Source organism: Aulostomus chinensis, chromosome 8 (assembly GCF_037954235.1).
Source record: "Aulostomus chinensis isolate RoL2024-O1b breed Wild chromosome 8, RoL_Achi_v1.0, whole genome shotgun sequence".
In the NCBI taxonomy this organism is placed as follows: domain Eukaryota; kingdom Metazoa; phylum Chordata; class Actinopteri; order Syngnathiformes; family Aulostomidae; genus Aulostomus; species Aulostomus chinensis.
In genome coordinates this window covers 20,240,149-20,517,467 of record NC_141327.1, presented here as the reverse complement: position 1 = coordinate 20,517,467, position 277,319 = coordinate 20,240,149, and the positions used below count along the sequence as shown (strand labels likewise).

Genomic DNA, 277,319 nt, shown 5'->3' with positions numbered 1-277,319 from the left:
TCTGTCTATATTTGTATGTTTCAAACACTATACTTATGGATGCCAGCATGCTTTGCCTTGGTGAAATGTTGGATGTTGCAAATCTGAATAATGAAAGCAAAAACATTTATTCCCTTTTCTTGTCCCTGGAGGTACAAGGATGATTGCATGCCTGGACATTTTTCCCTTCTGTCACAGAGGGTAGTGATGTCCTTCCTACCTGAGAATACCATGGGACCAGTCATATGTCAATATCTGACATGAACTCGCACCGTTAATTTGAACCCCAGCCTGTGCCTTTCTTCTCTGTCCAATACCATCCTTGAAGACGTCCCTGTTTTTATGTGTGCAGCTTTGTCTTTATGGTCTTTGACATCACAGAGGTACACAGTCAAATCAACATAGCTACTGAGTGCAGGATCAGGCAGAGCAGTGTCCAGGGTCCTGGGGCGTACCCTCCACTTTACAAGGAGTGATCAGCTGGAAGAAATTGATGCTGGATTGAGTCACCTAGCTGGATAGTGTGGTGGCCGGTTGAAGTGATGGCAGCTGAATAAGATTAAAGCCAGGAGCTGTCAGTGTGCTATTGCCACGGAAACCTGATATACGGCCGCGTGACACCTATGAGTTCTGATCACATTGTCAAGGTCGGTGCTTCACATGCATGGCCAGAACATGTGACCTCGTGACAAGCCACAAAAATGGCATTGGTTATAATGTCTAAAAGTGTGTATGTGCATGTATTATTGTCCTGTTGTGGTAATGTTCATCAATTTCACATTTAACACAACATATTTTCAGTCCATGGTAAACGATTCTCAAAAAAGACCTACTCAGTCTTTCCACATTCACTTTTCTCTCATTTATTCTGACGCCAACATTACCACTCAAAAAAAATGGACCTTCATCTAGACAAAGAGTATAAGCTGTATATGCAGTGCTGGCTATGCTGGCAATGCTGCTTCCTTTAATACACAACAAAATGGATACAGCAGTTCAAAGCTACAGCTGTTCCTTTAAAGCTGGAGTCAGTGTTCATGAGGTGTATACAATTTTTTTTTTTTTATTAAATCTGTTTGTTTTATTTTAATGGTAATTTGGACAAAATGGTAGGAGCTGTTCTTAATGTGTTTTTTTTTTTTTTACTGCATTATTTGTGGTTACCTAGAGAATCCAATGGCTGGTGAGTGTACATATTCCAGAGTGGCCCATAATACTTACATTTTTCTGATTTAATGACATGCAACAAACCATAACATACAAAGAGGAAATGCTTAAGCTCATATCACAAACGTAACTGATGCCACGTGCCAACATCTTCACTCACACACTCAAAAAAATGAGAATTGAATGGTTTTTGTAGCTCAAAGGATGGAAGAGTTGAAAGACTCCCTAATTGTAGAGAAGATGAAATAAAGTTCAGAATATCAACACTGTGAATAACGAATCATACGTCACGTCTTTTACGCTACAATGATGCATCAGAGCTCTCAGACCCGAAAGTGAACAGATTTCACCACTGGTGGCAAAACCCTGCGAACTAAACTCTGCTACACTTGAACAAAGGACCGTCTACAATGGCTTTTTACCACAAGGACTTCCGTCAGCGGTCCAACCAGGATGCCACCTCCTCCCGTTACGACAAGGAGGGAGCGGATGTGCACGTGAGTGGATGACAAATAGAGGAGCTCGTGCTTGTGTCAAGAATTTGAGAGTTCTCCGTTTAGTGATGTTGTTATGGAAACACGGCTTTTCTTTCTTTCTTTAAAAAAAAAAAAAAAAGGAAACAGAAGGTTGTTTTTGAATGCATCGTGAAGGCTGGTGTAGGAAGCAAGAGGAGTAATTTTGTACCTGTTGCTTTAGGTCACCGAGAACAGAAGGAGGAGTGGGCGGGGCTTCACGCCCTCCTATCATGGGGCCCCGAGACAGGTAAGTTTTGTTACTCCAGAGGTCCAACACATTCAAATGCTTTAATTTAACCATGAAGAGATCCAAGTCAACAACATGTCTGAATTGGAATGCACTCCATGATGTCTAAAGGTCTACTCTGACTCAAGTTCAAGCTCTAAAAGCTGTATCAATAATTGTCAAGGAAATTGTCTGTTCTTTTAACAGCTTGTTTATTCCGATAATTCAAATTGGTTATTACACTGTTTTTAAGACATCTGCATACTTTATTCCGAATAGCATTTCCACACCTCTAGACCCCTGAGGTCCGTCCATTTCAGGGCCATCACAATGAGCCCAGGAGCGTCGTCCTTGAGAGCTCCAGCAGTGACGTGCAGCTTAATAAGGCTGCAAATGCGTGGAAGCCCTCAGTGATGAAGGCCTCCTCTGCTAAAGACCCAGAACAAATAAAGATCGACGAACTTCTTGGGTCCCTGCGCAGCATCCTAAACAAGCTGACGCCTGAGAGGTTTCATGCCCTAACCACTGAGGTGATGGAGCTGCCTCTGGACACGGAGGCTAGACTGATGGGGGCTGCTTTTCGAGAAGGCCATAATGGAACCTCACCTCTCAGGCACATATGCAAACATGTGCCGACGCCTGATTAACATAAGTACCGAATTGTTTTCCAGTCTTTTATTCTTCTGTTGTGCTCATCTTATCATTTACTCGGTTAAACACTGTTTAACACTGTTTGTTTTCACTGTGACTGTTTTGTCATTCATTTAATAGATTAATTAGGTTATACGCTGAAAGACCTTACTTATCGTTTTTGTTTCTTCCTCTCAGTTAAACGCTCTTGCCTCAAACAGGCAGGGAAAGGTGACTTTCCATCACCTGCTGCTCCACCTCTGCCAGGTGGAGTTTGAGAAAGGCACAAATGATGAGGCTGCTGATGTAAGAAACTCGAATGTATTTATTTTTCAACAGCAATTTTCTCAAAGCTGTTTATTTGACAGCAACACCCGCTTGTGTGTGTCCTCAGGAAGTGGAGTGTCAGGAGGCCCAGGACAAAGCCAAGCGACGCTCCCTGGGGAATATGAAATTGATTGGGGAGCTCTTTAAGGAGCACCTGTTGAAGGAGTCAGTGATGCATAGGTGCACCAGAACTCTGCTGAAAAACGCAAACGAGGAGTCACTGGAGTACCTTTGCAAACTCCTGTGTACAGCTGGGCGTGACCTGGACACCAACAAAGCCAAGGTATTGAACCATGAACAGGCCTATAGTTTGGAACAATGTTGCAGCTTCCAATGTCTCTAAGCTGTTTCTAGGATTGACCGTTATTGTCTGTTCTCTGTCAGGCTCAGTTGGATGAATATTTCCGCCAGATAAATGGCATCATCAGGAAGGAGGAGGTGTCCGCCAAGATACGTTTTATGCTCCAGGACATGGTTGACCTGAGAAAGGTAGATATTTACTCATCTCAACCAGCACGTACAGATGGGTGACTATGGAAAAACAATGGTGTTGGGTTTTTGGCAGCTACAATGTACATGATCTTGATGGAAATGTGGGATATGAAACGACTAACGTTGGACCATCCTTTATAACCATCGTCTTTCTCTGGGTTGTAGAATGATTGGGTGCCTCGTCGGGAGGAACAAGGGCCAAAGACGATTGGCCAAATACACAAAAAGGCAGCAAAAGAGAAGGAGGAATTCTCTAAAGTCCACCAGCAGCGACATGGACAAGACAGGATGGGAGGAAACACAGTGGGCTGGGGCCCACCTGCAAATAGCCGTAGCAGGCCTTTCCAACCTCAGGATGAGGCTCCCATCACCCAGAACAGACCCACCAAAACATCACCCAAGATCACAAAGGTAAAATCCAAATCCTTTGCACTGCAAGTCCCACCTGAAATGACCAAACACTCAAGTTCTTTTTGTAGAGTTGTTTAGGATTGATGTCGTGGTTTAATGTGCAGGGCTTTCAACTTTTGTTAAATATTGTTTCGGATGTGCAGGAAGAAATAATTATTTCTTTTGTATCGTATTTCAGAAACGGGAGTTCATGCCAGCAGAGCGGAAGCCAGCTGAACGTGGGACGAAGGTGTTCTGGGTGCAGGAGCTTCGCCAGCACCTGGACAGACTCCTGCAGGACAAGGCCAGCAACCAGCGCATCAAAGACTGGCTGGAGGTGAGTAGCACTAATGTGATTCTTATCCAGTAGCAGATCCTTTCTTTTACCTGTCAGTGGCATAACAAAGTGTGTTCCGCCAACATTTAAGAGGACGTGATCAATTTTCCTCTTTAAGGTTCTATTATCCCTGGGAACCCAGGACCTCATGGTCTCCAGTCTCATGATCTACATCAATTCTCTTTCACTGTTTTTCAGGCTAATGTTGATAAAGAACTGGCTAACTCCAACTAGTTTGTGAGTGTGTTGGTGACGCCAGTGTGCCAATCAGCTATCAGAGGTATGTCTGACTTCGGTAGGAGTGGGGACATGGTTGCTATTGCGTCAGTTGTCTGTCCACACCCAAATGACGATGTCTTTCATTGCCGGCCTTGAATTTAATTTTAATAGACGTTTTACCTGAGTTTACCAGACTTGATTTGCTGGTTTCAGGTGGTGACCTCTACTGGCTGGACGCTGCATGTCCTTCAGACGCACCTGAGCAATGAGCAGAAACAGCTGCAGGCTCTCTACGCCCTCCAGGTCCTGATGAGATGGATGAATCATCCACAAAGTGAGTGTTGTCCTCCTACAGAATGACACTGTTACAATACAAATCAGTACAAGGTCAACATTAACGTCTTGTTCTGTCCCTGCAGGACTGCTACTGATGATTTTTGACACCTTGTTTGAGGAGGATGTCATTTATGAAAACACTTTACTCAAGTGGAGATCCAACAATGACCCAGAGAAGCGAGGAGACAAAGTTTTAGCCCTGGAGTCGGTGAAACCCTTCTTTACTTGGTTGAATGAGGAAGAGGAGGTTCACTGGCAGCCAGCACTGCAGCAGCCCCCCAGTCAGCCAGCGGCAGTTCAGAGGAGCCAGAAGTTCTCAGCAAGGCCGACGCTTTTACCATATTGCGGGGGAAGTGAGGGACATTGAGTCCAAAAGGACCATGTTCTGCTCTGCCATTGACAAGGCGGGTGTCGTGAACTGCGGCTGAGAGTCTCCAGCTCTTGCTGGGGCGGTTTGCAGCTGAATGTGAAGCAGCAGGGATGAGTCAGCACCTCCAAGTCTGAGGCCATGGACCCCAGCCTGAAAAGGGGGGCCTGCCCACTCCAGGTCCGAGGGGGGGCGAAATGAGTTTCAGGGCCAACCCAGGACATGCTGGAGGGATTATATCTCTCTGCTGACCTGGGAACCCCTCAGGATTCCCCTGGAAGAGCTGTGGAAGTGGCTGGGGAGAGGAACAGTCCGGCCTTCCTTGCTGAGGCTGCTGACCCCCCGACCCGGACCAACCAGATAAGCGGAGGATATCAACGAGGTGTGCGCATTACTGAAAGACTTGCTCATTTGCAGAACTGAGACCAAGTGGCTTTAAAATCTTCATCTAGTTAAAAAGGAAAACACAATGACAGTGCTTTTTATTTAAACTATAGGTGTCGGTGTTAACACTTTATTAACTAGTTAACCCAATGTCCCTTTATCAAATTTTTTATCGTGATTAACGCACATGGTGCTTTTTGACCCTTTGGCCATGCCGTAGTTCATGGAAAACCAGAAGTGAACTCACTACTCGTCACACACGTGAGATGCAGCCGGTTGCTGCTTGTCAACAAACAAACAAAAAAAAACTGAGAGCAGATGAGCGTTAAGGTAGGACTAACATGGATAAGAATACGTCAGTTTTAAATGGAAAGTTCAACTTCAAAGACCTGCCAGATGGCAGTCTCGACAGGAAAAAAGTGACATGCATACACTGTAAAGCTGGATTTAGTTTCCACCGTAGTACAAGCAGTCTTAAGTGTCATATGTCCGTGAAGCATACAGCTGATGCAGAGAGCCCTCCCCTCCCTTCTAGTGTCAAACAAACCACGCTGGATTGTTTGACACTACGGAGACCATTGGAGGCGTCCACCACCCGCAATATACCCACTATATCATTTGAGTCCTGTCCTGTGTTGCACTGCCCCCTGTTTAATGCACTCTTTATTCATTGTTTTTATGTAATTTAATTTATTCTGCATCCCAGTTTGATGCAATGCTTAAGGGTCATACTTTTGTGTTAATGGCTTAAGTACTTCAGTTAGTACGAGTAATCATTACTATTATATTTGTTGGGCTTGAGTTTACAATTTATTTTTTTTACCCTGTGCATCTTTTGTTTTGTTTGTACTTCTGGACAGTACATTGCTCCAACGCGAATTAACATGCTGCATTTGCAGAAAGCAACTAATTGCCTATCCATGTTGATATGATTAATTGAAAAAGGAAAAATATCAGTTGAAGGTAGATTTAGAGCAGATAAAAAATATGTGATTAATAATTAGTAATTGGATTAATTTTTTTAATCGACTGGCAGGTCTAATTTAAACACATTATCGGGGGGGGGGGGGGTGTAGGTGAACCCAAATGCAGAACACAGATGAAGGAATGTGAGGAAGTTGGAACAATGTTTATTTCCAGCCAGGGAAGCAGGGGGCTAAGGGGGAAAGGTGAGTGGAAGGGGGAAAGGAGAGGAAAGCGGCAGGCAGGCTGCAGGTGTGGAGTGGTCCATTCGCAAATGAGACAACACAGAATGGATGAAGAACCGGGGTTTAAATACAAGGTTGTGATGAGGTGATGGCAGGCAAGTGTGTATATTGATCCATGAGGGGAGGAGCAGGAAGATGCCCATACATGGTCACAGGAAGCTGCTGACAGAAACACACAGACACACACACACACACACACACACACACACACACACACACACACACACACACACACGGAAAAGCTAGGGCCTGGCTGTGGCCATGACACACATAATACATTTCCTTTCACTTTTGAACTTTTATATAACATGCAAATACGTCTCATCAGGTATTTTAATGTAATTGCAATTACAATTTGCAAACCTACATTTAAATGCTTTTCTCCTCAAAGTGTAATTCATCAAAGTGTAATTATTCAAACACAAATATCATTGTTACACTGCTTTGGCAATCCAGAGCTGCCTCATTTTTTTTTTTTTGCTTCTTCCTCAAGGCCCTGCAGGAAATCTCATATGAACCGACAGCAAAAAAAAAAACAAAAAAAACAAAACCCAAATCTAATTAACTGAAAGAGAACAATATATTTTATTGTGAGGTGGTCAGTATTCTTTATAGTTCTTTGCCAATTACATGAACTGACACCCAAAGCAACTAAAACTAGAGTTGTACAAGCGCAGGGGCAGTTGAAGAAAGGAATCAGAATAGTAATGAGGCATGTTCTGTCTTCTGTCATTTCTAGCTGTCACTCATAGAAGCTTAATATCTTCAAAATACAGTACTGAGGAAATCCAGTGGGACAGCAGCCGCAATTTATTTCAAGACATAATGTTTGAATATGTTCATGAATGTCCTATCACAGAGTCACTGCACATGGCTCCTGCTACATTTCTCATTTCTGCATAGAAATGTTGATTTGTTGAGCACTAGCTGTGCGGGGTCTGTTACGTGATGGTTTTAGGCCTGGCTCCGGAGGTAGAGCCTGTCCAGTAATCCCTAGAGATCATGGCAAAGTCTCCTTGAGCTCCATGTTGAATCCCAGGTTGCCCCAGATGAGCTTGGCGTGATCTTGGCGTCCTCCCTCAGTGTATGAATGTGTGAGTATGAATGAGACAGCAGGGTTAAAGAGAACGTGCTGTCCACATCTATGGTAAAGAAGGATATTGACTGTCAGCACTGAGCTCGAAAAGCGCTGTTAAACCCAGAAATCCCAGTCTCCTTTCTAATAATTTCAGAATTAATGTCCAGAGGATCCAAACTAACTCTGAATTTAAAAAAAAAAGCAAAAAAATATATCTAAAAATGTTAGGCTACTTGCATTAAAAAAAAAAAAACAGTCCAAACCCGAGTTTTGTACAAGCACAGATCAGTCACATTTCCTTAAGTGTTACTGTGTGTCCACCACGTTTTGATGACAATTCTTCTGATGACATTTTATTTTAACAGCAAAGATTTGTGAATCAGGATCATTGTTTTTCTTGACTTCTCTTTATTGATAATAAGTGTGGGAAAAGATGACACAGTGCAATACCAACCTCAGAGTAAAACAGAGGAGAGCAGAGGTGCAGCACCAGCAGGAACAAGGTAGACATTATTGGCTCATCACATCTCGACAACTCATCGGCCATGAGATTCGTTGTGGCTGCTGTCAGAGGCCTCCTCCACTTCTCATGTCCCTCGTCCTTTTCACTCTGCTGCAGGTAATATGAGTATTGGTCTAAATTTAGCTTGTCAGGTGGTGTTTTGAGGAAAATATCAATGAAATGACAGCCTTAGTACAACAGAAGGGATTATTTATTAAAGCTGATGATACATTTCTGTTTTGGCTGGAGTTAAAATAGAAAAAAAATCCTCACATTCCAAACGGCCAGGGCAAATAGTGCAAACAGTTCCTGACATTTTAGATGGAAATTTTTAACTGTAACTGTATTATAAATAATCTTTTTTTTCCCACTGTGTTCATATTCTTGCGCTGATAGAATCCAACTCTGGCAGATTGGAAGTTGTTGATGGGATTTCCAGGTGAATCTGCAGCAATCTTCATCCTGTCCACAGCTGGGTACTCGGAGTTCCTTGACTAGACGCTCATCCAACATGCTGCTGCTTACATAACCTGTAAAAACCTTTTAAGAGCTGAGGTCATTGGAAATATAGCGACTAGTTCCCAAATAAGCTGAAGTCAAGTTTAAATAATTACCAAATTAAACAATGAGTGTACTTCGTCAGAATGATGCTGAAAGGAGCAACTTCACCCTGTAAAACCTGAATCGTCTAATAATAGACAGAATATTCTTTAATGCGTACGCTGACAAATAAAAATAAACTGAGTAACACTGAGTTTTGTTTTGTGTAATTTCTGATACATTTGTTTTTTTGTGGAATGTATTGACTGCAATGTGTTGCTTCCGACCAAATTAGAACACAAGGATTCAAACTTTACATCAATTTTATATCTATATATATAATATATAATATATTTTATATCACTGAAGGAACAGAGGTCGCAGAAAATTGTGCATCAAATAGGATTCACCAGGTGTCACATTGGGTTGTGCTGGTTGATATTTGGGATTTTTTTTTTAATTCTTTTGATTTAGCTTTTATATACAACATTCATTATCATCCATCCATTTTCTACTGCTTATCTCCTGTTCAGGGTTGCAGGGGAAGGGGGGGGGGGGCTGGAGCCTATCCCAGCAGCCTTCAGGTGACAGGCAGGGTTCACCCTGGACAGGTCACCAGTCCATCACAGGGCCAACACATAGAGACAGACAACCATTCACTCTCACAGTCACACCTACAGTCAATTTAGAGTATCAATCAGCCTCGTCCCCTCTTGATGTCTTTGGACTGTGGGAGGAGAGAGAGAACCCGTAGAGAACCGATGCAGGTACAGGGAGAACATGCAGACTCCACACAGAAAGATCCCATGCTCCAGCCGGGGCTCGAACCCTGAACCTCCTTGCTGTGAGGCGACAGTGCTGACCACTGCACCACTGTGCCACCCTACACATTATCATATGACCTGAAAAACAATTTTCAGGTTGACATACATTTATCTTTAAGCGTATCAATGCCGGTGTGATCAGTGACTCCACAACAGCAGGATATTCACCAGCAGCTCAGTTATTTTCATCTTGAATAAACACTTGCTGTTGACTGCACATAGTTCAGTGTGTGAAGTGACTGTTTTGTCGTCGTCCCCCCCGACTTGGTGTAGACTAATCAGAGCTAAAAATAGAGTGAATATTGGATTTGGATTCATCAGGTTGAGAGGAAACAATTTTCTAAATGTGTGTCTGCTGGATGTTTCCAGACACGTGTCACACTCTGTGTTTCCAGCTTATTGTGACTGAAGCATTGATATAATACAGACTTCAGAAAATATAGACAGAGAACAGTGTTGGAAGGACAAATCAGATGGGAGAGATCAACAGTGCGCCTACGTTATGTTTGTTTATGACTGACGCTGATGATGAATAATTAATATTTCTTGAGCTCCAGTGACTAATATCAGATACAAGAAGTCATGAATCCACAGTCCATCATAATATTACATCTGTAGTATACAGAACATTTATCCAAACACATAAGCTGGCTTCCAGTCCCCATCTGGCCTTATCAAGCTTGTTACTCCGCACTTCATTATTTCACTACATGGCCTCTGAAATGTGTGGAAGTGGTTATTCCATTGCAATCAGATTATTATGTGCATGTACTCACACTGACAACTCTTTTTCAAGACTATGAAAATGGTGTTGTTGTTTTTTCAAAGTTTATATTACTGAAGAAAAAAAAAAAGACTAGCTGACCTGAGGGGAATTTCGTAATCACTCTCTAATGATGTAATTACCTCTGCTAAGGAGGTAAGGTGTGTCGTTTGTTAGTCTGTCAGCATGAGTACATAAAAACTATGTGGCTAATTTTACTTAATTTGGTGGAGGGGTTGTAGCATGGGGGCAGATCCATTTACAATAGTGAAAATTAGCTTTTTTATTATTATTATTATGGGGTTTGGCTGAGGTTGCCTTAGTTGAGATATGCGCTCTCTTAGTGCCCTCCAGTTGCAATTGTATGTTTGTCCCCACATTCTAAAAAATATATGTCCAGTTCATTTTTATTCTCTTCACTAGTTTATCCAAAAGCACACACATAGTAACTAGTTGCATCTCATCTGTTTTATTTTTTTTTTTATTTCAGGAGTCTCAATCCCTGCTGACAGACAATGAAGTCCTGTGACAAGATCTCTTCAAAAGAAACATTTACAGACTCTCAGAGGGAAATTAATTTCCAAGCCTGAGAGAGACAGTAAGAGATAAAGTTCTGAAAAGGCCCTACTTTGTTCTTGAAGTCTATTTTTACGACATGAGGCTCAAAGACAAAATGTTATTCGTGATCTCACTATCTGTATTCAGATTGCATCAACAATAACACAAGACTTTTGGATAGAAAGGAAGTAAAGTTGTATACCGTATTAGATTACTTCCATTTCCCATGATAACACCCATGTTCTCAGAATATGTTTCCACCAGTACAAGAACATTTAGAACTGCATTAATTCTAACATGCAATTTATAGCGGAAGACACAATCTCCATGTATTGACTCCTTTAGTTTATAACCAGGGTTAAATGCAAGGTCTTGACAAATTGTTTTGAATTAGCTCTGACAAAATGTTTTATGGATTACATTGATATGTAGCCTGAAGGGGGGGGGGGGCGCTTTCATTTTTCTTCATTTCAATCAATAAGTCATTAACGGTTTGCTACATGCCATATTGCAGATTATATATTGCTGTACTGGTTTTTCACTCTCACAAGAGACACAAAATCAAAATGACAGAGGCTGATACAGCCTGACTTTTAAACCCTACTATGATTCAAAAAAACCTTCCGGATAGTGTACCCTATAGAAGCCTCTCATTAATCCCTCCTAGCTTGGTAAATGCATCAATCCTGCCAAATTCTTTGCCCTTGGCTTGTAACAGGTTTTTGTGTTATAAATCTGTGGCTTCATTTTATAATTGGCAGTGCAAGACAGTAGATAAGATGTCTGTGGCAGTGTGTTTTGAGGCCAGTCAGAATAATTTATGTTGAACTGTTTTTTTTTTTTCTCCCAGTTGAGACACTGGTCTGCTTGGTATATGAAGGGGGGACGGCAATTTTTTTTTTTTGGATGTAGAAATTGTCGGCCCCTTACTCATCCTACAAAGGCACATGCCAAATAAATTCAAGGTCAAAATTGAAGAGAGACAAATAAATTAATAGAATACTAACAAGACTCATGGGGGGGGGGGGCGGGGGGGGCGGCGCAGTATGGCAATAAGAGAGGACTAAAAAGTCAAAAAAATAATGACAGGTGTACAAAAAAGGTGGAAAAGTGTAAAAGAGATGTTTGTGTAGAAATAGGAAATTCAGTATTACAATAAAATGTAGTTTGAATATTTAGTAAAATGTCTTACCTGCAACTGCAGGACTTCCTTTCACATCTTTCAATAATTAGAACTTAGTCAGTCAAGAAAGATCATGTACTTTAACGTGATATTATGACCTGTATGTATTTTGCATTGAACTATGAAATACTTCCATCGAAAAATAACAAGAAAAGGGTTGTTTGGGGTGCTATTGATTGATGCGAGTTCCTTGGAGGTGCAGCAGAAAGACTCTCAGACCACTTATCAGCGATGATGGAGGTAATGAGGGATCCTCACTCCCCTTCGGCCCTGTTCAAAGAGGAGCTGCTGGGCTGGTAAAGACTAACAGGGTTCATGCATATTTTAGTATTCCACTGACTCATGGGATGAAGATTTGCTAAATGTAAATCATTGCAGGACAGGGCCATCAACCATCAGCTTTTACACTGTTCCCCTTTCTGCCCATTCTCATCCTGGCTGTATTTTGTAACATGAGTTACTTTTCCTTTGCATACAAATAGACCTCATTTAGAAATGGACTCCTATTTATAATTCCTCATATTTTCTTATTCATGGCAAGAGGTTTTTTTTTATGATACTTTGTTCTGTTTTGTATTCTAATTATTTCATCAAACGTGCTGAATTATATTTCTTATCTATTTAAAATGTAAATAATATGCCCGCCCCCACTACCAAACACAGATACCCACACACATAGACACACACAGACACACACACACACACACACACACACACACACACACACACACGAGACTGTGATGGAAGTCCTTATGTATAAACACAACTAACTCTTCCAATTTGTTGTCACTTTAACAATAAATATTGTAAAGAGGCGGTTGCGTATTTGCATATCTCTAGACAGCAATTCCTTTCTAAGTTAACTTGAATACATTTTTCTAATTCATTTCTCACCATTAAGAGAGGACTCACATCAGTGTGTCGGCAGGCATTTCTTGTTCGACAGCAAACACATCATGGCACTAAATGGTTTAAACACACTGTATGACACTTTAAGCACTTAACCTGTTTCTTTTTTCTTTTAAATGATGACAATGTAGCATCTTGGAGAGCAAATATACTTAAAGGCCAGCTGTAGAGAATAGAAATGAATACAGTTTACTAGTTAGGGTTATACGTGTTTTGAGAATTTATTTTTGAAAAATGCATACTCAACCATCTTGCTTACGTTGAAAGGGATGAGATTTTCAAAGCAATATCTGTCTCCGAAAAAGGTTTTAATGGATTTTGTCAAGTTTCAGGCTTTACAGCCCTTGTGAAATAGTGCAACATCATAAGCCTTGCTATATATGCAACATGGATGTTACAATTCTGTCTGAAAATACTTTTAATTGCATGTTCAATGTGTACTTCTGTCTGTTGTCACATAACTGGAAAATGATTGTTCAACTTCCGTTAGAAAAAAAGAGATTGTTTTCACATCACAAATGCATATTAACTTGTCACGAACACGAGTCCGGTTTAAAAGCCGTCACCTTTGGCACCAGTAAAGAACTGGTTCATTGCACAAGTGCCACATCTCAAAGGTCAGTGTCAATTCTCCAAAGATTAATGGATTACAATCACAAGAGAATTCACAGAATTACCAGAATGGTACTGAAATTTCTTGATTTTTTTTTTAATGATTGGTGTCAGTAATTTAAATACTTAAAGTACAAATTTATTTGTATGTGTATTTAAAATTTTAAAAAAAACAAACTTCAGTACGTTAATAACACATTGGAGCCACCTTTAAAAATCAGAGTAGTGGTAGCTGAAATCCTTACAAACTAAATAAATTCCCACTTGTGGATGAATTTTCATAAGAAATATTCTGTACTCTGCTCTGCCAGGAGGACACCGTTGAATTAACGCATCTAACTTCTTTCAGTTGCTCTCTGATTCCTCCGCTGCTGACGCTTCCTGCTCGGGAGCCAATAGCAGGAGCAGGTCGCGGTCACATGCTTAACTCCAGTTTGCAGTATGTCGGACCTGTCTTGAAGAGAAGGTCAGTTTACTTTCCAATATAATTTTCTTCCGGCGCTGGGGTTTGACTTCGCTGCCAGTAAGTAATATCTGCAATTTTCACAGTGAAAGCTGTAACAGACTTTTCAACCAGTACGGCAGCAAGTCAGAAACAATCAAAGAAATCCAAGACATGAGTGTGTCTGCATGCAGCTGCACAGACTAGCATGTGGTGAAAATATAAAACACCGTAATTATGACACAACGTGGTGTAACGTTACGTTTTGAACGATTTGCCCAGTGCAATTGTAAAAGACACCCAAGTTGCACAACTTAACCCCAGAAATACTACTGTTGTAACTTCGTTTGTAGTTCCGCGTGAAGAAGTAGTACCGACACGATGTGTCTTTGCTCTGAAACGCTGGGGTGTAGCGTGTGTCAGGAATCCATAATAAAGCAAGTTTAAGGCTTTATATCCTTCTCATGACTGTAAAGTATCATCATTGACCAAGGGTCAGGCAATATATCAATATTTACCAAATATTGTTTCAATGTGATATGGTAAAGTGGATTTTTTTTCAGAATGGAGTGTTGTGTTACATTATTTTGCTGTTTGAATCAGTGCAAATTTAAATGAAATATTTTAAAATTGAGGGCTGCACGGTGGTGCAGTGGTTAGCACTGTGGCCTCACAGCAAGAACATTTCGGGTCATAGTCCCGGCTCGGGCACGGGATCTTTGTGTGTGGAGTCTCCATGTTCTCCCCGTGCCTGCGTGGGTTCTCTCCCGGTACTCCGGCTTCTTCCCACCGTCCAAAGACATGCAATTGGAGACGAGGCTGATTGATACTCTAAATCAGGGATGTCAAACTGATCCAGTGAACGGCGGGTGTGGCTGCAGGTTTTCATTCCAACCAAGCAAAAGCAACACCTGATCCAACAAATGAGCTGTGTGGACACAGCTTGATTGATTTAAGTTGAATCAGGTGTTGCTTTTCCTCGGTTGGAATGAAAACCTGCAGCCACACCGGCCGTTCACTGGATCAGTTTGACACCTGTGCTCTAAATTGACCGTAGGTGTGACTGTGAGTGTGAATGGTTGTCTGTCTCTATGTGTTGGCCCTGCGATGGACTGGCGACCTGTCCAGGGTGAACCCCGCCTCTTGCCTGTAGACGCTGGGAGAGGCTCCACCCCCCACCCCCCTCGACCCTTAATAATAGGAACAAGCGGAAGAAACTGGATGGATGGATGGATTTTAAAAATTGAGGGAAAAAAATCAGTTTCTCATTACCATTCAAGATCAATAAAGAAAGCAGAGTTTTAATATTAGATGTGATTATATAGACCTTATCAAATATCGTGATTTATGAATAGCATATTTTCACCCAACCTGATCAAGAGCTGCACTGTATGCTAAATCTTCACCTTAACAGTTATTCAAACCTCAATGTTGAGGGAGGACATGTGTATGACTGCTTCCGTACTGTGATTTTCAGTTTGTTGTAGTTACAATCGGGATCCCACCAGGGGTCACTGTCGAGTTTGACGAGCGAAGAATAGAAGACGGACGTTGATCTTCAGAGAGCTTGAGTGGGAGTGATTGTACTACTCTTGTCGTACGAGTTAGCCATCTCCACTGCAGGAGAATAGAGCCTGCCAACAGGTTGTGGGCCCAGGCTACGACGGATAATAGAGTTTGCTAGGAGTACATGTGGAATGCAAGCGGGAACTGCGGCAGTTACCACAACGAGCTAAAGTAGCAAGCTAACATCGGTGAGCCGAGGAAACGGCCGCTACACAGAGCTACTGAGATGGAGAAGAGCAGGTGGCCCACATTCACAGGACAGGCAGACGAAGAATAATAAATACACGTATATTAGTGGTTATTTAAATTATTATAAATTGGGGAAAAAAGAAATGCTGCATATTTCATAACTTTGCAGGTCAACTGAATGTGTGGGACCTAAATTTTCTGACTGCACACCAAAAAAATTAATTCCCAAATGGAAAATTATTTTTAACATGTTTTATTTACGGCTCAGTGGTGCACTGTGGTCTCACAGCAAGAAGCTTCCATTTGTGCAACTGTGATTTATTTGAAATAAAAATAAAAACTGCCTGCTGGATTTAAATTGACTGTGATTCTCTTTCTGCATGCAAGTTGAAAGTTATGCCAATAAAAAACACAAGTATTTATTCTAATAACAACTGTTCATTGGATGCTAATTTGGAGAATGGCGACTGTCTTGGTTGAAGTGGGAATCGTTCACGTTTGTGTTCCTGCATGTGTGAGTATGTGTGTTTTAGCACAAGTGAATTGAGACCAGGAAAATGAAATCCCAATTCCACTCTTTTCTAGAGCTGGGTATCAGCACTGACCTCCCGATACCATACCATTTTGATCCACTAGGTCCCAAGTCGATACGATTTCCGATGCGATTCGATACAATATATGATATGATATTTTAGTTATTGTCCCAATTTTGTTTTGGTAATGGAAGAGATTCTCATCGGACTAATGCTGTAAATTCAATTGTAAAAGTAACCCTCTAACCTGCTGCATAATTAAATATTCATATTTACATTGAGAACTGACCATTAAAGTAGTTATACAACATCATGCACTTTTTATTTAAATATAGGACCGACTGTCATTCAAAACAAAAGGGCAACTTCGACTTCCACAAACCGTCAGCAGCTCAGCAAGATGACTCGCGGTGTGGCGAGCGTCAATCGCCCGCGTTTGTAAAACGTGGGACATGAGGGACCAGTTACTGTCAGTGTAATGAGAGGTTACTGTCAAGTAGGAATCCGTAGCTCTGCTTGTCCAGCTGTCGCAAGCGATGGCAACTCTCTGCTGATTTCATTGCAGTTGTGACGTTGGTTTTAACATCTCTGTACATCTTTGAGATTGTGACTTGACTCAGTTGTTTTCGTGTCAGTAGCACATAGCGTGGTTCCAGTGTCTGGACGAGGGGTCTGAAGCCTACATTTTCTACCACATAGGGTGGTCTGAGATCCTTGCAGATAAAAATTGCCAGAGCCGAAGTGATGTTCTCTGCACATGGAGGCATGGATGGAAACTTCGTCCCAAATGCTTTCTCCAGCGAGGGTTGTTGCAGTGACTTGTAGTTTCCTGGTTGCTGAGTGTACACTTGGTGATGCCTCGTCAAATGGCTCCAGAGATTAGTTGTATTTCCGTTGTACTTAACTTCTACTTTGCACATTTTGCGAACAGCATTAGTTTTGTCAAGTTGGGTGCAGTTTTCTCACTTCTTAAAGCCGAAATGCTGCCAGACATCGGCACTTAATTTGCCGGAGATTAAAGGTGCACTTCCGCCATCTTGTTGTTCTCTGATCGGAGGCACATGGCCTGGATCTCGCGAGATCTGATAATCTGACTGCAATAATGTTGCACTACACACTAAATCCCGCGAGACTAAAGGGGCAAACAAAAACAAAAATAAACGGGTAAAATCGAATGCGTTTTAAAAGATCGATACTGGGATTTATGTATCGATAATCTTTCCTACAAATGTATATCGATAAAATATCGCTACATAGACATTTTAACCCACCTCTAGTGTTAACCAATGAGTGGTGGTATATTGAGCCAAATGATACTAACTATCGGAACTTCACGTCAGTTTGGACCATACAGGGTTGATAAGTTCAAGAACCAAGACTTTAACGGTGCAGCTCTTGATCGGGTGGGGTGAAAATATGTTATTCATAAATCGCGATATTCGGTAAGGTTAAAAATTCAAACAATATTTGGAAAATATTGATGTATTGCCTGACCCTTAATCAATGATGGTACTTTACAGTCATGACAAGGATATACAGCCTTGAACTTGCTTTATTATGGATATTATGGCGTCGGCGTCTGGGTAACCACAAATGCTCTACAGCGTCACTCGCGGCTGGCAGACCTAATTGCTCTTTCTGCAAAGTGCGGGACACAGGGGATTTGAATGGGGCTTAATGTGTTGATACTTGCGGCTGAAAAATCTATACTCTCTGGGGAAACAAAATATCGATATATATCGCGGAAACAATAAAATTGCTCAGACCTAATGACTGCAGCGCATGGCAGCGTGTCTGTGTTCATGCGTGGGTTTTTTTGTTTTGTTTTTCTGAGACTGCCAGAGATTTAATGCAGCTGCCCGCTGGGAAATGTTGATTTTGAAGTGTTTCTGCTCAAAGATAAAGAGGCGGAATCTGTCTGTCTCGATAATTGTTTTTGGCATTTAATACCAAGTAGGCAGCTTTTTAAAAACACTTTGTCATGGTGTTTTCACGCAGCACTTCCTAAATGTTTCTTAGCAGTTACTCTCTAGTCATTTATGTCCTTTAACGTTTCAGTTTATAGGCGCTCCTTTTTCCTCTTGACTGCATCAGTGTAACACATCTTTGATGATACTCACTGGCCCTCCACTTAAACTGAACTCCATCAGTTGGATGGAAAATCACATATTTTTGTATGTAATTTTTTTTCGGTACAATCAATAAATAACTAACAATATTCATAGGTCTGGGACTTTCAGGCTGAAACAAACCTTCAATCCACATATGAATATCGAATGAACACCCAGCAGGGTATTTTATTATTAATAGGAAGCCTTTGTCATTGAATTGAAGTTGTGGTAGTTACTGTTCAATACTCTAATTTGGTTTGTGTGTTTTCTTACGACAGCAGTGCATCATGGGCCGCCTGGACGGGAAAGTGATTGTGTTGTCAGCCGCCGCGCAGGGGATTGGACGTGCTGCCGCTATAGTAATGAGCTTTTTTAAGAACTTCTCACTGATTTATTTCCTACCAAATTACAAAAGAAAACAAATTACACAAGAAAACATTTATTCAACAGCTTGTTTTAGACAAATCAGAGCTGTTTGTGTGAGAAAGAGTGTGCGAGTGTGTTTCCTTATATATTACAATCATTTTTTTCTGTCACATATTTTATTGATGGTGATTTCCAGTTTATTTTACACCAAAATAATAAATCTAAGTACCACATAACCAGTTTTTTTTCTGTATATGATTAAGTTTTTTCTATTAATTATTCGAAGAACTGATTCATTATTTGATGTAGGAGAGGTTCTAAACATCCCCTCATCAATCCCTCCACATGCACTGTGGAACACAGCATCGTGTGATTGTTCAGGAGATGCGGCTTGAGGGGATTGTCTTTTCAAAGACAACAGAGCAAAACACTTGAATGTATCCCACACCTCTGTATATCTTGACGAGATATATATATGTATATGTATATATGTATGTATGTATGTGTGTGTGTGTGTGTGTGTGTATATATATATATATATATATATATATATATATATATATATGTCCCCTGCTCAAGATTGGGTCAGCATCTGTTCCATTCCTTTCAAGTGATGTCCTTTAGTGTGTGAAATGGGGTGTCACATCACAGGGATTTGTGTTTTCCGTGTAGTGTGTAGGAATTCAAAGGTTCCTGATTGTGTGAAGGGTCTGTGGGCATATTTCCATTTAGACCTGAACAGTTACCTTTGATATATGAGCCCCTCTCGTCACCACACTGACAGCAGACTGGATTTGAATCGAGAGTTGCGGGATTAAGGCCAGGAATGGAGTCTTGTTGTTGATCCAGCTAAACCTTTTCTTGTCATCAGCTGAGAAAATTTCATTCAAATGTTAAGACTCTCTCCCCGAATTTATTTTTCAGATGGAAAAATATTTTGTAGAATTAGAATTTGTCATGGGTTCATAACATTTTACTTCTTTACAAATGAACACAACTTGGTGTAAAGAATCTGACTGTATATTTGAACTTTAGGCATTTGCAAAGGAGGGCGCTCAAGTCACTGCAACAGACATTAACGGGGAGAAGCTGAAAGAGCTGGACGGCATCCAAGGTAGAGATCATCCTTTGAGGTCCGAGGCTGCCATCTGCTGGTTAACCACAGTGGTGGCTAAATGTCCTCCTTATTCCTTCAAAGTTCTTCATCTGACCTCAGTGCCCTGTTCGCTGTTTCTATTCTGTTCCGCTTGTGTCCATGAACGCATCATTTTACCTGCTGTTTTGATTATAAAAGTGCTTGTCAAAGCTCTCCACAGTTTCTTCTTCATTATCTTTTGTCAGTGAATTGTAAATTCATTTAATAGCATTTGTTTTTTCTTAACACTGTACCATCAACCACTGCTCATTACAGGCTTTAAACTGATTTTATTGCTTTGCATTTGCCTTTAACTGTGATCAGTTTGGATATTCTGCATCCATATTTCCCACATTTGTTTTTTCACTTTTTAAAAATGGCAATTCATCTGCTCACTGCGCAGTCTTTATCAGAACAAGTCCGTTTTATGAACGTGTTTTGAAAACTTATGTTTCCAGCCCCCATGACCCCTAACAGAACAAGCGGTCGAGGATGGAATGGAAAATTATATGGAAGAAATTTTGCAGATATATTTGGTGACCAAATCTAATCTCCCTTTAACTCACCTGTAGGCTATGACCTCGTCTTTTAGATTTTGAGGTCTGCAGGAGATCCAACAATGGCAAATCCAACACGCTCAACACATCTGTTGGTCGTTGTAATTTGTGCCAGAGAACATTTCATGATCAAAGCCCAGTGTTAGGGAGTTCTCTGCTCAGCTGAAGTCGACGTGTCTCAGATGACCCGATGCTCTACAGGAAGTGCAAAAGCTCTTTCTTGTCGATATGAACCCAAAAAGGTTTGAATTTGTTGACTTGGTAACTCCCCTGCTCTGTCAGCTACATCAGCTGCATCTTTCATTAACTACATATAATTACCAAATCAAATAGTTTTTAGGATTGTACGACCCTCAGTAATTGGAATGTTTCACCAAAGAAACAACTTTTTTCTGCCTGACAAACAGGGATCAGGACCAAAGTGGTGGATGTGACTCAGAGGGACCAAGTGGACGCGCTAGCTAAGGAACACGACCGTGTAGATGTTCTGTTCAATGTTGCGGGGTATGTATGTCCACTCTACCACCAAAAAGAGTAATACTCCTGATTTTATTATTGTCAACAAATCAAATAAATAAAAATAACAAAACTAACCGTAAACCATCGTATTCCCCTGAGACGCATAATTGCACTGGACAACCCGTTCCTCTATCCCTGTCAAAATAAGCTGAACATGAATACACAGTTTACCATTTTCTTCCTTGTTCGACCTGTATTAGCCTTATTGTTAAAATGACAATTGGGATACAACATAAAATCCCAGTTTTGGCCCCACGGTAGGCTCGTTTATCCACCTGCTGCTTAACTACATTTCTAAAATCCCCATACGTTGAGGTTTAACCCCCATTTGAACTTCTTGTCAATCTCCTTAACAAAGGTCTCTAAATTGTCACCTTTGAAGCTCAGTAAAATGATGAGCAGTTGTCATGGGATTTTGACCTACATTTTTTTTTTTTTTTTTGTCAGATAATTTGTATATCCTATTGGAATTGTCAGTTTTAACTCTAACAGAAGAGGTAGTTTACATTTTTTGTGAGTTCACCTTTCTACGCTGAAACTTGGTTGTATCTGAATGAATGTGGCATGCACAGGTTCGTGCACCATGGCTCCATCTTGGACTGCGAAGAGGCCGACTGGGACTTCACAATGAACGTGAATGTCCGAAGCATGTATCTCATGAGCAAAGCTTTCCTGCCTAAGGTGACCTTTACATACTTCGTCTTGTTACTAAGAGGACAAAATAGGTGCAGTTGCAAATTGAGCGACATATGCTTTTATTTTGTTGTCATCCTTTGTACGCTGGGATAAGCTGTATTACTCTGAGCCTGTGACATGGGAGGGCGGTGATCACTAATCCAGCTTTAGTTGCAAACTAACCAAACAGTCTCAAGGATGGAATTTTAACTTGATACATAAAATTCAAACCCAAGATTGTTACATCATTTTTAAACCCTCATTAAACTGATTTCATACCGTCCTCGTAATGTACTTTGTCATTGTAGATGTTGGCAAGAAAGTCAGGAAATATCATTAACATGGCATCTGTTGCGTCAAGCATAAAAGGTGAAGAACCCTCCTCAAATCGTTTGTCTGCATGTGCTTATATAACGAATATGCTCATTTAAAGAGACATTAAGTGGCTGAAGTATGAACATTGTAATCCTCTTATCTCCGATAATGGCCTTGCGTGAGTATACGAGTGACATATGTGTTTTCTTGTCACAGGTGTTGTGAACCGGTGTGTCTACAGTACCTCCAAGGCCGCAGTGATCGGGCTTACCAAATCTATCGCTGCCGATTTCATCGAGCAAGGCATTCGCTGTAACTGCGTTTGTCCTGGTGAGTGGGGAGCACCCTACAAAATAAAAGCACGTCACCATATCCTCTTGGTGCTCCTCAGTCATTGGTCTAAGTTGCTATATAAATCGATAAGAACTTGTAGTTGATATCCTTAAAAACAGATTATAGAGATGCTTGTCGGAAAACTGCAGGGCCTTTTCATATTTGAGGACATTTTGTTTTCTAAAGATAAATGTTTGTCCCTGCACAGCTTGTCTGAATAACTGCGGGACACACTAGTGGTGTATTTACCCATCGGGCTGAAAATACATGAATGAAACTCATCCAGTGACTCAAAGGCTTATCTGCATTAATGTCTTGAAGGAAAATACCAACTCTCCAGTGCCAGACAAGAGGACCGACCTGCTTCCTTCTATGTGCATGCATTAGGGAGGCGAGATCCAGAGTCCAGCTGACTGCTAGTTAGCTTAGCGCAATGAATTTTAATGGGTTGAAATGCTAGCATCCCATCACAAAAATCATTAAATACACTTTTCCTCAAAACTTTGTGTAACTGCATTAATATAAATAGGGTTTTGTGCAATATTTTCTGTGAGATAATGCAGAATTACAAGATTTTGTAATTGTAGAATAAGACACACAAGCAGAGTGGCTTAAATGCTGTGTATATTGATGTCACACTGTACTTCTTTAGAACCCATTGTGAGTTTGGCTGGCAAACCAAATGCTTGTTGTCATCAGAAGAACGACTGCTACTCATAATCATGGCCGACTTAGAGACGGTTACTATTGCTGTGCAAATCAAGACCATAAACCTTTTTAATGGCTTTTGACGGAGTTATGTCAACTCTTAACACTGGTTACTTTTCATTGCGCGAAGCTAACTAGCAGCCAGCCTGTCTCTGTGGGCCTCGGCTCCATAACGCAGCTCAGAGAAGATAACAGTATCTATCTTCCTGTCAGGTTCTGGGGAAGATGGGAGTATGATTTACTGGGAAATAGGAGAATTTTCCCCAAAAGTTGGTCTGTTCCTTTAAGTATTTTATAGTTTAAGGAGAACATTGAGTGTGCCCTATTCTATTTCGGCAGGCACTGTTGACACTCCATCACTGAGGGGTAGGATCCAAGCCCAACCTGACCCAGAACAGGTACTGAAGGTGTACTTACTGAATTATATGTTCCATTTTTCATTTGACACTAATCTCTGCCAGAGTCTTTAACAGTTTCTTTTGGTTTCAACGAGACGTCAGACATCCTGGTGGCTTGCAGTTGAAGATAACATATATCTTTAACTCCTCTCTGCAGGCTTATAAGGATTTCATGGCAAGACAGAAAACTGGCCGGATGTGTACTGCTGAAGAGGTTGCATACTTGTGTGTCTACCTTGCCTCAGATGAGGTGAGGGCTAACCTGCATGCATGTATATTGAGGACATGTCATGTCTGTATTTGTAACCTGGAGAGTTTACATTACAAAGTGCATATGTAAAGATAATCATATTTTAATCGATGAAGTTAAAGCTAATCCAAGCTTTAAACACTGTGTTTAAAATGCGGGAATGGAGGATGAGAGTTGTTGCTGCCTCTTCCCATTAAGCTCACTGCAAAGCTGCTGTTGATTTCTTATGGACTGTAACTTCCTGGTGTAATGATACGTGTGTCGGCTCCCCCACAGTCTGCTTATGTGACTGGAACGGAGCATATCATCGATGGAGGATGGAGACTCTAAAGAACATGACGCATCTTTGAATTTCATCTCACACCCCCTTTAATGCCACACCCTGAAACCTGGCACTGCTATTCCTCGAGGCACCAGCAAAGGCAAACTTTACATTGATCTTATGGGCGGTTGTTGAGATAATCAATTCACAAACAGTCACACACCTAAAAGATTTTGTATTCACTTTTGCAGATGGATGCAGCTGCTTCCTTTTAGATGAGTTTCCCTAAATTACACAATGTAGCATGATAACCATTTGATTAAGATTTTGTTATACAGCTTAGATCTGCTGCAGATGTGCCTGTGTAATGACAAATTACTGACAAATGTACATGTAATTACTCACAGTTAAAATATAATGATGTTACTACCCTGTTAGCAAGGCTAACTGTACATCTTTGCATTTCAATGTATTGTACCATGTTTGAATATCAATTAAAACGAGTTCCCCAACAGTCATCAGAGGGTTTTCCATTGAACCCAACTCCCTCCCCTCCTAACCAAACACTGGGGATAGACCTGCTCGGACATCTCTAATCCGCCTCATTTCCACTTCCCTCTCGGGCAAGCTGCCACGGAACTGCAGTCTATGATACTCAACAGGTTTTAACGATGTTTGCGATGTGAGGTGAGTGATTTTTCCACTCTTTAAAAATAAAGTATTTAAGGAATCCCGCCCTAAAGGTCAGGAATGCTTCCTAGCCAACTGCAGACACTCGACCGGGAGTTAACTTCACTACCAGCTGATGGTAACACCCCTCTAGGTACCCATTATCGGACAGGACGTTCTTGAAATTTAACCCGCATTCATTGTATTTATTTTAACATATATGCTGAGATTTAGTTTCGCTTTTCTCAACGAAATAAGTGTGTGGTTTACGGGTGTTCGAAAGCAACCCGGTCAAAACCCCAAGACATGAATAGCTTCTATGCTAGCGCTAGGTTATGGTTTCGTTAGCAGAAATGGTTCACTCAGCTGCAACCTGAGAGCACGAAGGTGCCGCACGTTGCTGTCTGACTGTAGCACAGCATGTTCTGTACCGTTCATGTGAAGACACTACTGGGTGTTAGTGTATGGTATTCGTTACTAGCGTTGTTATTGAAGCGTTAGTTGCCAAGGCGTCCGATGATGGAACCACCCACAGTCTCATGACACGTTCCTCTTGACCATTGAAATGGGGAAGATACTCGGTTATCAGTCCACGCCGCCGCTGTACGTGCGCGTAATATTCTCGTGCATGCCTTGAGTCACTCAGTACAGTGGTCAACACATCCAAAAGCCTGGATAATCCAACCTTGAACACTGGTTTAGTTACTTTAGCCCGGCTGTTGGCTAACGCCATAGATGAACAAGAGAATCCCAGTGGGACAGATTTGTTGGGTGCTGCGGCTGGATAAACCACTTGTTATAGCGTCCACATTAACCTAGTTCACTAGCTGAACTCGCCATATGGTTGAGCTGTAAGCGTTAATTAGCGGGGCCTGCTCACAATTGGATTAACTAAACGTCTGTTGCCATGAAGTTACTGTCAAAACACAGTAGTAGCCTTGGTTTCCCGTCAATTTCATGTCACCTCGTTGTGAATAACGCATGAGTAGCGTTAGCCGGGATCTAGACTTGGCACACGTGTGGTTTGAAGGGATACTCCACTCTAAAATGAACAATTCTGTTAATGCTAATGGAAGGTCAGGTTTCTTTTCAGTCTGCAGAACTGCTGGATTTTCACAGGAAAAGGCACCATCATAATTTCTCAAACAAAATTAAAAATCAAACAAACATAATGATACCATAAAATGTCTCTGTACTGTTTCTCAAAGTATCTTGAAGCCTCAACAAGCCAAGTTGTTTTGAATGCCTTTTTTTTTTTGGTTGCCATGTAGTCACTTGAGATGGGACAACACACAAGGGAATACAGAAATCACTACTGATATTATTCACGCACCGTCTTACTACTTGCGTAGATCCTACTGTGTATTGGAATAGAAAAGCCAGTCCATGTATGTTGTAACAGGAAGTAGTTTGTCTTGATTGTTAACTGTAAGTCAGAGCAGGAACGCCATGACCAAAAAGGAGCCTGCCATTATTTATTCAGGTGACATGCAAATATACTTGTCACTTTCACCAGGTGAATTTGAATGTGTCGATTGTTGTGTCTCTGTATTGAGCAAATCATTGGTTGGATGTATCAATTATTTTTTCCCTATTCAACAGTGATAGGGCTAACATACAGTACTTGTCTTTGGGCCATAAAAAATGTCAGCTCTCATCTTGAGTCCCTCCTTTTTTCAACGAAGAGTCAACCAAGTCAACCTCGGTGTTATCCCTGACTCAGATCTACCGTTTAGAAACCATTGCTTGCGTCAAAGGAATGATGTCAAAGTAAGACCTTGAGAAGCTAACTCACGCCTTTATTTCCTGTAGATTAGATTACTACATCGGTCTATTAATGGGCCTTTCAAAATAAGTTGATCGACCGAAACCAGGAAATATACTAAATTACACCAGTTTAAAAATCCTTACACTGGCTGCCTGTCAGTCAGAGAACTGATTGTAAAATCTTACTGCTTGAGTACAAATTGATTGTGACATGCTTGTGACAGATGAACTGCCTAGGACCCCCAAGGCATCTGGGACGGGCCTGCTGACTGTCCCAAGGGTTCAAACAAAAGCAGCATTTTGTTATTACGCAGCATGAACTTGGGACAACCTGCCAGATGATTTACAGACCCCGACAGTGACCGCTTTTCGATGTAAATTAAAACTTTTCCTCTTTTGAACTGCATACGCTGCCCTTCAATGACCGCAAACTTATTCTTAACTTATTTTGTCTGCTCTCCTCTTTTTTAAAAGTACATTATAAACCATTTCGTAATCAGTTTTATCTTTTTAAGTCTTTTTTTCCCTTTTATTATAAATCTGTCATATTTATTATAGGTTTTTTTTTATTGCTCTGTAAAGCTCGTTGAATTTCCCTTGTTTATGAAAAGCATTACACAAATAACACCAGTAAACATTTTTAATGCATTTGCCCTCTTTTATAAAAAGAAGTGCAGGTGGTTTACTAATGCTTTATAATGCCAACAAAATTATTTACACTGAATTAAGAATTAAATTAAAAAAGACAGAGTTGTGGTTGTCATACCAATTTAGATTGGAACAGAAAAAAAATATTGGATCTCTGCATCGCTAGTAAACAGCAACCCCATGACCTTCGGTAACCCGAGGCGTGTGTGAGGTGACTGTTTCATGCCATGCCAATTTTCACAGCTGCACTTATGGTACTGTTCTCCTCTGTTAAGTAAATAATTGTGTGTTTTTCTATTGATAAAACGGTGCTGTATGAATAGGAGCCTGCGGTCAGGGCTGGACGTACAGAAGCAGAAGTGAAGGGACAGCCTTCAATGGCCAACTCCACCCCTCAGCTAGATGTGCTGTGATAGAGGACAGAGCGGACCAGAGATACTGTAGCCAGCAGCCATGGAGGACAACCAGTCCAAACCTGCTACCCCAGAGCCGAGTCCCGCACCCAGTCCCGCACCCAGTCCCGCACCTAGTCCAGCGCCGAGTCCAGCTCCCAGCCCATTACTGGACAGAATCGCGTTACCGGCAGCAAATCATGTGGAGGTAGAGTTTTTATCTCTTTACATCCTGACAGAACTGAAAAGTGAGTTCATATATGAGACAGCAGACTGTTGCTTGGTATGAAAATGGTTTTATTTTTATACTCACTGTGACCAGAACATATTTTTACTCAAGTACTGTATCATGTTGTCCTTTACAAGAGTATTTACATTTTAGGAGAAAATGTAGTTTTACTCCATTACATTTTGAAAGGAAATATTGCACCTATTAACTCCTCTACATTTATCTGAAACTGTCAGTAGTCACTTTGAAAAGAAAGTCATCGTTTGTTTTTTTGGCAAAACCTGATGAAAACATGATGTACATTCAGATGTGATGTGTGACAACTTCAGGAGAACGTAATCAACTGGATAACTGCGAACTTTTATTGCGACCTTTACAGGTCAATGGTTAGAGGATTGTATGCTTTCAAGCACTGGGATGAACAAATATATATTTATACTTAAGTAAACTCAAAACCAAGTACTTCTTTTACTTAAGTAGAATTTCAAAAGCAGAAGTTTACATGAGAACAATTTTATCCAAGTATTATACTCTAATGAATTGTGCTCCAATAGTTGTTCATCGCTTGTTCCACTTAAACGAGAGTTAATTTCTATGCGCCTGGAGGCAAAGGCAAGACATTGACCCAACGTCCCCACCTGAGCAGTGACAAAGAATATGTGGGCAGTTATCACCTTGTTTAGTAACATACTATCTTCAGTTTGCTATTTGTCATGAAACTGTTGCCGATAATCTCCCGGTATGACACACCTCTGTGTCAACAAACGAAAGGGATCCAAGCTTGCGAAGGGATTGGCGATTGATTCGCTAAATGAAACACCGACTAGATTTCCATTGTTTTCGTTTTGACATTGATGCTTGCGCCAGTGTGAATCCTCAGATCTTAAGAGTTATATGACACCTCCATTATTTTGACTGCTCAGGTACTTTTGCAAGACTCAGATATTAATAAATGCCTGCACTATGGTCAATATTAGCAGTAAGAATCGGTTCAGCCATTCAGTATTAGGTTCAACAGTCTTTTCAGAAATGCAGGGAGCACAGCTTGTTTCTGTTTAACTAAATGTTTATAGTGTGCAAAAAAAAACTAAAAAAAAAAACTTGTGGGTGTCAGAATTAAAAGTTGATGTATTACTTGGTGGTTTTGTGACTTCTGGAAAGATGAAAAACATTTTGTCCACCAGACAAATCTGGTCACTGTCTTTTCACAGCACACCCTGCTTCTCTCTCCCTCTCCAGCACCTAAACGTGAACCAGATCCAGGTGGTGGTACGGCGCTGCTCCACTCCAAATGTTACCGAGGAAACCACATATTTTATTCCTCGCAACCCTGTGGTGGACGCTGGCACCAACACTGACCCGCCACTCGTCTGCTGCCCTTTACTTCACAGATTTTGCCCGTGTCCTCCAAGAGGCCTTCTGGCCTCGCTTATTACCAAATGTAAGCTGGATGTTGTTTGTTAAAAAGCTATGGGATGCTAGGAGGCTTCTTAGGATTGTTTAATACTTGAAGCTATATGTTAAATGTAATAGTTTTATTGAGAAATAAATATACGTGCAAAAGAGCTATTGGTGTTCATACCCTTTCACAGACCAATCATAGCTATGAACTCAAATTATATAAAAGCCCCATTTTCTCAAACATTTAAAGAAGTGGTTTGCAGTTACAACACAACGGACGTTCATTGCTACACCAATATTTGAAATACATGTAAAGTCCTGAATTAGTTAGTTAGTTAGTTTGTCGCTGACACATGATCAAACTAACATGAATCTATTGCATCCTCTGCAGTCCTTTTGGCAGCTGTTCTCTTTGGAGTGGTTTGGTCCATCACGGAGGACCAATGTCTCCCAGGGGGGAACCTGTTTGGCATCACCGTGCTTTTCATCTGCGCACTCATCGGTGGCAAATTAGTGGCTCTGATCCGTCTGCCCAGACTTCCACCGTTCCCTCCACTCCTTGGTAAGGTGTCACTGCGTTTGCTCTCACCCCCTTTACCACCTTTGATTTCTTATTTATTATATGGACTTCCTGTATGAAGGGGATATTTGGCAATGAAGTTGCAATATTGATATTGCTTGTTGACAAGGAAAATGCACAACATTTCTTTGAGTCATGAGTTACTTCATAGTGTCTCAGTCAATATTTCCCCCAGCTGTTGTAGCAGAGGTAAAGGTGAGGTTAGACGATTTCTTTTAACAAAAAGATTCTGATACAAATATGTCTAATCTACAGTTAGCACCAGAAATTGTGGTTCAGAAAAGAGTACAGAATTAATCAGAAGATGGTGTAAATGCTACAGGAATTTCTAGCAGTTAGAATTTAGGAATGGCAATGATTTGCCCTCTGACTGCAGCGCCGCTCAGATAAAAATCCAGGAAGCTGGAGCCACTCCTACCTTGTAAATAGCATCAAAAGGTAGTTAGAATATCCGCTGTGATGTGATGTGATAGATGGACTTGTTTTTCTCTATACTTCACTTTGCTGATATGTACTTCTGTACTTGGGGCAAAATATATTTAGACACTAAATTCCAGGAGGAATGCTGTGATGTCATGATTGTAGTCTGTCTTGCTAACCTTGTGTAGCCATGCAACATTTTTAAAACATTTACAATTAATGTAGTTATACTCTGTTGATATTCATCATTATTTAGCAAGTGCAGTAGTTGGATAATTACAATCATAAACTGAATAAATAGTGTGTAATATTGCAGTGTTCTTACTTGCGTTGCATGCAGGAAAAAACAGGTGAGACATGAAGTTTTAGAGCAGATTGAATTTTGTTAGCGGCGCTATTCTTTTCATAAGACAATGCTGAATCGTTCCACATCTGACCCGCGGTGTCTCAGGTATCCACTTTGAGTTCAAACGCCACATGTGAGCTGTTTCTTTAGACGTGTGGGAGAAGCTTGTGGAAGGATCTTATTTCCACTCTCACACCCTCTGCTCTGTTGCAGGTATGCTGCTGATGGGTCTCATGCTGAGAAACATCCCTGTTGTAACCACATGGGTGTTCATTGAACATAGGTGGTCTGCCTCACTGAGGAACATCGCATTGGCGGTCATACTGGCCAGAGCAGGTCTGGGACTGGATCCCTCGGTATGTTTCTTTAAACCCCATCTTTGAAGCATCTGAAGATGAATATCTGTGCCATCTTGAATTACTAATTCGTCACTGAGCTTAATTGTTACAAATCCCTGATTGATGTGTCTTCTGTCAGGCTCTGAAGAAACTCAAATCTGTGTGTTTGCGTGTGGCGATTGGACCCTGCATAATTGAGGCCTGCACCACAGCTCTGGTCTCTCACTTCCTCATGGACCTGCCCTGGGTGTGGGGCTTCATCCTCGGGTAAAGACAACACTGATTCCCCCTTTCCGTCTCTACATGTATGGGAAAGCTCTGTTTTAGTGATCATGTTTCCTTATGATGCAATCCTATATCAATTCTTAGATGATTTTATTCCTCAAACATTGTTGCAATAAAAAAAAAATCACACAATCTATTTTTTTCTTTTTTGCTATATGTATCATTTTGTTGTGAAACGTCTTTTTTTGAACTCACAAATGTAATCAAAATAGAATCTGAACTTTTTTTTCATTATTCCATGTCAAATGTGTTTGTCAGAAGCAGTAAATAACTTCTCAGTGTATAAATGTGTAAAAATGATCATAAAAGGTGTAAACACGTTGTATTGCTGAAGGGTTATCTGCATTCTCAAAGTGTTGTCCAGTGTGATCTCAGTTACAGGATAAGAAATAATGATAGTAATGTTAATGCTGTTGTATCTCTGGAAGTGACTTTGTAACAAAATCAATAACACTCCATCCCCTCCACGTTGTAGCTTCGTGCTCGGCGCTGTGTCACCAGCTGTGGTGGTTCCCTCCATGTTGCTGCTGCAGAAGGATGGTTACGGCGTGGAGCAGGGTATCCCCACGCTGCTGATGGCAGCCGGCAGCTTCGATGACATTCTCGCAATCACAGGCTTCACCACATGCCTGGGCATGGCCTTTGCCACAGGTAACCTATTGTTGGATGTGTTTGCACGTTTAGTGCAGTCAGCTCTTTTACTGTTATCTAACACACCTTATCTGCAGTGACCATCAACGCTGTCTAGTTTTCCAGAGAGTCAGCTAAGGGTCTGCTGAGTGCTCACATGAACAAGTTTTTCCTTTTTGTACCGAGCTACAGCCAGTTTTCTCCTTTGTGCACAACAACCAAAATTCAAAATCTTTGTCTTTTTACATCTCTATCAACATATTTTCAAAAGTTGTAGTTTTTTTGTTCATGCTGCTCAGTTCCTGTCCATCTTTGATGATCCCTCTAGGTTCCACTTGGTACAATCTGTTGAGAGGTGTGATGGAGGTCGCCGGTGGCTTGGTTGCTGGGCTTCTCCTTGGTTTCCTCATCCAATACTTTCCCAGTATTGACCAGGTTGGCATGTTATGGCAGCATTACCATTGTCATTACCACAATTACCACTGTCCCATCTATAGACCAATTGACAGCCTTGTGTGTGTATGAAGGAACAATAGAAAATAAAAATCACACGCATACTTCTGAGAGCTTGCAAAGAGTACGTAATATTGGCAAAAAATTAAAGGGAAATTCTGTGAATTAAGGATGTCCAGACCTATCAAATGTGACAGTACTCGCTTGACTCTGGTTTTCTTAGCCTGCCAATCTCAGCAAAGAATGTGTAGGAAGAAATAAGATGTGTAAAATATGTAACCACAGATATCTGTTGACACTTACAGTTGTATTAATATTTTCTTTCTTCATATCGATTTTTTTATTCTTATAGAAACACTTGGTGATGAAGCGATCCTTCTTTGTACTGGGCCTGTCTGTCTTTGCTGTGTTCGGCAGTGGTGTGGCTGGTTTTCCTGGATCTGGAGGCCTTTGCACCCTGGTGCTGGCATTTCTGGCTGGTCTTGGTTGGGGTGCAGAAAAGGTAATAACATGCATTGAGTACGTTGTGCAAATTTCTTAGCTTTTTATGGGCTGTTATCAACTCATCAAATAATTTATGTTCTTCAAAATATAGAGTGATAATTACTCTCTGCTGCATATCAAACACAGCCTCAGTAAAAAATGTTAACGTGTGTGTGTGTGTCCAGGCACGTGTGGAAGAAGTGGTTGGATGGACGTGGGATGTGTTCCAGCCACTTCTCTTCGGCCTGATTGGAGCAGAGATTCATGTTTCTGAGTTGAAGGGACACACAGTTGGTGAGACACCCCCCACCCCACACACACACACACACACACACACACACAGAAAACACACATAGACAAGTGGCTGAAATATCACTCTTTTCAAAATACGTATAGACTCCACCTTAGAGTTCCTTGGATTTACTCCTTTAATGTCTTCAAATAAGCTACTCTTTTCTGTGCTGGTAAAAAAAAAAAAGAACTGATCAGCCAGAGATCACTTTCATTGTATCACACTCCCCTGATTTCATCTTGTTTTGAATTTGAAGCATCATCTGGGATATTTTTGCTGTAGTGACTTGAACATTAAATTTTTTTTTTTTTTTTTTTGCTGAGGGACAAAATGGAACAAGAGTTATTGAAGAAAAAAAAAAGAGATTGGGTTTAATTTGTTTTATCTAGATGTAACTAATAATGTGGCATCTGTTTTGTTGTCTATGTGTCCAGGTTTGGGGATTGCCTCTCTTTTCATTGCCCTTGTGGTTCGGGTCCTGTTCACCTACGTCTGTGTGTTGTTTGCGGGCTTTAACTTGAGGGAGAAGATCTTCATAGCCCTCGCGTGGATGCCCAAAGCCACAGTGCAGGTATGTCCCAATAGAAGTGTCTGGATTAAACCCCCAAATACATGTCTCCAAGTCTGGCTAACTGTCATCATATCCTTGTTCGCAAAAGGCAGCTATAGGCTCAACAGCTCTGGACATGGCCAGATCAAAACAGGATGTGCTGCTGCAGAAGTATGGCATGGACGTCCTGACTGTGGCCGTGCTTGCCATCCTTCTCACAGCCCCTGTGGGAGCCCTCATCATAGGGCTGACTGGACCTTGCCTGCTACAAAAACCAAAGAACTCAGCCTGTGGTGAGCGAGTCAAACCGAATTTATCAGCCTTTTTCTTAGGTAGGTAAATTCCCTCTTTTCATCAGTTCAACACAGCCCAACACCGCTGTCCAACCTCGCCTTGTAGGTGCATCGAAGTAGTAAACACTTACTGTTCCAGTGTGATAGCTGCTTCCTCGTGAAGGTTTGCCAGCTTTAGTTTGGCTGTGACCCTGCAGTTAAACCCCTTTACATGCACATAACATTGGCACTGTCACTACTGCAGACGACATCCTTTCACTGAAGCTCCTCTCGTGTCTTCCAGGCACTGCAGCGGGAGGCGAAGACGACAGCGAAACTCCGATTACCTATGAGAGCACACTCTGACATCAACTGTCTTTATCCAGGGTACAGGGATCTTAAAAGGATAATTCTGAAATGCAGAAGACATAAGTCAACTGTGCATTTTGTTTGCTTCAAAGTATGTCCGCTTAACAGCTCTTGCGTCCTCCCATATGTAAGTTCATTTGTGACTCTAAATTGTTCTCAGCTCTGTGATTGGCTGGCACGCTGTCCAGGGCAGAGCCAGCCTCTAATGCAATGTCAGGTGGAATTGGCCTCAGCTCCTCACGACAGATAGATACGAATAAATAAGCACTTTGTGTACTCACTCTTTCCCGAACATCACTCTAACTCTCATTCACATTCAGACTGAGACGTCTCCTTGAGCAAAACTTCTGTTACATGCTCAGACACTTGTTTATCTCTGAGGGGATTTTTTTCCATGTAGTTACTTTGATGCAGACAAATGCTCAGTTGCATTGCAGTTGCTTTGTGAATGCTGTTCTTCTCTTTAGCTTTCTGTAAACATTTAGATGGGACAGCCCATGTTTTAAGATACCAGAATTATCCTTTAAAGAGACTTGAGTGTTGACACCTTGGATATTTCGAGCTTCCCTTTAGCCACCAAGTGGCTCTTTTTGTCTCGTTATCTCCAGTCTGCTCCTGCTGACCTGCAGGACATAAATTGTTTTTTTTTATTTATAGCCTCTGGTGATTTCCAGGCTGCAGGCTCCAAACAACCGACCCGCATCAAGAGTGTCTGCGTGGTCATGCTGGATGAACCGTAAATAAGAGTCGGTTTTGTTTCTGATCCCAAATGAACGTTCAATCAGTGTCATAAATGAGGTTCACTTTTTTTTTTTTTTTGTAAAGAAGATTCTATTTAAAGAAAATCAAAATCACTACATTTGGACCTGAGTGGTAATACTGTACGTTGTGCTGCAGCTAGTATCATTTTGAGAGTTAGTAATTCGTTGTGTATTAGATGTGTGTCTTGGTGAGGAAAAGGGTTTGTTTAGTATAAAAAAAAACTCAGGAAATGATTCCCATCTACTGTACTGAAACTTCTATCTCACCTGACACTTGTGTGCACTATGTCTTTCTCATATCTGGACAACGTTGGAGCCCATATGCTACCATTTAAACATCCTTTTATTAGCTACATTATGAAGGAAACATTCTTGTTGGTTACATTTTATTTTTACATAAGTATGCAGTGTAACTTGAAATGATTTTTATTTGTTTTGATGTATGTAAACTACTGAATGTAAATGTTTTGTGAGAATAATTAGCAGTTATTTATCACAATATAAAAAAAAATGAGCTTGAGGGTTTTTTGTTTTGTTTTTTTTACCAAATATGCTTTAAACAATAAACGTTAAAACCGACCTGTGGTTTTATAATATTAATATTGGAATATTCTGCAGATTTACAGAGCTCCCTTTAATGCAGCTGTAATCATTTTTGTGTATTATTAATTATTAACGTTTGATTTCAGAAGCCAACTAAAGCGTGGGAACCTCCAGAACATTTAGCACATGACTGCAGCCAGTCTTTTTTTAAGCTGTCAAGACCTCCCAACTTCTACTTTTAGATATCGCCATGTTTGTGGCATTTTAATATAAGCATCACTTTGCAGCCTGCATAAATGATTAAAAAGCTGCATGAACATCTGCTGTAAACTCGTCTTAAACTAGGCCTCGTTTGGAAAAATGATATTTTGAAAGGGATGTTAAATATATTTTTCACTTCATGGTGCAAAGGAAGAGATGAAGCTCGTGTTTAAACAACCATTCCTTTTCATATTCCAAATACAGAATACGTGTAGTAAATCTCATAGCATGAAAACAGATCTGACAATTGAAATCATTCATGTAAAAAAAAACCAAAACATTTTGCTGCTGAATACAGAGGGACAAAGGTCGTCAACTATTTACAGCCGTCGTGAGGATAAAGGCCCTATGGAGAACAGAGCAACAGTAATGCTAAAATAACTGCAATAAAGCGTATAGGGTAAACTATACAGTGTATCTGATTTGAAATGCTTGAGGGCAACAACATTATACATAATGCACAAATCAAATGATATAATATTGAAGGCCTTGAATAAAATGAATCTGTAAAATGATAGTCTCCAACATACACACAATAACTTAGAAAAGAACATTAAACCTCCTGAAAATGTGGATAACGTGGACATTTGGCGTACAGAAGCACAGGAAAGGCTGAAGTAATTCTGTATTATTATCCAAAATGAAGGCGTACAGTACTGCCCTTTTCTCCCCTTATGAATTTATATAATTGAAAGTCATGATAAAGTAACTGAGTATTTCAAGTGTTTCCCCTCAAAGTGGTCCCGGTGACGTAAGATCCCAAAAAAGAATGAAATTTAAAGATGCATAAAAGGCTCCAAATCACAAGTAAACTGCTGCCAAATAATTGCAAAATTAAAGGCCACAAAAATAGCAATACCTTCCTCACTGTACCACCATTTTTACATGATGAAACTATAATTGTGTGTCACCAGATAAGGTCCAGTTAAAAACTCCACATTTACAAGATATTGTAAAAAAAAAAAAAAAACCCAAAACAAAACAAATAACTAGACTAGAAAGTTTTAAGAGATGCCAACTACAGACATGGGAGAGTTGAGAGGAAAATGGTAGATTATAGTATTTTCTTTTTGAGTATGAGCGGTCCCACGTTGTCTCCAGTTAGCTCGTTGTGCTTTAAGTGGGACTTGTCACAGACAGGAAACTAAAAACAGGAAACAACTTAATATTAGCTGATCAGCAAGCTCCAGAAGCACTCAAATTTTACTTGTTGTAAAGTAAGACAAAAAAAAGAGTAGATGGCAAGAAGGAAAATTCACTGCAGTTTCTACAATAAAAAACATCAAAAGGACAGATAAACTCATAAAGATGAACGAGTCAACTTACAGTTTTAGAGCGCCAGCAGCGACAGTAGCACACATTTGCACTGTTCAGGTCCTCGATGTCTATTTCATTGACAACTTTGGGGTTCTCTTTCTGTATCTTTAGGTTAATGAGGCAGTCTCGCTGTTTCTTCTTCTTGGGCAGGAATGGGCGAATGGTCAGGTAACCCAGCAAAGCCAAAATACCCAGGAGAGGCAGCAACCGGAGCCACTCGGAAACTACAAACCCGTTACCACAGACAAAAGGTGAAGGGCACGACCATACATGACGAGACAGGATGGTGCTGCATATGCACAAGGGAAATGCTGACATTTTACACCACCAGTGGCTAAACAAAATTTACAAATATGTAAATATATAGAGGTTTAGAGAGGTCAGACTTTGGCTACACCTGCACCAGAGAGGTGAGAGCAGGGTACCATTACATCTGGTAGTTTGCCTCTAATCCGCATTCATGTTCTAGTATTATTGGTATCAGAAGAAGTATTGCATTTATGGTTATTGGGCTTGATAGCTTCTGAATTTTATCTCCCTGCAGTAGCTGCCAGGGCAAATACCACACAAAAGCCAGGCAAGTGCTTTGGGAATACCCATCCGACAGTCCACCAGGACTATTTAACTGTTATATAAGCTCCTGGGACCTTAAAAAACGGACAAATCAAAATTCAGTTGACACGCCTACTCTCATTTACAGTAAACCTGAAAACATCGACATGAACAGCCCAGAGTAAACCTTTTCACATTCACCAATGTAAGTCTTGCAGCCTGTGTGTTTAATCCATGTTTTTATTTTATTTTTCATTATTATTATTATTAATGAGTAAAAAAAAGTAAGGTGTTGTTTCTATGCACGGCCAGCTCAGCTTTTGCAGTTTTTTGGAGGATATTTTTGGGCAGTTGGTCAAAGGTCAAGCTGAAGTGGTTGATCACTGTCAAGATGGACTTTCACTTCAGTACTCTAAACCACTGACACCCCACTTATGTCTTACTCTATACCAGTACATTTTATTTTGTAAAATGATTCCAGTATTTCCTGAACTCTTATTTAAGAATTACAAATCAGCTATCTCATCAATCAGCCCATCTGTTCTGAGTCCAACAGGTAGAAGGGACGCAATGTGTGAGGGAGCATTGACATCCGGTCATGATAAAGTCCAGCAGAGGTAAATTATCCTGTTATTTGGATGCGAACAAGCAGTCAGGGCCTACTAAGGACAGAAACAACCATTTATGCCTCCTCTAGCTGAGGCCTACATATTATTTAGCATCACTTGATAAGATGACAAACTCAAAAGGAAGCTTGCCACGCTAAAGGAAAATACAGTATCATATTTCTAATCGCTCTCATTCACTGGGTATTCATTTACAGTGCAGAGGGTAGCGAGTGACTTACGAGGAAAAGAGTCTGAGGGTACAACTGATTTTTAGCCTGCATCACTCAGTTAGTTAATGGTACCGCTGGGCTACGAAATAAAACGATGAAAACCTGTGTGTGTGTGTGTGTGTGAGCGACAGGGAGACATCTAGGACGCTGACTTTCACTGCTCAGCTGTGAGCTGCATGCTAACAGGAGGTGAAGCTCCAAGTGTCCTCGATCAGACTTCACAAGTCATCTCACACAGGACAAACAGAAGTGCAACCCAGCTGCTATGTATTACCTGTTAACCTTGCAAACCCGCCGATAGTCTCCGGAAGCGGAAGTCTCTTGAGGTATGCTGGAAGCTGAATTTTTATTATCCTTGAAATTGTTTCTAAAACCATCTTGAACAGCTGAGAGCGGCAGGTTTCTGTGTTTGACTTGGATAGTTCCTGAGCTTCGTTTATGTCATTGCGCTAGTTTCTGAGCAGAGGCTGTCACCGGTAACGTAAACTCCTCCAATGAAAGTTGAAAAACACTAAGAAAATACGTATTGCTTTTCGTGAATACACGTAAAGACTCGTACCCTGCGACGTCACTGTGCGGAACCAATCAGCCTTAAAGGAGTTGGTGGCTTCTGATTGGAGAACAGTTTGAAGGCGGTGGTTTCTGCCTGCTTCACGGTTCTCGTCAACTTCAATTCTAACTCTTGTCAGTAAAAAGAACGAGTACCAGACTACTGGATACCTGGAGGAAGAGTTTTGATACGGACAGCTTGAATTGATACAAAAATATGCACTACACGTATTGCACTTTGATTATTTGTAATTCAAACGTATTGATTTAATTCATTCATGAAAAGCAATGACTAAAATGCGGTTCAGTTCTCACTCCTTCTGTTGTTGACTGTTAACAAAGCAACCAAACTTTCCATTATCCACAACCTCTGAAGTAAGTTTGTGACGTATTCCCAGTCGACCGATGTTCCATTTGACTGGTGTGATTCATGTGGAAACATTCTATCACTTCCACTCTAGGAGGGTACAGCAAACACAGCTATATTTTAAACCAGTCTGGATCTATTCGTCCAGTGTTCAAATTTTGAAAGTGGTACACCGTTCACTTTAGCAGAGGTTGAACAAATAACGTTCGCTAATCATGACTCGGCAGGTCAGGACCCCCGTATTCATGATTTCTTTCTGAAATAACACACTAGTTAGAATATGACCTTAACTAATCAGTCTTTCACCTGTGCTCTTGACCCTGCTATGACAAGTCAAAATGGATGCTGTAAAAAGGGACCTATAGGCTACATATAGCTTCATATCATATTTCTCACTCCAGGCCCTTGAATTCCAGAGTGTGAATATACAACATGGTATCCCAAGTATCTCAGTCAAAACCTAATGGGGTTGAGTGGTATTTTATAAAGATATTGTTATATTCTAAAAATCACTTACACTGTCAGCATTTTCTTAATATTACCCTCTCCAAAGAAGATGGATGCTAGGGCTTGAGGGTGTTTGTAGCCACGGACATATACTTTTCGTAAAGTGACAGTAAATAATAATCAAGTGTTGCTATATGAAAAATTAAAAGGAACAGGTGTGGTCTGGGATTTCAATGTTTTCATAATTATAAAATGTCTTCACACTACTTTGAGATGTGCCACCCTGCTTCAGTTATGACTTATGAACATAAATCTCCTATCTTATATCAAAAGAAATTCTAAAGAATTCGATTCAGTAAGACGAATGAGGATGACGTTTATTGGAAAATGCCTTTGAATTTGATGCACCCAGCAGTACTGACGAATATTTAGCCCTAAAGAACTACAGTACCCATAAATCCTTGCAAATTGAAGATTCCTATTTCGTGCCTGAAAATAAGCTTCATGTGTACGTGTCTTTCCTGTTGGCCCATTACGGTCAAAGCTCAAGGGAAAAAGGAGGGCAGTCACTGGAAAATAAATACCACAATTACTGCTGTGTGTGTCTCGGGTGTTTCAGGGATATTTGTGGGCAGCTACAATCCTTTTTTTCAGGTCCTCCCTCCAGTGTCATTGGTGAATGACCGAAGATGTCACACAGCAGGTTGTTTGCCAAGCTGCTTTGTAAGTATTTTAAAACATCAGTGTTAACCAAAATATTGAGCCGTGCAGTTTGCGTAGAAATGTATTGTCATTGTCACATTAGCTGAAAAGTGCGAGTTTATCCTGTCTCGAACAGGCTAACAGAGTTCCCCAGGGTTGTCTGTCAGTTAGCACGCTATCCGGCTAGTGAGCCTCAATATTTAGCCACCCGTTGTAGAACTCACTGACAGTTAGCCACTCAGCTAACTGGCTAGCTGCGTGCTAATGTCCAGCATTAACCTATCTTTAACCTTCTGCCTGCCTTACAGGCCAGAACAACTGTTGAAATTAGACCTCGTTAAATCTCTGGACTAAATGTATGATCTCCAGTCAGTTTGGTCAACTTATTTTGTTTGAGTTGCTGATTTTCAGTCAATAGTGTTTGGAGATAACTACATTAGCATTTCATTCACTCAGTATGCTTCATACTTAGTGTGCTTCAGACTTTGCTGTTGCAAGAGAGTAGTTATATCTAGAAACAAATTTGGTTTACGAACTGTCACTTTTTCTGACATTAAGTTGGTACTTGAACTTTGTACAGAGTTAGTGATATGTTGTGTGAATGAGGGGCTGAAGAGCAAAGTTCAGTCACTGTGGAAGTAGTTGGTCTGTTTATGCCTGTCCTTACTTGCCCTGGTCCTGGTGTCCCACATGTCAGCAATATAGGAGAGCAAATAACTAATCAATCCTGTATAATTGTTAATGCAAAACATCTTTTATTTGTTTCTTAAATTCTTAGTTCTGAACTTCAAGCTTTGCAATGTTTCTCCGTACCACTGTCTGTTAAAGCACAGCCCAAGAGTAGTTAACATTGTTCAGTACATTCAACCGTTTTAATGTGCATATCCATACAGTACAAGTAAATAAAACTGACAGTAACTGAAGGTGTGCATTTGGTCACAGGAAAGGCCATGATTTAAACTAATTAAACCCTCTTATCATAAGAGTGGTAAGAGAGTTTTAGAAACAGGGTCATGCATTGTGCAATACATTGTTAGAAAACCTGTAGAGTAACATATGTCATTCAACACCCCTGTCATTGACTTATCAGTTATTCTCAGGAGTGAAATACAGGAGTGGGCCTCCTTAATTGCACTTTGATCTGAATGTGTCCGGCTCTTCACTCATTATGTCTTAAGCCTGAGATTTGAGAACAGTTGTCTTCAGCTGCTGGAAACAGAGTAACTGAGAGCTGCAGTCCTGAACTTAACCATAGGGTAAATGTGCAGATAGCTCAAGTAAAAATTGTTAGACATGCCAACAGTTGCAGACATGCATGACAATGTGGTGTGTGTGTGGTCAACCCTACAATGGACTCTGCTAACACTAGTAGTCTGTTAATAATTAATTGTTGTCAATGCATTTCTCTGTTGAGTGTCAAGAGTGCACAATTATTCTTTTGTGATCCTCTCTTCATATCTAAGATGTGTTGAATTCATGCAGGTGCTATGTAGTTAAGTCAGTATTTGTCCTCGACAAGATTTAATTATGTTGTTGCATCTTCATAGTCATACTGTGTAGCGTGTGGAAAAACAATTTAAGTGCGGATGAACGATATTGAATATATAGTTGCAGAAAAAAAAGATTCTTGGTGGAAAAGTGAGTAGTGAGGCGAGTTTGATCTCAGGATTCAGTGTGAAAAAGAAAACTCTGAGCTTTGCCTTTTGATAGAGTAAATACCTCCAAATCATTTTTGACTACTTATGACTGCATAATATATTGAAATATCAAAAGAGCAATATGGCCAAATGCCGTTACAATCAGTTGTAAATCAAATGTTGCTACGGAGATGCTCAAGCTTACAAATCCTATTTTCCAGATGTACGTGTAACAGAAATTGCTTGCTTGATACAGATGTCAGGAAGGAAAAAAAAATCACAGCATTATTTTTTTCAGGGAAACTGAAATTTAATGCAAAAAACTACCATTACTGTGAAACCAAAACTGAAGGCTTTTCGCAGTGTTTGTCACTCAAAGAAGACACAGCTAAGCTCTCCTTATTTTGCTTCCTTCTGTATTTCTCCTTTCAGTGCAGCAAAGTGGAGTCAGACACTGTTATACTGGAACAAGAAAGAACCTTTACATCAACAAGAACACCAAGGTCATCTGCCAAGGTTTCACGGGGAAACAGGTTTGTACCACAAACTTTTTCCCATCAACAGAATATTTTCTACTGCGGTTGTTTGTTTTTTTTAGGTTTGTGAAGTGAAGGAATAATATTTTAAAAAGCATAATCAGTAAATATGTGTATAAATAATATCATATATCAGTTTTGACACAAATTTATAATATTTTATAAAATGTGTCAAAGAAAAGTTGAGGAGATTTCGTGTATATTGCTGCTCTCCTTTGGTTATTTGCAGTGCTCCTTTTACAAACTAAATCCATGTCTTATTAATGAATCACAGTTTTTCCAATGTTAGTTAAAACAGTTTGAATTAGACCAGGGAGTCTCCAAACGGTGTCAGTGAAGTGCAAGGACATCCAGTTCTTCCATCGTTTTTTTTTTTTTTTCATCAGTTGATAAAACGACATCAATTACAACAGCCTAAATGTATTTGTTATGGTCAAAAATACTGCAGTTGTACTCTTTTCCTGCTTTTTCTTGAGTTTAATAAGTAAATGCCTTGGGATGTTAATATCAGACATACCAGGCATCCTCAGTGCTATTGTTGAGTGCCTGTGGGATCAAAAACATAAGAATGATCCATCCAGGATCCAGGAACTTGCCACAAATCAATTAATTTGGGTGCTTTAAGGTTTTGAAAACCCCCTGTTGTAAACGGAAGTGAATTTTGAGGATTGGACATTGCCATTGAAACTCTGAGCTGCTTGAATACGACTTGTCCTTGATTGAGTTAATCATGCACTGTTGTGTTGGTGTTATTGTTTCTTATCCTTAAAGCCCTGTTAATAAATGTGGTTTCGCTTTTATGTCAGCCACTTTTAGATACCTCAACATCTTCCACCGTGCCTAACCTCAGACCGTGTTTTAGTCAATGATAGTAACTTGAAAATCTGAGGTGATTCACTTTGAACCATGTGCAGCCAAGGAGAATAAAAAAATCTTGGCAAGTGTGTTCAACAGTCCAGAAACGTGGCCTTAACAGATTTATATCCCCTCCTTTTGTCCTTGCGCTCATTCCATTTTTCATCTTCCACTTTCTCTTCAACATAATAAAAGGTTGTTAAATATAGTTCCATTGAACACTCCGGGTAATTAGAAAAGGATGAGAAATGAAGCAAGTGCTATTGAGTTCACATTGTCGCGTCTTCTGGCTTGATAAGCAAGCCATTTTTCAAATTTATTGTCCCAACATTTGCGATAATAATGACTGGCAAAAACAGCACAGTTAGCAGGGTGAAGGAGTATATTACAACTGTGGGAAAAACTGCTGATTCACAACTTCTAATTCCTCTTAATAAGCTAGTTATAATTTTAACATTGAACTCATTAATTTACGCTTTTAGTTATGACCCTTTATCTACATTGTTTCAGCATCTCCAGTGATAATTAACAGACTACTGACTGATGGGATTTGTTCAGCTGAAAATCAATTTCGTCTGCTTTGATGCACTAATTTGCACTGGGAACATACAAATGAGATTCACTCGCTGGATTTTACTTTCCAAAATACTTTCTAGTCCCTTTAGTGTTATCGTGGGCTTCATATGGTTTATTTTCAGTATAAATGGAACCTCGTGCTGATATTTGTACCAAATACAGCACACTATGAACAGCTAATCCGACCAGTTGGCGGAGATAAACTAAATCACTGTCTTGGCATTACTTATAAACCTCTTAACAGACAGTTTTCGTATTATTCACCTGAAGTGGCTGTAAGGTTAGAAAATCATTATTCTGTATTTTTTGTCAGTATAAGCTACCAAGCCTTCGTTGAAAATGTGTTTTTCATTGGTTTCCCCTGACTGAACAATTCAAACCCCTGATTCTTATGCTGCCTCTTTCTATCTTCATGATTCCATCAGATTGAAATATTCTCAATATCTCGTGTCATTTTATGGCTAATTCAGCTCTGCTTATCTGCTCTGAATTATAATTTGAATGGTTTGCGCAAGGCTTGTGCCAACTGAATGTAGTAAATTCAACAAGCAACAGAGTGAAACTATTGTGCGTTTTATCACCTTTGCGTAAGCACCCATGGCCGGATTATCAATGGGGCAAAGTGTGCAACTCCACTTCAAGGCCCCTGAAGGTCCGAGGTTGTGTTCACTAACAATTCTTTTTTCATAATATAATCAGGTGCATTTGTTTTAATGGGCAAAATACAGGACAGACAGGGAAGATCAAGTTGGTGGCTCCTGTGTTTGTATCTCATGTCTCAAAGAGGGGCCCTGCATCAGAGTGTAAGTTTAATAATGAATCGCGTGTAATAGCTCATGTAATATTACACTGACTTGGGTCATGCTTTTCAACATGTACGAATACGGCCCAGTTTGGTGAAAAAGTCCTATTGTGATATAATAAACATATCATGAGTCTATTTGCTTTGTTATCAAACTGCACACAAATGACTGATAATCAATCTTTAACTAGAAATTAAAAAAGTACAACATTTTTGCAGTCCTATTTTTACAGACACGGTGCTTTTCCTAAGTTATGTAAATAGGAATAATCAAAGAAGAAGAGTTTTACAGAAATACATACAGTTTTTTTGCAGCATTTCTTCATTTCTTGATTCCTTTAAAAAAAAAATATTTTTTTTTTCCGTGCTCATATAATTGCACGGGTATGCACCAATATGACGTTAACATGTTCTGTGTAAACAAATTTCCGTACAAGAATCCAGGGAGTTTTAAACACTGAATTACTGCAACTTGAAACTTGATCAAGTGAATAACAGCAAATGTGGCTGGGAAATAATCTATTGAAGGAATAATGTTGGGTTTGGGGGCTTAGAGAACAATATGTTGGTGTGTGCGTGATACACCTACTGCTTACTAGCAGAAGCCCGGGGATTTCAAGGTGCTTAATCTGGCCCTAAAAGCAGAGAGGGGAAGGGTACCTTAAGACCCCATGGAGTGACAGCATGTGAAAGACATATATTGAATATCTATCTTGGGAAGTGTATTCGAGGCTGTGTCGAACAGCACCCAAGCCTCTTTGATTTGATTTGTTTTGCAACTGTTTGGGTAGGAGATTAAAGTAAGCTCACATGATTATATAGAAGAAAATTTCATTTCCTTCTCATTGAATATATTTATTTTACCTCCATCCCCCAGACAAACTCTGTCTCATGTCTGTCTTTATGCCCCTCACCCAGCCTGGGTGATTGATCCTGGGTGTCGGCACATTTCCTGTTGTTGTTTTTCCCCTCTATGTCTTGAACTATATCTTAAGGTTGACGCCGTAGAAGTAATTGTATCCAGTTTCTTTACACACTCAAGCACACGCTGACCTCTCTCTCACCACACAGGGAACATTTCACAGTCAACAGGCTCTTGACTATGGCTCGCAGTTAGTTGGAGGTGTTTCCCCTGGCAAGGGTGGTAAGACTCATCTTGGCCTGCCAGTCTTCAATTCAGTCAAGGAGGTGGGTACAACTTCTTATCCATGTGTCCCTTATTTTATTTATTTGAATCTCCTCAGGTGAATGTAAAATACATTTACGGGGAGAACTGAAACATGGGGAGGGGATCTGACAGGTTTACTGCAAATATCCTGGAAAGGACTGATGCTTGTAAAGAAACATTAGGTGGCAGTATTTCATAACTTTACAATTTCCATTTTCAATACACCAATGTGTTTATTCCCTCCTCAGGCAAAGGAGGGCACAGGGGCCGACGCCACTGTGATCTATGTGCCCCCTCCATTCGCTGCGGCGGCCATCATCGAGGCCATTGACGCAGAAATTCCCCTGGTGGTGTGCATCACGGAGGGCATCCCCCAGCAGGACATGGTGAAAGTGAAACACAAGCTCCTCCGCCAGAGCAACACCTGCCTCATCGGCCCCAACTGCCCAGGAGTCATCAATGTAAGCACACACACACACTGACATGGATACTTTGATGATTTTTGTGTTAGCGGGGGAGAGAGCTGAAAGAACAAATCCTCTCGTGGGATCGACTGTAAATCCAATTTAATACATTATTTTCTGTTGCGGTTTTAGCCAGTGAAGAGTATGCAGTCCTGCTAATGCTTACAGGACTATGATTTATTTGTTGTTTCTGTTAGTTTGTTGTTGTTTTTTTTGTCCATTATTAAAAAAAGATGCAGGTCCATTTGCATGACTAATTCAACAGTTTCTAGATTTTAGCTTCACACCTTTCTTTTTATTCAAAACTTACCCTCTAGTTTACGATTCGTGCAGCACAAGCTCTCAGATTCACTTGAAAGCTGAATGCATTAAGAAAAACGAATGTACTGTGCTTACAGTTGTGCCCTACAATAAATGGATATCAAGTAGGTCTCAAACGACTTTGGTTTTTCTCAAATAAACTGAATTGGACCCAGCACTCAAACAAGACGGACTTGTGTCAATAGCATTTTCATTGATATCAAGAAAGTAGAAGTTCAATACAGGATACCCTATGTGTTTTTTGTAGCCATAATAAATGTTCCATCTTTCACTTGTAGCCTGGGGAGTGCAAGATTGGAATCATGCCAGGTCACATTCACAAGAAAGGCAGGATTGGTAAGATATCCCAAATTATTGCTAGTATTTTTTCTAGAAATTATTGATGCTGATGATTTAATTTCAATCTTGAATATGACCTGAAACCCATTTGAGATCTGCATTTGCATCTTTGTATCACGGTTTTGCAAAAGTGACCTCATGAAATATTTAGGTGCGTTTCTCCTTCAGGCATTGTGTCCAGATCGGGGACCTTGACATATGAAGCCGTTCACCAAACAACACAAGTTGGTCTGGGCCAGTCACTCTGCGTGGGTAAGCTCCCAGTGACCTGTGGCATATTGAATTAAGATTTAGCGCACAGAGTCACAGCTCTCAGAAAAGGTCATCATTTATTCAGCTCCATGCCCTTGATGTGAAACCCTACATGAACATCTTCCTTGACCTTCAGGTATCTTCTCCAGTTTCACTTTTCACACAAAGTTTTTGCATGCTAATGTTTTTCAATTAAAAAGTACCTATGTTTTGAGAAATTAATCTCACAAATGAATCACTTCAGTAGGTCTGTACATTCTCCTCATTGTCAGTCTCATTTTAAAGCCTATTTGATAGTCTCTGTTTTACTTAGTGTGAAAATTCTCTTATGTTGATACTGGAAACCCGAATTAGCTGAAATACAACTTGGCTTCATTATTATTGAGACATTTTAATTATGAAGTATCCTCTAGCCAGACTTCATAAAGCCAGTGCTGCTACTACATTAAATATTGCAGAGTTCACTAAGGGGGTTTATTGGTAGTTCTGCTACTGACTTTTTAACTCTGAGTTAGTATGACCTCGGGGCTACAGCAAATTACAGATAATACAATTTTAAATATCACAGTCCCCCGTGTGCTGGTAATATGGTTTCTTTGATTACTATTCATGTATAAATGTATCATTCATGAAAAAAATATTTTTTTCTTGGTGTTAACTTTTTAATGGTATGAATTCAAATTTTTGTGACGTTTGATTTGTCCTCTGTTTTTTTTTTTATGAGATCTAATCTCTCAGTGGTTTATCTTGTGTATGAAAGGAAACACTGAACTAGGTGACCATATTTGGACAAGACGGTTGCGTCTATAAGTGGTGCCATAAACATGTAAACCTGTATCAAAAAAATCGTATTTTTTGCAGTACGTGTAAAAAGGGCAATATGACACGGCATCCATTAATTTGGCTAGAAATTACAATTGGGTTTACAACTGTATTTACAGGTTTCATATTCAGGATAAACAACTGGAACTGTAAATCCATTGCAGGAATAATGGTACGTTTCCTTTTAACATTTTATTGTGTTATAGAGTTTAAAGTATTAACTAAAATTATGAGAAGCCTCCCACACACAAGTGTCGCCCTTTTTTACAGTTCTTCTCAAGTCTTCAGAGTTTTGCAGATTTCTAACATGTCTTTGGGGTTTTGCTGGCCAAAAATGAACTTAGTGTTAGAGATGTTATAAAAGCATGTGCAACACCAGCGAAAAAAAAAAAAGCTTCATTGTGTTTTTTGTTTTTCAGAAAAACACTTGATTACTAATAAATAAATAATATATCAATTCAAAGATAATTATTTTTTTCCAATAAAAAAATTAATATATTATATAACATCCATACATCCATTTTCTATACCACTTATCCATTAAGGGTCGTGGCTGGTCTGGAGCCTATCTCAGCTGACATTGGGTGAGAGGCGGGGTTCACTCTGGACGGGTCGCCAGTCCATCGCAGGGCCATCAGGAGCAATTAGGGGTTCAGTGTCTTGCTCAAGGACACTTTGACATAGTCACCGGGGGAAGTGAGGATCAAACCAGCAACCCTTGGTTGCTAGACGGCAACTCTTCCTCTGAGCCACTTCGCCCACTATTAAAAGAACATTTCCACTAAATCTCATGGAGAGTATAAAAGTCAGGATTCCTATCAGTTGTGGAGGTCACTGTTGCTACAGATGTACAAGGCAGCATGGTTGGATTACATGAATACTATTGAGACAGAGAATACATGAAAATGCTGAGAATAAACCCATCTAGTAACATTTCATTTGCTCACATGAAACAATTCAGTGTGCCAAATGGATTCGGCATCCCCGATGAACAGCTATGGAAGATTTGAGTGCTGTTGTGATGATCCGAAGTTGGTTTCAGCTGATTTATATTCCACTCTCAGGCTGAACAACAATGTGATCCTCAAATATTCACAGGAGTGTTCCTGGGAGAGTTTTGGGCACACAGCGATTGTTTGCTTTGTCTTCTGCAAGGTATTGGCGGGGATCCATTCAACGGTACAAACTTCATAGACTGTCTGGAGGTGTTCCTGCAGGATCCTAAGACAGAGGGCATCATCCTTATCGGAGAAATCGGAGGCAATGCAGAGGAGAACGCAGCAGAGTACCTCAAACAGCACAACTCTGTAAGGACATGACACACTGGACACCCATTATTAGACTTCCCTCTCCTTGAAACATCCGCAACTCTAGAGTTTCAAACTCTCCAGATATAAAATAATCCTCCTCCTCTGAATTAACATAGTCACACTGTTCAAATCTGTCAGATGTAGTGAACACGTCAGGAGTTGAGAACAAGGTGGACCCCAAAAGTGAGCTTTCTTTTTGATTACAGCCTCAGGCGTCTTTGGGAATGTCTCTGTGATTTACACGATAAAGATAAAGAGAGACAGATGGGATGAATGAATGATTCATAGGGCATGTTTTAGAAATCAGCAGTCAGCGTCTGTGATGCCCGTGTGTGATAAAGAAGCAGTAAGGTGACGATTTGCTTGTGCACCCAAGTGGCTAAGAACCTGTAATTGACATTTTTAACTTTAGCAGACCTGTACTTGCATTTTGCTCCTTGCAGATGACTTCTTTTTAATTTTAAAGTGTGTATGTGTGTGCCTATGGAGCTCTCAAGCTGAGAAATGGATTTGATTTGCCCTCAGCTGCTCTAATGCATGCAAATCTCTCGCTGGCGTCTCAGGAGAATAACTTCTCTCTCTCTCTTTCTTTTTCTCTCTCTCCCTCTCTTCCTCTCCCCCTCTCTTGACAAATAAAGTACAAACATCGCCCCGCACACCTCGTCACCCCAAGTGTTGTCAGTACGCCACAGTTCAAATGAAACACGGGCATGAAAAAGCCCAGCAGAGTGTGAGAGTAAGCTGCAAGATCTTCTGTTGAAAGTCAGTTGTGTAGAACATCTTAACAGGAAATCATGTGCTCAGACTTGAATTTTTTTAATAATTAAGAACAGTACAAAGAAAGCTCAAACAGAACTTCGGAGAGAACGTTTCTAGTTTGCTGCAAACTGAACTTTTCTTGATTTGAATGCATTTGAATTCAAGTCACCAACACTCTAACCGAGGGCAGCTCCCAACTGTGAATTTTATATTAATGTGAAACACACTACCAGCTCATCCAGCTCTCTCAAAATAAAGATTAAAAAATACTGCCAACCTAATCTTGAGGGTAGAGTCTCAGCTGTCTGACAAACTAAGAAGATTTTGGCAATTTGCACACCGATCTTAAACAAATAAAAACCTTTGATAATGTTACCTGTGAAATTATTTCAAGCTTCCAGAAATCCATCGGCATGTTGCGTACTCATGCATGATGAAATGCTGCTAAAACAAAATGTTTGATGCAACAAAACATTATTGTTACGGGCTCACTAGATATTTTGTAGTTGGTTCAGGCAATCAGGCAATAAGGGATGTGTGTTTATGATATTTATTTCAGTATTTAAATATATGTTTTGCGGCATCTGATGGTTAAATTTTTAGGGCTAAGGATGAATTTTATAAGTGAAATTTAAAAACTGCATTAGAGAAATTACAAATCCATCAATAATCAGCCTTTAAAATGTTAACTTTACAAGTGCACAACTCACCTTTTAACAACAGCAGTATTGCCTCTGAGCTACCAGAACAACTAACAACTAGACTGAATATTTTGTTAATTTATTGCGACTCAGTATGATATTCGCATTCATTTTTATCTTCCGTTTCCTCTGCGACAGCAGGATTCTCATACAGTGTTCCCTATACATTGATTTATTGATGGCAGCCAACAACAATATCAATTTGAATGCTTAAAATTGATTTTCTCTTTTCATTCATTTTATTTTTTTCTATTAAAAAAATGTAAAATCTTATTTCATTATATAGCTGTGTAGAGAGCATTGATCGGCAAAGCCGCGCTCTATTTTTACCAACACAAACACGCTGACAACAGTATAGTCAGTCCTAAAGCAGCCCCCCCCCCACACACACACACGCGCGCACACACACACCCTTCTCATCAACTGTGGAAGTTGATGATCAAGTATAACATAACGATTATTCTCTGTAACTTGGCATATAGCACCATGCATGCACATGATGTGGATACACAGAACAGGATTCAGGCAGAGCGCAGACAAGAAATGATCCATCCTGACGAGCTTTTCCCACCTAAGAGCTGGAGGTTTGACCACGGAGAAACAGAATCTTCCAGTGATGCCTGTTTTTTGTTTTTTTTTTGGAATTATGAATAACTTGGCAATCAATAGATACTTAACCAGCTAACTCTAACTTTTCTTGACTAACAGCAACTCGACTTAGGTGGCAGGTTTCAGACAGTATGCAGAGGGAGCTTCTTCAAAGCAAAACTTCGATCATGTTGAGCACAAAACGTCTTGATTTTGAATTTCTACATTGTTGCGTTGTCATGCACAGTAAAACACTGCTGAAGATAACGTTTGAGGCAGCAAAACATGTAGTTTAATTATTGTTTATGAAGGTGAGCGTTATAAGTTGACTTGTAGTTGCTGAGACTTTCTTATCGACTATGACTTTAGTCATCAATTGTGTGGAGGGTTTTTGATGGGCTCTCATGTATTTTTAAATCAGCTCTGCTTCATGTTAGCCATCAGAATAAATATTAGCTGCTATATGTGTCTCGATTTAGTAAATGATGTTTTGGGCAAAAATAAACAATTCACATGAAACCAATATCAGGCTCAAGGAATGAATTCTGACAAAGATGCAACATTCTGTTTGTCAGACTTCACAATCCCAAGCAAATTTTGACAAAATTGCCAAATCACCTTGTTCAACAACTCCCTGGCTAACGAGTGACAGAACCGCAAAGACTTCACCCTGTCAACCGAAATCACCGAAACGCCGGTAGAAAATTGTGATTTTGTTTGTGACCACAGCTCTCATCTTTCAAACTGGAAGTTGTTGGGTTTTTTTTTTTTGTTTGTGTGTTTTTTTCCAAGGTCTTTTTAAGACGGTGTTTTTCATGTTTGCGTAGACGGATTCTGCCACACAGGGGCACGTTGTGTATCAGTAGAAATAAGCGTCTCCAGTCATGATTTATTTGTGCTGTGCAACATTAAATATATTGAATACCAACCGGAGAAAGACACATCGAACAAAAGATGAAAAATTATATCGATCTCAGAATTCATCCTTGTTAACAATTGAGTTACTGCAGACTGTTTATCTATCGACTCTTTAATTCTGTAAAATCCAGGAGAACAAGCTCATGCTTGCCCCTAGGTTCCGCTAGTAGATTTTATGATGCAGAACATGTTCCAAGATTCAGTCTCCATCAGTGTCTGCGATGCTTCCCAGCATAATATGGTCTTAAAAGTCACCTGTATCAAAGGTCTGCCCATCATTGCTGGGGTTTCACAGGATTTCAGAAGTCAGAAATGGGTTTTACACAGAATAAGCACGTTACAATTTGCTTCATGCATATCAAGTAGGTAGGGGGGTATTTTGCTCCATAGCTTCCATGGAGGTTTACTGATTTTTTTTTTCATTTTTTTTTTTTTTCTATTTCAGCCTCTTGACTTTTAACCCAGCTTGTCTCTGTTGAGCTTATCTAAACCCTTTGTAATTCTGTGGGAACAACACTGCATAGCAATGCAGGTTGCAGTCTGAGGAAGACTGGGGTTACAAACCTGCTGGAGGATATGCAGACCGGCCGGTTCTATTCATTAGTTTGGCTTTTTAAGCTGGTACTCCTCACCTTAAAGCAGGATAGTTAGTGTTAATAGAACCTAGTCTTGTTTGCACCCAGAGGTGGGAGGTACTAGCCTTTCGGTCTCTTAATGAAGGTAATATATCTGACCTGCTAACAGCTGAAGACAAAAGATGGGTAAAGGGAGAGGAGTATGCCTTGTCTTTCTGGATGCATTGGTAACACTTAGTATCGAGGAGGCAGGGATTAATAGAGCAATTAAGTCCCTTCCATTAGATTTAAGACTTGATGCACATAAAGGTACTGTGTTTATTTCGAATGCCATTTGAATTCGGAGTAATAAAAAGGAGGAGTATTTTTCAACGGAGTATGGAACAGATGCTCTCTATATTTAAAGCACTTTCAAGTGATATTTCTTGTCTAATATCTAATTAGTGGTGTTTGTGTGCAGCCAAGGTCCACAACACTCTCTGGCAGATATACGCATGTCTTGCTACTCTAATAATCAAGTCATTTGTGGTTTGTATTAGGGGCTGCCATCTAATTCCCACCAGTGTGTCAGGGTTGAACTTGGACACAAAATTGTGCGTGCGTGCGTGCGTGTGTGTGTGTGTGTGTGTGCGTGCGTGTCTGTGTGTCTTTGAAGGACCTCGCTGTATTTCTTTGGCTGTTGAACATGCCACATTCGCTCTGCCATCTGCCTCGTTGAAAGCCCAGTACTAAATGTGTGTATGTGCGCAGAAGGCCGTCCTCTAAAATAATGTTGTTATTCTTAAGTATGAAATATTAGCTGCTGTGCGTGCGCACACATGCACACACTCCGGTCCCCCCTTGCTAGTTATGATGTTATTGCTGAAGATGAAATATTAGCTCTCTTCACCTTGGAAATTATCTTAACTGTTGAACGTAACATCCATCAATGAGCAAGCAGCACAGACAGGCGCTGAGCTAATCAGTGTCTGCATGACTAATTACCATCTCAGAAATGAAATGATACGAAATGGCAGGAGCCTCAGCCCCTATCTGGTCATACACCAACCCATGCAATTAAATGGCTTGATTGACCCTTTGTTTTAATAATGCTGGCTGAGACAGAGATGGCTGGTTCGACAAGCTCCTTATCATCGGGGTTTGTAATGGGAGGACATGGGGTGTTTAATTTCTAATGAATGAATAAAATGCAGGTGCAGAAAACAAATCCTTTCTATTTATGTTCACCTCCTCACTGTTTTTGCTCTCCATTCTCTCAACATTTTGTCCATTTTCCCAGCACTTCGCACTTCACCTTTAAGCCAAATCTCCTTTTTCACCTCATTTTATTCTGAGCCTTTTCTTTCCTCTTCGCCGCTGTGTCCAGGGTGCTAATTCCAAACCTGTGGTGTCCTTCATTGCGGGACTAACCGCTCCTCCCGGGCGTAGAATGGGCCACGCCGGCGCCATCATTGCTGGCGGGAAAGGAGGTGCCAAAGAGAAGATTGCAGCCCTGCAGTCAGCTGGAGTAGTAGTCAGCATGTCTCCTGCCCAGCTGGGTAGCACAATGTTCAAGGTGAGTCTTTCCCCCTGGAAGCAGATATTATATTCAATGGCTAAAAGAATAGTAATCATGATGATGTGATATGATGTCTTGTCAGGGTACCAAGATGATAAGGAGGACAGTGTATTCAAATTATAGATCTTTGTGGGACCGAGCCTGGACATAATTTATCATTTGAAATGCACTGTTTCAACCAGTAACACACATCTTATGGTAACGTTCCATTCGTATGTTAACAGCGTTTGTGTAGCAAACACCCCTGTATAGGAAGAAGCATCTACGTTTTCCAGAATCATGCAATGGTACAAATACAGCTGGAAAAGGCCTCTTAGCGCTTTTAATTCTAGAGGTTTTAAAAGCAACAATTGTATTTTTTTTAGAGTCCAGAAAAAAACATTTATTTTGTTTTCACCTCATTCATCAGTTTGAAGTTGTGTCCGTCTCTTTTCCCGACAGTCTCCAGTATTTGTCAAGACATTAATGTCTTGATACTTCTAAGTTATTCTTGCGTACCACTAAAATGTCATTGATGAATTATAAATAGACAAATCTAAATGGCTCACATCCGCCTCTGTACATGCTGATCTTTGACAAAAATGTAGAATTTTGTATTGTGTATTATTTATTTTTTTTACCTTACATTTATCTGAGTAAACAAGCTACTTTGGGCCTGGTGAAGAGGGAATATAATTACAGTGTAATAACACGTGAAGAATGCGCTTTTTGGAGGAAGCTTCAGAAACAGCTGATCATCTTCCATCATCTGTAAAATATGAGACCGCTCACTGGAAACGGGAATTAAAATATTTTCTGGGAGCAGCAAGTTTGAGATTGAACTTTTAATATGCCGTAAAGAAGGGCAGAAATTAATTAACACATGTTGACAGCGGCGGGGTTGGCGCCGCTGCCTCTTTATTTCAGTTTATCTCCAGGGAGCCACTGTTAACAAGATGTATAAAAAGTGAAAGCATGTATTACAGCCATTCATCATCTTATACTTTCATTACCACTGCTGGCACTACTGCACACGGATATAGATTTTACACATGGTTTTTCCCCCCCCCAAAGTTTAATTCATAATCATTGTGCGTAATGATGAAAAACGTGCTATGCGGTCGCTCATTTTGCTGCACATTGTGTCCATGCATCTCTGTTAAACCGACGGACCTCTGTAATCCAAGTAATAGCAGTCAAAAGAAGCAGAGATTTGCTCTGCTGGGGGAGTTCTGCCAGAGGCGGACGCTGGAAACCTGTTTCTAATGAAATCATTGACTCATAATCGACTTTAGCAGAGCTCAATAAATACGCATATCGCTGCAGTTGAAGTCTTTTTGTTTGTTTTAAGATAAAATATGCTTTGGAATCAAACGAGCTGGATATTTGATGTATCCGTCCTTGATAATAAATGCAGAACACAGCATGTTGGAACATATGTTATTTTTGGATGCGTCGTCAGTTAAAATGATAGATCTGATGGAATACGACCGGCGTGTTTGTCACGTCAACAAGGACTACTTGAGATGTTTTGGTCCTCAAAGTCACATGAGCACGTCCTTGCGCACTGTTCATCGCCACAATTAATACAGACACACATCAGCAGCTCAGACGTGCAGTAAACAGGTCCCAGCTTATTTGTGTTACCACCGCCGTCCCTGTTCATTTTGATTTCCAAGAAATTGGAGAATTTGATTGAGAAACACGGAAGGTCCAAGCAGTATTTCCTATATTTTACTGCGTACTCATATATTATGTACTATATACTGCCTCAGTCAAAGAACTCCGTGCATGCTATACTCAGGCCAGGGCTGGATATTGGCAATGAACTCCCGATAAAAGATGTACCACAACACATGAGGTTAACAAGATCTCATCAAATACAGATCCATTGCAAAATAATACGATTCATATTGCAGTACTCTGCATACGCAGATATTATGAAGAGAGCTGAAAATGCAGTACAACATGCTGTGAAGAGCACCTGCACTCTTGCTTCATATTTTCTCGTGTGTTTATACTTTCATCTTTGATTTTATTCATACAGCAGGTGGGAGTCTAATACAGAACATGCCTGGTGAAGAATAAAACAAACTCTTGACTGTTGTTTTCTCCTTTTTCCCCCACTTTTACAAATTACACTGGCTAAGACAATCATTTATTCATGCCGCATTCATATCGTGCCAGCTGTTACGTGTAAAGCATATATTCAGACTAAATAAGCAAGGTTTGGACAAAACTGAGCTGACTAACTTTACCTTTATCCAACTTAATCTAAAAACTCAATTCATATCCACGGCAGAATGATTATGACCTTTTAGCTTGTTTACAAAATATCTGAAATGCATAATCACAAGATCCACATAATATGAGTGAAACTTGCATGCACACCATTCTGGAAAGCCGTCTAAGACTTAAAAACTCTGACAACAGTGCAGAGCATGTGAAAGCTTGTACTATTACAACTCGTCATGGTTTACTTTCACCTTTAACTATATGTACTGAAAGATTATGTAACACGTCAAAGGAAGATGCTCACGAATCACAACTTGGAGCACATGAATATGGAATAACTGAGACTAAATGTGAACGCAAATATTCATGAATGGATGTTTTGTAGAGGAATCGGGCTCCTTTTGCCTCTAGCTTGGTTGAACGTTTGCACAGACTCAGTTGGCTGCGTCTGAGGGGTGGGAAGCTGGATAAGAGTGTGTGTATGCTGCACTAGCACCTCCTCCGTTTCTGGGAGGGAGCAGAACTGGAGGGAATAGCATGATTCCCACATGCTGGTGAAGTGCCTGACCATCAGGTTGGCGCCTTGCATGGCAGCCTCCACCATCAGTGTGTGTGTGTGTGTGTGTGAGTGAATGGGTGAATGAGATGACACTGTAAAGCACTTTGGGTGCCGCTAAGGTAGAAAAGCGCTCTATAAAATTGAGTCCATTTACCATAAATTGAGGTAAATGATGGAGTCAACAGCTCCATATGTGATGAGGAAGCCATGAAGTGGACTACAGCCAGGACTCCTTGGCCCAGGGAGCCGGGACAAAACACTCCAAAAAAGATGAATCTTCTTTTTTTTTTTCCCTCTCAGGCCTAAAAAACATTACAGCACGAGCTCTAATTTTAATTCTCATCTTGTTGGTCGTGTGACTCTCACACAACATCATTTTTGTCTCTCTCTGTCACTAACAAGTCTGCTCCTGCTGTGGCACCATGATTCTTGCTTTGTACGTAGTCTGCCACCACAACTCATAAAAGCCTCTCCTCCTTTTCTCTTGTCACACTTTTCATCCCATTACTCATCTCTTTTGTCCTGTTCTTTAAAAGCTTTCTCCCTAATCACTGTACCCCGCTGACTCTCACTCTGCCTCATCTGCAAAGCAAACACCTTAAAACAGCTGTTAATAATCAGCCACAACTCCCCAGTTTACCCACCAAAATGTCTCCTCATTCATTTCATCCTTCCCAAAACACAGAGGTGAGAGAGGGGGAGGTTGCCTCAGCAGGCATGTTATGTTTCAAATCCATGGCGTCCTCCAGGTGGCAGTATAACTTCAGGTATCTCTGAAGCTCATTGGAATGAGCCAACATGTGCATGAGTACTCATGTGTTCTGTAGAGCTGATAAATGACATTTGCATTAAGTTACTTCCCCCCGTGGAATGAAAATTCTTGGAGAAGGACATATTCTATCATCCTACAGTTTGTGTGATATTTTCCAAATTGAATATGTAAATGGCTACATCCTTTTTAATGGCTAACATAATGCTTTCCCATTTATAGTCACATGGTTTGGACATTGCAGATAAACAAAGCAACCTCACATAAATCAGATGGGTTTTTTTTTTTTGCTTGTTTTTGTTTTTTGCAGGTGTGTAGCCCCTATCAATCACAGGACGTGAGGAGCTTTAATGTTGACAACTGGAACACACTCTCTCTCTCTCTCTCTCTCTCGCTCACTCTCACACTCTCTATCTCTCTCTCTGTCTCACACACACACACACACAACGGTTTGAGCTACATGTTTCACACACTCCAGGAAAAAGGGCTCTCCGAAGCAGCTCTGTTTTTTCTAATAGCTGATCTGATACACGGGATCAAAACAGCTGTAAATTCTACATGAATAAATCATTGACCTCATGCTATCTGACCATCTTTTCTTGTGCCTCTCTTTGTTGTCCATCTCTGTAGGAGTTTGAGAAGAGGAAGATGTTATAAATTGTGCAGGAAAGGCGCACCAACAACCCACCCACCCACACCCCCCGCAACCGCCCTGATACTGAGATGAACATCCTGATTCGGGATGTGGAAACGGCCCATAGTATCCATTAAAACCCTGATCCCTGATTGTTTCAACTGCAACGCACACACATGCTGTGTTTGTATTGTATAATTTCTGCCATGAACTTGTACCTTGCACATAATGAAATAATAAATACTAGTGTCTTGTTGGTATTTTAAAGAACTCATTATACACAGTGTAAAAGCTTTATAGATGTTTTATTTTCTTCTTCTTGCTCCACTTAACGTTGGCAGCTGAAGGACAAAAACCATGGTAACCTTGGTGATCTGTTTCTCTCTCTGCTGTAAGATGTATTCCATCACTCATTCCAACGGCTGTCCACCAGAATAAGAAGTACTTCTCATATCATGTTCCAGCTGGGTTTTTTTTTTTTTTACTGTCCACACCTTCACATTTTACCAACATCTGACTTATTATAAAGCCTATATTTCTTCAAATTCTTTTTCTTTTCTTTTTTTGAAAGGAGCATAACATTTCACATGGGTAATAGATCAGGTAGAGATAAAGCATCACTTTTATTTATCGGTGTTTCCAACACTGATGAAATCGATGAACCAGGTTCAGATCTGGTGTCTTTCAACACCGAGGACCTTGAAGTTGTGTTGCCTCTCATGTAAACTAGCATTTGTGCCAAGACGTATAATTTAGTGGCAACTATTTCATGACACATTATTGAAAGCCCTAGTAGAGGATTAAAACCAAAAAGAAAAGAAAAGATGAACATCTAACAGTTGGTTCACTTGGGAAAAAAAAAATAAAGAAAGAGACACATAAATTAGCACTTTCACAGATGACAGCTTACCCAGTTGGTGTTGACCTCTCAGGAGTTCCCAAATGTTGGCAGCTGTGTGGGAACATTCATTTTTCTCTAACTTTCATTGTTAAAGTTGTCTTAACTTGGTATGATGTAACAAAAATATTCAGTGTCACAACATAACATTATTTTAACTTGATATCCTGTTAGCGTGTCAACAAACTCTCACTGTGCCCCCGTTTGGACGTGGCATGAACGCGCTTCCTGACCGAGCCGCTCACATGTACACAACTTGAAGTGTGAGAGGTCATGCCAGATGTTAAAATGTAGCGGAATTACAGTTGAACTTCATGAAAAAGCTGTGGGTTAAATTAACACCTCATTACTGTACACAAGGTAAAATTAGAGCTAGAGGAGGAAAATGAAGGGGCGATAAGGTCACAGTCAGTTCTGCACCCACAGAATCTTTTTAAATTAAAGCACGAGGAACAAAAGTGTGTAATGAAGCATATAATGCCCTACACTGGACAATCTCTACAGCCTTTACTTATCTGCTTTGCAGCAGTCAGGCAAGGCAGATTATTCTGTGTATACATTGTGAACAATTACTTTTTAATCTGTATTAGCCAATTAACATAATGACTGACAGTGGAGCAGGAAGCTTATTTGTTTAGAGGCTCAGAAGTTCCTTCTGCTTCTGAAGTTGCCAGGCTCTATTCTCCTTTGGACAGACTAGTGCACAAGATGTAAAGGAGCAGAAGTTAGCTGCTGGTGCTGTTTAGCTTTTATTTTAAAGTAATTAACTGCAGGTTAGAAAAGACAAACTTGTGTCATCAAACTCCTACTGCGGGGCGGCACGGTGGTGCAGTGGTCAGCACTGTCACCTCACAGCAAGAAGGTTCTGGGTTGGAGCCCCGGGGTCTTTCTGTGTGAGTCTCCATGTTCTCCCTGTTCCTGTGTGGGTTCTCTCTGGTACTCCAGCTTCCTCCCACAGTCCAAAGACATCAAGAGGGGACGAGGCTGATTGATACTCTAAATTGACCGTAGGTGTGACTGTGAGTGTGAATGGTTGTCTGTCTCTATGTGTTGGCCCTGTGATGGACTGGTGACCTGTCCAGGGTGAACCCCGCCTCTCGCCTGTAGCCGCTGGGATAGGCTCCAGCCCCCCCGCGACCCTTAATAGGAACAAGCAGAAGACGATGGATGGATGGATAGATGGATGGTTTATTTTAGAGAGCACAGTTGGTACACTAAAACAATATTGATGACAATATTTAAGCCAACATGCTCCAAAAAAATAAGTCATCGTCATCGTGTACAAATTTGTAAATGCGACATGCTGGCGGAACAGTCGCATGATGCTGTGACTCAATCCACTCATACATGCATCGACAAATCCGCCAACTGTGGGATGACTGAGTTATGCAGAACATTGTGTTGATGCAATAAACAACAGGTGTGAGGGGGAACTCACACACCTGTGAAACAACAATAAATTGTTAATCATGTGAGCCACCACTGAAATCCCCCAGAGTTTGATTTTTCTAAAAGAATACAGGACAAGGACATAGTTTTATGAGTTGGCACATCCCTACTAGTAAGTTCACAATGGAAAAATAAAATACTATAGTTACACTTTATATAATAAAATGTAACAATTTAATTTACCATCGTTGGAAACTACTGATTTGGGACGGATACAACTTTTAACTTGACAACTCAGTCAGTTTTCAGGTGGAAAGTTGGTTTTTATTGTTAAAAATATCCCACACTGCCAATAGTTGCCATGGCTGTACGATTCATGTTAAATTAAACATCCCCGTGTTTGCATAGACTTTTCTACTGCGATAGACTTACGATAGACGATGCTTCCGTGTCGCTGGTCGAGGCAGATGGCAGCCCACCTTGGGCTCAAAGACTCTGCCCTTTAAAAGGCAATTTTTGTTGCCAAGAGCTCTTTTTGGAAATGCTAGCTCTCACTAAATTAAATCACAGTGTGGTTTGGGACTGTCAGTGCTTTGTTGCGATTTGATACTGCAGAAACAAAATGTGACTCGACGTCAGAAGCGCTGTGAGAACATTATTAGGTACTGTAATGATTGTACGCATTGACTCGCGCTTAAAAAAAAGAAAGAAAAAAAGACATGGTGATGACATCCAGCTGTGTGTCGACCTTAAAATAGAAAGGCTTACCTTCGAGTGCATGCGGTTCATTTCAAGTCGACTTTTTACATTATTAGAGCGCTTGCATTCATCTGCAGAAGGTAACACACTTTCAGCATTTTATTTTCTCAAAGCGCAGTTGATGTCAGGGGTATAGAATGTTGATTTCATCAAAAATAAAGGATGAGAGCTTGAGAAGGGGACTGACACCCAAACACCTACAATGAATCTTTGTCAAAAGACTTCAGCCAAATCTACCATTTAGATTGGAAGAATCAGGACTTCCTCTCGGAGCAGACGGTAACCCTAATGAACTCAACAGGATGCACTGCAAGTGCCTTCACAGACACACACACACACACACACACACACACACACACACACACACACGCTGCACCACCTTATGACTAATGTATGTGAGGAGATGCTACTGAAGAGCCCAGCATGTAAATCAGTCATTCAATTAAAAGGCTGCTAATGAAACAGGCAAGATAAATCTTGTGTGAAGAAACATTTTTTTCTCTTCTTCTTCTTCTTCTTCTTCTTAACTCAGCCTCGTGTGTTCAGTGTGCTGTGTGTGTATGGTGGGTCATTAACTGTGCCATTGAAACTGCCAACAATAGCGTCTGCAGCCACCTGCCAATTAAGATTACATTTCTGAGACAAAAAAAAAAAAGTCCCTATCTGGAAGCTTCGCAAGTGCAGGTTAGATTTGATGCCTTTAATTACCTGGTTTGTTGGCACCCGCCCTCAAATAAGCGCTCATCCATTCGATGTCACAAATGGAAAGTGCCAGCGATCATTGTCAGATTGTTTTATTGATACCATTGATCCTACCTGACACACTGAGGTCTGGCTGGCACTATCTCCATTAAAGCATCGGGAGAGCAGCTAAGGACGAAAAATAAAACCAAGGGGCTTGACAGTAGCAATTTGCATGAGGCAGTGTTGTTTTAATAGAACAACTGACTTGAGATTGCTTTGGGAATTGAGGGCAAGAATGAGGACAGAGAAAGGGATGTAGAGGGATCTTGGAATAGAACCCCCTTTTTCTTTTCTTTTCTCCTTTTTCTTTTTCTTTTTTTTACCGGATCAGCTGTGCATCGGTTTCTTCTCCAGACAGAGAAAATGTTTGTTTTTTGATGATGAGAGGAAGCCGGGAGAGCTGCTGCTGCTGCTACTATGGTAAAGTCATTCTTCCTGGTATTACAGAAACGAATAGAGCAGTAACTCCTCAAATAACTCATCAAAACAATCCGAGAATGTTTTCCTTCTCTAACAAGCTGGTTAAAGAAGTCCTCCTGCAATTTAGTATTGAATTTTCATGAAATGAGAAACTTGCAAAAAGACGCGTTTTTAAACATTTATCAACATTTTGCTGCAGAGGCTGAGGTCAGCTTGTTAATGAAGAGATTTGAAGACTTTAGCTTTGAAATCATATTTTATTAATGGTTCAGTTAATAGTCGGTAAAGATGGGATGGTTTTAAAAAAAACACAACAAAAATTGATCCTCTATGTTCTCGCGCACAAATTTGTAACAACTTATCAACCCTTTTTACCGGCAGGAAACAAAGCTCTAAGACTGAATTGGGAATTAAAAATGAAGGGTTTAACAAAAAGCGCTTCGGAACATTACTATTGTAGGACTCGTAAGCTGTGCCAGCACGGAAGTCCAATTTTGTCATGGGCACAATAAAGTGTATCGCATCACATCGTACCGTATTGTATTATAATGTAAGGAGTATTTGAAGATAAATTAAATACAAATGTACCCATAAGCCCTCTTTGTATCGTAAAATGGATAGAAGCCAGCAAATGATGTCTTATTAATGTCTTAATAATATTTTTTAATTGTAGATGACTCCTGCTGATGACTGATTAGAAAGTGTGAAATCTGCAGCCCATTATTAATAAGAGAGTGAGACACCGAGAATTAACGCCAGAAAGAGAGCTGGGTTTTTTTTCTTCTTCACAACCTTGCAAACTAACAGTTACTCCTTTTCACGACTAATTTGTTTTACCTCGTCTTCATGTACTTTCATGTCTCGTCTGAACTCCCGCGTTAAGCAGCAACATTTGGCTTAACATGTTTGTGATTTATCGACTGTATAAAGCCCACATAGTCAGAGTGGAAGACCTTTATAAATGGTGGGATTTCAGAAGGTCGCTCTGCATTTTTCTCCTCTGTATGTATAAAAAAGAATCAGTTTACATGCGTCTCCACTGGTGGTAACATAATGACTGCAACATGGAGCCCATCCGCGGTTATCACGTCCCACCAGTTGTTGCTGAGGCGCCTCATCAGGAGTCTCCCTGTGGGATTGACAACAGTGTGTCCTAATCCTGGGGAGAGATGTGTTTTGATGCGCGGGGGTATATTTTGTGATATGAACACGAGTTCCCTTTAGTTTGGCTGTCAGACACAAATGGTGTTTGCAGAAGTAGGAACACGAATGACAAGAATATGAAATCCCCCCCAAAAAAAAAACCTCGACCATGAGGCCTTGACAGGACCATTACAATTTCCATCACGTGTGCCTCGGTATCATTTCCTGAACGATCTGCCCCCGACGTTACCCTGCCCCATCATCTTTATTAATGCCAATATTGTTCCTCCAGGTGGCAAAAAAACCCCACAACATCATCAGTCTGGTTACATAGAAGCTGTTCATGTTGTTTTCAGCTGCCTGTGTTTATTCTCACTTCATGCACACTCCACTGGGGGGCAACAATACGATCTCATCTGCTGAGAATCTTAGAGCAGAAAAGTTGCATGGAGTCCATGTAAGCAGCAAATATAACACAGCTATAGCCTCTCTACGTTAGCACTCTCTGCTAATTGTTAAGCCCACGCAACTCCCACTTTATCAAAGCAGTGACGTTTCGGTGGGGTACCAGCTGCTCAGAGAGCCTCTCCAGCGTGTGTGTGTGTCTTTTTCATTTTTCCATTTCAAGCCTTGTTTGCACCGTTTTCAGCCTCCCGCTGCATTGTCTCTGTCATAAACACTGATCCTCGCACAGCTTGAGGTGCACATACGCAGAAATCCTTCCAGTCAGCTACGCTTTGCCTACCTGCTCATCATGTAGAGCCTAAATAGAAGTTGCTTTTAGTTTGTTTAAATTTCAGTTTACACTCAGTTTGTGCGCAGCCGGGGGATGGATGTTCCTCTTTACGTGTCATGATTAGTGGCTCCGGGCGATGCCTGCAGGAGGAGCGATGCTGTTGAGCATGAGGCACATTATGCATTAATCCTTCAACTTAAAAGAGTTGAAGGAAGTAACCCAACACTTAAAAAAAAAGATATGCATGAACTCCTGTAAATGCCTTTCAACTGTGACCTGGTTCTATTGATCTATTCTTGTCACCGTTTGGTGGACTTTAATTCCTTCAGCTGTCCTAACAGTACTGTCCTCTTCAAGCCCTTCCCTCCTCCACCCTTGTTGATGATATTGTAAATTACAGGCGGTGACGGCTGGTAAGAGCTACCCGGAGAAGAGAACAAGCTCCTGATTGATATATTGATCGCGGTCATGGAGTTCCTCTCAACACAGAGGTAAGTTTAACTGCGCTTTTTGATAAGAAGAAGATTGAAGAATGTTGCATTTTGCCGCATAACGGGTTTCCAAACAGCCTGGAGTCTCATCAAAAAAGCAGTCATCTTCTCCCGCAGCTCATTCAGCCCCTTATAGCATCTGCTGCTGAGTGCCTCCTCACCGCTGCCTATCTATCATACCCCGAGTGAACACAACAGATCTAGTAATATAAGGCTTAACACAATTTAAGCTTTTCTCTGTGTTGTGCCTTTATCAAATTTAGTGCCAGTATAGGTATGGCAGGGAGTCTCCATGGGCAGCTTGATAGCTAGACAAAAATCCAACACAGAGGCAGCCCCTGTATAACAACACTTTAAAAAAAAAAAGAAGAAGGAAAAAAAAGCCTGAGAGAGGATCTGGTGATTTAAAGGTCACAGGTTTGATGCCTGCCAAAGGAAGGACAGGGGAGCGCTTTCATTGGCCTTAAACCCAATAGAGAATCATATAACACCCCCATGCTTCCTGGTGAAATATAGCTGAGCAATACTCTGGTAAAATTCACTTCGCTATTGAAAGTTGTGTGTGTGTGTCTCAAGGCAGCATGGTAAAACTCAAAGTGGTAGGTCAAGGCTTCAAAGATTAAAATAATTCATTTGCAACAGTCCGGACTCTCATTGAGCATTTTCATTCCATGCTGCTACCAAAGCTTTACTTCAGATTACTAACCAGGAAGCCTCCTTGATCTCCAGACCTCGAAAAGAGAGGCAATTTGTTTGCGGTAATTTGACCAATTCTAACTCTATTTCATAGAGTCAATTATAGGACTATGATCTACGTTACCAGGGTACAAAGGTGGGTCCAGCTTTGTTGATATTCAATAGTTTTTGCAAACATACTTGTTTTTTTCTTACAAGAGAAGGTCAAAATCCTTTGTATGTGTGTCAAGTAAACGGTCTTCTCCCTGTGGGCTGAGCTCACCAGACTGGTCTCCATCTTTGAGGGTCTTTTCTCATCTTCAAAAAAAAAAAAAAAAAAGCAGGCAATAAATAATAAATTAATGCCCGGTGGTGGGGGGTGTGTATTTTTGAACCAGCCCTAAATGAATGATAATGCTGCTCTCAAACTGCTTGTACCATAACCACATCAGCTTATAAGGTAATTACATGAAACGCATCATGGACAGTTGTGATGCACTGTGTTTCCACTGCCTGCAAGTGGCCAAAACAGCAGTCAATGCAAGTTTCAATAACCAAGATGATCAGATCTTTTTCTAAATTTGACCAACTTTATCTAAATATATGAAATGAACCTCACTGCGCTGCATAATGTCAGACAAATTGATCTCCCGAGGATAACTTGTGTTATTCGTCTTTATACTGAGCACGGTTACTCACCGTCGAGCTCTTCGTGCTCCTAATGCAAAGAGTCTTATTTCAGTCTTTTCATCTGACTTTTAAAAGCATGCTAATTCATGCATTTCCTCAAATTTCTCCAAAATAAAAAAGAGACCTGTGTCAACTCATAAAGACTTCCAGAGTTCCTCCAGAGGTGAATTTGTTTCAAATAATATCATTCCAGCGTAGATTTGTCCAGAATCCTCAGCTTTGGTCGTTTCACAAGTCAGCTTTGCCTCTGTATTCTGGCTGGCTTGCCTTTAGACCGGAGAACTTTTTTTGGTGTCTTTTTCACTTGTATTTATCTTTGGAAAGTCTGCTGAGCGTGCTTGCTCTTTTCAAGCTTTGCACTGCTTAACATTCATGGTAGAGTTGCACACATTCACACCAGGGAGCAGCTCGGTACAGCCACTGTCTTCAACTATTGACTAGCGAGCGGCTCCAGTGCAGCAGCTGAGGTTAAATGTCTTACTTAAGGGCGCCTGGATAGTTACAACCCCCCTCGTGACACAACCCTCATCTGTTTACGCTTCTTTTATGTTGCAAAAAATAAAGCTCCATACATTCTTGAGAGTGAACGCTTTGCATTCGAAAAGTGAGCAGCAAAACTAATCTTGCCGATGCTTAACTGGCTGGTCTTGATCTTTCTGACCGAAGAAAACCTTGATGTTCTTCTTTGTCAAGTACGTCTGTTTATTTTTTTTTCTTTGCTCTGCATATCTGCTTCTTTCCCTGAGGTTTTGAGCCAAATATTTCACAACAGCAACTGCAGTAATCATCTCTATGGTAACTCATTGCAAATGCTTTGCTGCATTTGCATTAGAGAGGACAACAAGCAAGATTGGGAGGGGGGTTGGGGGGGTTGGCGGGGAAGTGAAGCGGTCTCTGAGCTTTTCATTTTATTTTCAGCTGTTTTCCAGCCATCGTTTATGCATCCATGTTTTAAGTCCATCACTCACACACTTCAGAATCCCCAGATCACATCAAAAATGGAATTGGGTGCATGCTATTTTCCTGCCAATCCTGCTCTACAGAGGAAAAAGAAAGAAAGAAAGAAAGAAAAACAGAAACAAACCAAAAATCCAGCTGTCAAAAATAGTTTATTCCATTAACATCTCCTGACTTCTTCATGTTTGAAAGGACAGGCGGTGCTGCGAGTGTTCCTAGCCATCCCGCGATTAACAATAGCAGTTAGCGAGGACGAAAAAAAAAACACATTTGGCTCGAACTAGATGCGCAATCATGTTTTAGGATGGTGCCTCATAAATATCTCACATTCACCATCCAGCTAGTTCCAGTCGGTTGTGCGATCTGGACTGTTGTTGAGATGTAGTGCTGTAAGTGGATGTACTGGAATTACTGATGAATAATCTATGTGTCCACTAAATTCTGCTTTTATCCAGCGGGGGAAATGAATACCAAACCAGGAGTGCTCAGTGAGGTGTGTCACTCGAATCCCCTGCTCTTTACTTTTATCTTTTGGTGCAAATATTTGTCTCATGAATTTCTCTGCCAACATTTCCAGGAGATATTATATTCCCCAAGATAGAGCATAGGTTCTACACATATTTAAATCTTTATTATCAGTTCAAGCTCTCCTTAAAGCTCTTAGCTCTCTGTTGAAATAAGGCTTCAGCATTTTCTTTTGGATGTGGAATGTATTCGTCTTCAAGAAGCCTTGCAAAATATCTGCCCGTATATGTTGAGTCAACCTGTGATTGTGTCACTCTGCTGAGATTAATTACACCTGCAGGTCTGACTTAAAGGTCACAGCCTGGGGATCAGTCATTAGGGCCACAGCTGCATTGGGACATCTCTGGACAAATTGAATTAAAATATAAGGATTAAACAGAGTAATGTGAAACATCCAGGTGCTTGCGCGTGCGCGCGTGTGTGCGTGCGTGTGCGTGGACAACTGCGTCTACCCATCACCTGGAACATCCAATATCCTGATGATGAGGGAGAAAATGTTTAGCTGCTCCAAAGTCCCAAAGTGGATTATTATCTCTGCACCTCTTTACACAGACATCAAAAGACGACTCCTATTCCCCGAGGTACATCTCTGGGGCTCAAAGTGTTTTCTCACTATTTCCTAGGAGACAACAAAATTTTCCTCCTGTGTAACAACATTTTTGACACAGCGTGACTCCTCAGGTGTTGAGTTTTTCTTGAAATTCGCCTCCTGAAATGTTTCATCTACATCACAATGGGAAAATGTGTATCATTTTCAGGGATGTTAAACAAGAAGGGCTAAAAGATGATGGCTGGCTACCACTCACTGTGTTTCAAATGAGCTTCTCACGGTGAAAATATTCCCTTTTACTCTACTGTTTGTTGACTACCAATGCGTGAGAACATGCTAAAATGCTGACATCAAAGGGCTTTAATAAGAATAGTATTTCTGCTACCATGGTCATCTGTATTTGATGATGACACTCAAATTTTACTGGCTGAGTCCTGCACACTTGCCATTTTGAAATGTTTTGGTCTATGTCCCTTTTGTTGCCTTCCTACCTCCCTGGCCATTGCTCGCTGTCAGTCAGGTGAGCACTGCAAACTACCACATGCTTCCTACATCACATGTACAATCACTGACCCCATCTTTTCCCCTGAAAACATGAAGCTTCATCTAAGGGAGCGTAGCACGTAAGAGCACCATGCTATTCTCCTCAATTCCTCTCCCTACTGAACATCACCCAGACTGACTAGAGGAGGTGCTCGTGGAGCAATCAGGACATCATCCAGCTTGCCACCTGCAGACATGGCCAGGTGTGCCGTTATGGTGTCTGGTAGCTCTACCCTGACTCGTTGGGCCCATTTAAGCACAGAAATAAAAGCAATGAGAGGAACAGAGATGGTGTGTGTTGGAGTTTTCCCTGCAGAGCAAGGGTCACCTCTTGACACTGGAAGGAAGATCTGACTGATGTTTGTGCACATGGTCCAAATGATAGATCAGAGGGGAGTGGAACAGTGGAGATACCTGGGGGGGGCGTGGCTGTGAAGGAATCAGTCAGGTAGAAGATGAAGGCCTCCTTGGCCCTGTGATATCCTGAAACAAGTTCCAGAAAGCAGAAATGGCAGCAGATTCTGTGGTCACTAAACAAGGTTTCGGTCCATAAAGCTGAACTTTTGGGAGACCTCTTCAAGCGAATCATCAGATTCCAGTTATGAGGGGGAGACTCTCAAATCACCTGTTGATTAACTCTCAAACTCACTCACGATCACAGGTTTTGGGATACGGCTGAAGGACAGAAGTCGGAGATACAAGCAGCCAAACAAATTTTGTGGCTCGCTGGTTTTTTCCCCAGAGATGGAGAAAGAGCACAGGAATCATCATATCATTTCATATTATTTGTTCTCCTGATGCCAGGCTAGTGCATCCCATTAGCAAAGAACAAAATGGAATAATGATGATATATTTTGTCTTGGGGGTCTGAGAACGACTGAGTTCGAGGGAGCGGGGGAGTTAAAAGGGGAGGCTTTTGATTTGTGGATGTGCAAGCAATGAGCATGAATTGTGAATGTGCAAATGTCTGAGCTGAACACTTGCATAACATTCAAGTTCGCTGAAAGAGAAAAGAATGATGCGGCCGTGTCGAGGACATCTTGGCACCTTGTTTGCTATTAATAATGTGATGTTGACATGATTTTGATTTACATATTAGGGTTTTTGATAAATCATTTATAGTTTTGAATACTGAAGACGTGAAATGACAGATAGCGTTGGGAACTGCCGAGTAAACTGCTGAAGTGTCGCAGACTGCTAATAAACTATCGCAAGAGAACTATTGTCACTCTTTCCAGTACTCTGCACTCTTTATGTTTTTCTCTAAAAGAACTTCAAGCGCAGTTGAGAGTGACATTATCAAGTAATCTCAATGAAAAGTAAGATACAGTGGAATATAGTCAGTGGCTGAATTGTAATGCGGCACCGCTTTGCAAGCCACTGCCAGTGTATATTAAGAGAAGAGATGATTATCTCTCAGTTTGAGCAAACTTGTTGAAAACAACAAGAGCATCTGATTTTGAGGTAAATGGGCTGCATTTGTAAAGCACATTTCTACAATGATCCTCCCTCACAGATTCGTACTCTGACAGTAAGTCATTATCAGGTCTTCAGCCTTCAAGGGCAGTGGTTCTTTCAAGGGTTCTTATTGCACAATGACTATTGATTTAACTTGATGTTCTTTCTTCAACCGCTGCGACGAGCATGTGATTTGTGCACTGAATTGACATTTTGGTTAATTTCCCATCTACTACCTTTGGAAATGTTGCCTTTAGATGGTACACCACTTAAGAAGTGGACCGTGTGCGACGTCACCCATCAGTTGGTGGGATCCTATTTTGAAGCCTTGACTTCTACAAGGTTTTGCTCCTCAAGAGGCATTCATATTTGGGTGAGAAGGTGGAGTTGCAGAGGAGTGAGGTTTGGCTCTTGTAGCAACTTGTCCATCAAAAAGCCCTGAAGCACGCCCAGCCTTATGGTCTATCCGACTCTAAATGGAATCATAATTTAGAAAATCCCCACACAGCACAGCAGACACGAGCAACATGGACCTTAAACTAATGTGAGTAAGGTAATTTTCTTAAAGAAATGTCTGAAATCGAACTTCTTTTATGGTAAACCACAGAAGTCGCCCCCTGGTGGCCATAAGAAAGAGTCCAAGTTTAGGCACTTGTGCACTGGCTTCACTTACATGTTCCACAGGCGACAAAGTTCACCCACAAAGATATTAATTAACAGTGACACTATGGAAAAATAGCACACTCTTGAAATGGCCAAAATAACCCCAATGTTTCTTTCCAAACTAAAAAATGAGCAGCTAGTGGACCATGAGGAGATATTCATTGAATATGAATCCTCCCCTTAAGAAAAAAAAAATGAGGATTGGATTTTCACACTACACAAAACCAAAAATTCATTTTACACACTTGGATATTTTCTATTCTTAAATCACAACTAATACACAGATAGCTCAGGCATGTAGCCTGAAGCCACATGGTCTTTTTATGGTTGCAACATTTCACAAGCATATATTTATATTAACTTAATAATCGTTGAGGTGTCTTGAGGTCACACTTGATTAGGCATTTAATTAAAGTCAAACATTGCATGTTATTCCCAAGTTAATTAATAATCATGGCTTCAGCAGGGTTATTTAAGGGCAGATGTGGAGTAATTTTTAATTTTGTTTTCAGCTGGTAGAGTGTGTCCTCTTTTTTTTTCTTCTTTGCTAATATACATAAAACTAGCGTCTCTTCCTCTTAACATGGTTTGCCCTTTGACTGGCACATAAGTGCTGTTGAAGATGCTTACTCTTAAATCATTTAGCACGTTTTGTGGATCAATGATCCCCCAACTTTGGAAACGATGCTTATTGGATTGATGTTTCCCAGAGCAACACTCTCAGTAAATATATCTGCATTCATTGAGCTGCCCTGTTCAATCACACTGCTTTGGCTGCAGCACTACAAGATAGTTTGCACCCAGAGGGAGATACTGGCAGGCTATGTGAGGCGTCTTGCTGACTGCTCAAGTGCCTTTATCAGTGCATTTCCTAATGACATAGTGCTTGCATAGACTTTTATGTTAAAAAAGAGAGAATGTTCAAAGTGTTTTTTTTCCTCCCCTCATGACTTAATTAGCGATTATTACGCCACAGAAGTGAATGTTTTCAAACTCGTCCCGAATCTTCAGTTATTCTTTTAGGTTTATTGCAAGGAAGAACTTCATAAAACTGATTCCAGTACTGTGAAAGTACTTTGTATTTCAAAGTCATCAGTTGGATCTTTCACTAGGTACTCTTTCAGTCATGTACAGTATTCATTGTTTGATTTTGATCCACTCATCATCTGTCTAACTACTTTTAAATCAGACTCGTTGTGGTTACTTCTAAAACAGACCCGGATGATGACATCAGTGACCAGCTTCTCAGTGCTACTGGAAATAACTGCTCGGGTACTCAGCTTCTCTTTCTCTTTATTTATGATACAGTATTTACCTCCAGTATGTTTGCTGTGGAATTCAGTCAGACCGTGAACACTGTGCTTGTAAAAACAAGCTAGCATGCTACAACAGAGCTAGCATGCTACAAGTGAAAGCAACGCTTTCTGTAGTTTCTCCAGAACAATAATCTTAGACTCCATCTGCTGATGTCTTTAGCCCTGGGGTAGTCGATGAATATTTCTTTTTCCCAGAGTACATATTGTCGCTCCTTGTCTTTCTTTTTTGTCCAAAACCAGCTGTGATGGTCTCTCATTGTTGATGCTAGGGAAGTCCTGAACAATCATTGCACATAGAAAATTTTCTGACCAACACTTAAATAATGTAAACATTTTACATTTCACATACAGACCTTTTCTGCTTTATCGTCTCTTGCAAGGGATCCAATGCTGTCATGCTTCCCACGGCCCCATAGTGCAGTACTTGAGCATTAACTCGTCGAAGAGCCCACCTTACAGAATTTTTCAAACCGTTGAAATCGGCATATCTGCTGATGCTAATGGCTCAGTTTGAAGATCGACCAGAATCAGTGACGTGTCAAGTATATTGCACATCCTTACTATGTGCTATTTTGTCTGATGCCATTTGAAAGAGTCCATACTAGTATGGTTACTATGTAGTTTCCTTAAAGTTTCCAAAAAAGATCCAGTGCTTTGCCTGACAAGACCTATCAGATTGGATGACCTCAAGAATCCCGTATATCCTCTGCTGTCATTTGAAAAGTAATAAATGGGTCCTTGTGAGGTGAAAACACAAGTAGACCTTTATGATGTATACATACTTTCCCTTGTTTAATGGCTCTGCTCGTTCCAAGGTGCCTGCCAAAAACAGGGGTCTGCTTTCAATTTTAAATTAGCACCGGTGAGGGAGGAAGCATTTGACAGTGTCATTTAAATCAATCAGCTAGAAGATGGAGGGGATCTTATTATGGTTATGCTGATCCAAGGAATCAATCATCCCCTACCTAAAAATTGGTGTTTTGGCCCAGGCATCTTTATCACCCATATGCTTTCAAGAATTACTTATAACATGAATAATGGTGAATAACACCGAAGAGAAATAAAACAGCTCTGAACACTTCCACAGATTTCACATGATTTATTCCTCCACAATGGCTACGGTTGTCGCTAGAATCATGATGTCTGTGGTTTCCTTTCCGTCCCATTCTCATGAACGCCTTCAAACAATGTCCGCTAGACCTCAAGGGTGGACTAATTTGGAGGTCAGTTGTCAAGTGCACTATTCAAAGAAGAAAAAAGTGATGAAATCTTACGTGTAGGATGTCAAAAATCAGCTGTCGTAGTGCAGTTTCTGAAGACTTAGTGAAACAGACTCTGACTTGGGTTACTGCAGGAGCTCTGGAAATATTTTAAAACTTCATAAAAACAGATCTGGTAGTTCTTGTACGTAATAATAAAGCCACAGATGAGAAGAACCCGCCAACATGGTAATAGCTGCATTTTCAAACACAGTGCAGGAAGCAGCAGGAGTTTCGGATGAGAGAGAGCTGACATCACATAGCGGTATCTGCTCCTGTGCCAAGAAAAGCTCAGTAGCATATTTTCCAAGCCATTCAGCCACCTTGAAAGAACCATAATCACCACTTGCCTCAGTCTAACCTGTAACCACACCTACACATACTGAGGGGGGTTGAGGGGTTGGGGGGGTGTCACATTTATTGAATAGTCACTGTAATAAACATAATAATTTATCATCATAATCATAATATTGCGAGGCACACAGATTAACAACGTTCACTGCGTGATCATCATCATCTATTAGTCCTCAATGATCATACGAACGAGAACACATCTTTTGATTAAATCTGCATTCATTTGCATGAAGGGAAAATAATATCACAATTAGCAACCTCCTAAGATAAACTACCACTCACACTACCAAGACTCTCTTTGAACCCTCCAATCCAATGGTTTACTTTAATTTTCTAACTCGTATGCATTCTGAGTTGTATTTTCGTTACAATTTTGCTTTTAACAGGATTTCAGCTTTCTTCTTAACATGTTTTCAATGATCTTTTCACTCTGTTGTAAACCCTTTTGAGCTGTAACTTTTAAATGAAAGGTGCTGTGCAAATAAAATTTCAATATCACTCACGGAGGGAAGGAATACTTTGGAGACCAGAAATCAAAAAGAAGTCAGAGGGAAGGAGTAGGAGGATAGCAAAGTTCATAAAGTTAAAATCCGTACAGAAGGGATCAGAATGCCTACATAATATCGACAGAGTGAAGACGAAATCCAGAAAAAAAGTCCCAAATCCTTTGCAAGGAAATAAACGAAGGATAACGCCGTAAAACCAAGAAAAAGCTGTAAACATCAAGTGATGAAGAAAAAGACTAAACCTAAGCAACAACAGGAAACGGGACTGCACAAAGGTGAAACGTATTTGGAACCAAAAAGAGCGGGAAATACGAAATGTGCGAGTGGGACCATCCCAACACCCGTCGAGCATACGTGTCCAAAAGTACCACAATTCATTTGATCGTGTGATGCTACATCACAAATAATACTTCAATTTATTTGCAGTGCATCCGGAGCTTCTAGCATCTCCTGGAGGAGCTGTCAAACACGAGATTGCTTGTATTGTGACAAGACCATGTTTAGTGTGGCTGTGGCTGCTCGTAGTATCTGGCCATCTGGTGTTTGTATTTGTATCACTCTTGGTGTATGAATATAAATCGGTTTACACAGTCACATTATGGAGACTCACTCTTCTGGGGGAAAAAAGTCAGCTCTATGCGTTTGTGTGTGTGTGTGTGTGTGTGTGTGTGTGTGTATACACTCACAACAACAAAGCCCCAGTGACTGACTGCATCTCCAAAAGTGGGGAATAACAACTTTATAATTCTTGTCTAGTTTGAAACCTGCTGCCAGTCTGTCAACATCCTGGACGAAATAACAAAAAATACCTCATTCATCCAAGGCAAAGGCACAGAAAGTAATGACCTTAGAAATAGAGGATTGAATCAACATTGTGGCAACAAAAAAAGAACAGAATAAGGATGTCCTTCAAACGAGCACCGCTTCCTGAAATTGGAAACACACTCAGGTCACATGGCCCAGGTTTGGAAGGATGACAAATTGGGCCACATTTGAACTTCTTTCTGAAACTTTGCTCGTTCTTCACAGAAGTCAGCACATTAAATGCTGTTAATGGGAGACTGTGCACCATTACGCCCATTTGTATTCATCACTGCTCGCCCTCTCAATGCAGGATTTTTGCCCCGCCTTTTAATGTGGCCATTTGAAACATTTATAAATGCTTTTGCATTTAGACGTGGTCATTACACGTCAGGAGAGGACTCTAAAACTCACAAACACATAATTTTGGAGGGCGACTGTGGTTCAGGGAAAAGAGTGGGGTCATCAAATAATCCAGAAGGATCCCAGTCTGATCCCCAGCTTCTCCTGAGGCTCTGTTAAAATCTTCTTGAGACAGAAAAAAAAAGAAAAGAAACTGAACATATGGAAGGTTATTTAAAGCACTTTGAGGGATCGGCAGATGGATAAAATATAATCCACAAAGCTGATCAAAAAGTAGATTACAGCACATGATTTATCTGTGTAATCTTGTTATTATTTTTATTCCACACATTGATGCCTCGATTCTACAAAATACAACTCAACCATGAGCACTTTGGTTGGGTCATAACGGTGTGTGTGTGTGTGTGTGTGTGTGTGTGTGTGTGTGTGTGTGTGTGTGTGTGTGTGAAGGCTCGTCATAGCCTTTGTGAAGTATGTGTGGGATACACACATTCATTTCCTATTCTGTTTTATCAAAAATACTCAAAAACTGTGTACACAGTGTTTGAGTCTGCAGCGTGGAGTCCAAAATAAAACATCACCTTTCAGAGTCGACTTAGAAAAAAGTTTCTGTCATGTAAAACAAAATAAAAAACAAAAACAAAAAAACATGACACCTATCAGTCATCAACAAAAAAAATCTCCCTTTCAGCAGATCTGCAGTGTTCTCCTTCAGACTGCAGATGTTTCCTGTCACTCTTCTGGTCCCAATTCCTCTTGGAAAATCAATTATTTTACCGCAGTAATGTTCAACAGCCTGCCTGTCAGACTCGGCTCAGGGGCTCCTGACCACCGGGTGCACCCAACAGCAGAACATCAGTGTTTACCCCCAGGAAATGAGCGGTGAGCTCCGTGTCCTGCAGTCTACTCTCTACCGTTCTCTGTCCCCAAACTGTGTGTCACGGGTTGATTCACAAATGTTGCAAGATTTGCAAACATGCATTTTTTTTAGGTTTTTTTCTTTTATAAACTGACAAAGGCTGTATCAAAAAAAATGCTGCTGTGATTTCAACGCCAATGTCAATCATCTTCACCCCAATTTGATGAGCAGCTCGTAGCAAAAATGGCTTATTTCACCCAAAAATGTTGCGGCAGATTTACAGCTATGATTATCATTATTATTGTTTGGATAAACCGAGCGCTTACTGGGAATCCAAATGGTTATGTCATCGCCTGAAAAAAATAAAATGACGCATAACAAAGCAGGAACAACAGTTTAGGCTCAGAATCTCCAGTAATGCAGCTGCTGGTTGGAAGCAGGTTACCCAGCTCATGAGACAGGAAGGGACCAGCTGTATTTTTGTCTTTATATGATATTTGGAAGATATTTATTGATGCCACAAATGATGGTCATAGGTCGGCCTCTTAATTTTCTTTTTTTTTCTGAGAAATTGTACGATTTCATCAGTGAACCCAGCCTTGCATGTGTAAACTTTGCCCATATATCATTCTACACAGTGAACGAAAATAAAGTTAAGCCAAGCCAAACACACAAGCGCGTGCGCGCACACACACACACACACACACACACACACACACACACACACACACAGAGGATGGAAAGAAACTAATAAGGAGCCTTGCAAAAGATGAATGCTTGGAGCCGCCTCTTTAAAGTGATAAGATTAGGGGCACGTCTCGGGTCACCCGGCAGGCTTACCGTGGGTTTCAGGGCCAAGCAGCTAACAGCAGCTACGCCAGTTTTTGATTCCACTCTTGGAGTGATGAAAATCCCACTACCAGATGATCAGAGAGGTCTGATAAACAGTGAGCAAGTGAGAAATTTATTGCAGAGCCAGGTCACTCAGTGCTTTGTAAAACAGAAGTGTGATATTAAAGTTAAAAAAAAAAAAGGAGCCGATGTCAGGGTTTAAACAGAGAACTAATGTGTTCTGCACTTTATATTTTGTAGCTTTTGCAGCCCCACTGTCTTCTCTGGAGAGTAGAGAGAATGGCATTTCAATAATCTACGTGCAAAATAAAATAAAGTTGCAGAAAGTTTGGGGTTTTCACATATTTAATCCCATCGGTGCAGTCAGTCAGCATTTTCACCACACGTACACTATTGTTCTGACATTATACACCACGGGGCTTTCATATTCAGCTCCTTCAACAATTCCTTGGGATAAGACTGGAGGATGTCACAGAGCGAAACACTAACCATATCAGACTGCAGCATCCTCAGGGGGAAGGTAAACTTCACCGGCAAGAATATGTGATCTACGTGCCTGATAATTCACGATGACAGGTGGTCAATTCTTTAGTGCTACACTCTGAGACAAAAAAAAAGAAAAAAACTTCTAAAGTTCTTGTCATACACCACTGGCTTAACAACCTTGTATTGAAGTTGAAAGGTGAAAGACGACTCCTCTGTTTCAGGGGCCGTGAGGTATTACTCCTGAGCGTTGTAAGAGACAAGAGGAGATGGCTGATTTATGAGCTACTGGTGCTTTAATTAAGAGCCAAAAGAAGCACGTATGTTTGTTAGGTGTCTTCGCCTTCTTGTCAGTGTGGTGGGTTAAAAGGAAAAGCAACATCCATTTTACAAAAATAGGCTTGGTGTCCGCCCCTCTTTTGTTTCTTGTTTTCTCATGTTTCAGTCAGTTTCTGTCTTATTTTGTCATCACCTCCCTCCGGTGTCTTTCTGTGCTTTTTACTTCCTGTCTTTGTCTGTTTCTCGCCTTTTTTGACTCGCTCACCTGTGTCTTGTCAGGTAGTCTGTCCTGTCAGTCACAGCCTTGCTCTCTTAGCCAATCAGCTCCTTCCCTGCACTCGTCCTCTCTCACCTTTTTCTTGTTGTGCCATCAGGAGAGTTTGTTTTTTTTTTAAGTTCAAGAACTCCCTGTTTGACTTTTAGAGCTTTTTGAATGCAGTTTATCTATTTAGTTTTCCATTTTGGTTTGTTTTTGTCATGTCCTTTCTGCTGCCTCTGGGTCCTGCTTCTGTCACAAATCTGAATTGGTTCTTGTTGGGTTTGTAATACAAGCATAGGCTAAACCTAGTGTAAAAATGCTGTCTGTCTGTTTAAATTGTGCTAAAATGCAGAACATTTAGCATTAAAAACGATGTGTTTGTAGCTTCGCCACCCATGAATGAAAGGCATTTTTGGGAGAACCTGAGTGTACATGATCTGCAACAGTGTACTTGTCTTTATATAAAATATTCTTGTTTCAGTGAGGCCTTCTTTGTCCTTAAGGCTTGTTTCCACAGGCTCACTTCAGCTTGGGTCGGGTCGGTTTGCCCCCGTTTCCACTGGCCCCAACACGGTACTAACCGTTATCATTTCAGTCCCTGCTCCGCTGGGGTTCCGAGTGAGCTGAGCGGGGACTAAAATGTGACAAACACATAGCAGGGCATTTATTGGGTAACTTACCCTCTTACATTGTCTACTTTGCATCTTGGCCTCACGGAATACTGGTCGAGCGCTTGATAAAGTCTTTTATACCTTTCTTAGGTGTTCTGTCTCGCCACTCGAAGCCTTGCCTGTCTGTCGTCTTTTAGTTTAAGCAAAAACCACTGGCCTAGCGACAGGGATAACGCTGCCTCCATATCTTCCATTATTGTTGTGTCGCATACAAATTACTCTGGGGAACTCTCAGCCGGTGAGTCCACCCATGCTGACGTGGTACCCAGTGCTAGTGGAAATGCATCCGTACCGAGCCGAAGTAAGCCAGTGGAAACACGCCCTGAGTCTCTCATTTCATCAGAGATCACGGAGGCTGAGGAAGTGTTCAATACATTTGTACAGTAAGCAGAGGGACTCTGTTGTGTCTGAAATACCAAGCATTCATCTTTTAGTACTTTGAAAGCAACAGAGAACTAAGTGAGACTGTAAGTACAAAGAACAAGAAAGCTTTACATCAGGGGTGTCAAACTGATCCAGTAAAGGGCCGTGTTGCTGCAGGATTTCATTCCAACCAAGCAAACAACACCTGATCCAACAATGAGCTGTTTGGACACAACTTAGTTGATAAAGTAGAATCAGGTGTTGCTTTTGTTTGGCTGGAATGAAAACCTGCAGCCACACGGCCCTTTACTGCAGTTTGACACCGCTGCTTTACATAATGGCAGGGCAGGTTTTTTTTCCTTCTTCGGTATCTCTTTGATGAACGATCTTACCTTTGAGGTCAGGGAGTCACTGTGCTTGACCGACCCCGCAGAAATTTGCTCGATCGTGACAACTTACTGCCACTTCACTCTCTTTTATGCAAATTTAACAAAGACATTGTCAATTACTGTGACAGAATAGAGAAATGATAGATGCAGAGAGCTTCGCCAGCAAGGAAGAGGGACTCTTGCTGTCATCCTTAAAGAAGATAGAGGATGGAGCTGCGTGGGCTTGTACTCTGCTATTAGTAACCATTTTTAAAAGTTATTTTTTTCTTTCCTTCCTTCATCCTTGAGGTCACGCTTCTCCTGATAAAACTATTAACCATCTATTTCTGCTAGTAAGATGCACCAGAAGAGTTTGTGTCCCTTCTCAGATTTCTGTTTTTTAAAAGGTCCTCATATAGCTATGAGTTGACTAATCGGCCAAAATCAAAGGATGCTCAACGCAGTCCTGCAGAGAAACGGAACATACTGGGATGAAGACACATGTAGAGAAAGACACAAACAAAGTTTTCAGCGAAAAAAATAGTGGTGAAAATATTAAGAATCCTTTGGGTAAATAGTGCAGTTGTGGGACTATTTTCTGCTGCGCATTAATTTCTGGTTGTGGCTTTTCACAGTAAAAGGATTGAGCCAACTGACCGTTTCAGAGCATTGCGGTTTATGCAATGTCCCATGAGCAATGATTGTTGTTACTGTTTTGTTTTTTTTCATCTTGACAAAAGCACTCCTAACTACCATGGACACCAGACCAAACTCATACATTCTAATGTTTTTGATAGTTAATGTGAGTTAATAACAATTACATTCCTCTTAGATTGGTTGTTCCAGCTCTGCAGAAGACTGTCTTTGTTGTTAATTTGTGTGTGTGTGTGTGTGTGTGTGTGTGTGTGTGTGTTTGTGTGTGTGTGTGTGTGTGTGTGTGTGTGTGTGTGTGTGTGTGTGTGTGTGTGTTCATTTGGGGTACTGAGAATCACTCTATGACTCATTCATGTATATTTAAAAGTTTTGGGACACAAAGTAGCTGTGTGTGTGTGTGGGATGGGAGAGTATCAAATACATCCTACTTCTGATAGACTCAGTACTTTTTGGATAGCTATGTTCATTATTCGCTTGGTCCTTTTCATAAACACATAATACAGGAATATAGGGAATATTTCAGTATTCATACTTGAACCATGAGAAAAATATTTTGCTTTTTTTTTCATCTGGTATAGTTCAAGATAACATCTTATTATCTCTTGCATTTAGTTATTAATATCCAACTTGTACAAAATTTTGGCCATAAACTTAATAAACATGTTGGCAATGTTGTCCAGTTGAACAGGTAAAACCTTGGTCTTTCACACTTTCTTTTGCAAATGTCTTCTCATTCCTTAAGCCTAATCCTGAGCATGTTTTCCTCTCTATATACATTTTTTTAAATAATTTGTTTTAATTCATAGATACTTGCCAGTTCGCTGAGGATGCCTGTGTGGTTTTTGGCTTTGGACCATAAGACATATTGACCAGTCCAAGCATTCATCTTTTGCAAGGTTTCCCATTCGTTTCTCTCCGTTCTGTGTGTGTGTGTGTGTGTGTGTGTGTGTGTTTTCACTTGACAAAATTAAGGAGTTTTAAGAATGAGATTGCCAAACTGCGAGGCATATTGAGGATTTGATTTGTTTCAGTCAATGGGAGAAAACTTTATTAGAGTAGATCAGTCACATGTGGTTGTGTCAATATCGAGGCCAGTATTGATGAGTCAGATCAAATGTCTTCCCTGAAACTTGATGAGTCATTGTTTAAGTTGAATATTCTGGTACTCAAGTTTGCAATGAATTCAGTCTGAAGATCCACATTTCATCTCTAAATCATTTTGAAATGATGGTCCCATGTGTTCAGCAGTTCACATGTGTGCATCTACAAAACAAAACATGGGAGCCGAGTAGCTTAAATGTGATAAGTGACTCTATGTACCGCTTAACTTGACAGTATTGATCAAATGCTATAGGCTAACCCTTCTGCTATTAGAGAACTGGCTGCACATTCGTCATCGCTGTCTCTGCCTGAGGACCGATCCATCTTGCTCACATGGCAAAATCTACCCAATATGTGACTATCTGGGGATCCTTGCGCACCAGCACGCTCGCCCTCAAGTAATAACAGCTGAGACAAGAAGTAAGTGTGCAGTGATTGTGTTCAGCAGAGTGAGGTGAACTGCCCTCACTGCTGGCCAAGCTGGACATCAGGCCATCAGCTTACAGCAGACAGAGGAATATGCCCGGCATCAGGGGCTGAGGTCACTCAGCCAGTGACAAGCGAGGTTCACCCGAGGACGCGCCGAGGCACCCTCACGCTGCCCAGCGCTGTAAGCGGAAACTCAAAGTGTCAACCACCAGGAGGGCATAATGTGGCAGAGCTGAGTGGAAATAGATTGTTCCAGACCCACCTGAGTGGGTATAAGAGGAGTAAGTTGAAGAAAAGAAAACAGTTTAAGGTAAAGATTGAAAAGTTGTTGTGATAGAAAAGGTTACATTTGCAACCAAGGGTCAACTGATGCGACTGCGAGCAATGCAAATTTAACCGATAATTAAAAAGTACGACGCTAACGGTGAGGTCCACGCTTCAGCAACTACACTAACAACAGTGGTGGGTAATGTAATGACAGCCAATCAAAATACAAAGTTTACAAGAAGTTATTAGGAGTTATTCCATCCTCATCTAATGTGATATGAGGCTGCACAAAAGAGAATGACGTGTTATAAGAGAGTTTTGGATTCTCTAACTTTAGTTGTCTCTGAAGAATTTCAAGAACCCATCTCTTTCAGCTTTTCTATTAACTTTCTCTATAAAATGTGCAGCAGCAACAAATCATCAATATCCATTTTCCTGAGCTGCAGGTGACACACAACTGGAGTCCCCCTTCAAATTCTGCTCAAAGCTATGTTTGAAAAAAGCTCAGCCTCATGTCCAAATTCAGCCTCTTAAATCAGCATCTGGAAATATAATCAGCGAGCAGTACAGATGTCCCCATGAGAGGATGTGCAGATCTGCAGAAAGTTTCAGTAACTGATTAGTCAGAACGGAGCAGATTTTGACCGCTGCGTGGTGAAACGTCTCCAGAGTGAGAATAGAGAAGAAAGATGTCATTACACCTGTGTTCCAAACAAGAAATAGAACTGGCAAAGAGAGGCATGCTGGAAGTAGCAGACATTAAATCAGATTTTAGATTTAATGTTTTCTACAAAGTCATAACCAACCATCTCCCACGCAAGCCAGACCTGCTGAAAAAGTTTGGGGGTTATTTGAGGTGCCTAATACTGATCTCAGGTTACCACCACCTGTCTGCCTGCAGGCTGTGCAGGCAGAGCTGTCTCTCATTTACCTTTATCAAGATGCATGGTGAGTCTTTGACGGTCTAAAGCAGTGGTTGTCAAAGCTCCTGCTGCCTTACCACAGAAAACGCGAGAACAACCAGTGACTATGCTAGCACTGCCATCATTATTGCTAACTTTGTCAGAAATGGTACAGGAAGCTCCAGAACACCGTGTCCAATGCCAGTTTCTGCTCCTGACGATGTTGGGTGAGACAGTTGCCTCTATCCTGAGAATAGGATCTTATCTTTTCAGGAGGACATGGACTACGGTGTAATGTGCTTGCATTCCTAAAGGACCAGTATTTGTTGACTTTAGGCATATGGAATGAGACGTGTCAGAGTTATGGTCAAGCAGAGGAGAAGGAATGGATGCAGGTGGGAGACTATAAAACCCTGATTTATGTTTGATGCAGGATTTTGAAAGGATTCTACAAGTTTTTCTGGTGTACCTGCTGGCGTTAATTTGCCAACTCCTCTTGGAACACACTCTTGACTAGGGAGCAGAAACACTTGGTTTTCCCTCACAAGCTGAATTCGACTGTGCTGATACACCTGCGTGACGCAGAGGCATGCTGGCGCAGGCAAGTCATCCATCTGGTGAAAGAAAGATTTTATTGGCCTTTCATGCAACATGAAATTGATGACTGCATCATTTGCCAGTGTGTTGAGCAAAAGGCTCCCAAAGAGAGCACCCACGGGTTCAGTGCCCCGTTTGAACTTTTCATCTTGATCAGCATAAACACGGCTATGCATTTTAGTCTGAGTAGATCCTCTTATTGGTTTGTATGAACTAAGAATTAGTCAGGCATCCATGATCTTCCATAACAACATGTGTAATGAGGGAGTTTGAAAACACTCTTTTTTTTTTCTAGATAATTCAGCTTAACAGAAGCTGTAAATTCTGCAGGAGAGGGAGGTGCTAAATGATGGATCACCTACTCCAAATAAGTCTTGCATATAACTTCAAGTGACATAAGGCAATAGGCTATTATCTTGTCTGACATTTTAATAATACAAGATTTGAATAATAACTTCGAATGATCTAACTTCAAGGATCTCCCTGACAACAAACACAGGCAGTCATGAAGAGAGTTACCATACCTGGGATGTCTTCATGTGAGCTCTCTGGACCCGCGATCAAACAGGTTGCGAAGGTTGTTAGAAACTGGTAGTCAATTCACAGGTTCCCAACCTAGTTTTTAGCAAGTTCACATGCAGTAGAAGGCCAACCGCAAACATGGAGAAGGCCAGGGCCGTATACTACTGTACTAACCTTGAACCAATATGGGGAATGGAAATCAAACTACATGCAGCACAGCAGCTGCAGCCAAGAAGGTTTTTGAAAAAAATGAATGTGTGGATCCATAATATAACCGCCTTGTTATTAATGCACAAGTAGATGGGCTGTTATTACAACTTAAGTGAACGAGTTACTATTCCTATAGCAGGTAAATCAATGTTAGAGTGACTCTTTATGTAACCGTGCTTGTAAATGGTCTTTGGGGAAAGTGAAGAATAAAATGATCAAAATCAAATAGGTAAATGCACTTATTTTTGATTATTTTAGGAAATACAAAATGTCCTACTTCAGTTGCAATGTAGAAATATATACAACATACAACAAGGACAGGAATGAATTCCAGCGAAAGGAAATGAACACACTGTGGAAGAGTGTAAGGTGTATGTGCTTGGAGGTCCACAGGACCTCATTTATTAGCACTGAATACACTGTTATTTAAAAACAAAAAACCTCTGTTTAGTCTTTATTTTTGCATTTGTACCAAATAATTGTCGGTCTCAGAAATGGTATCACCATTGATTAACAGTCACAATCCCTGGCCCTTTCAATCCCAAAGCCAGATGTCTCTCTGTAGAAGGAACCGGAAGCTTTCAATTGTCACTGGTCACCCATCCAGGTGTATCGGATATCAGGTGCAGCTTGATGTGGGTGGAGCTACGGAAAACCAGGAAGAACACAGTTCACAAGTGTCCACAACAGAAGTCTCAGGCTGCGTCCGAATTGCCAAGTGGCAATCTACGTCCCACTGCTATGACCTACAACTAGAGCCTACTTCTACAACCTAAACACGGCGGTACCATTCGGACACCCTAGAAGATTGGCGGTGAAGCACGACCTCTGCAGGCAGAGCACAGATACCGCAATTAGGTAGACAGCACCAACGAAAGCCCCCACCTGCTGGCCTGACTGTCGTACTGCACTCCACTGTGAACGCACCTTTCACTCATTCTCTATTATTGAGCACATTAACGCACCTGTAAATGTGTGCTCACACACGTCGCGTTTAGTGTGAACACACCTTTAGTCATCAACAACGACTATAAATGTTGGTGTTGCATAAGAATGGGAGACTGTTTGGTGGCGCAAACTTGGCTTGTGGGTCCACAAGTTTTTAGGGGACGAAGAAGACGTCCACGGTGCATTGTGGGCCACAGGTTGCTCCGTAAGATGCACCTGAACCGACCTACAATGTGGGCGTGTTTAGGCTGGAATTTAGGTTGCGAAGTAGGTCGCTACTCGCGCCAGTTGTGGTTTGGGACAGCCTACGACCTGCTCTGCGACCTACGATCCGACCTACTTGGCAATTTGGACGCAGCGTCATTTACCACGGTGTGTGTCAGGAGAGACTACTAAGTTGAATTAGTGACGGTGTTTTCCTCTGACAGCTGTTCCTGTGTCACCAATAATATGTGTTGACATACTTAAAAACAGGAGCGCTGACTAATCACATCAAATAAGTTGCAGAGAGTCAACTAACCTTTTGGCTGGTGAATTAATAAGACTTTATAAATATTTACTTCTGAGGATTTTTAAAAATCAGGCATATCTGGATTGGTGATCCCTGGTGACAAGCACATTCATCTTAGTTCTTCTCTATTTGCCGTAACCACAGAAGACGAGATAAACAACATTTTAGAAATGAAAGGAGGGAATTATCTGAGCTGGAAGTGGGTGGACAGCTGATAGAAGGATTATCAGCATTAATGTGGGGACACAAAATGAGAAAAATGTGTTGGAATTAATATTAATCATTCAATCGTAATGCTACCATGCAAATGTAATAATGTGGTGAACTAATGTAAAGGTGATATAATGAAGCCAGAATGAATACTGCGCCAGATAACAAATAATAAGCAGAACTTATTATGAGAAACTAAACTGGAGCTCACCTTTGACTTCTGTCCCCGACCATAAGTCATGATTTACTGGAACAATAAGAGAAAGAGAGACAGATATTGGTTTAAGTTGAAAAAAATCCAGTTGTTGACTTTTTTTTGTTAAAAATACCACATGCAACAAGGTGTGTTTGCCTACATGTAAAGTAACATTTGTCCAGGTGTGTAAAGAACTAGTTGTATCTCACACACAAAGCACAGGAGCAAGCATGCATGGCCTATGTTCCCCAGCAGTGGATTTGTGTTATTTCATCTTCAACAATCATTTTTTTTTGCTGCAGCACGATGCAATGTGGGTCTTTCCCAACTCATTAAATTTCAAAAAACAACCACATACTGAGATCTTCTGTGTGCGTGCGAACGTGTGCATGTGTTTGTGTGTGTGCCTTAATGTTTTTTTTCCACCGAGGGAAACCTCTGCAGAATTTAAAAAACAAAAAAACAAAAACAAATCTGGAGAGTTCATGTTTTGACAAAAAGTTAAGTACTCTCACGTTCATTTGGAAGACATAAATTAGTCTTATTTATTTTTATAAAGTAGATAACATAATCTTACAGTCTGAATGAAAATTGTGCATTTGAACATTAAAACAAAATGAAATCTGGCTCCATGTGCCCTCGAAAGGAAGAAAGACACGGGAGCTATTTTAAAATGCAGGTGTAGACTATAAGAACAACTGTTTTAAGGCACAAAATCAGGAAAAAGGAGCGAGTATGCTATAAAAGCAGATTGGTAAAGGAATGAAAAATAACCTTCATGGCGATTTCTAACGTGGTTTACAACCTTACAGCGCTAAACTGTGAGAAGCTAATTCGGCTTAAAGCTGTTGTTCTTGAATATTTGCTGTTTTATTGATGTCAGTTTTATCTGAAAAATAAATGCGATTCATTTCTGAAACATTTGAAAAAGACAATGATTTATATATTTACCAGATACTTTTCAACAAGATAAGCACAGGACAGATAACAATATATATATAAAAAAAATACAATTATCAAAAGAAGAACACATAAATGAAACAGGGAGTCTCCTTGGAGAGTTAGTTGGTACAGTTAGTCTTTGATGAAAACATAACATTAAAAATAAATAACTAATGGCATAGCTATTTATTCAAAGAAGCAGAACAAATATCAAGTGACAGAAGATGCGCGGTATGACAAACAAATCAGACGTGATGATGTATGATTCATGCTGGTCGAGGTAGGTTACATAAGCCATCCCTTGTGGAATTATCAGACACATTAATGGAAAAAAAAATATTAATTTGGATTTAATTGAGTCACTACAGGGTTAATATGAACAGCCTTCCATAAATAGGAAACTTCATCCTTACATACACAAGTATAAATATAATATACATGTTGAGGCAAACATGACTCAAAGCAAAAATTACATTCGTGTCCATTCCTGTCAGTTAAAACATGGGTGACTTCACTCTCAAGGAAACAGTCTGGTGACATGCCTGAACTATGAAAAAATAGAGAGTAATCAAACTAATCAAAACCGCTCTTCTACCCTGCAACAGCAACGATGCTCCTGATTGGTTGCTGTAGTTGATGACGTGAATAACCACTGGCAGAACAGAGTAGTTCAAAACTGAGTCTCTTAAGCCACTGGAGTTAGATTTAGAATAGTACATGCTGCCGTGAGTGTCCTTTTTGCAGAAATAGAAGAGAACTAATTGGTGGAGTTTAGTGAATTTTTTTCCCATTCATTTTCTCCATTTTTGCGACTGGATTTGAGGGTTTCTTTTATTTCACTAAGTGACTGAAAGATCCAGATGAGATACAACTGGCCTCGCCAAGCAAAGGAAAATAAACCCATATTAATGTTTAGATGACAGATGCCACCTAGTGGCTGAAGTATTTATGACCACAGGAAATAAGAGGACGTCAATTTGCGTTAAGGTCGATCAATCAATAGTCTAAAAGTGAAAACAGTGAATTGCCTTCAGTCCTCAACAGACCTAAACTAGGATCTCTCCCCCAAAAATATGAGTTTGCGCCTGAACCTAATGAGACAAACCAACCCGTGTGTGTGTGTGTGCATGTGTGTGTGCATGTGTGTGTGTGTGTGTTTGTGTGTGTGTGTGTGTGTGTGTGTGTGTGTGTGTGTGTGTGTGTGTGTGTGTGTGTGTGTGTGTGTGTGTGTGTGAGATGTCAGAGGATGGGAACAAATTACCTATAGGGCTATTTCTTAGGGAGCCTCTGTGTACACAAGAGATGGTACAAAAAGACAAATTATTGCTCATAACTGATAAAAGCAGGTAAAAGATGAAAGTAAAAAATAAAAAACCTTTTACAAGACATCAAACTTACTGTATTAGCATCATAAATGAGAAGTATAATAGACCTCAGCTCAAACCTTTTTTGCAAAAATTGAGTCTACAAAGTCAGAATGTCTCAGATTTTCTTTGGGAGAGACGTGATGAAGACATGTAGGAACTTCGCTTAAAATTAAGGCTAATTAATTCAAACAAGGTGACAAGTGACAGGAAGCACAAGCTGGCGACACAAACACACACACACACACACACACACAGATGCCTTTCAATCTGAAGAGATGTAGGACTTAAAGAGGCTTAGAGAGTAATTCAATAATTTTATCTGACATATTTTGCACAACAGCAAGTTTGAAGTGATGTATGAGGACTCTTTGGCCGTTCAGTCCTAATTTTAATGAGGCTGTCACCCAGGAGTCTCCCCCTGACGGCAACACTGGCGATGGTGATGAGGAGGTGAAGAGCTACAGTTGATGTGATAGAGTTTGTGACTGTGTCTTCAGATGAAGAACCCGCAGACAGTTTGCTCTGATGAAACATCAGGTGAGTGGGCTGGAGGTGGGACGCATTGATTGGCGTCTGAAATGACAGCTGACCTGGGATAGGCTCCAGCTCCCCCTGCGACCCTTAATGGATACGCGGTATAGAAAATGGATGGATGGATGGATGGATGGATGGATGAATGGATGACCTGAACCCCAACCCAGCAGAGAAAGGAAGGGTCTCAAACTCACAGGAGGTGGTACTGCTCCCATCAACTGCAATTTGGATGTCAGATTTTTCCTGACCCAAAATTTGATATCATTTAGTTTTTTTTCTCTCATATATTCCTATTCTTAATGTTTCTAATTGCTGAAGCAAAATGACTAAATAGCAAATTGTACATAAGCGCCACCTTCGCTGTTCACATCCGGAGACTTGTCACACTGATGATGGAGACACATGACATGCAGACTGGCAACTTGGGCAGCTAAATTCACACCAGCCTCCCTCAGATTATCTTTGGCCTCAAGTGACGAGAACACATTGGTCATGTACTCAACTTGTCATCATGCTCTTTCTTCTCTACTCTCCTCCTCCTCCTTCACCCCTGGGCAGTCCATCTTTATGAACAGTAACTAACTCATTGAAGCTGAAGTTAAGCTAGTCCCCGGCTGACATGCAGACGTAAATTTACGGATGAAGTTGCAAAGTCATGGTTGCACCCTGGCCCACCAATACCAGTTACACACGCGGACCTGCACGACAAGCTTTCCTGTGATGGTTTAAAGCCACTGAGACGCTTCAGATGTGAGATTATCAGGAAGATCAGGATCTTTCGAATTGTCTAATCGTTGCAAAAGGCTCATGTTTGTAATGAGCACAACGCAAACATGAGCGGCATGAATTAAAAAAGGTTAAAAAAAAGTTAATTCTACTCTGTTTTAGGACAGTGTACCGTGGATTGTTTCGTGGAGATCTGATGTGATATAGGTCGAACATAAATCGAGGGTTATGAATTAATGATTTTAAAACGGAAGTGTGAGGAAATGTAAATAAATGAAGACACGAATGGAGTCTTCATTGAGTTGTTGCGAAGCGTCATACGAATGTGTTTATAAAAGTAATCTTTCTACACCGGTAAAGGGTGTAAATGGTCTTCTACATATTAATGGGAGTTGTTTCTTGTCAGACCCACTTCCTGCTGGCTGCCAGTTGATAGGAGACACAACAGCGGGGAGAGACAACGGCTTCCGACCACAGGGACTTTGAAGTCGTCGCTGCCCTTTGAAATAATTATGAAAAGCGGAATAAAAACATGAGGCACATGCTGCTACATCTCTGAGACAATCTATGGTGATACTGATACCCCCGTTTACTGGAGGGTGATCTGTCACCCTTTAATGAATCTTAATGACATTTCAATCAAACAAAATCTCTGCGGCTCCAATGAAATCTTACAGATGATATAATCTTTTAAAGCTTTTTTGCTCTGTTTGAGACTAATGACTGTTCTTTATTGTTGAAAACACTACTTTGGAATAGCAGTAACACAATACTCTTGAAAAACAGCCAAAGACCAAAGCGCCTGCTGTGATAATTCAAGACGCGTGAGTAGAATATTTGGGATTTTTAATCAGTGTATACAACAGTGAGTTTTAAAGTCGAAGGGCACTCATTCAACTCACTGTACAATAACAAGGTTCCCACTAAGTGAGGAAAGTTTGGAATATGCTTGATATTAATTATGGGGAATGCTTGAATTCATATTACCCTTAAAAAAATGCTTAATTTTATCCTGAGACACTCCTGTTGTTCCTTGTTTCAAAGGTTCAAAATTAGTGAGCATCAACTATCCATCCATCCATCCTTCCTTCCATCCATCCATCCATCCATCCTTCCTTCCATCCATTTTTCTATACCGCTTATCCTTTAAGGGTTACAGGGCGGGGGGGGGGGGGGGGGGCTGGAACCTATCCCAGCTGACAGGTGGGATGGGAGAGGTGGGGTTCACCCTGGATGGGTCACCAGTCCGTTGAAGGCCCGTCAGGAGCAATAAGGGTTTCAGTATTTTGCTCAAGGATACTTGGACATGGTCACCATGTTGAACCAGCAACCCTTCAGTTGCTGATGCCGCCCCTGTGAGCATCAACCAATGATAATTAAAAACACTGAATCACTAGAAGGGCTCTTGGGAGCTCAGACCTCTGCTGAGGTCCATGTAAAATTACTGCTGAGAAATTATTCCAAAATCAGTGTTGAGGCTTATTTGAAGTTTTCCTTCAAGTTGTGTGTTGCTACAGTTTTTTGTTGTTGTTGTTGTTGTTGTTGTTTTTGCATAGTTTGCACAAACCTAATTGTTTGTGTTTACAGAGTCATATTTACAGCACCTCGTTCCCATGTGACTGGATGAAGGAAACCAATCAGGATTTCCTCTTGTTACTAATAAATACTAGAAACACTAGTAATAGAATCACATCATGAATACTCCCCGTGTATGGCGTCTACATCCTACTGCATCATTGACAGGGATGAATCCTATCACGTCCGACCGTCGCACACGCGTCAGGAAGTGTACGGAGCCATCAAGTTTCTGGACAATATTTGTCTACATTTTCTTGGTTTGCTTATTTAATGAAGAGGTATTTGCAGCGCACAAGCACACTGTCCATTTGTCCAGTTCTGTGCTGACAAGATAATTGAATAGATATTTAAGCCGATAAAAATGGGCAGTTTTCAAATAATCACAATTAGGACAATTATGCAATGAATCATTTCACTGTTTTACGACTACAGGACAACGTAGTAAAAGTATTGTATCTATATACTGTACTATATATCAATACTGCAACAACATGCAGGCCCACTGCTATAAATACTCAGAGAGGAAGAATTACTACGTTTAATAGTATCATTTAATTCATGTACGAATGAGCCAGATTTAAAATACAATTTATGCAAAATAAAATGATCTTTTCAAGACACTTTATTTATATCAACAGACTAGGGATACAGTCTAGTTTTTAACCAACAAAATAAATCAACGGATTGGAATAAAAAAACCTAAATGACCAAAAAGCATCCTATTTTGCAAGATTAAGGTAAAGTAAACAAGCAATCAGATTGTAAAAGCTGCTCTAGGAGGAATCAAGAAAAGCTCATTAAGAAAAGCAATTTATTTAGCTGATTTAAAGTTTCATCATGAATTTAATTACCACTTACTGAATAGAAAGTTTTCCTCATTTCACACAACCGGGGCCATAATTCTCAGAGTCAAATACAGCGTCACAGTTCTTTTTTCTCCCCTTCTCTACCTAACAAAGCTAATTATACACCTCTTTCTCCTCCTCCCTCTCTTCTCCTCCTCTGTCCTCCGGCTTTACTTTCCTTCTCTGCTCCACGGCTCATCTTCTTCACTGCAGCCAATTTAAAAGCAGCTTAATCCTGGAGAGAATACTGCTGCTGCTGCTGCTTCCGGTGTGATTGATGTCTGACAAGATCAAATCTAAAGCTGGATATGAGTGTGTTTGTGTGCATGACTGCGTGTGAATGACACCATATGAGCCTGCAAATACTTGTGAATGTTAAAGAATATATAATTTGCATGTTTATTTCGACTGTTAAGATTAAAAACACGTCAAGACTAAAATATTTAAAAAATAAAAAAGCTTCCTGATTGCTGTGGAACTTGTAAATCAAGGGCTCTTTTGTTCCCTGGTGCCTCTGCCCTACAATGTTCACAACAGCTTTGATTGACCCGGGGGACAAAAATTAAAATACTGGCAGACTGATTAAAAAAAAACAAAAAAAAAACTAACACGCATGTTTCCTTTCATATCTGACATGCAGTATGTCTTGTTAAGACTGATCAAAAAGTAAAAAGCCATTTTTCTTTCCTTCCCACTAGATTAATTGGCCGAGGGGTATGAAGTATATACCTTTATCACACATCTTCACCGCTTCTTATATCATGCTGCAGCATAATGACATTACGAATTCATTTAACTGCTCTTCACATGCAGTCTATTAATCTTAATTTATCCTGGCCTTGCGGCCATATTCTGTTGGTTTTGCAGTTAGTTTACGAAGTAGATTTGTCGAAATTAAAAACATCTGAATAGAACAGAGAGATCTACTATCCAAAAGGTCAACTGCACCGTAACATCTTCATGGTTTTATTAAATCTTTGTGTTATATTTTTCTGGGATTTATGAGAAGAGGCATACAACCAGGATGCAGCAATTCCAGTTCTTCCATGTCATTCAGGGTTCCAAGGCTGCTCTTTTTATTTCTGTCCTTCCTGGAGTGGATATAACAAGCGTTTACAATAACCACAAAAAAACCCACAACAGATATAAAAGAAGTCATGGGAGATTATAGGACCCCGTGTTTGTTTGCCTTTACTTTTTTTTTTTTATCTTACCACCGTCTTAACTGAATGTCAAACATTTGTCAATCCAACATATTTATTCTTTTTATGAAGAATAAGGATGTGAATGAAGTGAATTGCTGAACTTAAACTTAAAAAAAGAGATATATCATTCCCTTTTAATTATCTAATGCAGTTTACGAGTGAAAATAGCTGAACATCCAGCACAGTGACACTGCAGTACATCTTGTACTATGCAAACATGTCATAGGTAGGTCAACAATGTTGGTGCACTTTCTCTTAGCCGGGAAGTAAATGTGAATTAAACTGACATAATGGGATCTCTCAGGGCAAAGTTTGCAGTCTCAGGCTACATGCTTTTAATGTTGGCTTGAGTGCAACAGAAACATTATTTGTCATCTATAGTCTCTACTGTATTATCAATGCAAATCCTGTTAAGTGAATATGCATGCAAAGCCCCAAATGATGATTTAATCATACAGTAAGTGTTCCTGGGTGATCCTACGAGTCCCAGTGTGAATGTTAAATTAAGTCTCAATGTTATTTTAAATCAGGCTCCATGCCAAGCATCTAGTGACCAGACAGCTTCTCCACACGCTCACCAGAAAATGTGTATTTGGGCAGATGCTGCAAGTGTATGCATGAATAATGTACAGCATTTCTAATGACTCCTGTGCTCTTGGCTGGAGAGCTGCTTTGTGCTGCAGTGGGCGGTCTTGTGTCAGGCAAGGTTGACACAAGAATCGTACTGAATTCTAATCTGCAGCATAAAAGCTTTGCAATATTGTCTGACTGCTGCAAGAAAAATCATGCTGGATGTACAGATTGAAGTAGAGTTGACTGTCTTGGAGAAGTTTCAAACAACGTGAATGTTTCTTTCGAAGAGCTTGCTAAAAAATATATTTCAGCGTAAGAATTCATGATGAAGGATGTCTAAATTAGTTGTAATAAAAGTGAAGTAAGTGAGCACACACCAGGTCGGGATGCCAATGAACACGGGGGCCACAGTTTTGGTTCTTTGTGTTGCACCCTGCTTTGTTGGGAGTCCATACAGACACAGTTGGTCATGTCCGCAGGTGAAAGGCTGGATGAGTGTCTGTGCTGTGGTCACTGCGCCAGCGCCTCATCATAAAGTGATCTCCCATGTGCTACGTCCCCCTGGTGAAGCTCTTTGCCTTCAGGTGAAAAGACACAGCCAAGAACTCCACATGTGAAGGAGGAAGCATGTCAGCAGTGCTCCTCAGAGCTGCTGAAAACGCCCAGTGCCACCCAAGACAGCAACCGAGGAGAAAAAATAGAAAATGTGTGAAAGAAAAAAAGTGAAATCAGACCAAACTTTTTATAAATCACTTTTTGTCTCTGCTTAATCTCCCGAACCTTTAAGGAAACATCAGATGTTGCACTCTGTCAGTGTGTTATAATGACATTTTGAAGACAGCATTTAGAATCAAGAATATTAACGCTGATGAGAGCAGTGGGGAATGCTGCGACATTAAAATTCTTTTTTTTTTTCTCTATCTGCCGTCTGACATCAATGATCTTTCACTAAAAAAATAACATCAATAAAAAAACATTGTTTCATTTCCCTAACATAGTTTTTATTTTATTACTTGTCTGATATCAAGTAAATCTAAGCCTTGCTGGTTTGGCACGAGGTAATGCTGTCGTGGACGAGACGAATGATGACAGCTACACCTGTGATATCAAAATGTCTGGGAAAGAGCAAAAGAAATCCTCCTTGACTACTGATGTTACTAAGCTGAGAATTATTTTTGTCTACTTTATATTTTGTGACTTCTTTTTTTTTTAAACACATTTTAGCTAATTTAATTGCAATAGCCAGGGTTGGGAGGGTTACTTTAAAAATGTATTGCGATACAGTTACTAGTTACTTGTTAAAAAATGTTGTCAGTAACGTAATCCAAATATCATAATTGTAAAGTAATGTAACTTGATTACTTTCAATTACATTTGGATTACCCCCATACCAAATATGCAAATCGAGACAAAAGAAACTAATATAAATAAAATGACTAACTTTTGTGTATACTGGAAGACAACTGAGCAATGTAACCTTGTAAAAGAAATTGGGGAAATTAACTTTCGGCAGTAGCTCACAGTCCAACAATGAAAGTGCTCAAGTCTTGATCACATTGTACAGTTTATTAAGCAAAAACAAAACTTCTTCTTTGACATGACATACATAATATGCTGTGTTTTAGTCCACAGTATGGATTACGAGCACCCATAATATTGTTTTAAATGCAGCCGGGGTTCACCTGCAAATTTTTCAACAAAAAAAAATGGCAAACAAATGAAAGGTAATGAAAACCGTAATGTAAATTCAGGTACGAATTGTAAATTAAAAGTATGGACCTACAGAACTGCATGAAAAACAGAAATAACATCTGCCCCTTACACAGTACACACAAAATGATCTTACTTTAGTCTTTAACATAGCGCTCACAACATTTTTAACAAATCAGATGTCCACTTATTGAACTTTCAGAATAAGAACAAATGCATGAGAGATAATGAAAACCATAAAGTAAATACAGTCAGTAAGCGTATAAAATCAAATTAAAGTATGGGCCTACAGAATAGTATACTAAATAGAAAAATTCTCCTTTAACAAACACAAATGCTCTTTTTTTAAGTTTACTACATTAAGGGCACCCGAAATATTTAAAATATTATATAAATTATATAATATTATATAGATTCTATAATATTATATGAATATTATGTATACTACATAACTGTTTTTTAAACAAATCAGGTGTCTTACTGAATTTTTAAAAATGAAATAAAAGGACCATCAGTCAAAATGAATGTTAACCACTACAATTGAAGACCATAAAGCAAAACGTATAAAAGGCAAAAAGAACATTTGCTGCTTTCACAATTGCCTTTTAGTGTGTAGGAGGTAGGCACCATTTTGAAAACTCAAAGACTGGAAATGTGCAGCCCAACTGTAGGCCTACATTCAATCATAACCTAGCTTTGGGCAAAACTTTCTGTTATAACAAAGAAAGAGGACGTGCTCTTCGTGGTCACCAAACAGTCTTCTCCAAGATGAGGTAAGTACATTTCCACTATAACTGAAAAGCTCTTCAACTGGACCACTGGTATGCAATCTAGTATTGTACTTCAAGAAGAGCCGCTCCATCAAAGGAAATGCATTTCGCATATCGATGCTTTTCAAAGTGTCACTGAGGAACCGCCAAGCCTCCTCCTCTATTGTGCTTTTGTCAATCCTGTTTGTCTTCCCAAACACACACACACACACACACACACACACACACACACACACACACACACACACACACACACACACACACACACACACACACACACACACACACAATCCTCATCAGTCTCAGGGATGGTGTTCATTGCAGCTGCAGGAGGATCCCTGGATTCCAAAGATGTTGCCTCCTGAACCACTGCTGTGCACATATCCTCTTTCTTCTCAACAGGAAGACACGTGAAATTTTGGCATGATAGTCGTTGCCATTATTGCATTATGGCTGCTCAGCCACTATCAGTTGCACCAATGACCGCAGTAATGATGTTTGCTGTGTACGTCACCTGTGGCAGTTTCTCAGAGACCTTAGATTTGAGGCTTAAGATTGTTGGAATGAAGAACCCAAGATAGCACTTTTTCTCCCCCTGCATGTAGAAGATCAATGGATTGAGCAAGTGGCTGGAGGACAGTTACGTATTCTCAGAGAAAAGCCATCCCATGAGGGTTCAGCCATGTCATGCTGAGTCTTGAGCAGATCCAGATCCAGTTGATCTTCTGTAAATCCAGTCAGTTTGGCAATGGCCATATATTCAGAGCTCCATGTTTGGACACATGGAACACTGGCCCTCATTCTGACAATATCCTGCACTGCTTCTGCAGCCGGTGATGATCGATGTGCTTTGCTCCAAAAGCGCACTTTCCCACTGCACTTCAGTACACTTTCAGGAATGGCCCTTTTGATGCTGCTTTATCCACTTCATTGGTGGCAATCAGGTTGAGTGTGTCCCAGTTAATCCCAATTTTTAATAGATGTACCTGTAATCGGATGTCTTTTTTTTCCTGTAACTGTAAGAGAATACAAGTACTTTTTATGTATCCTAAATACGTAACGCCAGTACAGGTATTCCATTACTCCCTAAGTCTGGCAATAGTCTACTCAGCAAAATTGCAGTTTTAAAGACTGAATGCCAAGAGGACTATACTGTCTCTTGCTGATTTACTCCATAATGCTAAAATGGAATTGAGGATAACTGTGCAGAAGATGCAGGTGTCCTTGATTTAATGTTATGATGGGAAGAGGCCAATTTCCTCAGCCCGCTCTCTGTAAATGAGTATTGCATCGCCTCAGTGTTATATATTTCATTACATGGCATTTTTGGATTCCCCTACCCTACCTAAAGTGGATAAACATGGTGATTGGGTCCAGACTACGGGGCTGTCCCATTTCTCCAAACTGGATGGATGCATTTGGATACACATTTTGTTAATGTATGTGCATTTTCCCACAGAATCCAACCACATAAGAGGCCAACAATGCAGGAATATCAACATACCCGGTAACCCCTCATTGCATAGCTTATTGATAGTTTAAACATAAAAAACGTAGCTAATTGTGCTGGATATGTTTTGCATGCTGCTTCTCACTTCCTTAAGGGGACCCACCAACAATTACAGCGTGAAATGCAAACTCTGATAACTGGGATCTTTTGCTTTCTCTACATCAGATAAGCTTAATTATCATCACACTTTTTAATTCTCCAACTCATCATGTGCAGTACACACCCCATGTCACCTAGGATAAACATCAATTCAACCATCACTATCTAACCTCCATACGCTTGCAATTATATCCTATACGAACTGTGATGTGTTTTTGTAGATACTGTATGCTTGCTCAAAGTTAGACGTAGCTAATATTTGATTTATTTATTGTCTCTCGTCTTCACCTCTGCATTCTTCAGACTGACAAAGCGTCACCAATGAGATGCATTTTGGGTCGTAATCCTCGCAGGTGCAGTCTTACTGTGAATAAAATGCAAATTAAGCACACTGCACTTTATGTTACCTGTGAAATTAGACACACTTGCACACTTAACTATGAACATACACATAAAGTACTCAAGTGTAATCAAGTGAGCATACTGGGACAGCCCCTAAGAGTGTTTCAAGCACCCTGATGTGTGGGTGTGTTAGGAGTGCAGGAGTCCAACGCTGAAAGAGTGAGGGTATCTTCCTGGAGCCACATGCAGTTGGAGAGCTCGCCTGTAAGCACCTAGTGGCTGCATCTTCACTCATGGGGCCCAGAGCAACATGGGATTTCCATTCTGTGGGCTCGTCACTCATGGTCAAAGGCAAAGCAGTTGGGTTTGTGGTATGCTCACTGATATAGTGCTCGCGGAGTACTGAAGAGTTTCAGCTTACTTACTTGTCTCAATACTGGAGAGGCAGAGCTTTCAGCTTTCAGGCTCCTCTCCTCATCCATCTACAATATTGTCTTCTGTAGGAGTTTGAGGCAGTTCTCCACAACAATACACGCTGCTACTGCTATTATTGTTATCATTCCTTCCAACCATGTACATCTTTTTCTTCACTCCACTTGACAGTCCGGACTTAGACTAGCGAGATCTACAGAACAGTAGCTGTTCAAAGATGTTGCAAAGATGATGGGGAATAGGACGAAGGCTGAGGCTGGTAGCAGAAACATTCTTCTTGACAATGGTCGAAACATGGACAGATGCATTATTCTTGGAAGAAACATTAGGGTAGATATAGCTGGTTAACTGTATCACAATCGATTTGGGCAAGAGCCAACAATACAGATAGCAGTTGCTTATCTTGATATAGTGTTATCAGTTGCATCACTCCTCTCTGTCTTACAGGCAACAGAATAACAATGTTCGAGCTTTTCAAGGATGTGCCTCCATTATGGACTGCACTGCAGCAGCGATTATCCGTCTGTCTATCTGCAGTATACATTACCAGCTTGGCTTAAATGATGAGTGCTGAAGTTGATGCCTGTGTATGACGGTTGATAGAACAATGTAGAAGTGTTTATCCAGGCTAAGGGTGGCTTCTTCTAACAGGAGATGAACATTATTTAAAGGACAGGAGACTGGTTGGATATAAGACTGGGACAGAGGAAGGAAACAATGTTTTCTGAAGAAGTGGGATTAAGGTTTCACCGTTATCTTGTTCCTCTCAGTGCTGCAATATGGTGAATTCCGCTGCCCGATCTAAGTCAGCTGTCATAAACAGATCAGGCAGTAGCAGTATCTCCCAAAACTTTCAAAAAGCACAGTTGGAAAATATTTGATACTGTTATTTTTAAAGTAAAACAGGTATAATGTGACTCTAACATGCCATGAGATAAAATATATTCCCTCACTTTCTTTATTTTGAGGACATAAATAATATCTTGTTAAAATATCAGATAACTAAACTGGGGGAACAAGTTTTATCTCATGGCTACATTTTAATGAAAGTCAGAGAACAGGTTCTATCTTGTTGCCTCAAAATTGTTCAATAGGTGGAGCAAGATCTTACGGTCACGTATGAATTCAATTAAAGGAACATATCATATCTTAGTGCTGCAAAATAACAAATATGAAATAACAAGTTTTACCTCCCAGCCTCTTTGTACTGGATCTATTTTAAAGTCTTTTCTCCTTTTATTAAAATACTGCATTTTTATACATACATGATTCATATGTTGTTATGCCGCAATACCAAGAATTAACCACACGATCCGGAAATATTTCTGTCAACCGATTTACAACTACAGACTCATAACCTGCATTTCACTTCTTCTACTTATGAAAAAAAAGGTTCTACTCATGGATTTTCATTTTTTAATTGAGTCAGTCTGAAACATACAGCAAGCCTGAGAGCCAGATATCTGTTTCAGAAGTTGGCAGCTGAATCCAGAGCTAAAACCAGTGAATAGTGTCACAAAAGAGAAGCCAAATGGGACGCTGATGTGTCTGGAGGTTGCCAGCACCTACTTAATGAGCTGAATGCTCACTGCTGGGTTACTGTCTTCTCTTTATGTTGTAAGTAGTAGAAAATATACATTTATACATCATACTATATACTGTATGATCATGTCATCATCAAATGGCACCATAGTGTAGCCACTGGTTCACTCATTATTGTTCCTTCTTATCTTCCATTTTACTTTATCAGTCTAATTTGCATGCAAGCAATAGAGCAAACACAACAAAACGTGGAAGGAAAAACAAAACAAAAAAGAAGAAGTGCTCACCTGCAATGTGCACTGTTTTATTTATGAAGGCTCTGCCAGGCACGATGGAGACAAATTACCTTTTAACAATGTGAAATAGAATTTTGTTTACAAGGCTACGCTTCCCCTTGCTTTTCCAAATGAGATCTTTCACGGCCTCCCCATTTGTATCTCACAGCATTATCATCTCAATCTTTCAAAACCAATCAGTCCACAGGAAAAAAGACAGAGAAAAAAGAAGAATGAATCACTGAAGTTCATAAAACAAGCCATTAGAGGTATTTATGAATGCACGTCACATCAGCAACCTCAGGTGACACTCACACCAAATTGTCCACCATTTTAGTGAGATACACTCCACATTTTTATTCAAAGCTCAATACAGTCTCCAACATGGTAGCTGTGAAAGGCTGCACATTTTCAGATTTGGGAAATGTTCACACAGTTCTGAACACAGACGGGAAACAATGAGTCAGAAAATGGAAACAAACTCAATTAAAACACAACTGTATCAGTGCATCACAGAGATTCTGTGAACAAGCATTTCTAAGGCTGGATCCATTTCATACATGGTCATTTGATGCTAATGCCTGGAGCACACTAGAGGATTTTCAAATCTTAATGGATTTTAGTGCAGAGCCCATTTAGATAAACAGAATCAGAGATCAAAGTCAAACTAAGAATGACTTGTTCATTTACAAATTTATTGGAATAATCAGTGTGATGTCAAAAAACATCAAACATATCATACTGTCCTGTCTTCATGACTACATGGCCCTCCCCTTTATCTTCTTAAACACAAGGGTTGCACAATAGTTTCTGGGGTTAAGCAAATGGTTGCATAAAAACTAATTTTACATTCTATCGCCTGTAACAGTGATATGATTTGCTTTAGTATGGATTTTAATGAATGTGTGAGAGTCAAAATATGCATTGTAAAAGTTGAGATTTACAGATAAAATGGGGCATGAGCTCTGTGACATCACATGCATCAAATGCTATTGTATTGTTACAGGCTTTACAGGTGCATAACAGATCAGTTGTTTCAATGGGAAATTAAATGCCACCTCAATTAATCTGAAATATACATACAAACCCTTGGGTTATTTTACTAATCCTATGTTTTTTTTCCTGTATTTTTTTTTACTGATTGATGTTCAATGTGTAGTTTGGGTATTTAAACACACATGATCTTTTCAATGGATGTCATGCAAATTTCCGACATTGATACGTGACGGCGAATGCAGCATTATCATGTGTTCGTAATGTACCTGTCTACGCCGTGTGCTCCACAGACATGAGAAAGAGCACACCCCGCATCACTGCTACTGCCTATTAGCGCTGACGAGCCGTGGGGCCGCCATCTTGGACCGGTCACCCACTCCACTCAGTGTAAGGACAGGACACGGTTCTGCGTATTTTAATATTCATTCGTAGTGGGATTAACAATAAATTAATAGAATATTCTCATCTATGATGTATGTGATGTATGATAGGTATTTTGCAAACGCAATAGATATAAACACAACTCTAGAAATCATTTATAAAGTATCAATATATTTCATAGTAGACACACATAAATCTGTCTCACACACATATTTATTTATTTATTTATCTATTCTTTATTATGTCCATGGTGTGCTCTATCAAAACCTAGCCTCCTTATCGTTATTGTACATCCTAAAATGCTGTGATTTTTACCCTGAAATTGTTTTGGATAGTCTGGAAGAAACTTCAAGTTTCTTGGTTTCTGATTGGCTGGTGGCGGGAGAAGAACAATCGCGAGATGTGGGCGTGCGTGAGAGCAGGGTAACTCATCATTTCGTCAATACACAAGTGGACAGATTTGACTGACGATTAGTAAACTGCCTGTTTATGGCCTTATGTGCTCTGGAATTACCTTTATAAGTGTCACTAGAAAGCCACGGAGCTTCGGGAGTAAGCTGTTGCCATTCCGAGTCCCATTTGTGAGTTTCCTTTTTTAAATTTATGTCGAGCTATAGCTGAGTTTACCAGTTAACCTCGGGACCTCACCAGCTCTTCGGCGGCAAGTGGAGTTTGAACAAGCCTGTGGACTGAAGGACATTCTATTGGCTGAAGGGGAAAAGTGTCCAGCCATACTGCAGAAGACAAGTGGGCAGAGCTGTTCCTTGTCCATGGTCAAAGACTCATGAAAGCCGCCATACCTGCTGATACATTTTGGTACCTGAACTGCCAGTGGGGTGAGTAACCCCGATTAAAGCGTGGTCAACCCTGGTGGCCCAATGCACCGTAGCTAACATATCTGCAACAAATGGTTAATTTATCAGACTCTAATAAACTTTTGCAGTTTTTTCTTATTTAGTTATGAGTTTTGTGGGCCCAACAATAGTGTGTTTTATCTGCATACTCAGAAAAGACTGAGAAGAATGTGTTCTTTTGCATATAATTAATTTATTATAGCTCTGAGAGTTGATTTAGAGTTTAAAATAATTTCATTTTTTCTGCTGGGATGGGGGGTAAAATTAAAGATTAGATATGTGATTTCATCTTTAAGTTTCGTAATCCTTAAAGTGAAAAATATGTAAGTTCATTCTTGGGTTGTCTGCTTTGTTATAAAGACAAAAGACCTAAGACAAAATACTTCAAGGGTATACATGTAAATTTACCTCATGCAGTAAAATCTACCCTCTGAGAGTTATCTGACTTAACGTTTGATTTAAGTTCAAATCCTTTGTAACATGAGCTTAATTTTGGGTTAAGTAATTGTCCTAATCCGACTACTTGAACAAGGCTAGTTTGATTAGGTAGTTTTGTGTGATGTCTTGATTAATGTAATTCCCGAACAAGAGTTAAAGTGGGTTAAAACATCTTTATTCTCTCACACCCTCTATGCACACTGTAGGAGTGTTCAGCGCAGATATTTTTTATTAAGTCAGTATTGAAAATAAGCAAATGAACCTTGCCACTGTTCACAAAGCCAATAATGAAGAACAGTGTTACATCCCTTTAAATCTAGCCTACTTTATAGATTTTCCCTGAGCCCTGAATGACATTAACTTGTGATTTTTGACAAGAAACCTTCATGATTTTTTTATTACTATACAAGCTGACATATTCATTACAGCGAGACAAGAAACCTCAATATGACATTATAATGTGATATTAGTCCAGTGACAGGACACTGTAGCTGCTATCTGAGAATAATCTGACAGTGACAAACGAATTCACAATCAACAATGACAAATTGATATGTCATTGTCATTTTATGTAAATCAGTTTAAACAAATTGAATCAAGTCCTGTTTCATGCTTAGGATCAGACACTGTTGTTTTGGAGTATGATTGATATCTTAATGTGTAAAGTGTGTACTGTAAAGAATCTGTTTGACCTTGTAGAGTTTGGGGTGCTTCTCATTGATCAACCGAAAGAACATGTATGTTCACACAACAGCTGAAATACACTAAGTGTGTGTAGTGCAATGTATAATCAATTGAAGCTGCTTGAAGCAACAGAGCTATGCACGCTCATATAGATCTCTATATTTGGGCAGTTGGGCAGACATTTTTTTAACCTATATGCAACAACACTGTGCTTGAAGCAAATAAAACAGAAAACCAAGAACTAAAAAACACAGTGTGTTTAGGAATGATAATAATAAATGTCTCATTGTTGAGAGGCAGTGTGAGCAAAAATGCAGTAGTATGAGATGCTCACCTAACAATTAATATATATTCAGTCAAGCTGGTAGTATCTGAAAAATACTGGCAGGAGAACATTGAGTGTTTTTGCCTCAAACCTTGCAAAACCTCTAAGAACACAAGGCTTGTATGTGAGCTGCCAAGCCAGTGGCACATGGGGAACCACTGTAAACCTGCAGTGTCTCCGAAGATCTATGAGCAAGTAAAAAACTGCACGTTGTCCAAGATTGTCAAATAAACAGCAGGACATGTGTGGCTAAAATCTCTTCTCATCTTGACCCCTTGTCTCTGGGTCAAGATGAGAAGGAGCATCAGTGGAAGACAGCAGAACCATCAAGACCACACTGTTCCATCAATGACCCCATTTATGTTCCTGAACAGCAGAACCATCAAGACTGCACTGTTCTATCAATGACTCCATTGATGCTCTAGGCCGAGACTTGCTGCCAAAGCAGTGGACAACCATCAATCAGCCCATGTGAATGATGACATAATGGCCTGGGTCACATCAACTGAGCTGAAGATCAAATGACAAGTGCTGAGATGCAAAGGCTGGCACACAGGTAGCCAAATACCACCAGCATGTCTGATTTAATGTGGTAATTCACAACATGAAAACACATTCTAATCCTGGGTTAAAGTCTACATTGGTATTCTATAGGGATTGTTTTAAAAATCCCAGACTATTTTAGGTCAGACTCCTAGTCTGCTGCTCCTGACAGTTAAGTTCTACAGTCTGGAGTCCATAATAAAATGTCCCTTTTCTAAAGATTGTCTGCTTCAGAGTGAAGTTTTGATTATTTAAAAAAAAACAAAAAAACATTAAACACATCAGTCAGAATCTGACACATCAGCACCGCAGACTTTTTTTGGGGGGGGGATGATTTCAACCACAAATATTTCATATCATTCTTCCTGTCTGAACTTCCTTTAGAAACTCAGAGATTTTGTAGCAGTGTTGAACAGTCTGCTCACTCGGAGCTGCAGCTCTGGGGGCTTTCATCTGTCCAGTGGGTGCAGCGCTTCATGGGTCTCCAGCAGCATACTCTCTGCTGCCCTGTTGCTGTTTGCACTTTGGCTCAGCTGAAATAAACAGTGCCAATTGTGTAAATATTGGTTTCATTTTAGTCAAGCAAAACCCATACTTGACAGTTGGCTCTTTTTGTACTAACAGCTATGAAAAGTAATGCACCATCATCCATACATAACCAAGATAATCATGAGCCAGGAATGAAACATTAGGATGATTCATTTGAGTCTTAATCATCCCTTAACCTTAAATTATTAAAACTGTTTTTAAAACATTGCATTTACCGCTGAGAATGAAATGTTATTTCATTGATTATTTGCTTTTTGATTGTCACTGAGGTGTATGTGCTCTGATCTCTTATGTTCCTGGAGATTTGTAAGATTATGCATGAAAATTGTTTGTACGACAAGATCAGTTTGACACCTGTGTGCTAGACCAATACTTGTCGATACTCTGAGCTGTGTGGAAGTGGTGCCTTAATGCTGCTTCACGAACAGAACTATATTTCATCAGCCTGTCAGAGGCTGACAGTAATCGATAACACAGACAATAATTTGAAAGAATACTTTATGTAAACTGAAGACTGAAGAGGAAAATCTGATATTTTTGGAGATGCATCGCCTGTAGTTTTGGTTTGAACCTAAAATAACACATCAAGAGTTTGTGTCCCGAATGAACAACAGACTTATTTTTATTACAGTGAAGAGCTCTCTTGGCTTCATGAGGTTGAAGCTGCATTTGTAGCTCAGATAAAAACGCATCAGCGTTTGAGTTGGGAAGCTGCACTAAGGACGTACTCTACTGTGGGCTCTGCAGCTTCTTCCAAATGTTGTATTTGTTAGTGTTTCATGAGGTTACTGGTGTTGTTCTCTTCATATGCAGCCACCTTTTATTATACATCACATTAAAATGCATTTTCATTAAATTTAGTCAAATGAGCCCGCAGTTTGTCCTCTCAGCCTTGAATGAAGACTGCAGAGAGTAAACACACATTCATGCATCATCCACTGTAACGGACAGACACTGGTAGTAAAGTTAGAATGATTCACAGACAAATGACAGGAGCTTAACAAAATTGCATTATTGACCAGTTAGGGACCACTTTAGTTCCTGTTCTCGATACCCACCCTACTACCTGCTGTGCTAGATAACCATAGAGCTGTTCTGATAGTCAGTGTGAATACTGTTCATTCTCTTTTACTGGCTGAGTCACTGATTGATTTTGAAGATTATTTTCAGCTATTCAACTTTGTTAGTCAGCAATTCTACTTCTTTTTCTCTTATATTAACTTAAATTTTACCAATCCCAGAAGCGCACAAGTGTAAAAATGACTGGACGTTAATTTGAGGCCATAAGAGTCAATATTAACCTGTTTAAGATCACACTTCAATGTCGGTAATTTCCTTGTTTCTGTATGCTGAATTTTGTTTCAGGATCAGCTTGGCGATGTCACAAATCTTGCTATTGAGACCACCTCTTAAGTCTGATTTTTTTCAGTGAAAATTTACACTTTGAAAGTGGAAGTTTTCATCTACAAACTCTGCATGGGTCAAAGATTAAACTACAAGAAGAAATATAAGTTTGTGACTGTCGGGGGATTTTAATAATACATTTCTGTGTGCTGTGAGCACAAGCATGCCTTGACCTCCCAATAGTAATAATTAAGACTTCAACAACACTATTATGTTGCCTTAGTGACTCATCCTGTAAAAGAGCTTCATCCCATCATGTCTGAATCAAGTGTCTGAATCAAGTGGCAAGCAACATCTGTGCCTGTTGACAAGCGTATTCTATGTCCGATTAAAACTACCTTCCTGACATTTACATTAAAGTAACTTGGAAACTGAGCAGAGATTGACATATTTGTCATTTGATGAACAGAAAAGAGCAAATGTTTGAACCAGAGAGCCTGCTAGAGACCCCTGGGGACTGAGATCTAAGCGGGACATCATTAACAGCGTGTCCTCATTTGGCTTATCCTTGAAAACTGCCAATAAAAGTAGAGTCCTCATGAACCCTCACATTCAGGCCCTCAAACACATAACTGTTTGTCTGATAAGTCACTGATTGCAGTGATTCAACAATGTTTAATTAAGCCAGCTTTATATATTTTTTAATGAATTATTTACTTTCCTGTCAACTTTCATATCTGAGTATGCATGACTAGAATGCTTGATGCTGTCGTACTGAATGCTCTTTCTAATGTTGCCGTCAGATCTTGCCCAGAAAAACATCTTAGCATGATGTGTAAATATAGCATAATTAAGTGTGTGATATTAACAATAATAAAGTTTTTGTCTTTAATTCAGGACTAGATTTATTTACATAATCTGCACTTGTTTGAAATACTGGGGCATTTTTTTCTGTACCAACATGTATTCATGTAGTCCCAGCCAGTACTTTTAAGTACGCCTACACAACAAACACAAATCGTGTTTTATTTACTCAGTTCCATAACCCCACCAACTGAGCTCCAAGTGGTGCATTATGGGTACCTCCTTAAAGGAGAAATCCATCCAATCACGCGGTAAAATCCAACATTTTGTACAAAATAAAGAGAATCTTTGTCTTTCACCTTATCAAGCTCAAAGGCAGAGGGATGCTGGGGCACTGCTTACGAAGCAGCCGCGATTGAGTGTGACAGTGTGCCTCAATAGTGTAAATATTGTTGGCACAATAGAGTCACTCAGACTAATAATAAATTATAAATGTTTCTGCTGGTCAGTCCAAAGCTGAACTGTCTTTGGCTGCCTTTACTGAATGTAAACTGTCAAAACAGTCTTTGCCTGCATAACTAGAATTGTTCAACATTTACTGGTGAAAACTCTGGTGAAAAAATGTTAGTTTTTTCCACATTGGCTCAGCTACTTCAACTCCCATGAACTCATGTTCTGTCTTTTCTCCCAGCTTCCAAACCTGCTGTTCCTCCTCTGTATTCAGTAGTAACAGTCACTCTCAACAAACAATGTTTTATTTTGCCATGTCAAATCACTCTGCTCAATCAGGAAAGTAGCTCTGAGAATGTTTCTTAATCTAAAATAGCAAAATCTTGCAGATTTGTTAAAGTAAATGGTAAGCACAATGATAGCTCTTTTTCTATGCACACAATTACACAGAACAGTATACTTCATAACGTCTGTGACACTTTTCTCTGCTGCCCCACTGCTATCATTCATTGCAGCTAAGCTAATTAGCAGTCGGCCATTTGATGTAGGTTTGGAGCTCCTCAATGCACATAGAGATGAATACCAGTACACCTCTGGACAATAAAGGTGTTCTTCAAAAAGGTGGCATGTTCCTTTATTAGCAAAACTAAGTTGACTGCCCATTTAAAATATATTTACAATGGAAAAAATAAGTAGTTTATGCAGGGGCTAGTCTTGATTGATATACGTAAGCAGTTCTCGAACATTTTTGGCTGTGCACCCCTTTCTATACCCCAACAGGGTTGACGCATCCCCAATTCCTTACAACCTCGGGGAACAAAAAAACGCAACAATGCCACATAAAGTGCGTAGAAGGTAACTTCTTCTCCACTTCATCTTACGAGAAGGTGCAATTTGAATAGCCTGCATTTATTTATTTGTTAATATGTCAGCTTTTGATTTTAAGTTTTACAAAGGAAATGTTTATTTACACATCTTTATTGTGTGGAAAAATCCCACTTAAAAGAACACTCTAAACCGGCATCACATTTTTTAATCTCGTGCCCCCCCTTGTGGCAGCTTGCGCATCCCTAGTGGTGCCTGTGCCACACTTTGGGAGTCCTTGATATACATAATCTGGTGCAAAAATATTTATTTTAAATAGATTCAGCAGTCTTTTTTCATCAGAGTGCCTGTCATGTGGGTTTTAATTAAGAAAACCTCAACACTGTTGTACAGCCCACACTACTGTGAACAAAATTGGACAAAAGAAAATGTATGTACCACTGCCCAGCCGCTTTGTCAAAAGGGGTAGGTATAGTATAATTACTGTACAGCTATTTCTAGACCACCCGCTCTCAATGCAGTGGTCTTCGCAAAAGCAATGAATGCTGTTAAAATGTTCCACCTGAGATGGTACAATATATTGTACTGTTTTTTTGGGCATCTAACAAAAAGCCCCTTGATGACAGGTGTCCAGTAAAAGTTGGCTAACGTATATTCTGCTACTCTCTTTGTCAGCAAAGAGGAGATGACATGGAGTTTCTCCACAAATGTGATCGCTGCAGTGCTGCCAAACCTGCTGTGCTGAACAGAACATCAAGATGGAAGAGGTAGCTGTAACCCCTCCCAACACACACGCACACGCACATGCATGCGCGCATGTGCACACATACATGCATGCACACACACGCACAAGCACCAAGTGATGGAACAGTGCTGACAGACAAAATGAAACCCACAAAATGAAAAACATGGTTTTCTTTTTATCCCTGTTTGAGTCAGCAGGTACAAGAGGTGAGGAGGTAAATTGGGGTCAGGGCAAACCACTGACCAAAGAAATCCTTGAATGGAATTTTATTATGCTTGATAATACTTTTATTATTTGTACATTATTATCATGATTAAAGTTTTATTACCTACATTTCAAGTAGACAAAGTAAGACACAGCCTGCAAGCTTACTACTGCAGGGGCAGAATGAAAGCATCGTCCTTGTTGACTCTGAGGAAGACACTTGCCAGTCAACCTGTCCCTGTAAATTGAATGTAATTTGACTACAGATACTTGTAGGATGTGTCTGGATTGGAGACATTGAGGTATTTGTCTATATTAAACAATACTGGCAGACATAACATCATTAGAGTTTAATATATTTGACTGAAGCCTGTGGAGGGCTGGTCAGACACTGCTGTGGTAGTCAAGCTGTCAGTGTCATTCACTTTTGTACAGGTGAACTCAGGTGCAATGCGGACCTCCACAATTGTAGTAGAGTGAACAAGTGTGTCCTTGAGTGATCCATCCACAGTCAATGTACAGTGCACATGACATCTTTAATTAGTTTTATATTGTCTACAAGGGGGTGTAGTGGCCTCATCAAAGTACTGCATGCTTGGAAAAGCCCAGAACTGTGGGAGCTGAGAGGGGGGCTGGAGTGACCAAGAAAGTCTCATCTATGACTGAAGTTGACTATGTTCACAATCTAAGGATCTTAATTTTGTTATAGACACCAGGTAAACAGTCACACATTAATCTGAAACACCAGCACTCAATTCGTAAGGTACTGACACTGGATATTTAGTCCTTTTTACTTTTGTAACCAACTAACTTCTTAACTTCACCTGAAACGCTAGTTATATGTTAAAAACAAACCAGCGACACGACTGCTCCAACAGAATGTCAGTCAGGATTACGTCTGCACAAGTGACTGTAGCGCCATGGTGGTTCAGCAGCAAAGCAAAATGGGTAACAGTCAACACTGTTTTTGGTAGTTTTGTGAACCTCTCACCGTTTTCCCACTGCACACAGCCATGTACATGTAGGCTTTTTAAGCCCAGGTAAAAGTGTAAAAATGCAGCACAGTTTGGTCTCATTTCCAGTCAGTGAGTAAACGAGTTTTCGTGCACATTGCACCTCCTCTTGCTAACAAAAAGCCAGTGGTTGGTGGGTGGTGGCATTTTATTTATTTATTTTTTGGTCAGTGAGAATGGAGCTTGATTGAAAGTCAAACAGCAGTTTCTTTAAATTAAATTCTCAGTTGGAGTTTTTTGTGTGTGTGTTTTTAAGACAAGAGATCCTGCTAACTCAAGTTAATTTTTGGCACAGAAGAACAGTGATATAGCATCAGTTATCAAAATACCAACTTTTTTATGTTCTACATCTGTTTGGTCAATAATTTATCATATTTTATTGATCTTTCCCAGTTTAAGTTATTTTAAACTTTATATTTAGGACACTTCTTGCAGGCCAGCTGTATTTATCATAATGAAACCACCTACTTGACAAGATTATAAATCTCTTCAGGTGAAGATGCATCATTTTCAACTGCTCTTCATATTCCTTGGGTGAATACCATGTCTGTCTCAGAAAGAATAGGTAGGTACTTATCTTTATTGTAGTCCTTTCTGTGTATAAAATTCTGTCTTTGTTCCTTCCTGTTGAACTGCAAAAATTTACACTAAAAAGGCTATAGCTTTGGAAGTTATCCACTTGGTATAAGCCTTGTATTAGCTTCAGATTAACCTTTGAATTCGTGCGTGGAAATGGATTGATGGATTTTGTACACATCACTTATACAGAGTCTGTGATGAATAGATCCTTTAACAACTATAATCAGGAGGAGTGATTGCAGGGAGCAAAACTGTCTGATACACACTGTGTGAATATTGATACTGGACAGTCAGGTGCTTAGACATTTTCTAATTTTTTTTTTTCCTTTTTGAAAAATATTTTTCAACCAAGAAATGCAATTTTTTTTTTGGGGGGGGGGTTGTTTCTAAAGCAGCACTTGGCAACCTATTTAAAATGTACACCCCAACATTTATTAAATACAAAAAAAAGCTAAACTGGGAAACTAAATTGATAAAATAAATAAAGAAATTCACGTAAAAAGAAAAAAAGGAGTAGAAGAAGGCAGGGAAGCATCTGATTGGATGAGAAACAGACTGTGACAGACAGGCTGACATGACACAGGGTGATTCAATAAAAAAGTTGGCAAAATTGACAAATAGAGGAAGTATACAAAACAGGAACTGAAACACAAAGATAAAAAAACGAAACTGTCGACACTACATGATAATACAAACTAAAAGTAGGTAACTAAACATGATTGCAGTCCAAACAGACATGACACAGCAGTTCAACAAATAGAGACTGTATTAAATGCGTTCACATCCAAACATGATAATCATGACTACCTTTTTTATCACTGATATAGGATGTATGAATTATCAACATTAAGGTTGAGGAGCATACTAATTGTATCTTAAAAAAAAAAAAAATCTATTGTGTACCATGGCAAGCTTAATACATGTCCCAAATCTCAGAAAAGTTTGAAGATGTCCAAACTGTCACTATTTAGATACACTGAACACCCATTTGGAATCTACATTCAAAAGAGATGCAATACCCTTGCTGACACTTTTCTTTTGCTCTGTCCATATGCCTGAAAGAGGTATCAAGTACACGCCAACGGGAGGTAAAATAGGGCCACAGACAGGTCTTGCAGTTCCTCCTGCCTTGGAAAATATAAGATCCTTCAGCACCCAATATTATGCCTAATTTGTCCTAATATGGGTAAATGGCTGAAACTACCTTGTCTGACGCCTGTGTGAGCGTCAGAAATGGCTTGAACGTTTTGTTCAGAGCACATACAATGAAAGCCACTTGTGCACAGATGAGCTAATGTAGCATTCAGGCTTTGCTTTTTGTATCTCCCTGGTGTCAAAATGAGGGCAAGGGTCAGGAAATCCAATTCTTTGACATATGCCAATATCAATAGAGCATTGGGGGGTTTTTTTGTAAATGGATTCAGTTTCTTCCATGTTGTAGCATATGTCCTGCTGCCTAGTCTGCCTGGAGGAGTACTGACATCAGCAAAGTATGTAAGTCCACACTGCCTCAGTTATATATATTACATTTGAATTAGTCAGCTCTACATTGTAATAGTGCTCCTCTCTTAGTTAAACGCTCCATAATGATTAAAAGGAAGGACAAGTAGTTGAGCTGACCATAGATCCTCATGTCAAGAGGCATCGATTCCCTGATTGCCTGAAAGATGCTGAGAGTGTATGAAAACTAGAGTGTGCATCCCCCCCCCCCCCCACGCACGCATGCACACACACATACACACAAATAAAGGCTCGCTGAATGTGTGCACACTTGAATTAAACACTACGTGTAATGACTATTCAGGTTCATATAAAGCCTCCTCTCCTCTTTGATCTGTTTTGGCCTTAAAGTTAACTTAATTGTTTACAGTTTAGCTCCTGTTGGAGTCTTTACATGGCCAAGCACATCAGCAGGTGTTGCTAAGCAACAGGCATAGCTTAATAGTGCGTTCATGAGAGACTAGTAAGTGGAGAAGTTCCAATCAACAATACTGGAGAATACACTGAATGCCTGGCAACCAGTAACTATGCCACTGTTAATGGTGCGTGTACAAATTAGTCACTGTAAATTTAAGACATTCATCAAGGCAGGTGATTGAAATGACCAGCATGTTGCGGTTTTGTGTACAGTAGATATGTAATTACAGTCTTCTGGCGAGTAACTTTGTGTTACCTGTCAATCCCCTAATTTTGAGGAATGTTTGAAATAGTCACCTCACAAGCTTCATTTTATACCTGTTTTGGTCTACATGATTGACAGTGAGTTTGTTTATAACTTGTCTGCATTCTGACATCAGAGAACAACCACATTTCCTTGAGGTGACTTGGAAGTGGAATGTTCCAAAATGGAAACAATCTAAATTTCCAGCTAGCTGAATGAATGATAACTTCTCTGCAGAGGAATACACAGCCAAGCAGTGAATTCAAATGCCTGGTGTTGCATTATATTTAATTACTAGCCTGTAGCATCTTTTTTTATTAATGCAGTTGCTGTTGATGTTTTTTTTTTTTTTTATTATTGCCTAATTACAAGTCTCAAGCCAAGTATACACCTACTTTGATTGAATGAGTTGCAATAGGCGTCAAGTTTAATATGAAAGATAACTTACTGTAACAACAAATGGAACATACCCAGGGTGTGCATACCTCTGCATGTTGAAATTTAGGCCCAGGCACAGTCATACTTGAATAATATCTAATCCCTGTGGAGTCCAGTTACTATAGTTTTGTTTTCTATGGCGAAATGGAAGCAATATTGGTACATCAGTGACTCCAGTTGCCTCAGGGGATGTACAACCAGCAACTCTCCAAAATACACTAGTGAGAGCAGACTCGCCCCCCTCCTGCCTCATCCCATTTGCTCAACCAAATCCCTTCTGGGAATTAAAAATGTGGAAAATGTCTGTAATGTAATTTCACATTTAAAACTTGCTCCTTCAATCACCCCCACTTGGGAAAAAAGTTTTAATGTCTGTGGTGTCATATCCTGCAACAGGAAAAATGTTACCTACATGCTTAAGTGGCCATGTGGTCTAGCTTGTATTGTATTGTATTGTAGTGTATTATTAAATTAAAGAGCACCACACAGCATCTCCAAACCCAGATGCATCAATATGAAAGTGTAAAAAACCCTGGTAGACGTGGTGACCTGGACTCTCTTCTCCCGAGGAGAGAACTGTTTTGGATATGAACACTGGACACTCCTTCACCAAGGACTTAAACGTAAGATCTGTCCCATAAACAGTGGGTTTCTAATGTGAGTCCCTGTCTCTTCCATTATAATATGACTTGCATCAGGAAAACTTTTTTTTTTGATACAATAATAATATAGTAATATTGAAATGTGTTGATCCTATGACAGAAGGAACCAGTATTTTATCTATATTGAGCTCTATAGGTCCCTTCTATTTTCCTGTATAATACTGTATATTTTTCCTGTATGTTACCTCCTATGGTTCTGACATGTATGTGGTGATGGGGCTCACTCATGTATGTATCAAGTGGTGTGTGAATAATGTGTCATGTAATGTATCTCATGACCAAAGCCCACAACCTATTTTAGATGGCAGCTCTGTACTTTTTGTTTCGTGTAGAGCTGGAATTAGTCGTTAGTTAAACGTGTGACTTTTGGAATTCTCTTTTTCTTGAAATTAGCTGCCTTGCTAATGAGATTACCGTTAAATGAAAGCTCAAAGTCTTCCAGGTAATTATCACCAAGTTCTTTGGTTGCTGACCGAATTTGAGCTGGATCTGGCTGCTCCCGGCACAATCCTGTCATGACATGTTGATTTAGTTGTGGACTGTGTTTTTGAATCTTTACCTCAATATCTCTAATCTTACTTGTATTTCTTGTTTTTCCTTTGTGTCATCAGATTCAAAATCTGAATCAAAATACTTTATTCATCCCCAAGGGAAATTCGGTTTGTAACAATGCTCCACTCAACAACAATAAACAGGGAATGAGAGAGAACAAGGCTATGCACACAGCGCACATAATGACAGAAAACACTATAAACAAAGTGCAAAAGAGCAGTGTACAAAAATAAGTAAGTACAATAAGTGGGTCATTTACATGAATTAACCCGAAGACAGTGCAGTGAGTGAGGATGGTTGACAGTGCAGTCACAGATATGTATTGTACAGTTTTATTGCCACTGGGAAAAAGGACCTTCTGTGGCACTCAGTTTTTGAGGTTGGGGGTCTGAATCTGTTGGTCCGTGTACTTCTGTGTTGGACCAGGAGCTGATGGAGGGGGTGAGTGATGTTGTCGAGGATGCTCCATAGTTTCAGAAGCATCCGTCTCTCCATCACTGTTTCTAAAGAGTCCAGTTTCACCCCCACCACATCACCAGCTTTGCAGATGAGCCTGTTGAGTATGTTTGCGTCTGCAGTTCTCAGTCTGCTGCCCCAGCACACTACAGCAAACAGAACCACACTAGAAACCACAGACTCATAGAACATCCTCAGCATCGTCCTACAGATATTGAAGGACCAGAGCTTCCTCAGAAAGTAGATGCGGCTCTGTCCTTTCTTATAAAGGGCTTCAGTGTTGCCAGCCCAGTCCAGTTTATTGTCTATGTGGACTGGATATTTATAGTCCTCCACAGTGTCCATGTTGACCCCCTGGATGGAAACAGTGGTCACAGTAGACTTGGTCCTCCTCAGGTCCACCACCGGTCTCTTAGACTTTGCCACATTGAGCTGCAGATGGTTTAGCTCACACCATGAGGCAAAGTCCTCCATAGCCCTGTACTCGGTCTCCTCACCCCTGCTGATACATCCAACTCTGGCCAAGTCATCAGAGAACTTCTGAAGGTGGCAGGACTCTGTCTGATAGCTAAAGTCGGTGGTGTAAAGGGTGAAGAGGAAGGGAGAGAGAACCATTCCTGAGGTGCCCCAGTGTTACTGACCACTCTGTCTGACACACAGCTCTGCAGGCGCACATCCTGTGGTCTGCCAGTTAGGTAGTTAATGATCAAGGACACAAGAGGGGGCTTCAACCTGCATTTCCATCAGCTTCTCACCCAGCAGAGCCGTGAGAAATTAAAAAAACATGATCCTCACAGAGCTGGCTGTCTGGTCCAGGTGAGTGTTGACTCGGTTCAGCAGGTAGATGATGGCGTCATCTACTCCTAGGTGGGGCTGGTATGTGAACTGGAGGGGGATGCGGTGACCATAGGCCAGAGCTGAGTCAGAATCAGGTGCTCCAGGGTCTTCATGGTATGGGATGTCAGAGCTACTGGTCTGTAGTCCTTATTGTTCCTGGGATGGGGCGTCTTTGGGACTGGAACCAGGCATGATGACTTACACATCACAGGGACCCTCTGGAGGCTGAGACTCGAGGTGAAGAGCCGATGTTAAACTCCACACAGCTGGGGGGTGCAGGCTTTGAGCACCCCAGGCCTGACACCGTCGGGGCCTGCTGTCTTACCTGAGTGGAGGGCTTCCAGCTGACTCCTGACCTGGTCAACAGTCAGGAACAATGGTGGTCCTGGTGTGGAGGGGGGAGAGGTGGGGTCTATAGGCTGAGGTGTGAAGTGGGGGGTGGGTGGATGGGTGAAGGTGTGAGACCCTCAAAGGACGATGAGTGGGGATAAGGGGGTCAGGGGGTGTTAGGAGATCCAAAGGCGCTGGTTGGTGACAGACAGCAGCAGGGACTGTTGGGGTTGAATTGGTGTCGCTGTGTCAAATCTATTCAAAAAAAGATTCAGGTTGTTGGCCTTGTCCATGCTGCCCTCAATGTCCCTGCTGCCTTAGGTCTGTAGTTGGTGATGGTGTAACTCCAGATTTCCCACATAGTATTTGTCTGGAGTTTGGACTCCAGCTTCCTCCTGTAGTTCTCCTTGGCCTCCATGACTTTTTAATTCAGGTCCCCCTGAATGATCCTCAGCTCCTCCCTGTCACCATCTCTGAATGCCCTCTTCTTATCATTCAGAATGGCTTTGATGTTCTCTGTTACCTTGGGTTTGTTGTTTGGGCAACATTTCACAGCCCTATTTGGGACATTGAAGTCTACACAGAAATTGATGTAATTGGTGATACACCCCGTGAGTCCATCTATGTCGTCTCCATGTTGCTCACAGACTACGTCTCAGTCAGTGACTTCAAAACAGCCCTGCAGTGTCTGGTAGGCTGCCTCAGACCACTTCTGAACTGTACTAATGGTCACAGGCTGCCTCCTCACCAGGGGCACAGGTACAGGTGGACCAAGTTGTCGTCAGATCTTCCTAAGGGGGGGAGGGGTGACGAGCTGTAATCCCTCCTTAATGTTAGCATACGGCGTGTCCAAAGTCTCCCCCTCCCTGGTTGGACAGTCCACATACTGACTGAATGCTGTCAAGGTTTTGTCCATGTTGACATGGTTAAAATCTCCTGAGATGGTGATGAGGGCACTGAGGTGAAACGTCTGTAGCTCTGCGACTGCTCCGTTGATGACGTCACATGCTGTTGTCGGGTTGGCGGATTACACTAGCCCCCCCAGGCTAGTGTAATTAGTTCGTCCATCTTGTTCCCCAGCGACCTCACGTTTCCCATGATGAAAGAGGGGAGACACGGTTGATATCTCCTCCTCTCCTCCTCTCTTCTTTTGGTACCGTTTTCTCTGTCGGTTAGTTCCTCCTCTGCAACCACGGTGTGTTCTCCTCTGGACATACGCAGGAATGACCGGCAACTCGAGCTCCATGACGGCTGGCATGAGCAAGATCAGCTCATCACTGGAGTACACAACGCGTTCATGTAGTTGTTGGGCGACGGAGAAGCTGCCGAACATAAGTGTCAAAAAGATTATGTAAAACACAATCAGAACTCTCTCTTCCAGCATCTTTAGAGAGGGCCCGTAACTACAAAGTTATATCAAGGAATGAAATGAAGAAAAACAAGGAAAAAAGAAGGCAAAGTACTTAAAATACACAAGTTAAGACGGAGCAATGGTTACAGGCTGCTATTCACTTTGGCGCATGCGCACTACTATGGTAGTTTGTTTGTTTCTTGGTTTGTTTTCTCTTATGTTTTATATCCCTCTCATCAGTTCCTGTTTTATTTTACAGTCGCCTTTCTCGAGTCTTTGTTTGCTTTTCCCTCCTGTCTTCGTCTGTTTCGTGCCTTTTTTAATTTACTCAGCTGTGTCTTGTCAGTCTGTTAGTCCTTGTCAGTCACAGCCGTGTTCCTTCTGTCTTGAACCTCATCAGCTCCTTCCCTGCTCTCGTGTTCTCCAGCTTGTTTCTTGTTGTGTCATTATTAGAATTTGTATTTTAGTTTGGGTGTCCAAGTCAGTTTTTGATGGATCCTCATTTTCATACCAGCCTCTGGTTCATTTTTCCTGTTTTTGCCTCCCTGTTTTCTGCCTGCTTGCTTTTCTCAGTTTGTTAATGCTAAACCCATTCACTTGCTACTCCTGCTCACTGCTGCTGTTGTTTGCGTTTGGGTTCACTCAACACCACGGAACCCGATGGACCATGTAAGTTAATCTGCCCCAAAATTCTTTTGTTTCTTTCTTGGCATATACTCCAACCTCCCACCATGTTAAATGAAAATTGAATGATGAGCAAGAGAAGAGACAAAAGGATGACAACAACACTTAGAGTGGTAGTGAATGCATATTAAGTAAGTTTAATTTGCCCTCATGTTACCTGCACCGGCTCCTCTCCAAGAGGCCACCGGATGACAAAAAAATGGTCAACCCCCTCCGCACGCACTCTGTTCTGGATAGTCAGAGCCAAAAATAGCACCTTCCTAGCAGCAATTTTAAGTATATCCTTGTTGGCAGGTCTGTCAGTGTCAGCCTAGAACTCAAAGGAAAAGTAGTTGATTGTTTACTGTGGTAAGAACAATAAATAGCTGCATATCTCAGAGCCAATCATTCTCTCTTTTCTCTTTGTGGCAGGTATACTCATTAGGAATGTTAATTTATTTGAATGGTGAACAGTCCCAGGACCCTGGGCTTTCACAAAAGACCACATGTCATTGTTAAAATCCTAACAGCAATAAAGATATTGGCTAGAGCCCTGTCACATGAAAGTTCAGATATTAAAAAGGGTTTTTAGTAAAAGAAATTGCCCTAACTACAGCTTCGCCATAAAAAAGGGTGATTTGTGAATTAAAAAGCTGGCATTATGACGTCACTAAAGTTAATTTGACACACCTGGTTCGTATCACATTTCAGTGCTCAAAATAGAGAAAAACTGGGTCATAAGGAAAGACTTTACGTTGAAACGATATAGAATTGGGATTACTTAATTTCAAAACTGTTAAGGTGTCTGTATTTCTGTTTGTGGACTGAAATTATGGAAGAATTTGAATAATGAGCTCTAGGGATGTTCAAACAATTCAAAAAGAGATTTAGGGATATGATTTTCACTATGCACAAATTGCTTTACGATTACTGATTGTGTAATGATTTTTTAAAAATTCTTTCTTTATTCCTTCTATTTTCCATTTTTTCTAAATGAAAATACAAAATTTAGAAAGGAAAATAATGAAATAATGTAATTGTGATGTTATAATTGTGACTTAAGGAGAAGGGATGCGACCGGCCCCAGCAGCCTTTAGGCCACAGCTCACAACAGCCGCCTCGACAATGGCAGAGCGGGACATGGTCATTTCAGACTCAATGTCCCCTACTGCCCCCGGGATGTGATCAAAGCTCTGCAGGAGGTGGGAGTTGAAGATCATTCTGACAGGTTCTTCCACCAGGTGTTCCCAGCAAACCCTCACTACTCGTTTGGGCCTGCCAGGTCTGCGCGGCATCTTCCCCTGCCACCTGATCCAACTCACCACCAGATGGTGATCAGTTGACAGCTCAGCTCCTCTCTTCACCCTAGTGTCAAGAACATGCAGTCACAGATCAGATGATAAGACTATAAAATATATCATAGACCTACGACCTAGGATGTCCTGGTGCCACCTGCACCGGTGGGCATCCTTATGTTCTAACATGGTGTTAGTTATGGACAAAGTGCAACTTGCACAGAAGTCCAACAACTGCATACCACTCAGGTTCAGGTTGGGCCTGCCGTTCCTCCCAATCACGCCCCTCCAGGTCATGCTGTCATTGCCCACGTGAGCATTGAAGTCCCCCAGTAGGACAATGGAGTCTCACATCCAGCACCCTTCCCAAGAACTCCAAAAAGGTTGGGTATTTTGAACTGCTGTTCGATGTGTAAACGCAGACAACAGTCAGGACCCATTCCCCGACCCGAAGGCGCAGGGAAGCAACCCTTTCATCCACCGGGGTGTAAACGCCAATGTACAGGCAGAGAGTCTGGGAACTATCAAAAAGCCCACCCCAGCACTCCGCCTCTCACCCGGAGCAACTCCATTGAAGGAGAGAGTCCAACCCCTCTCGAGGACTTGGGACCTGGAGCTATGTGTCGAGGTGAGGCAGACTATATCTAGCTGGTTAATGCTCAACCTCTTCCACCGGCTCTGGCTCCTTCCCCGCCAGTGAGGTAACGTTCCATGTCCCAAAAGCCAGCTTCCATGCTTGGGGATCAGACAGCCCAGGGCCCAACTTTGAACTGCTGCCTAAGCCACGTAGCACCAGACCCTCTGGTTCCTCCTATGGGTGGTGGGTCCACGGGAGGACGAGTCCATGTATCCCTTTCAGGCTGGGGTGGGCCCTAATGCCCCTCTGGGCTGGGTACGCAAACTCCTTGATCTGTCTTCCATGTGGAGTCTGTTGAACCATTCTTTGTCTGGCCCTTCGCCTAGGACCAGTCTGCCTTGGGTGAAAAATGCCCCTGATAGCATACCTCCTAGGGTCAGTAGGGCTCTCAAGCTCCTCCACCACGATAAGGTGACGGTTCCAGGAGAAGCAATATGTTCGAATTGCATTTAAATCCAATACGGCTATATTAAAGGATGCTATATTTGATATAAAGATAAAGACTAATAGATATATTTTGGTGAACACTTTTAATTGAATATTTAGAACATTACCCACCGCCCTTACGTCAGCGCTCCCCCAACACACACCCACACACACACACACATCACAACCAACATAATGGCGTTAATATAAATCAAGGCTTAAATGACATTGATGGGACACTGCTGATTATTTTGGATAATAAAGACCCCCTGACCCTTTCAGACATAAACAGGAGCATGATGTCATATATTCATATTAATAAGACAATGAATTTGCTAATTTCATTTCAAACTGTAAAAATGTTACAAAGCAATGATTTGTCACAGCTCTTTCACCCTCATTATGTGTTCACTGTCCTTATCAAGGTGATAACTCTTTATTCAGCCCTGTAAGAAGGCTGGAGTTGCTGACATTGAGGAGTCCTTCGATTGATTTCTCCCCTCGGCGCTACCATTACTTTTCAGCCTATTGATTAGGAATCCACTTGATGCTTGAAATATTCACATGCGTCTTAAGTAAGTTACCTGAACTCAATTGGAGTTTGTTGAATGAAAACAAGACAAAAGAAGAGGCAGTTCTGCATTGTTCATCTTCCAAGTGCTACATTCCTTTTGCTTTCTTGACATATTACGACACAGCATAGTTACTCAGTATACATCATAGATCAATAAAGGCGAGCATGTGACTTACAACAAAATCACTTAAGTCAATATGGGGCAGTCAGCCCTGTGGAAGATAAAGGAAAGCCACAATCAGTGTCATATTCAATGGTAATGCAACATAACTGCAACTATTAATGAGTTCTACAGAAAAGGAATTCAGTGAGAGCTTTAATTTCCGAAAGAGGCAGAAAGAAGACAGTTAAATGTGCATGTGTGCATGCGCAAGTAGTTTTTCATAAACCTGCCCCATGTACAACCTGTTCCCACTTGTGGGGTTAATTAAGAGAATTTGTGTGTGTATTTGGGGGGGCTAGAACATGCATCAGCTTCAATGGGCTATGAGAGATCATGAAAGGATTAATTGGTCTTTTGGAGCAGTAGAACACTGGTGACTTGGCAAGGGTCAAAGCATGTTGTTGGGGAGTGGTCGTCACATAAACTATGCATTCATACATTGTTTATACATCTGGAGAGTAATTCCCTCTTGGTTTAATAGAACATAAATTTGAAACTGTTTCATATGTTCATTAAATTTGTACGATAAGAATTCTTGAACCTGTAACTTCTTGTTTTATTTTTCAGATTCATGACCAGTATTATGTATTCCATTTAAGTTATCACAACTTCTACATTAAAATAAAAAAAAAAAAGAGGCTGCAGAATTTCATTAACTGGTAGGGCTTTAATATGAAAGGGCACAGATTTTTTTCCCATCTGTATTCCTGGACAAACACATTAAACATCTACATTTACATCTAAACATCATGGGCAGCATGGCTCAGAGTGGCCGTCTAGCAACCAAAGGGTCGTTGGTTCGATCCTCGACCCCGGTGACCATGTCCAAGTGTTCTTGAGCAAGACACTGAATCCATAATTGCTCCTGATGAGTAGGTTGGCGCCTTACGTGGCAACCTCCACCGTCAGTGTGTGAGTGTGTGTGTGAATGGGTGAATGAGATGCTACCGTAAAGCACTTTGAGTGCCGCTAAGGTAGAAAAGCGCTACATAAAATTGAGTCCATTTACCATTTTATCTGCAAAATTTGATCAAACTTTTTTCCCTGGTACAGTACAAATGGCAACCTGTAAAGGGCTTATATTTGGGACCAATCAATGTTCCTGTGGTTACAGATCCTTCTCCATAGCTGCATCCTCTGAAACTCTTTCCCCAAACACATCAGCAACTATGGTGTTGATTCAATACTGGATAATGGTCAATACCTTGATCAATGAGGTGCATACCAGAGGGTATTGCATGGTGCTGCAAAATGCTGTGGTACCCATTTTGGTTCAGGGTACAAGTCACCGACCCTCAAAATAGCCACACTTTTCTTTGATTACTGCTTTACATACTCTTCACTCGATGAGGTTCATGAGGTCATCACCTGAAATGGTTTTCTAAGTCTTGAAGGAGCTCCCAGAGATGCTGAACTCTTGTTGGCCCTTTTGCCTTCACTCTGGGGTCCATCTCATCCCAAACCATCTCAACTGGGTTTAGGTCAGGTGACTGTAGAGGCCAGGTCATCTGGTGCAGCACTCCATCACTCTCCTTCTTTATCAAATAACCCTGACGCATTCTGGAGGTGTGTTTGTCATCTTGCAAAATCAATGATGGTCCAACTAAATGCAAACCCAATGGGATCGCATTTCACTGCAGGATGTTGTGGTAGCCATGCTGGACCAGCAAAGCACCCCCACACCATCACACCTCCTCCTCCATGCTTCACGGTGGGAACCATGCATGTAGAGACCATCCGTTCACCTTTTCTGCATCGCACAAAGTCACGGCGGGTGGAACCAAAGATCTCAAATTTGGACTCAATAAACCAAAGCACAGATTTCCACTGGTGTAACATCTACTCCTTGAGTTTCTTGGCCCAAACAAATCTCTTCTGCGTGTTTCTTTTCCTTAGTAGTGGTTTCTTAGCATCTATTCGACCATAAAGGCCTGATAAGCGCAGTCTCCTCTGAACAGTTGATGTAGAGATGTGTCTGCTGCTAGAACTCTGTGTGGCATTTATCTAGGCTCTAATCTGAGGTGCTGTTAACTCGTGATTTCTGAGGCTGGTGGCTTGGATGAACTTATACTCAGCAGCAGAGGAGACTCTTGGTCTTCCTTTTCTGGGGTGGTCCACATGTGAGCCAGTTTTGTCGCAGTGCTTGATGGTTTTTGTGACTTCACTTGGGGACACATTCAAAGTTTTTGCAGTTTTACTGACTGACTGACATTCAATTCTTAAAGTAATGATGGACTGATGTTTCTCTTTACTTAGAAGATTGGTTCTTGCCATAATGTGAATTCTAACAGTTGTCAAATGGGCCTGTCTGCTGTGTACCAACCTGACGTCTGCACAATGCAACTGCTGGTCCCAACCCTATGAAGGCAAGAAATTCCACAAATGAACCCTGACAAGACAAACCTGTGAAGTGAAAACCATTTCGTTACAACATCATGAAGCTCATTGAGAGAAGGCCAAGGGTTTGCAGTGCTGTCAACAAAACAAAGGGTGGCTACCTTGAGGAATCGAACTATAAAACATATTTAGAATTATTTAGCAACTTTTTCTTTGCTACATAATTCCATGTACCTTGCCTCATATATTTGATGTCTTTAGTATTAAGCTACAATGTGGAAAGTAGTAAAAATAAAGAAAAAACATTGAATGAGAAGGTGAGACAAAACTTTGAGTTTGACTATATATGGGGAAAAAAACAAGTATGCAGACAGTGTAGCTGCTGCTGCTTCAAACAGAAGGACTGTGCAAATGCAAAGAGGAAAAATCGATGGACAGACACCAGTTACCCAATCTAATTACATTGTCCTGTAGTGTATCAGCAGTGCAGGAGAGGATCTTATCCAGAAATATTAATGACCTCAGTGGTCTTTACAAACACAAATCACCTGTCTGGGTCACACTCACTCAGGTCATGGACTCAATCTCAGAGGACATAAACACCGTCATGCCCTGGCTGGATTTGTTTATTTCAAAGGCAATTTTTAAATCAAAGTGAAGGCAGTGTGTCATGGTTGATGTGATCTTGATACAAATCTTAGTCCTGATATAAATAACCTGAGATATGGGCTGCTGGTATTTGAACTTATGATTGGATGCAGTCTTTTTTTTCTTTTTTTCTTTGACAACTTTTCTCAAGTTTTCTTTTTTTTTTTTTTCAGATTATACATCATTATGCAAATTTATTGACAACACAACAGCTTTCTGTGCATGCACTTGCAACCAGGATCATTTCCGTGTTTGCATTAGCTATTGTCAAAACTGAGACTGTTGTCTGGGACAATATCTCTTAAAACAAGAAAAATTCCAAACACAAGTATAGATTCAATTTTTCTGTCGGCACTTAACAAAACTTTTGACTACAGTAAAACATAAAAGTAGTCTTTGTAATCATAAATTAATAAAAAAAATGCTCAGGGTTGCAGACCATGTCCCATCGCCATTGTTTCCAATAACCTGATAGTCATGTCATGCTTATCAAAGTGTTACTACATTAGTTAGCTTCTATTATTTGTCTGTTGAGTGAAAACTGCAGCTTTTTGCGAGCTATTTTGAACCTCCAACATTCATGTAGGAGTGTAGCTAATATTGTTTCATCTATCAACCCCAAACTGTTAAGCTCAAAACTCAAATAAGTCTTCCAAAATAAAATATTGTATTGTTGCATTTAAAAAAAAACAACAACTTGAAGTTCTATTGAATATAGAATAAAAGTCTTGTGCCCTGGGCCATGTTCAGAGTTACAAATGACAACATGCTGACCCACCCAAGAGAAGATCAAAGGATAAACTTTATTAAAATATTGTCAATACTTTACATGCTTTGCAGACAACTTTATGTTAGGCTGCAAATGTTATAATGGTGTGGTCTTCAACCCAAAATTTGAAAGTATTTCGAAGCAAGGGATTTAGGTGAAACCCGATGAAAAATTAAGTAACTTTGGTTGTGAATTCTCCATCATTTTTCTTGCTCACATGAGATCTCAGGAGATGTAGCAGACCGGAGTAAAACCCACTGAAAAGTGGTTCATAACAAAGCTGTAGTTTGAGAGCAGTAGAGTATATCTACTGAGGTACTGTACTTAAGTACACTTAATTGGTACTTGATCTTTTCTTGAGTATTAGTCTGCTACTTTACACTTCCACTCCACCTGAATCCACAGGGAGACATTGTCCTTTTACTCCACTTACTCTTATTCACAGCTTGTTAATTTTCAAATCATAGTTTACACAGAAAATATTATTATTTTTTCACATATATTTAGCGATAAACAGATTTAATGTTGAATTAACTCCACAGAAAACATTAAAATCCTACTCATATGTAGAAGTTAGATTCTAAATTGAAGTATTTTGCATAATGAGCACTTATTCTTTCACTATCTTCTGTCATATAATACATGGTATTACATGTATGGGAAGGGAGATGTGTTCTCCATTCTCATTCAGTGAGGGACTCCACCGCTGCAAAAATAAGCAAAAAGACAACTGAGGTTCAGGAGGAGCACGGACATTTATTGTAATATATCTGTCGATTTTTTATGTGGATGCGCACTTGATAGAAAATTTAAAAAATTAATAAATTATTGGATGTGCAACTAATACAGCCCAGAGTTTTAGGTGCTGTAGAAGATTCTCATATATATATTCTCGAAAATGCAAAGGGAAAGACATTAGGCCCTTATCTTCTGGATGCAAATGTTTAAGAGTGTAGCTTCTGTCCTAGTCAACTGTAAAGCCTGACTATAAAGTCGTTCAGGAAAATTACTTGTCATGCCTTCTCCTTGAATGGTATTACTGTACGTCAACAGCATTGAGAATGGACTGTGACAATGTGTCAGTTTAAAAAAAAAGTAGACTAAGTATTTCCCTAGCAACTGTAGCAAAGGCCAGGCTAACCACAGCAAAATCTCTTGCCTGTCAAAAGAAGTATTAAAGTATTTTTAGGCTTTTCTAACACTGCTTTCACACAGGAAAGTCTTTGTATAACATGCTCTGGTGAAAATGTATTCCACCTATGTTGGCCCTTTTCATAATCCCTGGTTGCCAACAGAGACTTGATTCTCCGTCTTTGTTTTGAAAGGAACTACAAACCCCCCCCCCCAAAAAAAAAACCCTTATTTAATAAACATTTCAGTTCCATAAAACATAAAGATTTTAATTACAGAATTAAAGAAATTACATCACATGATGATGCAGAACTGATGATTTTGAACTGTTACTTTTGTAGTCACTTCTTTCACAACATATCTTTTGTCCAATTGAGGTTGATTTTTCTGACTTTAGCACAGCTAATAGCATAGCAACAATGTGGACGGACCTGTTGACAGGCTGCCAGATGCTGATCTGGGTCAACAAGATCCCAGTAGTAGCTCTCACTGCCTCCTAAGACAAATGCAGCATGTTGTTACTGCTGCTGCACACTTTACATTGTTTAAACATCCACATTTGCTTGAAACTGATGTGTACATTATCATGTTTTTCATTTAATGATGGCGTGCTAATCGAATGTATCAATGATTCATGTTAAGTTGAGTTTCAATAACTTACCATAAATGGACATTACTGATCAAAAGCATCCGAGAGTGCCGCTTACGCAATTCCACACAGGTCACAACGGTACATCGAGTTGGACAGCTTTGTGGTATTATTGAATACGTGCCCCAATGTAGCAAATTCTTATTCTTGTTCGTAGAAATAGAGTGTATGTGGTTTATTATCCCAGCTAACATTGGGTGAGAGGCGGGATTCACCCTGGGTGGGTCACAAGTCCATCACAGGGCCATCTGGAGTGATTAGGGGCTTAGTATCTTGCTCAAGGACACTTTTAACATGGTTACCAGAGGAAGTGAGGATCGAACCAGCGACCCTTTCGGTCGCTAGATGGGCACTCTACCTGTGAGCCATGCTGTCTCCTCTGATCCATTCCATTGCAGTCAATCATACAGAGGTCTTAGCGCCTCCCAGTGGGCTGGCTGACTCAGTAAAAAATGTAAATGAATGGAACCATTCAAACCCTTGGAGTTTTGACACATTCTCTAAAGTAATGCACCAGTTACTCTAAAAATGATAAAATACTCTTTCTAATACATTGCTTCTGCATCCTACTTGTCAGTAAATGCAATGTAAGTTAAATATGATATTACAGAGACAGGAATGTGACTGATTACATCGATATATGATTCTTTTTGATTTCATAGTTTGAAAGAAGGGTTCATTCCTCATGTGATCTCATCCAGTGTAGCCTATCTATCATAGTCCAGTGACCCGCTCATTCATTGGTTGTCCCTCCACCTCTCACGGTGGAACGCACACAGCAGTGTGCAGTAACCAACAGCGAGTAGACGTGTGCAGTTTTGAGTAGCATGTCCCCACATTAAGAATACAAGTATATAGTTCCCATGATTCAGTTTACACAACAAAGCAACAACTATGTACTTGATTTAAAATTGACACTCAAATTATCGGTTGGTCTGTCTGTGTCTTTCCATGTCTGTCTGTCTCTATCCATCTATCTCGTGCTCTCTTTCTCTGCCAGAGTTGACACTTGCTGGCTGAGTACCAGTGATACTGACTAATAAATCCTGACAGGTTCTCACTGGAGCCAATATTAATGCTGGCTACCTGGCAGGCCAACCTGTGAGAGTGTTTCAATAAAGCAGTCTACCCAGGGCTTCTTATTTACCGACCGCAGACAAGCAGATTAAATCCTGGCGGGAATTGTGTCCTCTTTTTTTTGCCATAGCTTTGAGGTTAATTACCAGCCCCAGAAATTCCTGCTTTCACGAAAATGCCTTTGCATATTGCATTGGATAGCCAGCTGTTAGAATTGGAACAAGATTAAAATGTACATATGTCTGATATATTTTGTGGCTTTTGTCAACAGAGGTTAAGAGGAGAAACAAACACCCCCTTTGGCCTGAGCTTAAATTCTCCACCCCTCCCTCAAAGCTTGTATTTGCTTTTGATAAGATCTCATTGAGGTAGCTCTTCATCTCATTTTACATTCCTATCACTGCACACTGCTGCAGGCCTCCTGGGTTTGCAGGAGTCTCAGACAGCACTTGAATCGCTCTGCTGCAGAACACTCTGTAACCTCTGTTCCTTTGCTTTAATTCACCATCTTTCCACCCATCTCCTTCTTCCTTTTTTTTGTCTTTTCCTTCATATTAGAGGGAAATGAATTCCAGATGTTGGCTGATTAACAGAATGAAGGGAGATTGGTGCAGGGTATAATGCATGTTATGGTATGTTGGGCACTGCAGTTCTGATATCATAAAACCCTCTGACATCATGTCCCCTATGATAAAATCAGCAATGTGAAAAAGGCAATTATTTTTTTCAAGTAATCTATTGTGTCTTTGGCAAAAGGCCAGAAATCTTAAATATGTCATTCACAAACCTAAAGTCAGTCTTCTTTTTTTTAAACAAGACAAATCAAATTCTCATGTTTTACAAATTATGTCAATTTTCTATGAGCTAAAACTGCTCCTTCTAAGGCAAAAAGACTCTGAAGACCTGACAAGCTTAGGCTATTCCTCTAGAAAAGTATTAAGTTTTAGAGAGGTCCAAGATGCCGCTTTAACGTCACTCCGTGTGCTTGCTAGAAATCGACAGTGAGCCTCATTTTGTTAGCCTAGGTCTCATTAGTGACTAAAACAAATGAAACTTGACAGGATACTTTTGAACTGTTTTCTCTGTTGTTCTGCTAGTTTTCATGTAGCTAATGCAGTACTATATGTTCTCTGTCTTGCTTGGTAAAGAATGTTACTTACCTGTCAATACTATCGCTGACAATATCAGTTGAAATATTGACGTCCTAAGCTTCATTGATTTGTTGCCTCTTTGTTGTCGTTATGTCTTTTAATTGATAAGGGAACGTCTCACTACCCAGCTGCATGGAAAACAGCCTTGTATAAAACCATTGTGTCTGTGGTTGCAGGCCTAATAAATGTCACTTCCTTATACATTTGCAGGACAGAGTTTGGACATTGCTGAAAACGTATTTACTGCCGTATTTCTTGATTTATAAAGTGTTGACCAGTGGACTGGTATCAAATTATTGGATTTGTATTCTTGTGCAAAAGACTTAAAAAAAAATGCAGGTTAGCTTTTTTTTTTTTTTTTGAGGAACTGTTTTGTTTTGCCGTACTTGAGCTGTCAAGCCTGGCCCAGGATCAGCTTTACAATGAACACACTGTTGCACCTTGTGTGCAACAGCATTTGTCACTTGTCTGTACGTCATCATTGTCTGCCCTGTTATCAAATTGATAGCATGACAAAAACATAGAAAAAATAAAAATTGGACTTGTTGCTGGGTTTACTTTAGCGTGTTTGACACATTTGAATGGAAGACCACCTCTGATGACAAAAAGTGACGTGAATTGTAGGGGAACCCGTCACATTGCTGAATTCAAAGCCTGTGTTAGTCACTTTCACATGTGTAGGCAGATCACACACACCCAGACGTACGCAGAGACACAAACAAGCTTACCACCACCTTTGTCAGCAGTATTGGCTAACTCCCCTCCCTGCATCCCCCGCCCTCATGCTTTGTCTGCCTTAAACCACTGCAGCAAGCTCTTTGCGGTGCTCAAGTAAATTTTTCTGTTGTCAAAGCTGCAGGTCCCATAAAAATGTCCATTGTAAAACTACGATTGTTTATGGTGCTTAAGCAAGTACAGTAAAGATGCTCACTGATGGTCAAGATGGTTTCATGTTCTATGTGTGGATGTTTGCCAATAGTGACCTCTCCTATCCACATAGCTCGGTCTTATACAACAATGAATTATTCTACAAAGCCTCAACTATTTCCTTTGTTCCTGATTAAATACTGCACAGTGGGAGTGATAAATAGATCAGTTTTAAAAGGTCATAACATCACGTCCTCTATTGTTAGATGAACTTTGAAGCAAAATGAGTCATTGCTGGGTGTATGATTTGAATTCCGATGGCTATTAAAGATGTTTATTTTAGATATTGGTTGTTTTTTTTTTGGAGGGCTTTAGGGTGGCAAGTAAACCAACTGATGTGATTCTATATGAATTCCTTTTTATGTTTGCTCTGTGTCTTTGATCTGTGAATGTGGGGGGTGTGTGTTTACACTTTATGTTAACACTGCCAGTGGTGCAGAGCAAAAGCATTACTTATCAGTACTTGAGGCATCTAGACATGAAGATAGGAATTAACAGGCAGGGTATCAACAGTCATGGTTGCATAAATTTCTGCAGTGAGACCTCAAGTCTTTGCTGAGATCTCTGCAGCAATTATAACAGAAGGGAGAGCCCTTGTTTTGTTTTATGTTGCCGCAGCAAGGGTTTGGAGAGCACCCACTGTCTCCTGGCATGCCGCTCCTCATCAGCGCTGCAATAAATCAATTTTCATCCTCACACCAGCTCCACCGACACCCTCCCCACCTCCTGCTCGTTTTCTCTTGCCTTCTCTTCTCTTCAGCCCTCTTCTGTACGCCGAGATGGTTCTTACTTCTGAATATGAGAGGCTGACGTTGTCGAGACCCCCCTCCTCCTCTCAAATCAAGTGTGTTTTTTTTTTTTTTTGCAAATATCTGAAATGCCATTTAGCTTAATGTGAAGGCAAACCAATATGTATACCATACACGTTGCACACATATTCATTTAATACATGTTTGGAATGGGTCTTTGGGTTTGGCACACATTTGTTCTGACTGGAAGCAGTTTGAATCACTGAATTTGCTGAAATTTTGTTTCTCAAAAACTTCTTCAACCCCCAAGAAACTTTCTTAGAGGGATGATGTTGTTTGTTTAGTTGCGCTATTAAACATCTGCAAACCAAGAGCTCAAAGATCCTCTAGTATCGTTAAGTCCTGCTGTTCAGTGAAATTACGGTTTCCCTGTTAACTTCGGTGACAATGGACAAAGAAAGGTGAATCAGACAAGCCTGAAGGTGACATAAGCAGCCTCTTGCTAACAATTCACACTAGGCCAAAGCAGTAACAAATGTCATGTGTATATTTATAGCGGCAGATATATTCTTGTAAGCTCTTTACATCAGTATGAGGCGCTCAGAGCCACTGCTGTGGCCACCGTGTGAGTGATCCATGGGTGACCTTGACAAAAACCTAGAAGAATAATAAACTTTCTCCAAACTGTGACTTTGAGCGTAGTGTTTGTGAAAAATAACTACTTACAATTGACATAAAATGTAAACCTTTTATGGTCACAGAAAGTAAATCAGACTCTTTGCGAGTCCAAAAAAAAATTCTTTCGTCTTGACTTGTTGTAAATGACAAATTGGTGCAAAGGTGAATCTAACAGCTGTCTTTCTCTCTATGAATTGACATGATGATCCATGTGCTTCTGATATGATGCAAACATATCTAAATGCTTCTCAGGGTCTACTTGAGCAATCCGCACAACCATGTTTGTTCATCAAGGTCAAGGTCGTTGGACATGTCACTTGACAGCAAGGAGCTTCACCAGGTAGACACAGCACATGGGAGGATCATGCTATTCCCCCTACAGTAGATTCCCTCCCCCTGAACAGTTGCCCCTGTTGACCAAAGGAGGCACTACTGAAGCTGCAGACACTGCCAATGGTATCAATACGCCAACCAAGCTAAACTGAACCAGACCCTACTCGTTAGTATGCACTTACAGCATAAAAACCTACAGTTTGGTGCACATTCTTTTCATCTTTCAGTACTGTGCGACAGCAGAGCCTGACATAGGAGTGGATTTGTGAGTGCATGCTGGCAGTAGAGTGGGGAAAGCGGGAAGAATGTGCTTCACCACTACACAAGACAACCAGCCAAGAGCCCTGATATGCCAAAGGGTGCCATATGTGTTTGTTCAGATGGAGTGTGAGAAATTGTCACTATTTGAGTAGCTTGAAGCGTCATTTGCCATCATATAATGAGAAGGAATTGGTATGCATACATGTTTTAGTAACTTGTCACTCACAGTAAGTGCACACTGTTATATCCTGATGATACATGATGCTCCAAATTGAGGGCTAGACAGTAAGTCATGCCTGCAGAGTTACGGGGGGGGGGACCTCAATCCATGTCCTTCTCTTTAAATGTCAGGTGAGCTCCTGCAGCCTCAGGACAGGTGCTGAAGGAGAGCCATTTCTCTGTGGCCTCCATGTGTGGATGGCTCTCGGTCAGCTTTGATCTCATCTCCATATTAACCTAAGGGTACTTCTTGATATTTGGAACAGACACACACACAAGCACACGTCCCCTGAAGCATCACATTCAAAGAGATTTAGTTTGGACAGGAGGGAGCGTTGTCTGTGAGATCAATGCCCATAGTAATAGTTCAGATTAAATATTGAGTCTATATACAGTATTGGTTCCTGTCTTTATTTCATTTTATTCAATGAATAATTGATGTAACTTTAAACCCCTGATACCATTTTTGTAGGCGATTAGTTACAGTATGTAGACATAGCTCTTTAAGGACATTGTAGCTTTTAGTTAAGTTTCATTTTTTACTTTTATAGATTGCAGTAAATTGAAAAAATTCAAATGATCTGAATTTAAGTTGCTTATAGTGGTTCACATGACACCCTCATGATCCTCTTTATCTGTTCTGCTTTAAAGTCTCTGTTATTTAGATTTAAAACGGTAGTATAGCAGCCTGCAGGTTTTCTGTCTCTGCCCTGTCTCATCACTGCATTTGTTTTCATTCATTTCATCTTCTTTTCTTCTTCTGGTTTCTAATGGCTACTGTGCTTTTGAGAAATACTGCCAGCTGAATCACCTAATAGGCACATTTTTGTCCAGATGAAGTACAGCACTGAGTGAGTTTTATATTCAGGACTAGATGTAGTCAGGACACTCTCAACACCTATTCAAAACAAAAAATTATAACAAGCAGGGGCATGGAGTAGTAATCACCAATGCTACTATTAGTTGACAGACATGAAAGTCTCATTAGTCATCCCTATCCTAAAGTCCCCAGCTCCAGTTCCAGTTTCTTCAAAAAAGTGTTAATTTGCGTTGTGAGGAGCCAAATGGACACTTTGAGGCATACTCAAATGCAGCAGTTACCCAAATGTACAGTATAAATGTCCTGTATGTCCAAAAGGTTCACATTTGACTCTTGGGAATCTGGAACCTATTTGCTGTTCAAAGAACCAACTTTAGGGCCTACAAAAAGTTCCCGTCATGGTTTTGGCACATGGATGTACCAGGCTAACAATAAGCAACTTTGACAAAAACACATTTTCAAGTGTGGGATCAAGGGTGGCTAGTCTTTTTCATTCAGGGATTGTATTTTGTGGTTCCCTGGTGGCTGAGGAGGGACCTGTATGTTACTACTCCCTCAATGGATGGGGAGTGAAACCTTTACTATGCACCTAATTGATATTTCTTGCTGCACTATTGCATGACTGACGAAACAACAATATCTCACAGGCAAGAGGGGTTTAGCTTTGATATGGAGCCTTGCTATCTCTCTGTTACACCAATCCAGCTAATCTTAAATGAAATACAACTGTCATATAAATCCTTATACATCTCTATGAATAAGAATTTGGCAGTGTTACCTTCTCAAGCTATTGGCAAGCACCTTTGCTGAACACTTACCAAGGAGTGATCACAAATCTTCTTTAACCAAGGCACCCTCGAGATTGCTTTGCCACTCTCACAACTGCTATTTTTACTCCCTTTTATAAACTACTACATCCTATAAGTATGGTTACACTCCCTTACCTTGCAGATTCCTGAAGTACCCTTGTCTGCTTGAACATCTTACATACGTATAGGATTTTAAAAGACAGCAGTTAAACTTTTTTTTTTCTTCTTTTTTCTTTTTGATGACACCTGCCAGGAGAAAATCAGACTCCCATGACCAACAAAGCAAGCAAGCACAAAGTAATATCGCGGTACAAAATTATGGCTCATCATCAAATACATATTACTTCTAATAGAAATATTGTGGCATGCATCCATCCTGGGCTTTAAAAACCTGCCAAACAGCACACCAAGTGAAATGTGCCTGTTGCAGCACAAGAGTCAGTAAACAGTACGTAAAGTCCCCCTTTCATTCATTCATTAGAGGACTTTTACACTGGAAAATATTGCACCTGATGGTTTGATTGATGACTTATTATTGAATGTCATGTTGTGAATTTGAAACATCCTGTGAGAACCTCAAATCTGCATTATGTTTGTGTTATGATTTTTTTTTATATGGTTTTGATCACTAAATGCAGTGTAGATGTAGATTGTGGATTGGACTTCTTTGATATATGTCGATGTAGTATTTATGGGATTGTATATGGCCACACTGTGAGGTGACTGACATGTTTGAGAGGTGAATTCCCATTAAGACAACGATTCGCTCGACCCTGTTAGTGTATGTGTCAGATTGTCAAACAGTAATGTCTGTACAGTAGCGTCCTTAAGAAGGGCTGCTGACCAGATCAATACATTATTACCTAATCGAGTAAAGAGGCAGTGTAGTCATGCGATACTTCTATGTATGAAAGAGGATGAAAATGAAAGCCGTCAGAATTAAATTCAAATTTACAATTTAATACATTTATCATGAATTATTTTTCTGTTAATACATAATATATAGAGACATATTTAGTAAGAATTTGCCATCACTATAGAATACTATTTTTGTCAAAAGATTTTAATTCACTGGACTAAAAAAATTGCTGTCAGCCCAATTTAAATGTGAAAATATCAACTCCATTTAAGTCATATTGTGGTGCAAGTTGCTAATTTGCAGTATGTATTCTGCTGTAGCGATAGAATACATTTCCATGTCCACATTTCTTCTGTAAGAGATATGTTAAATTGATTCTTTGGAAATCTTGAGCTCCTGTGTGATTTTTCAACTGATAGACAAGCACAATTCTACTTAAATATATCGTTCTGCAAAGCTGTGTTTCAAACAGTAATGACTTACCAATTTTTTTTTAAATTCTTCAACTTGATGGCTTCACAACTTAAATTACTTGAGACCTTAATGTAGTGGCATAATCAGACTAAAGGGTTGTCTCATGCTTGGATTTATGACACAAACCTGTACAACTAATGACATTCCTGTCAACATGCGCTTGTTTACACTTGATGAGCTGGTGTTTGCGTTGTTCTGTTTCAATTAAGGGTGTGATATAATGCAGTCATGATGAATTACAAACACACTGCGGTCGAAAGAATTGCAATTGTTATTGCTCTCTGCCATGCAGGCCACCTTGCAATAAACCTGGACCAGTGCAATGGTGGAGGCAGAGGTTGGGGACTGTCATAAAAGAGATTAATGTCCTAAGCCCCGTGTTAGATGGTGAGGCCGTATCAGACTTGAGTTTAACCTGTATGCCCGTGTGACATATCCAGCTTCTATCTCTGCTGCAGGAGGCACTAACATTTTGACAGGAGTTGTTTGTCAGTCCCAACCTAATGAAATTGGATCTGTCCACTGGTTCACTCGTCAGGGTAGCACACTGGTAAAGGACTGCATGACTGTCATCTGTTTTTGTTTTGTTTTTTTAGGTGAGTTGTTTTTTTTGTGTTTTTTTTTTTTACGGAGAAATACCTGAAAAGAATAGAGCTGAGTGTAACAAACGGAAGGAAAATAAGACTGGACTGTCGACGTGACGCCTATTGGGTTTCTTTTTTTTTTTTAGATGGACCTGCTGAGTAGTTGTGATTCTTGAAGTTTGTCAATGCACCACAGTTCTTCTCTATCATTCAGCCTGCTGTTGATTTTGCACTATCATGTTTGAAACTGCAATTTACAATTGATCGCGCAATGTTTTTCTGTCTTTCACCAATCCCATGTAGAAAAAATGCCAAAAATGACTTTTCTTTGCTATTGTTGATGTTGTGTACACTTTTTTTTTGGAGAGTTTAACATGTATATGAATCCCAAGAACATGTGAGGTGAGGCTGAGATTTTTTTGGTTTTGCAAACTGGAATGTTGACGTTGTAACCCTTGATGCCATCCTGATGATAGATTGGGCGGTGGGGGGGGGACCGAGTAGCAACAGCTTCTTCTCCTCAGAGATGAAAAACCAGTCTGTGCTTTCGTAAAATTCAAAGAGAAATTTTGGAAGTGATTCTCAGTCTGCTGAACAGCAAATTACTTGCACAACTCCCAGTGAGGTTGAGCATCGAGACACAACAAGACTGCAAAACAAGTTGAGCTCAGCCCTAATTCTCCATAACACTGCAGGACCACTGCCTGATTCATCAGAGGTCATACTGCCTCGCCATCATGTCCCGGCGGCTCATGTGCCATGCTAAACTTCGTATTTGAATACATGAATGTCACTGTATGTAAAGAAGTAAAATACATCTCATTCTCTCCTCTTTGTGTCTGTCCTGCTGCCATATATATATGTGTATATATATATATATATATATATATGTATATGTATATATATGTATATGTATATATATGTATATGTATATATATGTATATATGTGTATGTGTATATATGTATATATGTGTATATATATGTATGTGTATATATATGTATATATGTATGTATATATATGTGTATATATATGTATGTGTATATATATGTGTATATATATGTATGTGTATATATATGTATGTGTATATATGTATGTATATATATGTATGTGTATATATGTATATGTGTGTGTGTATATATACTTGTGTGTGTATATATATACACATACACATGTATATATATGTATATATATATGTGTGTGTGTGTGTATATATACTTGTGTGTGTGTGTATATATATATACACATACATATGTATATAATATATGTATGTATATGTATGTATGTATATGTATATATATGTGTGTGTATATATATATATATGACCAGTGTCCTCCCCTCTCTTCTACTCTTTCCTTTACTAGAAGATAAGGTCTAAATATCTGACACCATTTTTACTTTTCTTCTTCCCCCCAAGGGCTCTTTGTCAGCTTCTTATCAGAATGTCAGGCCTGTGCTTGAGTAAGCAAACAAACAAGCAACAGCAGAAATGATGTATCACAGAATTTCCACTGGTTGGGGATGAGCTGTCAGTCGCTCTGTTGGTCTAATGATCACTGTTGGGTGCTGGGAGAATAGAAGGTCTCTAATTCAGGCCACTTTCTCCTGTGTGTCTGATGCTCCAACTCTTGCATGTGCTGATGCTCCAACTCTTGCATGTGCTGAATTGTTAATGTCTGGGATTCTTTTGGTCACGATTCTGGTAGACATAGTGTGAGAATGAAGAGTTGCAGCTGATTACTCTTTTCTTAAACAGTCCGTTTTTTTTTCTTCAACTAATTGCTCAAAATAGAGACATGAAGAATACAGAATTCCATTTTTATACTCTAACTTTATTGTACCAAATGTGTTTGGAAGGAAATAAAATTGACGTCATAATTATTTTCGTCGACATTTTCTTTCAGTCATTTAAATGATTCATTTTGCCTTTTAGTCATATATTCATTTATTCCTAAAAAAAACCCCCAAACCTCTTCTTTGGTGAAAGAGTACATTTGGTTAAAAAAAAAAAAAGGCATTTTGAAGATCATTTTTCTCCACCCATTTTAGGGCCCAGCTCATTATCCCCAAACAACCCCCTGGATGATGCAGGGTTTATGAGTGTTCTGGTTTCCTCCTACTTCCCTGCAGCAAATATGAATGGATGGGTCATTTTAGTCGTGTGGCCTGCACTAATAACTCTTCATCTGGGCCGCATTATGCATTTCAGTACAAATTTGTATCTAAACAGTTACTCCCTCTCGATCATTTTGAGTCACTCAGCTTTGGGGCGCCCTTCATCAATGTGTAGACCCATGTAAACATTCAAAACCCAGTAGTAACAGTCACAGTGAGATGGAGCATACAGCAAAAGGCTCACTTGCGCATGACTGCATTGGGCTGTCGAGAATTGGGCAGGAAGGACCTTGGTTTTTCTTCTTGGTCCAAGTCAACATGCAGGACAGCAGTTTCTTTAAGCTACGAGCAGGCTGGCAGTGACCTCGGAGGGCAACAATCCCTGTGCACCAATCTTAGAAATGTCTCTTAACTGGGCCAGAATGATAAAAGAACTGCACCACTTTGGAAGGATGATATCGTTTGACATTTTGACAGTAGAGTCTTCAAACTGCAGTTTACAGAACTTTTGTGACTCAACAGCTGATATAACATCCATCATGTATGTTTAACCTTTCTTGTAAATTCTAAATGCTGTTTTTTTCTAGATGTACTGAGATGATTGAGAGATGATGAGATGAGATTTTTTTTTAATCACCCTTCCCCATTATTTTGATTTGAAAATGATCCCTTGGTTGGCATCGCATTTCTTTTAATCTTATTTTGTGTTGCAAATTAGTAGCTGACTACTGCATAAAAGAGTGTCAGTTGCAAATTACTTCATAGCATCTTATACGATAATTTGATCATTCAAAAAGTTAATCTTTTTTTTTTCTTCTCTGATTTATGAGCTTGTTATATTTTGAGCCAAGAGGCATAAGCAGTATAAGCTGGGCAGCATCGACATACAGTGTCAGAAGCATAACCAACAAGCACGCTGTATATCAAGTTTTAATGTTATCAATTTATTAGGTTTATCCCAGTAAAGAATCATAAATACATGATAGAAGACAAAAACAGCTATTAATCACTTGCAATTTACATGTACAGTCATTTACACATTATTATCAGTAGATATATTTAGCATTAATCTATTACACTTGCTAATTGACCATCTTGGCAAGTGAAGTCTCTCAACTCAGCTGCAGTATTGTGATACATCTCCAACATTAACACTGATTGTTGGCTTTTTAATTAAAATGTCCTGCTAGTAAACTCAAATGTCCAATGGCCAATTTAACTGATGTTGCCATTAATCACTCAGTTGTCTCTAATAGGCTTCTATACCGTTCCTTCTCCATGCACTCCGTGTAGCATAATCCTGTCAAAATCCACAAATTTACTACACATAAAAACCCAAAAATGAAGCCAGTCAGGAAACTGCAAGGTTTATAGAGCTTTTCTCAAGGTCTGCACAAATCATTCAGCTGCCAACGTCAAACACCGATAATTCATAATTCAGCTGTTGCTGCATTATGGACTGAGTGATGCCAGTAATGATAGTGATTGACTGACATTTTTTGTTGTTGTTGTTTTTTTCGGCACTGTCCAATCCGATATTAAGACCCTTCTTTTCTGTTGTTCCAGTAAAAACAAAATGTACAGTAGGATGGTTTTGCGAAATAAGAATTCTGCCTTATATATTTCCTGGAATATTGTTGAACTCAAATCATAACAGTGTCAGAACACATTTGATATTAGATTTTATCATCACTTTATTAATTCAATAATCACCTCTCTCATTTAGATCAGTGTCAAGAAAGCAGCTTCTTGATTGTTAAAGTCCCTGACCTCCAAACACTCGTCCCGTCACCATTTTGTCTGACATTCCTGATCCACTCAGGTCACTTCAGTATTTTGCATCTTTATCTTGTTAGACCGTCTAGTCTATAATCACAGACAGTCTAGCACTCTCTGGTTCTGCTTTTCAGGCAGCAGTCTTTCACTGATTATAATATCTGTCACAGAGAGCGAGGGAGGGAGGGATCTGAGTGGTAGAAATAGGGCTTAGCTTTAACATGCATATGTATGTAACTTTACATTCTCCAGTCCCTTCTGTGCAGTTTACGTGGGCGAATCTAGTAGTGCTGTTGAGTGAGCGGTGTTCCTCATATTTTTTCCATCTCATTTATTTGCACTATGGCCGTCCTTACTTTTAAGTAGGCGCGACGTAGTGGAAGTATGTAGATAGGGACAATAGACAGTTTATTAATTAATATAAAAATTAACAAACTAATAAATAACAAACTACTCAACTGGAGAAACTTAAAGTCACTGGGAAAAAAAATGCACTGTAGTCAGGGTGAAGCACAGAGAACAAACAGTAGGATGATCAACAGAGGATCTGACTATGACTGAGACAGCAGACCGACTAATCACAAGACAAGAAACGGGTGGGAGGACACTAAGGTGCGGAAGGATCTGATTGGCTAAGAGACAATAGGACCAGAGCTGTAGCTGCCAAACACCAATGAATTAACTAGATACAGGTTAGCAAACACATATAAGAAAAGAAGGGAAACAGGGGAAAAGACACAGGGGAAGAGAGTGAATCTCAATATAAAGTAGGAACTAGAAACACTGATACTAAGGAAAAACAAGGACTGATTAAAAAAAAACAATACAAAAACCAAAAACACAAGAAAAAAAAAAGTCCAAAACTGAAAGTCTTCAGCCAAAATGAGACTGACACTTTTATTGCTGTCATTTCCACATTAATTCTAATCAAGATTTACTTTAAAAATAGAATTACAAGCCTCATGATGATTTATTGAATTTCACCGCTATTGCATTGTGTTCCTACAATGTAACTTGATGTTTTAACGCAAAAGCCCACATTGTTATTGCGAACATTACATTAGATTTACACATCCAGTGGAGATGAGGCAACACTAGCATGTGTTTGATATCATGTTTCTGGCTGACGTTGATCTTAAGGGAAATATGTTACGCTCTGAGTGAGATCCCGTTTGATACAGAGTTATGCAGAAGGGAGAGACATATCTAGGTGTACTGAAAATGTGCAAGTATACCTCATTGTCAGCTGACAAAGTAAAGGAGGCATTCTTTCTCCAAAAATTCTGGTGAAGCCATCCGCAAAGTTTCGAGACCCCCAATGATCAGTCAACTTAATCCCTGCATAATTTTTGTTCATGGAAAAATTAATTAATTCTCCGCATTGACTGGTGTCTTGACATGTTCTCACCCGTGTCCTCATTATACAGAGCTACTTGCTGTTATTCTGTGAATTAAGAATTTAAACCTCCTCATCAAGTTCATGCCCCTGCTACACTATCGAAATAGCTGTAAATCTCAGATGACCTTCAGTCATCCTCCAGATCTGGACCAAACCACAGCCGACTCCACAATCTGAACAAATTATAGATATTTGTGTTATCTGTAACACAGGAAGTCAAAAATCTTTGCAGTTTGTGAGAGCAGGCCGCGGTAGCTGCAGGTTGACTAAGGTAAACCTGACGTCCCTCTACTCAGCAGCACAGCAGCTCCTCCTGGGGGACCCCGAGGTGTTCCCAGGGTTATTGTGGTAGATGCAGAACACGCTTCAGGGATTATATATCTCATCCTGTCCAATCACATTCACTCAGAATTTAGTGGCAAATCAAAAGCAGATCACTGCAGTGTCACAAAATAAACAAAGCACCCTGCCATGAAAGCAGGTCTGAGTCAGTTATCAGACGAGTTAAGGTAGTTTTCCCAGCATCTGGAGACAGTGAATTCATCTGAAATGGCATGAAAGATGGGCAGTAAAAGTAAAGTCAACAAAAATTGTCCAATCAAAGTGGAAGCTGTACACACAAGTATAAGTACACACAACCTGATCTCATAATAAATATCTGATATTTATATATAGATATTTATATCTAGAAATAATGCCCTTTGAAAAGGTTTGGTTTTGTTTAGGCATGAAAGAAAAAACTTGAGGATGGGTTGTTCCTTCTTGACCCCTTATAATAAGAGGTCATTTTTTGAGCATATTTTCTGAGTACACAAGTGGTATCATGAAATAAATCGCATGAGTTTTTACAGATGCATTTGTTCGCTTTTCCACTTATCTAATTGAAATTGATTCATTCTTTACTGCATAGAAACAACACATTTCTCCGTCTTTGGATAATAAAAAATGTCAGTTACTTGGAGAATCCATCTAAAGCTGTTTTCATGCATGTGCTGCAAACCGAAACTTAGCTTGACATTAGCAGGAGGGACTGTCTTGAACACAAACATCTAAATCCATCGGACTGGACATTAAACAGACTTTACTCTGCCAGCTCCATGTAATGTCTGATTGAGCCTGTGTTTGATTAGTAGAAGGTCATTGTCTAGTCAGTGAGCAAGTGGGTGTGTTCATGACATTTCTATCATGCAAATGGCACAAAACTAGAAGAATACAAACATGCGAAATATAAATGCAAAGGGTCATTTACACAAAATGTCCCAAAAAAAAGGGCGTTCATTGAACAAGCAAGGTCGTTTCTGCCTGCTCTCTGCAGGTGCTACCTCTTACCACTGCTAAATTGAGTGTTTCCACTAGATGAGAAATATTCGGACTGATGATCATCTGTTGCATGTTTCATTTGTGAAAGGGCAACTGAGGGCAATGTCTGCATCGGATTCTCTCAATATTGTCTGGAGTTTGTATGAGAAAACAGTTTCAGACATGCTGCATGCCGCAGCAAGGAACGGAGAAGCTTGAAGCTGTTTCATGCAGCTGTTGTCATTACTACTAATTATTTTATCAGAACGTGTCAGGAAGATTTGACAGCAGACACCTGGTCTTGTTTGTGCCCCATCTGACTAGTGTGACTACATTTTCCTTTGGATGAGTTGCCATATTAAATTGCTTCAAGCGTACCATGTCATCTCATTCATATTCTCTATTCACTTATTCCCTTTGATGCTTGCAGAAGACTTTTCAGTATACTTTAGGCAAAAAAAGCAGTAAGAATACTTAGCTTTACACCATTTCTGAATTGCCCTGACACCTACTTTTTGTTTTAAACGAATGCTTGATGGAGAAATTTTTGTCACTTGTCACATTTTTTTCCAAGCTGACCATTTCGATGACATTTTTGGCTATACTCTGCTGCACCATAATGTCATCAAGTTTGAAATAAAATACAGAAACTTCATACCATTTGTGCTGCAGCAGGGAAAACAAAGCCTGTGGAATCTTACTTGCTAATGTTATGCATTGAAGTAAAAGGAAAGTAAAAGTGAAGTCAAAGGACCTTGTCAGGTGATGAAGCACCTGTGTACATCATGGTTTATCACAAGACGACCTCGACCAATCAGATCCCCAAGCTGATGTTGAACCTGAAGCCAGTCGGCAGAAGAGTGAAAATGTTTTGTCCTGCAGAAAAGTATTTAGTTTGCTCTCTGTTCATAGAAGAATATAGAGAATCTCATAGAGAATGTATGAATGAATGTATGAATCATAGAGAATCTCCATACCTGATATACCTGATGCTACAGCAGCATCTATGCTAACATATTCAGGAGTGGTGTTTGATGTTTTGAACAGTCTCCCTGTCATCATATCTAAACTACTCCATTGCATTCCGAAACTTTGTTGATTGGTCCAAAACACCATGCAAAAACCTGACGGCTGACTGATTTTACTTAATCTACCAGTCACCATGAATATATCATTTCAGTTTCCACACCACACACACCAATGTGCCAGAATTCGTTGAATAGCTCATTTTCATCTGCAGTCTCTGGGCAAGTTATTAAAAAGGTTGCATTTTTTTTCTTTTATAAACCATGTTATGAACGGAGTAACTTCAAACAGTGCCATCTTTTCTACAAAATGGAGAAATTGTGTATGTATCTTCAAATATTCTCATTTTATCAAATTTTTCTAGTGACGTCCTCTGTTGTGCAACAGGCCACCCATAATTTGTGCCAGTCGAATATTTCAAGCCATTAATGAGCATTTTTCTCACTGCAGTCCCTTTTAAGATATTTCCTGCTGTGTGATATGGGAGTCAGACATATTCTTTAGTGTGCGATTTTTTTAATTTTTTTCCAGTAATAGGTCAGAGTAGGCATTGGGGACTCTAGAAAGGCAGACTAAAGGTGCGGTCACAGTCTAAGAGATTTTTAAAAGGTCTTTTTTCCCCATCAATACTCTTAAGTAGTTTATTTCAGATTTCATCCTGTAGCTGTATTTGCCATTGATGAACTTTTACAATTTCAGTTTGGTTAATATCAGACCCATCACCCGTTACCTGGATCTTTTGACAGCTATGTATTACTTACACACACACACACACCTCAGAGAAACCCTGCTACATCTCACCAACTGTGATGTTTTTTTTTTTCCAAAATGTGAGTGTAAAGGATGGCAACTGTAGCAGCTTTGCAATTGGGGTTGGTCCTGAAGGAACAAGACTTCTCTGAGGAAATACTGTGGTTTTGAGGCAAATGAGCATCAGAAATCAAAAGAACCTCTATATGCTAGTATGCTGAAGTAACTACAGAGAGAGGAGTACTAATGACACATTAAATTTAGCAAAGAAATGAGGCTAACCTGAAATAACTTTGAGAGTTTGGTGAATATTAATATTCCAGTGCTTTTAAAGAGAGGTTCCAGGAAAAAAATACAATACAATACAAAAAAACAACAACATCTGACCATTGGTTGGAACCTTGGATAGATAAAGACAGAATTTAAAATGATACCATCAGGAACAGTATGTTGACTAGCACAAGTTGATGGTCTGTCATAAAGGGACTTGAAAGGCTGTTAATGAGAGGGAGCAGGCTTGAGGGGTTTTCATGCTACCAGACTACATATATATGTGCTTTCATGCCAGATTTAAAGAAATATGACATGACTTGCATATAAATGAACTTCTTTTAGATTAAATTCCTCCTCAACAAGTTCATTCACTGCTCAAGGAGCTCAGGATGACAGGAGGATTACACTGGCCAAGCTGGTGGGTAGGGTACTCTTCACGTTTTGGACTGATATGGTACGGGTACCTGGAATTTGGTACGAGTACCTAACGGTACCTAATGTTGGTGCTTTATCTTGTTCTACAAATATGTAATAAAAATAAAACCGTCAAAAATTGCACACATTCATTTCTTATTTCAACCATGAGCTCATTATTTCTTTGGAACACCAAATTAAATAAAAGTTATCCCTAGGGGGGTAGTTTGGCGAACTCGCCAGGAACACATAAAAAGAGGCTTCATTGAAATGGTATAAAATTGATTGTTTTATTGAAACTCCTCAGTTTTATTGAAACTCCATTTGACAGGAATGGAATGACTGTCCTGAAATTGTTCTTGGGTATGAGTTTTTTTCCTTTAGCTGTCAAACAGGGAAAAAATAAAACTCAATCGGTATCAGTATTGTAATATGGCCATCTCCGCCTGTTAAACCGAGCTGACGTGAATGATTTACAGAATGATTCTGACCCAAATTGGCGACCAGGGAAGGCATAATTGACCAGCTGACAAGGCACAGTTACTGTATCAGCTACGTAGCCTGCTTGCGGTAAGTGGTAAGTGAAGCAGACCCTGTTGATCTCTCACTTTCAAGATCATCATGATCACCAAAACACTCATCAAGGGTCAGACTTGAAGCAGGCAGTGGAGGTGTGGTAATTGGTGTCGTGTTTTGTTCAGTATGCTGGCTTTTTGAAGCTTGATTAAAATGAAATCTGAAATTCTTTTCTGCGCCGTATCTCATTGACATACCTCATTGTTTTGTTTTTGTTTAGATCTACCAGGTTTAATATAACTTTACATTAGTGTAGGGCTGGGCGATATCACAATATATATCGTCTGGACGATAGAAAATGTCTATTGTTTAATGTTAAACTTTATTGTTTATATTGTGGTATCGCAAAATAGGCTTTACGGCAGTATTTTACGTCACCGACGCGCCTTATGGCAAGCCCAGGCACGCGGCTCAAACATACACAGCCGTGGAGGAAGATGTTGGACGCCACACAGAAGAACATGTTACCAATTCTCAATCTAAACAACAGCAAGATGACGAACAACCAGCGCAAACCGACGAGCTTGTACCTAAAAGAGGGGGAACTTCTGTCATATGGTGGTGGTTTGGATATAAAAAGACCGACAAGGATCAGACTACTGCACTTTGTAAAGTATGCCGCTGGCCAATCCAACAACAGACTGGAACACGAGTAACTTTTTTATCACCTGAAAAAAGAATCATGAAAAAGAATACAGAAAGAGTCAGCGAGAAAAAGCAGCAAAAGCTGGGCCGAGTGACGTTGACGTTAAGAAGAAACTCCAAACGCAGACATTGCAACAGACTTTTACCCGCGGCGCACCATATAGCCATACCTCCCGCAGATGGAAGGAAATAACCATGGCTGTTAGGGTTGGCACATCTGTAAAGATATGATTCCAATCTACACGGTCGAGAAACGGGGGTTTCTTGAGTTAGTGCAAAGACTTGACCCTAGATATGAAATGCCCAGCTGAAAACACATCAGTAGCGTTGTGTTACCTGCTTTATATGATGAGTGCCGGGCAAAAGTGGAGGAAGAAATAAAAAATAAAATAAACTGTTCATTCATTGAATTTACCAAAAATGTGCTATATCGTGATGTATATCGTATCAGGATATAAAATGAGCTATATCGTGATGTATATCGTATCAGGATATAAAATGAGCTATATCGTGATGTATATCGTATCAGGATATAAAATGAGCTATATCGTGATGTATATCGTATCAGGATATAAAATGAGCTATATCGTGATGTATATCGTATCAGGATATAAAATGAGCTATATCGTATCAGGATATAAAATGAGCTATATTGTGATGTATATCGTATCAGGATATAAAACGAGCTATATCGTGATGTATATCGTATCTGGATATAAAATGAGCTATTATCGGGATATAAAATTTGGTCATATCGCCCAGCCCTACATTAGTGCTTAAAACACAGAGGGAAGGACAGCTTTTAACTTTCTTTTTTCTTTTCTTTGCTCATGAGTGGTAGGCTATGACACCTATGTGATACGGGTGCTCTTGGGGATATAGGGGTAGCACCCCCATATCCCACAGCTATGCTGATCTGTCACGCTGCATGCTGCTAGCACTGCTGGCTAACATTACAGCAGGATACATTCATATTAAGTTGAATTTCACCCGGCACCCCCACAAGACAGTTTCAAAAATCACTTCTAACTTGCCATTTCTGCTCCCTGCTGACAAAGCTGCATGGCATGACGCAGTCATGCTATCATGGTATGGTATTACGGCAACCCGAGACTTTTTGAATGTTACCATACCAAATATATCAAATTGTGACAGTGCAACAACGTATTTCATAGTATCCACAGTTTTAGAAAAGGCTAGAATAGAACTTAGGATGTAATGTTCTGCACTGCAGCTTTAATGAATGAGAATGAAAAAGTGTCACATCTACGTGGTATAATATCTCATACTGAGATTATAGAAGGCAATTAGACTCTATCAGGTTTTTTGTCTGCGACCTGTTTTCTTCCTCCATATTAGCAAAAATCCTATGACGAAGTGCACATCTGTTTTTGGTGTGACTGTCATACACACAAGGCCCTTGACAGACTCTGTGTACATCTCTTCATTAGCCTGGGGATCTCTTTCTCTCTTAATGTGATTATAATTAGATTTTTGAAAAAGTAAGAATCACAACTGGCTGCAGTATTTTTCTTGTACAAATAATATTTAAATCCTGCTATTGTGACTGCAGAAAGACAAGATAATATCCCCGTTTATTGTTTGAAAATTGATTTTGATAGGCAATTTCACTGTGAAAAAGAGGTTGGCCAGCTGTTTATTTTCCCTTTAAGAAATGTTACTAATTTGGTGGTTTTAATTATTTCAAATCAACAGATTCAGGGTTTTTGTTCTTGATTGTTTGGGCAGAGGTGTTCTGGACACAACCATTTGAGTCATTGCTCTGACCTGCAAATGACTCACTCACAGCCTCCCATCTCACTTCTCATTATGCCAAAGAAAAAGGATCTCATTAACCACTGGGTGGAGCTGTTAACACTCTCTTCATTTACTTATTTTTCCCCCTCTCCTCTCTCTCTGTCTCTCTATGATTTCAGTCTGTCTCTTGACTCTCTTGCCCTACCATCCGCTCCTATCGGTACATCTTCCTCACCTCATCCTTTTGTTTCCTGTCTCCTGGTTAGATTTACTCATACCAATGAGACGTTGCGCTCTCTGTTTCATTTTCACAGCACATCCATAACCACCCTTTCAAGCTCAACCTTTACTGTACATCAGTTTTAATAATGTCTTTTGCATGTATTATTTGATCATTTGAAGTATTTTCTTTGCAGCTAAAATGAGAATAGCCGGTCCAACATAAGTGAGCCTGGCCTGAAGTTGTCGCTAACCTCCTCACTTATTTTGAGTTGTGGAATTTATTCTAAAAAAACCTCACCTCATCTTCACACACACTGCACCGCTACATTTATAGCTATTACATAACTGCTCACCTTGATACACACACTCTTTCAACTGCACACTTGCTAATGTTGTAGACAACCAGGGTTAGACTGGGAAGACAGTTTGACCCTGTAGCAAATTTAGTTTTAAATTTTATAGCCTGTGTTTATTTTTGTTTTTGTTTTTTTAAGAGGAAGGTCGAGGTTCAATTTAACTCGCAGCTTTCAAATAATTCAGAGAATACGTAATCAATCTTTCCTTGCACATATCACTGTCTTTGCACCAAACCACCACTTTCTGTTTGCCCTTTTGTTGAGTAAAAATGTTTAATTAGCAAACCCATGAATTAAGCTGCATACGGTTGTGATGAGCTCCAGAGACACACTGAGACCAGAGCCGCTCCAGACTACAGTGACCCACTGTCCCCTCTTGAGGAAATAAGTGGTTTTGATTTTAAAAAAAAAGAACTGTAGGGGTTAGGCTTCCTCCCCATAACAGAAGTACATTTGATTCATCTGCATACAATGAGCTGTAAGCACCACTTAATGTGAGGTTACATGATTCATACCTTGAATTTCACTTCCTACAGACCTGATGGAATCCACCAAATGTAGGACCAGAAAAGTCTTAAGATCTTGAGTGTGTTTGTGCTAAATGTCTGTTAAAAAGGGAGGGGATTTATTGTGCAAACTTCCCTGTTCTGCCATGTCCGGAAGTAGTCGGATGGGACCGGAAGGACCCGAAGAGAGCGTAAACAGAGCCGAAGCGCAGCAGCACCGAGCAGCACTCACAGTGAGGCAGCTACGTAGCTCCGTTGTTCCAACAGTTTTAGAGGAGTAAATGCACAACTGTTTGTCATCAGACTGTGTTACAGTACTTGTGCGTAAATTAAACTTAAGTTATATTTAGGGCCTGAGCCAGTACCTGGCGAAGACCCTATTATGTTTCGAAGGCAGAGCAACACATTAGCAGCACTAAAAACATCAAAAACACACACTAAACAGTGTCCCAGGCCCCCCCAACACCCATGAGGCAACTGGGCCAGACGGCCCGGAGCCAGTTTTCATTATTATTATTTTATCAGTTATAGTCGTTTTGTGCTATAAGACATATACATTGTGCTATAAGCAACCCTTGCTAAAGCTACCTCTGCTCATTCACGGAGTTTATCTGCAATACTGTTTTATATATTTATTAATATGTTCGGTTCTTGCTCAATGTATGTTGTAGTCGTAGTATACTCTGGGGATTAAGGTATAGAATACAAAACCATTCACATTTATACTAACAGAACTGTTGTATTATACTTTATCATCTTGAACTACGCTATGTGTAACTAGCTAACACTCCCCTCAGTAAATCAAATTCATGCTACAGTAGCAGGATTGAGGATATCAGAGGTTAGACCAGCAGTTAGGGTCTGTGATTTCAGCCAGCTCAGTAAAATCACTCAGATGCCTTTGTCTGGGTTCACAGACGTATGACCCTTTACTTGTCAATTACTTACAACTTCTCTAAGGACGGAGGTAAAGTTCATTCCTTCCTTAACATACATTTTAGCCTCCAGCAGTTCCCAGTTGTGTTGTTGCACAGCCAGTGCTTTTTGTCTAAATGCCATATTTACCCAGAAGACAAAATGTGCTTAATGTCATGACCACAGAATTATGACACATGTAATATTTTCTGTCTCTTAAGTTTTTGTTAACTATAAAGCAAATTCTGGAACTATTTCCTTTAGTACCATAGCTGCTGGAGAGTAATTGGAGGGTGTTTTGGGAATGTTGTAGCTGAGATGTGAATGGTCAAAATAAATGTAACATTATTCATATATAGATCACTCTAAAATCTAATTTTTTTCACTCTAAATTTCTAATTTTGAGTGACGAGGACAATGTTGTACAAGCTAGGGAGGAGCTGAAATAAAATTAATGAAAATCCAAATAAATGTCCAAAAATGTCCTGTCTGTTTTGTTTAAAAGCTCAGCAATGAAAATCCCTTAACACACTTCTACTGGATTCTGAGTTTATAATATTGTCTCTGGCTTTCATCATATATGTTTTAAATCTTCAGTTTTCTGGCTTCAGTCAGATTAAAGCTAAACAAATACATTTATATTCTAATGAAGGCTGTAGCCTCCACTGTCAGATTCCACCACTTTGTCAGCCATTAAGGACCCGCAAGTCTGGTAAATGAAGAATTAATGGACATCTCATCATCATGGATAAAAGTTTGTCTGGTCAATGTCCACACATTCCGATTCAGACTCTTATCTTTTAAAATAAATGCACACCATCCACATACGCATGAACCAGGTACACTAAGTACAGTACATTGGATTAAAATGAATTCCCTGTTTCCATGGCAAACCACAAAATAACATTTTCCTTTTTAATTCTTTCTCACAATTATAAAAGGAACTCTGATATAAAAGGAAAATATGTTGTGCGTATGTGTCGTTCTGTAGGAAGCAGAATAATAACATAAAATGTAAGCAGCGGTGCTCAACAACAAGGCCATTACAAAAAGTGGTGGTAATTATTATTCAATTACTATGAAGATAATTGTATTACTACCACTCATCATAATTACAAGTTAGGCTGGCCATAAATGCAGTATAACAAAGCATAAGAACGTAATGGCACTCTTGTTCAATGAACAGGTAGCTCAGTATCTGCTCTGTTGGTCTGTTTCTGATGGAGTGCACATCAGCCAATCAAAAACTAGAAGAATATCCCAAAGTAAGGGAATTTTAGCTGGAAATCTGCACTCGAGCCCTTTTTTTTTGTACAGCTGCCTCCCAGTTCAAGACATATCTCTGTCCTCTGGGATAACAGGACCACTGGTGTGAGTGTGGATGGTGAAAAAGCTGTTTAAAGTGACACTCCGTACATTCATCTGCACACATATGAATGGAACGGTGACACCAAATGAGCTCCGGAAAAGAGACACCGGTTCTACGAATCGTTGAGGTCTGCAGCTGTATGTGTGTGACTCCATTTTTAAGAATAATACCAGAAATAAAGTTAACACACACACACACACACACACACACACAGACTGAGAACGAAAGTAGAGATTTGGTGGTTCAGGAGAGCACAGAAGCAGCCTGAATGTAAGGAGAAGTGCTCAAGCTGGAAGATCTGTGCCAGCAACAGTATCTGACTGCAAATTCACAGAATGGAGCGGAGGCAGATCAAATCTGCAAATGAGCAAAAGATTTGAGCAAAGGAAGTCATTCAAAAATCAGAATGAGACATTGAGAAATGAGGCTCTCAAATTAAAAGATCATGGTCTTGAATAATAATAGGGAAGACACATAAATATAAATGACTGTGAGAGATTTGAACCTTCAGTATTTGGATCAACTAGTTTTTGAAAAAGACGAAGTGGCAAGCACAGCAGGTTATGGTTATTTCTGTGTGCCAGATTAATATTTAATCAACATTGCATACATTCTCTGATGCTTTGTATACTGGGAGCATTTTTTTTTTCGGCACAAACAAACTCAGTCTCATTATTTCAGGTTGCAGCTTGAGTTTGTCATCAGTTTCAATAGAAAAAGACACCAAACGCTATGTGAGCAGTAATCCAATGTCTGGACAATTCCAGGAGCTGTGTGTGCTTCATCACAAGACCAAGAGACATTTTGATGGCCGGTGATTTGGTGACTTTATTTAATATGTATCTGAGTGTGACCTTTTGAACAGGTGATCTGTTACTGCTGCTCTGGGTTCCTTCCTGTAAAGATCCTAACTTCCTAAAAGTTCAGTTCCGTAGAGAAACTTTATGAATGCTGAATGTTGTTTACCATTGACTATATTTTTTTTACAGATACTGTCAACTGCTATGTGTGCAAAACCGTATCTGTCTGACAATCCAGTTTGTTGTTGTTGTTTTTGTTGAAGTAAAAGGCTTTTCTTCAAGAATAACATCCAAACAGACTGAGCGGGTTTAGTTATTGTATTATTTTTGGTCAAATGTGTGGTCTTAGCAAATGTTTGTTTGTGTTCACCACACATGATGATTATAGCATTGGTCTTCTTAGATTTTCTTGCATTTTTAGTGCATCGACTCCATCAAGAGTCAAGCAGCCGTGACTGCATGGAAACACCTCGTCAGTAAGGGGACATTAAACAATGTCATGACTTTTTTAATGTTACAGAAAAGCCACAGGTGTGTAATAATACCTAGTATAAGAGCTCATTTAGCAGTAAAGCAGATGGGCTACAGAGGACCATAATCCTGCTATAACAAACACAAAACATCACATGCCGTAGAACTCAAAGTTCACAGCTCATCATAACATTTAAAGATGTCTGGAGTAGATGGGTGATGTAACCTTCTCTGTGCTTGGAGCTTCAGCTGTCAGCACCACAGCATCAAGCTCTAAGTCAACATTTGCATTTATTTTAAATGGGGAACAACATTTTGCTGAGTTTGAGCCTCTTATGGTTGTATCTGTGGAGCGTCCAGGGTTAATGAATGTTACTGTATGTGAGAGATTGGAGAACAAAAAAGGTTTACACTCCAATATTTCTATATTTACATCTTTGGCTTGTCAATGGGGTGCCATTGCTCAAAGTTTGAGTGGCTTTCGAGTAACTGAGGGGTTGCTGGTTTGATCCTGGTGGAGTATCCCAAACCTGGATAAACAAAAACTTTACCAGGTGAAATACGCTGATGAATGATCTGGTGTGACAGCTCCTAAAGTGAGCAAGATGAGGAAGATGTCTTTGACTCGCCATAGTATTCTTACTGCATTACAAGTACAAATACTTGATGATTATCTGTCGGTGGTGCTGTCAGGGTGCTTGACTTTTGACGGTGTTTCCCATAAATGTGCCAGTCGTCAGAGTTTCATTTTGACTGAGTATACATGTGCATGTTTGTGTTTGTGGTCTGAACTCAAACAGCTTAAGTGAATTTGTGTTTCTACGTGTTCATCTAAATTGTATATTCTCCCTTTTTACATCGCTGTTATTTTTGAATCTCAAGTTTAAAACGAAATAGCTTAGAAGGAAATTTGCATTATTATCTGTTAATGGTTGGCTCCTCTCTGTACAATTTTCATTTTTTTCATGAGGAGGGTGGGTATATCTAATCAGTAGAAGTAGTTACATGAATTCTTCAAATATATTCCTTGCTTTAAAGTATTCACAACATAGTGGACAAAAGGCAAATAATTAGCACTGCATTAACGGTCCAAATCCTCCTCACAATTTTTATTATTCAAATTATTCCCAACAAATGCAGAACTATATTTACTTTCATCATTAGAAAAATTAATTTCTCCATAGAAGTCTGAAGAAATATTGGAATGACTGAGCAACAATGAAAATACATTGATTTGTAGTTAACTTTCAAGGCATTTGTGGATATGAAATCAAATGTATTTTTAGTGTAGCAAAGCAGAGAGCAGATATTTGTAGTAGACACATCCGAAGATAATGGCCCTCATGTGCTGCAGAAGTTTATTTTTGCTGCTTCTCTTGACGCCAGCAAAGCAATCTTCTCACTTCTTGACACTTGGACCTCCCACAGAGGGGATAAAAGATAATATCCAAGTGTGGAAGAGTGGGAGAGCCAGATAATTAATACTAAAAAAAAAAAACCCACATTATTTAGCACTTCTAAATTACTGTCTCTCTCAATGCCAAAAGCTCTGCCACTCGATTTGATCATTTATCATGAACTTTCTTCTGTATTTTTCTCCGTCACCAGCAAATTGTAAAACGTAGATGCTGAGAAAGAGCCAGAGGTTGCTGTTAAGATGAAATGTCTTCATTGCACTAATGGCACAACTGAGACTCACATATATAGTCAACCTTGTATTTTCTTGTAACAGATGTTCTTTCTTTGCTTTTCCGTATCACCTTGAAGTTCCACTGGTTTGCTTGAAAGTATATAAGAACGGCCTTAACACTCATGTAACTGCTGTTACATGCCCTTGCTATAAAACCAGTCATGGTAACTTTAACACCTCTGGTAAAGAAGTTTGTACTTTTACCCAAATCTGTTGGATTGTCTACAGGATTAAGCAAAAAATAAACAAACAAACAAAAAAAAACCCCACTTGGTCAATCTTCATGAAACTTTGTGGACGAGTGTGTCATCGGCCAAGGAAAAAACATAAACCCATTAAGACCCCAGTCCATTAATTTCTTAGGAAACACTACATGGGCCTTAGTGAAGGTCTGTGCCTTCCAAGTGCATTTAGTTAAGTGCATTCTATGAGCTAGAAGTGCACTCAGAGAGGACATATAGGCTATACCAAGGAGGGTGTGTGGATACAGTGTATGAACAAAGTACCTTCAAGATATGAATAAGTGCTATTTGTAAAGTGTGGTTAAAAAAGAGCAGCAGGGATGATACCAATGTTCCCTCTAATTTTTCATGTGTCTGGGCATACACACAATCGCCCTGAGCACACTGAGGTTCACTGTGAGCAACATCAGTTGTGCACGCTTGTTAGCTAGCTAACCTGCACGGTGCCACGGCACATATGGGCAGGGCAAATACACATTGGCTGCGTAGCGTAAGTGAACTGTATCGTATCATTGGCTGGACACCTGTCACTCACCGAGTCTATGCATAGATTTTCTTGTGCGCTGAGAATGTGCGAGCAGTGTGCAACTGTGCAAGCGCGCAGCTTAGAGGGAACATTGGAACATAGCATTTTTATTGCCCAATCCAGTATTGACCAATATTGTCCAGAGTCACTGAGAGCAGTGTTAATTATACAGTCTGATAGCTGCAGGGAGGAAGGACCTGCCATACCACTCCTTCACACACGTAGGATGAAAGAGCTATGGTATGGTGATATGTTGTCATATAACGTGGCAACAAATGTTGTTTACAGGTATTTTGTGACAGTACCGTATTTCCTGTGTGATGAACAAAAAGAATACAGAATATGATACTTATTACTGAAACTTATCAATAGAAATATTCCATCAAAGTGTTTTATGATATCAACTTAATATTGTGAAAGAAAATGGTCCATATCTAGGTTGAGGGATTGACATTCAGTAACCAACTATGTGCAGGTACTAAGATACTGGCATACTGCTAGTAGCTATTACCTGCTAAAAGAAGTATTTAAATATTGCAAATGACTGTCTTGGTCAGATACTGAGATAAATAATTCTAAATATGGTAACATCGCTGCGCACTCATCATGCCTCCTACGCTTTTCAATCCATGGTCTTGTAATTTCTTGTAAAAACTGTTACTGTACATTAATGTTGGACATTTTGTCACCTTGGAAGATACATTATATATTTTAGAACTCTTTTCTATTGCGAGGGCAATTTTTTTCTTGCTCTGCAGTATACAAACAAACAAAACAAAATAACTTTCCCTCATTAAAGTTGAACAGGTAAAGCAATGAAAAACAAAACAAAAAAAATAGTGAAATAAGGTAGAGAGAAAGAATCCAAAGCACTAAAGTAGAGCTGCTAGCTTGGTAAGTTTGCTTAAGGAACTGACAGCAAGTCACAAGGGGACCTAATTTGCTGGCACACACAGCACCGGTAATATTTTTGCTTTGCCCTGGGCTGTCTTAAGCATTTGCATAAAATATTATGTTGACCAGATATGTGTTTTCAAAAATCGGGCATCTGTTGAGGCAAGTCAATGAGTATCTCAGTCACAAGAGTAAATAATACAAATCATGTTGGGCAAACACTTGTTCGCTTCATTACATTCTAGCTGTGATATATTGTTCGTTTTCATAATATTTCATAATCCTCTAGATTGACGAATGATAAATCTACAACCAAAATAGTGCATATCATACTCCAACTAATAGAAGATCTGTAGACAAAGCATGAACGTTCCGGTCTAAAATAGTCAATGCCTCAAAACCTGTAAAACAAAAACAAAAAAAAAAGAAAAGAAAAAAGTACCCTTATATTTCTAAATTTAAATGTGACAGCTTTCCTTGTGGACAGGCAGTATCTAAGATCTTTGTCAAGACCCCAGTGAGGAAGGCTACAACTGGGCCCTCAATTCTTTGATATGAAGATGGAGACGTCTCACAGTGGTGAAGTGAACATGGGGTTGTCAGTAGACATTTTCCAGCAGTCAGCATGCCAATTACACACTCAGACGAAACCGCTGAGGTGTCGTTTGATTCAACCACACCTCTTAGAGAGACTCACCTGTGCCGGACTAGAATCAGTATGCTGATGCACTGTCACACATGGGCACTTTTGAAACCCTCACTGACACAGGTCTGAGCACATCTGTCAATAAAAACATGTATGGAAGAAGTATAAAGGTTTGATTACTTTGACTCTGACACAGAAGTATCTTGTCATTGCTGGCAGTTGCTGGTCCTTCACAGCCTTGTACAAGTGAAATAGCCATCACCTAAAAAGAGATTTATAGTTCCAGATACTGTATTTAGGAGCAAACATTAATTATGCTGTATGAAATCCTTTCAGCAAGGTAGCATGACACAAAGTTAACAAAGCCCACCCACACTGTCACACTACACTGGAGTCTTAGGATGCCGCTGTGAATGCCAGTGCAAAATATAACCTTTGTTAGAGTGAAGGTGGAGAAGAATCAAAAGAAAATCAATGCAGCTAATGAGATCTCACGATCTAATTGAATTACTACTGAACAAACGTGATCATTAACAGTACCAATAAAATTAAATTTGGTATTCAAGAAGACTATTAACACCCCATACTACTGATTAGTTGGTGTGGATGATTTTTTCCCCCCTACTGCTAATAATGATTTGTTTCACACTTCATTTTTTAAACTATGTACCTGTATTTAATATTCAATTGCAGCATGACATACACAATAAAATGTCATGTCAAACACATGTGAAACAGAAGCATTGGCTTCCTTTTTATACAAAGCATATATAGTTCATGCTTTACATGGTTACGTTAAAAAAAATCTCTCATTTTCTTATATGTATGAATACACATATGCATACATTTCATGATCAAATATATTGATATGAAAAAGGAGAGAAAAAACAAAAACGACAAACCAATAACAATAAAATTACAAAGCAAGACGCATTGATGACATAGCGGCTTTCTATGTTTTTACCTCCTTGTATTTCTTTTGTTTTTCTGTCGTGGTGATCATTAGGGCTGAGCAGTTTTATCAATTCTGCGATATGTATCGATATTTTGTTTCCCCAGAGAGTATCGATTTTTCAGCTGAGAGTATCGATACATTAAGCCCCATTCAAATCCCCCGTGTCCCCCACTTTGCAGGAAGAGGAATTCGCTCTGCCAGCCGCTAGTGTCGCTGTAGAGCATTTGTAGTTCCCCAGACGCCGATGCTTTTCTCGTCCGGTTAGAACTGAGAGATTCAGGAGAATGGCGGCGAGTATAAATCCAGCGCCTGCATGCTTGATGTGTAGGAACATTTTGGGTTCAAAAACAAAAAGGAAAGCGACGATTTCAACAAAAGTATGGCGGTTTGCAAACTATGTCACACAAAAGTTAAGTACTCTGGAAATACCACCAACCTGCGAGCCCACCTAAAATGTCATCACCTGGACAAGGTAATGCTAACTGAGACCGAGCCCAAGAAGCTGCGGCGTGTCTCGAAACAAACCATGCTGAACAGTGACGGCGGTGATTGCCACAAGTTCCCATCTCCTTTACCGAGGTCGCAGAAAATTACAAAGTCTATTGCCTACTTTATTTGTCAGGATTTGAGACCTTATTTGGTGGTGGAAAACACTGGCGTTAAGCGTATCGATGGAGCCCCGCTGTGCTATAGTCACCCTGAATTGAATTATTGGTTGCCATGGTTTATTTTTAGTTAACCTGGTGGCAAGACTGGCTAGTGGCTACCTCATATGTTCAGTATCAAGCTAAAAAAGTTGCCAAAGAAGGCCACTTGCGGCACTTAAACTCTCCATTGTTCACTTTCCTTTTCAAAAGCTTGCAAGCTACAATTTGCACTCAGTTTCAATAAATGAAGCTAATTTTGTCACCACATCTTTGATTCATTTTGTCCAGCATTTGCAAGCTGCCAGTCAGACCCATATGTTGTGTAATTGATGCCTTTAGTTCAGTTCATTCAATGCAAGTCAATGGAACACTCACAAGATGTACCTTTAAAGTCTTTCAGAAAAGGATGGAAGTGTATAGAATTGTATCATGTTATATATTTGTTTTGTTATATATTGTATCGTGAGACAAATATTGTGTATCGTATCATATCGCAAGATTAGTGTATCACTACAGCCCTCATGATCATACTGTATGTACCGTAAATTCCGGACGATAGAGCGCACCGCTATATAAGCCGCAGATGCTTATTTTAGGGAAAAAATCAACTTTGTACACGTATAAGCCGCACCGGTAAATAAGCCGCGGTGCACGGCGGAAACACCTCGGCCGCCCGTTCTGGCGTGTCGACCCAGTCTTCCAGAGCGTTTTCAAGTCTATTTGCATTGGGTCAGTTCGTCATGTTGCCGCCTCCAGCGTCTCACCATCGATTCGTTTATGCCAAACTTACGTGCTGCAGCTCTATTTCCATCTTTAACCGCTGGATTGATTGCCTTCAACTTGAAAGCTGCATCATAAGCATTCCTTCTTCTGCTCTCCTTCTTGAGGGTGAGTACAAATGACTGAAAATATCGTGTGATGCTCTTTTTAAACTGCACCGCGGCACGGACTGGACGCTCCAAGTACAGTACTTAGAGAAATTACCATAACATTTGGCTAGGAATTTCCCTAAGTACGGTACTTGGAGCTACCATCAGGAACAATAGGGAATTACTGCCCGCTGCCGCTGCCCGCCACACCCCAGGGTGAAGGTAAAATCCTCGTATAAGACGCACCGGAGTATAAGCCGCGGGGCATGAAGCGTCGAAAAAAAGTCGCGGCTGATAGTCCAGAATTTACGGTATACAGAGATAAAATGTCCATTTGCAGCTGCATTTTTAAAGGCTTTAAATATAAGTTTATCCTACTTCTGCTTTTTGCCTGCGAAATGTTTTTATTGTTAGTTAACCTGCTGACTATCACCTTTTCTATTTCAGCTAGTTGTTAGCTTTTTTTGGTCTAAAACAATGTGATTAAAATCTCTCTCTCTCTCTCTCTCTCTCTCTCTCTCTCTCTCTCTTTATTTTTATATATATATATATATATATATATATATATATATATATATATATATATATATATATATATATATATATATATGGAGAGAGCGTCAGTTGAGTGAGGTAATAAATTCACATTCATTCAAATCCTGTCAAACACAATTCTAGATTTGTGGAGGCAATAATATAGAGCTGTATTATAAATTTGAACTCCTCACTGGTCCACTGAACCAAATGAATGAAAAGAGGATAACTAAATAAGACATGTAATATATTCTGTTGCTATAATTAAATAATATGCTAAGTATAAGCATAAAAGTGTAGGGTAAAATACATTTACAGCAAGAGAAGAGTGCTGAGGAAAGTATTTTCATGTTTGGTTTAATTTGTTTGGCACAAGTTTACTTCTTATCTAGAGGCACTTGTTGTGACTCTTCATTTAAGCATAAATCAGTGATTCCATTATAATCTGGAGCCAAAACCATTCATCTGCATTGCTGTAAAACTTTTATATACCTTTTGTGTAATTGAACAAAAGCAACAAAAAAAATCCTGAGGCTTGAATTAATTAAGCTGTTTTCAGTTCTACAAATATAAAAGTGATTGAATTTTGTAGTGTTGAATATTTACAGAGTCACACTGTAAATTTTTCACTGTTGAGAGTAGTCATGAATTTTCAGTGATATTGGATTAAGGTGTTGATCCAAATGCCCAAAGCCATGTCAGCCGATGAAATAATGCCCCCACAGAGCTAGTGGGCGTTTGTTTTCCCCTAAGGGCTGATGTGATTTTGCGTGAGGGAAAAAAGAAAAAAAAGGGTTGTTTCAAAACTTAACTTATACAGTTTTTCTTTTTTTAGTACTGCGTATAGTGGACAAGCAGGTGATTCCAAAAGAAAACAATGTCTAAAGCAAGACAGAAAGCAACTATAGAGAAGCAGGTTGATACTTGGATAGTAGATTAATGGAGTCGCTGACATAATTACTCAGACGGGACAGCGGGCAGGCACAGATTCTCAGCATCTCTGATTATGTGGTGTTTGTGCCGTGAAAGAGGTCATTAGTCATTCGCACCATGGCATCTGGACATCTTCCCCAAATACTTTGTGAGTGTGCACGTGCGTGCGTGTGTGTAGTAATGTGTAAAAGACAGAGAAGGAAAACCTACAGGAAGTGAAAAAAAAAGCTGTTGGATGACATCGTTGTATATCTCTAAGTAATTATAGTTCCTTCTTGAAGGAGGGGAATAGGAAAAATATTTGCATATTAGTTTCTGTAACTCTTGTTCGAATATGATTTGAATGTTTATAAGAAGTCAGTGCAGTCACCTTTTATTTCTGCTGCTCCAGTGGTAAAGACTTGCTCCTGCTCCCTGTTGGCTCGCTGCCTCCCACAAACTTGGCATGATCACTTCCAATTTGGTGCTTTGCTAAGGTAAATGCATTGGCTTTTTTTAGCAACACCCCACCCAAAAAAACATTCTATGAAACAGCTGAACTTTTCTCACGTTACTGATGAAGTTACTGTGGAAGCCCATCTTGCCCCAGCATTCCTCACATTTTGTTTCACTATTGACTTCTTTTTTTTTCTCCACACCGGGGCTCTCTGGAAAGTATGTCCATTTATAGTAACTTTGCTAGCAGCAGAAATACTTGATATGATCATCATTAAAATTCAATAGATCCAGACAATATTACATTTTATAGCACTGGTGAGAGGTTTAAAATGCCTTCATCCAATTGAACATTTAAAAACAATAAGATACCTGGTAGCCGAATAAAAACTGGGAGTTTTTATCATTTGAAATAAGTTGTTTTTTCACTGTTTTATCTAGCAATTGTGAAGCAAATAAAACGAGTTTCAAAAACTTAATTTGTTTCTCTTAAATGGGGGCAAATATTGCATGTAGTGCAAGACATTGGTCTGTCTTTTTCAGGGTGGATGAAAACATAAAACCATTTGCATTATAGCACTTAATGGGATTATCATTTTTATCACTCCAGTGAGGAAGTAATACAATTTGCTACATATATGTTGCTTTATCTGTGGGGCAAAAAAGTATTTGGCAGCAACCGATTCTGCAAGTTGTCCCACTTAAAAAGATGGATGGAAGAATGGGCTAAAATACTAGCTACAGTGTGTGCAGACCAGGTGAAGAACTACAGGAAATGTTTGAACTCTGTCATTGCCGACCAGGGTTCCATTACAGATGATTGAGGTGAACCTTTGATATTGATCAAATACTTATTTTCTGCACCATTATACAAATAAATTCTTTGAAAATCATACGATGTGATTTCCTGGATTTCTTTAAAAAAAAAAAAATTACATTCTGTCTCTCACACTTGAAGTGCACCAATGATGAACATTACAGACCTCTCTAATCTTTTTAAGTGGGACAACTGGCAGAATTGGTGTCTGCCAAATGCTTTTTGCTGCACTGTTTATATATATATGTATATATATATGTATATGTATATATATGTATATATATGTATATGTATATATATGTATATATATGTATATATGTATATGTATATATATATGTATATATATGTATATATGTATATGTATATATATGTGTATATATATGTATATGTATATGTATGTGTATATATGTATGTGTATATATATATATATATATGTATATATGTGTGTATATATATGTATATATCAAATTGTATGAATCTGGTCTGAGTTAGAGTAAAAAAATACTGCAACATTATCCTTTTGCGGAACTAAATTTAGGCTGTGGCTTCAAGGTTTGTAAAGCGGGTTTGATAACTGGTCACGCTGGACGAGTGGTGAGTGAAGGACACCGTTTCCCTCGAGCTCTACGGCTGGAGTGTGCTTGATTTTATAGATCAATCAAACATAGAGTTCTAATTTCACCAAGGGGATTATTAAATCATACATTACAAAAGGGCAAAATAGTCGCAAAATGGCTATAAGAAAACAAAAGCCTGATATGCATTCAGAGGGTAGCATGCCCCACTGTAATGTGATTCATTATCAAATGCAAGGTTGGATAAAACACCAGATCCGTGGGTGTGTGTGTGTGTATTTTCTATCCGTGCTTCTAGTACACAGCAACAGAAATCGACTGGGAAATGCATTATTCATAGTGGATGAGGAGGGAGTAAAGCCTTTTATTTTCATTGACTTTATAGTCATAAAAAAAGGCCTGTCATCAATGGTGTTCAAATGATCTGGGCAGGTCACATCGAGCTGGATCAGACAATTGCAGAATGACTTTTTTCTCTTATTATGTTAATATTAGATGAAATGTGCAAAATTCATAACAGTAATCTAATTGTATCGCACGTGTGTGGTAAATTGCTGGGTCCTCTATTGATTAGTAATCGCTGCAGAGTGGGTGGTTACTTGTGATGTAAAGGTTTGAGGCTTTTTCCCTGATGAGAAAAAAGGAGAAAGAATATCTCCCGAATGCCCATCATAAGAAATACAAATGCGCTATGAAGGCACGTCAAAATTCTGTCACAATACATTCATTCTGGGTGAAAATTTGCTATTTGTTAAGGAGGTTTTGTGCCATTTCAAAATGATTTAAGATGTGGATTCAGTGCCAGATGTGGCCTTTCTGTTGCTGACTGTATGGTTTAAGTTCTCAGCAAGAGAGAAAAGATGGATTTGAAGTGATAGAACACACCAGCAATGTCTACAGCTCATCAGCAAACATGTTCCCTTGTTCTACTCCAGGTCTCTCTGTCTTTCTCTTTTTTAAATTACAATAGAAAATAATTCAATTAAAAAAAAAATCTATGAACATAAACTCTCACAAGCAAAACAAAAGCAAATAGTACATGAGTAATGTTCTGTTTACTCTGAGAGGATATATTTTCCAGTAACTCCCTTAAGCGTTACTGCAAACCACTGTGTGACACATCAATCTTCATTTCAATGGATTGTCCTGTGTTTTTATTGTTATTTCGTACTTTGGACTTCTACACAGGATCTCTGCTTTTGTCGAATTCCCAAGTTCAACGGGGAGTTTTACGTTCAGATCTGACATATAATGACAATTTGACTCAGTCTGTTTCTGTAAATTGAGATAAAGTTTAAAAACAACAGCAGGTATCAGGTCTAATTCATGACATGGTTTGAGCTTTTTAACCCTAAATGTTGTCATACATACAGGAAACAAAGCCTGATGTGTGTGTGTGTGTGTGTGTGTGTGTGTGTGTGTGTGTGTGTGTGTGTGTGTGTGTGTGTGTGTGTGTGTGTGTGTGCGTCTTTACTCATGACATCTGTTGGTCATCTCCTATAATATGTAAAAGTCGTTACCAGCCTGAGTGCACAAGAAACGTCCAGGACGAGGAGTTATAAAGAGCATAGTGTGGAGGAACATTTGTGTGCAAGGACATTTCATAAAGCGCGTTAGTTCTGAAGAAAAAAAAACAGGAAAACATGGACAGTGACATAATGTTCAGTACGCTGTGATCAGTCTTTGGTCAGCCTTGTGTGCTAGGAAGTCTCAGTGATTTGTTGTCCTCGTATCTTAGTTATCTGCTGCTATGGTAAATACTGTGACAGGCAACAGCAACATTTGAATCCTCTTCCCAAATGTAATGTTTTGTTGTTCCTACAACTTTTTTCCTCTTAAAAATCCTGTACTGTCATTTTGATCAATTTATGAGGAACTTTAATTTCAATCTGTAAACCATATTTGGAATAATGTGGCAGTAAAAAGTAGTTGATTTCTTAAGAAATACCTAATTTTTTACAGTCTTTAAGTTAAATTTGGACCCAAAGATAGAATATCTTGGGAAGCATAATCAAATGAAATGAACATCACCGTGTCTGCATTTATATTTCCCATTTAGGACCTTGGCAACTTTTTTTGTGGAGGGAAAGAAAGAAATATTATGTTATTTATGATGACTCCTTTGAGTCAAAGTCAAACTAGCAAATGTATGAATAGTGCCACAAAATAACATCTGCTGTGTTCATCTTCGCTGACAGTTTCCTGGCTGTTGTGTTTGGTCATTGAGCTGCCCCAGACTGAGTTGTGAGCAAGGCCTCAAAAATGTGTGAAAATTCTATATATCATTGACACAATGTTGTGTTTGTATGTCAGAATTGCCAACAAGTGTAGTTCCTGTTGAGAGGGAGGGGTTCTATTACAGGAAGGTTCCCCTGGGGTTCAAGATGGAAGCCAAAAGGAGTGAGGCGGATTCACTAGGCACTTTCAGTGTGTCTTTGATGTCTCTTTGTGTGGGAGCGTCTTATGACTGAACACGTGATATTGGACAGCCTTTTATTACAGCCTTGTAGATGATTCCATGTGTGAAAATAAGAGACATGAAAACAAATAAAAAGGTAACATAGGTCACTGGGGGGGGGGGGGGGCACACCTGTAGTACAGCAGTAGGCTGGAGGATGACTGTTAGTCACATTTTTGTCCAAATCTTCCAGGTAAAGGAAAAAAGAATGATAATTTATGATTAATTCAATGTAAGTGGTAGATGAAATTTCCTCTCTGGCATATTTTCATTTAAAGGATGTGATGCATGCTGCAGCCTCAAGGACTTTCCTCTGCAATTAGATTTTTAAAAATATATATTCATTACATTTACCAGTCTAATCTGTTTCTGGGTGTTACCTTTTGCTTTGCAATATATATGCAACTTTAGAAGTGTTGTTCAAGTAATTGCTATAGAAAGTTGGAAGGAATTTGTTTATCTATCTATCTATCTATCTATCTATCTATCTATCTATCTATCTATCTATCTATCTACATGTGTGTGTATGTATGTATGTATATGTACAGTATATATGTATGTATGTATGTGTATATATTTATATATATATAAATCCCCCCCCCCCGAAAGTTCACTGTTGTTTTCTATAATAAACAACTTCACATATGTGATGTCAGTCAATGTTATACTATTTATTTAGGTGTAATCAAAGGGCATGTCCCAACTAACAGATGCCGTAGAAACACAAACCAGTTATTGAATCAATCATTGCTCTTTCTACTCAACCTCAATGGGTTGCATCCAGTGTGTACAATAGAATTTAGGCAGCGCAGACCTGCTGTGGCTTCTTATCACATCGGTTTGGTTGTTAAGTCTTTGTTTTAGAGAAGGACTGATTGTGTTATTGTGAGATCCAGATTGGATGGAGGTGAACAATGCAGAGATTAATGACTTTGCGCTACTTTGGCACTCATCCAGATGGTGAATGAGAGTAGTTAGGGCTCTCTTGCATCCATTTCCCACCATGCGTTGGTGCTGCTGTACACTGTGAGAACCCCCCCCCCCCCACACACACACACACACACACACACACACACACATATCCCTCAGAGAGCCCAGTTTCCTCCTGTCTTGTGATATAGGATGGCTGTTGTCTCAAGTCCAGAGAAATATGAGCCCTCACAAAGACATGGAAGTGGTTCAAGGTCTGCAGCAGCAGGGTGAGAACTGTCTTGATGTTTTCATGTCTTAAGAGCCCTTCCAGATGGTAAAGCTGTGAGGGTGCTTCAATCACTGCTCCACCCAGGAGCATCCAACTCCAAGAGATGTCGAGCACCCTCAGCAGTCATAGGGGGTCGCTAAGTACCACTCTATTGCTGAAGCCTCCTGGAAAATTTCAGGATGAAAGCCTATTTGTTTTTTGTTTTTTTCTTTTGTTTTTTGGTTATTTTCTCAAATCACTGCTTGGTTTTTCCTTATCAAATTTTTCCTCACAGTGTCTGCATTTGTAAGAGTTACGTTTTCTTTCAAAACCACAGTGCAAAAGTAGCCTAAAAAAAATGGTTTAGCGTGAATTGGATTTTCATTAAAAAAATTATAAAGTCTTGTGTTTACAGTGATGCTGCAGGAATACTTCTGGCCAAACAGTAACTTGTAAAGAGTGTTCCTTACTGTAGGCTGTGTGAGGTATAATCCTAGGAATATACTGTACTGCCAGTAATAGATATGAACTCCTCCATATTTATTGCCATGGCTACTTCCATGATGATCAGTCCACTGTAGCAAATCGGAAAGTAGGGCTGACAAAGTTTCTAATTTATACTTCCTGTGATTAGTACAGCTGAGTGAATTTTAATTCCGTCTATATTTATGATTTCTGCATCCAGTCAAGACAGGAAATCATGAGTCAGATGTGCTCTAAATTAATTGGGGATGTATTAAATTCTACTGAAAGCTTGGGAGAGTTGAGCTTAATGCAAATCATGAATCGCTAGTTAATTAAGCTCTCAGTGAATTAATATATTTTTCACAGAAATAAATCATTTCCTCTTCTTAGATAAAGCTGGTCAGGTGAAAAAGAAATCTCTGTATTTCGGGTGTGTTTTTACATTTGCATGCCAGACACCTTAAATTGATAATTCAATTCAAATGTATGTGGGAAACCAAAAACAGACTGCAGTTCTGCACTTTTGTCACTGTCTAATTAGCCAGCCATTTTCATTCCCCTGAAAACCTGCACCTTGGAATGGCATCATGTAGGTGCATGTGGAAGTTTGTCATTTGCAAAATGAGGTAGGTGTTCTTGGAATTTAAATTAATTGATTCAGTTTCTCGAGAAGGTGTCAGTAGAGTTATGTATTATGGTTTAAAAAATGTGTTATGGCCCTCAGCAAAAGTTTTATACTTCCTCTTGTCCTCTCCTGAACTACCCTGAGCTTCTTTGTATGATTTGGTCTGTTTGCCTCAAGGCTGTGACAGACATTTTATATATTTACAGTATATATATTTATGAAAATGTGCACATTTGGAAAATAGTTTTGAGGACTACGTTAACCATTTAAACTCTCATATAGTGGCATAGTCAGCTTCCATTGGGGGGAAAATTACCAAGCAAAAGCAGATTTAAATATTGGGATAAAAATGCCAACTAATGATTTGAACAAGTAAGCGAATAAGTAATTTGAGTGTGTGTTATGGTTATATTCTGCTTATATTTACTGTTGACATATATTCAGTCAAATTTTTTTTATCAAATCACAATTTGACCTCAAAGGGCTTTACAATCTGAACACATTGTAACGTCCTCTGTCCTCAGAGCCTTGATCAGGTTCAGGAAGAACTTCCTAAAAAAAACTTTTATTTGGGGGAAAGAAGTCACAGAAGGAGGGACATGTCTCCCTTCGATAGACAGACAAACAAGATGACAAACATGATCAACGACCAGAACACAAGCTGACAATTTATAATTAGAAAAAACAAACAAAACACTTTGTTAGTGGTAGTGCATTATATGTGCAATGAATATTCCTGATTGTGCTAGGCGACCATGCATTTGAAGTACAGTAAAATGGTAAATGGACTCAATTTTATATAGCGCTTTTCTACCTTAGCGGTACTCAAAGCGCTTTACAGTGTCATCTCATTCACCCATTCACACACTGATGGTGGAGGCTGCCATGCACGACGCCAACCTACTTATCAGGAGCAATTATGGGTTCAGTATCTTGCTCAAGGACACTTTGACATGGTCACCGGGGTCGAGGATCGAACCAGCGACCCTTTGGTTGCGAGACGGCCACTCTCCCCCCCTGAGCCATGCCGCCCAGTAGTGACTCAGACTCCATCTCTACATCTTTTAGTCACTGTAGAAGCCTTTCAAAGCAACTGAAGTCCCCTCTGTCTGAATTGACCTTTGTTGTGCCCGAAGATGTCTAGAGTTTGTTGCTTTGTGTGTTTCTGTTGGGGTCATCTGTTGGCTGTGCTTTGCTTGTGTTTGTATTTTCTTCTTTAGCTTTCATTTTGTGGCTTACGCTTTTAGTTCCTTTGCTTTGGCCTTTTTTTTAAGTTAAAAAAACAAAACACTTATGTTCTTGGGATAGCACTTTGTGATTGTTTGTTTTTGTGTTTTGTTTCCAGTGTCCTCATCAGTAAAAGTGTTAAAAAGTTCTTCAGGTGACGTGTTTTTAATCAGTGATTCTGTGTGCACTGGTTGAGTACATGCAACTCTCTCCTCTAACTGGAAGAGAACCAGTGAAACATCACTCACACTCAACGTCCATAGGAGTAAGAAAAGAAATGTTCTCTCTCCATCAGTATCACACTCAACAATGGAGCACTCACACCCTTCAACGTCACTGCATCAAGGTGAGCAGTTAAACCATTAAAAGGCAACAGGAAAAGATTGTCGGCGGATCATTAAATTGCTTTGCCATTCTCACATTTAAGGAGTGAGATTCCCTCTGGGTTGGTTTCAGATGTGTGGGCGAGGTCGCTTATAATCAGCTAGCCTGGGGATAGTGAATGCCTTCGGTTGTGGTAGCTGTGTGAAAACTGCAGCATTGTATTATTCCTACAATAAAAAGGCGTGCGTCTGACAAAGAAGTGTGTGATCGTGATGTGTTGAGATTTCTCCCGATATTTTCATTTGATCAATACTTGCCATGCAGCTGTCACAACTGGCTTATCGTGTTCAAAGCCTAGCTTTTAAAGTAACAAAGTAACAACCAAAGATATGTGTCCTATATACAGTATAGCCTGGTTAGATAGAAATAACATATGAAAAAGATACTGAAAAAAATGCAAAAAAAACATGGTGGAGGTTACATGTAATATGTAACATGCTAATGTGAGTCGTGCCCTCCCCTCGCTGCTTCTACCTCCTGAATACAGCAAAGGGAAATAACCGAAAAATTTCCATGTTACAATGGATTTAAAAAAAAAAAAAGGCAAAAGCGGAGAAGCCTGAGTAGAGCTGAGGTGAGATGTGCATGTTATTCCTGTTCTGCAGACAAAATAACCCGATTACTATCTTATTTTCTGAGAAAATCATCAAAATGTGGGGAGAGAAAATATTACTTGAAAATAAAAATAGAACAATTACTGGATCAGATTCGTCCTTCCACTAAATTATAAAAATCTATTTTTTTTGTGATCTGGTGTACACACAAACAATAACATCTAAAATTGGTGAAGGGGTAGTCATCTGAGCCTGAGGGAGTGAATATGAATATCATGTGTCCTGACAAAATGGCAGCTACACCAGATAAAATGTGCCCTATCACAGAAATGAGCACCCTGATTGGCCCTTCACGGCAGCAGTCGTGTTAGGCCGCTGCAATTTTTCCACAAGAGTGCAACAATAGCCATCTGCTCATCAGGTGGTCAGATTCATGAAGCTGCCTTTTCTAATCAGCTCCAGCCTACAGTGGCTTCTCGAAAGACACTGAAGGCAATTAGTTTAAAAAGCATTACTTGACATTTAACTCTGCTCTCCCCCGCCCTTTCCATGAGCCGGTGAATTGCTGACATTTGAAGCAGACTCAGGTGGCTGAAGACTGTAATTTTACTTGGAATAAGCTTCCATCAGGAGCCCAAACCTTGGTTGCTAACTGTACGCTACACCTGCTGCAGAGCAAGTTGTGTAGAGAGAGGGATGGTGGGGTAAAAGGGAAATTTGATCCCAGATAGAGTCAAAATGCAATTACGGAGCTGAAGTGAGGGATTAATAGTCCAACCATCAAAATAATGAGACAAAGCACCTTTTTTCTTTTTTACTAGAAAGGTGGATAACCTACATGTGGGTCTCTTTTCCTGTAGGTTCACAGTGGGTAGCCTCAGCACGCTGCCTGGTTATTATCAGCGTCTCGGCTGATCCTGGATCACGACGCTGACCTGCATGATTATGGTCTTGTCTGAAAGCTGCACCAAATTGTGGTGAGCTAAGTGGGTTGTCATTGTGAAAGGTGGTTCTACAGGAGGAAAATGAAATATCCTCTAGCGCTCATGTGGGCGCTCATAAGTGACTTTACTCATTTTTTCCTTTAATTTGTCGCTGGCATGTGTATGTGAGTATACATTTTTTAGTCGTATCATTTTAGTCTGCATTGCATTGCAGATGAACTGGGTTTATCAAAGTGAATATGATATCAGTTTCTAAATAATTCATAATTATGCATCAATGTGTTCCCTGTCGTTTCCAGAAAAGGAGAGTTACGTAATGCATCATACTGTAAATAGCTTCACATGAAATTATATAGACTTATTTTGCGAAGGGAAATTTCAAGGAGCCTTAAAGGACAACTGTGACAGGTTTAGTTATATTAGCTTCAGGAAGGTCCAGCATTATATATGAAAAGACTCAGCACACCTGATGAATTTGTCTTTTCGTCTATCTCTTTTGATGAAAGTAAACTCTTTTTCATTATCGTGATTTCCCATACTGGGAGTACACGCAGTTATGTCAGTGGTATGCAAATACATTAATTAATATAATTAATACATCTGTTATAGCTTCTCCTCTCATAATCTTAAAAAAATAGAGCAGTTTAATGTGTTTCCTATTAAGTCCTACTTCTGTTCCTCTGATTGACCCTGATCTATTCCAGCCCACAAGTCTATAGGCACCAAACAGCCAATCAGAGGGAGAGAAGGGTTGTGGGCGGGTCTTCTAGAGGTGAACACGGAGTAGGATTTTTTTTTACCTGGAAAAAAAACTCTTCTGTATCCAATATGTTACCAAACTTGCTCGAATATGGTTGAAACAGTCAGAGGGTGGTATAAACCAGCTGAAGACCGAGTCTGAGACTATCAAATCCATTTGCTCCAGGGCCTCTGGAGCTAGCATTATGTTAGCTATGCTAGCCTTTAGCCACCGGTAGTTGTTGCCCCATTTGTGAAGGTACAGTAGGGCGGCAGGTGGGGGGAATTTTTAAGGGGGTACAGGAACCTTAACAAAAGCTTAGAAACCACCGCTGAAATAGATTCATTAAGATTATTGAAAACATTGCCTCACAAGAAGCACGGAGTCAATGAAGAGCCGTGCTTCAGTGTCTTCAAACAGACTTTGTTTCACTTCAAATCATTAGGAAGTCTGTGATTAACAGGGGTCAAGAGCAAAACCATGACCGCTCTCTGTGAAGTTCCCGCTTTACTAACTTCGGTGAAGATGAAACGGCAGCAATTCCTCTACAGTTAATTATAAAATGGAGACATAATCTATTACTTTTAAAACTCTGGGAAAAGTTTTCTTAATGTTGTCAGATATTTAGAAGAATAACTTTTTGTTTTAAATTAAATGAACCAGTGTATACCTGTACAATTAAAACAATATACACACGTGACCTGTGAACTCCCATCTCACAGCCTCCATGCTCAGTTTTAACATATGTAGATGCTGTGTGTATGTAGTAGAGATAGTTTTTACATTAAAATTCAGCTCCACGAATGCCTTGTATTTGTAGTGCGTGATGCTCTTTGATCATGACATCATACCGCTATCAACACTGCAATCTCTCGCTCTGCAGTACGGTGGGCCATGTGAGGACATTTCAACCTCGATGCTCTCTGTTGTATAAATACTGAGTGTATTCTGGAAACAGGTATAGCACACACAATTTTCATCCCTCCTGAGCCCCTTGTCTTCCATTTACTGTTAGACATGCAGTACGTGGCGTCTCCGCTTTACACTTCTGGTGACTACATTTTTGGAGATACCTGAATTTTTTTCATAAAGGTCTATTAAATGACAATTGATTGAAATTGATTCATATCTTTCTTTACATCTCCAATACTATTCTATTCTATTCTATAATTGGATCACAGCAGTCCTGTTAACAGTGGCATGTAAATGTGACAAGAGGACACATACAACCTGTTTGTGTTAACTATTTTATTGCACAAATGCAAAAGGGACCAAAGTAAGAGGGATTTCAAAGGTCTTTGTGCATGCTGACATGCTCACAATAGCCAGGGCTGGCCAAAATGCAGTTTGGGGGCCAAAATTAGCCTGCTGGGAGGTTTAATTTGGTCCGCCAGATGTAAATAAATAACAGCCATACGATTTAAAACAGAAATTTTATTTATTTTTTACTGTAAGTCACAGTTTACGCTATTTTTTATGAGGTAAAAAAAAAAAACCCACTTTAAATATGTATAAATGTGTGTCTTCAATAATGAATTATTTTCTCCCCACTTGATCAGATGTAGTGACACTTTATGTAGGACATCAGTTTATAAGTTAGAGACGCATTCAAGAGACAGCAGAGATACACAGACTTCAGGCATTTCAACAGCACAGAATGTGTTTGCTTTTGACTTGTGGCCCGCCATTCTCTTTCAGTTTTGGCTCACCAAGGAAAAAAAGTTTGGGTACCCCTGCAGGAGCACTGCTGATGAAAGCTGACTTAATATTTGGCTAACCTGTTAGCATGCTGACATGATCACTGAAAATATAATAGCCAAGGAAAGGAACTACAAAGGGACGGATGACTCATCTTTTTTTCACTAGAAGCCTTTTATCCATCTAGGTCAGAAGTGCCAACAACCTGCAGTCTCTCATGGCCAGTGGGGGGCGACTCTAGTGGTGTATGATGGTATAGATGTAAGAGAAAATGACCCTACTTCTCATTTGATTTATTACTGCGTTTGTAGCCCCGGGTCTCCTCCTCCTCCTTCGCAGTGGCGTCTCTTTCTCAGTGTGTTTGTGTGTGTGCTTGATTACAGGAGTGGGATCAGGTGTGCAGGTGTCAGGTGCCAAGCTGCTGTTCATCACTTTCAATCACTGCTGCCACAAACACTGGGCCTCAACTCCATTACTGTTCCAGATCTTAGCGACGCTGTCAGTCTTGCTCTACTGCTTTATTGAGGTCCGTTGGAAACGTCTGCTGTTCTTGTCCTCATCTCGCATGCAACGCCTGTCCTTATCCCACCCCTATCCCTTTAGACAGCTCTAGACGTATTCCCTTCTTCCCCACGTCCCTTTCAGCTCCCCACTGACCTGAAGACTAAATACACCCCCAAGAATTTAGTGCGTTCCCCTTTTTTCAGTTAGCAGGTCTGTTGTCGGCCTGCATTTGGTTTTTGTCAACTCTTCTGCATAATACTGTGGTAAACATTTCACTGCTGAGTTATTATCTCAATTGCTATTGTTAAGGCCTCTTCAATCGTAGAGCAGTATTTTCATCATGTATGTGATCCCATTTATTGCTAAAACAATGCTTTGGAGCCCAGTGATTGACAAGTAGCCATCATGCAGCTAAAGTAGTTGATTTGAGTGAGCTCCTCTCCCTCCTTCAAAACATTGCCACCTCTGGCTTCTAATAACTCACTTATGTGAAGATGGTTGACCTCCGTAGTCATCTGGATTGGAAAAGTTGGTTTCTTACGCGTTAATGCAGTTTTTGGTTTTATTTGGCATTATTTGGAGACATTTAATCATGTTAATGTTCAGGCAGGCTTTGGAGGCCGCTTGCTTTCTGAACCATCAACTAAATCACCTCCACCATCCCCAGGACCACTGGGATTCACGAAACAGATTGGGAAAACACTGAAAAGATTTTAGTGGTCAAAGGTCAAGTTCACTGTGACCTCAAATGTAACTCAGGAACAATTTGAGGGGAAAATTTGGTTGAAACGGAATCATGGAAGAGCTGATTTTATTGCTCAAAAATCCCCTGGAAGCATGAGCCACTGCAATGCAACAGTTCTATGTTGCTTCCCTTCTATTCATTGCTCCCATATATTTACAACAGTAATCTGTTGCTGTTAACATGTCAGCTGCTGGCTCATTCTGAGGTTAAAGCCGCCGTTCCATACGCTCATAATTGCTAGTATGACATAGACGCCCTGTGAACTAAGCCATCCCACCAAAGTTAATTGTTATATAGCCTACAATTTTACAATATGGAATTGCTGAGTGGCCCAGTCTGAAATAGCTCAACATGTTTTCAGACATCCAAGCTTTGGAGAGTGAAGGCTAATTAAAGCCTCTCCTCCATGATGTGTTTTGCTTTGATTTTACAAGGAGCATCTGATTTTCTGACCTGCAAAGTATGCAGTGAGCCAAGAGATAGCTGTGCATTGTGCCCTATAATTAGTGGTTCTTGTTAAAGTGAATTGAGATCCCAGTTGGCCAGGAGACAGCCAATTAACTTTCTCCTCTCCTTTCTGTTACGGTATACTCGGGTTCTGAGGGAATTATTTAGCCCTTCTTTCCCCTGATATAAAGACAGTCAAGTGTGTCGAACACTATCATTTACACTGCATTCTTTCATTTTTGTACAGGTTACCAATGTTGCTATGGGGATTACAGATTTTCTTTTTACAAATATTTTTAACTCATGTTTTCTGGATACAGTATATCAATCATAACTGATTTTCTAAATGAACTCACACTACTATTTTCTCAATGAATGATGCATTGGATAGCATAGGGTGCATTTGGGGGAAAAAAAAGTAAAAAAAAACAACAACAAAAGATCAATGTCATTAGGTAAAAGCCATCCTCCCAGGAATGCACAAGGTAACGGTAAATGTGGCATCAGTCATAAATGATACCTCTTGTGGACAATCAAATGGTCCGCCTTGGATGTCCCTTTTTGGCTGGACGGTAAATATGTCAATGGAACTTCAGATCCTACAGATGGCTGCATCATTTTCCTGACGTCTGATCAATTACATCTTAGTTGGCACTCGTGACTCATGAACAAAAGAACTGTGACGGTGTCATTTTGTAAATGTCGACGTGTTCTGAGAATATGTGCTGTTTCCTCTGCTTTTGTAAAAATAACACACACAGAACCCAACAGCAGCAGACAGGATGAACCATTGACAAAGTGATTGAATTGAATGAAGTTTATTTCATTAGCATGAAATGCAAAACTGTCATGTCAGTCTATCATATATTAATATATCTCATATTACCTCATTTTTGGTTAATTTCTTTTACTGATGAATCATAGTAGAATTAGTAAGCCCTCAGAGAACACATCATTGATTATTTTCTAACTCTGATCTTAATTGCTTCCTCTGTTTATGAATAAATATCTGGTTGCTTTCTTCAGAATGTTCCTCACATTGAAGCCCGTATTCAAATGAGTTAACCCGGCGCTCATTAAGCTCACCACCACCAGGCTAATCTCGTGCCGCTCTACGGGCAGAGCACGTGCACTGGAGACTTCTGATAGCTACATCCTCGTAGCCATCTGCTAAGTTAAGTTTGGATTAAAAGTTAATTATGCATGCGTTCTACACTTTCAACATGTTATTGCTCGAAATAGAATATCCACAGCAGTAACTACAGAGTAAACTGTGGTGCAGGGTGAGTACACGTGGACAGTGGTTAGTATTAATTGTCACTACCAGAAGATGGAGACAAAAAAGCCTCGCAATAGCTTTAACTCAGCGGAATAAGAGTTCCAAGGTTCGAGTCCAACTTTATTAAACCAACTGTCTGACCCCCACGCCGGGAAGAAAACGTGAAAGCTTTCATATTGTATTTGCTTGTCTTAGATGAAGTGGTGGGCGGCCAGGTGGTGCAGTGGTTAGCGCTGTCGTCTCACGGCAAGAAGGTTCCATGTTCAAGTCTTAGCTCAGGCACGGGATCTTTCTGTGTGGAGTCTGCATGTTCTCCCTGTTCCTGCGTGGGTTCTCTCTGGTACTCCAGCTTCCTCTCACAGTCCAAAGACATCAAGAGGGGACGAGGCTGATTGATACTCTAAATTGACTGCAGGTGTGACTGTGAGTGTGAATGGTTGTCTGTCTGTATGTGTTGGCCCTGCAATGGACTGGCGACCCATCCAGGGCAAACCCTTCCTCTCGCCCCAAAGCTGCTGGGATAGGCTCCAGCCCCCCCCGCGAAGCGGAAGAAAATGGATGGATGGATAGATGAAGTGGTGCACTGCAGCCTCTTGTGGCAGGAATTAGTATGACAAGGAGAGACCTGATTTCAAAAGTTAAAAACAAACCTGAGAAAAATATTTCGTTTTTTTAGCATACAAAACTTTTAGCAGACCTTTAAAATGGATTGTCATATTTATTATTTTGTTTTCTCACCTTGTTCTAAGGTTTACCATAGTAAGAGTTGAAATATCTCTTGAAGATGAACATCTTAGTGTTGGTAACCTTGTGGTATAAAGGTTTTTTTTCTTTTGACAAGTCTTGTTGCTTGGCTGGATCAAAGTTTTTTTGTAAGACCTTTTCAACCAAGGCCTTTTTTGTCGCAGCAGGAATGGAGAATGAACACCACGTGTGACTCACGTTGAAAAAAAAAGAAAAACACACATGCACGCTCACACACGCAAAAAACAACATCTTGCACCCAACATCAGTTCTCAAAGCTTTTTCTGTTGTGTTTGGGGCAAGGAGGTTTAGGGAAAGTGCTGTAATGGTTTTTCCTGACTTGACTTGAAGAGCTCCATCTGAGCATTTATCAAACTTCCTGACAGGAACTTTCAAAAGTGGAACGTTCTTGATACCAAACTGATGTTATCCTAAAATGTTGGTTTACACTTTTCCTACACTCTATTGTTGTCACTATTGAATAACAATCCTATCTGACTCAAATATACTTGCATTGCATGTAATAATAAAGACTTCTACACCATATTTCAAATTTCCACTTTTTTTAACCTGTTTTATTTTATTTCACTTAATTTTGAAGCAGCAGGTAGGAAGCTGTACTGTGAGACACCATCAATTTCTACAGGGAAATTAGAAAATGGATGCAACAAAATAAGTTTACAAAGAAGTCCAACTGTCCTCAAGGTTACTCATATTGATGAATCCACCTAATGAAAGACAGTTACATTTGTCGGCAGATATTTTTACAGATGCACTTATGAGGCTAAATCAAAGTGGAAGTGAAACTCTGCCATTGTGGAAGCAGAGCAAAATGCAACCGTGTTAATGTTAAAAGTACTTGGTACTTATTACTCCTGTTTAGTATGTAGTAACGTTCCAGCAGGAACCTGCTCAAAAAACAACCATCAATTCATTGCTTTGCAGTGTTTACACTGGTGCAGTTTGATCAACATTAATTCATACATTAAATACTTAACATGGCTATTGTTGCTCACCTAGCTGATGCCTGCTTACAAATGTCCTTAATAGTTTATTTAAAGAGATAAATGCAAATTTGGCCTAATTTATTCCAAAGATGTTACCAGTTAATCCCGAGCATAAGTGTCATGTATATTGGACACAAAGGCGAAGGAATATCTCCGTTGGAGCTTCTTTTCTTTTTTTAATGCGGATGATGACTCATTTGAATAAACTATGCAGCAAAACCTTTGCTCTACCCTTGGAGGATGTATCTTTTTCAATCCCCGTGCTTCTTTCAAGCTCATGCTAGATGAAATGCAACTGTCATATTGCATTATAATTACAGTGGTGCCCCTGTAAGCCAATAATGTCATGTAATCTCAGTGATGATACCTACTAGAGCTCTGATTTGTGTTTACCTCACTGTGTTACATCTCAAGGTGACAAATGATTAAGTTCAGCTTTAGTCCTCTCTGACTAATAACTTACAGTTACTGCGGCAAACTGCCTACACCCATCTGTGTGTTTCTGTAAATGTCTCTCTCTAACACACACACAGTCACTCTCAGACACACACACACACACACACACATACACACACAGATATTAATCTGCTGCAAATCCCTTGTTCGTATTGCAAGTCTCAGAAGCATCTTTTCTCATCAAACTATTTACCCCATGTATTAAATGTTTTTCTGTCATGGTCTGACAACCTCAAGCTGTTAGGAGCACTGTGCTACCTTGTTACATAGTCAGATATATGATCTCCAAGTATAATAAAATCAAAACCACACACATTAACTGGAGTGAATCGTGTAGGTCTGATCATCATCTTCTTTTGGAGTTACAACGTGAGATGTCCATTAGTAGTAAAATTATACTGTTACTTCTAGTGATCGCTGTTGTAGCCATACAGATGACCAAAACTTGTTCCAATGACTGTGCCTGAGTCCTTCTGTGTGTTATTGGCATGTATTGTGGTCTTGGAGACATTTGCTATACCAGGAACCACAGTGAGGTAGTTTTAAGACTTGGGCAGGTTTTGTTGCTTGGGCAGCGTTGCTGGACACATGTACTTTACTTGAGCGTCATTTGTATTTTAGAGTACACATAAAATCTGAATTTATCACTTTGGAGAAAACATGGCAAAATCTGACAATGACATTCACCTTCAAACTTGAGACGGAACAACAAATGAAATCCAGACGTTTTATTTTACCAGGAATTTTTATGTCTCTGCTTTTACTTGCTGAAATGAAGGGAGTTAAACAATGGTTGTGGGCTGACCAAGCACGTCAGGAGAAGCAAGTCTGAGCACGCGTGCCCACCTTGGCAAGTCTGAGCAAAATAACATAAGAACAAGCCAACACATAACTATAAACCAGCCTCTAAGGTGTATGTGACATGTTATTTTGTAATATGTGAGAAATGAAAATATTACAGGTGTGTAAGAATTTATAACAGAATGCAGCTCCATTTCTTCAATTGTTTTACAACAATAGGCTAGTCTTCTGTTGTTAAAATCTTTATCAGTGGTTGGATGTCACTGTGACAATCATCGCATTGTCAAACCTGGCTTCCATATTGATTCAGATACTTTAGTATTTCATTTTTATTAGCTCTTTCAGGCTAATAAAAATACTCATGGATGAAATTAAAGATGATAAAAACTAAGACAAACTCCCTTTTGTGCTCATTTCAATCACTACAGAATCAGAAGAGGTGGATGTACTGCGTTTCTCAACATTTTCATGTCACAACCTCCCAGAACAATCAGGTAGGTGCTCACTAACCACTACCACCCCATCCCCCCACCCCAATCCTTTCTTTTTTTGTCACACAGAAATAATGAAAAATTCTGTTTTGGCTTTATTGAATTAGATCGTAATAGCACTGTTACAATCGACATGTGCCCTTTAGGCCCAGAGGATGGAAAAAATACATTTTTAGATTACTGAAGTAATTATGTCAAAACAAAGCATGCCACTGATATAGGTTGCAGTTTCTAGTCGAAATGAAGCCTTTATTTTTTCACATAACCACTTGCCAAGAGAAATCTTTCCCAGAAATCCTGTTGTAGCCTTTGTGAGACAACATGAGAGGAAATTGTGAAAGGATTCAAGATTCTACACTCTTAATAAATGGACTCCATAGTACTTTCTAGCCTTACCTCTGATTTCAACCCCACTGCTGCTGAAATCAGGGTTTAAAATTGCTTTTACATGCACTGTACTTCCCACACTTGAAAAATGTCACCGCACAAATAGCTGTAGAATTTAGGAGGATTTGTGTATTGTGTTGAACAAAAAGACCACACAAAAAAATAAGTCAAAAGATTACAGTATATGTTGCGCACACGTCCACGCTTGTATTCAGCTATGAGTCACTGCGATGACTCTGCATTGAGTTGAGGTGTCTTCTAGTCAATGTGGACCTGCCGCAGGCTATCTTAGCCACTGAAAATCTTGATCTTGTGTGTGTGTATGTGTGTGTGTGTGTGAGTGAGATAGAATTTCTTATGCTCAAATTCCTCACATCAGCATTCACCTACAAAGCGCTTATGTAGCAGAAACAGGGCTGTGAGGGGAGCCTCCAGAGTGACAGGAGGTGAATTAGAGAGTGATTAGAGGTGAATTTTAATTCACACTCCCATGTGTCTGCCTGTCATTTATAGGACAGGCCATTTGCAAACTAACAAGAGGAGTGTCAGACAGGCTGAAGTGTAGACACACCAGCGCACACATACACACACATTCTTGTGTAGACCTAAACATATGGTTGCTGCATGTCCTTCTAGACGAAATCACACACTTTCCTTCTCCAATGAGAACAATTGGTATATTGAAGTTAGTAATCTTTGAAAATAGGAATTTCGACTGTCTTTGCTTTATGCTAAGACATTAGAAAAGCTGAGGGAGAGGAGAGACTCCAAGAGTAGCTGGTGTCTTCCAGAATGTGTTTAACCTTTTTCCTCTATGGGCATTACACTAACACAATCATACAAAGAATGCTTTGTAGGCTGGTTGGATGTTTCACCTCTCATCTCCATTGGACATTTACATGAAATGATATAGAATTCAGGGATACTTTGCAACATGAATAGCTTAAAATCAAAAAAAACAAAAACAAAGCTGCCCTCCTCTGTCAAATTTGTAGAAGTTAGATTTTAGGGATCTACAGGAGAATTCGGCGATACATCTGGGAAAGTTCGTACAGCATTTACAATGACAACTCATTTAATTTAATCTGTGATTTATGTGTCTGTCTGTCGTATCTGCAAATCATCAGACAATACGTTCACAATGTCAAATAACGACACTCCCGACCCATCAAATACTGACGCTTTCTCATTGAGCCATTTTTCTTACATGGACACACACACACACACACACACACACACACACACACACACACACACACACACACACACACACACACACACACACACACAGCAGCCGCTGGGATCTGTGTTAGACCTTGCAGCCCTTTCAGATAACCCTGACATAAACCCATGTGTTTCAATGTGAGATACAATGTTTCTGATTGCAGTATATATTGAGAAAATCCATGTAAGGGGAAAGGTTGGGGTGCCAGACTTAACAGTGGGTGTATATCAAAATTTACAACAAGGAACTGACCATAATGACACTCCATGCTGTAAATGTGACCCTGATCGTAAACTGTTTATAATGCTTTACAAAAACATAATTAGTTGAGTTCAGTCTTAAGTAAAATCCTGTCCTGTCCAGACATGAACGTATCCCATGTCAATGCACATGAGGAAGTTAGCTTAGGTAAGCTTCCAAAACAACTATCTCTAAGTGTCTGTGTGGTGAAATGACTACAACAACCATTGGGTGGCTTGAGATTAAAAACCACAGCAAAGGTTTTTAGCGGTGATCAACAAAGAAGAGCTGAGGGAGGAGGGGCCTCATTGCAAACTCACTCAGTATATTAACCTACTTTATGTAGTTATAAGAACGCATATGACCTCGTTACATAATTATATAGGAAACAATGATAAAAGACTAAATACATACAGGAGCAGCGTGGCCCAGAGGGAGAGTGGTCGTCTAGCAACCGAAGGGTCGCTGGTTGTCCTCACTTCCCCCGGTGACGATGTTGAAATATCCTTGAGCAAGATACTAAACCCCTAATTGTTCCTGATGGCCCTGCGTTGGACTGGCGATCCAGGTTGAACCCCGCCTCTCGCCCAGTGACAACCGTGATAGGCTCCACCCCCCACGACGTGAAGACACAGATTGCTGCTCCATCCAAAATTCTGAATGATCGATATTTACACCTTTTCAGTGGTTACATCTTATACTGAATCACTGTGATGCATGTAGGTCTAGTTAGTTTGAAGCAAAAAAAAACAACAACTTTCAAACACACTTTAGTCAAAGTCGTGCATACGGCACGCACGCAGTAACCGTAGCTGTCGCTTACTTTGCCACCCAACAGCGTCTGTATGAGACGGAGGAAGATGCCTTTGAATGACAAAGCACGGCTTTTTGGTGACTCGAGGTAAGAAGGGACTCCATCACAGAACAAAAGCTGTTTCTTGACCATTTTTAATGGAATGTAACCATCTGATCCAATTTTGCTCTTGCCAAAAGGTTACTGGTCTGATGAGCCTTGTTGGCCATTCCGTTGACATGCCTCCCCACTCAATCTCAATCACTGCTCTGCTAATTGATGGACACATCAATTTTTCAATATTATTAATGACAACAGCTGATGTGCGTATTTGTCTGGTAAGGCTCGGCAACACAAGGGCATTACTGAATAAGTGCTGCGGCAGATACAGTCTCATCTGGGAGGTGTTTTTGTGTCTGTGTGTGTGTGATGGATCCTCAGTGGAAGCCCAATATATTACACCGTGTGAAGCAGCTTCATTATTTAGGTTTGCTATGTATAAGTGCTCTCAGTCATTGCGAGCCTTGACTATTGTTTACTCTCAAGTCCATCAATTTCATACGGAAACAGAGTTTAACTGGAACAAGGACATGAGATCACATTACTCCTGCTCTCAAGTCCTTGACTGGCATCCAGTTGTTGTTGTTGTTGTTGTTTTTTAGGGAACATTAGAAGATTTAGAGTCCGACGGTCTTTATAGGCTGATCTTCACCTGTCACACATGCTGTACATCAGTGTAATGTGGAGCACATAAATAACTACACTTTCAGTAGAAAAAGGTCAAATAGCTGCATACATTTAAGGTAGTTTCTTTATTATTTATTAGGTACACTTTTTTTGCCAGAAAAGAGGGAGAGAGAGAGGGAGAGAGCTGACAAACTGTATTTTTAAAGCATGAGAAGACCGGATCCCAACGTAGTGTAAAGATTCGCAGTCTTCAATCACTCTGAAGAAGACTGAGTGTCCAAATGGTGCATTCATCCCCAAAACTGGTTTAGTGTGTCAGCTCTCAAGTCTTGACTTTGTTTTCAAACATTTATAGAAGTCAAGTGGGTCTCCGACCACTCTGAGCCGCATAGCAACTCCTTTTTAGATGTCTGCTGAAGTTGCTACTTATAGTTCCTTGCAGGATAAAGGGTTGATTCTAAAATGATGGCTTTTTACACATCTAACAATTATTTAATAACCTCACGAAGGGATGATTATAAAACCTATATTGTGTCCACCATATATTGTGTCCTTCTTTCACCGTGTCTCAAACAGGATGTGTGTTCTCTTGTCTCTGAGGCAGAAAGGCGGTTTCAACTCTCGTCCTTTTAGCTGCTCAAAAGTTCACAGGCAGTTATGTCTGTTTGATATTTGGTGATGAGCAGATACACTCAATGGGCTCAAGAGATGTATTTACTAACATGACTGCATGGTGCTTTATCGACACATTTGCTAAAGTGTGATAATGATTGTTCAGCTGCTACAAGGACGTAAACCGCATCCTCTCTCTCCTGCAAGTCTCTAAAGACTGATGTTTGTTGAGAGCCAGTAAGGACTTTTAGACAGAGATGGCTTTGATTTGAATAAAATAAATAAAAGAGACAAAATATGAGAGCATTAAAACACTACACTTAATCTTTCCATTCAAATTAGCTCCATTAATCCTAATTAAGTCACTACATTATATTTTCCTACTTAATTACATGTGCTACAAAGGAATAATTGCCTTGAAGGATGCATATCGTGATCCATCATCCCTCCAGAGTGGTGTAGAATTTTTTCTGGTAATTAAGAAAGGTGTGTTCATCTGGGAAGTGTTCGGAAGCATGTGAAGATGAAATTAAAAGACCTTTTTTTAAAAAAAAAAAAAAAAGGATCATTTTCAAAATAATTAGAAGACTGAGTTTTATTTCCACCAAAAAGGACTTCTTTCTGTGGAGGTAAACTAATTACCTGGAGAAATTAGGAAATGTCATGCACATTTGACTAATATGTGGGAGATTCAGATGAAGCAAAGATATGAAACTGACATTTTAACATAGTTGTCTATTAGCCATCACGCTTTTTTCAGCATTCTGCTTTCTAAGGATATTAGTTTTTCACATTTTGCTCAGGTTGGTTGTAAAAGAAACAGCATTACAATCTGTTCTTTTCTGCTGCAGGAGAGGAAGGGTAGGGGGGAAATGAGCTATTCAGCAACACTCTGTTAACAATCTTTTTTTTTTTTTTTTTGCCAAAGTTTACAATGAAAGTATGAAGCGTCTGGAGAAAATGGGGAGATGCTCCAGCCTGCACAGTGATTTGCAAGCAAGTGCCAGTCATTTGTTTTTGAATAACTGTAGAAGGACATGGTGCTTTTGTGTGTGTGTGTGTGTGTGTGTGTGTGTGTGTGTGTGTGTGTGTGTGTGTGTGTGTGTGTTTTGATTTGGGATCTCTTTTTTTTTTTAAAGACAGTGTGAGCCAGTTCTTTAATGTCACTTCACAAAAGGACCCATGCTTCCCTACCCTCACCCTATGCCTCGCTCAAGTATTAAAACCAAAATAACACCATGCAAAATACCACAGATGTATCATTTGGAAAATAGATAAATATTACAATTTTTATTTTGACTGATAATGCAATTGTGACACGACTTGCAATATTAGGGGGAAGGTTCATTTTTATGTAAATATTGGGGGTTTCATTGAAAACCCATTAAAACACTATGTGTGCTTTTCTTTGACTCTAACAAAGATGTTTTCTTAAATCTTTCTCATGTCTGCAGCAAAACAGTTTGGTTTTAAATGGGGCTGGGCGATATCAGGAAAACATGCGATGTGCGATTACACTGTTCAATATTGCAATGACGATATGACCTGTGTTAAATGTATATATTTTTTATGAAATATCAAAGGGTACATTTTAGGTACAGTACATTAAAGCATCTTTCTGTTTTATTATTTACAGTTAACATAGACCACAAACATTTAATACCCTATGCCCATTGAATAAAGAAATTGAACAGTTATTTTTATCCAACATATACTTTTATTTTTAACATATTGCATATTGCACAAGGATCAAACCTGACTGTTGGCAAATTCAGACAAATTCCAAGACTCTAACTAAAAGATATCTGGGAGAAAACGTCAATAAAATAAATTAAACATGGCAACTGGCAAATTAAACATTTCTCCCATTATAAAGATCAAGACCTGCCAGTGCCATCATCTTGCTAAACAGGTGGCAATTACAATTCTATGATGGAGAAAACTCGAGTGAGTAATGTAGAACCACTAAATCAAGAGAAAGGGAGATTTATTCATCCGAAAACTCCCTTAACACGTCTCTTATTTCAAGTTCTTCCTCAGGAACACCAACATGTTCACTTTGCTAGGTTTCAAGCAGGAGCGCTGACATGTAACCACATTCCCTGACGTGCGAAAGAGCCTCTCGGAGGGCGAACGAATGGCTGCGGAGTTGTGTTCACTAAACTCACATAAATGGATGGTTGCTGCAATCCTTTGACGTTATGTGGACTCGGTGTTGTCGGCTGTTTGGCGTCTTGGCTGTCTTTGAATTGTTTGTGCAGTTCTTTGTGGTGGTATTTCAGATGTTGATGAAGATTGGTCGTGTTTCCCCTCATAGTTGCCACGACCGCCCCACATGTTTTACACAGTACCTGGGTTGTATGAAGTCGTCTCGTTTGAACCCAAAATAGCTCCGAATGAGGAGCTATTTTTTTTTCGCCACTAGGTCCACTTCATTTTCCTCGTGCTCGCTAGTTTTCTCTGCATCATCATCCATGTATTGTGCCTGCCCTCGGCTCCACTAGCTTGCTAGTGTCGGCTATCACCACACACGGCATATGTAGCTGACACCACACCACCAATTCATGTCATGGGCCGAACACGCAGCTAATTGAACAACGTCGCATGTGATTGGTTTATTTTCGTAGCATGTGAAAATGAACTTCTCATCGTGGACACATGAGTTTTGCGATGTGTTAATCGCATGTTTTGCTATTGCGATGATGATTAAAATTCGATTAATCGCCCAGCCCTAGTTTTAAAACTGAATTGTGATCTACAGTTATCCTTTAACAAATATAGCAACTTCCTGCGGTGTGAAAATTGCACTATTGGCCATTATTAGATTTTAATTACATTTTGATAAATGGAACAACCCCACATACACTTTTACACTCTTTTCCCTTCAATCCCCTTTCAAAACATGGCTAGTTAGATAATTATCACATTCCCATGACGTGAATAAATAGAATAGAATCTGATTGATTGAAACATGTTTGTGGAGGAATGGCATGATCAGATCCCCATTTGAATGTTACTGCTACAACATCATAACTTCCAATGCAAACTTTAAGCTGTGCTTGTCCTTGTTGCACCTGATGATGCACTGCGGAGGTCAAGTGTAGGAAAGTGCTGCACCTCCCAACGAATAAATAAATGTTTCCTCCATATGAAGCAGTGAAAGACAGATTGACTTGTCAGGCTCCCTCAGGTCCACACAGAGCCATGGATCTCATCTGTGTTTTTGTGGTGACCGCAATAGATGGATCCGTTTTTGTTTTTGCTTGCTGCTCTTACTGAGAAATGTACTCTTGTAAAATAAGGAGACAAATCAAGGAATAGTTTAGATGAAATAGAAATAAACTGGGTAAGCAAAAAAAAAATAGCAGGGAAGAGAATAACGGGCACAGCAGTGAGAACAGAGACAATTTGTACCAGGATTATTTGAGAGAAAAACTCAGCGTACTCTGCAAAGAGGTCTACGAGAGAATGAAGGCCCTCAGACAACGAGACAAAACCTTGCTGGACCAGCTAAAGCCTCATTTGCCTCCTCTGGACCAGCTAAAGCATCACCTGGTTCCATTGGACCAGCTAAAGCCTCACTTGGTACCTTTGGACCAGCTACAGCCTCACCTGGTACCTTTGGACCAGCTATAGCCTCATCTGGTTCCTTTGGACCGGCTAAAACCTCTCCTGGTACCTTTGGACCAAGCCTCACCCGCCTCAGCTGCAAATGTCGAAAAGGTGTTTGCTGCATCACTTGAGGGACTTTGTTTACAACTCAAAAAAATGAGGAAATACGCTTTATGATATCCTTTAAATTTCAGTACCAGTCTTTTAAGGTCATACGTGTAATTGAAAATTTTCCCCATCATTTCTACAGTTTAATTGTGTTTTTCAGCAGTGTTGTCTACAGTTGCCTTTTCCATTGTTAACATAAATAAATACTTCTCTTCTTCTTTTTCCAATGTTGTCTTGCATCATGTATTATGCAAATTTGCCTTAAAGGGGCACTCGAAATTCAATTTTTACTATCAAGCAATTGTTATTATCAAGCAAAAGACACGGTTTAGGTTTCTTCTGGTTTACTGGGACAGGGTTTGATCCCCTGCAGTGTCTTCCTGATTGATTTGGCTTTTAGATGAAGCATCATATGGAGGAAACAGGAGGGTGGGGGACAGGAAGGGTGTAGGGGCAGGAAGGAGGATGGAGAGGTCTGGCATCAGGTCTTCTTAGGAGGAATGTGTATTTGTTTTTATTTATGTACCTTGTTTTGTTGGTTGTGATTCATTATTATTTGTATCGTTGTGATCACTAGATACATACAGTTTGGGCTTTATCCAAAAATTAGCGTTACGGTGTTGTATGGCAGGATGAAAGTCTGGAAGAACTCTGCACTGCCGGTGTTAAGATCTGTCCCGAGCAACAAGATTACAAGTGGTCAGTCTTAATACTGCAGGTGTGCAGGCTCGAGTTGTGAATGTTAACAGTTAACACCTATTTAAAAATGAACTCCGTTAATTACAATCCCAAAATACACCAACATGGTGAAAACAGACAAACCAAAGGAATGTTGACCTCTGCAGCACCAGAGACATTTTCTAAAGGGTAACACAGATGATGCAATGCTCTACTTTGAATGAGAAGGTGACAAAGTTCAAGCTAAGCTTCACTGAACTTGTCAACCTTGATTACTTTGAATGGAAGTGAACCCAAACCTTTGTTGTGTTAAGAATTTTCAGGTGACACGCTCGAGAACACGACCATGCGTGAAAACAGTTCCATGTCGCTCAGAGGATGTGCATTCACATTCTCGCGTACGTCATGTTCAAGGTCTAATTGAACACATCCCATGCACTATTGATGCTTTTTATATATATATTTTTTTTTACTTTTTTTTATTTTTTTATTTTTTTTACTTTTTTATATATATATATATATATATATATATATATATATATATAATTCATGGTGCTTCTGCCGCCTAACTTGATTGACAGGCTCATAAAAGGTGACTTCAGATTTGATTGTGTGGAAATGTTATGCGGAGCAGTTGACAAAGTTAGCAAACAGCCTTATTATCCAAAATTGCTTCCATCTTTGGTAGCAGAAAAAAACAACAACAACAAAAACCCCAGCATTGCTGGTTTGATGTCATGTCTGGGCACAGCTTGATAGTTGTGCACGCTGCTTCAATGAAGAAAACAACAGCCTTATTTACCGAGGGCAACCAAGCATAGAGTAAGCCCAGGTAGGCTGAGAACACACCCTGGAGAACTTACACGCTTCTACATTGGAATTCAGAGGGATCATTACAGATCAAACCGTTTTACAACATTCAAAAGACACTTTGACTTTAAAGAGAGACAGAGATCTACTGTCAGTGAATAGAATAAACTAGAATCATGAAATCACACAGTCTTTGTAGTTTCTTAGTGTAGTTTCATTGTGTTTACCATTCTGGAAATCCACATTCCTAGATTTGATTGATATCAAACAATCTTTTACACTCTTGCAACATTAACGTCAAGGAAAACATGCATAACGCTTAATTTACTTCATCTGTTTTTTTCCACTTGAGTTATGAAAGGTAATCAGTCCAATCTGTGTAGCGTAATCCCCTTCTTCCTTGTCAACCATTCATTCAATCTGTTTCAGACTTGGCGGATGAATTTCTGCAGTCCCAAGAAAGAAGTCAGATGTGTGTGAAGTCATTTGGATGAGTGATTAGTGGTTGTCAAGGAAATACACTAAACCCCCATAAGATCAGTTAAGACATTCCAGTTTGTGACTACCCTGTGACATCATCACATTCCCTTATGATGCTGATGAGGATTTGATATCAGAGATGATTTGCAAGCGAGTGGCAGTCACTTATTTTTGAATAATTATAATAAGACATGGTGTGTGTGTGTGTGTGTGTGTGTGTGTGTGTGTGTGTTTGATTATTTTTCAAACCAGGCTAGTCTGCACCTATACAGCCACTTTAAGGACAGTATGTCAAGACAACTGTAGCACTTTTTTTTCCTGGTTTTTATAATCACATTTTGGGTTTGTATTTTTTTCCCTGCTACAACAGGCACAACAGCAACATGAATTTGATTCAATAAGGATCCTCATGTTGGGAAACCCTCTTCATGAACTTGGCACCTAATCTTTGTGGGCTGTACTATATTTTTCACAGCCACTGAATCCATATAACTATACAACTAAAAATGAATCAGGCGTGATGATGCCTGACAGCAATTGTCTGATGTAACGATAGACCTGAACCACTGAGGCTACGTGGCTTTTAGTACATAAACTGGTTTCACAGCAGCATGTTCTCTCTTCCCACAAGTTAATTGTGGTTTTACACACACGGCGATATTCATGTGATGCATGCAGTGATGCGTGCCGTCTGACTTGTCAGTGACTTGCTTGTACATTGGCTTATTGTGGAAGAACGGTCGATCAGGGATGTGTTTGTAGCCTGAAAAAAAACAAACAAAACAAAACCTGTAGCTGATCTTTTTAATAATGTTTCAAAATGACAGCCAACATACTTACTTTCACTGATCAGTGGAATCTGATATCCAGAGTTTAGACTTTTACCATCTGGGAAAAAAATAGATAAATTAATTTAAAAAAAAATCTTGACAGACGTTATGGATCGCTTGACTCATCAAGGCTATGGATGCTTCCCCATAAATAAATAAATAAATTGAGTGTTAAACCTGTAGTCTCTGTGTGGCAGATAATTTGTCTGAAAACTATAGAACGTCTTTACACAATTAGACTGATCCTATCGCTAAGACGGATGTAATTAATAATCATAAGTAATTAGGTGTTAACAATGGTGTGCCACATGCAAATAAAGTGCTTTAATCAGGAGAATTGACGATGTTTATTAATCTGTAATGACAGACTTACTGTCAAGATGCACAACAGTTCTAATGATGGAGGAAGGTCTGTGTGTGAGGTCTTCACCAGCAGAGCCTGACAGCGGCCATATCACAACCAAAACAATAATAATTTGTGTATGCAAATGATTCCATCAAGAGCTTGAATCTGTCTTTTTTTCTTTTCTTTTTTTTTCCTTTCCTCATTGACACCTTCCGGGCTTTGCTGAGGCATTTATCATTCTCGTAAACTTTTGTTCCATGGTCACTGTCATCTATTCTGATGTAAGACAATTAATCTTCTCCCTCCTTAATAACCCATCAATTTAGCCGCTTCACTTGTGAGATGGAAGGGACAATGTCAGAGTCGTACATACAGAGTCATCAGCCAGCTCCCAAAGATGAATCTATTTATTTATTACCTTTAATAAGCCTTTGATGTTTGATGAATATTAGCATCAATAACTATAAAATGCGTCCTTGTGCTGCAGGATACAAAGCAAATTCCCAAATTGTATCCAAGGGAAATAAATCAATACAATTATTTTAGAGGTAAAAGTCAGAGTCATTTTTTCAGTGTCATTATCTAAATAGTTACCTCACAAATTTCCATATATTCCCTATTTTCTTTTCTTTTTCTTCCCTTCTTTTCTGTTCTTGTTGCCAACTCGGTGACTTCAAGAGTAACTTTCATTACAGAGTTGTAAAATATCTCTTCTCCTGCCAACAACAGGGTGACCAAGCATGCTGATTAAATCAGGACACTCACAATTTATAAACTTTTTTTTTTTGGCATTTGATCAGGGAAGCTCTTTGTCCCAAAATTACACTTAATTTACATTTAAATTTTTTAAGGCATCAACAGTTTGCCTCACTAAAACAACCAGGGATAAAAGTGTGTGTGTGTTGTGTATGTGTGTGTGTTTGTGTGTGTCCTCTACTCTAAAGGCTTTAGTTCCCCCAGGTTGACAGCAATAAAATGGCAAAAAAAAAAAATAGACATGTGTATAAAGAACCCAGAAAGAACCCACTCAGGCACAGGGAGAACATGCAACTTCCACACAGAAAGACCCTGTGCTCTATCTGGGGCTTGAACCCTTAAACTTTTTTTGCTGTAAAGCAACAGTGCTAACCACTGCACCACTGTGTCTCCTCAAGTTAGGGAATTAAAGAGAAATAAAAGCCATGCATTAATATAAAAAATATAATCCGTGCACTAATGTCACAGTACAAATATGAGATAAGCATTAAGTCCATGGGGCGGCATGGTTCAGAGGTGGCATGGCTGTCTAGCAACCAAAGGGTTGTGACTGGTGACCTGTCCAGGGTGAACCCCGCCTCTCACCCAATATCAGCTGGGGTAGGCTCCACCCCCATGACCCTGAACAGGATAAGCGGTATACTGTCTTACACTGAATATGATAGATACAGTTGAACTTTTCTATTCGCACAATTTGTCAAATTTCTTCATTATTAACGATCATTACAACATGGAACTGTTTCTTTCAGTCACACTCTCTGTCTTGACTCCGTGACTCCATTTGGCTTCTATGTGCACCGTTCTCTCTCTTTTCCAAACAGAGATCCTGATTCTTTTGTTGACTCCCACAAGTACTTCTTCTTCTGTCTCAGCTGCACGCAGACACAAGTTCTTTGAGCACTGCAGGTGGTGGAATTAGTGAGCACAGGACTGAGTCTCTTCCTGCACCACAAGCTCTGACAAGGGACGAAGAAGCAAATACAAGGAAGATGGAAGGGATGTTTGTAATTCCTCTGCTTCCACCCTTGAACTAGTCAGCTTGGTGCCATCTAATCATGGTCTGATGTTTGAGTTGATGAGCCAGGGTGCTCCCAGATACAGTGGTGCCAGCGGTGGTCATTCAGAATGCCAATGCAAAGGTGGGTGCTTGCAGACTGGTGCACAATCTTTAGTCTGTGCTGATGTCCAGTACACAAGGTCATTGAGCTGGTCAGTGGCAGCCCTTCTGTCACATCACCATCAGTGGTTCATGCAGACAGCTCTTGATTGGCTGAGTGGATCCACCTTTAGAACCACTGAGCCAGACAGTTTTGAATCTTTACAACAACTCACTTTATTTAAGCTCTGTTTATGAGCTTGTTGTTTGTGGTAAAGCTGGACCCACATGCAGAGACAACAAGAAGGCCGGATCTAAAAGGTTTAAAAAGCATAACGCATAAATAAAAACAAAGGAAGTACAGCAAACAGATACAAAGAGAGTGAATTTCAAAATAAAACAGGAACAGACAGAAGATGAGGGGACTCCTTTAGCGTTACCGCTGCTGCAGCAGAGCAAGGTAACGCCAGCTCTGCATGAAGCTCAAGTTTCGCCAGCATGTTTACAAAGAAACTCTGCCGGAAATTTGGTGCACTATATTGTACTGTTTTATGTTGGAAACAACAGTTCATTAAAAAAAAAAATTAAAAAATTGCGCAATATTTTTTCTTTATTAAAAATGAGAGAAGTAGCAGGTTCAACCACTTCTCATTTAACCTGAAAAGAACTTTGATGCACTTTATTGTACTGTTTTATGTTGGAAACAACAGTTAATTTAAAGAAATATTAGTGCACTATTTTTTGATTTTTAATAATGTGAGAAATAGCAGGTTAAATAACTGTTCATTTAACCTGAAAAGAACTTCGATGCACTTTATTGTCTTGCTGTTATGTTGCAACTTGCAAAGAACTGTTTATTCAAATAAAAGGTATACATTTGCCATTCATTGTCGTTTTCTTGTTCATATCCGTTATTTTGAACCTTTTTACAACAAACAGCAGAGATCTCTGAAACTTCGCCTGAACTGTCCAGTATCCAGGTATTTATTTCACAGTCACAACAGTTGAAGTTTTGGCAAAAAGTTACTGAATCGATTTCAAGACACTGAATCGAATCGAATCGCGTCGTTCTAAATTAATTAAAATCGTCCTTGAATCGAATTGGCAACCTTGAACCGTGATTTGAATCGAGTCGTTGTTAAAATGAATCGTTACACCCCTAATTTTAAGAAAGAGCTACGACTGGAGAACAAAATGTATATTTGTTACAAGTCACATATTAGTCTTGAAGGTCTTTGAGTGCACACTTAGACTAACAGACGGAGTGGAAAGTGTACTTGTCCTTCCAAAGGGTACACACTGGTACCTCTGTGGTGTGTAATGTGCATCAGTGATATTGATAGTTTATATTTAAATGGTAAGATTTGAGAACACCAAAAAAAACCCACCCAAAAACTGGGCATGACATGCCTGATCATTACGTTGTATTTCATGACTTTCAAGTGTCTCAGCTCTGAAATCAAGTTGTTCCTCCTTTATCTATCCCTTCACGGAAGACAGTTAACAGTTTGGATGAACTCAGCCTTACATAACTCTGTAATTACAATAATGGAAATGCCTGTCAATGAATAATGTAATGTTTTTGCATTTCAGTATGCATCAGATATTGTCAATCCTGTATGGAACATGTCTGATGATTTATGAAATACCATTACATGCAAGTATTCATGCATGAATTCATGCTGATCCTTGCACCCCCTCCACCAAGTACGACCCAACTTCTAAGATAATGCACGCATTCGTGCCATTTTAATATACAACACGTAACCTTGCTTTTCAGCTCACTCCAAAGCATTAGTGATATCGTGTTCGTTAAGTTGTTTTTTTGTCCTTCTCCTATGTCTGTTAACTTTCTTTGATCGTGAAAGGGACATCGCAATTTCTGCCGGTGTTTTCACATTCAGTGTGCGTATTCACAGTTGATTTGGTGTTGAGCATCAGCGATGTCCTCGCTCAGTCCTTGTCCACATTATTAAAAAAAAAAAGATGGAAAAAAATATCCTCCCAGCTTAGTTTCTTCTTTATGTGACTAATAACTTTAATCAAGCCAATAACTTAATGCTTTGATGAACCTCAGAGCACCAGGCAATTACTGTGTGCTGAGGTGGCTTGTTTTATAACAGAGGTGAGAACAGTAATTCCAGTCACTCAACTAGCAGTCATCAATCAGCAGAGGTGAACTGTTTGAGCTTCTCCGGTGAAACTGCACGACGACAGTTAAATGAAGGCCGAGAAGATGACGGCTACGTGTGATAGAATTTCTCCTTCAGACTAGTCAAGCATTGAGGCATTACAAGAAGTGGAAAGTAAAATTCCATTCATCCATTTTCTGGCGCTCATCCTGTTAATGGTCGCAGGGGGGCTGGAGCCTATCCCGGCAGCCTTCAGGTGAGAGGCGGGGCTCACCCTGGACAGGTCACCAGTCCATCACAGGGCCAACACATGGAGATGGACAACCATTCACTTTCACACCTACGGTCAATTTAGAGTATCAATCAGCCTCGTCCCCTCTTGATGTCTTTGGACTGTGGGAGGAAGCTGGAGTACCAGAGAGAACCCACACAGGAACAGGGAGAACATGCAGACTCCACACAGAAAGATCCTGTGCTCGAGCCGGGGCTTGAACCCGGAACCTTCTTGCTGTGAGGTGACAGTGCTGACCACTGCACCTCCTGGCCACCTGCTGTATATCATCTATTCTTTAACTATCATTTTTTACCACAAATTCTTATAAATAGACATTGAATAGTAAGTTCACCCTGGGTAATTGCTGATGACTTTTTGTTTTCCTTTCATTGAGTTTGCAGCGGTGATTTTGTGTTGCTCTATTATCTTTTCGTGAATGTGAGCTGTATCTGATGAATTATGTAAGATCAGCGCAGGAATCCAATTAAGGCTGTGAGATGGTCTGAATGGAAGGGTGACAAGTGACATTCAAGGTAAAAGAATAGTCCTTCTTGCGAGAAGGGCCCGCCGATGGAGATGTACCAATATTTCGTGGAGGGCAACTTTACTGGTGAAATTCCATTGAATTCAAGCTGAATAATGAAGGGATGCGTCTCAATATGGTGGTAATTCCACTTTTATTGGTATCGTTACAGTCGCGCCCAGTGGAGAAATAGCAAATATTAAAAACTGGTGCAGTTTGACCATGAAAATTTAATTTGGATTTGAGCGTTATGTTGATTAGGAAAGAATTTTGAATTGAATTAATGAGGGGAACTATATTTATTTATTATGGCTTATTAAAACACTATTTATGCTGGGCATAAGCTGGTCATTTTTCTTAATTGTGTCTTTTCATCCTCACAGTCAACCAAAAAAAAAGTTTGCACCCATTAAGAGAGAAAAGCCTTTGCACTGATCATGCCTGCTTTCCCTGCTCAATCCTGAGATTTGCTACCACCTCATCTCTTTCATCCCTTTTCCCTTAGCTCAGAACCCAATAATAATTTCCCCCCATAATTAATTCCTTATGACCTGCTTTCTTCCTCCCTCTTGCCATGACCGTAGCCCTGTCTACTTCAGCTGCTGATGAAATGAGAACCGTTTCCAACATGAATTTTTCTTCATCTTCGGTTGTACTCTCTTCTCCACTCTCCTCTCCTTCCAAAACTCAACAGTTGTTGGATCTTCATCAAGCTTGTTAAAACCTCCCACTTTTCACAAAGTATGAACATTTTGGAGAATAAGCACATTATCAAAACCGAATTCTGATTACGGAAAATATCATTTTCCTCTCCAGATTTGTACAATACAGTCTCAACTCCCAAATCATCTTTCTACGCTGTTGTGATAAAAAGAAAAGATCGTGTAAACCTAGAGAGCTGCTCATTTTCATAGACACTGATTTAGATTCATCCCGAAAACCACGTTTACCAAGTGGATATCAGGTTTGTGCGATTGGGTTTGTATTTGGCGGAGTACAAGCCTTTGTAGCACTATCGTTCTAACAATGGTTTTCTTTCTATTCCAATATTCTGCATGGCCTGTCATGTGCAAACATTAACCACGGATGAGGAAAAACTGCTTTATCGGTTTGTTCTGGTTAACAATCCATGTTTTGACACAATAAATAGCGTAACAAAACACATGTAACATAATACTGTTCCTGGAGGCTTTTTAAGACTCCATGATATGACCAACAACACTCCAATGATATATAATGAGAACTATGCTAATTATATTTTCAGTGGTGATATTGCTTGCAACACACACACACACATGCACGCGCGCGCAACATGTCACCCACATTCTCTTTAATAGCTTAATTACATGGTTCAAAACCTTTTATAATTTAGATATCTACTCTTGGGGAAACATACTATTGAACCTAAACTTTAAGGTTACCATTTTGTTTTCATATTCCGCTTCCGACTTCACAAAAATGTTATTTAGAAATTCACACTCATGATTAAAGACAACTTCAAAGGGCCTCCACTTTTCACATAAAGGTTCTGAATTTTGATTTAATACAATTTAACATACTACATGTCATTTGAAACTCTATAGAGCTTTCAAACTCAGTTTTACATAATGTGACATTTCATGTTACTTTTCATACAAAGCAGACTGCGCTTTGTATGAATTTACAATGAATTTATAACCCAGCAATCCCCTGTGAACAAGCATTTGGTGAAAATGGTGAGGAAAATGTGTCTTTTAACAGGGAGAAAGCATAAAATTATAGAGAGAGGAGATATAGATTGCATTAATGAGATGTGAATGCATACAAATGGGGAGGAGAGGAGAACAGTGCATCATGGGAAATTCCCCATGAAAGGGGGGATTTTTAAGACAAACCGAAACCAGATCAAACTATAGGAAAGTCTTTTCTAGAAACATGGAGGGGTGTCACTATGTCTGACATTTTCAAAGTAGTTTGACATGTAATGGTTTAAGGACACCTAGATTACTTCAGACAAAGATTACTGAAAAATTTTGTGCTTTTATTACCTTGTTGTTTTTTTGCTTTTGTTTTTCATTTGTTTAAATTCACTTTATCAATGCCTGTTCTTGTGAAACTCAAGCAGTGTTTTATTGGCAGAATAACTTCAACTGACCTTTTCTCAGCATAAGGATGAATAGATCGTGACTGAATTCTCATGTATTTTCTGTGATGTTTAGGTTCAAATAGCAATAAGTTTTCTTTTGGATTTTAACAAATGATTCCATTTGGTTTTATTATTAAGTACAATCAGGCATCAACTGTTAAACAACATTTAGAGGGTGTTTAATAATAATACTGCACTAGAAAGCAAATATAGGGTGAATAGTATTTGTCCAAGAACAGAACCTTGTGGAGCTCCGTGACAAACCTTCCCATGGACATACATTTCATGTCAACACTGAAGCTGATTGGAAGAGTCAACAACTGTGACTTGTGACATTACTATTGGAAACCAATCTTCAGCACACAGAACTTTGAGGGTTCCAGTCCATAAATACTGAGACTGAGCTCATGATAGGAAACATCTCGTGTCCAGTATAGCTCAATTTGTGAATGTTTATTTTATTGATTGATTGGTTGATTGATCGATCGATTGATCAATTGATGATTTAGGTAGGTGGTAGGTGACATTTTTGGAGTTTTTTTTGTGTGATCAGATCTTTAACCTACTGAGACTTAATTTACGTACCCTATACTTACTTTACGAGAAAGTACGAATTTTAAATGTAATATTACATCGTCTTTAACACAAGGCAACACAAAGCCATGATCAGCAAAATTACATAATATAGCAGTGTGTTTCCTTTAGTTTGATATTCCAGTTTAGTTGATTGTATTTTACCATTATCTATTCTAATTTATATTATTGGTGATGTTTGAGTAAAGGTGTCAAACCATTTATAATGATTATGTATTTGAAATAGTTCTATGAACATGCCATTTCTTCTATTTTTGTTTCCTCACCAAATGTCTTTCAACCACAGAAATTATGCCTGTCTTAAAAAATAATGGGCTCACATAGCAAAATGACACATATACAATATGGAGTTCATGGCTACACAGTGTGCATAAAAACAAAGACCCGTCACCAATTATTTGTAGATTACATGGTTTCTTGCTTGCATTTGGAAGAAGCATGTAGTGATTGAAAAGCCTACCTGGTTTGCTGAGGATTCCACCTAATTGAATGCATGGATGGCTGGAGAAATGGATGGAGTTTCAGGGCATACTAAGTATGCCTAAGCTCGAGGAAATTACAAACGTATCCTATGGAATCCCAGGCAAATTATTTTCAAAGTGTGCTTAATGATGTCTGTCAAACTCACACACACACACACACACACACACACACACACAAACGCACACACAAAGAAAAATCTTTTCAGGGCCACAGGGAAAATTCTCCAATAGAAAGTGGAAATTGAATCCACATAAAGCAAACAAAACTGGTTACTGATCATGATAATTTAAAAAAAAGTTATTTGTGCCTTTTTGTATTTTCCTATGTGCTTTTTGTATTTATAGAAGTCATTTTAAAGGATAACAAAATAGTGAGAGGGTTATTCATATGTTGCAATCACAAGTGTAAAGGCCACTTCTAGATAGAGAAAAAAAAAATTATTTTGACTTGTTTGTTACCAGTGATTACCATTGGTTTGTTGTTGTAAGTGAGAGAAGCAATGAGCCAGCAATTGTTGATTTGGATAGTTGTATAGAAACCTGTTACCTGCAGAATTTATTTTAATCTTTAGTGCATTTCATTCATATGTGAGGAAATAATGATGTAGTATTGGGAGAAATTTTATTAATTACTGTTTTCATTATTGTATAGGATACATGGCGGTGCAGTGGTTAGCAGTGCTGCCTCACAGCGAGATAGTTCCGGGTTTGAGTCCCGGCTCCAGCATAGGATCTTTCTGTGTGCGTCTCCATGTTCTCCCCGTGCCTGCGTGGGTTCTCTCTGGTACTCCAGCTTCCTCCCACAGTCCAAAGACATGCAATTGGGGACGAGGCTGATTGATACTCTAAACTGACTGTGAGTGTGAATGGTTGTCTGTCTCTATGTGTTGGCCCTGCGATGGACTGGCGACCTGTCCAGGGTGAGCCCCGCCTCTCGCCCGTTGACGCTGGGATAGGCTCCAGCCCCCCCGCGACCCTTAATGTAGGAATAAGCGGAAGACAATGGACGATGGATTATTGTATAATCATGTGAAACTAAGAAACATTGAGACTCTCTTCCCTGCTCTCAGAAATGGATCAACAGAAACACATCCAGAGGTGTAAGTAGTGACCTGAGAACACCCCAGAATGTGTAAAAATGACTGCGCCCCAGCTGCGTGTTCACGTCTTAGTTGTGCGTCAGTACAGCAGGTCCCGCGGTCAGCGACTGATGCTGCTGGGAGAACAGCTTTTAATATTTGAATGTATGCCTGTAGACCTAAACACACGCAAACACACACACACGCACATAATAAAATTACAAATGAAATCCTGCGCGTAGTAGCCTATCCTACGGCCAAGGGACAGGTTTCTATCCATACTGACCCTGTGAAGCGAAAGGTACGGGAGGTCTGCATGATGGCTTGATTTCTTTTGAGAGGAAAACAAAATTATGAAAAGAATGGTGAATGCAGTGAATTCTCAGAAATGACTCAAACAAGTAATTTAAGAATAAATCTGTGTATATGCATGTTTTTTATTTACATATGTGTCTCTTCCCCAGAGCCTGCCCTGATGTATCCACAGCAGCCCAGAACAGATAATGTCATTTTTTTAAGCACTGATAGTGTGCTACAGTTTGTTCATTCTCCCTACTTTTTTTTTTATTATTTTTTGTCAAATTTTTACTGCTAACTTATTTAAGCTGCGTTTGAAGTTTGAAGGCTGGAAAACTGTCTATGGGCCTGATGAAGCAAACACGAAGACACCTTGTCCTTTTTTTGTCAGGCTCAGTTTTCTCGACTCTAGTGTCCAATTATTGACTATTTCATGATCCTCTACTTCCTTGTAACTGATGTGCTGTCATTTTTAACCAGGGTTCTGTCTGAGCTGGGATTTATTTATTTGTCTCTTCCTTGTTCCAGAAGTTGAAGGGGCCAGAGTCTCTCCAAGTGAGAGCTTTATTTCTATATTTCTTCAGCTAATGTTACTGCCCTCCTAGAGCCAGTTTCTGAAAATTGGAAATTCACTTGAGTTACTGCAGTGTATCAGCAAAGGCAAGTCTTGTACTTTACAGAAAATGGGTGGCTGAACCAGTTAGAGGCGGAGAGGAGGAAATGTCAAATTGGTTGTTATTGATTTGCAAAAATACATATCTGCAACATTTCACTGATTTAGTTCTTGACAGTTCCTCTGCCTGCCTCTGATGCGCTCTCATATACAACAACATAACCCATGTGAATGTTTAAAATCTCTCTGCTACCAAAAAAGGGCTCATTGATTAATTCATTTTCAAGGCAGGCAAAGCTTTACTAAGTGACTTAAATCACAATGTCTAGCCACAAGTCTTCCTCTGAGACGACCTTGAAAAAACAAGTTACTGTGGTTTCGCACTTGTACCTCCTTCTCATTAGACTATCACTCTAAATACCACCGCAACCTGCAGTCTGACACTTCAAACTCTCTCTCTCTCTCTTTTATGTGAAAAGTGTTTCATGAAATTTTGACACTAAAGTTTCCTCATGTTTAATTACCAATTAAACAAGTATAAATTAATGTTCCAAGTGTAAAAACCCTGCTCTGGCACCTAAGTCTTGTTTTTGTTTTTACTTCCAGCCGTTGTTATTTCCTGTTTTAATGACTTCTCTTTTCTGTTAGCAGGATTATGCCAAAACCTACCTGGCTGATGTCAGCATAACCGAATGGAGGGGTTGGGGGACAAAAACAAGCCATACATGGTGGAGGTCCTACCGGTTTTAAAGTACACTTACATTTTGTCTCCGAATATTAGATACCACTTTGATTTTTCCTCACCTGTGTGACTAACTTGCATGCTGGTATTCCACTGAGGGACCCCATGCTGGAGGTTGTTAGCCAAACTAGGCTGTGGTGCTTGTACCTGGAGCTGGTTGTTGCACTCTGACACATCTGTTTGACATAATCATCACATTAGTATTCCTGATAGTCTGCCAGTTCTACCAGGCCTGATGATCGGAGGTGGTACACAATACATCGAGCCGCCTGAAGGTGAGGAGCTTCAAACCATCCTTTGTGAATATCAATTGATACTTATTGGTACTTATACAGGGGAAAACTTTAATCTGGATTTGCGTGGTCCTGCCAGGATCTCTGAGAACCGTAATTATATTTATTTACTAATGTTCTCATAACCAAAGGTCCAAGGCTCACAAATGCCAATCTCCTGCTTTTATGAACTGAAGGTATTCAAGATTAACAATTACATTATTCTTTTTTCCTACATGACCAGAGTACTCATCTGCTCATGTAGTTTACTTCTTTATTCTGGGTCGTTGATAATCAAAGGAAATACTAATGTGAAAATGTATGAAGTTCTTTTTTTTCAGCTCGCATGGATTGAAATGATGTTGCTGGAAAAAGGGATCAATCTTTGAACTGCTGCTCTCTTTCTTGGTTTTGTTTTGTTTTTTTGCCATGGCAGGTCAAATCTTTACTTAAGTATATACTGCTGTTGGCTAATTTAGTAAGTCATAACCATTTTGAATTCTAAACTTTCAATATTTTGTATTGTAATATATTTTTTTCATATTTTAATCTGCAGGGTTGTGCACCACGAAGCCTCCCTCAGTTGAAAGCTGCATGTTGTCCATTCATGAATGTTCTTTTACTCTTTAAAGGATACTAGAGGCTAAATGTCAACTTGCGTGGAAACCTGTGTGCCGGATGCACGATTGAACCCAAACCCTTTTTTTTTTAACTCGTCCGCTTCTTAAAACAGCTGTGACAAATGATCTCAATGTCACATGAAATGCCGGTACAGCTTTTTACCAGTTGTACGTTTACAGTGTACTCGTTTCCCTTTTTCTCTCACTCATGGAACAACACTCGCATTCTCACACACAGCCAAAGCTTTTGTTTTACTGTATGTGCTGGGGTTGTAAATTGATCCTTGTAGACAGCCCACGGGTCCATGCCCGTTTCCCTCTGACTGGTGCCCTGCATCCTCCCATCATGCATCATGCATGCGATCTTCTCCTGTGCAGAGTGCAGCTTGTTTATTCATCCAGTTAGGTAGTAACCGCAGGCGGTCAATAGCATGGCCTTGCTATTTCAAAATATAAAGTAGGATTTAGTTGGTGGTTGATAATGAGAAACCATGAGAAGAGTCAATGACTTCACGGCTCTCATACAGGAGAGACAACGTTTCTGTGGTGTGTTTTTTCTTCAAAGTGTCTAATAATATTTAACAAACAATCTCTTGGTTTAACCGTTAAACCAACATTACTATTAGATGTACTACGATTCCATCACATGCTTTTCTTTCACAGAAGCATATTTGCAATTAATGAGGTCCCAGCCATTCATTCATCCATTTTCTATACCGCTTGTCCTTTAATGGTCGTGGGGGGTGGAGCCTATCCCAGCTGAGACTGGGTGAGAGGCGGGTTTCACTCTGGACAGGTCACCAGTCCATTGCAGGGCCATCAGGAGCACTTCGGGGTTCAGTATCTTGCTCAAGGATACTTGGACATGGTCACTCAGGGAAGTGAGTATCGAACCAGCGATTCTTTGGTTGCTAGGCTACCGCTCTACCTCTGAGCCATGCTGCTCCTATTAATGAGGTCTTTTTTTTTTCTGATGCAGTACAGTATGATGCTTAAGAGGCCAAATGAAATTCCGATCTAGAGCTGCTCCAATGCTGTGTTACAAATTACATATTGTGGAATTATTATATTATAGGGCTGAGTGAGTCTAACTGTAGTGTGCTAGTTTCCTAAAAATAGAATTAAAATCTGAGTTGAAGCCTGAAGAAAGTTTCGGTCATGGATGAAGGACTTTGTTACGTGTCACAGCCAACTCTCACTGTCTCCACACCCAAAAGTTTGTTACTGCACAGCTAAAGAAATTGGAAAAGAATAGAAATAATTAACTGGACAGTCCAGGCAGGCTCTCAGGCTTAAGCTAAAATATTAAAGTGCTACAGAGCGAAAACGTCTGATGACAGGATGGAACAGAGTTTGCTGGAACACAGAGGCCTCGAGATGAGAAAAGCTTTTGGTTCAATATGCTGATGGTAGCTACTAATCTCCCAAGATGCACTGGGCTCCTCTCCCTCTCCATCTGTAAGCATTCATATCTCATCAATGCATGTTACTAACTCTACATCTACCCCACCCCCTGCACCCCCCATGGTGTTAGCAGTATTCTTCAGAGAGTAGATCAGTGATAGCAGACTTCTTTTGCCTGCATGATCCTTATGAACACCCAGTACTGCTGCCAGTATTATTGTCATTATTTATAGTAGTTGTGGTAGTAGTGGTAGTAGTGGTAGTAGTAGTAGTGGTAGTAGTAGTGGTAGTCTGGCTCTGGTTAAACAGAAGCTGACACAATTGTTCCTAAATGCCTGTTGGGTAAAATTATAGAAGGTGGTCTCTACACAGAAAATACCCAGAGATAATTTCAGTTCTGCTCTAATATATAATATAAAATAGGCCACGGTGGGACAGCAATAACATAGGGATCCGTGTAGTTAGCATATGAGGTTTTTGTGTTCTGCCAGCATATTTAACTTCGATATAAATACCTTTTTCCGTAAGAAGTCAAGTAAGATTTATGTGTATATCAGATTTTGAAAGAGATTAGTATATATGAGGGGAAGCTAAGTGATGCGTTGCTTCAGCAGAAAGATAATCTTGCTAATATCCTTGAGTCTGTGACGTCGCTTTGTTTTCTAATCTTGTCTGAGTGAGCTGGGTCATTTTTTTTTCTTTTTCTTTTCTTTTCTGTCTTTCTTTTTGTGATACAGCCAGGTTTCAGTGTGAGGTATTTCAATGTTCTTATAATAAGAAATGAACTTGGGTCTATTTACAAGTACGCCTCTGAACAAAAGATGAGTCTGTGTGGCTGAGGCAAGAATAAGATGAGTAGTGAAACAATGTTTTTTTTTTCTCACAAAGCAATAACATTTGTATGATGATATGTATAAATAATTTATATCTTAGTTTATGGCAGTGGATAGAATGATGTCCTCAACTATTGCTTTTCAAGTAAAAATATGCAGCACTGACAATGAGGTCCTTTAGTCTGGTGTTAGTTGTGTATTGAACATGTAATATGTAAAATGGGGCTGAAAGATGGATAAGCTCCACTTCTCTGCTTCTATTCTCCTCTCTTTCCTGGCTTCATGCTCAAACTTCTTTGTTAGCTTGTTTCTTGCTTTCATTCTTCTCTTTTTCTTCCAAAAGAATTGCTCTGACATGATATATCTCATATCATCTAAGGATATGTGCTGTGAGACAATGTCAACCATCCCCAGGCAACATCAGCCATGGCTTCAATACGTGAGCAAATGGGGTCATGAGGTCAGCGTTGGAGTTTTAGCATCATTGTTTGGCTAATCACCACCACCATCTGCTACAATCACATGAAAAGTGATGAGATAAGGTATGCAGAACGGATAAACCGCATGATGCGTCCTCCTAATGTGAGTAAAGTCAAATTAGTCATGAACAAAATCATTTAGTCTGTGCTTTTCTTTACTTAGAGTTTATGTGTGGGCAGCTACTGTAATATTTCATTATAATCCCATTGCTTCCATCAGAACTAGAATTACTCTCACTTTGGTAATAACTGTTGGCTCTGCAGGGGATTTTCTTCTTCTGTTGTGTCAAAGGAAGCCTGTGATTACAATTGTATCAATATTTCATCAAACCACTCCACACATAGCTATATAAGTACTGTAATCATGTCTCTAGCCTCCGAGCTTGTCTCTTGATCACCGTACGAAGGATGCATTCTCATCCGATGCGTCTGAGGTTAATTCGTTTAAAATTACATATGTTTTAAATTGCATTTTCATCTAAAAAAAACCAAAACAAAACATGCCTTATGTTAACAAAGTGAATGTTAAATGTGCAGTGTTTTCCTAAACTTATCAGGCTGCACAAATCCTCCCCCTTGCACAAATTGGCTGTGAGGGGAGATAATTATACGAGACAACATGTCTTGTTGATTCTAAGCAACAATAAACATGTTGTTCCATAACCATTTTTCCCCCCACAGCTTTAAAAAAAACTAAACAAGTTACAATGTTTCACAGTTTTACAATGCTTGTCATACTGTTTTTACAGCAACACACTCAGTATATTTACATGATGGTAAAAAAGTTGATTTAATATGTAAGCTTGGCTGAAACTGGACTTTTTAAACACATGTAAATGCAGTCCAATTGAAATGGCACTTTCCCAATAATTAACATACGTTGACGATGCTGGAGAGAGTCAAATTACTCAGCCATGTTAGAATAGAATCTGCCTGGTGTTTCTCCTCAAGTCCTGAGGTCAAAACAGCAGACAGTCAAGTGGGATATGATCATGACAGGCATAAATACGTCAAAAATAGAGCATTTCTTGGCGGACGAGGAGATTAAGCTTTTACTGTCGTAGCTGAAGGACTTTTTCTTGCGTTGTCTTTGAATTTAAAGTGTCTGACTACAGTTCAGCCGTGCTTGTGAACCCACTTGGCGTCCCGGCAGTTTGGCACCAGCTGCATCACTCAATGCAAGCGCCCGTTTCCTCACTTCTTACTTCATATGACTTAACAAAAAGAAGAGTTAGCAACATTAGTCCACAGTAGCAGTATCTATGGGCAACACATGGGATCTGATTTGAAATGCTTATTTTTTTTTCCATTACATATATTAAGGGGGAGGTTGGAGCAACAATAAACCCGACATTTTTAGAGCAGCATATCTTTGCAGCAAAGATCTATTGCAACAGTGTAGCCTACAAAAAGGGTTGTGAGGCTTTCTGTGTGCGTGCATGTGGCGAAGCAGTCTTTAGTGGTCTCTCTCTCTCTCTCAGGCACATCAAAGTGAAGCACAGGCAATGCTAAGGTCCCTGCATCATGCCAGATAAGAGGAAGTTTCCATTAAGTCGCTTTGCCTCACAGGGATTAAAGAAAAAATCTCTCCCTTCTTCTTCTTAAAATGGTTTCCGGATGCTTTCCGCTTTATCATTCTTTTGCTTTTGTGCTGTGCTCCCTCTTTTACACCATTTATTGGTGTGGTGACATCTCTTTTTTTTCCCCCTCCACTCTCTCTTTAAAGTCTTTATTCATTTGGAGCCACAACGTGATGCCTTAAATGGATGTCTGGATGTCACACACGTGGGTGAAGCTGAAGCTGATTTTACTACTTCAGATCTCCGCTTGGATTCGTTTTTGGCTATTATAAATGTTTCTATTGATTATAGATCACATGACCAGAGACAGAAAGAGAAATAGCACCTATCTCTGCTTCTGTTCACTCTCAGCATGTTCAGCAGCATTTAATAAAAGCCCTCAGTAAACAAAACAGCATTATATTCTACATGCCCAGAACTCAACAAATGCAAGCTTAAATCCATCCTCACCATTTCTTCACCACAATTAAAAATATATTTTTTTTAAAGCTGTGAGAAAAGAAATGACTTCAGATATGGAGATAATTTTTATGTCCTTAATTAATTTACCCTGCACGGATCATTTGGGGAAATATATTGTCCATAGTAATTATATTAATGGAATAAATCTGTGCTCACACCGCAAGTTGAATGAGTTATTTTCTACATGACATAAGATAATCTTCAAAGTTTATAGAGTGAGTATGTCATGCAACATTTTGTCATTTAATGTGTCCAAATTACATCCGAGGTTATGGTGTGAATTCACATACGTGCTTTTGGAGCCTGCTGAGCTACTGTGTGCAGTGTTTTGTCATCTACCGCATTTCTAATATAATTATGGAGGGCATTTACACTGTCAGTAACAGTCTGTCTGACTTGGTAATGTGTTCCAACAGATACAATCATTTTAATTGCTGGGAAACTCCAGCAAGGGATTCTATCTCTCCCACTGATCCAGGCAACTGTGCAGCGAGTGCTCATCATTCCGTGTGAAGCTGGATAGACTGTGAATCCCAGATGATCCATGCCAAATAGATGGGAGACTCGCTGCAGTGGCCTGGAGAGAACCCTCTCTAGGATCCTCGTTTCCACCATTGTTGATAATACTGATACCACTCGCCACGTGAGGATTTTGTTAAAAGTGTGCACGGGATGGTCATCCATTGCAATCACAGGTTGCATGACTGTGCTTCTGTATTGTAAAATATTTCACCTCATGACGTCCAGCGTTTCGAGAGTGTCTCACTGCAGCGTTGAGGCTTATTTGAGTGAAACGGGATACGGATTAAGGAAACAAAGTAAGGAAGAATGTCCTTGGATTACTAAAAAAAAGTGTGTGTATCAAATACTTTGCTCTATGTAGATGATAAAACAATCCTCTGGAAAAATACCTTGAAAATAATCTGGAGCTGTCACAGATCCCAATTCCACCAAATTACAAATTTGCGAAAAGGCAATTGACCAAAGTAAACCGACATTCCATTTGCCCTTGCAAGCTAATGTATATTTGTAGATCGATAGTTCACATGCGGCTAAAAATTGAAGATTGACGGATGGATGTCCTGATATAGTCGGTCGAAATGGGTTGATTCTAAATTTATGCAAGCTTTGCATTTCATTTTGTTTTACTGGAAGAAAAACTGATTGGATTTTCCTCGTTTTTTTTTTTTTTTTTAATTACGTATATTTTGGAAAAGGTGAACAATATAATCAAGGATCTGATCTTAAACACTTCAAAAGTCATTTTTCCATTTCTGCTGAATGAAAGGTTACCATCATTAGTTTCTGCAAAGCACGTTGACGTTCATCAGTGAAGATAAGAAATGCCGATTTTTGGTGAGCAAATTCATTTATCTCATCAGGTAATAGAAGAACATGTAAAACGCCACACGAATGAGGTGGAACCATTGGCATAAATCCAGTAGGGGGCGGTCATGCATGTGAAAGTTATTTGCAAGCTGCAATAATAATAATAAAAAGAATAAACCACTGCTGCATTTCCACATGCTCAGTTGCCCACAAACGGTGTGATTCGAATGAACAGGGGGTGTGAAACACTTCGGGCAAGTTGTCAAAGGTAAGTTGTGGCAACTCAATGCACCCTCAAAATCTAGCCATGACTATTTAATTCATCGCGGTAGCAACTTCCTGTTGCACCCCATGTTTTCCACCACAGAAATAGAAGGTGACCTTTTTAACTTGTTATGTCAGTGCGGTCTGGATTCAGAGAACTCTCAGCAATTTTATTCACAGACCTCTTCTGTCAGTAGGACGAAGGAAAAATCCAAAAATCGAATCACACAAAAATCTTCTGATGCAGTGAGTGGATGTTGAAGTGGATGGGATGTGACTTGTTCAGTCAAGTGGAGATCCAACTTTTTAGAGGTACTCTTGACCAGTGTTAGAAAAGTGCTTTTGTTTGTTTGTGTGGCCCTGGGCTGTCTGTGCATGTGGAGAATTGATTAAGAGAACTTTGTGTAAAAAGTCAGCGAGTTCATGTCATTATCCACATGGGAAGCCAGTGTGTGCTGTTTTTTTTTTCTGTTTGTTTGGTTTTCTGTCTTTTTGGACCACAGGCCACATTTTCTGATTGTATATAGATTTTGTTTATTTGGTAGAGATAAAAAAATAAATAAATAAAATTAGCACGACTTCCTCACTAGTTCTTCTTTCTTACTTTGGTCAGTGTGTACTCCAAAACTTGTACAGTACTTTGAGTTAAGCATAGAAGAAATTAGTCACATGATACTTTCTTTGAAGTGGCAACTCCACACAATTTAGAGAGCACTTTCATAAAAAGTAAAAAAATAGATGTCCAGTAAAACAAATCTAGAGGCAACAGGTTTATCATGTCAAACAACATTTGGATCTACAGGGACATTTTAATGCTCTTGATTTAATGACCCCCCCCCCCCCCCAACTCATTTTAATGTATCCTAGGTTGTGCATAATCTCTACGGATTGAATTTATCAACAGTTCTTGATTCCATCACTACTCTGTCTAGATTTTCAACTGCTGACCACAATCCTGACACATTCTCTAAACCTCACATGTCCATCCGCAGGTATTTATGGCATAAACAGGTCAATTTTTAGATTCAATCGCAGGTTTCGATCGAGGGAAAACAAATGAAAAGCCCGCAGAACTTAATGATACATCAAGTAGTGCAACGAATTTCTGAAAATATTTCCACTAAATAAATACTTTACATTTAATAGGTGCATGACTGTCAATTCCCGACTCACCATATAATTAAACCACTGGATTATAAAGTGAGTCACGCTTTCAATCACTGATGGTAAAAGAAATGTTTATGAAGCTGGGGATATATTTCTTGTTAACGTTCTGAAATGTTTCAACTTTGAGGTTAATCTCATCTCTCAGCTTTATATTAGATTCAAGTCAGAGCATTTTTCACCTGCAAACCGGCTGTGAGAAAATGTCATTTGTTAATAAGAATAATGTTCTTCCTGAAAACAACTATTTTATTCCGCTAGTTGACACTGAGCCTGGGGCTGCATTGTCTCAGCCAGTGTCTCATCAGACGAGAGAGGCAAATCGCACAATCATAAAATTTATTATACACTCGCAAGGTGATTTGCTATTTGCTCCAGCCAGCGTGAAGGTTATCACTACCGCTCATTTGTTGTGCAAAAGTCAAATACTGTATATAGTCAGCCACGTGACTGTTGAAAAGCTGGGAATATTAAACTACCTACATTATGATCATTTATCTTATATCTCTAAAGAGTTTTATCTTGATCCTTTTGTGCGTGGAAAAACTGAAAAGAATGTAAAATGATGAGCACTTGAGTGTGAACTGGCAGTAGAGCTGCAGTCTGACGAGTCCAGTAGGTTAACATGGCTCCCCTCGCCACACTCACACCGGAAGTGGTTCACCATAAGAGAAGTAAAAAAGGAACTGTTGTACGGGAGCAGATCATGTCTTTTCTTTAATAAGAACTGCATCAAGGGTCTTTTTATTCTTAAAATCATTCATCAGTTTAAAAAGAGAAAGGTTTATGACAATTTAGGTCAGTGTTTGTATCATTATAAAGATGGAGGAGAGAATTAAAACCAACGGACCACAGTTCTCTATATTTTTAAGACCCGTGCGACCATTATCTTTACCAAGAAAGGAAAACTGACCTGAAATCGTAGAGAAAGATTGTCCAAATTGTGTGTGTGTGGGGGGGGGGGGGGGGACAAAAAATTCAAAAATGGATTCAAACTGACCTCCGAGCTCAAGGTGCAGACGTTTCAAATCGCACCATCTGTCATTGTCTGAATGGAAGTGGGCTCCATGGTCGAAGATGTGAAACACAAAAAAGCTGCTGACAAGTCACGGTCATTCTGGGGAAATGTCCTTTTGTACAGATGAAACTAAATTAGAGCTTTTTGGAGAAATCACACAAGCTCGATATTCACTCACACACACACACACACACACAATCAATATTAACAAAACAACCCACAGGAAAAGAAAATTAGAGATGTGTGATTTATTTCTTCTAGACGTGTGAAACAAAAAGAAATTAAAGGCCCTTGGTATTAACCCATTATTCTTGAAAAAGCGCCACCTAATCCGCCCACTGCTCCCTCCACCTCTCTATCCAGACTTTCCCCCCCTTTTATTGACATCGTGTGACTTTGTACATCCATGCAGTCCTAGACTACTTTCCCCTTTGTATTTAAAACCTATCTGCTTGTTCTTATGAGGAAAACTGGCTTATAAAAAAAAAAGGGGACTTTATAATCCTTGTGATGAGCGGATTACAGGATTTTAGATTATACCCCATTGTCTGACCTGTTCTGTACCTAATGAATCGTCAAGTTACTAATCAGATACTTACAAAGATCGTAGTTGTAATGCAGCACTGATTTCACATAATGACAGCATGATGAAAAGCACTGCAGCTGTGGGTGTCGTATTAAAAACAGTCACTTATCTTTCAAAAGCCAGTGGGAGTTGCCATGGATGGTTCTTAAGACATGATGAGTTCAGTTCATTTCACCAAACGCTCATTTTTGAAATTGTGTCCTACCAGCAATTAAGCAATTCATAGGAAAATGATAAATAACATAAATATTATTTACTAGTTGGACTGATAGTTCAGGGGGAACAATAGTAGTGCAAATGCAGCTGAGAGAATTTTAGGGTAAAAGGAAAAAAGCAAAGCATGGAAAATCACAAAAGACAGAAAGCTGTGTCTGTTAAATCTGAGGAGAGTCATAGTTTGAATGCATTTAAAAGGTAGATATTCGCGTAAAACGGTCAAGTTAGAAAATCCTATCCTAGGTTGTCTGTTTTAGGGCTCAATATAGCTCCAAATTCAAGATGGAGGTCCCTCGACCTCTCACCTCAAGCCATCAGATGGAGAATGGGCTCTCTGGGTATCCAAGGGTCGTCTTTTTGCAGACTCGTCCACTTTATGTTAACACCTTGTAGTTTGGGTCTAAAACAATGCAGTTTTTGTTTTTGTTTTGCATGCAGATAAAAGTAAGAATTATTTTTGCCTATTGCAAAATGTTGCATTTTGACTATTTCTTGATGTTGTGGGCCCTGAGCAATCCCGAAGTTGCATAAATTGGATTTAAAATTGGGTTGTGGATCTCTGATGTAATACGCCACGTATCTAGAATGGGACCCAGAACAGCTCTGCTATAAGTTCTTTGCCTTTGGAAAAACAATCAAAGTCAAAGTTTGGGGTTGAACGTGATTACGCACTACACACATTCGATTCTTGTACATCAATACTATTTTGGCCAACCCAAGTACATACAGTACCTTAGAGAGCACACAATTAGAAGCGCCTTTGAACATACAGCAATGAAGTCTACCCAGAGAGAGACTTCTTCCTCGGTCTGCCCGCCTGGAGTCCATGCTGAGTAAAGGCCTTCAATTATTCCGTCTTGTTCTGATGAATTCTTTAATGCGGTGGTGGACCAAAACACGTGTTGCATTTTGGAAACAAGGAAAATGGCCAGCAGGGCTGAAGTCAATGGGATTCTTGGTAACTACAGTGCACATTTTGTAGGTCCTTGTTTTATTTCAAATTTACATTCACCTCTCGTGCTTTTTTTTTTTTTTTTTCCATGTTCTACAGCATTTTACCATGAATTATTTCCACATACACACAAATGGCAGAATGTTCAGAGTTAGGTGGTGGAACTAATCCTCACAAAGGCGGGTAGGGATCAGAGAATTTGGTCATAGTAGGATGGCCTTTTAATCTCTGTATCTTTTTCTCTTTTCACATTCAAATTAAAAAGCCAATTTCTTCAATAGTAGCTTGCATCGGACTGGCTCTCTGCTGTTCTTTCTCTCTCTCTCTCTCTTTGCCCCCCCCCCCCCATCCTTTGTACCAGTAAAAACCATCGTCCACGGTTCTGAAATAGTCTGTAAGCTGTTGTAGTGCTTAAATTTATGCAAGTAGATCCAGTAAACCCATGATGCTGCTCTTCAAGGTGCGCAGAGTCCTGCTCTTGTGCTGTGTGCGTTCCCCCTGGATCTGACCAGCTGGACGCTGCATGAGGACCACTACCGGACCTCACCGCTCTGCAATGAGCCAACTGCTCCGATTACTACGGAAATAGAAAGGTTTGAGTTTGAGAGAAGAAAAAAAAGAAGCAGGAAATTGGAATGTACGGCTTGTTGCCTCATGATGTGATGATGTTTGGCTGCTGTTTCAAAATTAATATGAAGTCTTTATTAACTTGGACTGTTTTCTCCTTTGTTTAAAGACAACCCCCATCATTGGAGAATGTTGGCCCTCCGTCTCCCTCCTGCCACATTTTTAATAACTTTTCTGTTTGCATAGTGATTCTCGCCACACATCATCACCACTTCATTCCGTTTGCATGTTTTAATTAATTATTCAGTTTTATCAGTGTTTTTTATTGAACATGCAGCTATATTGGGGTTTTTTTTGCGTGATGCGTTGGATTTCGTTTGATTGGTTCTCTTGTTGTATTTCATGGTTGTTACGGATCAGCTGCGAATAAAACACTTGCAGTATGAACGATATGAAGCAAATTGCATGAACTGCAATTTCCATCGTCACTTTAACTTCTTTGTTGGGTTGGACATGTTAGATATTTCTCTTCAGCCTCTGAGTTTCCAGTCTTGTCAGCATGAATGCACAGACATTGTCCTCATCAAATCATGAAGCACTGACATCCATGCTGGTGACCTTTTGATTGGTGGAGAATTAATTAAGTATAGTGTTGACACTGAAACTTTCTAATGACAATAGAAGCCATGGAATTTAACTTGGATGTATTATATATTGATAAATTAAAGCCAGACGATCTCTTGTGAGTCCTTGAAGCATGTTCCTGATTTTGGAGGGGAATAGCAGCTGCAATATGCTACGTGTTCTCACGGGATTCCCAAAACTCTTGTCGATGCTACGCTGAAAGGCTGCTAAAAGTGACAGGTACAGTGGCTGTGGCTTCTTCTACTCATCCAGCAGCTGCAAGGGGAGTCACCAGCATGGACACGAGTCCCCACAATAATTGGCTTCATTAGTGCTGTATATTGCAACAAAAAGCCAATTACTGCTGAATTTAACCTATAAAGCACTGTTAATAGCAGTGATATCAGTGAAATAAATTGTAATTGTCACACAAACGTAAAAAAAAAGTAATGTCGTCCTAGCAGGCGAGGACAGTTTACTGCTTGATTATTAATTAAATGTAATTAAAAGTCTCTACATACTGTGCTTTTTAAGCCATTTCATAAATTATTCAATAACTGAGTCAGTGTTAATTGTTCAGTAAAAATTCACTGGAATAATTCCATATAAATAGTTATGAAAACAATTTAAGCTGACTGCAGAAGATTGAGATAGTCCTTATTTGGTCAATCTCTCCCTCTCCTCTCTTTCTTGCTGTTTCGCTCTGGCTGTGCTCTCCATCCACTCTGGCTTATTCTCTCTTTCCTCTCATTGTGTCATCTGCTGTTCTCCCACTCCTCCCTCTCTTCATCCCCCCCCCCCCACACTTGTTCCTCCCCCTCTTTTGCCCCTGGAACTCATGCATATTCTTTCTCTGAGCTTGAAGGAATTCAACATTCCTTCCCCAGCTCTGACGGAGGGGCAGCTTCTACAGGCTCTTGTGCCTGAGGACGTTATGTTTAGAAGGGTTATGGGGGTCTTTCCCTCATGACCTCCTCAGTGCTATCAACCCACTTTGCAGCAGGAGCCATTTCTCCCTCAGCACTCACACTTATGTCCCCTAAGCTCCTATAAACAACAAAGATCCTCCGATGATCATGAATATGCTGAATTTTCCACCACCATTTATTGGGGGATCACGGTGAGAAGAGAGGATATGCAGATACATACATATTTTTTTCAAGATTGTAGATAAGACAGTGCACCAACTTTGACATCACCCTTGGGCTCAACAACAAGATGGTAGTGCTTCAGATACTTTGACTTGCCTTGCACTTTTGCTTGAAGGCTCTCATGTTGCGATGTTTCCCCTATACACACACACATATATATATATATATATATATATATATATATATATATATACTGTATATGGCTATATACAGTTATTTATACAATCAAATACCTCAGGAGAAGAGAAAACCGATTGTCCCTTATTCATACACGTACCTTTTCCCTCTCATTCATTTAGTTGTAAAATAGAAACAAAATCACATGATATTTACTCGTATGATACTCATGTCAGCATTTGGCTCCACAGGGGAAAAGTGGTGTTGTGGCCGAAAATTTGCCTCTGGACTGAAGTAAGGCTGGCAGCCTTACGGAGCAGAAATTACCCTCGACATAACCTGCTGCAATTTTCATCAGAACGGAGTACACGAGGCCATTTTGTATTTTAGGAGTAATTTGAACTATTTCTCTGAAGTTAAACACTTGTGGTAATTTTTTTTTTTTTTTTTTTTAGGATTAAATGAAAGAGCCATTGCCTCAGCGAACTCTTAGATTGTTTCCAAATATTCATGAAGCTGCCGCAGAATTACATCTCCAGGTATGCGCAGTGAGAGAAGAAGAAGAAGGAAAAGAGAAGAAAGAATTTGTGCACAGAAGCAAATGAAGGGGAAACTATTTACTCGCCTGCTGCTGCTATGCTAATGGAGGTACATGGTGTGCTACAGAAGGGAGTGAGATGATATTAAATTTCAGTACTGGAATTCTCACCCTATACAGCTTAGGAGAGACTAGACGGTAAAACTCCAGCCGTGCAGAGATAACACTGAGAGTGGGTATCCAGTGAGACCATGAGATTGAAGCACTTTTGGCTCTTCAACATCACTCTTGTGCTAAGACTGGATACAGTGACTGTGTATGGAGTACAATGTACAAGCAGCGAGTGCAGAGGCAGAGAGGGAGTTATTTCCTCCAAAGTGACATACACCGCTTGTTAGCAGAATGAAGTGTAGTAGAGGGAGAAATAAGAAAGCGATGCACCTTCAGCACACTTAAGTGAAGCGTGAACAAGATGCACATTCAGCTCTTCAACCGCTGGAGCTAAAGCCGTATGAAACACTGCGTTGTCCCCTGGACATAGATGTTGTCATTGGCTCTAGTATCAGCCTGGTTTGCTGGTAGCCCTCCAACGTGACCAATCCGTGCTACAGTGAGAGCAGCATTAGCACTGAAATGAAAAAGATGTTTCTGGCTGAGCAGAGTAGCAAATATTTGCTTGTTGGGAGAGCGATGGTATAGGTCATGGGTCGGCAGCCCGCGTGTCTGGAGCCGCATGTGGGTCTTTTATCCCTCTGCTGTAGTTCCCCGTGGCTTTGGAAAGTAAATAATTCGTATTTTATTAAAATGTATTTTATTTCAATCTGTCAGTTTTTTTTAATGTAATTCTAAATTTGAAAATTATGGGGATCTTGTAGCATCAAAATAAAATTGGTGGAACACCTGCCAGCACGCAATTTATGCCCAACCGTGGATAAATCCAAGAAAAGAGAAGTTTCTGCTTTTGTTGCATGTAGAAATAAAAAAAAAAATTCTCTGTAGCGGTTCATGGATTTCATAATGGTTAAAAAAAAAAAAGATATATGCAGTGTTATCTTCATTTTAGATGTCAAAAGGGTTTTGTAGCTCCTGATGTTTTCTTTTCTATGATAATCAGGTCCAAATGGCTCTGAGTGTTTAAGGTTGCCGACCCCTGGTGTAAGCCATTGTGAAAATGGCTGCAACACACAGTCGTACTTGACCTTTGAGTAACATGCGGTTGCTTCCGTGACATTTACAGTAGGTAAGTGAGGACCCCAGCTTAGTGAATTGATGGGGTCCTTTGCTGGGGTGGGCCCAGACTGAGTGGAAAGACAGGCTGACATTAGCATTCTAACATCTGCAGACACAGACGTACCATCGAGTGACCGCAGTGCCAGTGCCCAAGGCAGTTACAGCTTTTCAATCTCAGTGGTTTTTAGTTTTAAAATGTTTTTAATTTCAGCATCTTAATGCTGCATTTCTGAAAAGTACAAACCACTAACACATTACATTTTTCACATTCCAGTTGTGTCACAGTGCCATTCGGACTGTTTATTTGTACTGTAGTGTCATTGATTTAGTCATGGACTCACTTCTTGACTTTTACTTCATACTCTAAAGTTCTGTTTTTTGCGTTGTTTCGTGGTGCATCATTTCTTTCAGTTACATCCTGTTTTACTTTGAAAATCTCATCACGCTTGCACTTTGCTGACTTTACTTCCTTCCTTTGTCTAGTTTCCCTCCTTCTTTCCAGGCTCACCTGTATCTGTTGGTGAATCAGTCCTCAACAGTCGCAGCCCAGTGTGTCTTATCCAATCAGATCCTTCCCTGCCCTCACGTTGTCCCTCCTGTTTCTTGTTGTGTGAGTACTTGAGTTTGCATTTTAATTTGGTTTGCTGTTTTTGGTCGGTTCTTTTGTTGTGCTCCTTGTTTCCTCATGTTTTCCTGCCTTTTTTTTTTTTTTATTCCAGCTTATTTCCCAATGTCCCGTAAATTTAGATTAATTACCAAATTATCATAAATTCATCATCTCCTGGTAGATTTTTACTCAATTTTCCACTTTGCTTCAAATCAAAATAAACTTTTCCAACCTCCATAGGTACAGATGCAATTATTAATTATTAATTAAAGCTGCACATCTTCATTTACACTCCCACAATTATGCATAAATGGGTGGAGTTGTGCTCTCACGTGTAAGAATGTCTCAAGGCTCTACGTTGAGTCCACTGTACCAATTTATCTCTAACCCACAGCAAAAATATCTCAATCATCATCATCAATTAATACTAGAACTGTATTGACTTATAGTGCATTCAAGAGCAAATGAAAGAAACTTTAACAGAGAAGTAATAGCTTCAATATCGATTTAAAAAATTATGAAACCGGTCTTGTACATAATTTGAAATTAAGTTTAGAAACTTAACTGTTCATTGACATTGCAGAAGGCAATCAGTGAATTTGGCAAACACATTTAAAAAGTAATAATTTGTTTACCCAGGGACTTTGTGTCTGGAAAAAGTGAAAATATTCTTTTCTAAAGTAATAATGCCTTCATAATAACATTAGGAGCTCTCCTCCAATGTGGGCACTGCAATTGAAAATGCGATATCTACACATCCCGCCCGGTCAAAGCAGCAGGATAACCACATTTACAAACCTTTGTTCGTGCACATGAATGCAGTTTACCACGGACCAGCATTTTCTTTCAAATTAAAAATTGTAAAGTTGTTGGTACTCTTTGGAAAAGGCTGACCTTCGGTTTGACATGACCACTAAAAGTCCGGCTTACCCTCAGTTTCACAAACGCCAGGAGCGACAGAGCCGGTGACGCTGGGCTGAATGGGCCTGCAGCAGCTAGATAGCTCGGCGCTCTTAAACAAAGCACAATCCATCTGAAGAGCTTCTTTTTGTATGTTGGGTTTAGCAGTAATGAGTGGGATACAGCTTATATGTAAGTGCTGAAGTAAATGCATAAATCGTTGGCTTTGTGCTAACTATTTGAATTGTGGTGACAGCAGTACATTATTATGTTCGGGAGGCCAAACTTAAAGATGTTAAAAAGCTTAGCAGTAAGATGATGTCCCTTTGTACTAAAAAAATACATAAAAATATCAAAATTGATGTTTTGTAAAAAGCAGAAAGTATAGAATATACAGTGAAGCAGACCAGAAGAAAGGGTAAGTGTGTGTGTGTGTGTGTGTGTGTGTGTGTGTGTGTGTGTGTGTGTGTGTGTGTGTGTGTGTGTGTTGGGGGGGGGGGGGGGACAAAGTCTGTCACATAATATCGAAGTATTTAAGCTTCTTGCTCAATATTATTATTGCCAGAGATCAGATCTTGGTTGAATGAGGTGGTTTCACAGTTCACTTGGGAGAGTTTGAATCAGCCTGTTGTAGCTGATGGGGTTTATTTAAAGGAGCTGTAGTAAAAATGAATGATGCATGTGGGTGTGCATTAGTGTTTATGACTGTTGCAAATGTGATCAGTGAAGGGTCTTCCATTTATTTCAATTGATGGACAAACCAATATAAAATCAGTATTTTATGAAGGAGGAAGTTATATAATACAGACTTTTTTTCTCTATTATCTATACCAACTTGTCCTTTGCAAAGTCCTAGAGCGTTCCAGCTCACCCTGAATGGCAGAAGAGTCTTGACAAGTAACAAGTAGGTTGCATAGCTGGTACACTCAAACACAAACAGGCAATTAGAGTTAACACAACTTCCATATCCAGGAAATGACTGTGACGCATTGTGGCAGCAACATGGGGCAACATGCTAGGAGGATTTTGCTTGTTATAAGGATTGCAACTTTCCTATACTGACCTTTTTCATCTTTAGAGCCCATTAAAGCCCTTTATGATATTGTATTTTTTTTTCTGTGTCTCTTGAGCATGTCATAGCAGGTTTATAGGCTTAGATGTTCTAGATTATTTTATCTACTGAGATAACATTGAACATGTAGCCAGAAATAATGAGTTTTTGGTTTCTGCTTGCCAGAGGTGTTCACTTTCTGTTACGGCTCCAATAGCAGGATCTTTTGTGTGGGTTTCTTAGCTTTATAAATGACATGATTTGAAAAAGGCTGGTATCATATCTATTAGTTTTGGGTAATCGTACTTAAAAGCGCAGATTCATCTTCATAACTTTGTGACTGTTGTTGAAAAAAAAAAACCCAAAAACAACAAGTCCTCCAAGTTCATGTTCAAACGCTTGGGTAAATGCCAAAAATCGCCACTGGCAACTCGGACACAAAGACGGAGTGTCAGAAATATCTGTGTCCATCCGTCCTTATATGGCTTTTCTCTCATTCACCATTTCTCTACTGCACATCTATGCATCTGTGTCTCTTGTTACCATAACAACCAATGAATCCGGTGCCCTTCAAAACAATTAGCATTCAACACTGTCACTCCTGCCAACATCAACCTCATCCACTCATCACAGAAGCTCGTGGGCCCTGGAATACAAAGCAGCATAAAGGAGATGTAGGTGGCGTGTGTTCGAAGGGTGTGAGTCCATGGGCAGTACTGCATGTACGTATAGACCAATAAAACAGCCACTGGCTTTCTGCCTGAAATATCATTTACCACACTAAATGCATTGCTGCTGTCAAGATTTCAGGGAGATGCTGGATGAATCCTTGCTCAAAGCTCTTTTTGCATAAGCTAAAGTACAATGCTCTGCGTGATGCCTTCTAATTGGTTTAATCCACCCCCTTTTCTGGTGATATGGCAAGCAGAATGTAATCACCTCCACTTACAAATCCAGCTCTTAATTGAGATGCATGGGACATGCTGGAGCCCAAGCTCAGACTGTTTAAGACATAAAACCAGAATTAAGTCATCATCCACACAAGAGGGAAATTCTAAATGCTGCGCATTTGCAAAGATGATCAGAAATGCATATCAGACAACCAGTGCAGGATTTGTGGCTGCACTGGCTGAACAGCTATAGCTTCATTCATCTTAACAAATGGCCCTGTGGTAAGACAGCAACCAGATCTGCGAAAAGCAGACAAGAAGTGACAACTGTAATAAGGTAATGTGAATTTCAGAAGGCTGTGGGGGCTCCGCTATCACACATCTGACGTGTTTGGGTTGGTACATCTGATTCAAAACAAGCATACGGATCCCCAGTGGAAATGGGAATGTCTCCCAAAAATATATATATTTTGTGTTATTTTATCTTTGATTCGGGGAAATCCTACTGAGATGAAATATTCTTCCTGGGAGTCCTGGTCAAAGTGGCAGAGGAAAAAGTAAAAATTCCATAGAAAAAGTATATACAAGGATGTTATATATCAAAAAAAAAGAGAAATACTTCAATATACAAATAACATTACGACATCATGTTAATTAACAATTTGTGATGCAACTCGATGCTATAGGTGAATATTTCAGGTTGAGGTCGACAAAATACAGAACTGAGCCGCTTTGTTAAAGTCAATACCAATGTAAAGAGAGCAGCTAGTCCATCTCATCTTTTCATCTCACTTCATTCATCGAAATGGGATTTTTATCTTAGGAACCACGGCTGTTCTACTGGCCTGCACCGAGAGCACCTAACAACTCTCTCTGTTGGAACCCAGTGGTGGCCCCTCCTCAGCCGTCTCTGTCTCTGACATCACAGATGGAAACCCCATGTTCCATTCTGCTGGCGTATCCTTTATCCATGTTTCGTGTGAAATACGACGTACTGATTTCTCAGATCAAGTACCAATGCTGCTTTATAAAAATATAGCTGGGACAAGCCCAATACCAGTTCCTGAGAACAATTAAGGACATATCCAACGCTAAGCCGACTGGTGCAGTGGCTTGGCGCTCCCTGAGAAGGTCATATTTGTATTGATTTTGATAGTTGTCAGATGAACCATGACCTCTGTAAGAACGAGCATGACATGAAATCAGCTGATGTAGTGGATACCGGTGGAGATCATCAGATCACCGTCACCAGTTTGGGGCCCAGACACGGCCAGGAGCAGAACTCCTACCAACACGGGATGTCATTATTGTTAAACCCTTTACTCCACTTACTCCTTCCTGTCACACACGCGTCCGATTGTTTCACCCGTGATGTGTTTTAAAATTACAGGTTGTTTGAAGGACGTGTTTTGTTTGCACACCAGTAATCCTCCTGTTGAGCATATTTGTTGCGGCGTTTTTTTTATATTCCACAATCTTTACTATTGATTAAGTATTTTATATACTGCACACGTGTGGCACTTCTCACAAAATAAGGTTTCTGATCATCCCAAAGTCTGTTCTGCAACAAAAGGCGTTCAGGAGATGGAGGGAGAATACAAAATGCGCCGTTCTTCTTATTGTGCCATCAATAGATGCATGATATTTTAAAACTTAACAAAAAAAAAAAAAAAAAGTTTGGCTAAGTTATCAATAATGAATTACATTCTGTGTAATAGAGTGTATTAATTGCATATTATCTTTTTTTTGCTGGGATCCCAAGAGGGATTGATTAAGTATAGCCTAGTGCTGTAGCCCTGGGGAACATCAGACATCCTCGAGAACAGCGGGGGGAAAAAGTTTTCGTGTTGATCTGCACTAGTACAGGGAGAGGGCTTTTTGTTATCGGTTCTTGTCCAAAAGTCTATTTTTTTAAACCTCAGAAGCAAAAATTATTGTGAAAGGTGATTAAATGGGTTGTGTTGCTGTGTTATAAGACAGTTTTACTCGGAAAACTATTCCTGTAGGGTTCGTTTCTTCATACGTACCACATTATGTAGAAAACTTTTGAGTTGCATTATACTCATACTGTATATTACATTACACTCCAAAAGGCTGAAGGAAAGGTCATCGCAGCCTTTTAGCCTTTGTGAGGGAGACGGAAAAGATATAAATCATCATAAGATCACCGTTTGAAAGAATAAACACTCTCACACACACACACACGCACACACACACGTACACACATACACACACATACAGCAAACTATGAGATGCCACAAGCCCTCTATCTGGTTACAAGATCTGTTCAGCTGCATTACACACATTGTTTTCAATTGAGTTAGCACTTCAGAAGAGATTCAATCAATTAAAGTGACATTGTTTCAGGCTGAGCGGCGTGGCTCAGAGGTAGAGTGGCTGTCTAGCACCCAAAGGGTCGCTGGTTCGATCCTCACTTCCCCAGTGACCATGTTGAAGTATCCTTGAGCAAGATACAGAGCCCCTAATTGCTCCTGATGACCCTGTGACAGACTGGCGACCCGTCAAGGGTGAACCCCGCCTCTCACCCAATGTCAGCTGGGATAGGCTCCAGCCCCCCCCCCCCCCCCCCCTCCGCCACCCTTAACAGATAAGTGGTATAGAAAATGGATGGATGGATGAATTGATGTTGCTGGCTGGCAGTCAAATGGAAATATTGAATCATCCAAGTATTCTGGCACCAATACGCCCTCACAGAAGGAGACCATTTGCCTGCTGAGTGTGATGCAGATTAATGCCCCCAAACATCCTAATTGCCTAATGAACCTTTTTCAAACAACAGAATTGTGATTTGAGGCATGCAACCCCCAAAGTCAAATACAAAGAAGCCATGTGAAAATATTCATTTGACTCCCAAGTGCTCTCTGACACACGATTCAAATATACAAATGAGCATGAAGTGATTGACACCAGAATTGCATTTATATTCAAATTATACAAATGCCACTAAACCTCAAGAATAACATTATCAAATCTTTCACATTGGCAGATCTTCCTGTTCCGCGTGTCATATCTTGACTCAGATTTGATTATTTTTCTCACTTTTATTGTGTAATCTAATGCCAGACATTTAGAAAACTCCCACATGTGAAAACCCACGTGAGGAAGAACAAAACCCTGGGTCGTCCAAGAAAGTGCCACTTCTTAGTCAAACGGGAGCAGAGCAATTGTTCTTTTCATCACAAGGCTTTTGTCTTCAGCGAAATCATTATAACATTTATTTTACCACCGTGTTTCTGGGCAGTTGTGATTCAATTCAAGCATTTCAATGAATCCTAAAGTAAAACGTGTGGATTTAATCAGAATCTGTCCACATTACAACAACATGATGCAGCAACAGCTTAAAAATTCCCAAATGGATGTTAAAGGAGGAAGCCAGGAAAAGACCCTGACCAGTTTAGCCGACAAACATTTTGATTTTGGCTTTTCCATGAGATTTTCTGATTGAAAGAAGAAAGTAAAGGACTAATCCCACAATCGTGAGGTGTTTCAACTGTATTTTTCTCACCCATATCTGAGTTGCTCTCTACTCCAGATACTAACCCCAAGGATCAAATTCCTCTTCTCCCATCCACCTTGCTATCAGTTGAGTATCAGCCATGATGGGGGTGCTAAGAACCAGATATTGTATGATAGAGGAGGTTGTTGTTGAAACGGGCATTACCCCCCCCCCCCCCAAAAAAAAGGGTCGTCACGGATTAGAGGCAACATTTGACAAAGCACTTTAGTCCATCCGTTTTACTGTAACTCAGCACTGCATCATCGATCCTTGCACGCAGGGTTTGTAGACATACAACCTTTAGTGACATCAGCATGGACACCAAAACAAACCCAGATGCCTGGATACCTGAAATACTTGCTGTGTGTACAGAAAGTAAAGAGTGGCAGCAGCATGGTTGACCTCAAGCTGAGAATGATCTTTGTAAAAAGGTTCCGAGGAACATTTGCGAGGCTGAATTCACACTGAAGCCTGTCACAACAAGAAAACATCCATATTTTTGCTCAGTTTAAGCTTCCTCCATTAAGAACGAGTGAAACTGATTTACAACACATTCAACTGTCACAGGAACTTCCATTCTAAAGACATCGTTTATTACTCTGATCTCAGCTGAGTCACCGCCGCGCGGCATCGTGAAACGCACAGAGCGATGACGTTAACCCAAGCAGCGTTGTAACTGGTAGAGATGGAAACTCTATCGCCATCCTTGATTAGGTCCTATTTCACTTTCATCTTTAAAAAGTAAATCCTTTTTAAAAGTGACATATGATGCATTACGTGTCACACCCCGAAGGGCAAAAAAAAAAAAATGCTATTTGTGCTTTCGCGCCTTGATTGTCATAGATAACAAGTGACATAAAGCATCGTAAGGGTTAAAAACAACGTGCTGGCCGCTGTAAAAATGCGGATATAATGTGTTTCCATAAGTAACAAAAGGTTACAACGAAAGACTTCCATGAATGCTTGATTGGATCTGAACAAATGTACTTTATTCACAGTTTTCACCGATTTTTCTCTTTTCTCATACATTCTGTATATAAATATACTGTAGAGGTAAGTGCAAAAACTAGCAACCCTGAGTGAATCAAATATCTATAATTTCTTCTAAAAACTTTGCATATATATATATATATTTTTTTTTTCCTGGCTTGAGTCGACATGACAAGTAATAAAGACAAATATTCAGTGACTGCTGTGATGTCTAGGTTTAGCACCATCATCAGACTCTTCCACGTTTGCAGAACAACAATTTGAACACGGTAAATTTAAACAACTGTCAATAATCACAAAAGTGACTCCTTTAACATTTCTGTAGTTATGAATGTGACAACAGTTTTTATGACTGCATGGGTAGAGCACAATGATTATGGTGGCAGGGGATAAACAACAGCAAGATGATGTTGAAAATGAAGTTTACTGATTACTTATCTGTGTTTAGGTATTTTTTGGTGCACAGATTCAACACATGCATTTCCCACGTGAGTCTGCAGCTGAGATTATTCACCAAAAATCGTATTTAGCCCTTCTGTTATTTCTAATGCTATATTATTTGTCACGCAGCTCAGTGAGTTTCACACTCTGGCACGTTTGCATGTCTCAACGACAAAATTAGAAGATAAAGTGGAAATTGAACTTGTCCCTCGTCATTGACTTCATATAGGTTATGTGTGTCGTGGAAAGGAAGGAATGTGCCTCTGCTCTGTTGATCTTGGATATGATTAGCTGGGTTGCACTGAGTTCACAGCATTAACTACCTCTTTAACCAAACGTCCACCCACTGCCAAGCCAAGTCATTGGGCCAATGAGGCACATTGTCACTGGCTTAGTGGAACTAAAGGCTTGTTTAATGATCTTTAGTACCACTCTTGGCTTGGCTATATTCATGAAAGGGTGTTGGGTTTGCGTCTGTAAGCAGCTCTGCACTGGGCTTATGTGAAATTGATCATCCATCTATCTAGCTATCTGTCTGTCTGTCTATCTATCCATCTATCTAGCTTTCCATCTATCTAGCTTTCCATCTAACTATCTCTCTATCCATCTATCTATCTATCTATCTATCTATCTAGCTATCTATCCATCTATCTATCTATCTATCTATCTATCTGTCTGTCTGTCTGTCTGTCTATCTATCTATCTAGCTAACCATCTATCTATCTATCTATCTATCTATCTATCTATCTATCTATCTATCTATCTATCTATCTATCCATCTATCTAGCTAACCATCTATCTATCTATCTAGCTTTCCATCTAACTATCTCTCTATCCATCTATCTATCTATCTATCTATCTATCTATCTATCTATCTATCTATCTATCTATCCATCCATCTATCTAGCTATCATCTATCTAGCTTTCCATCTAACTATCTCTCTATCCATCTATCTATCTATCTATCCATCTATCTATCTATCTATCCATCTATCTATCTAGCTATCCATCTATCTATCTGTCTGTCTATCTATCTATCATCTATCTATCTATCTATCTATCTATCTGTCTATCTATCTCTATCCATCTATCTATCTATCTATCTATCTATCTGTCTGTCTATCTATCTGTCTATCTATCTATCTATCTATCTGTCTGTCTATCTATCTATCTGTCTGTCTATCTATCTATCTGTCTATCTATCTATCTGTCTTTCTATCTATCTATCTATCTATCTGTCTATCTATCTCTATCCATCTATCTATCTAGCTATCCATCTATCTGTCTGTCTATCTATCTGTCTATCCATCTATCTATCATCTATCTGTCTATCAATCGTCTATCTATCCGTCTATCTATGTATCTATCTATCTATCTATCTATCTATCTATCTATCTATCTATCTATGTATCTATCTATCTATCTATCTATCTATCTATCTATCTATGTATCTATCTATCCGTCTATCTGTCTATCCATCTATCTATCTATCTATCTATCTATCTATCTATCTATCTATCTATCTATCTATCTGTCTGTCTGTCTGTCTATCTATCTATCTGTCTGTCTGTCTATTTATTAATAGATATTTAATAGATATAGGTATTTATTAATTGCTTTTGTATGGAAAAAATATATATGAGTAAACAAACCCTTCCTGTATGAATCCTTACGCACTTTTATTTCTCCATGTTTTTGTTAGTTGGTGGGTTTATAGAGTCGTCGGTCGATTACTGCACATTTTTTTCCCAAAGGTTCTTAATTTCACTACGAGGAGTGGCAAAACATTTTGATTGTGGAACAAAACGCACAGAGGATGAATACTGTGTCGCTCCGACCCTCATGTAGACTCTCATGGCTACAAAAACGCAGCGGATGATGAATAGTGCTGAAGGATATGCTCGCTCTCATTGCTGCGCTAATTAGCACTTGCTCCAGAGAAAGAAACGTTCTGACTCAAAAGTGAGCGTCATATATCTTGTTAACCCCATTTGATCCACCCTTATCGTAATTGTGGAAGCAGTCTGCTTGCCTTTGCGACCTGCAGGGCTGTGTTGTCGGGGGCAAAAGGTCTTGGTATATTATCCAGAGGTAATTGGGTCGCTGTGGGAAAAAAAAAAAAAAAAAAAAGCGCATTCCCAGAGCCAGGTTTGAGGGGCCTGGTTGGTGGACCTGTAACTTATTAGATCCATCATTTTCAGAGCAAATCCAACTTTGCAAAAAATTTAATTTGGATGCAGAAACTCGCTTTGTGTCTAAAGTTTAAGGGTTTATAAGAAGACTTTTTTAAATTTTACCTATCATTACAATAATAAACCACCCTCTATCTAAAGAATTATCAAGACAACAGCAGGGCAGTGTAATAACAACATGTCATGATACTTTTCATCCCCTTGTTTTGATACTGTATTACTGCAATATACATTTTGAATGCATTAGTCATGTTTCACCATTATATTGTGGTGTACGTATCATTAGACTGCCCAGGTGGTACTTTTTCCACCTCCATTTTGAAATTTGCAGTGCATTTTGCAATAAGTATGATACAAGTATTTTTTATTCAAATTAAAAAAATTAAAAAAAAGCTCAAGACAGTGGATATGATATTTTTCTGCAGCCATAGTGGTAGCAAGAGTGTGGCTGACCTTCCTAGCCACACTCTTGTGCACTGCTGGTAGGGATGCTCCTCAGCTCAATCCCCCAAACAGTGCAGTGTTATCTAAAAGTCATTTTTCCACTAAAGACCAATGACAATTGTTTTTTTGTTTTTTTTTTCCAAAATCAACATGAGAACATTTTAATATCGTTAGTTGTTGAGCGTGCAGTACTTGCAACTTTTGTTCTCATTCATATTTGCACAGTTTTCACTATCAAAGCAGCTATTTTATTAGATTCCCCTTCATATCTGTCATCCACAGCTTCCATTACACTTTTATGGTTATCTTTAGGCTTCTAAAAGCACAAAAATTATAGGAGGGGGGGGGGCAAAAAAAATGCTAATAACTTTTATTTGAACACCAACAAAAATATCAAATGAAAATGAAGATTCTCTTCTTCTGTTGCCTATAAAAAGTCTTCAGAAACACTTCTTTGTTTACTGCTTTGTTGTAAAATGCTGCTCAGGCATGCGACTCGCCACCCCTCCGTAATCAAAGCATGCAGAGACCCAACACGCGATACGTCCGTCAAAGTGGTGTGTTAATTATATGCAATCCCACGAGATCACATTTGTAAGTCAGGTGTTTGGTGACCTTTCAGCTGCCATGACACACATTTTCTCTCTGTATATGTCATGTCTCTTTTTCCACAACGTCGCAGAAAGGTAGAGGTTCTTTGACGTATAGGAGCTGCCGATGTGATTCACAGCATTTCAACCTTTTTCTAAAGGCTGCCTTGTTTTTTTTCCCCTATTGTCAAGCGCTGTCTTGTGGAGACGGGGGCAAATTCTGTAAACAATATAATAGGTCGAGAGGCTAGCGCAGCCTTAGCATGTTTCATTAAATGTGTGTCTTTTTCCAACCCTTTCTCTCCATAAGCTATTCTATATTTCTGCTACCATCTGTTTGAGATGAATCCTCCTCATAGGGGGATAAGCCCCAGCAGCCCAAATTCTTTACAGTCTTCCCTTTTTTTATGCGCAAGCAGTGAAAATATTAACACTGACAGGAAATTCATTCTCCTTTTCTCATTTTTAACCAGAGCCTCAACAGCTTTCTTCGTTTGAGTGACAAGGCAGCTGTCAAATGCAACAGAAAAGTCTAATTTACACGTGAACCGTACATCTTTTTGTGCAAATTAGCAGCTGTAACATCTTAACGCTACCAGCCTTGGACATGTGTTGTACTTCCTTGCTTTGTCTCATACTCTTATCTGATTCTGTTTTCAGTAATAAGCCGGGAACTCTTCACAAGGACATCAAATGAGAAATATGACTCAATCAGAATTAAGTGTGTTCATGTGCGTGTGCGTTTGCATGTGTGGGCACATGCATATTTTTGTTTTAACAGTATATGAAATGGAGGGGGGGGGGTAAAAGAATCACTCTTCATCATTTCTCATAATAGCAATAACTCAAAGCAGCAGTGACGGATTTCTCATTTCCTCGTGAACGTGGAACTGGCGACTTGTCCAGGGTGAACCCCGCCTCACGCCCAAATGCCGCTGGGATAGGCTCCAGCTCCCCCGTGACCCTTAACAGGATAAGAGGTAGAAAATGGACGGATGGATGGATGGATGGATGGATGGATAGTGAACGTGGAGAACTAAGCTGCTCAGTTTATTAGTTCTACCATTTCTTTCAACATATTTATTTGCAGTGTTGTTTGTACTGTGAAGAAGTCTTATTTGTGTGTGATTAACTTTCAGCATGCAAATGTAAAGCTTGTTTTGACAAATGAGCGCTGCATTTTTAGAGTCCTGGATTCTCCCGGCGAGGCTTGTTTCATGATCACCAAGAAAGAAAAGATTCAGCATCGGTTTAAAAAGTGATTTATGCTGATTTTCAGAAATCATATTTCTTTTTACATTTTTTTGCTTGCTTTATTGGACTGAACATTATATTTATTATTTATGTTGAAATGCCAAAAATTCTCAAAATGTGACATTAATAAGACGTCACGGTTTTCGCTTGTGTACGGCAGTGTTGGCCGGTCTGTGGCCCAGAGGTGTCCGTGAGTACGGCTGACACCGGCGCCACATACAGACCTGCATGCGTCTGTACAGGTGTGACGATCAGTCGATGAGTTCAAGTTACCTGAGCTGAGTAAAGGGGGTTGGCGGTTAGCTAGTTAACTAACATCCCAGCATTTTTCTCCAGTGCAGAATATTCTTGACTTCTACTGTATGTCTGCTTCACCTCATCTGTCTGACACCAAAGCTACAGCACATTGAAATAACCGCGTAACTGATATGTACTTTGTTTAACATGAGCCTGTTGAATATGTTTCATATATTCCATCGTCAAATGCATCCTCGCTCACTTCTTGCCCACAGGATTTAATCTAAATGAAAATAAAAGTTCACCTCAATGTCATTCCACTAGCGTTCAGCAGTAATTTCTAAGTGTGGCTCACTATTAAATGAATAGATGCATAGATGCGAGTATCGCATTGAGCAGGTCTCCGCGCAAATTTTCTCTCCTTTGACACTGCGGCCGTGTTATTATTTTCTCCTAAAAAATATCTTCATACTCACTTTTCATAGTAGCAGCCCACATGTTTAACTCAAGAGTGCGCCTACTCAGGGTTGATCAATTCAAATCAGCTGTTTTGAAACTGAAAACTCAGTTTCCCATCTGAGGATAAATCAACACACGGGTCAGGGTTAGACTCAGAGTTCAACCTCCTTTCTGAAACCCAAAATCTCTTCTACCTGATTATGAATAAATATAAATATCCCAAATTCTGAATGAATATTCCAAATGCCAGACTTGTATGCTGAGACACACATTAACATTTCTTTCTTTACATAAAGCACGCCAAGAAACAACCTCCAAGTGGCCCAGCCCATAGTCCCCCCTGAGAAAAGCACATTTTGCCACCCTTCAGAAATTCCTATAGTAGGAATGCAACACTCTGTGTAGCCTAGCAACATTCAACCTGCAGCGTGTTGTTGTGTTGGTCTAAAGGAGCTGGTCAACTATGAATGGTAGCATAACATATGGTAAATTAAATCACAACCCAGAATGGCAGGAAAACTGACACTGGGAACTGTGGGTTTAACCTCACCTGGACTGGCAAATTCTCTTTATTTGATCACCAAACTTCAAACCAGTGCGATGAATTTGCTGCGCCTGCATTGGAATATTTAAAGATTATAACTTGCAGGGATGCCGCATTGAGAAACACCGGACTTTCTGCATAATCTTTCCTGATCTCAGTAGAAGGCTGCAAAACGTTAAGTTGAAGTTTGGCCATCATACTAATAAAGCTGCGCTACTGTGACGTGTTCACGCACAGCCCCAGAGACGGCTACAGCACCCCCCCTTTCTGTTTCCTGGATACTGGCAAAGAACAAAAGGCCATTTACAGATTCTGGAACTGTGAGAGGCAGTATGCTGGCTGTCATGAATGAGGTCAGAAATGACATCAAAATAAAAAGCCGTGTGGCCTCTGCTAGTGAAACCTACCCCCCTTTAGACACCTCAAACAGTCACAGGGTTGACGTTTTGCTCCAGATGTGTTTGAAGCACGGCTAGAAGCCCTGAGGAAAGCTGATGTCATGTCCACAGCAGCACGTGAATCCACGGATGAAACTCATACCGTAAAACTGTGCATATACGTACAAACTGCTCAGCTCACCGTGAGAAGGGCTCACTGATTGTTGGTTTCAAATGTCTCATGACCTTCGGCCTCTCTGGCCCGGATACAATTCTTGGTTGAAATCTGGCCTAACTGATTTTGTATTTGGATTGTTCTGATATGAAGAATAAGAAACATTCTAAAGGTATTGGTATATCAAGAAGATCTGGGTCGCCTAGACGACCAACTAGATACAGCACCTCCCAACTTCCCGTGTAATACCAGCACACACAACTGTCCTTGGCGTTCATATGGCATCTCATTTCAACATAAACCCCTTGATGTTGACTTCCAGACATATGGAGGAGGTGAGGAGGAAAACTGGGATTCAGGCTGGTTCCCAAAAACACTGCAACCAGAGACTGTGACCGTGAACAGTTAGCAACACTTTCCACAAACAACTTAATTATTTTATTTTTTGTTTTGTTTTGTTTTTTATGATGTATCAAGACCATAGTTAAGGTCTGGTTGGTTTTACGCTCCAAAAGAACAAGTGGTTCAGGAAAGAGTGGGATTGAGATCAAAATGCGCTTAAGTCACACGGTGGCAGCAGCAGTGAAAGACTTCATATTGGAGTTTATTTCCAAACTGGTTTGTCTCACACAAACACAAAGGAGACATTTGTTTGTTGGGATCTCCAAAATCACGTTGAAAACCTTGGATGAGAACAGACTCAATAGAAAGGAGGGGGAAAAACTCCTTAAAAATAACCTAGAATAAACTAGATTAACACTGACCTTGTTTAGTTTCTCATTGTTCTCTAAATAAAACTTTATTTCTACTCTACATCAGTTTACAGTTTCTATCAGTGAGCGTAAATGTAGGTCGCTGACTTAATTTCAGTCTGGTACTAAGAAATCCAACATGCTGGAGCAGGATATTCCGGGGATCTTTCAGCCTGGGTGGAGGTTTACAGTCTAACTCTTGTTTAAAGAGTTCATATGTATTCAGATTTCCAGATAATTTGTGTTTCTCCTGGTATCTTCTGCTTAGTGGCGCTGTTGGCCTGAGCATCTGACTGTGTAACAAACCTCTGCATGAAAAGTTTGTTTTCGATAGAGTTTCTGCCCCCAAGTTGTGAAGGTGTTTGCTTCCTTGTTAGTTCAACAGTCATTACAAAGGCCATCGGTGTTAAAACCAAACTGGCGACTGGAGAACACTGAAAGGGCTTGGATGAAAAGAGGGCACTGGAACAACCTTAGGAATTGACAGCTTTATTAAAAGCACGGTGTAATAAGGCCACGACTTTGTAGAGAAGTTTTAATAAGCAGCTTCCCTACAGTGGAAACTCACTTTTTGACACAAATATGAATTACTGGAGCTACAGTAACGAGATTCCTGTCTTCAATAAGGTCAGCAAATGTGGAAACATAAATTTCGGTGCTTTGTTGGCATTTTCTAGCTAAAAATAGGCTGATGCTTACGTTTGCAAGTTTAGAGTTTGCATGGGTTTTTAGAAATAATTGATTTGTGATTATTGACCTTGAAACTATTATTATTTGAGGTTTTTAGGGTGACTATTGCATGTTGCATGAAATATATGAGTGCATTATATCTTTTATTTGAAAGGAATTTAGAAGTTGATGAGTAAGGCTGCAGAACACTTGAGATTTATTGATTTTATCCGTTTTTTTTGTAAATACACAAAGTCATGTTGGCTTTACCAAGCTGTACTGATGTTGCAGGATATGATAGAAAAGGGGAGATAAAACCTAAAACTGGCCTCAAATGCAGACACGTGCAGACAGGTAGACTCATTGTCACTCCGAAGTGAGATTTAGGGCCCCATCGTAGGAGTCAATTGCGCATAAAGCACATGACACAAGTGCCTTCGGGGCACGTTTAATCTATTCAAATTAGTTAAATGATGCATAATCTGGACATAAAGTCACGTGCAGAGCACAAAGGGGTTGTCGTGAATTAATCAAAGATGATTTTTGGGTGTAATATGAGCTTAACCAAGTGGTGTTATGTCTCATTTCTTCTAAAAGCCAGCTGCACCTAAATTAATGCGTCACTGTTTGAATAAATCACAGCAATTTGAAAATGTTGTTTTCTGTCGAGGGAAATTGTTTGTCGCTCGTCTCTCTTTGAGAAAATTCCAGAACCTAAACACTTCATTTGTCATTGTACAGCTTTTAGATTTGCTGCTTCATTTTCCCACAACGTTTGGACATTTCTATGCGCGTGTAAAAGTTTATAATCATCAAAAGCAGCATCTCGATTTTTTTAATTAAACATGTAACAAGGCATAATTACAACAACAATCAAGAAATTAATCAAACAGCCCCCAACATGCCAGTTCTGAGATTTGAACCACCTGGGAAGTTATGGTGTGCGGTAGTTATGTCATGGTATGTTTAGCATTATAAGTTTTTCAGCTAAAATTTCAATGATTGCAGAATTACGATAATTATTTCTGATATTGTGAATATTTTCACAGCACGATTGGTCAAAAATCATTGCCATTTGATTATTTTTCATAATTGTTCAGTCCTAACCCATCCATCCATCCATCCATCCATCCATCCATCCATCCATCGTCTTCTGTTTATTCCTGTTAAGGGTCTTGGGGGGGTGGAGCCTATCCCAGCAGCCTTCGGGCGAGAGGCGGGGTTCACCCTGGACAGGTCACCAGTCCATCACAGGGTCATACATTTTAAGTGCGAAATGATTCCCCATTGCCTCAAACTAAGTTGAATACCCTCTTCTTTTTGGGGTAGGTCCCCCATTAGATCTTGTTACTGGCCCTTTAATAATGTTACATCCATCCAGCACCCTGAAACAACAGCCTTTGTTTTCAACCTTTTTCAACCCAATGATGGATGCCAGCGATCACTGTCACATCACCATCATTTCCACCAGAAACCTTTAGGAGAAACGGTCTCACTGTATCTCTGTAGACGCTTTAGCCCTGACAGGCGGTTCATAAAATTTATAGTACAGCTACTTTTTGCATCGGCTCCAAAGGTGCACCCTAACGCTTAAAAATGTGACTACTGATGAAGATAAAGTGTCACTGAAAACCTCAAATATCGTAGGAAGTGCTGCTGTGCTGAATGCAGCATTTTTGTGACAGTTAATGGAACATATGATATGTCTTTACCCGTAGCAATCAATAACACCAGCGAGAAAAGGAGGCCAGACAGATTATTGTTACTTATGTAGTGCGCAATAAATAATCATTTAATATCTCACACTAGAAACCGTGTGAAGCTTTTAAGGACAGCTTGTTTGTGTGTGTGTGTGTGTGTGTGTGTGTGTGTGTGTGTGTGTGTGTGTGTGTGTGTGTGTGTGTGTGTGTGTGTGAGAAAAATCAGTGTTTGAGGAGCTTGAGGACTTAACTGAAAAGAATGAATGAATTAGGTGGGGTGTATTATGTCGCCGGGTCTTTAAAGGCAAGGTTGTTAGGTCACATTTATAGGTCTGTTGAAGTGGAGCACTGTTTAAAGTATAATTGAAAAGTCAGACATAACATTTAATCACACATTCTTTGATATCTAATTAATTCTCCTCCCGTCCAGTACCCCTGCGGAAAGTCCCAGAAAATCTTCCCTGTCTTGTGAGTCATGAACTTCACGCTGCAGACTGTAAATCTAAGATGTTTCACCGAGGCACTATCTGTAACGTCGTCATTGTTGCTTTAAAGCCGTAGGTCTTTTTTTTTTTTTTTTTAATTTTATTTTTAATCTCTAACAGCAGTGAATGCCTGTTGAACCCTTTTTAGACCCCATAAATTGAACTGGTAAAGAGTTGAAAGGAAGTGCTGGATAATGTGATAGCCTACATATCCCGAGGGAAATCAAACCAGCCCTGTGTGCATCGGCCATTGTGAGAACAGCACAAACCAGTTCACCACCACAACAACAACAACAATAACAACAACAACAATAAACACTAACCTAAGCTTTTATTTTGTGAAAATCTTTTCTTTCTTTCTTTCTTTTTTTCTTCGTGTGCCTCCAGCAGAACCAAAGATAGAAAAAAACCTTGAATCATGCGTGAGAGAAACACACCATGCATTATGGATGGTGGTTGTTTTCCGAACCATTTTATTTCAAGGATTAAGGTGAACTTCAAAGATAAATTTTCCCCCTTCTTCTCGTCTGAAAAAAAATCAACAAAAACAAACCAAAAAAAAAAACCCCCGAAGTGTTCAATGCTTGTCTAAACGGTTTCACTTTTTAAATTACACGGGCATTTCGTAACATCATCACCAAAAGTGAGGTTGTGAATCATTAAGAGCCCAACTAAATGTGTCTTTTTTTTTTTAAAGACGTGTACATTGGAGAGTGATTTATACTGAGAGTATTCCAGCTCGCTGTGACAGATGCCCTCTGGCTCCCGTAGAGAGCTGCGGCAGCCGGGAATACGGTGATGAATCTACTCCAACATTATCATCCACTCATATCTCTCAACTCTGACATTTTTGCCGCGGCATTTTAATAATGATTCAGCAATATCTCCTTCATGAATATTGGTGATCAATAGTGATCAGGTGGTTAAGAAGTATCAGCGTTCTCTCGCAATGATGATGGAGTAAACCTGAAGTGGGCGCGCGGACAGTTTTTCACCTCTCGTAAACATTTCTATGAAAACCAAGAGAATTAGCTTCATAATATAGACATTTCTTGGATGTCCCCTGCGAATAAGATTTAAAACTTAATGGATTCGTTTCAGGAAACAGATTGCTGGGTGTGCTGGAAGACAGCCTGGCGTCCTTCCAGTTGGTTGTTTGTCATTAATTTGTCTGTAAAGCACCACTTTTCAACAAACTATTGGAAGGAAGCGTCTTTCGGCACTCATTTCATTTCTTTTCAAGCAGCATGACTTGTTCATTTCTTTATGTACGGACATATATATTTTTTAACAAACCTTATAAAGTGATATATTTTTGCCTCAGGTCTTGGCTGAACAGTGTGGATGAAAGACAAGTCAGTGTTTGTCCAATTGATCTTTACATCATAATAACATCTGGTCTCATCTTCTATAAACTGCTGCACTCGTTACGTTCATATTAATATTTGATGTTTTTCTGCGAATCCTCAGGCGTGCTGTGGTTGAGGCAGGCGAATATTCACTGAATAATTACATGTGATTATTAAAACCCCTCATTACTCTACACGGCGGAAGTTCACTGCGGCAGCATTGTTGTCGTGACACAGATGCCGCGCGGTGAAATTGCATCGGAAGAAGTTAGTTGTCGCTTTCCATTTGACCGTGATAATCTCTTTTGGCATTAATTTAAGTCTATTACTCCGAACTCCTGATTGGACTTTAACTAATCTCTCCCTGTTTCCAATTTAATGTCTGATGAGAGGCTGAAATTAGATATCTATATCAATTTAAGTTACGTCTTCTCAGAAACTCGGTTATACTCAGCTCACCCCGGCGGATTTCAAGAAGACAGGAAGCTGCGACGTCATGAATCCTGTTCCAGATTTGTGTAGACATTTTGCTTGTTGACTTTGTTTTTTTTAACGTCCTGGTTATCTAATATTGGAGAATATTATTTTGCAACTTTTGAATTCTTTTTAATATTGTCTCATGCAGGTATCAGATCTGTGTGCTGCCATGTTGCATGTTGGAACTGAAGCAGGACAAATTTGGGAACCAGCAAGTCGATCACGACAGGGAGAGTGAAGTGTGAAACTCTTCAGTATGAAAGCACAATAACTGATCAGATTTTCTTTTTCTTTTCTTTTTTTTCTAGTGGGAGCACTGAGGAGGGTGTCCAGGGAAACTCGCCACGAGAGCCAGGCGATTGTCTTTGAGTCCCATGTCCAGTGTCACGGAGGACCCCTCACTGAGCTGGGTGAGTGTCCCTCCCTCCCATCTCAGCTTGCCCGACAACATCAACAGGAAGGACCAAAAAATAATTCAAGGGGATCAGGATGCAAGTTACTCTATTCCCAGCTGTAGTCATAGAGAAGGGGTCGCGGCCGCCATGTTGACCTGCTCCCTCCACCACCACATATGGTCACAGTCGCAACCTTGGATTTCCAGTCTTTACCACAAAACAGGCTTCCAGACCGCGTCGAATGTTCAAGAGCAGATTACTATTAATTAATTAATTAATTAAGTAATTATTAATTATACTATTATTACTGGATCAACTCTCATTGATTTCATTGACCTTCATCCTCCTAGTGGATTTTTTTAAAAAAAAATACAGGGTTGTCCTCATAAGATGTCACAATTACTCACACCTGAAAAATGTGTTATCTGTGAACTTCACAGACATTACAGGTAAGATGGAAAGTATTTATGGTCTTGTTGCTTCATGCCGTGTTAGTCTTCTCTTTTTTTACTCTCTTCATGTCCACCGGTGTTTTGGATCAGCTGCAATTATCCTTGGGTCTCTTTGAATTGGGTCTGATTGTTCTCGGGTGGCCTTTCTGATTGGATTTCTTGTTAGAGGGGGAAAAAAAAGATAATAATTAACACACGTGGGTTTTTTGGGTCCATTTCAAATCTGGTCCAACATGGGCACAATGTAATTTAATCTAATCTATCTAATATCGTTTTACTAGTGAGGTTAAAGTTTCTTTTCTCATAGGACAAAACTTTTAAACCTTCTTCAGAGCGATTTTCATTGTGTTTAAAATGGAGAATTGCATTCGATACAATAATGGAACTCCAGTTCCGTCGACTAACTCGGTAAATGTAAATGTTGGTGAGCTGTTAATATTTTTTTTTTTATAAACAATCAGCGCCAACTTTTTATGCAGAACTCCTATCAATGTACTTTTCAGCCAAACAAGTCAATAATATATTTCAAAGACTTTCTTCCATTCCACAAATAGAATATTAAGCTCAAAGACTTCCTGAGCAACTTTGGAAATGTGTTTGCTGTCCATTTGTTTTGGCTTTTTTTGGGTTGTTGTTTTGTTTTTTGGGTTTTTTTTTTTTTTTTACGTGGCACCCGGCCACCTCTGCGTTTTGATGAATTGCTCTGTATAGTTTGAGCAAGTCCTTTGCGAGCTCACATTTTGTGCTTGTGCCCCGAATTAGTCTGACATTTCATGCTTGAATGCCTTCATGACATTTAGTTTAAGGAAATATTATGGTCTGCTGAACTGTCCTGGACTAACCACAAACACAGATGAATATGGAAAAGACCTACAGCCGAGTCCTGTGCAGATTGAAACGGCATATCAAGGATGATCGACATGTTTTGATTTTTTGTAACAATTTTTTTTTTAATCTGTGTTCATTTCAATTTTTTTGTTGTTGTTTTTTTTTTCCTTTTCAATTTGAAGTCTTTCAATGCAGCAGCATGATCCAAAAAAAAAAAAAAAAAAAGTAATCTTTATTGATCTTTGATTTTCCTCCAGGGGAGGAAAAGGACAAGTGTCTGTCAATGAAATATTTCCCTGAAGGATTCTTCATGATTGCTTTTTTTCTGGGTTATTTTCTGTCCATAAAACAAAATGTACGATTTGCTGAAATGATGAGCAGGTTTCTTGATTGCTCTGAGACTAAAGTGCTGATTGTTTTTTTGTTTTGTTTTTCTCTACAGATTCAATAAATCTACACAACTCATTAACATTTGCAAAAATTTCAACTCCAAGCCATCTGATGTTGACCAAATATTCTTTACGGATGTTTTTTTTGTTTGTTTTTTTTGTCTTTCCATTTGACCAAGATTGACATGGTAAAGGTAGCCAGGAAATAACATGTTTTCCCTCTAGTAACCTAAAAAAGCGACTGAAAACACAGACATGCTCAGCTAAGAGGCATCCCGGGTGTTCAAGAACAAGGACTTAATTTAAAAGTTGATCTGGATCTGAACATCAGATCAACATAGCATAGGTGTGTGTGCCCTCCAAGTTCCTCTAGGTTATCTTTTTTTTTTTTTTAGCCAAATCTGGTATATCAGTGCCTCCGTGCTGTCAAAGCTGTGATGCAGGATGCATGTTAATCACGGGTCAATGAAGTCCCTCCAGACCAGCACAGGTGACGTTAAATCACCTCCACAAGAGGTATAAATCCAAAATGGGAGCGTTTTTTTTCTTCGGAGTGCACGGTTTTGTGCACACCTGCATGCATATAGCTTACTCAGCTGGTATCCTTTCACTGTGCTGCCAGCTCTGGTAACTGAATATGTATGTGAACAAATACCGGAGGTAAACATTATGTTTGTTGCAAAGTAAAGCGAATGATCCTTGAAGGGTCATCACTGCCGCTACATCTCCTGTCTGCATCTCTTCCATACCCACAGAACAAGGAGCCTTTCACTGGTCATCAGCGACTTCATGTTTTTAGCGTACTTTCTGCAAACAATGCTGCTTGTGGATAAAGGTCTACAATTCACTCAGTTGACAGGAGATGGTAATTAAGAGCCACAATTACCAGCACGAAGCAAGAGAAGTCATAACAGCAGCGTGGGCTTGTCATGTGTGCCGGAGCCTTGGCTGAGTTTAAGTGGTTCATTGGCAAAGCACAAAAGAGGAGCACGGTGTCAAAGGCTAAGGAGGATAAGTGAGGTTGATGCAGTGTGCAGCTTTGCACATTTTTTCTTTTTTTTTTAAACCTCCCTCCTCTCTTGTGCATGTGAAGCATTTGAGGTGGCTAAATAGCTTAGACACAAGAGGTTAGAGTGGCAATTAAAAAGTGTCAAGGAAGTTCCCCTTGTGGTAATACACACCTCCCTTTCAACTCCCTCTTTCACTTGATGTTGACTGTCTGTCGAGACCTGGCCCCTCTGTCACTGTACGCAGTCATATAACTCACTTCATTAATCTTAATTTGGATGTATGGTATTGCTCTCAGTCTCTTCAGGCGCTCTGCCTCGTAAAAACAACGGATCTGTGTAGTGGCGTCCCCTTATTGCATGATGAGGTTTGGGCTTCAAGTGGCGAACAATGAATAAACAATGAACTAATAGAGCAATTAAGTCAGTGGATGGTTGAAAACAAACAGAACTGCACATCTGGAGAGAAAGAAGCCAAACACGCAGACAGATTTTGAAGTATTTACTGGGATGCCTGCTATTTTCTTAGATAATGATAGATAATTTATAGCTAAGAATGATCCCTCAAAGCATACAGTATATATATATATATATATATATATATATATATATATATATATATATATATATATATATATATATATCCATCGTCGTCTTCCGCTTATTCCTTACTAGTAAGGGTCGTGGGGGGGCTGGAGCCTATCCCAGCATCTACGGGCGAGAGGCGGGGTTCACCCTGGGCAGGTCACCAGTCCATCGCAGGGCCAACACACAGAGACGAACAACCATTCACATTCATACCTACGGTCAATTTAGAGTATCAATCAGCCTCGTCCCCTCTTGATGTCTTTGGACTATGGGAGGAAGCTGGAGTACCAGAGAGAACCCACACAGGAACAGGGAGAACATGGAGACTCCACACAGGAAGATCCCGTGCCCGAGCCAGGACTCGAACCCGGAACCTTCTTGCTGTGAGGCCACAGTGCTGACCACTGCACCACCGTGCAGCCCGCATATATATATATATATATATATATATATATATATATATATATATATATATATATATATATGAAATATGACTGGTCTTTTTTACAACTTAAGCATTCTCAAAGCAACCCCTCCAAATGTATTATTCATGAAAGAGTTTGTCATTGTTATGTCCCACTGGGTGAATACCTCCTTTTGAATGCAAATTTATTGAACTATCGGGACAACAGAAAGTTTTATGCGTTTGGAAGGAGGCAAAGAAAAAAAGTTTAAAAAAAGATGGTTTAATCAAGGCAGTGTGGCGTCCTCTTCTCCAAATCAGACATGTTTGCTTTCAGATGTGTGTAAATTGTTTTTTTTTGTTGTTGTTGTTGTTATACAGAAGACAGATCGATTCTTGACATAATTTGTTTTCGTCTTTGTGTGGCTTTGGTTGTATTTAATATAACTGCATCAGGCAGTGTCACCTATCCGTTACCCTGAGGTTTTATTATTTTTTCTTCTTTTCTTTCCTCTTGCCTTTTTTTCTACGGGGAATGTGTGACATTTTCCAAAATTGACTTTTGTGGGTCTTCCTGCGCAAAACCTTATGTCTTAATTAAAATTTGCATAACTAGTGGAAATATGACACAGTCTTAGGAATAATACAGGTACTGATTCCTCTACTTAAATACAGGTTCCTTGATGAGGTTGGATTTTAACAACTTGATAAAATGGTGCCCTTTGTCAGCACATTTCACCTTGGACCTCAGATGACGCCTCTCACTGTTTCCATTTCCGCATTCTTTGGTGTTCCTGTTTGTCTCGTTTATTTTGTGGTTCTCAAGAAGCTGCTGTTTACGTTGCATGGTTCTATTCAGTATCTATTCGGTACAGTCTTGATTAGGTTAATAAGGGAAATAGCCATCAAACACTGTCAGTGTTTATTAAAGCTAACTGGTGCCTACAGACGCTTCACTCACACTCAGTAGACAAGCGCACTTTTAACAAGTTATTCATATTAGTTACTGTCGTTCTTCATGTCTAACAGCTTTTGATTCAGCTAGCCGTGTAGCCACGAGCTAAAGCAACAAACAAACAGCATCTAATGTAACATGGATCCCTGTTAAACAACACACAACAACTGAAAGGGACAATTCAGCTAATACAGACACATATTCATAACAAAACAATAAAATACCTCTATACTACTTGTTTGAAGCCTCGATATGGCAATTTGTTCCAAACAAAACCTCACTGACACCGTGTAGCCATGATGGGGCTAAAAACATGGAGTCATTGATGTTTTTTTTAAAAACAACTCGGCTGAGCAGTATGGAGGAATCTTTATGGTTTTATTATGTTTTTTTTTTTAATCTTTCCTGTTGACCTTCCATGGGTCTGATATTGACAGAATTTTCATTTTTGGGTGAACTATCCTATTAAGTGAAGTCATGGACAGTGTGAAAGGTCCAATGCATATTTGAGTTACCAGCACAGTCATTTACTAAAACATTTCCCCCCAGTTAGAGTGGCATTATGGTGCAAGTTTCCAGTCATTTTAACAGCTGGTAATGCTGCAGTTTCAATGTAATGAACAGATGTTCAAGCAGAGCAGCGATATTCGCCATTCTGCATCAGCGTCTCTATCAGCCGTTGGCCTCTATAATCTGTGAATGTGCTCGAGCACAGCGTGAATGAGTTAATATTGGTAATATCTCATCCCTTTTTCTCTGTAGATGTGCGGCAAAATCCCTCTTCTCCCCGATGACTTCAACTGTTGCTTACACAAGCTGCTTCATCCGGCCCAATCTCCAAAACAACATTTAGAAACAACATGCGGCAGATCAATGAATATTGCCAGAAGCTATTCACATAGCAGGACAAAAAACATGAAAAACAAACTCACTCTGCAGAAAGTGAAGAAAAATATCGGCAGACTTAAGAGGCTAACCAGTGAGATTTTATATACAAAGACCTGGGGATATTGAGGACATGCTTGAAAAGATTATCTCTGACTATATACACACTCGCACACATTGTATTTGACTTAAGCCGTTTGTGTGTGAGATTCAATTGATGTTTATGTTTAGTTGTTTTTGTATTTGGTATTGCTCAGACACGTTCAAAGCACACCTGTTGTGAACAGACTGATTCCAGTGATTCCGCTTGAAGTTTTTCTGCCTTGTTCGATGTGGCGCTGTGGCGTTAAGAGTCGGGGTCAATGCTGTGTCAGCGCGGTTCTGAGAATAACGTGGCAGAGCTGCATTTGTTTATCTGGATGGCCGTGGGGGTGAACCACCTGTAGCGTTACTGTTCTTCTGGTTGAAAAAGAGCACCGGGCTCTGTTAAGAAGTTGGACGGCGTTCATGATAAGGCTCCTCTGATCAGGACCTCCTCCCTCAGCAGCGAGTTGGCCTTTTGAATCAGCTGGATGATATCTGTTAGTTTCTTTGTCATGTCTCTTCCCCAGCAGACCGATGCACAGGTACTGGCACAACGGTGGCCCCCTGACCCATAAACATGCAGCGTGGGCTGGAGCTTCTGCGGGAAAAGGCACTGACTTCCCATTCCTGCAGAGAGACAATGTTTCTGGTCCAGTGCAGGAGGATACCCAGGTATTTTCTCCTTCTGATCCATCGCCGCCTTCTCTGTCCTATTGGAAGGAGGCAGCTTTACCAGTTAAAATCCTTCTGACTCGTCCTCTTTTGTTTTGCTGATGTGGAGCTGTTCACCTGACATCAAGGATAATGGCCTCTGTCAGCTTATTAAAGGTCGGACCAGCAACCCTCTGTCACATTCTGCATCAGCCTGTATTTCCATAACCTTGTCACTTTTATTACAGCATAAATCGGTGTAAGGTCAGCCAAGATCTGGCAGCGTGGATAGTAATAGGGCATGAGGTTAATTAAAAGACCGAACAGATGAACCCCTTGCTCCGCCGACCCAAAACTACCATCAACACCACAGAAACACACATGCTCGCACACACCATTGTCAACCAAAGAGTAAATTGCATGTGAAAGCAGTGATGCACATCAGTGCCCCGTATTGAATAGTTAAACCCAGTGTAGCATGTAGTAGATCCATGAGCAATGTTGCTCCCGCTTTCTAGGCAGTTTTGTCTGCCACTAAGAGTTATGCTCACCTCCCAGTAATGGTTCCTCCAGGCTTGAAATTAGCACAATTTACCCCACTCTGTGGCACATCTTGGTGCTGAAAGCCAACTGGTTGCACCACTCCCCGCTACTGATAAGCCCACACGACAGAGCAAGCCAAGGACATAAGGGAATATAAAAGTTGTCAGCTTACATGACCAAGTAGTGTTGTGTGAAATGACTTTAGCCCGACATTGTTAACGCTGAGCGGGCTGCCTCCGCCATGCTCGATAAAGGCAAATAAAAGGCCAGATAAAGAGTTGATGGAATGCAGTGTGTGTGTGTGTGTGTCTGTCTGTGTGTCTGTCTGTGTGTGTGTGTGTGTGGGGGGGGGGGTACAAAGTTTGGCATCAAATCCTTGGCCTCTATTATAGTCAGTGTTCAGCAACATAGACATCCTCTGCTCCATTCATCCTGTAGGACTTTTTTTCCTTCTCTATGTCACTCTCACTCTTCCTCTTCTATCAGTTGTTCACACACAGCTGCAAATATCGGTTTGCTATTTTTTTTTTCTTGGTAACTCTTTATCATAAGGGTACATGAAGTATTATGAACTTATGCATGACTTCACGGAGTACTTCATGAGCTGTAATGTACAGTGATTAATACTATCTCGTGCGTGACTTCATGCAGGAGCAGCGTATTAATTAATGCAATTTGTTAGGAAATAATAACATTAATGTCCAAGAGCATAATACTGCTATCTAAGAGATAAATCCCAGCATTTTAATTTCTGGGTATTACGGTCAGAATTAACTGAGCTTTTATCACTGCTTCCTCGTGTTTGTGACCATCTTTCTCACCGATCAGACGCGTAATTCTTAACGGAGATTGTGAAATCAGTTTGTCGTTATGAGTCACTCGTCTTTAGGCATCGTGCATTTGGAAAAATTACAAATGCAACTCAGAACAAAAAATATTAAATGTTAGGTTTTGGGTATCCAAAAATGTTTACTGAGTAAATTATATAGTCACAGTATTTTCAGAAGTATTTCAGTGTTTAGTGTCTTTGAAGTCACTATCATGCTATCTCAGTACTTGATATCATCATAAAGAAACAGACCTCGTCACCTTTTTATTTGAAGGGTGTGTCATGACCTTCCTTTATAACTCAGGCATGCCTGTAATATTATTAAACCTTATGCATTAATAATACTTCAACAAATACTACTTTAAAGGAATTAATAAATATTCATGTATCTTTAAAAAGTTCCCTTTTTAAAAAAAAAAATTGGTTTACGTTTTATGATTCAGTCCATACTGCTGCTAATAACCTTTTACAAAATAAATTAGAAAATTAAAAGAATAAATTAGAAAAGCATGTAATTCAAAACCCATCTATTCCAGCGGTGTAAAAAATATGCACAGCACAAAACTGCAGCATCCCTGTTTCCAGCCCTACTGAGGGCCTTTTTCGTTCACATCGCTCAGCTCTCTCAGCTCAGGTTTAATGTTGCTCGATACAACCCAATAAAAAAAAGTGTCCTTCAGTGGGGGCTGTGAGGGAAAGGTGAGCAAGGCCCTTCCAGGCGGCCCCAAAGAGATGACAAAAAGCATGGACATGACAAATCCATAAGTCTGTTTGATTAGGCCGTTCTCACTGCTATTGCTGGCCATGTGTGTGCCAATTAGCATGAATACAATTTATTTCCAGGGAGACATGGGATTACGTCTCTGGATCACTCAGCAGCGAAAAGTTTTGACACTCTAATTTAACAGATGGAGAGCTCACTTAACTTTGTTAGCTCCCTATAGGCAAGCGGCGTTAATAAAGGGAAGCCGAAAACACGCTATTGTGTGAATGTGAAGTAGAAAGATGGAGAGAGATGTGAGAAACAGCAGAGTGTTTATGTCAGAGATACTAATTGCGTTTGATTGGATCAGCAAAAAAAGCAGCTGTTTCACAGCCGTAGGAACTCCAGCAGATACGGTTGCGTATCACTTCACAAATCATCTGACATGCATACGCGAGACGCTCAAGTGGTGTTGCGTGACGAGTTAATGTACTCGAATAAGACTAATCGTGTGTTAATTTTGTACAACTGCATTTTTGCATGAGCTCTGAGGGGTTTTAAATATTTTTTATGGTGATTTGTGGCTTATACAGAGCATGTATACACACTAATCAGTCTGGAGAGTTCTTCACAAAATCTCTAACCCTGTTAAAACGACGCTTTTACATTTAAACGCCTGATCTCTATAAACCGAGCCAAGATTTAACTTGGTTTAAAGTGCGGTCTAGATAATAATTATGCACATTCATGCTGGGACACTTCTATCTGGATTTTTTCCAGTTTGATTTAATTATGAAGCTTTTTTTTTTGTTTTTAAATAGGAGTCTGATTATTTTAATATTAAGAACCAAATACACTATTGTGATGTTCTTGATCACACCTCAAAAATTCTCTGGTACATGTGCACGCACGCACGCACACACATGCACGCACGCACACACACACACACACACGCGCACACGCACACAGTGCAAAAGCTTCGTGCGCTCACAGTCCTGTTACATCATAGCCAGAGGAGACAGTGCAGCGATATCTGCAGGTCAAGAAGGAGAGGAAAATCTCACCATTTTCTAAAAGCCTCAGCCATGTCCCGAGTCACAGTGTTGGAAGTGCAAGAGGGTTATCTTAGGTGAGATTTATAGTTTCAAACTAGTTTGACATCATGGATCTGAGTACAGATTTAATCTAGGAATGAATTTTGCTCTTTCATTTGACCATTTATGACCAATTAAATGTGGATGAGGATCATGCAATCAAAGTTGTTGCTCTGTCTGAAGGAGGTAAAGTGACTCGACTAATGGTGACAAAAATATTAGAGTTTGTTAAGTACCCATGAAAATACACTTGACTATTGTCGCTTTGTCTCTCTCCCTCTCTCTCTCTCGATGTGTGTGTATTTATATCAGTGTGTATGTGGGTGTGGTTATGCACAGGCTAGCGTTGATTATGGATCTTTCCTTCCATGAGACTGGGCAGTTTGGATCTACTCCTGCTCATTCGGAGCTTTTATTGGCGGTGGAGCCGCTCCGTGATGTCAGCACAGTCTCCATCGCGCTGCTTCCTGCACTGTGAATGGAAATACAGCTTTTATCATTTTTGGCAGGATCCTCTCATCGATGCTTTTATTACCTATGTTCTCTAAATTAATTTGCATTGTGGGATAAAGTCATTTTATGTGAATTTATATGGCCCTTAAAATTTTTGGGATCAAGCAGAAAAGATTTGGCAGCAGTGTAGCAGTGAGTGGATAAGTGTCATTTTCAATAACCATAAAAGCACAAATGATTGACATGAAAATCCCTAAATACATGATTGTATTCACCCTAATATAAAGTGGGATATTACAGAGCCACTCTGTTCTCTTAGCCCCCCAATTCCACATACACACTTTCCCGGCATGCAGTCTCTGTTTGACATAAACTACAGCACGTTCATCTGCAAAAACATGCGCTTTTGGACTTTTAAATAAATCATTCATTAACAAGGATGAGAAAACAGGGAATTTGCTGAAATGGTAAGAAAAATAAACTGTTGCAGGGACCAAAATATGCCTGTAGAGGAGGGATGTTACATCAGAAAAGTCATTTGATAAAGTAAAAATAGAGCCACTTGGACGAGTGCAGCAGATGAGGATGCGGAGAAAGTGAGAGAAGTAAACAAACTGCCCGACCTGTTTTCCCTGCTGTCAGACAGAAAACAAGCCACAACTCTCTTTTCTGAATTAGGAAATTACTTATATTTTTACATAAGTAAACATTCATTCTGTTGCTGTTTCTCCCTCTTTTTTTGTGGTGCAAAATGCGTCTTTAACAGGCACTCCGCAGGTGGGATGAAACACCTGTATTTGGTTGACCCAATCAATTTGTGGCTGCAAAATAAAGTCAGACATCCTGAATTCAGAACACCGCGCACGAGCGTTAGTCATCGTGACTTGCATCTGGGTTTAATTTGTTTTGAATGTTAAAAAAAAAAAAAACAGTTAAAGGATGCAGCTTGGATAAATGGAACTCCATTACCAGGTATGGCGAGAGCCTGGCTATTGCAGCACATTTCATCCCGTTTCCAAAACAGAGCCAAATGTCTGCGGCGGATTCCACCGAGCGCTGGGCCGCACAATCGACTCAGTCGTCTCCAAAAGTTGTGTGGAGCCTCTATGGGTATCATTCCGACGCTGACAGCTTCCATTGTTCTATTGTTAGTCTGAGTGAGCAGCAGATTGCTAAGGGAGCAGGTCTTAGTGACACATCAATTAAAGGTCTTGCGTCTGGTTACGGGGTGGCGGACATGCTACCAGCTATCAAATGTGGAGTCTGAATCTTTCCACGAGATCATGAATAAAATACCTATAATCAACAAAGTGCTTTCAATACTTGGCATGCAAACTATCACCTTTTTTTTTAAACCATTATTTCAACCATTTTTGAAGTAATTTCACCTAACACTGATCATCAGGTTGTATTTGTTGTTGTTGTTGTTGTTTTTAACCTCATAACCCCTTGTCCCAGTTGTGCAGACAACCAATCTGAAGCACTACAGGCACTTTTAATTTAAAAGACATCTGATGAATTGCTTTTTCTTAAATGTCTTCTTTTTTTTTTTAATCAAATCTTTCACTTCAGTTCACTCACAATTTCACTTGCAGCAGTTTGATGGATACACAGACCAGTTTTTCTAAGTAGGAAGGACAGAAGTGACTGTGTTTAGCTCCTGAACAGTAATACATCACTGGCACGATGACATACAGGAGCCTGCTATTATCTAGGTATGCCTTTGGGCTACATATTGATATTACACTCACTTTGAGAACCCATGTTTGAAGGTCTGCACAACCTGCAGCTGCAGCCCTTAATACTGAAGGAGAGGTCTCGCTGACGTTCTCATTTTAGAATCCACTCCTAAAGAGCATTTGAAGCACAGAAATAACAGCGCAGTATGGAAATTGGTCTGAAATATAAAATCATGGTCCGCTGCTGCGAAAATAGCCGAATAACACTGCAAGAGAAGACTAATCTTAGACAGAGGAAAGAATAAATAATGTCTGCTTCAACTCCTTTCAAATTCTTCACTCCATAGTCAAGTTGATATGTTCAGGTAAAAGTTTCGGGGTCCTTTAGTACAAAACTGCAACACATACTCTTTTATTACAGTTAGATTTTTATGCAAATATAGTGAAAAAATTTTCACCACATTTTCAGAAAATTGATGAAAACGCAAATGTATCCCATCCACCACTGGGAGATTTACGAGTTGGCTCATTGAGATAAGTGCTGAGTTTTGCCACGTCCCTCTTACGGAACCATAGTTTGCTCATCCATATTTCGCAGCGTATCGATTAGTACATTGCTGACTGTGGATTCGTTTTTTTTTTTAAGGACAATTTATTGTGACAGACTTCCTGCACTTCTTTAAACAGTGTTTTCTTTTATCCTCATACAAACATAGCATCACCCTGAGCTCGGGATAAAATCCCAGCTTGTCCTTCTTGTAAGTGGAAGTTCTTAATTTTTGGAATATTTTTTGTTAGTATGTTTGCGTATTGGCCTATTTCTTTTGTGTAGCTGCAAAGCCATGGCTGTCTGTTTGTTTGCGGGTTTGAGCACCGATTTAGGACTCGCGTCGCATTTGTTCGTAAACTCACAAGCAACAGCACGAGTCTTGTGACTCAATACCGCTGTGACTGTGATATTTTAGCAGGCTTGCAATCCATTATGTCCAGCTCATGTTTACACTGTCTTGTTTTAACTGCCGTTGAAGGTCGACAAATAATTTGCAGGAGGAAAATCACCAGACAGCATTTGTAGCCTAATGCTTTCAAAGCCTTAATTATTATATTTCATCACATAAATTAACTACCGAAAAAGATAAACCATACAAAAAGGGATTGCAATAATTGTAGCTAGTTATACAGACTCTTTTATTGGCATTTTGTAATGTTTGTGTAATTAATAATCAGCCTCTCTTCTCTGTGTTGGCCCGGACTCACACACAACCTCCATCCCTCCTCTCCTCTCCTCTCCTCTCCTCTCCTCTCCTCTCCTCTCCTCACTGTTTTTCAACCCACAATGCACCCTGTTTTGGTTCATTTCCTGTACAGTAAGTCTGATTATGTTCTCACCACTAGTGAACTGAGCCTTGGTCAACTTGACAAAGGATTGAAACCCAACTTTTAAGGAAAACAATGATTCAAAGGCCTTTGTTTTTTTCTTCACTGGAAAATCAAGGATTTCTGTCCTCTTTTTCCGCTTCCTTGCCATGTGACCCAAAGGAACTCCAAGTCAATTATTATATTTTTTGCCAAATAAATTTTAATCCTTAACCATTATGTTTGATATCCTGAAAAGTTCAGTTTGTTTTTTTGTTTTTTTTGTTACTGTCTTTTTCTCCCTTTTTTCCATGGCTTCCATGAACAACAAGTGAACAAAGGACTCCAAATCAGCGGAGTTCATGCATGTACTTTTAGTTTGGCTCAAAGAGTAAAACCCGAGTATGTCAGAGAGGTGCAAACCTGCAAATTATGAAGAGGAAAAGCTTAGCACACACACACTTACTGTTCTCTTCAAATATTTATTCACACGCATACACTCGCACGATTCTCTGTCCGACCTTCATCAGGTATAACCCTTATTCCTGATGAAATATTCCAGCAGTGTGTAAGAGTTTTTTTTTTCCTTTTTATAGTTTGGATCAAAATGAAATGTCCTGTGAAAAAGCCCTTGCTGTCATTTCATCCACCCTTTTCCTATTATGAGCAACAGACATTGTAATTTAGTTTAAAAATTCCTCAAATTAGGGCGGCACGGTGGTGCAGTGGTCAGCACTGTTGTCTCACAGCAAGAAGGTTCCAGGTTCGAGTCTCGGCTCGGGCACGGGATCTTTCTGTGTGGAGTCTCCATGTTCTCCCTGTTCCTGTGTGGGTTCTCTCTGGTACTCCAGCTTCCTCCCACAGTCCAAAGACATCAAGAGGGGACGAGGCTGATTGATACTCTAAATTTACCGTAGGTGAGACTGTGAGAGTGAGTGGTTGTCTGTCTGTATGTGTGAACAGGATAAACTGTAGAAAATAGATGGATGGAATTCCCCAAATGAGAGTAGTATTTCATACAGCACTATATTTGTCCAATGAGGTTTCTGACTTCTGTGATCAAATATAAACAAATAGACCCGTGATTCCAGCCGTCAGTTATCACTAATGATTAACTTCTGGTGGTGAAAATAAACAAATGGAGGCATTCACTGTTAGATCTGAAGTGGTAGTGACCGTTCATTCATCTTCTATGACTGAAGAAGACAGCAGTGATTATTGGTGTTTGTCAAGTCAAGTCAAGTCAGTTTTATTTGTGTAGCGCCAAATCACAACTAAAGTTATCTCATGACACTTTACAGGTAGAGCAGGTCCAGCACCACACTCCTCCAATGAAGTTACACCCAACAATTCTCCTTGAGCAGCACATCCTGCAACAGTGGCGACGAAAACCTTCCTTTTAACAGGCAGGAACGTCGAGCAGATCCAGGATCAGTGGGGACGGCCTTCTGCTTTGACTGGTTGGGGGGAAAGAGAGCAGGAGAGCGGGGCAGAGATAAAGACAGATAATGGATAGAGACAGAAATAAAGAAGGGAAGAGAGGGACAGAGATCGAGAGAGAGACAGGGAAGAGACTGATGGACGGACAGGGACGTGAGTAGGTGGTGATCCGTAGCGGACGCTGGAGCTTCTTCAGGTCTGTCGCCTCCTCCAGCAGCACCCGAGATGCGGGGAGCCCGTAGCCTCCGGAGAAGATTTGTGTTCCTTTATGATTTCCTTCCGAATAGCGAAAGAACTCTGACTCAGGAAAATAGCAGCAACAGGCTGAAGGACGACAGACATTATTCAATTCGCCAAACACATCTGGCATGCAAAACCCAGGAATAATAATAAAAAAAGACTAAAGTGTAGCCGTTTATGACCAGAATTATACGCATGCTTGGATGAATAATATTTGTTTTGTTTGTATTGCTAGGAGAACTTGAATAATTGATATCAGCAACTTAAAGACAGAAGCGAAATATAGAATATTTCTTTGTGTTTCTTGTCATCTGTCCTTCTTCTATATGTTCAATCAAGTGCTTGATGGGGCTCCTGCCTGGTTGGTCACTTAGCACCTATCACAGTTACCAATAGATCTCACACTTGTGTGTGCAAGCTTGTCTGCTTCACTGAATGTCAACCTCAGTCACGCATGACCACCAGTTTCAATGACTGCCACTCAGAGAACAATAAAGAGACGACGCCTTCAAGGAGAGGCCACTTTTATCAGACGTGCATTTAGAATTTAGAACTTTCTAGTTGTGATTTCCCTTCAAATTTAATTAGAATCTACTAGGCTATAAAACAAGCTCTCTGATTTTATAGCAATTCCCTGTTTTTGTTTTGTTTAGTTTTTTTGCCGTGTCACATGCATTACCGCCTTCTGGTTCTCACTCCATCTTTTTTTTCCCCTTTAGACCCTTGGAACTCAGTCAGCCCCCCCACCCCTCCTTAAGATAGCTTGTTGGTGCTCAATGATTACTTGAGCTCTGACATCAGTGCAACTGTCACTGATTATGAAAAATTAGTTCCCCGTCTGGCTTACTCCAGCGAGCTCTAATGCCCGCTATGGAGGTCTGCTGCAGGTGCTTTGTTTTAAAAATGTCTCCTCGCCTTGTGCTATGAATACTGATACCTAGGGTATCAAGGTAGATCACCATCTTGATCAAGTGGGTGCCGGCCACAGAGATTTTTATTTGTACTTGGACACAAAATAATTGTAGTGGAGGAGGCTTATAAATTGAAGAAGTGGAGATAGTGCAGACAATTGTAGCTAGAATACCAATGTGGTCCTGAGCTGTAGTCCACCTACAGTTGGAATTCATAGTGCTGTGCGAGTGGTGGACGCATGTAGGACTACTTTGTTCATCTGCTTATAAGTAAAGGATATTAACAGTGTCAAGACATCCACATTCTCTATAGCTTTTGAGGGTAAAAGTTTGTTTATATACTGTAGCGGTAGTTCTTTCCAGAAAGTGCAGTCTTCCTAAATAAAAAGAAAGTTTTACAATATGTGACTCTAGAATTCTTGCAAGATTATGCGCCTTGAATTTGTGACAAACATGGGATGTTATAAGAGGTCAAGGATTTATATTGTTTTAAGTTTGTTTTTTGTTATCTTTACGCATTTAGCTGTTGTCATTCAAACTGTCCGTCATAGAATTTGAAACGTTTGTTTTTGAATACCTTAAAATCTGCTTGTGCGGCAGATTCAGACATTGAAAATCAAACCTTTGTCCCTCCGTAAAATCCTGCCATACATCAGACGATTCTAGGAGCACACAGAAGAAAAAACAAACAAAACAAAACAGAACCTATAAAATGTTGGAAGTTTTTAAATGCACAGTGATAATAATCAGTCCACAGCTGTGACTCAAATGCAGACACCCTCTCAGGGCACATTTCAAATTTAAAAGAAGTGTTTACTTATGAGCCAGACATTCATGCACAGAGAGAAAAATCACACCATCCAGAGATTCTGGCAGACAGTCTGAATGGGGGAACAAAAGTCTGAAACGCATGTACGCACGAGAGCAATGGCAAGTGTCTGGCAAGGACATGAGGCAAACATGGGAGTAAAAATAGGACTAGACTGATTGACTTGGCTTACCAGGAGTTAATTTTCTTGGCAGTTCTGATATATTCTGTCTTTTTATGGTTGTCCACACCAAGATGGCTGCTCAGACCCTTATGTCTAGTGCCCTCATTTCCTCCAGAGCCAACCTCGACGGCGCCAAAATGCTACCGCTGCAAGAAAAAAAAGGTGAATATGGCCACTTTACATTCATTTGGATAGAGGAATGATCTGCACAACTCCTGCTGGGTAGACAAAAGTAGCACATACTCTCAGCTCGCAGTGTTAACTTCCAATATCAGCTCCTTCACACAAATGAGCTGTTTAAACTAACGACTTATTAGCCAAAACACACACGAGGCTAAAGGCTGACCTTGGTCATGCTAACTGGGGTCATTAGCGGTCTCAATTACACCAGGTGCAGCCATTTTTTTCTGCAACACTGTGCTCCTTTTCATACCTCCAGGGGTTTTTCTTTGAGAATGTGCGCCTGGCTCCACAAGAGCCAGGAATCTTCCTTTTGATTAAAAGCTGCTGCTTTTTTGATCAGAAAGAAACCTGATGGAAAGAAGAACTGCATTTTACCCATATTTTTGTTGTAAAAAAACCAAAACAAAACTAGAGCTTAATGTTCACCGGCCTATTACGTCACCCAAAGCTGGATGATGTCCACCTCTGCAAGCCATGCGTATATCAACAAAGACAGGTGTACTCACCAGTCACAGGAGAATAATCCTGCTGTTGTGATTCGCAGCAGAGCCAGTCATGAGGAAGTGTTCTACTCTCCTTTGTTTTTTGGGGGGATAAATAGCTTAAGACCCCCCTACTGCTGCGTCAGGCTGGTAACAGCTCCACAGTGGGATTTTACCCATTATAAATAGGCTAAAAAATAAGTAATTAGACAAAACAATTGAAAAGTAATCGGTGGTGGTCAGTGTAAGTCTCTCACAAACTCAAAAATTGCACTCTGCAGTCTCATGCGGCGCCCCTCCCAGCCAGAACCACTATGACAGGGAGGAGTACTTGCTTTAACCAGCAAATTCCCTCAGTCAATCAGCATAACAAACCATCACACGCCAAATCTAGTGTCTTTTTCTGTTGAGACTGCTATAGTGCATCTTCCTTTTCTTGTTTAATTGCTGTTATTTAGTCCATTTCTGCAATTACTGCACTTAGAGCTTTGTTTAGTCTACCAACCTTAATGCTTGTTGCTAAGAGAAATCCCATTTCTTGTTTGTTTTTTTTCACCAGTGGCCGCATTAATTATGCCAGCCAATCAGGAGCCACATCATTGCCGTGTGGCGGGAGAGGGGGATTTATAATACACTTGTGATCAGCTTAATTAATTTCTAATTTGTCACATTTGTGCTGGATATGATGGTCAATCACAGATCAACGTCAATATGCGGGAAAAACTGAGGTCAGCAGAGCAACTGTGTAAGAGAAGCGTCCGCCAACATCCATGATTTATTCTAATATTGAGGCTGAAAAATGTGCTGATTGCTTGCGTTTCTTAAATTCTCTCAAAATCAGTCCGAACTGTCAAGGGCCTGTCAGGCTAGGAGCCTATTGCTTTATCATGTAATAGTAACAGTAATTCCCCTCTGAAAGAATACGTGCAACAATTTGCTCTTAACTGTGGCACCATTACAGTAATCAGAGTCTCAGAAATGATTGTGCATTAATTAATTGTACCTTATCTTCTCAGGAAAATGACTGTAATTATAAAATCATCCATTTGTATTACGCAACGGCAAACTTTATTTTTTTAAAGACACCAACACTGAAAGGTCAAACAAAGTCAGTCTAATATTGTGCAAGCACAAGATAAAATTTAGGAAAAAAAAGAAAAAAGTATGTTACTGTAAACGGTATCACTGATAAAAATAGAGAGTGGAGAGGAGTGTCAATGATAAACGGTGCTGTAGGGTGCTTCACACACAAGGTTCACCAGTACTTCTAAAGGATATTCTCGATGTCAGCTTAAACAGATGGTAGAGGGATTGTGTTACATTAATGAAGGGTCCCTGCTTCACTTGAGGTATTTGTCTTCCCGACAGTTCATGTCCCTGCTGAGGACTTATCAAAGTTTCCCTATCATTTTTAAAGAAGTTTCATGACACCCCCATCGCCGAGAGCGCTCATTTTTAACATCGTCAAGGCTGGTTGAAAGACTACGAGGTGATTATGACACTTTAACCCCTCGAGGGACACAGCGGCGTGTCACGCGATGGTTGCTAGACGACCAAAAAAAAATAACACGCACGTTTGAGTTTTCACATTTGCGTGGATGACATCCTGCAAAATGATGTGACATATCTTGGAGAGCAAATAGGAAATTATATTCAAATTTAAATTTTTTGGGAAACGATTTGTACATTTCCAAGCTAACAAAAGTTTTGAGACAATATTGTAAATTTGAGTTTTGTAACTTAAAAAAAAAAAAAAAAAAAAAGCAAACAGAACTTCTATCTTAAGCACAGTACGGCACCGACACCACCAGAAGTGGGAAAGCACACGGCGATACATTCTGAATAAAGGAGAAGGCAGAGAAGTGTGGCACATTTCCTAGAAAACATGCTAAACAATGACTTTGTGGCGTGCAGGCGGAATTGTATTTCTGACTCATAGTAAATGATTTCTTGCTCTTTTTGTGTTGTTGTTCATATATGAACACAAACCCCTTCTGCATATAAGCCACTAGCAAGGATTGCTCCTAATTTGCTGCCTCCAAGCAAATAAAGAAATGCTGCCGCTAATGATGTGGTGGGCAAAGAGAGCTGATGCTGCTGCCTGTCTACAATGACTCCCCTCCAAAACCGCCTGCAAAGAATGACTCAGATAATATGTAGTGCCTTCTTTTGTTCTGGTGTTGCTTTACTGGTACTTCGCTGCAGATTTTTGTTCTCAGCGCACGACGACGCTTTAGCGTTACAGAATGCGTTTATCTGACGGTCAGTGTGATTTGTGTATGCACGCTGTCATATCCAGAGCAGGTTTGAGACATTGCCAGCCGCTGGGTCTTCATGGCTCCGGCGGCTGCTGCGTTTACATCAGTGTGTATTCCAGTATCAGGCTGCTTTCAAAATGAATCCTGACATGGGCTAACTGCTGGAAATTGTTTTATTGTTAGAAAGACATCAAAACCTCGAGAAGAAGTGGATATTTGTAATGATTGGCTCATAACTCGTGAACTGTGAGACAGCATATATTTTTCCTAGGGTTTTTTGTTTAAACGTAAATCTGTCATGCTCGCTTTGGTCCAGAGATACTGTGGGGTTTTTTTTGGGGGGGGGGGGGGGGGGGCTTGTTTTTCAACTCCTGTCTGACAAAAGTGATCCAAAGCTTGATGATTCCTTTTTGATTTTTTGTTGTTGTTGTTGTTGTTTTCTTTTTATTCTGCCGTATGATTAAATTTCTCTGAAGCCAGAAGCTCGATTCTTCAGGCATAAAATCACCTCCCAGTGAATCTTTACACAACTGTAAGCAGTTTATGACGACAATCAAACTAGTTATTTGTCATAAAAACGCAGCTTAAAATACAATGTCATTGGTAAAATGTCAAATTTGCAGCCATACAATATATGAGGAGGGATGTGCTCTCCGAGCGCTCGCTAGTTTTAACAACAGTGAAACTTTCTTTTTGAAAAAAAAAATTAAGAATAATGCTTTCTCCTCTGCAGCCAGCAGTCTAACAACAAATATATATATAGATTGCAGTTCAAGGTATGAAGCATTTGAATGTGATTATGCATTTTTCCAAAGCATACATGTATTGTGCTGCAAGCAGGCACCCAGAAACAGTGTCAATTTTAGTCTTGATAAGGTGATGTCTTCATGCTCAAATAATATAAAGTGGATTTTGCTATTGAATCATTTTCAAGCGACATTAATTGTATAATACTGAGGTTTGGCTTGTTGTAATTTCAGTCTATTTATAGTCTATTAATTGTAAAAAGCTTTTCAAGTGTTTCAAATAAATGATTGAGGTGACAGACAATCACATATTTGGTTGCAAATAGTCAACAAGATCAAGAAAAAACACACGGAGGTGAAAATTATTACGAGACTTCGGAATTAAAATATAAATGAACAGGCGTTATCAACTGCCAATATTTCCGAACTGCAATCTAATTTTCCAGAAGGTGTCAAGTAATTACATAAAACAAGACCAATTCACTATTTTAAGCACCAAGAACAAAAAGTAGCATGAAGAGAGATTTTTCAAACCTTCTTTTCCCAGACGGATCAAACTGACCAGATGGATGGGCCAAGGGGCATCGCTAGCCAGGTGGGGGAGGGGTACTATTATGGTCTAGATTACAGATGAACTAGTTTGCTGTGAGGATGGAATGAAAATCAACTCCCAAAGCTTCTGTCAGTTTATGGAAGCTACTTTCTTCGGGCAGTGTTACAGGGGAGAAGTCCAGCTCCAGCTTTCAACAATGACCTTTATGAAGGACAAGATTCCTCTGCTCCTTGTCTAGACAGCCAAAACTTCAAAATTGACCGACGGATAACCTGCCCTCTGTTCTCACCTGAATTAAATCCTATTCATAATTTGCAAACCCATCTGAAATGGGAGATTTGAAGTGTCTCCTCTTTGAACAGCTTTTTGGGAGGCAGTGTTTGCTGCAGATCAAGAAATGGCTAGCAAAGTTATTTGAAAGAAGGATGTTTTTGTCCTTGAATATTTAATATGTTAATTTCTGTGGTTTATTTTGTATTTTGTTTTGGGAATGCAGTTGCCTTAATAACTCTGCAGTATTAAACATTCTCCTGGGAAAGACAAAAAAAAAAATCCCCCCTCCTTTATTAATCATTCATTTGAGGTTCAGTCATATTTTCAGCTCTTCTTTTCTTTAATTCCACATTCTCAGATTGTATCATAGTAGCCGTGGGTGTGATCTTTTACATATTTTATCCCCAAAAAGTGACATCAAATCTCATGTTCTTACACCGTCCTGCGCACGATGGCAGAAAAGTATCAAGCAGGGGGTGAAACTGCGGACTAGGAAAGGGAGTGCTCGACAGGAAGTGTTCACTGTTGCAGAATGTCCTTCTCACCCCAGTGAATCATTGACTTCTGATACAAGGGAGGCTAACCCTGCTCTTTCCACATTACATCTCTCTACACTCACATGCACTGCTGACACATGTCATACCTCAGTCACCTGGGAGGAGAGAGGAGAGGAGAACACACTGAAACATGGTCCGGGTGATAAACCAAGGCAGCTTTACATAGAAATCCTTGCTTTTAAAAGACGGTCATCGCAGACTGAACCCCGCCCTCTGGCCCCCTGGCCCCCTGGCCCCTGGAGAAACTCAGTGAGATCATGTTGACAAGCTGCCATGACAAGTTTATAGAGGGGAGAAACCCTAAACGACCACTATAATAGTAGGACAGAACAGATACAAAGGATTTTCTATCTCTAAAAGGTTGAAAGTGATTAAGAAATGGAACCCTGCTGTGGAAAGGTTATCATTGAAAGGTCACCTGTTTTTTTTATCCCCATGTTGCTTTTGCAATCTTGTTCAGACAGCATCATAAACACAGGACTGCACAGCTGGAACATTTACACCTCTTTTTAACAAAAGTATGCTTTTAGATCTTCTACATTGATATCTTTGATACTCTCTGATATAGACTCCAAACGAATACTCAGAATCCTCCACGTCTATTGATCAGCATGTTGTCGTGCCTTTTGCAGCCTTTCTGACTTCCTGTTGTGTCTGTTTGTCTGCATTTGTGTTCCCATATGTGTCATCAGGGGGCAAGCCCCCTCCAGCCCCCCAGCACAGCCACAGCTGATTCCACTGGTCACCCTCCACAGTACATCTACCCAGTTCAACTCTCGCAGTCGCCGGAGTGCTCACTATGTCAGCCAAGTTCTTAGTTTCAAACAGTTTCCCTCGTGTTTAGCTTAATCCTCGTTTGTCTCCAGACATCTTCCAAGCTGCCATCTCCCACACCAAGCACTGCTGATCACCACCAGCACGCCAGATCTAGACTTCCCTTGTCTGCTCCTCTGCTCAGTGCCTCAGCCTCTGCCAGCCTTCCTGCTCCGCCGATTAGTCCTCTATACTCCCAGGCGACCTCTGCCATTATTATATCACATAAACTCCCTGGGAACTTCAGTCTGCACCACGGTCTGCGTCCTGCCAAATTCGGTCACACGTTTAAATTAAATTGCTGGCGTGTGGACTGTGAAATGCGGCCCTGATTTTGTCCTGAATCCCAAAAATGCTCCTCATTGCGACTCAAGTGTACTCAGCATTACAGCGACTGATAGGACCTGAGATCACGTTATGAGAATTGTACTGGTTTTGATCATATTCAGTGAAGACACATGGAAGAGCTATCTGTTTTTCACATATAGATGAAACTAGTAACCTAGTTTCTGACTACTATGCATGCTATTAGTGGAGGTACAGTGTTTACAACACTTTTAGCCGCTTATAGTGAGCTTCGCACGATCAAAATGGCAACATCATGTTGCAGATTTGGATTATCCACCTTATTTTCAGCGATGAGAGAGGAGCGCTACAGGAAATATTAAACATGTCTTCACCTTCGAGGCTGACTGACACAGCAACTCGCAGGGGAACAGTGGATGAAGATGTGCTGTAATGTTATTCTAGCATTTTCCACAGTGACCTGACTTCTTCCTCTGTACTTTAGGAAACCTGCGTCCTGCAGCCTGTTTACTGAAGATTTGAAAAGGTCAAGGTTCTGATGCTTCCTCCTACATAAACTGCCAAGTATATTCACTTCTTTGTCCACCAAAGGACAAAACTCTTGTTTTTATTATTATTGTTATTATCAATATTATTATTATTATTATTATTTATCGCACTATAAGTGAGACAGTCTCATTGTGGCTGCTGTTGTTATACTAGGCTTAAACCACCCACTGGGAGCCGGGGGTGGTCAGAGCGGCATCCCCGGTTCTTATAGAGTATTGGGTTCCTCTAAATCAGGATGAGCTTATTCAGACTTCTCAAATCAGTTCAAGCAGTTAAGAAATTCTACAATAATAAGTTAGACTTTCGGCTATTAGCCATAAAATACTGTAAGGATCAAAACAACCCATTCATTTAATTGAATACACAATTTATTGTCAGATCTATTGTACTTTTGTTAGCTTACATACTTGGCTGCAGCAGCTGTGTTGTGTTTAGCTTGTATTATGGATATCTACTCTAAACCACATATTTGCTAAGAAATATTGTAGAAGTTGTTGGAGTGGGCATGTAGGTTGTGTCTTAAGCGTGTTTGTAGCACTTCCTGGTGGGCCTGCAGGGGTCCAGAACATCCCCCTGCTGTTTTGTAGTCCTTTATTCGATGTGCTATTCAGCTTTAAGCAGTCCATCTTTTAAATTAGTTTTTTGCTCCCTCCTGGTGTCAGCTGGAAATCTTTTACGGCATGCATGCTGTATAACATTAACTGTATAAAATAAACACGTTTATATCAGAATCAGAAAGCCTTTATTAATCCCTTGCGGGAAATTTTTGAAATGTAATTTTAATTATAATAAAATGTAATATTATTATGATAATTAGAATTATCAATGTCAGCTTAGAATCTACAGTGTCATAACATAATTCAGGTATAAACCCTCAGTATGACATTGGATGCATCAGAAATAAAGTCACTGAACTCAATCCCTGTATTTTTCCATCCTCGGCAGCTCATTTTGGAAAAATCTTGCTACGTCTGATGCAGATTCTGATCTGCATTATTTGCTTAAGCCGATCTAATAAAGGATGCCCAGATCGGCCCAGATACTGTCCCCCGGATCGGCTCAGGACACCTCTGTTTACAATACATTTCACGCTAGTGGTCTTGGCTTGTTTTTCCCTTATGCTCTTGTTGTTTTCTTGCCTTTGAATAATTTACATATCCTGTTAGATTTCAGAACAAATATTTACCTGTACCTCAGTAAATTCTAACTTGTCATGACTTCACTGACTCTGAAGCAGCATAGATTCACACGACGGGATGCATTTAGATTTTGTTCACACAAAACACTTTTTTTTTTTAGTCAGGTGATGCTCAAAAGTGAAAGCTGGATTCCGCGCTGCAGGCACAGCATGAAAGGCAGCACTTGTGTGTTTCTAGACAGCACATCACTTGCGAATCTCCACACCCCCCTGAAGATGGTCAGACATTATCTGGGATGACTTTAAGGAATATTGCATGCTGAGTCACCGCAAGGCCAACCATCAGATGTGGTACACACACACACACACACACACGCACACACACACTCAAATGAGCAGTTTCAGACACATGACATCCGATACTAAAAGGATGGATGTCTTTCCCATTTAATGAAGTTTTTACAGCATTGCATTTAGTTATTCAGATGTCTGTTCCAAGAAAAGCGGTGGTACAGAGAGTGAAACTGAGATGACAACCCAATCAAATGTCCTTTTCCTTGCCTCTGATGGAGTCTGGGCTTCATGTTTTTCCAAATATGCCTTGACAAATGTCTTTCATAGATGCATGTATATGATTTTCTGGGTCAAGGAAGCGTGAACAAGATTTAACTTTTTCTCCCCTCCAGCATGGAAGCCAGTTATTGATGTATAATTTAAAGGCCATCGCTTCTTTTCAGTCACTGTTACTTTATTGTGCCGGGATGTGTTGAACTGAGCTTCACACGTGTTGGTTATACAAATGAGACATAGTTTGGTTGTTAATACACAAAAGGTAGAAATGAAAGGTGTTGATGAGGATTGTACAACCATAGCTGTGATATAGTTGGTGCTACATCATGGGTGTAACATAAAACTGCATGAGTCATTCGCGTTAACTCCAGTGACACACTGTGTTTATCAGGAGACTTATTCAGGCTTCTTCATGGTTCATCACTTTGAACAAAATGTCTTCAGATTGAATCCTCCCTTTTTCCTGCAGTATTAAATGTAAACACATTTATTTTAGCTATAAATATGAACAACTTGGCTGAGAATTTCTGAAAGACCCCGCTGTTGTAGTTTGTATTACACCACCATGGGCCATTATTTCACTCTTAGTTTACAGACAAAGGGTCATGCTGGTAACAGCAGATTCTCAAAACCACAAACTTAAAAACAGGCATAACATAAACAAACAGCCTTTTTGCATTAAACAGTGTTGAATTTTTCCCTTGAACTTGTGGTTGAATATGTATGCTTGCAAATGCCATAACTCGTCAACCAAAGCACACGAATACACATCTAATTGTTAGGCATGTTTTACATCCCAAATCCATTTGGATTAAAGTATAATTTTATCAAAACATCTCTCTGAAAGAGCAAAGTAGAGATTTTTATTTGAAAACTGTTGCTATAATCGTCCAGTGGTGTTCTGCTGACGAGCGGTGTTCTCAATGAAGGGCGAGCCAATATACTGCCCATCTCTGTCTGTGGGTTGTAACCCAGGAGAGAACCGCAGCACACGTCTGTTTCTGTTAATCACAAGGACTAAAGGAGAAGGTGGAGGCACCATGTAGACAAAAGCTGCAGTAAAGGTACACCAAGCTGAATTTTACCACCCTGAGAGGTCAGACGGACAGTGAAAATAGATAAGTGACGTACTCCAGAACATATACTTTATATAGTGAGGTATGGTGTACCTGCTCTTCTCTACCAAATTATTGAAATTTGTTTCTTTTTCTATATTCTTCCCCGTGGTTTGAAGTGTGCAAGGGCTCTGCTGAAAATGATCTACTCTAATGCACGAGTCGGGTTACACACTTTTTAATAGGGACTGCTCATTTTCAACCAGCTTTATATCATTAGGACAGGGATAATAAATGCAAAACATGTTGCTTTCTTCCTCAACCAAAGCCAGCAGGGTGACATAGACATCTAAGCATAGAGGAAGTGACATTCATAAAGATCTTAAAGCATGCTGGGAAGCACTTGGAAGACAAAAGCGAATATCGCTGCCCCTTTTTATTTTATCATGTGCTATTTCTCTCTTCTGCTTAAGAAGCTTAGTTGTTGTAGTTGAAAACGGTGAAATGAAATCGATAGATTTTGTGACACCATAAATAAACTGTATCTAGGTTGTACTTTTCGAGTATACTCACCACTCAAAGCTCTTATAATCACATTTTAAATCTGGTTACACATTGTTGGTCTCTGGAGGAAGCCGGGAGTCCAACCACCAATTTTTGGATTATTTATCAACCTGCCACCCCCCCAAAAAAAGCATTATTCAACAAATATCAAATGTTTCCTGCAACGTGTGTGTGTGTGTGTGTGTGTGTGTGTGTGTGTGTGTGTGCGTGCGTGCCTCACTAAGAATCCAGTAGCCCAATGACAAACATACCTCCGAGTCTTTTCAATGGGTGACTGAGCCTGTGATAGAATACACGGGTCTGTGCTCCAGAGTCATCAGTCGCAAACTTGATAAATGAACATGTGTAGCTTAGTGAGGGAAGAGTTGAGAGAGAGAGAGACACAGAGAGAGTATTGGCGCCGAAGCCCCTCTGGTTTTGGCAAAGGGGTCTACCTCGACATTCTTAATGACTCAGTGCCGTTGATCTGTGAAGGAAAGAGAAAATGTGCCATTTAGGGAGAGAATCTGTCAACCTGCTATATCTTGTCTATTGTCTGGGATTTAAGTGGGAAAATCAATTCATCATGACACTTTGCCGATACAAGTAATTCCCCTGTTCTCTCTCTCCAGCCCCTATCTGATATACACACCTGGCATCACACCAAGAGGGACGTTATTGGAATTAATTGGATGAATACTTACTAAATACAAGCCCTGTCTTTCTATATTGGGAAAGACTATATACCACGTGCATGTACTGCCCATTTTTCTCTCCCATCCAAACCTCTTCTGAGATATTGCACATAAAAAATGTGTTGCAGAGGGAGAGTGATACTGTTTGTCAAAGAGAAAGTAAAAATGCGGCAATGTGGATCAACTGTAATAGTCCAGGCCGCCATGTGTCATGAAAATGCACCACATAGCACTTGTGTCTCCACATAGTACTCGGCGTGGCACGGGGTGGGGTGGGGTGGGGTGGGGGGTTGAATTTATTATCAGGCAAGAGATCCAGTCGTGAAGGCCAGCCTGACAAAGTTTTCCCTCGGTTCAATCAATCACGTGTCCTCTGTGAAGAGGCATCACCACGAGGGGCTCTCCGAAGCTTTGCCAGCAGATTAGTCACAGCCAAGTCGCATTTCTGCAGCTGCACCAGTACAAAGATGGAATGATGAAGTGAGGAGGAGAGGTGGGTGAAGGGGGGGAGTGATAGGTGAGAGGTACATAAAAAGTAAATGATGAAAGGGGAGAGAAGACGGAAAAAGGAAAGAAAAAGGGATGTGCTGAGAGTAAGCAGAAAAAAGGGGGGGTAATAAAGAGAGGTAAAAGAGGTGCAGGAAGAGAAGGAAAACAAATCATTGGCAACAGTAATATTGACAAAACAGAATGAGAGTGGAAGAAAATGGCAAAATAGAAAAGAAGGAGAAGAGCATGGGTGATGTACTGCATCACATGCAGTATGCCTTTATATGATTGTACTTTGTTTTTAATATCATGCGCTGATATCATCTTCACTTATGGGAGTTCTTCATTAGCAGATCATAACAAATATCCATTTTTTTATTTCTCACTTGCAGTGCAAAAGCATTGCGTCAGAACTGCTAATTGAATTTGGCCACCTGACATAAACCTGATGGATGGTTATATTCCCCAGTTTATTTTTGCTTAATTTATTGCGTGCCTCATTGATGTGAGATCATAATATCTGCTGCTATGACTACATGTCATTTGCCAAGAGGAAATAAAGTGGATTTAGTGCTAAATCACCACCTGCTCTGGTAGGTGTATTTAATGAAACGTTGCACATGAACAGCGTGTGTTGGACCTCGTTCACAAACCATAAAAGTTTGCCTCAGATTAGGAATTCATCAATATTTGCTTATCTGAATTTTCTTCATACAGGGCTACTTCGGTTAAATGCAGAACTCCTAAAAAAAAATTATCAAGACCTGGCTGACCTGGAAAATGTAAACAATCAACTTTAAACTAATACGTAAAAGCTGTATTCATTTAAAAGTCTGTAACAGACTAACATTTAGTTTAATGAAGCATCGTGCATCTTACTGTATCAGGAGCATATCTACATTTTTCCAAAGCACTTCAAAAAAACGCACTTATTATTCATCTAATAATTGTTTCAACACTTCATTAATGTCATGTATGCCTGTCACGGTGTCCCTCACAGCATCCAGGTGCACCAGCTGGCCGTGGACAATCACATCGGTCACAAGGTGGGAATGCCAATGAGAATCCTGTGGTGGGATTTGGGAAGTGGACTGTGGAGCTAACAGCTGGGATTTGGATCCCTCACACACGTGATCCTCCGCTCATTCACCATCCGGGTGTAAAATTCAAATCGTAAGTTCCGCTGCAGTTTTACTTTTATTTGAAATTAAATGTAAAAGTTAATTTGCTTGCATTATGATCACTGAAATTAATTACCCTTGGGTGAAAGTTTCCGTTGCATGTCGAGGTTTGAACAAAATTGTCTGCTGCACACGTCGTGATCACTAGAGTGCAAACAAGTGCAAATACACAAATGTTAATCTAGCGTTTATACTAAACTAAGGCAGATTTAAAGTGACGCATTTTTCTGATATATCTGTTTGGCTGCAGATTACATTTTCCAATTCATTTTCTCACATTTGTGTACTTGACTCCAAAAAGAGAAAGCAAAATGAGCCACCCTTTCATAGAAGAACATTTTATGTAATCATTAAGTCTGTGGGACCAGGCTTTACGACTCAGGCCTCTTAGCTCTCAGACATGGTGCATTGTTAATGATGTTGGTGTATTGATGTAGTGGCTCTGTCCCGCTTTTATCACCGTGATGATAGCTCGGTCTGTTCATTACCTAAGCCTTGAGGGAAGTTTGCTGACCCAGCCCAAACTGACGCGGGTCTATGCCACAAATTCTCACTGTTATCTCCACACACTGGAGACTGATGCACACGTTTTGGACCATATTACCACAGTATGTGAGCATGCATAGTATGAGAAAACGCACACTTCTCTGTAAAGAGATGTGGTAGCAGTTATGGTTCCTGCAGCCATGTATTATCGTCCATTTTAGGTCCTGCTGTATGTCAAGTCTGCACTCAAAAACAAGCAGAAGCAAGTGAAAAATGAGCCTCATTCTCTAGTATCTTGAGTGTTTTTCTGAAAAAGTATTGGCTTTATGACCCGTTCTCAAAACCGCAAGATCGTTCTTTTAACCATGAAGTGTGTTGTGCTCTGACGTGCAACTCGGTCATAATAGCATAGGTAAATGTCCCGCCAATCTCCATGAGAGGGCATGAGACCGCAGGGCTGTGTGCATTCACTGAAGTTACTCACTCTGAAGTTGAAAAGAAAAGTTGTGAGAGAAGTCAAGAATACCCAAAGGGAAAACTTAAGACACTGGAGCAGCACGCCAAATGTAAGAAAATCCTCAGGACTGAAGCAGAGTTGCAGTAAGTGAACAGCAATCAGGCCGCCGTAGCCTCAGTAGTGGATATAAATTAATCACAAGAAGATGCACGAGATGTTTTGTACTCACGTGCGGTGAATGTATTCATAGAGGAAGACAAAACCGTGACTGGAGATGGTCTACGCCCCCTGACCCACGAAGATAACCGTTAATCAACCCATAACCCTTGGTGGTTGGACCGCGCATCTATAGATCACTGGAGGGGGATAGGCTTTCCCAGAGTTATATGAGCCTGACCAGGGCACCAGGGCCATTACTGAAACTGTGTGTCATCAACTGAGCGTTTGGACCTGGGCTCCGTTTCAGCAAACTGTTAGTAAAGACCACAATGGTGGAAAAGTGACAAAAATTCGAGGAGAAATGATAACACTTCTTATTTAGATGCATGCAAATATGCTTCACTGTGTACTGGAGGGTGTCATTTCTTACCCGAACTAGTCTGTAAAAAACAAAAACAACAACCGGTGACCGTCACAATCTTTGTGCAAACGACATAAGCGAGTTTTTAAAAGGGAATTTCTTCATATGAAAACTTGGCGAATGAGGCCCAGTGTCTCTCAAGGGAGCCTTTCTTTGTTAACCCTCCGCACCTCTCCAGTAAGCAGGGGTGCTGGTTCACAGGCTTGGCCACTTAAGTCTGAGCATGACCTTACTTTGTGCTTACAACTGTCTAATGTGTCTGCCACGGCTTGGCTGCTGTCCAGCTCAGGTTCTCATCCACTCACGCCTGAGTGTGTGCAAATAGGAAAGGAAGGGCATGACCAGGTAATTTAGTAACTTTAGGGACTCTCAGCATGGGATATATGCCACTGGTGCTGTAGCAGTAATGAATTCTTTGGGATTGAATAAAAAAAAAAAAAAAAGTTGAAAAAACTTTCCAGAAGTATTTTATTTACTTTGGTAGTATTTACGGTTTTAGCTTGACATGGCCACTCTGTTTAATTCGTTATTTGTGGTCAGGCATTTTGATAGATTCATATGCTGTGGAATAGCAAAATACACTTCATCCTCAATATTTTAGATGTTCCAACTACTAAGTATGCTGCATTTGACAAGTATTCTGCATAAAGAATATAGACTAAATTGAGTAAACTGTCAAACATCGGTATTTTATCCATCCGTTTTTTCTTCAACTGTTTTCGACACTTCAATAACATCATGTTCAATTATCGGCCTTACCTTATACATTCTTCTCATTATACATTAAATCACTTTCTTTTCTGTGTCAGTGTCTGAAAGATGAAAGAAGCTGCACTTTAAGCTCATAAAATATATCTGAGATGTTCTCCTTTTTTGTCTGACGCACATAAACACTTGTTCATGCACCACAATAAAGCTGGAGTGATTCATCGGCTGACTGAGTATATTGGTTGATTTTGGCCTTTCACCCATATATCTGAGTCGGTGTACAGTACAATGCTGCATGGCATTTTATGAAATGATGTAGTCCACTTCCACCGTTTACAGTCCTCTCAGGACCGTCTGGTCTCTGAGCAGCAGACTGAAGCTGTGTCTTCTGGGTAAATTGCTAACTTGTTTGCGAAATATATAAAGACTGACTGATGGTGAATTTAGTGTTGTCATCACACTACGGTGTTGAAGAGATGCAATGCTGGAAATTAAATACCCCCACCCCCACACACACACACACACACACACACACAGTAACTCTCCTGTAACTTGTCACTCATGCTTATGTTGTACGGGAGAAAACAGAGAGAGATGCTGCTTATCTCTTAACCCAGCAGCAGTGAAACATGAGTGACTGTTTGTGACCACTATATGTTATATGACATGTTTTAATAAGCAAGGTTACAGAGCTGCATCATGAATACTACACTAATCACTGGTTTTTACCAGTTCAGCAAGACACAATGCAATTTCTACTTCCTTTAAAGTCCTACCCAAGCTCGCACCCTCATACCTGTCAGACCTCCATCCCTCCATCCCTTCTCTTGGCTCATGTTCCTTCTCAGCTGCTCTTATTCTGGCTATGTCTCCTAGCTTGATTTTTAACCTTTTATTCGTGATGGATTATAAGGGTTGCTTTGAAAGGCATCAATAAATAAGGTGTATTGTTATCTTGTGCCAAATGCGTGTCAATTCTGCTCCGGCTGAACGTCAGAGCGATGGTTTCGATTCCTTCTCTGTGCGTTTTATGATGATGATAGTGATGATAGTGCATTTCCAACTTGAGCGGGCCGTGTAAAAGGGGAGCGACGTGAGGGCCAGTGGTTTGTCTCCCCTTGCGGCCTTCAGGAAGCTGAAGTGTGTGTCCCAGTTGCTGCACTTGTAGCGCCTCCTCTGGTTAGCCAAACTCATAGTGGATTCGTGATATGCCAGCTTTGTTTTGCAGATCAAAAGATTGCACTCAGTTTTGGGGGTTCATCTCTGCACATTTGGAATTTCTTCCAGATGCTTGACTTTTTCGGGATGTTCACGTGTCAGCGACAGGTGCAGTTGCTGGGAAGTTCAGACGAGAGCTGCAGCTCACTAACTATGACGTTTAAGCTCTATCTAAGAATATTTTATGGTAATATGAATAATGTTGCACCATCCTTGCAGGAGATAGCAAATGGAATGCTTTAAGATGTGCACGTAGCTTTGATTCTGGTTCAGGTTTGTCTGTTTGAGACAATCATCAGATCTTGTCTGATTATCTTGTGTTTATAGCTGAAGTGAGCAGTGTGATTTATGCCTTTTCTTTGTTTTGTTTTTTTTGTATTCTTTGCAGTCTTGCATGCCAGATTTCGTTCTGGTAAATGTCACTTTGTCTGGTTTATGCATGAGTATGCCTCACATTTAAATTCACATTTGATTCAACAGGCCCTATTTGCACCGCTCCCAGCTCCCCAGGTAGTGTGGGAGAACCCAAGGGAGTTTCATAAATAGGACTCTAGGAACTGGTGCCGTTCATTTCCTGGGAAATGTTGATGAAAAAGAGCATGAATAATGTCCTTAGGGAGAAGATGAGGAGATTAGAAGAAAGCAAAGTTGCTTTGCTGTTGAGCAGTGACTCATAGCAAAGTCACACTCTTTAGTCTGAAGTTACAAATCTCAAGAGATGTGCTACACTCTCCCTCCCCCACCCTCAACCCCCATCCCCTAACCTTAATCAATTATGAAATGTCATCCTCAGACAAAATAATATGCCTCTGTGTCCCCCTGTCTATGCGCCGTCTATTCATTTCCAGCCATGAATGTTCCAACAGTGTCAGACTATGTGTCCTTTTGTTCATCCTGTCCTCCTGCTTCTCCTGGGTATTTCCACTGTACAGTATTTCCTCTCAAGTGTTGGAAGTGGTCTCCAGTGTCCACATCAACATGCTCAGTGTCCCTCAGGTGAGACCATCTAGGGGGATATAGAACATCCTTTTGCTTTCCAAGTTGGGCCCAAAAAACCTTGATCTGAGCTACTGAATTAAACATATCTGTTGAATTAAACATCTGATACATGATAGTTTGCTTATTTTCTACATTTTGTTCATGGAATCATCTTGATATTCCACCAAGAAAAGTAGCAACAAAAAAAACAAAAAACAAAAAAAAGGAAGCTGTATACTTTATATTTGGCCTTGATGGCATAGTCAACCTTATTCTGGTTTTATCCTGTTTTTTTACACTTATGACGCTCAGTTTGATGTTATAATTTTTTGCCTATTTTTAACTGCTTTTTCACAAATGACCTTGAGTGCTTTGAAAAATGTGCTGTAAACATGCATTATTATTATTATTATTATTATTATTATTATTATTATTATTATTACACTCCTGATCAAAATCTTAAGACCAGTTAAAAAATTGCATGAATTTGCATTTTGCACTGTTGGATCTTAGGAAGGTTCTAAGTAGAGTTTCAAAATGCAAAAAGAAGAAATGGGAACAAGAGACCAAAAGTTGTGAGCAGGTAATTTATTGAAAACAAAAATTTAACTGAAATAGGCTGCTCATCAGCTGATCAAAGGTTTAAGACCACAGCCTTTAAAAGCCCAAATCTGTGCAAAAATTTGGATTCCGTGTCATTTCCTGTCAAGTAATCTCACTGTAAAGATCTCTTGATGGCGAAAGCGAAAAAGCTCACTGTCTTTGAACGTGGTTGGATTGTTGAGCTGCATAAACAAGGCCTCTCACAACGTGCCATCGCTGCTGAGGAGAGACGCAGTGAGACAGTCATTTTGCATTTCTTAAAAGATCCTGAGGTTTATGGAACAAAAAATAATCAAGTGGTTGACCCAAAAAGATCTCTGAGCCGGAGGATCCGAATGGCTGTCTGTCAAGACACGTGACGATCCTCGTCCCAAATGTAGGCCATTACTGGTGCTGACTGCAGCCCAATAACCATCAGACGGCATCTGCGAAGGAAGGGCTTCGGAAACAAAAAATGTCTTCAAAGGCCTCCTTCAACGCCACAAAATTGCCAGTTTGGACTTTGCAAGGGAGCACCAAACATGGGACATTCATAGGTGGAAGAAAGTTTTATTCTCAGCGATTAAAAAATGTAACCTTGATGGTCCTGATGGCTTCCAACGTTACTGGCAATGACAAGGAGACGGCACCTAAGATGTTTTCTACGTGGCACAGTGGAGGGGGCGCCATCATGATCTAGGGTGCTTTTTCCTTCAGTGGAACAATGGAGCTCCTGGTTTTGCAGGGGCGTCAAACAGTAGCTGGCTATGTGGGGATGTTGCAGCGGGCATCCCTCATGACTGAGGGCCCTCATCTGTGTGGTAATGGCTGGGTTTGTCAGCAGGACAACGCTACAATTCGCTATGCCCATCTGACCTAGAATTTTTTTCCAGGAGAATAACATCACTCTTTTGGACCATCCTGCGTGTTCCCCTGATCTAAATCCAATTGAGAACATTTGGGGATGGATGGCAAGGGAAGTTTACAAAAATGGACATCAGTTCCAGACAGTAGATGCCCTTCGTGAAGCCATCTTCACCACTTGGAGCAACATTCCCACTAGCCTTTTGGAAACACTTGCATCAAGCATGCCTGAACGAATTTTTGAAGTGATCAACAATAATGGTGGATCTACTCATTACCGAGTCCGTTTTTGACACTTTAATTTCTCTTTTAGGAGGTTTTCAGGGTTTTTTTGAGCTGTGGTCTTAAATTTGTTGTTTTCAATAAATTGCCAGCTCAAAGCTTTTGGTCTCTTGTTTCTATTTCTTCTTTTTTGCATTTTGAAGCTCTATTTGGAACCTTCTTAAGATCCAACAGTGCAAAATGTAAATTCTTGCAATTTTTTGAACTGTTCCTAAGATTTTGATCAGGAGTGTACAAAGGGTTGTTTTGCCACAGTAACCGATCCCATCGCTTTCAATTAGAATAAGATGAAAATAAAAAGGCAAATATTGAGACGTATTCCAGCTGAAGGACCCAGTAGAGGCAGGATGAGAGGAGATAGGCTGATCACAGCTGAACGTGCCGGAGTTGACAACTTACAGAAGAGGAAAAATGCATGGGAGGAATGAAAATGGGTAAATGAGAACGCTTTTGTGTTTGTTTGTTTTTAATCCATAAAACAGGTTTTGTTTTTCTTTAATACAGAAAACAGACAGAACCCAAGTGCTAATTAAAAACACTGAGGGATCAGTCTGGAGAGTACAGACGTAGGACATTCAAATACAATAACGCACAGTCACAAATAAGCTCTGTTTTGCATTTAGGGTGGATACCCTGTTTCAATAGCTTGGTTTTTATTTATTCACTTACAGCAACTATGAAACCCTGAGCTGCTGTGTCTCCCTCCAGCAGCAGCCCACTATGTATTTCATAGATCGGTTTTGCACAACCATGTGATACCACATTCACAGGACTTTTAAGTGCTCCCAGGTATTTTGAAATGTAGAAGCTATTGGTGGTGCTGACATGCGTTTGTCTTTCGCCCATTAGCTTCCATTGTGTTTATAGCAACTGAAGCCACATACGAGTGAGCGTTTGTTTTATTGTGCCCAGTCACACCAGGAATTAAGCATCGATACATAAAGATGAGTATTAAAAATATTTGCAGGAAGTGTTGCAAACTATTTATTTCATTACATTGTTTACAACATGGAGTTTTTGCAGGCATCCCAGAGTATGTCTGATATAGCTGCAAATAGGTTTACAAGGAAGAAAGAAGGACAGAAAGATGTCGGTGTCTCATAGAGATGGAAACCAGTGTCATGTGCACTGGTAGAAGATGCATGGGGAGTGAGAGAACTGGTAGTTTGCTCTGTTTTGTCTGTTGATCCATTATACATCTTGTGTTGTAATTCATTACGCTCCTTCACATGCCTGCGAACTGCATGTTTAAAAGCACTACATAAATATATGTAGAAATAAAGCTTTTTTTTTAATTTAGTCCGAGTCAAGACCTTTCAAAAAAAAAGAAAATCTCAATCTATCACCAGACTGAAACATACTTCCCCTCTACTTCAGGCCTGCTGAGGGGTTACGTAGACACCTCCCCCCCCGACTAACAAGCTCATCTGTTTACCCGCTGCTGCTTTCAGATGTCCTGAAGGTCTTCTCTCCCATAATGGGATTTTAGAGCCAAAATGTGCTCTATACTTCTGACATAAATCTGTTAAAAGAAAATGTAAATTCACGCAGGCAAGATTCCAAACAGATAATAACACAACAGAGGCCTAATTTTGCATCTAAAGTAATCCACGGTAATTTGCTTTATTATAATTCATGTTACATTAAAGAGAGCTATGCTGCATGGTTCAGGGTGAATATCCTGCTCCCTCAGGCTCATAACTGTATACAGATCACATGTGGATCATGTTGCTACAGGAAAAAAAAAAATCATTATAGAAGATGTCAGATGTGCTCTTGTTTACCTTGTATAAAACTGTATGACCACAGAATGTAGTAAAAATACATAAAAAGTGACCAGATTGGACCTTTTACCTAATGAAAAACTTCTCAACACCTTCAAATGAACAAAGATGAAATAGAATACATGAATTTGAATGTGCATACATTACTAGTTGTCGTAAATTAAAATTCATGTATGTTGAAAATGGCATTATTAATTTAAAATCTTCAAATCCGGTTTTTGATTTGCGGTTATCCTTTAACTCACTGATGTTCTATGTTTAACAGGATACTAATGGAATATTGATGACTTTGACCTATTTGAGATGAGCACAGAGGAGGTTAAAACAAATAAAGCACACTTCGGTGTTTATCTTGCTCCCTTGCTGTGCCAGGTCCCAGATGGGTAATGTCTCTTTAACATCTTTACACAGCCAGAATTGCCTTTTGCTTCCAAGAATAATCAGCAGTGAGTAGTAAAGAGCTACTTTGCCCCTTAATTTTTACCCTGTAAATGGTCATTTAAAGAGCTATTGTGCCATTTCCATTTGTTCTGTTCTGCACTGAGCAGCAATGTGAAAGGGTAATTAAAATAAATTTGTCACAGGGTCAATTGAGGGAGCCTATAAAAGGGTAGGTTTCTGTCAAGATATGTATTGATTTGATAAATGTGACGTCCTCAGAGATCGATTCAAACCGAAGCCAAAACAGAATTACGTCTTTTAATTATTTCAGTTTTCAAACAGCCCAACATACTTAAAGGATGGGAATGTGAGTAAAAATTGGACCGGACCTTTATAGAATTGTTGTTCACTGATGGAATTGCCCCTTGAGGAGGGATGCGTTTAATAAATATAGGAAGAGTAAAACAACACCACTGGGGCGTATGAGTGCACGTTGAGGAGGCAGCACAAAATGACTGTTTTGTTGTATTACACCTGCTTGTGTTCCTGCGTTTGCCCCATTTTCAAACCCTTTATTTGAGTCCCTGGTTGCTTTTAGTATGAATTTAAATTAATGGCTTTGTAGCTTAGCCCTTATACAGTAAAGGAGGAGGAGGAATGTTTAAACCAGAACCACAGAGGGAAGCGATAAAGCTTACAGGGTCAGAATCCATTCATTCCAAAAACTGAAACCTGCACACATTTTAATTAATCTGCCATTATGGTAAAATCATGCAGAACTAGTTGCAATGCATGTGAGGTTTCCCTGTTGCTGCTCCATTACAAGTCACGCAGCCTTACTTCCATTCATTTCAGAACATAATCTGGATGTATAAATCTCAGCTGAATAAAATGTAATCCAGCCAACATCTCCCAAAACAATGACGATGCAGATATTTGAGTTCATATTCTCATTCCCTCTGTGTTGTTTATGTGCAAGTAATCATAGCTCAATATGGAGGTGATACAGTTGAAACACTTCTATTAGCATGGCTGATAACATAGATGGCTTTACTGGCCAATTGCAAGTAATGTAAATTAAAGCTAATGCTATATTATCAATAGAAAACTGATACGTAGGCAAAGGGAGCTCTTCCTGCACTTCAGCCCACGGCCTCTGTTCCCTGTCCACTACTTGTGTTGTTGAAAAATGTGACTGTAACACAGTGAGTAAAGTCCAGCCATCCATCCATCCATCCATCCATCCATCCATTTTCTACCGCTTATACTGAGATTCTAAGATCCTGTGCATGAGCTGGGACTCAAACCCGGAACCTTCTTGCTGTGAGGCGACAGTGCACCACCGTGCCACCTCAGTGAGTAAAGTAATTAAAATAATTCATATTAAAGGGGATGATCACAAAACTCAAACTCAACTGAAACTCAAAATGTGCATTAAATTATTTATGACAGACATGCATGCATTGTTTTCTCTATATCCCCCATATCAGGTTTTCAATCTCAATCCAACACAGGAAAAATCAAACCACTCTATAGAAAGATAATAATAGAAAATGACGTGACAAGAATTGTGTGGGTGAAAAATCCCCCGACGTCTGTGTTGTGGGGTTAAACACGATATAATAGCATTTTTTGTAATTTGTCGTTCTCATTATTTGGAACACGAGGCTGCAGTGTGGGTTATGTCTTAGATTGTCCTGTATCATAGTGATGGCATCATTTGCTCATGCCGTATGGCCTTTGAAACAATGAGTTAAGGTTATATAAGTGCTTTCACACCGCGGCAAATGTCATTTTCGCAGTCGTCAGTGACTTTCTGGCCCCTCGCCTGGAAAGGTAGAATTAAACTCGTACAGTAAATCCCTGGAGATCAAAGATAAGACTATATTCCTTCCTCTTCCTGTACATTCATGAATATGAATACCAGTATTAATTTTAATAGCGCATACTACCAAAGTCTAAATTATATTAACCTTTTTAAAATGACCTGCGAATTTACAATTTGCAAACCATTTCCTATTTATGCTCACCTCCCAATTTCTTTTATTTTTTATTATTAAAACTATGGATGAGAAAACATCCCATCATCGTTTCACCTCATGCTCCATTTTTTAAGATTATTGAAAGTGAGAAAAGAATGCCCCAAAGGAAATCACTCTGTCACCCATAGAACACTGGCACCAAGCGACGGAGCTACCATTTTCTCTCCTCTAAATGAAAATGTCAACATGTATAGATATCACAGTGACTGACTTCACTATACCACATTAGTTCTCCTTGAATGGCAGTGTCCAATCTTGCATAATGTATACTGCCTCCATCTGACTGACATCATTTTGCTCAAAAGATAAATAAAGTTTTAATTATTAATTAGGTTTCATGTGTGCAGCAGCATCTCTGTCTTCTCCCAGATGAGAGAGGATAAACAGGTCATAGGTTGTGTGGTTGTGAGGGGCTGCTGCTGCCAGTGGTTCTGCTCCACAATCCTGGTGGTCCAGTGATGGATTGAGGAACACTTGGTAGCTCCACTTCAGCATAGTTGATAAGGACAACTAGAGGACAAAGCCATGGATCCACCCTGGATGAGGAGGACCCCCCCCCCACACACACACACACACACACACACACACATGCACAAACACAAATAGAGACCCCCATCCACAGTCCTCCTGTAGGT

General features: G+C 39.9%; 4 protein-coding genes and 1 long non-coding RNA gene across 8 annotated transcripts; 4 read left to right on the top strand and 1 right to left on the bottom strand.

The window, feature by feature from the left end:
- The first annotated feature begins 13,913 nt into the window (after positions 1 to 13,913).
- On the top strand, positions 13,914 to 24,408 carry bdh2 (3-hydroxybutyrate dehydrogenase, type 2). Of its 2 annotated transcripts, none has more exons than XM_086211565.1 (10): positions 13,914 to 14,069; positions 18,666 to 18,746; positions 19,789 to 19,867; positions 20,853 to 20,949; positions 21,537 to 21,645; positions 21,948 to 22,008; positions 22,171 to 22,284; positions 23,335 to 23,393; positions 23,551 to 23,643; positions 23,920 to 24,408. In XM_086211565.1, the coding sequence occupies exons 2-10, from the start codon at positions 18,675 to 18,677 to the stop codon at positions 23,971 to 23,973; spliced, it is 738 nt and encodes a 245-aa protein (XP_086067691.1). In that variant the 5' UTR covers positions 13,914 to 14,069; positions 18,666 to 18,674; the 3' UTR covers positions 23,974 to 24,408. The 2 variants fall into 2 exon arrangements, with proteins under 2 accessions (XP_086067691.1, XP_086067692.1); XM_086211566.1 differs by having other exon boundaries at positions 13,939 to 14,012.
- Positions 24,409 to 24,453: 45 nt separating this feature from the next.
- Positions 24,454 to 35,364, top strand: LOC147257555 (sodium/hydrogen exchanger 9B2). Of its 2 annotated transcripts, none has more exons than XM_086211563.1 (13): positions 24,454 to 24,592; positions 27,313 to 27,589; positions 28,850 to 29,051; positions 29,403 to 29,573; positions 30,571 to 30,713; positions 30,835 to 30,962; positions 31,456 to 31,631; positions 31,939 to 32,045; positions 32,416 to 32,565; positions 32,732 to 32,840; positions 33,273 to 33,409; positions 33,498 to 33,681; positions 33,965 to 35,364. In XM_086211563.1, exons 2-13 carry the CDS (start codon positions 27,443 to 27,445, stop codon positions 34,024 to 34,026), a joined length of 1,716 nt encoding a protein of 571 aa, XP_086067689.1. In that variant the 5' UTR covers positions 24,454 to 24,592; positions 27,313 to 27,442; the 3' UTR covers positions 34,027 to 35,364. The 2 variants fall into 2 exon arrangements, with proteins under 2 accessions (XP_086067689.1, XP_086067688.1); XM_086211562.1 differs by having other exon boundaries at positions 33,498 to 33,720; positions 33,965 to 35,363.
- Positions 35,365 to 36,551: 1,187 nt separating this feature from the next.
- Positions 36,552 to 38,787, bottom strand: cisd2 (CDGSH iron sulfur domain 2). The gene is made up of 3 exons (XM_086211567.1): positions 38,576 to 38,787; positions 36,921 to 37,135; positions 36,552 to 36,738 (listed from the first exon to the last, which is right to left on the bottom strand). The coding sequence occupies exons 1-3, from the start codon at positions 38,676 to 38,678 to the stop codon at positions 36,649 to 36,651; spliced, it is 408 nt and encodes a 135-aa protein (XP_086067693.1). The 5' UTR covers positions 38,679 to 38,787; the 3' UTR covers positions 36,552 to 36,648.
- Positions 38,788 to 40,176: 1,389 nt separating this feature from the next.
- Positions 40,177 to 59,268, top strand: suclg1 (succinate-CoA ligase GDP/ADP-forming subunit alph). Its single transcript, XM_086211564.1, has 9 exons — positions 40,177 to 40,387; positions 42,436 to 42,536; positions 45,844 to 45,960; positions 46,189 to 46,401; positions 47,004 to 47,061; positions 47,233 to 47,316; positions 49,294 to 49,445; positions 54,356 to 54,544; positions 58,720 to 59,268. Exons 1-9 carry the CDS (start codon positions 40,354 to 40,356, stop codon positions 58,744 to 58,746), a joined length of 975 nt encoding a protein of 324 aa, XP_086067690.1. The 5' UTR covers positions 40,177 to 40,353; the 3' UTR covers positions 58,747 to 59,268.
- Positions 59,269 to 102,899: 43,631 nt separating this feature from the next.
- LOC147257552 (uncharacterized) lies at positions 102,900 to 209,443 on the top strand. Of its 2 annotated transcripts, XR_015117482.1 has the most exons (5): positions 102,900 to 103,307; positions 109,963 to 110,054; positions 179,965 to 180,030; positions 205,057 to 205,219; positions 207,615 to 209,443. It is a non-coding gene; the product is annotated as an uncharacterized LOC147257552 (long non-coding RNA). The 2 variants fall into 2 exon arrangements; XR_015117481.1 differs by lacking the exons at positions 205,057 to 205,219; positions 207,615 to 209,443 and adding an exon at positions 192,413 to 193,509.
- Positions 209,444 to 277,319: the final 67,876 nt, after the last annotated feature.

Bases quoted from the DNA above. Each gene is read 5' to 3' on its own strand.
- cisd2 (XM_086211567.1), bottom strand. From the start codon at position 38,678: ATGGTTTTAGAAACAATTTCAAGGATAATAAAAATTCAGCTTCCAGCA. The intron at 37,136-38,575 runs GTAATACATAGC...ACGGGTTTGTAG, and splicing joins CGGGTTTGCAAGGTTAACAG to TTTCCGAGTGGCTCCGGTTG. The intron at 36,739-36,920 runs GTAAGTTGACTC...TCCTGTTTTTAG, and splicing joins GCTGCTGGCGCTCTAAAACT to TTTCCTGTCTGTGACAAGTC.
- LOC147257555 (XM_086211562.1), top strand. From the start codon at position 27,443: ATGGAGGACAACCAGTCCAAACCTGCTACCCCAGAGCCGAGTCCCGCA. The intron at 30,714-30,834 runs GTATGTTTCTTT...GTCTTCTGTCAG, and splicing joins GTCTGGGACTGGATCCCTCG to GCTCTGAAGAAACTCAAATC. The intron at 30,963-31,455 runs GTAAAGACAACA...TCCACGTTGTAG, and splicing joins GTGTGGGGCTTCATCCTCGG to CTTCGTGCTCGGCGCTGTGT.
- suclg1 (XM_086211564.1), top strand. From the start codon at position 40,354: ATGTCACACAGCAGGTTGTTTGCCAAGCTGCTTT. The intron at 45,961-46,188 runs GTGGGTACAACT...TTCCCTCCTCAG, and splicing joins TCTTCAATTCAGTCAAGGAG to GCAAAGGAGGGCACAGGGGC. The intron at 47,062-47,232 runs GTAAGATATCCC...TTTCTCCTTCAG, and splicing joins TCACAAGAAAGGCAGGATTG to GCATTGTGTCCAGATCGGGG.
- bdh2 (XM_086211565.1), top strand. From the start codon at position 18,675: ATGGGCCGCCTGGACGGGAAAGTGATTGTGTTGTCAGCCGCCGCGCAG. The intron at 19,868-20,852 runs GTAGAGATCATC...CCTGACAAACAG, and splicing joins AGAGCTGGACGGCATCCAAG to GGATCAGGACCAAAGTGGTG. The intron at 23,394-23,550 runs GTACTGAAGGTG...TCCTCTCTGCAG, and splicing joins CCCAACCTGACCCAGAACAG to GCTTATAAGGATTTCATGGC.